The sequence below is a fragment of the Sus scrofa genome, chromosome 14 (genome assembly GCF_000003025.6).
Source record: "Sus scrofa isolate TJ Tabasco breed Duroc chromosome 14, Sscrofa11.1, whole genome shotgun sequence".
Taxonomy (NCBI): domain Eukaryota; kingdom Metazoa; phylum Chordata; class Mammalia; order Artiodactyla; family Suidae; genus Sus; species Sus scrofa.
This window is the reverse complement of record NC_010456.5, coordinates 23065931-23349529: the sequence shown is the minus strand read 5'-3', so window position 1 is coordinate 23349529 and position 283599 is coordinate 23065931. Positions and strand designations below refer to the sequence as shown.

The window sequence follows — 283599 nt, the reverse complement described above, 5'->3', positions numbered from 1 at the left end:
TGACTGCTCCACTTGGGCACTTGGATAGACCAAGCGTGACCCACCTTGGACCTGGCTCCCTGTGTGGCCCAGTGTCCTTGGGTTCCTCAGCAGACTTTGAGTCGGGGGTTCTGATAAGTTCACACAATTATAGTCCCTCACAAACTTACCACCTTTTCCCACCAGCTTCCATCCTCAGCAGTGACCACAAGGTGTGTGCTCAGCCTCCCTTCATCCAGTGTAAACAGACATGTTCACAAACACATACATAGGTACTTTGTTCCTTTCCAGAAATGGGACAAAGTGCTAAATCCTAGTGAACACCTGGGGTTGAGTTCCATTTCCCTCCTGGTGAGGTTGTGCCTCTCAGAGTTTGTTTTCCACTTGTATTTTTTCCTTTGTGTGATTTCTGTACATTTCCTTGTTCATTTCCTCTTGGGCAATTCTTTTTTTTTTGGCAATTCTTTTTTTTTTTTTGGTCTTTTTGCTATTTCTTTGAGCTGCTCCCACGGCATATGGAGATTCCCAGGCCAGGGGTCGAATCGGAGCTGTAGCCACCGGCCTACGCCAGAGCCACAGCAACGCGGGATCCGAGCCGCGTCTGCAACCTACACCACAGCTCACGGCAACGCCGGATGGTCAACCCACTGAGCAAGGGCAGGGACTGAACCCGCAACCTCGTGGTTCCTGGTCGGATTCGTTAACCAATGCGCCACGACGGGAACTCCTGGCAATTCTTTTTTTTTAATTGAAGTATAATTGAGTATAGCACAGTGATTCAGTTATACGTATACATATATATATTTCAGATTCTTTTCTCTTACAGGTTATTACAAGATATTGAATATAGGTCCCTGTGCTAGACAGTAATCTTATTACTTATATCTGTTTTATGTATAGTATTTTGTATCTGTTAATCCCATACTCCTGATTTCCCTTTGGTAACCAGAAGTTTGTGTCTGTGAGCCTTTTTTCTATTTTGTATACAGATTTGTTTGTATTATTTATTAGACTTCACAGATTAGTGATCTCATATGACATTTGTCTTTCTCTGACCTACTTCACTTAGTAAGATAATTCTCTAGGTCAATCTATGTTGTTGCAAATGGCATTATTTCATTCTTTGTTAGGCTTGGTAATAATCCATTGTGTGTGTGTGTGTGTGTGTGTACACACCACATTTTATCCATTTGTCTGTCGGTGAACATTTAGGTTGCTCCCATGTCTTGGCTCTTATAAATGATGCTGCTATGAATGTTGGAGTGCATGTCTCTTTTCAAAGTAGAGTTTTTGTTTTTTCCAGATATATACCCAGTAGTGGGATTGCTGGACCATGTTGCAACTCTCATTTTAGTTTTTTGAGGGGCCTCCATATTGTCCTCCATAGCAGCTACATCAGTTTACATTCCCACCAACAGTGTAGGAGGGTTCCCTTTTCTCCATACCTTCTCCAGCATTTATTACTTGTAGACTTTTTTTCTTTTTAGGGCTGTACCTATGACATATGGAAGTTCTCCAGGCTAGGGGTTGAATTGGAGGTACAGCTGCTCGCCTACACCATAGCCACAACAACCTGGGAACTGAGCCACATCTGCGACCTATGCTGCAGCTCACGGCAACACCTTTACCCGCTGAGTGAGGCCAGGGATTGAACCCATATCCTCATGGACACTATGTTGGGTTCTTAACCCGCTGAGCCACAACTGGAACTCCACTTGTAGACGTTTTGATGAAGGCCATTCTGACCCATGTGAGGTGGTAGTTTTGATTTGCATTTCTTTTTTTTTTTGTCTTTTGTCTTTTGTTGTTGTTGTTGTTGTTGTTGCTATTTCTTGGGCTGCTCCCGCGGCATATGGAGGTTCCCAGGCCAGGGGTTGAATCGGAGCTGTAGCCACCGGCCTACGCCAGAGCCACAGCAACGCGGGATCCGAGCCGCGTCTGCAACCTACACCACAGCTCACGGCAACGCCGGATGGTCAACCCACTGAGCAAGGGCAGGGACTGAACCCGCAACCTCATGGTTCCTAGTCGGATTCGTTAACCACTGCGCCACGACGGGAACTCCTGATTTGCATTTCTTTAATAGAGATGTTGAGCATCTCTGCATGTGTTCATTGGCCATCTGTATGTCTTCTTTGGAGAAATGTCTGTTTAGGTCCTCTGCCCACTTTTTGATTGAGGTGTTTATTTTTTCGATACTGAGTTTTATAAGCTTTCATATATTTTGGATGTTAATCCCTTGTTGATCATATTGTTTGCAAATATTTTCTCCCATTTTGGGTGGTTCTTTTTAAGGATCAACAGTAGCACTTCACATACATACTGTAGCAGCCACAGATATGTGTGTTGTAGGTATTTTTTCCAAGTCTGCCATTTCTGTCTTTTAACTTGGCTTATGTTTTTTTATAGCACAGAAGTAGAAGTTTATGTGTATTGCGCTAATAATTTTATTTATTTATTTATTTATTTATTTATGCATTTTAGGGCCGCACCTGAGGCATATGGAGGTTCCCAGGCTAGGGGTCCAATTGGAGCTATAGCTGCCAGCCTACACCACAGCCACAGCAACGTGGGATTCCCAGGCTAGGGGTCTAATAATTTTAAAAACCCTTATTTTTCTGAAAAATGAAATTGACGCTGTGTTTGGGTTGGTTTGAGTGTGTTCTGACGAGCAGTTGGAAACTACAACGAGTGTGACCGTGGGGCCCACTCAGTAGGCACAGGGCTCCAGGGCCTGTGGACTGAGGTCTCTTCCTTTCTGAGCGTTTGTTGTTGATGAGAGTTCTTTCCCCCCACTTACATTAAGGCATCACCGTGTTTTTGAATAACTGTTCAAGTCATCGAGTAATTAGTCACTCAGCCCTGCTATTGAGTGCATCCGGTGTGACCTCAGACCCCTAGAGCCAACAGACTTCTGCAGGGGAGCAGCCTGTTTTGATGGTCGTGGCTACCTCGTAGGGAAGGCAGAGGATGCCTCTATGACCCTGCTGCACATCTGCTTTAGCGCCCTGGGACTTCCCACACACACCTCCTCTCCTGAACCTGACAGATGGTTTTGGTTAAAGAGGAAACTCTTGGGAGTTCCCTTCATGGCTCAGAGGTTAATGATCCTGACTAGGATCCAGGAGGTTGCGGGTTCGATCCCTGGCCTCGCTCAGTGGGTTAAGGATCCAGCATTGCCATGAGCTGTGGTGTAGGTGGCAGATGAGGTTCATATCCCGTGTTGCTGTGGCTGTTACGAAAGCTGGCAGCTGCAGCTCTAATTCAGCCCCTAGCCTGGGAACCTCCACATGCCTCAGATGTGGCCCTAAAGAGCAGAAAAAGAAAAGAAAAAAGAAGAAACTCCTGTATTTCCTTTTCTTTGTAGGCAACTGGGGCCCTCACCTTGTCATTGTGAGAAGCTGCAACATACTCAAGTGGGAGCTCGAGCTGAAGCGCTGGTGTCCGGGCCTCAAAACGCTCTTGTATGTTGGCAGCCATAGAGAACTCAAAGCAAAGAGACAGGTATTTCATGTTAAAGTTGAACTAGAACTAAACTGAAGACCATTTTAATTGCTATAGAAGACAAACTTCCAAGTGTTAATACATGCTTATAATTATTGTAAATCTCTAATTTGTGGGTTACCAGACCTTGCAGTTGTCCCTGAAGTTAGAGCCCCTTGAGGCATAGACTACATATACCGGGTAAACCAGCTGTTACCTTCAGGGAAGTGCAAATAGCCTTCTTTTCTGCACGCATCACTTTCACTTCCAGGGAAGTGAAGGGGTTTCCCCACAATGCAAGTGATCTCTGGAGATGCTGCCGTCCTTTTAAACTACAGACCTCTTGATTATCACAGGCATAAATGAGAAAATGTGCTGAGTTCTGAAGTATAAATCTATGAAATTCCCATGGAAGCGTTTATTAGGAATATTTGTGGCAAATAGATGAGCTTCTAAGATTAATTTGGACTCTTTTCTGCCCAGTAGTTTCTTGTCTAGATTCTAAGTATGTTATAGATCACAGTTTTTCATCAGCAAGAAAATTTTGGTTGTACAGTGTTGGGTAATATAAAATACCTGAGGTGTGTTTCCTTCCTTTCTTCTTCTCTCCCTTTCTTTGCTTTTTAAAAGTTTATAATGTAAGAGTTCCCTGGTGGTCTAGTGCTTAGGACTCAGTTCTTTCATTGCTGCAACCTGGATTCAATCGCTGGTCTGGGAACTGAGATCCCACATCAAGTCACTGTTTGCTGTGGCAAAAAAAGAACCCCTAAAACTTATAATGCAGTCAATTGAAACATAGATATTCACATTTCCTGTCATCTTCTGAATACGTTTTTCCTTCACTTAGATTATGTTCTCTGAAAGCTTCAGGATGCTATGTGCTAATCTGTTTTCCAAAAGCAATTTTTTTTTTTTTTGGTCTTTTTGTCATTTCTAGGGCTGCTCCCTCGGCATATGGAGGTTCCCAGGCTAGGGGTTGAATTGGAGCTGCAGCCGCCGGCCTACACCAGAGCCACAGCAATGCTGGATCCGAGCCATGTCTACAACCTACACCACAGCTCATGGCAACGCCGGATCCTTAACCCACTGAGCAAGGCCAGGGATCGAACCTGCAACCTCATGGTTCCTAGTCAGATTTGTTAACCATTGCGCCACGACGGGAACTTTTTTCTTTTTTGCAAAAGCAATTGTTAATGCCTCCAAAGCAGTTTCTTAATTTTTCTGCACAGGTGCTTTAGACTCCTGGTGGAAAAGATCATAAAACTCTGTGTGGTGATAGCGAGTTACTAAGAGAGGAGTGAAGTGGCTGTGGGTGGGAACAGGCCAGCTCTCCAGGTTTGCTGGGGAAGAGCTGGCTGAGGCCTGCTTCCTGTGCCGCAGGAGTGGAGCGAGCCCAACAGCTTCAACATCTGCATCACCTCCTACAAGCAGTTCTTCAGGGGCCATGCCTCCTTCCCAAGGGCCCGCTGGAAGTGCCTGGTCATCGACGAGATGCAGCGAGTGAAGGGCATGACCGAGAGGCACTGGGAGGCCGTGTTCGCCCTGCAGAGGTCTGGCTGCCCTGGGTGCTGGGTGCTGGGTGCTGGCACTCACTGCTGAGGGGTCTGCCGTGATTAATCTAAGGGTTCTTTGGGAGAAACAGAGGAAATTGCAGAGGCACACAAAATGGCCGTACGGCCTCTAGGGTTCCCTGCACCTCTGTCCTAGTTCATTGAGCCAGAAAGCCCCAAAGCGCTCATTTTGTTCATTCAAGGGTGTGTGCGAATATGTGTGCATGCACACGGGGGTGTGGGTGCTCCTTAAAATCATCATCCCTTTTCCTAAACATCTTCAGAGAAAGCAGTTCTGCACCTCGCTTGATATATTTGGATTTCAGACAGCATCTCTCCTTCTGTGCTCAGTCAGCAGCGTCTGCTGCTCATCGACGCACCTCTGCACAACACCTTCCTGGAGCTGTGGACCATGGTGCACTTCCTCATCCCTGGCATCTCCAGACCCTACCTGCACTTCCCCCTGAAAGCCCCCAGCGAGGAGAACCAGGACTACTATCACAAGGTGGTCATCCGGCTGCACAGGGTACGTGTGGCTGCCACGGCCGCCACCTGATTGCAGAATTCCTCAGCTTCGCAGGAGTGTCGAGATGTCCTTTTCGGAAAGGAGACATAGATAGTTTTTTTTTCAGGTGACACAGCCTTTTATTTTGAGGAGGACTAAGAGAGACGTGGAGAAGCAGCTGACAAAGAAATACGAGCACGTTTTGAAGTGCCGTCTTTCCAACCGGCAGAAGGCCTTGTACGAGGATGTCATCCTGCAGCCGGGGTGAGTGCAGGTCTGTGCCCCGGGGTCACTCTCCCTGCGGAAAGGAGCCAGGCCCCTCTGGCCTCACAATGGCTCCTTCTGGGAGGATGGGCGCCCAGAGCTGGAGGCCATGCTCCCACCAGGCCCTGGTGGCTATGGGTCTCTTGGACACGTCCAGTTCTCTCAGGCTCGCCTGGCCTGTCCCCTCTCTGGTCTGGTCCTGTGTCTGGATCCACTCTGCTTGCCGTCTCAGAGCGCTAGGTGGAGCTAACCTGGGTGTAGCGGAATATGTGTGTGTGTCCCCCGCCTCAGTGCTGGGCTCGCAGTGTTTTAGTTTAGATTTATACAGGAGACCCGGTCTGAGTGGGCAGCCCATCCATTTGTGGCCTCTTGTAGGACTGGGGCTGAGGACAGTGTGCATATCACAGAGCAGGTGTGCTCTGCCATGCCAGGTGGCCACCCCTTCATGACCCCTGGCTGCCCAGGGACACCTGTGCCTGTGGATGGGCCCGGAAGGGAGGGACCCTGTCCTCTCCATGATCCACACAGGGGAACTCATGTTCTCCCCACGTTCCTGAATTTATGTGGAAGAACAGAAACACGCACATAGAGTTAAAGCTGTAAAGATTTTAGATTCATCTGTGCTCAGTCTTGTACCCTTATGTGTCTTCTCACAAGTGGCCAAGAGGGGTCACACCTGGAGCTCACCACTTTCCCCACAGACCCTCCTCATCAGCCTGAGGGGGCCCAGCATTCCAGAACGAGTTCCCGTGTTTCTGTACCAGGGCTGACCTGACAGGCTGCTCACCTGGCTCACCTGCCCCTGCCCCCGTGCCAGGGACATGGAGGGTGACGGTGTGGGGCCCAGGCACAACCATTGTGGGGCTGAGGCTCTGGGGGAGACGATGTGCTTGATCGCAGCCACCGAGTTGAGCGAGTCTGGGCTGCTGTGCTGTCACCTGAGCACCACACACTCAATGTGGGTAGACCTGCTCTCAGGCCTCCCCGAGGTTTTCCTCTCAGGACCGTGCTCTACGGCCCAGTCTGTCCTCTTTGCCACCTCCTTGTCCTTCTCCTCTCCCCATCCCACCCCCTCTGCTCCTGAGTCACCGCAGGCCAGCTGCCCCATCCTCCACGGCGCCTTCTGACCTTAGCTGCTGGGTACTCTGTGCTCTCTGACTGCCTTTCTGGGGCTCCCCAGCCCGGTGTTAGGTCCGTGGCTCTACCTCCTCACTGGGTCCTGGCACCAGTGGATGGCCGTGGATGGCCCTGCCTGGCCCTCACCCTGGCTTTCTAGCCTCCCATCCTGTTGAAGGGGCAGTGAGCCAGCCTGAGAGCAGCAACGTCACCAGGTGGGCTTGGATGTGAACGCCCCACATCACTGCTGCCTGAGCACATCCAAGAGGATGTGCAGTTCGGACCTGGGGCAAGGAATTAGCTGGGAGCGGATGGCAGCACTTGTGTCTCTTCCCTCACAGGACCCAGGAAGCCCTGAAGAGTGGGCACTTTGTGGACGTGCTGAGCATCCTGCTAAGGCTGCAGCGGATCTGCAACCACCCCGGGCTGGTGGAACCCCGGCTCCCGGAGTCCTCGTACACGGCAGGGCCGCTGCAGTACCGCTCAGCCTCCCTCATCCTGAAGGCACTCGATAGAGACTTTTGGAAGGTGAGGGTAGTCTGTCTCCGGTGGTTCCGGGATGTCAGTCTCAACTTGAAATGGGCTGGTGCTGGGCGGCACTGGGATGTCTGTGACATACCTTCCCCCTGACCTAGAACCCGCTTGGGAGTTGACCCTAAGGGGCCAGCCCAGTGTGAGGGATGTGGGGAGGGTTGGCTGTGAGGAGCAGGGAAGCAGGAGTTAGGACTGCAGGACCTGGGTGCCCTCACATGCAGTGGTCGGAGGCCTGGGAGAGGCCCAGGCCTTTTTATTAAAACATTAGCAATTTCCCCTAGGTGGTGGAAATTTGTTTGTTTCCATTTTTTAAAGTTTTATTGTAGTATAGTTGATTTACAGTGTTGTGATAATTTCTCTTGTACAGCATAGTGATTGTTATATGTGTACACACATCAGTTCCTTCTCAGATTCTTTTCCAATATAGGTTATCACAGAATATCTGGTAGAGTTCCCTGTGCTATACAGCAGGTCTCCATTGGTCATTGGTTATTTTTTAACCAAAAAAAAATTATAGTTGTATACATTCCTGTGCTTGAATTTTTGGACGATAAAAGTTATTTTTACAAAACCAAAAATTTTAAAGCAAAAGTCATTGGTTAGGTCGGGTGGTTGTGAGCACAGATGTGCTATGCTCCTGGGTCTCAGCAGGCAGGCTGTGCCCTCTTCTGGGCCTGTCGGTCCTGCTCTGGCTTCCACACAGAGGCCCGGTGCTTGCCCAGGACCAGCCAGCAGCTGGCAGGTTGGCGTCTGAGTTCCTCTTCACATCCTCCACCCCAGGGGATGAAGGACCTGAGGTCCTGCAGATGTGGGAAAAAAACAGCTTGGAACCATCTTTGTGACTTGGGTAGGCTTGTGCAGGTTCAAGGTGTGGACAGGGCCGGGACCCTGGGGCCAGGTTGCAGGGGTGCAGGTTCTGGCTCAGCCTCTCCAGCAGCGCAGCTTCGGGTGATCGGTCTGCCTCAGTTTCCTTAGCACACAGAGGTTGTGAGGAGTAAGTCAGCATATGTGATGACCTGAGAAAGGGCCTGGTTGGTAAGCGGCATGCAGGTGAGTTAATGTAGTTAACGTTGTGATTGCTGCTCAACATGTCTTCTTTGCTAAGAGGAAAACTGAGCCATAGAAATATTGATGAGTCAGAAGCGGGTTACCTCAGGATACCAGTGGAGCCAGGGAGATCTTTCGTAGGTAGTGATTTTTGTGTTGTGCTCTGTTGAGATAATTCATTACCACAGGTTCTGTGTGGATACGGGTCTCACATCTCCTGTCTGATAGGCAGGTTATTGTGGGGTTGTGTGTTGAGTCTGTGTTTATCCTTCTGATGAACCACCAGACCGTTTTCCACGATTTCCCATCCCCAGTAGTATATGAAGGTGGGGGCTTTCACTTCTTCACGTCCTTACCAACACCTGCCCTCCATCCTCTTCGAGTCTTGCCATTGTGGTGGGAGAGAGTGCAAAAGAGGCACAAGTGGAGTCAGCGTGCCCAGGACTTTGGACAGGGCAATGTGCCGTCTGCTGGCTCCACCCGCATCGGAGCCCTTGGGCCCTGACCTCCCCCCCCCCCCCACACACACACGAGCCTGAGCGTCTCCATCTCTTTGGGCCCAAGTTTTTTGGGCTCTGCCCTCTCTGCTGAGTTCAGTCTCTAGGTGCTGACCTCTCCTTCCCCACCGCCATGGGGAGGATCTTAAAGCTTGGGGACTGAGCATGCTGAGGGCTGGGCGGAGTGCCTCAGGAAGGCGCCCTTGGGGCCTGGCCATCCCAGTTTGGAATCTGCTTTCTCAGTTTTTTCTACTGCCTCGTGTAGCAAAATTGTTGTTTTCCTCCGCAGGAAACCGATCTTTCTATATTTGATCTTATCGGCTTAGAAAATAAAATGACTCACCATGAGGCAGAGCTGCTGTGTAAGAAGAAGGTGACCCGGAAGCTCTTTGAGGAGCTGTTCACCGCGCCGCCACTGCCATCATCGGGCAGGCCAGTACCCGTCAGGCTGAAGCCCAGCAGGTGTGTGTTGGGAGCATCACTTTCTGTTCACTGGGTAGCCCTGGAAGGGGGGGGGGAGGTCCTGGCTGGCTATGGGTCATGGGGTCTGGGTGGCCTCCCTGCTTCCTCCTGCCGAAAGGACCCCTGTCCCACAACCCCTCAGGGAGACCTGGGATGATCAGGTTTGAGTTAATGCAAGAACTTGGGCTACAGCTTGTGAAAGAAAGGCTAATTGTTGAATTTGGTGATCTGCCTTTCCTGGAAACTGCCCACATATTCTGGTTTCTGGGATAAACAGCACGTGTGGACAGGGCATTGTGGCCATTCACCCTCCTGAAGAGTGGCCTTTTCTTCATCTTTAAGAAGTGTTGGGGAGTTCCTGTCATGGCTTATTGGTAACGAACCTGACTAGGATCCATAAGGATACGAGTTTGATCCCTGGCCTCGCTCAGCGGGTTAAGGATCCTGCATTGCTGTGAGCTGTGGCATAGGTCACAGACGCAGCTCAGATCCCATGTTGCTTTGACTGTGGTGTAGGCTGGCGGCTGTAGCCCTGATTTGACCCCTAACCTGGAAACTTCCATATGCCGCAGGTGCGGCCTCCAAAAAAAGAAGTATTGGGATTTGGGAGGGTTCTGTATGGGAAGGAGGTCGGGGGTGGGGAGGTCAGGCTGTGTGTCACCTGGTGTGTGGGGCACTTTCCCCTGTCATGGCCAAAGCTGTCTGAGGGCAGAGGGCAGAGGGTGCGTTTGGGGGGCAGTGCTGGGACCTGAGGTCTGGCAGAGGGCTCCACCCCTGACTGCACATAAGGGACATTGAAACAGCGACTTCGCAGGTACCATGAGATTAGGAGGAGCAGAGCACGTTAGATGATGAGCTCTAAACACAGATGATTCAAAATAGGCTAAAAACGCATCGAGCTGGATTCATGCAGAAGTTTATGCTCCAGATAAAAATGAAAAACCAAATTGGTGGGTTTTTTTGTTTGTTTGTTTTTTTGTCTTTTTGCTATTTCTTGGGCTGCTCCCGTGGCATATGGAGGTTCCCAGGCTAGGGGTCAAATCGAAGCTGTAGCCGCCGGCCTACGTCAGAGCCACAGCAACACGGGATCCAAGCCGCATCTGCAACCTACACCACAGCTCACGGCAACGCGCCGGATCGTTAACCCACTGAGCAAGCGCAGGGACCGAACCCGCAACCTCATGGTTCCTAGTTGGATTCGTTAACCACTGCGCCACAACGGGAGCTCCCCAAATTGGTGTTTTAGAGAGAAATGGGCTCTGCAGATGGGCAGCCCGTGCTTTTTGCCTTTTCTCTCTGTAACTTCTCTGGGGCCTTTGATCCACCCGCCCTCACCTCAGCTGCCTGGCTCATGCTTGCAGGAGCCTGCAGCCCTCAGTTAAATACATAGCCAGAGCAACAAAGCCGCAGTGCTCTCGGGGCTGGCTCAGCCTCATTTAGTGGCTTTCTGCTGGCTGTTTCCACCTATTGTATTGCACACAGTTTTGGAGAATAGAGAATTCCTGCCAATACGGTTTTCCAGGCAAAAGTGATATGAAGAGTATGTTGCCTTGGGGTAAATTCAGACAGCAGCAGTCATGGTCTGGCTCCCCTTGTACATTTGTGCCCCCTGTTGCCTGTGAGGTGCCATTACCACCTCTGCCATTCCTGTCCATTTCCTGTAGTGCCTTGTATTTGATTGGTGCAAGTTGACTTTTCACCCCACTTTACTCTCATTTGAAGAGGTAGTGTAACGGACTTACTGTGTTGGATGTGGTTTTTTTTGGTCCACATTGACGGGAACTAATAAATTAAAATCCTGTTGCCCCTGATTCACCCAGGCAAAGGGTTGACGTGCTGCTTGTGTGCTAGCACCTCCCCGGTGACCCTGTGATCTGCGCTGCCTGCCCCAATAGTTAGAAACTGTACCTGGGGGTGAGGACCCCTGGCTGCCCCCCAGGGCGGCCCTGTGTCTCAGCAGTGCCCCTCTCTTCCTGCCCGCACACCCGGACGTCTAGGTTGTTTCAGCCTGTGCAGTACGGCCAGAAGCCCGAGGGGCGCACCGTGGCTTTCCCCAGCGCACACCCGCCCCGGATGGCCGCCTCTGCCACAGCCACTGCTGCTCCCCAGGGCCACGTACGTGGACGGCCGCCAATTGCCACGTTCTCTGCAAATCCCGATGCAAAAGGTATGGCTCTCAATGGGAGTGCGCGCAGCGTCACAGAGGGTTTTGTGAAGGAAGTTGCTCGCACTTTCCCTGGCCCCATGGGGACGTGTAACCATTCCTCCCAGCAGGAGTGGGACCGTCCACGCTGGCTCTGCCCAAGAGACCATGTGTAGTTCTCACATGAGGTTTAGGCCTTTTTATGTCTGTGAACTGAGGTTTTCCCTGAAGCAGACATTCCATTCCTAGTCGAGTCAGTGTTGACGTGACGTGGAGGACGTAACTCGGCAGGGACGTTCTCTTGTGTGTGGGAAAGTGCATGTCAGAGTCCCTTAGGAGACTTCTGAGGAAGTCTGCTTCTGTGTGTTATGCCATCATTTCAGCGTAACCCGATGATGACTGTGAAGGAAGCTAGGGTTAAATGGCAGAAAAGGTAATAAAAGCAGTATTCCAACCTGGTCACCAGGGTCCTCAGTGTCCTGCCCGCTGTGTTTTTCTGAGGTCTCGGTCAGTGTCCCAAGTGTTTGTTGTAGGAGCTCTTGGAGCATTTGGGGGGCCAGCGCTGCCTGCCCTCGAGTGTGGTCAGGATGTTTGAAAGGGTGGACTTCCAACACTCACTCCAGAAGCGGGCCATGCCATGCATCGGACTGGTGAACTCCAAGTGAAAATAGTAAACAACATTTAAAAAATTAGATTTCTGTCACCCTATAGACACCACTCCCCTTCTTAGAGAGGGCCTCTCACTTGAAAGGCCGTATGACATAATGTTTGTTTTATTTCTTAAAATTCGGGTTTGATACTGCATTTTATTGAGAACCTCTAACAGCTTTGCACAAACCAACCTTATTGATTGCAGCGGCAGCAGCCCCGTTTCAGACCTCTCAGGCCTCCAGCGGTGCTCCGAGACACCAGCCCGCCTCGACCTTCAGCACAGCACCTAGCCCAGCCCATCCTGCGAAACTGCGGGCCCCGGGCCCGCCCCCGCCCCAGCCCCAGGCCCCCTCGCACCCGGCCGGGCAGAGTGCGCTGCCTCAGGGGCTGGTGCTCACCTCGCAGGCCCAGGCGCGCCTGCCTAGTAAGTGGCCTCGCCTCTCCCGGTTCTGCCACCTCTTTGCACAAGGACATTGTGTTCAGATGAGCGGCGTGTGAAGAGCCTTGCTGTCCACTCCCTTTGTCTCCCCAACCCTGTGTCCGGTGCTGCCTTTCGCCATGCTGTCGTTTCCAGCCCTAAATCTCCAGGGGGGGCTCCACTCCAGGGCCAGAGTCCAGGCTCCTGTCCTTTCTCTGTTCTTTTTCCTGACCCTGACCGTCAGCTCTGCTTCCCTTCCGTGCTCGTGCCCTGCTGCCGTGTGCCAAGGGTGGCACTTCTTAGGGAGCTGAGGGTTCGTCCCATCAGCCGAGGGCCACTCAGACGGCAAAGGGCAATACAGCGATAGCCACTTGAACTAGGGTTCAGTTTCTAAAAAACATGACTTCTTTTTAATCTCTCACTTGTTGCCAAATTTAAACCTGGGACTAAGGATTGCTCAAGTGGATGTTTTGTAGTAAGTCACTAACTAAACCATCGAAACCTTGTTACATTTTTTTTAAACAACTTTTTCCCGTGAGCAGTGAGTGCGATTAGCACTTCCAATCTTCCACGTACTTCTGTTCCTTCTGCTGTAGGCATGGTCCTTACTGAAACTGTTCTGGGCCGCACCCTTTCTCATAGCTCCCTGGAGCGCTTGACCTGTTGTGTTGGGCCCTTTCTTGGAAGGCTGGAGAGAGAAGTAGTGTCACAAGGAGATGCTGAGTTCAGGCTGGGTTCCTCTCGGGACAGCCTCTCCTCTGTGCCAGCAAATACAGAACACGTATCCTAGTTCATGGCCCCCAGGAGGAAAGCCCTTGCATGTGTCTCTTTTTTACTGCCTGGAGGAGGAGTTCCGTGGGTTTCCTTTAGGGGAGCATGAGGGGGCCAGGCTGCCTCCATTTCTCCTGGACAAAGGAAGGCTCAAGGGAGAGTCACATTCTGTGCACAGATCTCTGCAGCTCCTTTTCCATTTCCCCTTCTTTGTTGACGGTTTCTGTGGGCAAGTTATCCTTGGATGTTCTTCTAGTCTTTTGCTAACTGTTTTCTTCATGGTATCACTAATAATTCTGGCATGAATTTTCATGGGAGGAACATTTAGACTCGAATATCAACCATTGGATTAGAAGAAAACAAAAACAAACCTTTAAACCTGTTACTCAGTTATAGCCCAAAGGTAGCGGCCTTTTTTTTTTTTTGCTTATTTTAGGGCGTACCGGCGGCAGCATGTGGAAGTTCCCAGGCTAGGGGTGAATCAGAGCTGCAGCTGCCGGCCTACACCACAGCCACAGCAATACCAGATCTGAGCCGTGTCTGCGACTCACACCATAGCTCATGGCAACGCCAGATCCTTAACCCACTGGGTGAGGCCAGGGATCAAACCCTCAACCTCATGGATCCTAGTCATGTTTGTTACTGCTGAGCCACAAAGGGAACTCCAAAGGTAGTGCATTTTTGAATTAGGTGCATATAACTCCATCTGAGTTATGTTTTTAAACAAAATGTTTTAAGCAATGTTAAGTTTCTCATTTCTTCACAAAATTATAGTCCTACAATCTAGCTCAAATTAGCGTGAAATCTTATATTGGAAAGTGTGATGTATTTATGTACTTAAATACGGTCCCAGATTTTGAAACGGGTATGGGTGTAATTGAAGCTAGTTATCTATTTTATCTGTAATGATAAAATCTTCTCTATCTCTGCAAGCTAAATTGGACACGGTCTTTTTCACATTTTCAAGGGAAAGAGGTTGATATGAGAGTTTCAAAGTGTTATTACCAATACATTTCTGCTATTTTGATGTTTGCTACTTTTTTATTGTTTTGGAAAGGAAAGCAGAATGTTCCTTAATGGTTTGAATAAGTACATTAATACCTGATAATCTAAAATTTCTGCCAGTTATGATTAAGTTGACTATTAAAACTCAATGCTTTTTCCTTCTCTCTTAAAATGTTTTTTGAAAATATTAGAGAGCGATACCTAATAAATGTTTCTGTGACACATCAGTTTACTGCAGACGGTCATTCTATGTGACAGGTGATCGTCAGTCTAGCGATTGCAACCTTTTCCCTACAGTTCTAATGCCCTTTTCCTCTGCCTTTCCGCAGGTGGAGAGGTAGTTAAAATAGCCCAGCTGGCTTCCCTTGCTGGCCCGCCGAGTCGAGTCGCCCAGCCAGAGACCCCTGTGACCCTGCAGTTCCAGGGGAACAAGTTCACCTTGTCCCATAGCCAGCTCCGGCAGCTCACAGCTGGCCAGCCCCTGCAGCTGCAAGGTAAAAGATAGCTGACAGTGACATCAAGTGAGGAGTTTATTTATTTATTTTTTTGTCTTTTTGCCATTTCTTGGGCCGCTCCCACAGCATATGGAGGTTCCCAGGCTAGGGGTCTAATTGGAGCTGTAGCTGCCAGCCTACGCCAGGGCCACAGCAACACCAGATCCAAGCTGCATCTGCGACCTACACCACAGCTCACGGCAACGCCAGATCCTTAACCCACTGAGCAAGGACAGGGATGAAACCCGCAACCTCATGGTTCCTAGTCGGATTTGTTAACCACTGCACCACAACAGGAACTCCAAGTGAGGAGTTTAAACGCGCACCCCGCCTGACTCCCCCTGCAGCTGTGACCTTGGCCCTTTTAAGTGCAGACGCTTTACTTGTAAATGGCCTTAGCCTTGTCTCGTAGGTGTTTTAGAGGACTAGTGTGAGAACGTAAATCACCTGGTAGCATGGCGCTTGATTCATGTAAAATAGAGGGGAGTCATTTTCTAAAAATAAAGTCTGCTCCTGGAACAAAGTTCCCTATTTTAAAAAATCAGAATAGAAATATTTGCTCCTTTTTAATTTTAGTGTGAGATAAATAGTACTCAAAATGCCGAAGGACTAGCAATTTAGGTAGAGAGAAGCTGTTTTCTTTTATATACAGATTTTAAAACTCCTAGACGAAAGCCTCTCAGGCCTTTGGCTGAGAGTGGTGTGTTTGTGTAGTAACTGCTTCTCGAAGGACACGAGGGGATGTGGTTTGAGCAGGATGGTAGAATTCATCCTGAGTGACTCAGCTGAAGGTTAGAAGCCAAAGTGGTCTCCATAGCAGCCTGGGCTGGTCCCCTCCCCCAGGCAGTCCCCACACGTGCCCTTCATGGCTCTTAAGGGGGCAAAGGTGCATTGTCAGCCAGATATGGCCTTAGCAGAATGAGGGTCCCCTGCAGCAAAGAAATGGTTTGATTTGGCTTAATCCCATGCAGGGGCAAGGCCATCAGTTAACATTTCTGGTGGACTCAGTTGTTGGGTTTTTTTTTTGTCTTTTTAGGGCCGCATCCACGGCACATGGAGGTTCCCAGGCTGTGGGTCAAATTGGAGCTACAGCTGCCGGCCTTCGCCACAGCCGCAGCAACACCAGATCCTTAACCCACTGAGCGAGGCCAGGAATTGAACCCACATCCTCATGTATCCTAGTCGGTAACCACCGAGCCATGAAGGGAACTCCCCTGGACTCTAGTTTTTAGAGAGCACAATTCCAGAGTAAAAGGCATTGGAAAGACTTAATCACACAAAAGGTTGAAAACAGCAGACTCCTTTAACAGTGGCCATAGAGTCACAGCATTTAGGCTAAAAAACAAGTTTGTTTCTATTTCTCCATTCAGCTTGACCAGTTTGCGGGCTTCAGTGCCCCTGGGAGCTGGGACCTTCCCACCTGTGACTGGCCTGGGCCTCCAGCAGACATGACAGACCCTTAGCTGAGTACCTGTATTACTTACAGTCAGGCATTTTCTTGACAGTAAGCAAAGTGCCTTTGTTCCTTAAGAGTTTTCACTCGTGTGTGAGTTATTTTCATTTTTCTCCAGTGGAGTTTGCATTGCCTTGGAGCAAATTAGGTTTTGGATTATCAGTTTATCCTTTGTTTCTGTACGTCTGGAAGTGAGTGAAGCCTGTGGGTGAAGGGCCCGTGTGCTTATGACTGACACCCCTGTACCTATGATTGCAGGCAGCGTTCTCCAGATTGTGTCTGCGCCTGGCCAGTCCTACCTGCGACCTCCAGGCCCCGTGGTGATGCAGACTGTGTCTCAGGCGGGTGCCCTGAATGCCCTTGGAAGCAAGCCCCCAGCCGGCGGCCCAGGCCCCACACCCGTGACCCCGCCAGGTAGAGTGCTGTGAGCAGAAAGGAGGTTTGGTTTGAAACCTCTTTCTGACTTTGCCTCTGAGGCAGCTGGAAGGTGTCTCTGGACTTCCATGGTGCCTCGAAACCTGAAAGTCCCATTTGTGGCCGCCTCTGATTTCCAGTGGCTCGTGTCACCTTGGTTTCTTCTCTCTTCTTCTCAAAGGTCTTGGTTGAATACAACCAGCCTCCTCTTACTTTAGATGTCTGTTTTGATTTTGCTTTGACAACAGACTTGGAATCATGAGAAATTTTGCTTGTTAATGTTATAGAAGGGAATGTGCTGGAAGGTCTCCTTGGACAGGTCATGGAGCAGGGTTTGGACCTTCCCTGCCTTCCGATGGGTGCCCCTCACCCATCCCACAGCTGCCTCCCCAGGGCTTTGCTGTCTCCAGACACACCCATCCTCTTGTGGTGCTTGCCGAGGAGCCCACACATGGGGCCACGGGGTCCGTGTGTGGGAGCAGCTGGGACCTCTCCCAGCCAGAGTCCCTAGGCCCTGTCTCATCTGAGATGCAGCTGAGGCGGGGCCTCTGCACCCACTCCCCTTGGGCTCTGGCGGTGGGCTGGGTGCTGACAGGGCCCTGACACACGGCCCTACTTGCAAATTGGTTTTGCTTCAGTTTTTCTCCCTCCCAGAACCCACTGCTGTCCCCCCTCCACAGAGGGTGATGAGTCCTGCTCTGTGGGCCCCAGGTTCTTGAGCCTGACAGCAGGCCAACCACTGGGTCTAGTCACCTCACTCCTTTCTTGTCACTGCCCTAAAGAGGCCCCTTTTGGTCGTCAGTGCTTCCAGCAGTCCTTTGTGCAGAAGTTTCTCTCAGGACAGGTGACACAGCTCAGCTGATGGGAGCAGGCTGTGGGGGTCCTGGGCCCCTCTGTCCTGGTCTACGGGGCAGTGCTGACTCCCTACCCTCAGGCACACAGGGTGGCCGCTGCTAGGATGCTGGGCCATGTGCTGCTGCTCGGGCACCATGGCAGGGAGGGGACCAAGGTGTAGGCCCGCACTGAGCATTGGCCCAAGGAGGGAAACAGACTGCCATGCTCAGCTCAGATCGTGGCCGAGAGCAAGCACGTGTCGCGGGGAGTTGTGAATGGTTTAGACACAAGCCTGCACGTTCCAGAAACGAGCTAGTGAAAGATGGCAATGTTCTGGAGAGTGTGCCAGGGAAGGGGTTTGTGTCCCAGCCCTTTGTTTTTGCATTTGCAGTGGCTGTGCCTGGCCGAGTGGCAGTCAGTCCCCTGGCTGCAGGAGAACCTGGAGTGGCCTCCAAGCCAGCCTCCCCCGTCGCCGGGCCAACCCAGGTATGGTGCTGCACACCCCAGTGGGCACCACGCCCCACACACTCATTCGGAAGATGTTTTCAGAAGCTGCTTGTTACAGGGGCTGGTTGTGACCTTTAGCCACTTCTGTGAGGTGTCATCAACTTCCTTGTCATCAGAAATGCACTCCCTCGCTAAATTATAGAATTTTGATTTTCTCCGCCTTGTTTCCTGTCACTGTTTCCTGGGGACCAGGCCCCTCGTGTCTAAGAGTGCCCTGTGGCTGGTCATTGTGCAGAGGGACCCATTGGGCTTGGTAAGGCCAGTAACTGGGCATGTTGGTTCTCAGTAACTGTTTTCACCCCTGTTTTTGCTAAAGGAGGAAAAGACTAGACTTATGAAAGAGCGGCTGGACCAGATTTACTTTGTCAATGAACGGCGCTGCTCCCGCGCACCCATCTATGGCAGAGACTTGTTGGGGGTTTGTTCCCTGATGGGCAGAGAGCACATGCCGTGGCTCAGGGCTTCTGAGAGCAGCACTGGAAAGGTGACAGGCCCCGTGAGCCAGTTCATATCACCTTCGAAAAGTCAGAGGGACCTGATTTTGACGCTGACTCAACGCCAAGAATCCCTCCAGGATGTTATCAACAGGTGAGAGGGCCTGGGACTGACTGTCATTGTATTTTAAGCGTTTTTTACTCACCCTCTTCACTGTGTTGCAGCCCAGCCTCTGTGTTCATCTTGTTCCTCCCTCCACTCTCTCCTGAGCTGTCTCCTGGAAGTCTCTTTGGGGTCTTCCAGGCTCCTAGGTGCCAGAAGGTCCCCCTCTCTGCCCTCCAGAAGTGTGCCCTGCCCTGTAGGCCAGGCCCCTGCCCCGCAGGCATGGGCCTGGGAGGGCTCTGGATGGCCGTGGGCAGGCCTGTGTGTGCTGACTTGGGGTGTGGGCAACAGATCTTTGTGTTGTTGACAGTCTTTTTTTTTTTTTCTTTTTTTTTTTTTGCTGTTTACAAAAAACAGCTTATAGACATTCCCAAGCTAGGGGCTGAATTGGAGCTGCAGCTTCCACTAAGCTTGTGGCAACACCAGATACTTAACCCACTGAGCAGGACCAGGGATTGAACCCGTGTCCTCATGGATACTAGTTGGGCTCATTTCCCCCGAGCAACCATGGAAATGCCTATATTTTGTTCTTTTTTTTTTTTTTTTTCTAGGTTATATTTTTATTTGTTTATTTTTTTGTTCAAAATCAGATGTTTATTGTAGCATTATTTAGATACTTTTATTTTCTTAATGGGTCATCATTTAGGCTACTAGTCTGTTTTTTGTTTTTGGTTTTTTTTTTTTAATTTCCCCAATGCATTTTTTTTTTTCTACTGTACATCATGGTGACCCAGTTACATATACATTATACATTCTTTTTTCTTACATTATCATGCTCATTCATAAGTGACCAGACATAGTTCCCAGTGCATTTTGTTCTTTTAAAAGAGTATTTTATTTTAAAAAACCCACACAGGTGATTTAATGTTGCACGATGAGAAATGTGTTTGAGAGTTGAATTCAGGGAGTTTCTGTTGTGGCCCAGCTAGTATCCATGGAGGATGTGGATTTGATCCTTGGCCTTGCTCAGTGGGTCCGGTGTTGCCATAAGCTGAGGCATAGGTCGCAAACATGGCTTGGATCCGGCATTGCCATGGCTGTGGCGTAGGCTGGCAGCTGCAGCTCTGATTTGACTCCTAGCCTGGAAACTTCCATGTGCCACAGGAACAGCACAAAAAGACCAAAGAAAAAGAGTTGAACTTGTGAGTTCCCTTATGGTGCATTGGGTTAAGGATCCAGCATTGTCACTGCTGCAGTGCATGCAGGTTCCAACCCTGGGAATTGCCACATGCCACAGGGTGGGGGGAAGTTGAACTCAGAAGCAGGCTTTTCGAGAGAAAACACAAGTCCATATATTTCGGGGGCACAGCAGTCTTTCTGTCCCTCCTCTGCCATCTGTAGGGTATTGGCCCCACTGCATTTTCCTTTGTTGCTTTGGCCTCATTTCTAGGTGCAGCCTGAAAATGTCCTCTCTCCCTTGTGTCTGCCTTGCTGAGTGGTGGTCCCCATGGTTAGTCCATGGGCATGGTGAGAAACCAGGCAGACCCAGGGATGTGCTCCAGGTCTCAGATCAGGGGGAGCAGTATTGGGGAAGATAGGACTGGCAGTGGCTCCCTCGAAGCTCTTTCCTGTGCGCTCTGTGTACCTGTGCACTCCTCTTGCTTCAGGTGCCTGTTTGTCCTTTTGTTCTTCCTCCTCTAACATTACAGGTAACTTTTTAAAGCATAGACTATTTCTTTTCTCTTTTTTTGGCCACAGCATGCAGTGGCTTTGTTGTGGGTTCTCAGTTCCCAGACCAGGGATTGAACCTGGACCACAGCAGTGAAACTGCAGAGTCCTAACCACTGGATCACAAGGGAACTCCCAAAACATAGGCTATTTCTTATAGCCATTTTGGGATCACAGCACAATTGAGGGGAAGGTACAGAGATTTCCCCGTGTAAACACAGCCTTCCCTTCCATCAACACCCCCACCAGAGTAGGGAACTGGTTACGATTGATGAACCTATGCTGTCACTCAGAGTCCACAGTTTACAGGAGGGTTCACTCCTGGTGTTGGATGTGCTGTGGGCTTGCACAGATGTATAGCGAGTGATGTATTGGCCATCATAGGATCCTTTAGGTTTTTTTGTTGGTGGTGTGGTGGGCTGGGTTTTGTTTGTTTGTTTGTTTGTTTTTGCTTTTCAGGGCTGCACTCTTGGCATATGGAGGTTCCCAGGCTAGGGGTCATATCAGAACTATAGCTGCCGGCCTACACCACAACAACTCGGAATCTGAGCCACGTCTGTGACCTGTACCACAACTCATGGGAACACCAGATCCTTTAACCCACTGAGCAAAGCCAGGAATGGAACCTATGTCCTAATGGATGCTAGTCAGGTTCATTAACCACTGAGCCACAACAGGAATGCCAAGATCCTTTAGTTTGACTGCTCTAGCCCCCCCACCCCCTCGCCCTGTTCTCTGACTGTTCACTCTTCTCTCCCCACCTAAAGCCTGGCAACCACTCATCTTTTTAGTGTGTCTTGAGCTTTGCTTTTCCAGCATTCCAGAATGTTGGAGTTATACAGTAGGTGGCCTTTTCAGATTGGCTTCTTTCACTTGGGGGTGTGCATTTAAGGTTCCTCCATGTCTTTTCATGGCTTGACAGTGCATTTCTTTTTAATGCTGAATAAGAGTCCACTGTCTGCAAGCACCACAGTTTGTTTTTCCATTTGCCTACTGAAGGACAACATGGTGCTTCTGAGTTTTGGCAATTAAGAATAAAGCTGCCGTAAACATCCCTGTGTGGGCTTTTGTGTGGACATAGTTTTAAACTCATTTGGGTGAATACCAGGGACTGTGATTGCTAGATCATATGGTAAGAGAATGTTTCATTTTGTTAGAAACTGCTAAACCATCTTCCAAAGCAGCTGTACAGTTTTGCATCACACCAGTAACGAATGAGAGTTCCTGTTGCTCCCCGTCCCCGCCAGCAGTTGGCTTTGTCAGTGGTTGGGATTTGGGCCATTTTGATCAATGTGTAGTGGGATCTCATTTTTTAAATTTGCATTTCCCTGATGACGTATGTGTTGCATATCTTTTCATGTGCTTATTTGCCATCTGTATGTCTTTGCTCACATGTCAAAGTCTTTTAAAGTCTTTGGCTCTTTTTGTTTTTTTTGGGTTTTTTTGGTCTTTTTAGGGCCACATCCATGGCACACGGAGCTTCCCAGGCTGGAGGTTGAATCGGAGCTGTAGCTGCGAGCCTACACCATAACCACAGCAGTGCGGGATCCAGGCTGCGACTGTGACCTACACCACAGCTCACAGCAACACCGGATCCTTAACCCATTAAGCAGGGCCAGGGGTCGAACCTGTGTCCTCATGGATGCTAGTCAAATTAGTTTCTGCTGAGACATGACAGGAACTCCATCTTTGGCTCATTTTTAAAACAAGTTGTTTTCTTATTGTTGCATTTTAAGAATTATTTTTATGTTTTAAGAGTTCCCTTTGTGGCTCAGTTGTTAATGAACCCATCTAGTATCCATGAGGACTCAAGTTTGATCCCTGGCCTCATTCAGTGGGTGAAGGATCCTGTGTTGCCGTGAGCTGTGGTGTAGGTCACAGATATGGCTTGGGTCCCAAGTTGCCGTGGCTGTGGCATAGGCTGGCAGCTCCAATTCAGCCCCTAGCCTGGGAACCTCAATATGCTGTGGGTGCGGCCCTAAAAAGACAAATGACCAAAAAAAAAAAAAAAAAAACAAAAACAAAAAAAAATCTTCTGTTTATTTTAGATGACATTTCTTCAGCAGATAAGTCTTTTGCAGATGTTTTCTCCTAGCTTGTGGGTTGTCTCTTTTTTCTCCTGACATTGTTTTTTATAGAGCAAATATTTTATTTATTTATTTTTTGTCTTTTTGCCTTTTCTAGGGCCGCTCCCGTGGCATATGGAGGTTCCCAGGCTAGGGGTCCAACCGGAGCCACAGCCACCGGCCTACACCAGAGCCACAGCAACTCGGGATCCGAGCTACGTCTGCAACCCACACCACAGCTCATGGCAACGCCAGATCCTCAACCCACTGATCAAGGCCAGGGATGGAACTCGTAACCTCATGGTTCCTAGTCGGATTTGTTAACCACTGAGCCACAACAGGAACTCCTATAGAGCAAATATTTTAAATTTTAAGCTTATTAAATCTTTCATGAATTGTGCTTTTGTCATATCTGAAAAATCATTGCCAAACCCAAGATCATCTACGTTTTCTCCTGTCATCTTCAAGGGGGTGAAAATTTTACATTTCCATCTGTGATCCATTTTGAGTTAATTTTTGTGAAGGAAATGTGTCTTTGTCTAGATTCATCTTGTACTCACCTATTTTTAAAATCTTTTGTCATAGAAAATTTTCATACATTTAAAGTAGAATGATACAATGAATCCCAGTGTAGCCATTGCCTGTTTTCAACAGTTATTAACCCCTGGCCATTTTGACTTGTCTGTGCCCCTTGCTTCCCCTAAGCACAAAATATTTTGAAAGAAAATTCCTGACAGATATGTCCTCTATAAGATTTTTCTATGCCCTGAAAGGTAAGGACTCTTTTTAAGAACAGTTACTCCCTAAAAAAAAAAAAAAGGGAAGGAGTTCCCATCATGGCTTAGCGGAAACGAATCTGATTAGTATCCCTGAGAATGCAGGTTTGATCCCTGGCCTTCTCAGTGGGTTAAGGATTGGGCGTTGCCATGAGCTGTGGTGTAGGTCGCAGACACAGCTCGGATCCCACATTGCTGTGGCTTTGTGTAGGCCAGCAACTACAGCTCCGATTCAACCCCCAGCCTGGGAACTTCCATATGCCACAAGTGCAGTCCTAAAACAAAACAGAACAAAACACAATCACAAATACTATCATCACATCTAAAAATATGAATTTTGTAGTAACATCAAATGCCTACTCAGTAGTCACATTTCTTTTTTTTCTTTTCTTTTTCTTTTTTGTCTTTTTGCCTTTTCTGGGGCCACTCCCACGGCATATGAAGGTTCCCAGGCTAGGGGTCTGATCGAAGCTGTAGCCAGCGGCCTACGCCAGAGCCACAGCAACACCAGATCCGAGCTGCATCTGCGACCTACACCACAGCTCACGGCAACGCCGGATCCTTAACCCACTGATCAAGGCCAGGGATCGAACCCACAACCTCATGGTTCCTAGTCAGATTCATTAACCACTGAGCTACGATGAGATCTCCAGTCTTCACATTTCTGATTATTTCATAAGTAATTTTAAAAGTTCAAAACAGAATCACAAAAAGTAGATACATAGCAATTAATTCATGCCTGTTATGTGTCTTTTAACACATAGGTTCTCTTTCTCCTCTTTTTTCCCTTTTCAATTTAATTGTTGTGGAAACCTGGTGATTTGCTGTATAGAATTTCCCACAATCTGGATTTGCTGACTAATGATTCCTGGTGGTATAATTTAACATGTTGCTGTGTTTCCCATATTGTGTATAAACTGTTAGATCCAGAGGCTCGATCGACTTCAGATATATTTGTTTTTTGGGTTTTTTGTTTGTTTCTTTCTTTTGCAAGAATAGGTGATATTATGTACAGCCATTAGGAAGAACTTAATGTCTAGGTGTCTCTTTTAGATTCATTTTTTGGTGTGTGGATGTCTAGCTCTAGCACTCTTGGTTGAAAAGACTATCTTTGATCCCTTGTCTTTGCTTTTTAGTGAAATGTCAGTTGACTGTATTTATGAGACTCTGTTTCTGGGCTGCATGTTGTGTTCCATTGATCTGTTTGTTCTCCCACCAACACCACACTGTCTTGCTTACTGTAGTTTTATAGTGGGTCTTGAAGTCAAGTAGCACCAGTCCTCCAGCATTTTTTTTGTTTGTTGTTGTGTTGGCCCTTCTGGTCTCTTGCTCTTCTCCATGTAAACTTTAGATTCAGTTTGTCCATATCTATAACTGACTGGGATTGCATTGAATGTCTCAGTCAAGTTGGGAAAAGCTGGCATCTTGACAATATTGGAGCTTCCTCTCCATAAACAATGGAATAATCTCTCCATTTATTTAGTCCTTCTTTGATTTCATTGGTCAGAGCTTTGGCCATAAACAGCTTTTTAGCTTGCCCACAGTTGGTGGCAAGTCATGCAGGCCCAGCTCATGCTAACTCCCAGAGGGAGGGCTTTTCTGGAGCATGTGGGGCCTGGAGGTTGGGAGGTGAGTGTCAGGTTGTCTGTAATGGCTCACCTGATTTGTCAAAGGGCTGCTCTCTGCAGGGCCTCCTCCTCCCAAGTCTGGCTCCCTCTGGGTGGCACAGTGGCTGAGGCAGCTTCAGGGTTCATATTCTCCTCTAGATGGTCCAGGAGACAGAGCAATTGTGCCCCAGAATTCCCATCCAAAGGCAGGGCTGCGCACGACTGGGGCATTCCCACACCTGCTCCTGTGGTCAGGGGTGCCCTAGGCTGCTCTTTGGGGTCTGGGCAGACTTCACTGGCCAGGACTGGTCAACCCTTTCCCGTAGTTGCTGTGAGTGTGGTCCAGCAGCCACGTCACCCAGTGATAACGGGTTAGGCACCTTGGCTTCTCCAGCAACTCCAGATTCCAGATGGCTGTGCCCTGCTCCTCCTCAAGTCTTCGCTGCCTGCCACAGACGTGTTGTTTGATGGAGACTCCTAGGGGGCTGCCTCTGACTTGTGTGCTTTCTGCTCCTCAGGGTGGTGTGTGTGATCCCCCCAGTGGTGGCTGCGCCCCCACGCTTGTGGGTGGCGAGGCCACCCTCCCTCTACAGCCACAAGATGCGGCTCTTCAGGCATGGCCTGCAGGAGCACACCGCGCCCTACGCCCAGCAGCTGCAGCAGATGACAGCCCTGCGCTCGCTGCAGTTCCCCGAGCTGAGACTGGTCCAGTTCGACTCAGGTACGAAGAGAAGGGTCATTTGCCCTGTGGACTGTGTCAGATTGACCTTCTGGGTCATGAGCCGCTCTTGACGTTGTTCTTTCACAGGGAAGCTGGAAGCCTTGGCCGTCTTACTCCAGAAGCTGAGGTCTGAGGGACGCCGCGTGCTGATTTTGTCACAGATGGTTCTTATGTTAGACATTTTAGAGATGTTCTTGAATTTCCATTATCTCACCTATATACGAATTGATGAAAATGCCAACAGTGAACAACGGCAGGTAGGAAAGAATTAGTTTACTGTTCATGATTCAGTTGCATTAACTCTATGTATTTATTTATTCATTTTCTTTTTATTGCTGCACCTGAGGCACATGAAAGTTCCCGGGGTCAAACTGGAGCTGCAGCTGCTGGCCTATACCACAGTCACAGCAACGCCAGATCCGAGCCACATCTGCAGCCCACACCACAGCTCACAGCAACACTGGATCCTTAATCCACTGAGTGAGGCCAGGGATTGGACCCACATCCTCATGGATGCTAGTCCGGTTCATTACCACTGAGCCACAATGGGAACTCTTGTGTTAAAACTTCAATTGCCGGTTTCTAACCTAGTTTCTCAGGTCTGTCAGCCCCTTCTAGACAAAGGGAAGAGCTTCTCGATGTCTTTGGGCTACATCCAGCCTTTGAGATTTTTTTTCCTAAGTACAGTTGGCTGGTTATCTCAGAACCAGAATTGGGTGACCTGCAGTCATTATAGGAGGTAGCCATGTGAAAATGTGAACGCTCTTCAGACTGATTTACAGTTCAGGAAAAGCAGGTGAAAACAGTATCCCCGTTTTTACTTGTCAAGTTAGCTAAGGACATCTTGTTTGCATCTGGCACCACAGGACAGGTGTTCTTGTGCACTGCTGGTTGGGGTGCAAATTAGTACAACTTTCTAGAATGCCAGTCGACAGTACAGGCTGTGAACCTTAAAAATGGAGATACGCTTGATCTAGTAATTCTGTATCTCAGGCTCTCTCCTTTGGCAGCACCACCACACTTCCTAAAGATTGATGTCCGCAGTTGGTGACTGTAGAAATGTCTATAATGACTCCTCCTATCAGGAGCGAAGTCAGTGTCCAGGAGTAGAGTGGGTGACAGTTGTCTGTGTGCCACAGGGTGTGGCACTGCCATGCACACAAGCCATCCCCAGCATTCCATGGGATGAACTAGGAAGCCGTCTTCCATGATGTCCCAGCATGGGTTTTAGGATTGTGGCAGATGTCCCCGAGGGCAGACGAACCGCTGGGCTGTGGACCATAGGCTGTTTCCCATGCCGAGAAGGCCTAGAGGGAATACAGCACAGTCACAGGGAACAAGTCTTCTTGTAGCGATGTAGCATGCTGTAGAGTTTTTTCCTGAAGGAAGAGGGCTGGTCACCCATTCAGGCCTGGCTCACACCGGCCGTGGGAGTGAGGCTGTTTCAGCGGCGGCCCTGAGCAGGATGGGGGCTGCCCCTCCTGCCCCTCAGCCTTACTCCAGGGGCTTTTGCTGTAAAGTGCCTGGCATTGCCTGGGGGTACATGAAAGCGCACACGTCCCTCCCCAGGGAGACTCTGTTTTCTTGTGGGGCCTACGCGTTGAGCCAACAGTACATGTCACATGGGTCCGGTCTCTTCCTTTTGGGGGGTAGTGACCAGCAGTGATCAGACAGCGTAGGGATGTTCCATGGTCAGTGGTCAGCCGGCACGAGAGGCCAGAGTGAAATGCCAAGCGCTGGTATGGCCTCATCCCGGACCACGTGTTAAAGGAGACGTGGACGGAATGGTTTTGCTGTGGAATGATAGCATCATAGCAGAACATGGAAGGGCTCCCCACGTTCATCTCCTAACTCCTGTTGCATCTCCCATAGGAGCTGATGAGGAGTTTCAACAGAGACCGGCGGATTTTCTGCGCCCTTCTCTCCACCCACAGCCGCACCACGGGGGTGAGCCTGGTGGAAGCGGACGCGGTGGTGTTCTATGACAATGACCTCAATCCCGTCATGGACGCCAAGGCACAGGAGTGGTGTGACAGGATCGGGAGGCGCAGGGACGTGCACATATACAGGTGAGGCGGGGTGGGGCGGCACGGTGGCCCTCACATCAGCCTCCTCCCACACTCTGCTTGCTCTTCCTTCAGGCAGACTTAGGTGCTGCTGTTCATCTCCTCTGTTCCAGCAGCATTTGCATTTGCATGAGGTGCAGTCTAGTGACTGGGCTGTGTTGCTGAGACACGCTGACTGCCCTTCCCACATGTACTGGTTCTATTTCTTCTAGTGCACCTGAGCCAAAAAAGGTGTTTTAGGTTGTTTCCAGTATTATCACATATAAATTTCTAATATTATTTACTATTATCAATTTGTAGATTGACTGTTGAAATAATTTCAAACTTGTAAGTGGCCAAACATATGCAGCGAGGAACATGGCGAAGGCTCTAGCGTGTGTCCTCAAGCTTGGGGGGAGCGTTTACTGTGCCGAGTGTGGCCTGCGCTCCGTGTGAGAGACGCTGTCTCCTCATCCCGTGCCCTATGTGTGCTGAGCATGTGATGTGCCCCCTCTCAGCTACTCCTGCCACCCCTGGGAGGCATCCCTGCAGGAGGGTGCCCCTGGGAGCTGGCCTGGGACTGGAACCCCAGTCTACCTGTGTAACCCCTCAGTTTTCATCAAGACATAGTAATCCGTACACTGTATGTATTTATGTATTTATTTATTTTTGCTTTTTAAAAATTTTTTTAGGGCCGCACCCACAACATATGGAAGTTTTCAGGCTAGGGGTTGAATTGGAGCTGCAGCTGCCAGCCTGCACCACAGCCACAGCAATGCTGGATCCCAGGCCCACTTAGCAAGGTCAGGGATCCAACCTGCATCCTTATAGATGCTAGTTGGATTTGTTTCCACTCGGCCACAATGGGAACTCCCTGTACACTGTATTTAAATAGCTTTATTGCCTTTCTTTTGCTTGTAAGTGAATACTTAAAATATTCTTGTTCATTGAAAAAAAAAAAAGAAGGGAAGCATATAGAAAAAACTTAAGTATCCTGGCCGGATGACAGTTAAAACTGTTTTGGTGCCTGTTTTTCCAGACACTTCCCTGATTTTTAATTTGTTTGTGCCAGCAGTCTTATTTTGTAATCCTGTTTTCTTATAACAATATACTATGAATGTATTTCCATGCTAGTAAATATGAATTTGGCGCCTTGTTTATATTGAATGACTGTTTCATCATATAATCCCTTATCATTGGCCATTTAGCAGTTAAGTAGCTAGAAATGGGGAAAATATTTTATTCTCAGCAGCCATCCGTAAGCACCTAGGAATGCTCTTAGCAGTCAAGATGCAGAGTGTGTAAGAACTGTAGGAGTTCTCTGACGGCCTACAGCTTAACCACAGGGTGTTATCACTGCTCTGGTATAGGTTCCATCCCTGGCTCCATAACTTTAACATGCTGTGGGTACAGCCAAAAAAAAAAAAAAAATAAGTGGAGTGTGACGCTGTGAAAGGGCAGGAGATGAGAGATGTCTCAAGCAGGATGCTGTGCTGTGTTCTTGGACAGCAAGACCTGGCTCAGAAAACTGTTAGGTTCCCTTGAGACGATAACACAGTTTAACGTAGCTGTGTAACGAGAGCCCTAGTTATGGGTGTGGGAGTGGTTGGCGCAAAGCAGGAGCCAGGTATGGCTTGGCCCTGAGCTGCACCACCTGGACACAGGCTGGTTTGGGGACGTCTTGCAGAACACTGTCAGTGGGGAGCCAACTGCCGTTGTGCGGTGATGCCACAGGCAAGTGCGGGCCAGTCTGTCCACACTGAAGGCTGGAGGAGACCTGGAGGCCCAAGGGGGGCCACAGGCAGCAGACCTGGGTGGCGTGGGTGCCGGCAGGAGAGGGGACAGTGACTGTGGAGGCCTCTGGCCAGCACACAAAGGAAGGACTCAGTATAGAGCGTGGCCGATAAGCTACTGTCTTGCCAGTGGCCTGGGTGCCTCGGCTCTCATGCTGTCCTTGTGCTTCCAAGTGACTTAGTTGCGTGTGTGCATGTGTCTGTGTTGTGTTTGTAGGCTTGTGAGTGGAAATTCCATTGAAGAGAAATTGTTGAAAAATGGAACCAAAGATTTGATCCGAGAAGTGGCTGCTCAGGGAAACGACTACTCCATGGCGTTCCTCACTCAGGTAGGTCCCTGTGTCACGTCTGACGCCTCGGGAGGGAGGGTTATTGCCAGTGACCCATCCTGTGTGTTTAGCGGCGTGGATGGGGTGCCACCAACAGCTTCCCTGATTCAGAGGTCTCGAGTTTAAGGATACTCATTTCTGTTTCCAGCGGACAATCCAGGAGCTGTTTGAGGTTTACTCACCCATGGATGATGCTGGCTTCCCAGTAAAAGCCGAGGAGTTTGTTGTCCTTTCTCAGGAACCTTCTGTCACAGAAACCATTGCACCCAAAATTGCAAGACCCTTCATAGAGGTAAGGGCTCCTGCCCGTCTACCCACCCACGTGGGAGCCCTCTGACCCAGGCGGGGGGACAGTAGCAGAAAGAACATCAGCCGCCTCACCAAACCTCCTTGTGCTGGTTCCCTGTTGAAGTGATGGTGCTTCAGGTTTATAAGATTACACGAAGTCCCAGCCTTTCGCATTTATGTCTTGGGCTCTGGCAATTTCAAGATCGCTCATTTGGCTCTCTCTCGTGCTGCTGCTTTCGGGTGGTGCTGCTGTGCAGGCATGTCACAGACCCACCTGTCAGGGCCACTTTGCTTCCCTCCCCAAGGCCCCACTCACATCCTGCCTCTTGGAGGGGGTTTGACTGCAGGAAGCCTCCTCTTCCAGTTTTGGAAATTAACTGTACACTTACTGGGAAGTAGTAATGCATGTGGTAAAACCTGTAAGAACTTATAATGAAAGGAAGTCTCCTACCCTAGGCCCTCACTTCCCTGTTCAGACATCCATTGCCTGCCATTTCCCACACTTTCTCCCAGGAGTTGTCTCTGTGTGTCACTTGCTCTGTGTACGTCTTCCAGCTCTTTCTGTGTCAGGAGGGCCAGATAGATCTATCCTCTTGTTTTGAAAACAGGTGATAGATACATTAGGTTGTTTTAAAAAAAGAAACCTCAATGTGAGAAAAAGTATGTATATGTATGACTGGGTCATTTTGTTGTACAGCAGAAATTGACAGAACATTGTAAATCAACTATATTAAAAAACAACAACAACAGCCCTCCAACAGCATAGAATGATAGGAGAGAAGTAGTGCATATCTCTTCCAGATGTAACCCTTCAACCACTGTTAAAAAGCTTACATGGATCCTGGAAGAAAATGTGGGAGTTCCTATCATGGCGCAGTCGTTAACGAATCCGACTAGGAACCATGAGTTTGCGGGTTCGATCCCTGCCCTTGCTCAGTGGGTTGACGATCCGGCATTGCCGTGAGCTGTGGTGTAGGCTGCAGACGCGGCTCGGGTCCCGAGTTGCTGTGGCTCTGGTGTAGGCCGGCGGCTACAGCACCAGTTCGACCCCTAGCCTGGGAACCTCCATATGCCGCAGGAGCAGCCCAAGAAATAGCAAAAAGACAGGAAAAAAAAAAAAAAAGAAAGAAAATGTGAAGTGTGTGAAGATGTGTGTTTGAGGAACATGGGTGCATTACAACCTGGCTGTCTTTTCTTAGTGTCTTGGAGACGTGGGTACAGCATGGTATTTCAGCACAGAGTCTTTGAAACATCTCAGTTGAACATCTTATTGTGTGTCAGGCGCTGTTCTAGGCAGTAGGACTGTAATGTTGAGAAAAAGATAGAAATCTTACTCTCCACAAGGTTTAGTTCTAGGAAAGGGGGGGATGACAAAGCAGCAAGCAAGTGAAACATGTTTCCTCCTTGTGGAGGTGGCATGATGTGCATGTCCAGGAGCAGTGTTGTGGGCAGTGGACAGCTCCTCCGAGTTTAGACAGCAGGATCACGTGTGGCATGGGGACAGGGTAATGGGGCCTTGCCCGGGCACAGGGTGTTTAGGACAGCTGTCTGGCTCCTTGCCAACACTGGACCAGGGGCCAGTCAAGAGGTGCCGGCATGGGGGGCTGTGTTATAGCATCTCCGGTTGAGTTTGCAGTTTGCTGGTGAACTCGTGTGTTCACGGGCAGCGTGGGGACTTCTTTACGAGCTGCTTATTCACGTCCTCTTCCTGTTTGTTTTGAACTGTGTTGTCTCTTTCTTAGTGGCTTGTTGGTGTTCTGGGTGCATGGCCTTCGAGGGGTGCGTGTAACACTCTGAGGTCTATCTTCAGTGAGCAGAGACTCTTGGTCCTTGTGCCGCTCAGTGGACCGTCCATGTCACGTGGCTGGTGCTTTTGTGCTTTGCTGAGAGAGGTTCTCCTTTATTTTCTTCTAGATGTTTCAGTATTTTATTCTTCATACTCAGATGTATATAACCTGTATATCATGTGAGGTGGAATATTAAACTTTGCAGATCTTTCCCAGTTGCGCTGAGGAGAGGTTTCATCCTCTAGGCTGCATAGTCACCCCGGATGTGTGCCTGCGTCGGCCAGCCCTGAGCAGGTGGGGGCTCTGGGCTTGAATTTGTCTTTCTTGAGCTATTGCACCTGTCCATCATCATCCACAGCACTTTTCCTGGTGGCTTGGTTTCTGTTTTCACCACAGACCATGGCTTGTGTCTTCTGCACCATGAAGAATTGTTGTGGTCGCTTAGGACCTGTGGTGGGATGGTGGATGTCAGGTGTGGATTGAACCAGATGCCCTTTGCTGCTTGGTTCTGTGTCTGGAAGCCTTGCACGCGTGTCAGTGTGTGTGCTGTGGCTCTTCCCAGGGCTGCTCATTTTTCCCTGTCCCCTCAAGGTTATAGTTGTAGGTGGACAAGGGGTCCCAGGACATATCACCATCAGAGGGAGACACGATGTACAGTGTAGACGTGTAGTCTGCGAAGTGCGGCTCCTTTCAGAACCCCTGCATTAACATTTCCAAAGTGTATCAAAGTAACCTACTCCAAGCATGCATTTCCCACAGGCCCTCAAGAGTATTGAGTATCTGGAGGAAGATGCACAGAAACCCTTCGAGGAGGCAGTGCCTGAGGTCTCAGATTCGGACAGTTCCAGGTGGAATGAGGAGCCTTCACAGCTGGAGGAGTTGGCTGACTTCATGGGCCAGGTTCAGGCTTTTCTCTTCTGGGTTTTCAACCTTTTTTGGCGGGGGGGCCTCACTCATGGCATGTGGAAGTTCCTGGGCCAGGGATTGAACCCACGCCACAGTTGCCACCTGCAGCATAACTGCAGCAATGAGCCACCGAGCCACAAGAGAACTGATTTCCTACTTAAATTTTTTTCTTTATACCTAAATATTTTAAACGTATGACCCTTCTATGAACATATGTTTTTTCATTTTGACCAAGAACAACCTATGTTTTGATATAAGTATTGGTGGGCAGTTGTATATGGAACTAAACCCTTATAAACCTTCTACTAACCTTATTCAAAAACTACATTTTTGAAACAGCTTACACCAATTGAAAAATATGCTTTGAATTACCTGGAATTATTTCATACTTCCATTGATCAAGAAAAGGAGAGAAATAGTGAGGTAAGAGAATGAACTTTTGACCCTCCTAATATCTGAGACTCTCAGATTTTTCATTGTTAAATTTGGTTTGAAGTGTGACTTGCCTAGAATTAAAGGAATAAAACCAAACTTTACTCGTATACAACCTCATTGGAAATGGAAAGTCTCAGAAAACCTGGGTGTGCAGTTGTCCTTGGTTTTAAGGCAGCTCAATGCTTGATTGGGAGGGGACAAAAAGAGGGGTTGGGAACGGGCGGACCAGGGGCTTCTTCATCTCAGTGCTGGGGTTGGGGCAGCAGTGGGAACAGCTGGTCTTCCTCCAGGGTGCCGTGCTGTCTGCAGTCCAGGAATGGGAGGCTCGAAATGCCCGGATGCTGCGTGAGCAGGAGGCCCGGGAGCTGCGGGAGCAGGAGCAGGAGCAGCTCCTCACCTACACCCGGGAGGACGCCTACAATGCGGTACATGCCCCTGTGCACACAGCTCCCAAACCCCTACCTTGTGCACACAGCGCCCGGTGCACACAGCCCCCACCCATTCACACAGCCCGGCTCCGGGGTCTAAAGGAGCCTTTATGGTAGAGAACACTTGGTTAGAGGTTTCGGCCACTTCCTGCTGGCTTTTCCCTGAACATACCACCAGTGGTGAGGAAACGCATTGCAAGTCTTACAAACACCGATAACTGAAATATCAGATAAATATAAATATATATAAATAAATATAATAAATATCAGATAACTGCTGGCTGGCAGCTTGAAGGTAGTACTGTGTGGACTTGAAAAGCTTCCCCTTTCTCGCAGGAATACGTGTGTGAAGGTGCCGAAGGGCAGACGGAAGTCATGCCGGTGAGTGTCCCGCGTCCCCATGTCCCACCTCTTTGCCTCCCCACTGTGTCGGGCGGCTGCTTCTATAATGGCACAGCTCATGGCTCTCCCTTCTCTACACAGCTCTGGACGCCGCCCACGCCCCCACAGGACGACAATGACATATATATCGACTCGGTCATGTGTCTCATGTATGAGACGACGCCCATCCCAGAGTCCAAGCTGCCACCTGTGTATGTGAGGAAGGAGCGCCGGCGACATAAGACAGACCCCTCAGGTGGGCTCCGCACCTCCCAGCTCCTGCAGGGCCTGGGTAACCCCCTCTGGCCCTTCCCGCTCCCTCCCCTTCACCGGTCCTGGCTTGCTGAAGACAGCCTCTCTGTGCAGCCGCGGGCAGGAAGAAGAAGCAGCGCCACGGGGAGGCCGTCGTGCCCCCGAGGTCGCTGTTTGACCGCGCCACCCCGGGCATGTTGAAGATCCGGCGAGAGGGCAAGGAGCAGAAGAAGAACATTCTTTTGAAGCAGCAGACACAGTTCGCCAAGCCTCTGCCAACTTTTGCCAAACCGACAGCCGAGTCCGGGCCCGACAACCCCGAGTGGCTCATCAGCGAGGACTGGGCACTGCTGCAGGTGAGTCTCAGACTTGAGCTTTGTCGGGAGGCAACCCCCCCCCCGCCCACCCACTCCCAACAAGCGGGAAAACCGCTGGAACACAGCGTATTGACCTGCTGCACCTGAACCCGGTCCTCAGGCGGTGAAGCAGCTCCTTGAGCTGCCTCTGAATCTCACCATCGTGTCCCCGGCTCACACGCCCAACTGGGACCTCGTCAGTGACGTGGTCAACTCCTGCAGCCGCATCTACCGCTCCTCCAAGCAGTGCCGAAACCGCTACGAGAACGTGCTCATCCCCAGAGAAGAGGGGAAGGTGAGGCCACCCTGTTTCTCGGGGCAGCAGCTGCGGGAAGGTGGAGAGCGTGGCACTGGGCTGGGTCTCCACGTTGCGGGCAGCAGTCCTGGTGCTGAGGCCTTCCTTGGGGGCCGTTCGTGCTGCTGCACCATTGGGAAGTTCTGTGTGCTGTTGGTGGCCCAGCCCCTACCCCAGGTCGAGTGAATAGAGGAGTACTCGCTTTGTGCCATCAGCTCCTCCGCTGTGCTTCAAGGCCCTTTCCCTGGGCCTCTTGGCCACTACAGTGGTTTGAAGGGCACAGGACCCTGGTCCCCACAGAAGTCATTGCGAATGTCTGACAGAACAGCCAAGTGCTTGTGCCTTTCATTGGAAAGCCAGATGTAGTGGAGGCCCGGCCCCGAGAGTCAGTGCCGATGACAGGGTCTCTAGAAAGGGTCTCTCTTGAACCCAGTTTGTCCCTCCATTTCTCCATCGGGTCTCTTCATGCAGCTCCCTGCCTGCTTGCCATTCATTCCTTGCCTGTCCTCAGGAGGACGTCCACGGCCTCCATACAGAAGCCTTCACATACGGAGTCAGGCCAGCACTCACGCGTGGCCTGTGCCCCTTGGGGTGACGACCCTCACTTCAGTGATAGACGACCTGTCAGAGAGAGTTGCAAGCACACCTACATGTGTGTGCAGGGTCAGGAAGGTCCAGGGCTTTGGTGAACCTTATTCTTATGTGTCTGATTAGTGAAAATTGCTCCCTTTTTTTTTTTTTTTTCCTATAACCAGGCTTTAACAAATTGCAGTTTTCATTTTTCTAAAAACATCTGTCACAAAATAAGTGGAGTTCCCTCTGTGGCCCAGTGGGTTCAGGGCCCGGCATTGTTGCTGCTATAGCACAGGTTCCATCCCTGGCCTGGTAGCTTCCACATGCCATGAGTGAGGCCCCAAAAAAGAGGTGTGTTTGTTTATTTGTTTGAAAAAAAACTACAAAAAGGGCAGTCTTTCCTCAGGACACCGTTTTGTGATTCAGGATTTCCTGAAATTCTTTGTTAGGTCTGTTATGTTTTGGAAGTGTTTCTTACAGTGGCAATAACCTTGATATGGGATGTGGAACATAATAAAGCTAAAATATTATCGTCTGCCACAGCTCAAGTGTGAAGGTAGCCTAAAGAAAATAGCAAAACACGTTTGTAGGGTTCAAAGGTCAGGTTATGAATAAATTGGAAAACCTCGTTAAGTGCCTGTGCAGAGCATGGCATGGGATTCTGAGTGAACCAGTATTTCAGTGACCAGCAGCCATTTAATGTCCAGGATGTCCTTGGGCCTCTTGTGCCCGTGGGTAGAGGACTTGATCTCTGCATTAGGGGGCCACTCCTGAGCTGTCCTGAGGCTCCATCCCATTCATACCCATCGAAGCCTGTGTGGGGGTGGCGGCCAGAGGGGTGTGTCGACAGGAGACACGCGAGGTCCCATGGCCCCTCCCAGCCTGTTGCTGCCCCTTTTATCGAGTGGAGAGTTCACGCTTTGGCAAAACTGTAGCAGTGGTTCCTTTTCCTGGCATGTTGTCTTGTTCACCTCGACCTTGGCTGCTGTCTGGTGTGGGGTGTAACCTGCCTCTCTCTTCCTTGGGCAGTTTTATTCTGACACCGGAGCGCTTGCACCTGCAGCCCACATTCGGGAGGCTGCCACAGTCCCTGACAGGTCATTCACTTAGCGCAGGAGTGTGCAGCCTCCTCTACCCTTGCGGCTCTGGCTCCATCTGTCCATCTAGGCATCCTGGCTCCTGTCTAAGCACACTGTGCCTGACTCCCCTCGAGCAGCTCAGGGACGGGTGGAGAGTCCTGGGCCAGAAAGGAGTCAGTGATATGGCCCTGACCCGGTCTCTGACCAGCACTCTAGCCTCACACATGCCATGTGGCAGGACTGGGATTTTCTCCAGGCTTGAGAAGTCGCTCTGCAGTTGTCTGGGAGCAAGGAGACACATGGTTTCACTGTAGGGTCTATGAAGAAGAGGTTACCAGAGTCCCAGGAGTAGCCTCTGACATCACTGGATGTCTGTCCCTTATCGTCTGCTGAGGCCGGGTCAGCAGTGAGGATGCACTGGCTCCAGGTTGCTTGCTGTGTGACCCGGCCACACGGCCTGACTGCTCTCCCCAGCTGAAGGCAGGGCGTTCTCCCTCAGGGCATCCCGAGGCTGGGAGAGGTGATGTGTGGGCAGGCCTCGCCCTGGTCAGGGAGTGGCTGCTGGTGTTGTCGCTGCTATGTCTGCTGAGTCTCAGCCAGAAGGGCAGGAGGAGGGACTTGGCGTTTAGACCCAGGGTGTCACACTAGGCCTCCAAATGAGGCACCCCACTCACTGGGTCGCTGTCTGACTGTGCGGCCATCAATTCTGTTTCAGAGCAAGAACAACCGCCCTCTGCGTACAGGCCAAATGTACGCCCAGGACGAGAATGCCACACACACCCAGCTGTACACGAGCCACTTTGACCTGATGAAGATGACGGCTGGGAAGAGGAGCCCCCCCATCAAGCCCCTGTATGCCCCCGAGTTCTCACCTCCACCCGTGTGCTGAGTTGGCAGGGACTTGGTTTCACTGGTGGTTGTTCTGGGTCCCTTGCCCAGCACATTTTCCTTTGTCCAGTAATTCTCCTCTCTTTTTCTTTGCTGCAGGCTTGGCATGAATCCCTTTCAGAAAAACCCCAAGCACGCCTCTGTGTTGGCAGAAAGGTATTTCTGTATTTGTGACAAAGTTTTTGCTGTTTGAAATGCTTTAATATTTTCTTAAACTCAATGAACGTGCAGATGGTGTGGCCAGGTGTCAGCTGCAGGTGGCATTGTGGTGGGACAGGCCCAGCACGTGTGTCCCTGTTCGTGTGATGAGGGGTGTCTCTTCCTGCTGTGTGGCGGAGGACATGCTGGCAGCCCAGCTGGGGGGTGCAGGAGGGAGGGCAGCTTCTCCTCTCTCCCTCACGCCCTCCTCTGCTCAGGCCTATGTCTTGGCTACGCCTTAAAAATGTATTCAGTTGGGAGGGGTGAGCTTGCTTAGAAATTCTGCCAGGGGGGAATAAGAGGTCGGTGGAGAAGTGCCTAGGTGTGAGGGAGCAGATGGAGTCAAACAGAGTGGTGGAATCTGAGTTGCTTGGAATGTGGGTATCTGCTTTGAAACCCCTGCAACCCTCTGTATGTTTGCCTTTTTATACTAAAATATGAGAGACAGTTATACATTCAGCTGGAACTCAAGTGCCCTTCTGGCTCAAGCCTTCCTTGTTGCCAAGTAGGTTTTGCTCATAGTGCCTGACTTGGACCAGCCTGCTGAGAGCCCCCGGCCACACTGAGGGCCAAGGCCTGCGCTCTCAGCCCCACCCTGCTCCTGGCCTCCAAGCCTCCTAGCGGGAGGCTTTCCCCAGACACGCACATGGCTCGCCCCCTCCCCCAGGCCCTCACTCACATGTCACATTCACCTTGTTGGAACTCGCACCCTGGCCCCTGGTTTCTTCATGGTACAGATCACCTTTGTGTGTTTACCTGACTTACTAGTGTCTGTATGAGCTCCGTGGACTTGGGAATTCTAGAGGCTAGAGACACAGAGGTCCCATGTGTACCTGCTGATGGGGTCCATGAGCTATTTCATTACCTGGTTTTCTTAACAAGTTGTGTGCCTGGCACCATGCTGGGCCTGGGGTTCAGCAGTGAGCAAGATGGGCCCAGTCCTGCCCTTCCTGCTTGTCACCTGCAAGACACAAACTAGAGCTCAGGCTGGCAGAGCTGAGGGCAGGCCAGTTGCAAGCTGGCAGGTGCAGCTGGGCTGGAGGAGATGGGGCAGTGTTCCTATTGAGTCCTTATTCCTGCCAAGGGGTTGCTGTGGTTGGGAGTGCCTGGTGCTGAGAGAGGGCGACTAGAAGGCCATTCCCAGGGTGCAGGAAAGGACGTCCCAGCATGGCATCACCAGGGTGGGGGACAGGTGAGCAGGGACCCACGGCAGTGGGGAGGTGACTGAGGACCTTGGCAGAAGAAGGTGTGGAGTGAGCTAGAGAGGGGCCACTAGGTGAGCATAGACCTGGAGAGGGTCTCAGTGGCTTAGTCTTGTTTTTGTGCATTTGGTTCAGGTGGGCCAGGTGGGTCCTGTTTAAATGCTGGTACACAGGATGAGGAGGAGGTAGGAGGGTAAGGGTAGAGGAGAGCCCTGGGGAGGCAGCAGAGATGGGGTGGGGCTCAGTCACTGCAGGCCAGCTGTGCTATGGGAGCCTCTCAAGGGGACAGGCCGGCTGCTTGGGGAGGAAGCAGGGAATGCTGGGCACATGGGCCGTCACCACGGGTGGTGGTTGGCTTTTCTTTCCAGTGGTGGAGGCCTAGAGCAGGCCGATGGGGAGTCCAGTGTGGCTCTGGCATTACCACTGAGTGTGGTGGAGCAATACGAGTGAGCAAAGGCCAGACTGTTACCGGGGCAGCAGGGCATACCAGGGGGCCAAGTGGACTGACTGAGGGAGGTCAGAGAATGGGAGAGCATGACGTGGAAAGGCCGCTGTCCAGAGGTGCAACCCAGCACCAGCCCCTGGGCTGTGTGGTGCAACACCCTCAAACACAGAGGAGGCCCACAAAGGCAAAGCCAGCCTCCCTGTGACAGGAGGTGGGGAAGCTAGGGAGAGCTGGGCTGATAGGGACCCTACCTCCCACATAGGACTTGCTGGTTGGGCTTTGATGATAGGGAGCCTGGCGCCATGGAAAGTGGGAGTGTTCTGGCTTCCTATCTAGCAGGCTGGGGTGGGACCTGGGGAACAGAGGGTGTGGGAGGCCCCTTGGAGGAGGGTTCATGCTCAGGTGGGGAGGGAGGCCCGGCTTTGAGCAGGTGTGCAGTTAGGTGGGCTTCAGGGAGAGGCCCTGCACCGAGTGGCTTTCTTGCCCATTTATGGCTTGGGGCACCTGCTATTCTGGGCCCCGTGGGGCCTGCTGCTGCAGAGGACCTGGCCAAGGCCTGCCTTTTGGAAGGCTCTCTGTTGGAAGGGAATGGGAGACGTGGCCTGGATAGACTGCAGCAGTCCTACTGTTTTCCAAGGCTGATCCACTCGGTGCCCAGGACTTTGGGGCTTGGTAGGAGTTGTACCCCAGCTTGGGAAATGAGGGCTTTGGGTTTTTAGAATGTTTGTCTACTTTAGAACTTGTGGTTTCTTACTAATTTTTCTTTTGTCTTCAGTGGAATCAACTACGACAAACCACTGCCTCCTATTCAGGTTGCGTCTCTCCGTGCTGAGCGAATTGCCAAGGAGAAAAAGGTGTGGTAGGCAGGAGGGCAGGGCTGGAGTGGCTGGCAGGGTGGCCAGACAGGCTGGCGTGCTGGCTCCTCACAGCTCCTTTCCTTCCTGACCCTATAGGCACTGGCCGACCAGCAGAAGGCACAGCAGCCGCCCGTGGCACAGCCTCCACCGCCCCCTCCTCAACCACAGCCCCCACCACCCCAGCAGCCGCCTCCGCCTTTGCCCCAGCCCCAGGCCACCAGCAGCCAGCAGCCCACAGGGCCACCAGCTGTCCAACCCCAGGCCCAGGCACAGCCCCCGGCGCAGCCTACACAGCCCCCACCCAAAGCGCCCCCTGCGATCACAACGGTGGGCAGTGCTGCAGTGCTGGTGAGAAGGCGCCCAGGGTGGTGGTATTGGTGCAGAGCAGTCTGTTCAAGTGCACCCGCACTGAGAGTCCCACAGACCTTTCTCCCTGGGCAAGCAGAGAAAGCTAGTCTTTCCCTGAAGGGGCCGTGGCCTCACCCTGCTCTGCCAGCTCTGCTCTCTATGGGGTTCACTCAGCAGGGACCTGGGAGTTGGAGGCCATTCTTGGTGGAGGGACCAGGAAATACGGGATTAGGATTTGGGGAAGCTAACTGTAAAGAGGTCACCCCCTCTCATCTGACTTGCAGAGCAGTTACTGTGAGTGTAGATTCCCCTCCCCTGCCTCGCCCCACTTGCCCTCAGCATGTGCCTGCCCTGAGAGGAAAGCCGTAAAACACATTAAAAAAATGTGTTGGAGTTCCCATCGCAGCTCAGTGGTATCGAACCTGACTAGTATCCATGGAGATGTGGGTTCGATCCCTGACCTCGCTCAGTGGGTTAAGGATCCTGTGTTGCCATGTGGTGTAGGTCGCAGAACATGGCTTGAATCTGGTGTGGCTGCGGCTGTGGCTGTGGTGTTGGCTGGCAGCTGTAGCGCCAATTTAAACCCTAGACTGGGAACTTCCATATGCTCTACGTGTGGCCCTAAAAAAAAAAAAAATCCAAAAAACAAAGGAAAGGTGCGTAATGATTTTACACACCCCATACTGTCACTACCATCCCTTGACGTGTTTCCTTTCTGCGTGTGCCAAGTGACATGTTAATATACTCTGCATGGGGAAGCAGCACCACCTCGCGTGGCCAGCTGGGCTCAGCGTGGTCTTGTTTTACGGAGTTGTTTCCTCCTTCTAGTCATGGGCACTTGGGTGGCTCTGTCCTTTATTGTTCAGAAAACTAAGCAACTGCTGGTTGTGAGGGCGGCTCCCTGCTCAGGGAGGACGGACATCGGTGGGTCAGCAGTGGCTTTCTGCAGAGCCGACCCCTGGGCTGAGGCCACATGATGTTAGAAAGAATGGAAAACAGCAAGCGTGAAGGCCCTGAGCTTGGCACGTGTGAGGTCAGAAGGACCAGCCTGGCTGGAGCCTGGTGACCGAGCGATGGGCCGTGTAACCATGATTAGGAGTTTGGACTTGATTCTTTTTTTTTTTTTTGTCTTTTTTTGCTATTTCTTGGGCTTCTCCCGTGGCATATGGAGGTTCCCAGGCTAGGGGTCGAATTGGAGCTGTAGCTGCCAGCCTACGCCAGAGCCACAGCAACTCTGGACCCGAGCCGTGTCTGCAACCTACACCACAGCTCACAGCAACACCAGATCGTTAACCCACTGAGCAAGGGCAGGGATCCAATCCGCAACCTCATGGTTCCTAGTCGGATTTGTTAACCACTGCGCCACGACGGGAACTCTGGACTTGATTCTGATGAAGTGGACCTTTGGAGGGTTTACACAGGGGAGAGCTGAGCTGAAAGGGTTTGTTTTTTCTCAGCAGGCAGGAGCCATCAAGACGTCAGTCACAGGGACAAGCATGCCCACAGGTAAGAAGTCAGAGATGCCCCAGTAAGAGTGAGTTCTGGCCTGTCCTCCTGCCTCACAGTCCTCTCTCTGCAGGCACAGTCAGCGGAAACGTGATCGTGAACACCATTGCGGGTGTCCCCGCTGCCACCTTCCAGTCCATCAACAAGCGCCTTGCTTCACCCGTGGCGCCTGGAGCCTTGACTGTGAGTTGTCCCTGCTCTTGGGTGCTTTTGCTGGCATGTATGACCTAGGCTGGGATGCCGTAGAAGTTGTGGTTTTTTTTTTAAAAAATTCTCTTGGTACAGGAAGTCCTGACCTAGTTGGAATTTCATAAAGTACTGAGAACATTCAGGTGTTCGGAGTGTAGTTCCTTCATCCCACCTTCTCAGGGAGCATGTGTTGAAATATCCACAGTGATTCCCGAAGGAGGAAGTCAGGGTGTAAGGTGCCCCACGTGCCATAGTGACAGGTTTGCCCATGTGAGTGAATGCGGGGCCATTGCATAGCGTTGCACAAGGGCGGGACACACCTTTGTACACATGCTGGAGTGTGGGTGCTAGTCGGGGCATGAAGGTGGTTAGTCAGTTTATGGGGTGTCTAGGCCCAGGCGTGGGAAGCAGGTAGGGGTAAGACTTGAGCAGAGGGAAAGATGGGGACATGCGTGACCCCTGAGCACCTAATGTGGAGGAAGCAGGGCACTTCCAAAGGATACTCCTGCTTGTCTGGTATTTCACCATCAAGAATAGAAATAAATAACTGAAGTTAAGGAGTTTAAATGTACATCTTGAGTTCCAGTTCAGCCACACACCTAAAGGCAGCACAAGCCCTGAATGAAAAGAGGCTGCAGTGCTTTGGCAGGCAGAGTGATGTCTCTCTTTGGTTTTGAAAAATGTCTTTCCCATGAGAGTGCGCTGTAGGAATCTAGAGAGTGTGGTGTTGACAAAAGGATAGACATGTAGGTCCATGCAGTAGGGTAGAGTCCAGAAGTAGACCCACATGTACCTAGTCCATTGATGCCAGAGGAGAAATTCTTGCTGTGGCACAGTGGGTTGATGATCAGCTTGTCTGTGTGGTGTTGCCAGTTCAGTTTTCCTCTGGTGCAGTGGGTTAAGGATCCGGTGTTTATGGCTCCTGCCAGTTGTGGTGTAGGTCACAGTTGTGGCTCGGATTTAATCCCTGGCCTCAGAGCTTCCAGGTACTGAGGGTGTGGCCGGAAAAGGAAAAAAGAAAAAAAAAAAAAGTGCCAGAGGAATGCAGTGGAGGAAAGATGGTCTTTTCTACAAATGGTGCTGGAGGAATTGGGAAGCCATATGTAAAACAACGAACTCTTACTTACACTGTATGTAAAAAGTCACTCAAAACAGATCACAGGAGTTCCCGTTGTGGCTCAGCAGTAACAAACCCGACTAGTATTCATGAGGATATGGATTTGATCCCTGGCCCCGCTGAGTGGGTTAAGGACCCAGCATGGCTGTGAGCTGTGGTGTAGGTCGTAGGCTGGCAGCTGCAGCTCTGATTCAACCTCTAGCCTGGAAACGTCCATAAGCCACAGGTGCAGCCCTTTAAAAAAAAAAACGGTGGGGGGTGGAATCATAGGCCCAAATGTAAAAACTAAAACTATAAAATTTCTAGAAGAAAACATAGACTATCTTTGCTAGCTTGGTTGAGGCAAAGATTTCTTAAGATACCAAAAGCCTATGGATTACGGGACAAAAAATAAATTTGGCTTCATCAAATCAAGAACTTATGCTCTTTGGAAAATGTTAATAAAAGCATGGAAAATATTTGTAGAACATATCTGGTAAAGGACTGGTCTTCAGATTATATGAAGATTTGTCAGTCCGTAATAAGAAAACAAACAGTTTTTAAAAATGGACAGATGTGAGCAGTTACTTCACCTCAGAAGATACCTGGGTAGCAAATACATGTGAAAAGATATTGAAGATTATTAGGGATGTAAGTTAAAACCACAAAAATCAAATACTACCCATCTATGAGAATGGCTTTAAAAACAAGGAAAAAAAACCTGGCACTATCAAATGCTGGTGAGATGCAGAACAACTGGAATTTTCATTACTGCTAGGAAAGTGCAGAATCTTAAGTCATTCTGGAAAACTGAGTTCAGTTATTTCTTATAAAAATTAAACATACACTTACATATGCTTGCTCTACAGCCTGTCAGTTCCACTCCTAGGTTTTCCCCCAAGTGAAATGAAGACATAAGTCTGCACAGAGAAACCTGAACATGAGCATGTTTAGTGGCTGTATTCTTTAATTACTAAATAAGGGAACAACCCAAATGTCCTTTAGCTGGTGAGTGTGAGGAAAACCTGGTACAGTCACACTGTCCAGTACTGCCTGGCAGCACAAAGCAGCAAACTGCCGCTGCATGAGGCAGCATGCATGGATCCCAGATGCAGTTTGCTGCAGATAGGAGCTTTGAAAATCTTCATATGTATGATTCCATTTAAACTTAATCTGGAAAAGGCAGAGCTTTAGGGACAAAAAACAGGTATGTTCTATATCTGATGACTATTCGGTCACATACGTTTGTGAAAATTCATGGAACTGTATTCAAGAAACAGGTGCATTGTGCTGTATGTAACTAATACCTCAGTAAATTGGGTTCAAAACTACTTTGGGCAGCAGATTATGTATGAAAACAGTTTCGCTAGTATGTGGTTTGGGATTATTCCATTTATTTGCTTTTTTATCGACGTTATAGTAACACACTTCAGCCTCAGCTGCTTCACTAAATAGCAGAAGCTATTAGTTAGGCTGTGGCATCAGGACCATTTCGTATGACAAAGACCTATTTCTGTGGTAATATGGTGATGTTTATATTTTTTTAATTTCAGATATTACCACATTCTTTTATTTAGTCTCTTATGTGGATGTCTCTTCACTAAGGCAAATATTTATGTGCTGACGTTCAAAAAAAAAGTTGTCAGGTCTTCAGTTCCCAACTCATAGTCACCAGCCCTGGTCACAGCCCCCATTGGAAAAACGTGCACTAAGGGGACCAGGACCAGGCCATGCACTGGCAGCCCAGCAGCACGGTGATCCCAATGCATCCTGCTCACCTGATTGCTGGTTGCCCGCTCTATGGTGATGTTTTAAAAAGATAAAGCAATTGGAGTTCCTGTTGTGGCTCAGAGGTAACAAATCCGACTAGTTTCCATGAGGAGGCAGCTTCAATCCCTGGCCTCGATCATTGGGTTAAGGATCCGGCGTTGCCGTGAGCTGTGGTATAGGTAGGTGGCAGACACAGCTTGAATCTAGCATTGCTATGGCTGTGGTGTAGGCCAGCAGCTGCAGCTCGATTCAACCCCTAGCCGGGGAACTTCCATATGCCTCAGTTGCAACCCTAAAAAAGCAAAAAACTGAAAAAAATTAAAAAAAAAAAAAAAAAAAAGGTTAAGCTTCCTCCCACTTCTCAGATGGTAAATTAAGGTCTTGGGGTGGGGGTGGGGGCTTCAAATGTCCCCATCAGCCTCCATAGGTATATCATACAAAAAAAAAGATAAAGTATTCATCTACCATTTTTGTGTGTGTTTTTTTTTGTTGTTGTTGTTTCTTTTTTTCTTTTTACAGCCACACCTGCAGCATGTGGAAGTTCCCAGGCCGGGGATCGAACCTGTGTCCTCACACAGTGTTGGGTCATTAACCTCCTGAGCCACAACAGGAACTTGATCACCATGTATTCTTTGAATAGCTCGTATAGACAAGACACTATGTGGGGCTAGAAGTATGAATCAAGCACATGGTGTGCTTTCATGGGGTCCCTACAGTCCTGTGGCTGGAACATAAAAGAGGTCCAGATAACAGGGAAGGTTTTCTGAGGAAGGCAGCATTGGGCTTCTGCGGGATGGGGAAATGTCTCCACAAAAATGGCACATTGTGTGAGCACAGGTTCATCAGTGGGCGAGTGAGTGGTGTGCATGGGGAGCAGCAAGTAGTTGTGTTTGGATGGGGCATTAGCAGAGAAGTGGCTGTTCCCATGGCCTCCAAGAGGCTCTTGAGCGTCTCCACGTGCGTGGTCTTTTGTGATGCCGAGGCTGGGTCATCATGGGGTTTGGATCTCAGGCTAAAGAATATGGGTTTCATTCACCAGACAATGGAGAGCCCTTGAAAGTCTTCAAGCAGAGGTGCATTTTAGGAAAATTCGTATGATGTTACGTGTGTGGGGTGGATTAGAGCAGAAAAGGTTAAAGAGAAGACTGTTTCATTAGTGCAGGAAAGGACTTCTGTTTCTCGTAATGAGGCAACTTACTTACTTACATCACTCTCCTAATGAAAAGAACTGAAATTACTGGATAAATTTTTTTGTTTTGTTTTGTTTTTGTTTTTGTTTTTTTAGGGCTATACCTGCGGCATATGGAGGTTCCCAGGCTAGGGGTCTAGTTAGAGCTACAGCTGCTGGCCTACACCACAGCCACAGCAACAAGGAACCCAAGCCACTTCTGCAACATACAACACACCTCACAGCAACAACAGATCTTTAACCCACTGAGCAAGGCCAGGGATCAAACCACTACCTCATGGTTCCTAGTTGGATTCGTTTCCACTGCGCCGTGACATGAACTCCTGGATAAAAATTTTAAAGCATCTTAAAAGCTCCAAGGAGCTGACGAAAGAGTAATTATTAGGCCAAAATCTAAGGGAAGAAGAAGCCCAGAGGGATAAACAGGGTGCCCTGAGGCTGTTTGCCTTGGCATGCATGTCACCTTGTTGAATAGGGAACTCCCAAGGCTTGGCTCGCCCAGGTGGAGACTCTAAAAAGAGGCATTGATACCTTGAGACAGGACCCAAATGACTAAGCTTTTAGGGCAGGGGGGTGAACCAGAAGTAAAATCGGTCTGCCCTCTACCCTCATGCTGAAAAGGAGTGGGGGCTCTCTGTCAATTTGCAGCTCAAGTTGATGTTGCCTCAAAAGGCCCCCAAACAGCCTCAAATCAAGTGACATAGACTGGGCGGTGTTTCTGGGTAAGTGGTCGAAGTCAAAGGAAGATTTTTCTGGAGGAATATGGCTTCATCCCAGACTTCTTAGAACATCCACAATGATTTTCAAGTATGTTGAGCAGTGTGTAATAGAAGATAACCAAGGACAGAAGGAAAGAAGTGAGTGAGAACAAGCAGAAACAACAAACAATAAGTAGACTCTTAGAGACTTGAGATCGCGGGATTATCAGGCATAGATTATAAAACAATTATATTTTCTGTTTTAAAAAAATAACAGAGAAGCTTGCAAATGTCTGTAAAAACCAAGAAACTAGGAGTTCCCGTCGTGGCGCAGTGGTTAACAAATCCAACTAGGAACCATGAGGTTGCGGGTTCGATCCCTGGCCTTGCTCAGTGGGTTAAGGATCTGGCGTTGACATGAGCTGTGGTGTAGATTACAGACGCAGCTTGGATCCTGTGTTGCTGTGGCTCTGGTGTAGGCCAGCGGGTACAGCACCGATTCGACCCCTAGCCTGGGAACCTCCATATGCCACGGGAGCAGCCCAAGAAATTGCAGAAAGCCAAAAAAAAAAAAAAAAAAAAGAAACTATACCGAAAAAGAATATACAGAAGTTTAAGAAATGAATAATATGATTACCAGCCTTTAAAAATAAATAACTTATAATTGGGCTTAATATCAGTTTCCACATAGTTGAAGAGAGACTTGGTGAACTGGAAGATGCATCAGAAGTTTTCCCAGTGCAGTGCTGGGAGACAGCAAATGGAGGCACTGGAGAGGGTTGAAGGCCACAGGAGGTTGAGTGAGAGGATGTAGTACATGACAAACGGAGTTCCACATGGAGAGCAGAGGCAGTACTTGAAGATGCACGAGATTCCCAGAACTGATTGATGGCACAGATCCCTATCCACCAAAACCCAGCCAAGCCCAGGCAGGGATGATGACAGGGAATCCACACCTACATAGTGCCAGCAACAAGGAGGTCTTTAAAACAGCCAGGAGGTGTTCCTGTCATGGCTCAGCGGAAACAAATCTGACTAGTATCCGTGAGGAATCAGGTTCTATCCCTGGCCTTCCTCAGTGGGTTAAGGATCCCACTGAGCCGCGAGCTGTGGTATAGGTCAGAGTTGCAGATCTGGCGTTGCTGTGGCTGTGGTGTAGGCCAGCAGCTACAATTCCAATTTGACCCCTAACTTGGGAACCTCCATATGCTGCAGGTGCAGCCCTAATAAATAAATAAATAAATATATAAATAAAACAGGCAGGAAAAGGTCAGACTGCCTTCCAAGGTACAGTCTGCTTACTTTGCTGTGGTAGTAATGAAGCCAGGAGCCATTGCCTGGAGTACAGTAGCATCTTTGCTGTAGTAAGAGACTAACTGCCAGCCAGCCCTGATGTTCTCTGTCTTCTGAAAATAACTTCAACAACAAGGATAAAGGGAAAATATTTTCAAACAAAACCTAAGAGAATGACTAAATCTTTACTGAATGAGGTACTGTCATACCTTGGTCCTGGGGATTGATTCCAGAACCTGTTGTGAATGCTGGAATCTGAGGATGCTCAGTCCCAGGGTCAGCCCTGGGCATCCGTGCTTCCACCCTGATCATGTAGCACTGCAGCACGTACACATTGAAAAGAAATACACATACAGATGGACCCACACAGTTCACATCCGTGTTGTTCAAGGGTCAGCTGTACTATATGGAGTTCCTATGTGGCTCAGTGGTTTAAGGATTCGGCATTGTCACTGCTCTGTGTTACTTTTGTTTTTGGCCTCACTTGGGGCATGTGGAAGTTCACAGGCTAGGGATCGAACCTGCACCAGATCCACCTGGCACAGGTTCAATCCCTGGCCCGGAAACTTCCACATGCCATGCCAAAAACGGATTGGCTATACTTTAAGCAGATGTTCCTAGACAGGAGGTCTGAGAAATGAGAGCAGGGGAAGCGTGTGAACTAATTGAGGTGAAATGGACTTTATAAACAACAGTGACATATTGTGGGTAACTAAGGTAGAAATAACTACACAATGACATGGAAGCTGGGGAAGGGCTAATGTGTTTAAGGACTTCTTTATTGTTCAAGAAAAGTGTAAGATTATTGATTAGATTTTGGTTTTGTTTCTTTTTTTCTTTTTAAGGCTACACCCAAGGCATATGGAAGTTCCCAGGCTAGGGGTCAAATCAGAGCTACAGCTCTGTTGGCCTGAACTGCAGCCACAGCAACACCAGATCCAAGCCGCATCTGTGAGCTACACCACAGCTCATGGCAACATCGAATCCTTAACCCACTAAGCGGGACCAGGGATCAAACCTGCGTCCTTATGGATACTAGTTCATTCCCACAACAGGAACTCCTAGACTTTGTATTTGATATATTTTTAGACAAGCCACCAAAAGAATAAAAATAGAGTATATAACTTCCAAACATTTGAAGGAAAAAGTGGGATAAGAAAAAAATAAAGGATGGCAAGAGAGAGGATTAAAAAATAGAACAGGAGTTCCCATTGTGACTCAGCTATAATGACTCCAACTAGTATCCATGCAGACTTGGGTTCGATCCCTGGCCCCGCTCAGTGGGTTAAGGATCCAACATTGTCGTGAGGACGAAGCTCGGATCTAGCGTGGCTGTGGCTGTGGCATAGGCCTGCAGCTGCAGTTCCAACTCGACCCTTAGCCTGGGAACTTCCATATGCCATGGGTGCAGCCCTAAAAAGACCAAAAAAAAAAAAAAAAAAAAAATAGCACAGTTAGACTGAGTAGGAAACAGACTAAGATGCTAGGTTTAGATTTAAATATATAAGTAATGAAATGTAAAAGATGTGAAATTAAATGGTGCAGGAAAACGTAATGACTGCACCAGAGGACCAGCAGAGACCAGGGTCACATTTAAGGGCAATTTCAGAGGTGGCATCAGTAGAGCTGATTTGCCACCAATTTGTTTTGGGGCCCTGGCCACTGTGACTCCGAGGGACACAGGACATGGTGAGGCTGCTCCATGGTGTTAGTGAGGCCTGGAGCAGGTGGGAGCAGGTTGAGGGCTGTAGCTCCCACATCCAGCCGGGGGGGTAAACACAGGCATCTAGAGGGTACTCAGAAAACTCATGATCTGTGGAACCAAGGTCTTTTGAGTGAAGACAGAGCGACAGGGACAGGTAGTGTCTTAGAGGGGGCTGGGAGCGTTGTGTCCTTCCCATGGGTAACCCAGCCCCTCTGTAGCTCAAGGCACATGATCTGAATTTGCAGTGAAACAATCTCTCAGCACTTGGTCAAGGGCCGGCATTTGGAATGGGCCTTGTTTTCTTGAATTTAGCACTTGGTGCCCTTTTCCTGCAGTGACTGTAAAGAACCTTGAAGAGTGTGAAGCAACCTGATGGTTTCCTTTTCCCCTTGCCTTTTCCAGACCTCCGGAGGCTCTGCTCCTGCCCAGGTGGTCCACACCCAGCCCCGAGCAGTTGGCTCCCCGGCCACGGCCGCCTCTGACCTGGTGTCCCTGGCGCCAACTCAGGGTGTTCGGGCAGTCACATCAGTGACAGCTTCGGCAGTGGTCACGACCAGCCTGACCCCAGTGCAGACCCCGACCCGGTCTTTGGTGACTCAGGTGTCCCAAGGTAAGGGCAGCGTTGGCATCCTGGGTGCCCAGCCCTGCTGCTAAGGCAGCTTAGGCCTGGTGCAGGTGCCTGTGTGGGAGGCGCAGTGGGCATGCGGGCGGCTGTGTGCAGCCTCACCAGACAACCTCTTCCAGCCACAGGCGTTCAGCTTCCGGGGAAAACCATCACGCCTGCGCACTTCCAGCTGCTCAGGCAGCAGCAGCAGCAGCAGCAGCAGCAGCAGCAACAGCAGCAGCAACAGCAGCAGGCGGCCTCCCAAGTGCAGGTCCCGCAGATCCAGGGCCAGGCCCAGTCACCAGCACAGATCAAAGCTGTGGGCAAGTTGACGCCGGTGAGCATCTTCTGGAAGCTGTGGACACACCCTGTGTGGTGATGCCTTGTCCTGTCACATGGTTCCAAATGTGTTTTGCACCGTCGGCCATTGTCTTTATGTGGGGAGTGTCTGTGTCATCTTAGAGATACTTTCCATGGGGTGCGCTCTCATGATCATGTGACCATCTCGTTCCCAGCTCTTTGGAGGCCTTACTCCCCGACCCCAAGTGTATCTTCCCACTCACCTGCTTGTACTCTGTGCAGCAGCTCAGGCTCCAGAGAGAACTGGAAGGCCACTTGGACCCTTTCCCAGCCAGAGACGGTGGTGGTGGAAAGTGTTCTCGGTAGCTTAGAGCTGTTTCTGCAGGGACAGTGCACTTGCAGTGTCGTTTCTCAGAGTCAGTCCTTTGAGTTACTGGTGTTCCTGAGTTTTACCAACCTGTGTACTACCGGTGCTGTTATATAAGTAAACACGTTCATTTTTAAGGGAAATACTGTATTCCTGGCACAAATGGAAAAGCACTAATACTCGACATAGAAAGTCTCCAGAAAAACAAAAGTAATAAAAACGAGATGGTATTTTAGAATTCCAGCTAGCTGTCGGGCCTGCCGCAGTAAGTACCTGCCCTTGGGCCTGCCCCTTGTGGGTGACAGGGGTTGAGGGTGCTGGGGGCTGAGAATGAGCTGCACTAGCTGAGGCCCCATCCTGGAGGCACCCGAGTGCCTCAGTGCAGCCCAGTGAAATGTTTCAGCCACATTTCAAGGGCTCGAGACCACATGTGGCTGTGACTGCCGCCTGGGACCACCTGGCTCTGCACCGTGTCCATCGCTGCCAAAAACTCTGAGGACAGTGCTAAATTAGTCGCCGAGCCCAGCAGGGGCGAGCTGTCAGGGCTGGTCTGTGCCGCCCCCTCCCCTTTGCTCTCCCTTCTCACCTTCCTGCCCCCTCCCATACCCTCAGATGCCCCATCACCCTTTTTCAGCTGCTCACAGCCCTTCGTACCAGTCATTTGCCTGCTTCTGTTACTCCCCTCCCTTCTCTCTTCTAGACTAGCTGCAGAGTCCTTTTCTTTTTCAGCATCTTGAAAGAGATCTGATAGTCATGAATCACTCAGTATAAATTTTCTTGTAACTTATCCCCTAAAATATTTTTTGAACTATCTTGGTGTTTTGACTTCTTTTAAAGACATGGGATTTACTTATTAATTACACTGTCATTTGGACATTTGGAATACAAAATTTAGATCTAATGCTTATAACAAATTTTAAAATTTTAAGAGGGACCACAGTTTTAGGACTTTAAAATTTTTTGATGGTACTGCGGCTTTAAATTGACTTGTTTGTGAGTGATAAGCACCTAGAAATTTTGCTGTGGATTTGCTAATCTGTCAGAATCACTGTTGCTAGTTTTCATCAGTGATATGCTAATTTTTATTAAAGGAACATTTTTCAAATGTTGGAAAGGCCCGGAGGATGGTTTGCATACTTCATTTAAGCAACTGTTTACTTTGCTATTTAATGGATAGTAGAATAGTAACTTAAAACCAAGATATATACAAAATGAAATACAGTTAATGCTGATGAAAAGATTACTTTATCTGGGTTTTAGGAACACCTGATCAAAATGCAGAAGCAGAAACTGCAGCTGCCCCAGCAGGCGCCCCCACCACAGGCCCCACCGGGGCCCCCGCAGCCAACGGCACAAGTGCAGGTGCAGCCCCCGCAGCCCACGCAGCAGCAGAGCCCCCAGCTCACCACGGTCACGGCCCCGAGGCCCGGCGCCCTGCTCACGGGCACCACCGTGGCCAACCTCCAGGTGGCCCGGCTCGTAAGTTCCGGTTGATACGCTTGTTTTTCCAGAGCAGCGTCTTCTTACGTTTGAACTGAACTGTTGTTGCTTGCTCAGGCCCACGTAGGTATAATGGTGGAGTTTCAGGTAGAGACATGCCCTTTCCCCCAAGAACTGGAGTTCTCCCTGAGAGGATGAGACACAGCCCTGGGACCCATGCACAGTCACGCTTTCCAGAACTTCAGTGCACAGAGCTCACGGTGGCCTGAGGGGTTGAGGGGGCGGGGAAGGAGCGAGACCGTGAGTGAGGAGAGCAGAGTTTATGTGGGGATGAGGGTGGCGGGGCGACATGGCATGTGGCAGGTGTCCCCGTGTGGCTGGGGCCGAGGTGCGGGCGTGAGGCCTGTTGGGTAGGAGCCAAGGGTGGGGTGGGGGGAGGCCTCTAAGGAGGGATCAACTCCAGGCGGAGAGTAGTGTCTGGGAAGAGTGGTTACATGCGCCACGTGTCCATGGGTGCCGGCCAGAAGCTGTCACATTAGCAAGCCCGTGCCAGCACAGGCAGCTCCCTTTCTGGCACAGGTGACAGCTAGCGTTAGGAGCCCTGCTCTGGGCCAGGTGCTGCCTTAGGCTCTGCCTGTCACCGGGTTGGTGCTAAGGCAGGAGTGGGTATTGTAATGTTGACTCCATTGTGCAGGTGCAGAAACTGAGGCACACGGCCTTCAGTAACTTCCACAGCTCGTCACCTCCAGCACAACTGTGTTCTGGGGGCTCGGGAGCCCAGGCTCTGCCTCCCATGTGTTTTACTCCCCTTTCCGTCTATCAGACAGGGGCCAGACGTGGATAAAACTGTGAAAGCCAGCTCGGTGTTGCCTGTGTCCACCACACATGCCAGTTCACGTGAGCAGAGTGTTAACCACACGTGACAGCCAGGTCCTGGCTCAGGAAGTTGGTTCCTCGGGTGGGACTTGCAGGCAGGAACCAGCTCCCCTTGGTGGAGGGCCTTCTATCAACTGAGCGATAAAGCACCTAAAGCAATAATAGAGCAAGTGCAGAATGATACACGTATAAGCTTGTGTCAGGAATGGCAGTGGAATCCTAAATCTCCATTACGAGGAAGTTTACTAAATGATTGTGCAGCATCCCCACAGTGGAATAGTGAGAGACTTTGGAAAATGATTGCTACAAAAAGATGAGAACCAGATTATAAAATATCTAGTCATCCCTTTCGCATACTTTCACGGCAGGCCACACAGATAGGAACAAGGTGTGGCGGGCTGAATGTCACTTCCAGGATCATGTGTGTGCACTTTTAGGGTTATGGCTGATTTTTACCTCTTTGCATTTTCTTAGGTAGAGTTTTTATGTGTATAAAAATGGGTCTTTTTTCATTTTCTTTTTGAAAAACATAAGAGGGCTTGGTAGCATGATCATTAAGTAGCAAGAGGTAGAGACACTAGGTGGACTTAGTGGGGCTTGTGCCAGGATCTTCAGTTGTTGCTGGAAGAGGGGGAGCCATGGCCACACAGGGTCCACGTCCGAGCGTCAGTGTGGCCAAGGTGTGTAGGTCTTGCCGAGCCGGTTCCCTGCGTCTGTCGGTACCGGTCAGGAAGCATAGGCTGCTCACGATGAGCTGACCGCCACCTTGCACCCTTGTGAAGATCTCACCGCTTGACCTCTAGTGGGGAAATATTTGCAGACACGTGAAATCCTGAATGTCTCTGGACTCTCCCATTTTTTCCACTGTCTAGACCCGGGTTCCCACTTCACAGCTGCAGGCGCAAGGGCAGATGCAGGCCCAGGCGCCCCAGCCAGCCCAGGTGGCATTGGCGAAGCCGCCAGTGGTGTCCGTGCCCGCAGCCGTGGTCTCCTCGCCAGGCGTCACGACCCTGCCCATGAACGTCGCGGGGATCAGTGTAGCCATCGGGCAGCCACAGAAAACTGCAGGTGCCTGTCTTACTCAGCCCCTCACCCTCTGCTGCTGCCCTGCTTACTGCCTTGGGTGGTTCTGACCAGCCTTTCCTAGTAGACGTGGCCACCAGCCATCTCGAGTGTGTCCCGGGATATTTTAGCGGAAGGGTCCCTCGGTTGAACATTAACATTCTCAACTTCCCAGACCCTTGTCTGAGTGTCATTGTGAACCCAGAAGCATTTTAAGTAGCTAGTGGGTATGAGGAACGGCTTTATTTGTCTCAGCATGGTTTCCATGTGGAGTTTTGGCTATAGAAATCAGTGAAGCTGAACTCCCTGAGAGCCCCGAGACCTCCTCCGTCCTTACCGCTCATGACTAAATGACCTGATCGGTGTTTGCAGGACAGACCGTCGTGGCCCAGCCCGTGCACGTCCAGCAGCTGCTGAAGCTCAAGCAGCAGGCCGTCCAGCAGCAGAAAGCTATCCAGCCCCAAGCTGCCCCGGGCCCAGCTGCTGTCCAGCAGAAGGTACTGGCCTCCTGGTCATCCCCTCTTGACGTGAGTCAGGCCCTGCTGCCCGGCATGGGATGCACAGCAGTGGGAGGGTCCTGAGGAGGCCCTGCTTTGCTGCCTGGCCTCCACGCACAGAAGACCCCGTGGTCACAGGCTTGGGCTGGCGATGCAGGCAGTGGAATTGCAGGACTGGGAAGGGGCCAGAAGGATGCAGGGAAGCAGGCATAGCTTTCCGTACAAGCAGTAGGCGTGTCCGGGGCAGGCGTGTGTGTGTGTGTGTGTGTGTGTGTGTGTGTGTGTGTGTGTGCGCATGCACTCAGGATGGAGGGAGGGAGGGGAGAGCGAGGGAGAAGGGTGCTGTGAGAGGAGTGTTGTCAGTAGCCTCCTGACTCAGAAGTTTGGGTGGCAGTTCTGAGCTGATTCAGGACCTAAAGCCCAGCCCTTCTCAGAGGCCGGGGTCGGGACTGCGCTATCAGCCCTGCACTGGCCAACAGGAGCACGGTGTGAGGTGCTCTGTTTCCCAGGGCTCTGCCTCATTTGCTTCCTGCTGGCATAAAGCCTGATGTGCACATGGCGTTGGTTCTTGAACATCTGCTGTTTTCTGAAGTGGAGCAGGCCCACGCCTCCCTGTGTGCCGAGGGCTCTGCAGTATCTGGGCAGAGAAGTGCAGTGGCTTCTTGGGGTGGGGGTGCATGGGCAAGGGGGTGTTGTCACAGGACAGAGCCGGGACTGAACGATCACGGAGGCTCAGCCATCATCTGAAAGAGGGAAATAAATAGACAGGCTTTAGCCAAAGTGCTGGTCTGTATGTTCCTGTAATTTGAAAGAAAACTTCTGAGATGTTAAAAAATTTGTGTATGTAGCCATGGCTTTGTAAACCAAATATGTGGACCACACGTAATGCAGGGCCTTCTGAACAGTATTCAAAGTCTCCTGGCAGGGAAAACTGAAAACTAAGTGTGAAAATATTGTTCATATAGGTTTGTTATTTTCTGTGCTAAATATTTTGGGGTATATCCCAAATCCTTAAAGTTAGATTCGAGAAATTGTGTGTGTTTTCTATATTGTCAAGTTCACTCACTTCCATGCCGAGCAAACTTGGCACCGGGTGCTACAGAGGGTATAAAGGTGAGGCCCAGCTTGGGAGAGCAGGCTGTGACACATGGCAGCCATCTCCACAACCCACCCCCTGGGGGGTGTAGCGAGGGGCAGCAGTGAGAACTGGCTGGAGCAAGGGTGTCCTGTGGCAGGTCTGGGGCCATGCAGCCCATAGAGGAGGCCCCTCAGCTCTGACCGCAGTGCTCTCTCTCCTCAGATCACTGCACAGCAGATCGCCGCTCAGGGCCAAGCACAGAAGGTCACCTATGCCACCCAGCCAGCCCTTAAAACCCAGTTTCTCACTACGCCCATCTCCCAGGCCCAGAAGCTGGCCGGGACACAGCAGGTGCAGACCCAGATCCAGGTGAGCAGGAGGGAGTGCGGGTTGGTTGATTTACAGTGTTCTGTCAGTTTCTGCTGTACAACAAAGCTCATCCACTGAATTTTTATTTTGGCGATGATCAATGTGTTATTCTTAGACGTTCTGCTTTTGTCTGAGATCTTGGTCCCACACGTGTTTTGCGGCTGCACAGAGCAGCACACTGCTTTGTGTATGTCTGGTAATTCCTCTATTTGACGTCAGGGTGCGTGTGACTTGTTTCTGCTGACCTTGCTTCAGGAAGCATGGGGGCTTGCTTTATAGGAACTCTCTTCTTGTGAGTCCATTTCCTTAAAGCTCAGTGGAAAGCCTTTGCAGTCTGGGTTGAAGGTGGGTTCTTGCTTCTGCTGAGTTTCCGGGGGTCCACTAGGACCCCATCAGCTTGTGCTAGAGGCTTTGGTTTCTCTCAGGTAACCTGTGTCTTCCCCCTCCCCTGTCCAGCACTGAGACCTAAGGCAGGTGACTTCCTCACAGACCCTTTGAGGGACAGAATCATAGCTGGGGGGATGGGAACAGCGTGCAGCCTCCCATTAACTCCTCTAGAGAGTGGGTTTAGACTCTGTCTCTTGTCTGCCACAGTCCAGAGCCGAGGAGGTGAAACCCAGCACGAGGCTTCTTGTCCAGCACGTGGTCTTGGGCACAAGCTGCTCTAGCACCTTCCCACGGCTTGAGGTCCCCGACTTGGCTTAGGTCTTGCAACCAGGAGCTCTGTACCTTCTGCAAATTGATAGGTGCATTTAAGGCACCACCTGAGTTTTGTCCAGGCATCTCTGCCTTTCCAGTGCCAAGCCGGCCGAGGTTGTGGCCTGGGTGCTACAGTAGCTGACCGGCCCTGTTTCCCAGCGGAGGGAACTCAGTTCGGTCAAGGGGTTCTTTTACCTTAGTGAATTCTTTCTACGGTTTTTTAAATTACACTAAACTAAATTACACTGAATGCCTTCTTTTGGGGGGGGGGTAGTTTTTTGTCTTTTTGCTATTTCTTGGGCTGCTCCCGCAGCATATGGAGGTTCCCAGGCTAGGGGTCGAATCGGAGCTGTACCCACCAGCCTATGCCAGAGCCACAGCAACGCGGGATCCGAGCCATGTACCCACTGAGCAAGGGCAGGGATCGAACCCGCAACCTCATGGTTCCTAGTCGGATTCGTTAACCACTGCGCCACGACGGGAACTCCACTGAATGCCTTCTGATTAATTTTCACTTCCATAATTAGAACGCATTTACATTTTCTCCAGAATTATCTGGGGCAAAACTTTTCATCCCTGTTCCACCAGTTAGAGACCCGAGGGGGGTTTTCATGGCCCCCACAGCTGCCACCTGGGAGCCCCTTCTGCTTCTGTGAGCCAGTGTTGTCCCCCACCCCCCAGCCCTGAGTAGACGCAAGTGGCCTGAATAGTCTTACTACATCAAGACAGCAAAATAAAAAGTGACCATAGAGTGGAAAGTTTTGTTTTATAAACAGGAAGATCTCAATCATGATGAGGAAAACTGTAGAAAAATGATAAAATAACCACTTTAAAATTCTGGCACATCTCTGGACTAGGGCTGAATTTTGGTGTTGGTCTGAGTCACTTCCCAGGCGGGACACTCCCTGGGACGTCTCCTAGTCTTAAAGATGGAATGCTAAAATATTTCGTCTGTTTTCAATGTAATTCTCTCATGTAAACTTGGAGCAGTTTTTAGTAAAAGAAAAATATGACTATCTGAAATACGAGACTAAAAATAAACTTCAAATGACACATGAGTTCAGACGAGGAAGGCAGTCATTACTCAGTGTGAAGGTGGAGCCGTGGTCTCTCCAGCTTCCAGGTGAGCAGACTTTTAGAATTAACTGCTCTTTTGTGTCATCTTACTGCTGGGGTTTTTTTGCATTAACTGAGAAGGAGGGAGTTGCCATTGTGGCACAGTGGAAACAAGCCTGACTAGTATCCGTGAGGATGTGGGTTCAATCCCTGGCCTCGCCCAGTAGGTGGGGGATCTGGCGTTGCTGTGAGCTGTGGTGTAGGTCACAGGTGCCACTTAGATTACAACTTGCTGTGGCTGTGGTGTAGGCTGGCAGCTGCAGCTCCAATTCGACCTCTAACCTAGGAACTTCCATATGCTGCAGGTGTGGCCCTAAAAAGCAAAAAAAAAAAAAAAAAAAAAAAAACTGAGGAGAGAAAGGGAGAGAAATCTCTTTGTGTACACACACTCTTGACATCTCCGTTTCGCCTTTTCTGTTTTGTCAAAGGTTGCGAAACTCCCTCAGGTTGTCCAGCAGCAGACGCCTGTGGCCAGCATCCAGCAGGTTGCTTCTGCATCACAACAGGTAGGAGGGACCTGGAGACACGGGCAGAGTTCTCGGTTTTCATCCCGAGGAAATAAAATTTTAATTATTAGAGAACCACTTTTGCGTTTCATAATATGGAAAAAAATTAACTTTGGGGAAAACACATGCTATCCTTAGAGTAGCAGGAAAAAACAAACAAATGTGCTCAGACTCAGTGTCATATGTCCTGAGGGGGCTCATTTCTAGGCTCCCTCCTTCACCAGTAGCCACAGGGGTGACCTGCCAGCTGAAGCCGCCATGCCTTAGCCTTAGGGAAACGAAGAAAGAAAATGGTACCTCCTCATAGCAACCTTGGGTCCTAGAGATATAGGATTCCTGGGGACTCCCCTTTCCTAACAGAGTCTGACTTTTAGGTTGTTAATGGTTTATTAACTGCTACAAACTGTGGCTGTGCAAAAGCGGTGCTTTGAAATAATTTTATTTTGTTCAAAATCACACTGGCCTGTGGATTTCAAGGAACAAATAGTATCAGGAGTTCCCATGTAGCTCAGCCAGTTGCCACTGCTGTGGCACAGGTTTGATCCCTGGCCTGGGAACTTCCACATGCTGTGGGTGCGGCCTAAAAAAGGCGGAAACCAAATTGCATCAGAAGCGGAGCACCAGCATCCAGCCTGGACCTGTGCATTTTCCCAGGGGCAGCCACTTTTAGCCTAAAGCCCCAGTGGCTCAGTTTCCTACTTTTGTTTGGTTAGAAAGCAGAGGTCATGTTTTGATACGTCAGGTGGTTTTTACATTTCACACAAGCATTTGTGCTTGTTAAACCACCCTCCCCACCCCCAAGAATGTTGGATGTGTCATGTCCCTTCATCCGTATCTTCTAGGCGGTGTGTTTCTGTTTCGTTTCAGGCTTCCCCACAGACTGTGACCCTCACCCAGGCGACAGCAGCAGGGCAGCAGGTCCAGATGATCCCTGCGGTGACGGCGACTGCGCAAGTGGTCCAGCAGAAGCTCATGCAGCAGCAAGTTGTGACCACAGCGGCGGCCCAGCTGCAGACCCCCGGCGTTCCCAACCCAGCACAGGCGCCAGCCAGCGCAGACAGCCCCAACCAGCAGCCCAAGCTCCAGATGAGAGTCCCTGCCGTCAGGTTAAAGACACCCACCAAGCCTCCGTGCCCCTAGCCCCAGGGGCCAGCCGAGCACTCCGCCATCCTGCTGAGACGGGGTGGATTTTATTTATTGAACCTTGGGGCGCTGTCACGTGGGACGTGCAGCACCCGGAGCAGCTGTCTCAGCGAGCGCCCCTTCTCTGTGTTACATGACCAATTGAAAAAGTGACATTGGCTGTTTTTCCTAGATTGTTTTACCTTTTAGTTTCTCCTCCGGAGCAGTAGTGCTGGATGTGAAAGCCACATAGAGTTTCTCTGTCCGTGTACAGTGTTTTGCACATCACAAGTAGCCGTTTGGAATGTGCAGTGAGTCATAAAATAGACTTAATGAAGCTACAACCTGGTCTTTGACAGCATCTGCCTCTGCTTGGTTCTTTCTACCTAACTGAGAATGCACCATGGTCCTTCGAGAGGAGAGCGAGACTAACTAAGGTAGATCATCTCAGATCAGAGAAAATGGGTGTGGTTTCTTCCCTCCCTCATAAAATGTGACTTGTGTGGGCTTTGAAAGGAAGTATTTGGTACTGGCACGCGTCAAAGCACGTTCAGGACGTGTTCCTAGCCTCTGTGGGAGGGAAGTGATCTGTGATTGAATTCTCATTCCAAAGAGCAGTTAGTGTGGCTTCTCCCAGAGTGACCTGTTCCCATGTGGATGGAACCTTTGGGGCTGGCCCCCTGACCCCCGCATCCATGGCATTTTCCCAAGTTTGGGAGAAACTTGGATTTGGACTTAGTGTACTGAAGCAGCTCCAGCGAACCTTGTGAGGCTCCCATCTGGGGGCGGTTCGGGACCCAGCGTGCGGCGTGAGTGTTGTGACGTTGCAGCTGGCACTGCTGAGAGCTCGGCTGGGCGAGACACTCACCCCTTGGCTCTCAGGCCCAGCCGAGGAGTGACCTGCAGAGAGGAGAAGCCTCCCTGCACAGGCATGTCTCTGTGAACCCACAAGTATTACACAGAAATGGGTATGGGCAACTCCTTACATTAGACTTGTCACGTCAGATTTCTGTGCCAGGACCTTGTCTGCGAGCAGGTGGCCCACTCTGTTCTGCATAAAGCAGAGAGCCGTCTGAGTGGTCTGGGGTGGGCAGGCACGATGGCTGCTCAGGTGGAGGTTTTCACCCAGGCCAAAGGTGCGTGTCCACTTGGGCTCTGTGTCTCTTGTACAGTTTTGGTCCCAGAAAGCAGGTTGTGTTAGGTCTGTGTACTAAGGGTCAGTGCCAGCATACTGGGAGATTTTTAATTTCAGTTTAAAATGTTCGTCAATCTGTTTCCTCCCCCGTTATATCACTTTATATGACACAAAGGAAAGTGTTCTATCCCGAGGCTTTTGGTTTCCCATCTGTATATGTGCCCAATAGATGGGTGATCCGTACCTTAGTGAAGCCAACTGGGCGGCTCGTTTTTGAGTTCTTGATGAGAAGTTTGGAAAAAACTAAAACTCCAGCATTAAAAGTGGAAGAGATTTAACATTTTGTTAAAGGAACATATCAAAACGATACTGTGCTTCCTAACTTGTTCATTCCAGTTTGGCACATGTGGTGATGAGCAGGAAGGCTTTCTGTGCTTTGCATCTGGAGAGGAAAGAGCATTCCTACTCTTTTTTTTTATTATTATTATTATTTTAAATCCTCCAATGTACAGAACTAAAAAAAAAAAAAGCTTCCTTTTCAGCTTATTAGTTCCCAGGCCAAGGATCAAATCCATGCCACAGCAGCCACCCAAGCCACTACGTTGACCATGCCGGATCCTTAACCTGCTGTCCCAGAAGGGAAGTCCAACGGTTTCTTTTTAGATGATAGTGAAATGGTAAGTGTTTAGAATATCCTGGACAGAAGCCCTCTGTTAATCTAGAACACGAGAAGAGAATTCAGAAACATCTCTCAGAAGCTTTCTGAGAGAACAGAACTGGGGTTCTCAATATCTGCAGTGGGGACCTCCTGCCCTAATTTATGCTGTGAGTGAAAGAAGGGTGTTTTCTTCAGCGATTTCCTATCACAAAATATGGAAGAGAAAATAGCTTTATCACTCAGTTGAGTAACATCTAGATGTCACCACTGACTGACTGCCCTGTCTTCACTAGTGTCATTTAAATCACCTCCTCTTCCAGTGTATTGTTTTCTTGGCCTTCTCTTTTAAAGGAGCATATTTAAGAATTAAGTGTGAGTTTAGGAAGCTCTCTAGGCTTTCTCAGATTGTCGGCGGTAGTTGAATCCCATGTTACCTTGTAGAACAGGGTCCCTCTCAGTGCTGTGGTCTTGTAGTATCGTATTGCAGGCAATCTTCAGAACGGGACAGCAGCCCAAACACTGTCAAACTGGAATTGGCCACGGTGGAAAGCAGTTACCCAGTTTGTCTTTAATTCAGAGACACTTGCTCTAGTGAGGCCGGGCGGTTTTGTCGGATCCCGTGGGGCAAAGCATGCCCCTTCTGTGCCCCTTCCGTCACCGGCCTCCGGGGGCAGAGGTTTCCCTTTGTGTCTTCATGACTTTTTGTTGCCTGTTGTAACCAGATAGCTGTTGGATCTTAAAATACAGAGGAAAGAGACTGAAATTGTAAATACTTTGTAAACAGAATCATTTGTACTTAAACAGTAGGGTTTTAAAGAGCACGGCTATCCCACCAAACAAAAGGTATAATAAATTGACCTTTTTATATGCCTTTTTGTTTTGTCTTTCAAGTTAGATACTAGTTGTATTTATTTCATTTGTGTGAAGAAAAAACAAAAACACTGAGAAACCAAGTAGTATTGGAAGCCAAGGTTTTCCTCTCCTAGACCCTCCCCCACAGGTAGAAGGAACTAGAAAGAATGGAGGTTTTTGGTGAAATCACCATTTATCTCTGCAGAGAGCAGTCCACCTGGCCACTGTGTTCCAGGGGCACACGAGGAGGGAAGACCTGGTTCCAATTTTCTTTTTTAGGGCCGCATCTGCGGCATATGGAGGTTCGCAGGCTAGGGGTTGAATCAGAGCTGTAGCTGCTGCCTATGGCCTGCACCACAGCTCACGGCAACGCCAGATCCTTAACCCACTGAGCGAGGCCTGGGATCAAACCAGAGTCCTCATGGATACTAGTCGGGTTTGCTAACCGCTGAGCCACGACGGGAACTCCAAATACCTACTTTTGATAAAAAGTGAACACCTGCTACAAAGTTCAGAGCCCCAAGGAATCCATGGTCTGTTTTGGTGTCTTCTAGCGCAGAAATGGAGGCACGCGGATCACACAGGCCTTTGGGCTCCCATTTCATGTCCCTCCACTCAGAGCCACATGCTTAGGCTCTTGTCTGTGTCACCTGCATTCGGAGACCTGGCTGGGGGACATTTTAGGGAACATCACTCAGGACCCTTTACCTGCCCGGCCATGTGACCAGGTCCAGTGACTTCATCCCTCAGTGCTGTTTCCTCTTTGTACCCTCTCTCCCAGGGAGGCTTTGGCATTCAGAACGCACTCGGCCTCTGGCAACTGCACTCCGTCATTGATTCTTTTATCATAATTGTTCTGTGAGGAAGATGGTATGTTTTCAGAGCCATCATTCCATTACTGACCCTACGGGCACATCAATCTCAATTGTAGCTGTGGCAGCAGACCCTGAGGGGGCTTATCTGGCCACAAGGATGTATTTCTGTGTGCATTCTAGTCCGGGCAGGTGTCACTTAGGTGAAGTAATTCTGTTGTCTGGCCACAATAGTGAGCACTTCCGAACTCAAGGGTCCACTGGCCACCACCTCCAGTGCATAGGGGTACCTCAATTAAGATGAGGAGTGCCTGTTGGGGCTCAGCAGGTTAAGAACCCGACTAGTATCCATGAGGATGTGGGTTCAATTCCTGGCCTCGCTCGGTGGGTTAAGGATCAGGCCTTGCCACAAGCTGCAGCACAGGTCACAGATGCAGCTTGGATCTGGCATGGCTGTGGGGTCGGCCTACAGCTGCAGCTGATTGAACCCCTAGCCTGAGGACTTCTCTGTGCTGCCGGTAATGAACCTGACTACTAACCGTGAGGATGTGGTTTTGATCCCAGGCCTCGCTCAGTAGGTTAGGGATCCAGTGTTGCCATGAGCTGTGGTGTAGGTCGAAGACGCAGCTTGGATCCTGTGTTGCTGTGGCTGTGGCATAGGCTGGCAGCTCCAACTCCGATTCAACCCCTAGGCTGGGGAACTGCCGTATGCCCCATGTGCAGCCCTAGAAATCAAAAAAAGAGAATAAAATAAAGGACATTCAGATGAACATAAAAGACACCCTGGAGGCTCACCCACAGGCCACCTGACCGCGACCAACTTTAGAGGTCTCAGGTCTCTCTAGCTGCCAGCGCCCTCTCCACCTTCCAGACTGGGAGCTGTGATTCAGAAGTCCTGGGGAGAAAACGGGAACTCCTCTGCCATAGGTTCTGGACAACAGTTCTTCCCTGCTCTGCCCTCAGCCAGCATCATCCACATTCTCCAAAGGTCCTGTTTTTCTGCACAAATGACTGTAGTGGAAGAGAGTGGTGCTGTTGACAAAGTTGAGCTGTGTGATTGGGAAGGGAGAGGTCTCTAAGGTGTATGAGTGAGCAGGAGGGTGCAGAATCCTTCCTGAGGTATGCCACCAGAGCAGAAATGCTTGCAGACCTGAATGGGCACAGAATATCCCAGAAACATGTCAACAGTGGCTGTCTCTGGGAGAGTGTTGTTTACTCTGCTGTTTGGCACACCCTTTTAATTGTTTGAACAGTTTGCTGTGTGCCTGAATTACTTATTTTTTTTAAGTAAGTCTCTAAAAATAGCCTGTTCTTCATAGGCTCCTCCCACCTGGCGGCCTTTATTGTTCATGGGAGCAGCTGCCGGCTGCCTTGCCTCATCTGTAGCCACCTGGACTCACTAGCTCCCAGCTACCCTTCTGCTCCCAGGATGGCCCTTAGCATTTTCCTGACTTTCAGTGCTCTGTTCTCTTCTGTTGTAAAGTATTTCTTTTCAGACCACCCCACATAGTAGGGTGTGCTCGTTCATTCACTCATATTCTTCATAATGTTCTTGTTCTCCAGTATTACCTTGTACAAGCAGTATTTATCTTTTTTTCGCAGATGCACTGTGGTTCTGTTTTATCTCTGTTCAGTGAGTATTTATTGAAGCATACTACATGCCAGATTTATCACTAGTGGCGGGAATTTTGTTAAAAAGCAACACCTGGCTCTTCAAGACAGACAAAGCTAATGAGAGATGGATAAATAATTGATTTATTCAGCTGATGTCTATTGAATGCATCCTATGTGGCAGTTCATTATCTAGGCCTTGGAGCTATGAACAAAATAGAAAAGGTAACGTTCTAGTAGCCCAGACTGATGATAAAATAATTCAGAACAGTGTTAAGTACCATGAAGAAATAGGAGCAAAGTCAGCGCAAGCAATCTGGATTTCATCCTAAGCGGATGGGAAAGGTTGAGGCTTGGAGGACAACCCAATTTACTTTTTTTTTTTTTTTTTTTTTTTTTTTTTTGTCTTTTTGCTATTTCTTTGGGCCGCTCCCATGGCATATGGAGGTTCCCAGGCTAGAGGTCTAATTGGAGCTGTAGCCACTGGCCTACGCCAGAGCCACAGCAACACGGGATCCAAGCCTCGTCTGCAACCTACACCACAGCTCACGGCAACGCGTCGGATCGTTAACCCACTGAGCAAGGGCAGGGACCGAACCCGCAACCTCATGGTTCCTAGTCGGATTTGTTAACCACTGTGCCACGACGGGAACTCCCTTTTTTTCTTTTTATGGCCACACCTGCAGCATATGGAAGTTTCCTGGCCAGGTATCGAATCCAAGCTGCAGCAATGCCAGATTATTTACCCACTGAGCAAAGACAGGGATTGAACCTGCATCCTCCCAGACACTATTTACTATGTTGGGTTCTTAACCTGCTGAGCCACCAACAACTTGATTTACAATTTTGAAAGCTCATCCGGCCTGTAATGGAGATGTAATTAATAGTGAACCAGGGGCAGACATTGTGGATCTTCAAATATCAGCCTATTAGGCTTTATCTGACTCACCCAAGTTAAAGTAGGCACTCAGCTGCCACTTCCTTTTCTCAGCTCCTTTTCTTCTTTGTATTTTCCCTATTTTCTAGCTCCCTATTTTCTTCTTCGTATTTATTTATTTAGGCTGCACAAGTTCCTCAGGCCAGGGATGGAATGGCAGCCACAACTGCACAATGCTGGACCCTTAACCCACTGAGCCACAGCGGGAACTCTTATGGCTTCTAATCAGGCAATTTATTTACTAAGTATGCTCCCTCCCCCTAGGTACTAGGTTCTATCAGGGCAGGGAACAAGTGATTAACTGTGTGCTGGATGGGTGCGTGGGTGAGTGGACATACGAAGAACCGACCAACGTAGGCACCGAAGGGTGAAGGAAGACTGGCTGCAAAACATTGTGAATGCGCGGGAGGAGGCCGGAGGAGGGCGCAGGCCCTGACCGAGGACCCGCGCGCTCTGATCCTACGCCTTCTTTTGGTTCCTCCACCCACGCGCCATCTACCTGCCCAGATGGACTCGCGTCGCGCCTGCGCACTGAGGCCAAGCCGGCTGGTCGGCTTTGTCAGGTCGGGTGAGCAGGGGCGCCTTCTCAGCAGCCGGAGCTCTCGTCTCGCTCTGCTCCGGAGCTCCGCGCGGCTTCGCCCGGCAGCCGCAGTGATTGCAGCGTAACCGCGCCGGGATGGGGACGGCCGTGTGAGGCGGTCCCGCTCCCTCTCAACCCGCCCCCTCCCCCACAGGGACCTCACCTACCCCGGTGACCTTTGCCCTGGTGACCTTTCCACCCGAGTACCCTCGCCCCAGTGACTCCCGCGCCCAGATCCGATGACCCTCGCATGTGACGCCAGACCCGCCAGCGCTGGGAGACCGCTGTCCGAGGTGCTGACGCCGTCCACGCCGCCGGTCGGGTGGGGCAGCTGGTAGGGGTGTCCTCGCTTCCACACCCCAGAGAGGCAGAGTGAAGGCCGAGGCTGCAGCGTCTCTCCTCGGCCGACCCGGACGGGAGCATCTGTCGGGAGAGACACCGCCTCACCCTCTACCCCTCGGAGACCTTTCCCAGGTATTTGCGCTGGAGACTGCAAAGCGTGCGCTTTACCAGACATTTAATGATCCTGCCCAAAAGTGGAGTGAAGATTCCGTCCTCAGAGAAAATTGGTTTAGCTACACTTAGCTTGTAGAAACACTGCTGCTTTTGAGTCTTAGCTTATGAGCAAAGCTGCAGGTCGGGTGACTGGTTTCCAGTATGTCAAATTGGATTAGCAATTTCCCTGATTTATGGGGCCAGGGTCTGAGAATGACAGTGCACGTGCTGTCTCAGCATCTGCAAAACTTGAGAATGTAAAAGATCTCTGTTCATATAATTTGTTTCCAGTTTCTGGTGTTGGATCTTACTAGGCGCTTTGTTTATTGAGGTGGATGCTCAACACTTACAAAATGACACAAAGGTATCGCATTTCTGTAACCCCTTGACAAGCTAATAGGTTGTTAGTTTATTTTTTATTTTTTGTCTTTTTTGTTGTTGTTGTTGTTGCTATTTCTTGGGCCGCTCCCGCGGCATATGGAGGTTCCCAGGCTAGGGGCTGAATTGGAGCCGTAGCCACCGGCCTACGCCAGAGGCACAGCAACGCAGGATCCGAGCCGTGTCTGCGACCTACACCACAGCTCACGGCAACGCCGGATCGTTAACCCACTGAGCAAGGGCAGGGACCGAACCCGCAACCTCATGGTTCCTAGCCGGATTCGTTAACCACTGCGCCACGACGGGAATTCCTGTTAGTTTATTTTTAAAAGTCTCTGCTTAATGTTCACATCAAAGTAATAGACAAATAGAAATTTCTCCTTTAAAGATCTGTAGCAGGGAGTTGCCATTGCGGCTCAGCAGGTAAAGACCCCAACTAGTATCCATGAGGACATGGGTTCAATCCCTGGCCCCACTCAGTGGGTTAAGGACTGGGCATTGCTGTGTCTGTGGTGTAGGCCTGCAGATGCAACTTATTTGACCCCTAGCCTGGGAACCTCCATATGCCACAGGTACAACTCTAAAAAGAAAAAAAAAAAAAGATATGTAGCAGACAGGAAGAAAAATAGGTTTACTGAGAATATGATACAGAGTACTTCTGTGCTTCTGGGCCTGTTGATACAAAACGAAAGTGCTGATTCACAGTAATAAAATTAAATGATCATCATAACAGTTTTCATCTTAGATGATAAAATGGTAAGGTTTTAATATTTTTAAGTTGAGGGTAATGGAATGAGGGGTCCTGAGAGAGGTGTTGGGAGGATCACCCCATTGCTGGGTGATATTTACATATTTTGGAAGCATTAAAAGAATATGATTTTCAGGAATGACCCTGGGGAATATGAGGCACTACACATTTTGACTAGGAGAACAAGATATTCTAAATGATTCTTGGTACCCTAAAAGTTTTGGTGACATCCACCATGTGGTAGAAAGTGGTGAACGTGCTTGACGCAGAGTTAAGGTGCTAAAGTATTCTAAGCAGAAGGAAAACTCGTGTTTGTTTCATTTCAACTGCCCCAGAGATTATATATTTGTTCTGGCTTATTTTTTGATTTCTTTGAATCTCAAGACACTTTGGAAAACTTTGATTTGCCAAAGTAATGTTTTTTGTACCTTAGAGTAAGGCTTTTTTTTTTTTTTTTTTTGGCTTTTAGGGTCACACCTGTAGCATATGGAGGTTCCCACGCTAGGGGTCTAATCGGAGCTACAGTTGATGACCTATGCCACAGTCACAGCAACGTGGGATCCAGGCTGCGTCTGCGACCTACACCACAGCTCAAGGCAATGCCGTATCCTCAACCCACTGTTTGAGACCAGGGATTGAACCTGCATCCTCATGGATGCTAGTCAGATTCATTTCCTCTGCGCCACGACGGGAACTCCAAGTAAGGCATATTTTTAATTTTTATTTTTTGCCTCTTTATGGATCTCTATATTGCTTATATATGGAAGTTCCCAGGCTAGGGGTTGAATTGGAGCTGCAGCTGCAAGCCTATGCCACAGCCACAGTGATGTAAGATCTGAGCCACATCTGCGACCTACACTACAGCTCAGAGCAACGCTGGATCCTTAACCCACTGAGCAAGGCCAAGGATTGCACCCGCATCCTCATAGATACTAGTCATGTTTGTAACCTGCTGAGCCACCACGGGAACCTCCAGAGAGGCAGTTTTCCCATCCATGAGAGTCTGGCATTATGAGCACACCTCTCTCATTATCATCAGAAGCACGTGCTCCACCCGCCTGAGCTGTAGCTCTGTGATACCACCATTACCTGTACCTCCTTTTGGTTTTTTTTTTTTTGACCATGCCCACGTCTCGGGGAAGTTCCCCGGCCAGGGACTGAACCCGAGCCACAGCAGTGATAACAGCAGATCGTTAACTGATAGGCCACCAGGGAACTCCCACTGTCACCTGTACCTCTAATAAAGCATGAACTTTGAAGACAGAGCCTGGCTCACCATCTCATGCCATGATTGAAAGTTGATGTCACAGGTTCTTCTAGGAGACCTGGCCTGGAGGTGGGCCACCCTGGGATGAGCTTTGGGAACCCAAGGGGCTGGGGTGGGGAGGGAAGGTGGCTTTGGTAACCCCAATCCAGCAGCAGATGGCGACAGCACGGGCACTTGTGCCGAGGCTCCTGGCCAGTGCGGGTCCAAGAGTGAAGGTGATGGACCTGAAGATCCAGCTAGCGTTAAGAGGCCACTTGAGACTCTGCCATACGTAACTTGCTTTGGGCAGATGGTGCCTTTGGACCTGTTCTGCTTACTCAACCATGTATACCAGTAATGACGTTTGTGCAGGCCTAGAGATTATCCCTCGTTTATTGACAGCTTAATGCACCGGCTCACCCTCAAGGGACCTTTAAACTTTCAATTCGAGCCGTCTATTAGCTTTCAGGCTTTGCAGGCCATGCGGTCACAGACAGTGGATAAATGAACAGGCGGGGTCCCAGTAAAACTATCCAAAAATGCAGCAGGCTGGACTTTTAACTCCTGGCCTATAGTATGCCTGTCCCTGCAATGGAGAAAAAGGAGACGTTAACTGTGGGCAAGAGGAGCAGGAAAAGCTTCTTGGAGGGAGAGCTGTTTGGGTTGAATGTTGTGAGGGGAGGCAGAGGGGTCATCTGGGATTAGGCACAGCGAGGAAGAGCCAGCAGATGCTTCAGCTGTCTGGTGTGTAGTGCCTCAAGTGGGACAGGAGGAGGGTCTGGTGACTTTTTGATACTTGGCCGGAAAAGATGTGTTAGTCTTAGCTTTGAGGTTTATTTCTTCTTCTTTTTAAATTAAAAAAAATTTTTTAGGAGTTCCCGTCGTGGCGCAGTGGTTAACGAATCCGGCTAGGAACCATGAGGTTGCGGGTTCGGTCCCTGCCCTTGCTCAGTGGGTTAAGGATCCGGCGTTGCCATGAGCTGTGGTGTAGGTTGCAGACGCGGCTCGGATCCCGCGTTGCTGTGGCTCTGGCGTAGGCCGGTGGCTACAGCTCCGATTGGACCCCTAGCCTGGGAACCTCCATATGCCGCGGGAGCGGCCCAAGAAATAGCAAAAAAAAAACCAAAAAAAAAAAAATTTTTTACTTATTTATTTATCTTGCTTTTCAGGGCCACATGGGTGGCAATTGGAAGTTCCAGGCTAGGGGTCAAATTGAAGCTGCAGCTGCTGGTCTGTGCCACAGACACAGCAATGCTGGACCCCTAACCCACCGAGGAGGGCCAGAGATCAAACCTGCATCCTCACGGATTCTTAACCCACTGAGCCACATGTGAACTCCCACTTTTTCTTTTTTGAACACACATTTATAAGCATATAAGTAATAGTGCAAAGCACAGTAGAAAAGATTAGCATGTGTGGCCATGCCGATCTCTGTAGAATTGCCAGTTGTGCTGGCATTCACGGCATTGAACAGAATAGCCTTCAAGGGCAGTATTCAATTCTGTTAACTTTTTAGAAAAAGTCCTCCTTTGGGAATCCATCACAAGTATAAATAAATGAACACTAAGTTTAAAGGATTTTTATTTTAAGTAAAAGGTAAAACTGGTTCATTAATTATATAACTTTATTCTGTTCATGATGATTTTGGCTTTGGCTGATCAGAGATTTTTAACTCTCAGACATTCAGCCAAAATGTGAGTTTGGTGTACCTCTGAATGTGAATTTGTACTGTGCTAAGGATTTTTTCAACATCCATTTTTACCCTTTATTTTTCACATTTAATGGCTAAATTAGAAACATATTCTTAAATAAAACTACTGCCTTAAAGTTATTTGGTCACTTCCATCTATTCAAAAGTAGGCTTTGTTGAAGTTCTGATGCAGGTATAAAAAAACTATTTCGCTGGTTTTGTATTCAGTAAAAATATTGGGTGGTTCCAAATCGAGGTGAAGTTTCTTCCTCATTTGGCATTTGGAGGTAGTTTTGAAGACAGAGCACACTCTAGGGTTCTGTTCCTTCAGCGCCCCCTGCAGGCCACTGCTGGTACCTCTCCCAGATGCCTCTCCAGGAATGGCTACAGTTCCCCACAAGCTCAGGATACTTTTTTTTTTTTAATTATTCTTTTTTTTTTTTTTTATTTTCCCACTGTACAGCAAGGGGATCAAGTTATCCTTACATGTATACATTACAATTACATTTTTCCCCACCCTTTGTTCTGTTGCAACATGAGTATCTAGACAAAGTTCTCAATGCTATTCAGCAGGATCTCCTTGTAAATCTATTCTAAGTTGTGTCTGATAAGCCCAAGCTCCCGATCCCTCCCACTCTCTCCCCCTCCCATCAGGCAGCCACAAGTCTCTTCTCCAAGTCCATGATTTTCTTTTCTGAGGAGATGTTCATTTGTGCTGGATATTAGATTCCAGTTATAAGTGATATCATATGGTATTTGTCTTTGTCTTTCTGGCTCATTTCACTCAGTATGAGATTCTCTAGTTCCATCCATGTTGCTGCAAATGGCATTATGTCATTCTTTTTAATGGCTGAGTAGTATTCCATTGTGTATATATACCACATCTTCCGAATCCAATCACAGGATACTTCTCTTAGTCCTGGACTTGATGTTTTCTACGAGAAAAGTCAGATGCTGTCATGGGTTTTCTGAATTTGAAAATATATACTTTTAATTTTCAAGTACATCTAATGCTTTCTTCTTAGTGATAACGCTCGGTTTTACATTTTAAACTAGGCTTCTCCTTCAGGAAAGATGAGAAAAGCCAGGACTAACTAATGAAGGTTTGTTGTGTTCAGACCACATCTCAGAGATGTTTTTTCTGCTTGTTCAGCTGCAGACCATCCACAGCATCCTGCCCTGGCCTCCCTAAATAAAGATAATGTCTAAAGTTCAATTCCAAGGGTTCATTGTTGTAAGTTAAGTCGTAGTGAAAGGAAAGAAATGTTATTCTTGACAATTAGTGGTTAAAACTTTCAGGTAAAATGATATTATATAAGATATAATCTTAGTTAAAATATAATAATCTTAGTGTTTGGAAGTGGACTATATTCTGTTCACCAAAGCAGTATGATGAAATTCTCATATTAGAAAATTAGTAGACATTAGAACATTCCTTTTCTTTTTTATAATTGCATCTCATGTGCGTAGTTGTCTTTTTTGTTTTCTGGCAGTGCCCACAGCATGTGAAAGTTCCCAGGCCAGGGATTGAATCTGCACCACAGCAGCGACCTGAGCCACAGCAGTGACAACACTGGGTCCTTAACCCACTGAGCTACTGGAGAACTCCCGATCTGCATAGTATTGAATTAATTATAATCCTTGTATTATGGTACCCCTCCCTCTTGGTCTGTGCCAGGCCTCTTTCATTGATTTGTTTTTATATAATTATGTCCTATAAATCCACCAGGAACTTGAAGCTACCAGGATTCACCTGCCAGCACAGGCTGCCCTCTCCTTGCCCAGCAGCATGTCCTCAGTCTCTGCGTCCTGCTCCCCGAAGGCTTCCTCTCCTGCAGTCTCAAAGGATCTGCTTGTTTTTCCGGAATAGAGCTGTGCTCTTCCCATCTTTCTCTGGACCACTCCCTCCTTTACCCACTTGCTGGCCATCACTGTGGCATCGTGTTTCCGTGTCCGTGCACGTGTGGATCTGCCCCGGCCCTCTGTTCTCCAAGCTGGTTCGCTGCTGGCGATGTCTTCATGAGGGCCCATGTGGTTCTTCCCCAGAGGGCCTGGCCCTGACTTGTTCTTGGCCCTTGGCTCTTATACAGATTGTAGAAGCATTTGGTTGGCCCGTGAAATCTCATGAGCACTCCTCATGGGTTTGGATGGAGAATGGCAGGTGACCTCTTGGCCAGGTTGGAGGAGAATTGACAGCTTGATCACAGACATGTTTGCATCTGTGCCCAGGGGTTGTCTAGTCATTCATCCAGATCTCCTAACATCCCATGGAGGTTCTGCACATCTTTATTTTTGAAGACTTTATATTATTGGATGCCATCACAAATATGACATTAAAAAATAATAAAGGGAGTTCTTCCGTGGCACAGAGGGTTAAGGATCCAGCATTGTCACTGCAGTGGCCTGGGTTATTGCTGTGGTGGGGTCCGGTCCCTGACCCGAGAATTTCCACAGATAATGGGTGTGGCTGAAGAATCTCACAGTGAGATTCACCCTCTTTTGTGTACACTGCCGTGCGTTCTGGCCACCCCCACATCAAGGCAAGGGCTGTTTCCATCATCCCTGAAGCCCCCTTGTGCCTCTGCAGACAACCCTGTACACCTGAGCTGCTGGCAGCCTGCTGACGTCTTTCTGGCCCCTGTGGTTTTGTCCTCACCAGGGTGTTACACAGAGGGGCGGTGACCTGTGGCTCTGGTTTTCTCACTTAGCTCAGGGTATTGGGGCGTAGCCATCTCTTCTCAGTACTGAGAATGTTCCACCATGTAGATGCCTCTGATTTTGTGTTCGTTCAGCAGTGGAAGGACGGTGGGTTGTTTGCAGTTGTTTTTGTTTATGACCCTCATTTGCTGCAAGTGGGTCGTGAACAGATGTTTAGGGGCACCTGCTTTTCCTGTGTCCATTGAGAAGATCACGTGGTTTTCCTACTTTAGTTTGTTGAGAAGATGGATTCAGGTCTAAATGTGCTGATGGCCAGAATTTTAACTCAGTTGTTGTGGATATTCTTGTACTCTTTTTTTCTCTTTTTCTTTTTCAAAACAAATTTTGGGGAGTTCCTCTTGTGGCTTGGTGGTAACAAATCCTACTGGTATCCATAAGGATGCGTTTTTTTTCCCCCTTGTCTTTTTAGGGCCACACCCACGGCATATGGAAGTTCCCAGGCTAGGGGTCAAATCTGGAGCCGGCCTACATCACAGTCACAGCAATGCCAGATCTGAGCCACTTCTCTGACCTACACCACAGCTCATGGCAATGACGGATCCTTTAACCCACTGAGTGAGGCCAGGAATCAAACCTGCGTCCTCATGGATGCTAGTCAGATTCATTTCCACTGAGCCATGATGGGAACCCCGAGGTTTCGGGTTTGATCCCTGGCCTTGCTCAGTGGGTTAAGGATTTGGTACTGCCATGAGCTGTGGTGTAGGTTGCAGACATGACTCAGATCCCTCATTGCCGTGGCTGTGGCATAGACCAGCAGCTGCAATTCTGATTTGATGCCTAGCCTGGGAACTTCCATGTGCCGCAGGTGCAGCCCTAAAAAGAAAAGGAAAAAAAACCAAAAAACTTTTTTGATGCACCACAACATATAGAAGTTTCTGGGTCAGGGATTGAATCCAAGCTGCAGTTGCAGCAGTGCTGGATCCTTTAAACCACCGTGCTGGGCCAAGTTTTGAACCTGTGCCTTCACAGTAGTCAGATTCTTAACCCACTGGGCCCCAGCGGGAATGCCCATAGTTAAGTTTTAATATGGTGTGAGGTAGAGTCCAGCTTCATTCTTTTGCATGTGGCCATCCAGATGTTCCAGTGCCATTTGTTGAAAAGACTATTCTCTCCCCATTGAATTGTCTTGGCATCTTTGTCAACTGACCACAAATTTAAGGCCTTTTTTTCCCTGTACTCAGTTCTATTCCCTTGATCTTTATGTCTGTCCTTATGCCAGTCTTGATTACTATGGCTTTGTAGATTTTGGTTTTTTGGGGGTTTTTTGAATGATTTTTATTTTTTTCCATTATAGCTGGTTTACAGTGTTCTGTCAATTTTCTACTATACAGCAAGGGGACACAGTCACACATACATGTATACATTCTATTTTCTCACATTATCATGCTCCATCATAAGTGACTAGGCATAGTTCCCAGTGCTACACAGCAGGATCTCATTGCTTATCCATTCCAAAGGCAATAGTTTGGAGTTCCCATCGTGGCGCAGTGGTTAACGAATCCGACTAGGACCCATGAGGTTGCAGGTTCGGTCCCTGCCCTTGCTCAGTGGGTTGACGATCCGGCGTTGCCGTGAGCTGTGATGTAGGTTGCAGACGCGGCTCAGATCCCGAGTTGCTGTGGCTCTGGTGTAGGCCGGTGGCTACAGCTCTGATTGGACCCCTAGCCTGGGAACCTCCATGTGCCACGGGAGCAGCCCTAGAAATAGCAAAAAAAAAAAAAAAAAAACAAACAAAAAAAACAAAAAAAACAAAGGCAATAGTTTGCATCTATTAACTCCAAATTCCCAGTCCATCCCACTCCCTCCCCCATGGCTTTGTAGATTTTGATTTGGGGCAATGTGAGTCCTTCAACTTGGCCTTTTTTTTTTTTTTTTTTTTTTGCAGGATTGTTTTGGGGTCTCTGAATTTCTGTATGAATTTTAAGACAGGCCTGCCAATTTCTGCAAAATGGAAGCTGGGATTTTAGTAGAGATAAAGTTATGCTGCAGTGACTTCTGAGACTAGCCCCCTGGAGTGGGGCAAGGCCACACAGGTTGACGGCACAGCTCCCACAAGACTGCCCCCTGTTCAGACACTTCATGAGTTAGAGGGTCCTTAGGCCCCAGCCTTCTGACCAGATGGCTACAAATTCAGGGATCCTCCCCACACCCTCCAGTCTGCTGATTGACTGGAATTACAGAACTCAGGCAAGTGTTGTACTTATGCAATAGAACATAACCAAGAACCAACCAGAGAGACAGACACATACGGAAGGTCTGGGAAGGTCGCAAACTCAGAGCTTTGTGCTCCTTGGGGATGTGTCCCCTCCTGGCACATTGCTATGTGACAGTATTCAGAGTATGGCTGACAGAATAGCTCAGCTGAGCTCTGGTGTCCGGAGTTCACCAGGCATTTCCTTACTTAGGCTGATGGACTGAATCATTGCCAGTGTTAATCTCCAGCCCCCTCCCCTCCCCAGGGTGGGGCTCATTTCAAGCCTGCTCATCTTTTGGGCATAGCCAGCCCCCACGCTGAGCCATCTCACTGGCGTAAATGAGATGTGGTCTCGGGGGCCCACCGTGAACAGCAGACTCTCCCATCACTCGGAGAGTAGGGAGGGTGTGGAGGGCCTCCCCCCAGGAACAGGACAGGGAGGTTCTTGACTATGCGGACAGATACCTGAAGGTTAGCTGCAATGTGGAATCTGAAATCATACCTAGTCATTTTCTGTCTTCTGTTACATAAAAACCCAATCTGTCCCTGTGTAACACCACTGAACTGTACAACTTAAAAGGGTTAAGATGTTTTATATTGTGTATGACCACAACAAAGAAAACTGAAAAAACTATCTACCGTCACTTTTTTTTTAAAGACATTTCAGTATTTCTTTTTGGGTTTTCCTGTGGCATATGAAGTTCCTGGACCAGGGAGGAAAGCCAAGCCGCCCTTGTGCCCTACACCACAGCTGCAGCAGCATCAGGCCAGGGATCAAACCCAAGACACCACTGATCCCATCGCACTCTCACTCTTCACTTTTGAGAGGCTTTAACTTGTGTGATTCTGCAGTGCTAGCCCGGGTCTCTCAGGGGTATCTGTTCCCTGATGTATGCCGATTCTCCACACTCTACACAGTCTCCAACTACACATGTTAATATCAATGCAAGTTTCATCAGAAAGGAAATCTGCCAAGTGCACACTGGCAAAATAAATCTTCCAAAATTCTGACTTTCCCCGAAAGGTCAGACTTTATAATTGACAACACTGTCAGTTGTTTTCCTTGAAACGACAACTTTGCTTTGTCTATTTTTGAGAAAACATCTGCTAGGTATTACTATCTGCCATGTCTAAGTAGCTGTAGCCTGTCAAAGCACTTTTTCTCAAGACAGATGTCTTTTTCAGGATGCTGCAGAATGACATACATGTACCTCCTGTCACCAAAGAACATGACAAACGAAAGCACTCAGAGTCCAGGAGTAATAAAATCCTGGCCTTTACTGCTTCCTACGCACACTCGCGGGTGAAGGTACATCTCCCCGTGTGTGGAGGGTGAGAATGCAGTGGCCGCAGGGTGGTCTGGTGCTAACCTGATGGGGGCTCAGGCTCCCTCGTGCTCACTTGGTGCCGTTGGCTCAGTGGTCTTCAGGATGGACAGCCAGCAGTGTTCTGGGTTCTCAGGAAGGTGGCACCTCCCGCCAGGGGCCACGGGCTCTCCCGGGTCTGACGATGTCTGTACTACAGGGGGGTCTTGTTGGCAAATGGGACTCATCCAGCAGAGACAACAAAGAGGTTGATCATCCCAGAGAGAAGTGAGTGAAAATTTAAGGGGACAGATGTGGAGCAAACAAAGGTGGCCTCTGCAAGCAGGAGGCTCCGGGTTTGAGGGAGGTATGTGGGGAGTGACTTTCTCACTAAAGTGTAGACACTGGCTCCCCCCCCCCCGCCCCCATTTGTGACCTTGAACTTTGCATAGTGTGGGGGCATGTGTCTCCACAGTGCCAGAAGCATCGCTACCACCTTCACTGCCAGGGCCCCTCTGGGAGCTGCAGCCTGTCCGCCGCCCCCAGCACAGCGGGGCCCACCTGTCCCACCATCTCAGGCCTTCTGAGGCCAGTGCCATGTCTCCCAGATCCCAAGGCCCTGGGGACCCAGCAGGTGCAGGTAGGCTCATCTCTCCAAGTTCAAAGTGAAAAGCTAACACAGACAACGTCCAGTTTCCGTCTTGTGTTCACTTTGCTACTTCTGAGGCCCTTCCTTGCTCAGGAGTGAGGTCCCCCTCCCCACACTGCTCACAAAGGCTGCCAGGCTCCCTCCAGCTGCTTGGCAGCAGACAGGGCTGTGGCCCACAGGTAAGGGGCCATCTGCCCAGCCTCACACCCTCTCCGCGTCCCTGGCCCCCAGCCTCTGCGCCTGCAATATTCTCCCCTTTCACTTGGATCTCTGGTCATGCCCAGGGCCACTGTGCAAGCCACAGGGCCCTGCTGGGACGGCAGGGCAAGGCCAGTCCCCTGTTCCCACGCACCCAGCCACTCCACAGTACTAAGTGTGATGTGGGAATTCTTTGTTCTGGCATTTATAGCAAAAGTTGAAAGGCTCAGCTCTATCTTTAGTCAGCTGCCTGAGCCTCTCCCACCTTTTGATACAAGTCTCTTTCTGTGAAGAAAAGGGCAGGCTGAGGGACAACCTGGTAATAGCAGTAATCCCTTTTTTGGGCCACACCCACAACATGTGGAAGTTCCCAGGTCAGGGATCGAAACTGCCACAGCAGCAACCCGAGCGGCTACAGTAACAACAATGGATCCTTAACCTGCTACACCACCAAACTCCCTTTTTTATTTATTTATTTTTTGTCTTTTTTTTTGTTGTTGTTGTTGTTGCTATCTCTTGGGCCGCTTCCGTGGCATATGGAGGTTCCCAGGCTAGAGGTCGAATCGGAGCTGTAGCCACCGGCCTACGCCAGAGCCACAGCAACGCGGGATCTGAGCCGAGTGTGCAACCTACACCACAGCTCACGGCAACACCGGATCGTTAACCCACAGAGCAAGGGCAGGGACCAAACCCGCGACCTCATGGTTCCTAGTCGGATTCGTTAACCACTGCGCCACGACGGGAACTCCCAAACTCCCTTTTTTAAACAAATGCTTTGAGAAGTAATTCATACACCAAACTCATTCTTGCAATTTTAGATCTTTTCCTTGTCCCCAAAGAAAGCCTGTACTACCAGCCTGCAGCCCTGCTCCCTCGACACCTTTGCATTCCCTTCTATTCCACTGTACGCCCCACTCCCCCATGTGTCATTACCTGTTCATCAGGTGAGACACCTGGGCTGTCTCCACTGTCATGAATGCTGTGCTGTGGACACGCTTTCACTCTCCTTGGCATGTGCCAGGTGTGGGGCCGTGGGGTCACAGGGCAGCCACACAGCTAACCCATTTCACACCCACCAGCAGTGCCAGTGCATGAGGGGCCACATGCCCACATTTCAGGCCACATCTGCACTGTCCCAGCTCACACCTCCTCTGCAGGAGGGGTATGTCCCTATGTTTGACACCTCTAGCAATCGATGACACTGAGCCCCTCCTGATGGCTTGTGGCCACCGTGCCCCTGGCTGAGCTCACCAAGGGGGAGCACGTGCCTCGCTGGCTGGGGCAGGGTTCAAACATGGGGTTGGGGTTGTTGTCTGAATTTTCTTAGAGAAATGAATCTCCACTTGCTGTCTGCCCTCAGGACAATTCCCAGACTATTAAAAGACTGCTGGTTTCACGACCTTTGCCAGTTACAAATGGTGCTCCACGTACTACCCTCTGGAAGTTGATTCCAGTCAACCTCTTGTTCTGTGACCAAACACTGGGCCCAGTCAGTGGGGGCTGTTTATTGACCACAAGCAGGATTTGGGTAATTCTGGGCACTGCTTTTTAATAAACCGGATTCATCCAACACTGAGGCTTAATGACAAGTGACTCAGAGTGGCTGCAGTCCCCACTTGCACACACTGCTTCCAGCCCCTCAGGAAGATGAGCAGGGTGCCAAGCTTTCTGTAACCGCGTCCCTCTGATACACTGTTTCTGGCCACAGCTGGACAACAGCGGGTCAGGTGCTTCCAGTGGCCCAGGCAGTCCTGCAGAAAGCGATGCAGCTGCAGGTGGTGACCACGGCCTCCCTGTCAACACTGGGTCCCCGGCAGGCTCTGGCCACTGGGGAGGCCCTGAGTCAGCAGCAGGCCCGGCTGAGGAAGGTGAGCCCTGTGATGGTGACACATCCCAATGTCAGAAAGGACGAGGCTGGGGGCTGTGCTCAGCTCCATGTGCACACCCAGAAGCTTAGGGCTGGACCTGACAGGCCTGGTTTGAGGCTGCGTGGACACGGGGAAGCCGCGGTTGCCCTGCTCCTGCGTGTCCCTCCGCGTCCCAGGCCTTAGTCCTGGCATGTACTCAGCGAGCCATGAGTGGCCTGTACAGAACCGAGGGCAGGCTGTGTACACAGAGCACAATCTACAGCCCACATGCTCTCCTGTAAGCGGCCCCTCCATCCCGTGAGCACATGGATGACGCATGTGTCTGGTCGTTACCCTGCCAACACCTTCAGGCAGAGGTGAGGAGCCACAGCTTAGTCCTGTTTTTTTGAGCTTGCTTTACTGTCAGCACAAGTTTCAGAAACGAGGCTATCGCACACACAGCAGTCAGCTCTCCGAAGGCGGCCGTCTGTACCTTCGTGTCACATGCGATGACCATGAAGAAAAGTGTCAGTGTCCCCTCTGGTTTCTGTGACGACTCGTAGGGAATGGCTCCTTCCTGGGTTGGCTACAGAGTAGCTGGTGGTTCACTCCAAAGGCGAGGGACTCAGGGACCCCTTTCAGAGGTAGGATGGTTGTTATAAGAGCTGAGTTCCTAGCCACCTCAGGCTGACCCTTACTGTCAGCTGAACACGACAGGTGCCATCGTGTCAGCTCTGAGTCAGCGTAAACAGTTTTGCTAAAGCCCTGTTTCCAGAAGGACTGCCCAACTGGAGGCTGACCTCTGCATGCTCCTCAGTCTTGAGCTTGAGCTCCCCCAGTGGGTCTGGTGGGGCCAAAAAAGTACCTCATGTCCAGGGTCCCGGCCTGAGGCATCATGGTGCTTGGGATGAAGGCCCTTTTGTCTAAGGCGTCCCTGTCTTTAGTCACATGTCCAGCTGCCAGTATGCAGGATGTTTCCAGAAAGAAGATGAATAATATCCCAGAGGCAACCAGGCCCCTTGCTGGTCTGTCCTGAGCCCTGGCCTAGGCCTCCTTCTGCCTCCGCTCTTCCTGCAGGGGCATGGGTGGGAGTGAAACAGATGGGGCCACCCTCCCCTCACCACCCTGCCCCCCAACCTCAAGGGAGGAGATGCCCGGCACTGGCTCAGGAAGCAGAGTCCTGGCCTTGGCACGCCCCCCCCCCCCAGAGTGGGTTACCCCAAGAGATTCCCCACCACAGTCCCTTACCTTGACGGCCCTCTCCAGCTGGGACAAGGCAGCCTCATATCGTGGGACCAGCGGCTGCAACAGCTCACTGGGGGTATCATGCCGCTCCAGCCCGGGCACCCCGCCCTCCTCCAGCATCCGCAGGAACCTCCTCTCCTAGAGGACACAAGGGTGTGAGGAAGAGGTTCCTGGCCTCTCCCAGCGACCCCACACAGAGGCCCAGCCTGGCCTCCCACTGAGACCCACGCAGACTAACCTGCACTTTGAGAAGCAGCGTGAAGGCCTGTCCGCTTTTCCCAGCACGGGCGGTTCTTCCAACCCTGAAACCCAGCACAGCTGCCTCCAGGGTGGTGGCCTCCAGACCCTCAGGGCTCTGAGGGAACCACAGTTTCATACCAGGCCACCCCTACCCAGACCAGGGGCCAGTCCCTCACCGGTGCACATAGGTCCGCAGGTATTGGGGGGCGTCGTAGTTCAGCACCAGCTGCACGCCCTGCACATCGATGCCGCGGGCTGTGGCGTCTGTGCTGATGAGGCTGGCGGGACACAAGGGTCTGTGGGCCCTGCCCAAGGCCAAAAGCAGGCACCCCTGCCCCCACCCCCACCCCACTGGGGACAACTACCATGTAGCTGGGAGGTGAATTCCTCTTCTTTCCCCCTTTTAAAATTTTTTTATATTTTTAAATTTTAATTTTTGGTCTTTTTATCTTTTTAGGGCCACACCCAGGGCACACGGAGGTTCCCAGGCTAGGGGTCCAATTGGAGCTGAAGCCACTGGCCTATGCCACAGTCCCAGCCACACGGGATCCGAGCCATGTCTGCAACCTACACCACAGCTCATGGCAACGCCGGATCCTTAACCCACTGAGCAAGGGCAGGGACCGAACCCGCAACCTCATGGTTCCTAGTCGGATTCATTAACCACAGCGCCACGACGGGAACTCCCTGGGAGGTGAATTTCTGCTGAGGTGCCCTTCAGGAATCCAGGCTGGCACCTGGAGTGAGCACCCTGCCCCTCAGCAGGACCCCAGCCTGTCTTTCTGGGTACTCACAGCTGAATCTTCCCCTGTTCAAACTGCTTCAAGATTGTCTTCCTCTGACCAGGCCCATAGCGGGAGGAGAACTCAGCCACAGTCACACCCCCGAAAGCCTGAACCAGCAGGAACAGCCTGGGTGGGAGAAGCAGAGCTGGTGGGCCAGGGCCAGAACCACCTCCAGCCCTGCCCTGACCCAGTGCAGCCAGGTCTCACCTGTGGGAGTTCTCACGGGAGTTGGTGAAACAGAGGACCCTGGAGAAGTTCATTTCCAGGATCAGGTGCAGAATGACTAACGGCTTCAAGCGGAGGCTACAGGGTATGTAGTGATGCTGTGGGGGATGGCATGGGGTTGGCCAGGGCCTGCGTGCCTGGCTGTGCCCCCTCCCCACCTCCACACACCCTGCTTACCGTGAGCCCTGCGGGGAAGGTGTACTTCCCACCTGAGTCCCTGTCCTCATCAACGTCAGGGTCTCTGGGGCCCCCAGGTGCTGACCCTGTAGAAAAGAGCCGGGGCTGGTAGAGGCCGAGCTGCTGCAGCTTTTCAGGGTTCTGGGTGAGAGTGGCTGAAAAGAGTAGTTTCTGCAGTGGCATCTGGGGACAGGAGATGCTGAAAGAGAGAAGGGTACTGGGAAAGCAGCCAGAGCCCACCCCAGCCCCGGGGGAGTGTGTCTCAGAGTGGGGGACAGGGGAAGGGATGGCTCAGGGCAGCTCCCCTGGACGCAGAGAAGTACGGAGCTCAGGACCAGGTACCTGGCAGCTGTCACAGCCTGGAGCTGTGTTCTCTGCAGCAGAGCTAAGGGACCCTTGGTACCCTCGCCTGGGAAGGCTGCCGCCATCACCCGCGGCAGCCAGGACTGGTGCATGCTGTCGATCATCCGATCAGCTTCATCGATGATCTGCAGGAGGCAGGAAGCCAAGGTCAGCCCTGGCTCTGGGCCCGGGCCTCCCTCTCCACAGGTGACCTACCAGGAAGCGGAGGTGCTGGAGGCTGAACCCTGGGGTCTGGTCAACGTGGTCCACCAGGCGGCCAGGGGTGGCTACCACAATGTCAGCCAGGCAGCGAAAGCCATGTGGTCTGTGGAGTGGAGTATGGCTCAGCAGGGCCTCTGCACTGACCCCTCCCACTCGGGGACCCTGCAGAGCGGGCCACCTCCCCAGGGAGTCACAGCCCAGCAGGACTTACGTCTTCTGCACGAGGCTCTCCTGCTCCTTGGCCAGTGACTTCTGCCCAGTGACCAGGGCAACCCGCAGAGGAGTGGCATCTGTGTAGACGTTGAACACTTTGCTCACCTGGAGAAGGATCATCAATCACATGACCAGAGGCCCCATGTTGCAGGAACAAAGACCTCTGGGTATGGGGCCCACGTACCTGCTGGGCCAGCTCCTTGGTTGGCAGCACAACCAGGGCGCGAACCTGGCACACAGCTCGATGTAGCAGGGCCTATGGTGGAAGGACAGTCACCTGTGTTGGCAGGGTTGCTCCCAGGCTGCCAAACTCGCTTCGGGGCGGGGGTTTCACTCACCTGCACCACAGGGATGACAAAGGCCAAAGTCTTCCCACTGCCCGTGGGGGCCGAAACACAGAGGTCACTAGGCCGGTAGCCACCTCTGCTCACCAGAAACCCGCAGGCTGTGCTTTCCAGGAGAGCAGGAATCACTGCTGCCTGTACTGGACAAAGAAGGGCAAGAGGCAAGTCATATCTGGGCACAGACACCCGGAATCAGCACAGGCACCAAGGCCAGTCTCTTCCCAACCTGGGACCTCCAGGCTGTTCTCACTCAAGGTCAGCTCCAGAGCCTCTAGTTCCATCAAGAGGCCAAAGACCCTGAGACCAAGACCACACTTGACACTGGACCTGAGCAGGGGCTTCCTACATCAGCAGCTGTCAAGTAATGGCCTTGCATGACTCGGAGTGAAGATGGTCTGTGTAGAAACCGCTCCTACCCTCCAGCCACCCATCCAGCTGCCCAGGGCTGGGGCACCTGGAAAGTAGGACGAGATGCCCTGTGCATGCAACTTCTTCTGAAGGTCTGGGTGCACTTCAGGGATGTCCTCGATAGGCACCTGGCCTTCGGTGACATTCTTTCCAACACAGCTTGGTTGAGCTAACCACACGGGCAGGAAAGGCTGGACCTATCACAAAGGACGGGAAAGAAAGAAGCCAGATAAACACTCCAGAGGGTACTCAGGCCAGGAGAGAGAGGCCCTAGAAGCCAACGTCAAAACACTTAGGCTGAAAAAGCTGCAATAAACAAGCCGGCCCAAATCTTCTAACTTCTGCCAACGCCTACTCCTTGACCCCCACAACGCACTCTCCACTTAGCCTTTATTTATTTATTTATTTTATTTTTGCTTTTTCTAGGGCCGCACCCACAGCATATGGAGGTTCCCAGGCTATGGGTCTAGTTAGAGCTGCAGCTGCAGATCTATACCACAGCCACAGCAACATGGGATACGAGCCGAGTCTGTGAACTTCACCACAGCTCACGGCAATGCCGGATCCCCAACCCACTGAGCGAGGCCAGGGATCAAACTGGCAACCTCATGGTTCCTAGTCAGATTTGTTTCTGCTCTGCCACGATGGGAACTCCCTCTACTTAGCCTTTAAAAAAATGGGAAAATTCACACCAACAGGTGCTACTCCCTGAACCAAACCACCGAGAAAATAATCTTTTAACCTATAATATCTAAATCCTGAGGCACACCTACAAGGCCCTCTGTCACCTGGCACTCTCCTGCCTGCAGCTTCGTTTCCTAACACTAGCTATGCCCCAGCCATACAAACTCCTCTGTTCTTACAAACACAAATCATAACTACCTCACAGTCTTTGCCCCAACCTGGCCTGGCACACACTTTCCTTACTTAACCAGGCTGATCCCTAAGGATCAAAGTGGCCCTCCCCATAGCCACCCTGCCAAAATTTTCTTTTTTCTTTAAGACCACATCCTCATGGATACTAGTTGGGTTCTTAACCTCCAAGCCACAACAGGAACTCCCAAAATAAATCTTTGTTTTTTATCTCACTTTTATTTATTTACTTTTTTTTCAGGCTACATCAGCAGCATATGGAAATTCCCAGGCGAGGGGTCAAATCGGAGCCAGCCTATACCACAGCCACAGCAATGCAGGATCTGAGCCGCATCTGTGACCTACACCACAGCCCAAGACAACGCTGGATCCTTAACCCATAGAGCAAGCCCAGGGATCAAATCTGTGTCTTCATGGGTGCTAATCAAATTCATTTCCCCTGAACCGCAACGGGAATTCCTGTTTGTTTTTTTTTAGAGCTATAACCAGAGCATATGGAAGTTTCCAGGCTAGGGGTGAAATTGGAGCAGTAGCTGCCAGCCTATGCCACAGCCACGCAGGATCCTTAACCCACTGAGTGAAGCCAGGGATCGAACCGGCATCCTCATGGATGCTAATCAGGTTCATTACCACCGAGCCATGACAAGAACTCCTGCTAAACCTTTCTTATTCTTCATGGAGCCTGTCAAGCTCACCTATTGGTTTACTGAAATTTCTTACGCTAAAATAAACCTACAATTAGCTCAGGAACCTGGAAGAATGGGGGTAGAATCTCCCGTTTTCTTTGCTAAATTGCTGAGCACAGTGGAAGTTCCTTAAACGTGCACCCCAAGTAAGCAAAGCTGTTTAGGAAAACCTCTGTGACAACAGCAATAGGACATGACAGTTTAGAAAAAAGGAAAAACCTTGTAAAAACCTTGTAATTGAAGAGAAACTGCTGAGTTTGCACGGGATTCAGATTACTAATGGATACCGCAAAACTGGAAGCCAAGCTTTCATTCACTGAACGCAAATCAAACACCCACTAGATACAATCACGGTTTTCAACGTGCCTTTCCACGAACACTACCTGCATTAACGACGGCCGCCCCAGCCCTGCTGCCTCCCACCCCCGGGTCGCTCACCTTTGGCGTCCTGCTTCTCCCGAAGCCCCCGAGCACCAGGGCGTGGGCTGAGGGCCCAGGGGCCTCTTCCGGGGATCCCTCTGGTGGCCCCGCGTCTTCCGCGCCGACGCTTTCGTCCTCCGGCTCCCGCTCTTTGCTTTCTAAGCGGGAGAAGCGGAGCCGCGGCGATGCGTCAGCCCCACGCAGCTGCGAATCCCAGGCCGCACCCCCCGACCCTCGCCCTGCTCTACCCTGCCCCGCGCGTCCCCACCTGCGCCCGCGTTCTCGCTGTCCGTTTTCCGCCGCTTGCCGGGCAGCATTTGCGGGTTCCCCGGAGTCCCGCCGCCCTCGCGTCTCCGTGTTCTGCGCGGCCGCCGCCGCCGCTTCCCCGCGGCCTGTGCGGTCTGCGGGGCCTCCTCCGCAGGCTCCTGTTGCGGTGGCTCCTGCTGCGGCTGCTGCTTCTGCAGCTGCCGCTCTCGGGCCCGGCGCCGCAGCCGCTCCAGCAGCGCCCGCGCCCGGCCATCCGCCTCAGCCTCCTCCCCGGCCTCCTCTAAGCCCCCGTAACGGGCGACATGGAAAAGCGCCATGCCTGCCGCCGCGTTCCGCTCGGGCCCGGCGCGCTCAGATGACGGCAGGGGCGGAGCAGTGATGTCAGCGGGCACCAGCGATGACGTCGATGGCGCGCCGGGCAGCAGAGAGGCGAGCGAGTGTCTTCCGCGTGGGGCTGCAGCATGGAATTGGAAGCCGGCCCCGAGGGCGCGCGCCGGGCGCTGGGCCGCCTGGTGGAGGCGGTGCTGGCGAGCCGCGGCGAGGCCAATGCCGTGTTCGACATCCTGGCAGTGCTGCAGGTGGGGGCACTTAGGGTGTGGCGAGGGTCGCGGCCGGGTCCTGGATTTGGAGGCTTAGAAAGGGGGCCTCCTTGGGCTCGGACGAGGTGGGGCTGAGGTTCGGATGAGGGCAGATAATGCCGACAGGCAGATAATTGCAAATACTCTCCCGCCTCGCCCGGTCTTCATGTTGGAAGGTCTGGTCGGAAGGTGGGCAGAGGCGAGTTGGGAGGGTCACGCCAGAATCAAAGGTGGGGTGCACTGGGGCTGGGGTCCTGAACGGGATAGGGGGCAGGGACCACAGTTCCTGGCTGGGCACCCTGCAACCAGCATCTTCCCTGCAGTCTGAGGACCAGGAGGAGATACAAGAAGCGGTGCACGCATGCAGCCGACTTTTCGGGGCTCTGCTGGCCCGCGGAGAGCTGTTTGTGGGCCAGCTGCCCTCTGAGGAGATGGTCATGGCAGGTGAGTGTCCAGGAGAACCTGGTTTCTGGCAGGGTTGGAGGCAGACCTTACTAGCATGGGTTGAGCCCAACCAAAACAGTACCACAGGATATGCAGGTTGGTGGGATCAGCAGATTCTGCTTGAGGGGAGAGGTCTGTAATGCAGACCCTGGAGCCAGTTTTAAGTAAAGGTCGAGCAAGGTATGACTTTTTATCTCGTTTTGTGCCACTTGTGGGATTTGGCATTGCAGAGCATTGGTCATTAACGCCACAGAGAGCTAGGTTTACACGTCTCAGTTCTTGGGATTGCTGGCTTTTGGGGCAAAAAAGAGGACCCTATCCTTAGCAGGACCTCCCTTCTCGAGGGAATGTACTCGTCCCGCCCCAGGTCTGGAGCCATGGTGACTGTCTGTATTTGTTCCCTGGTTGGGCTGAGGAGGGGGCAGTGGGAGGGGGGAGCCGGGCCCAGCCTGGTGTGCGTGGGCGTCAGTGTGGGCTGACCACCCTGCCCTGCTTGCAGGATCTCAGGGGGCCACTCGCAAGTACAAAGTGTGGATGCGGCACCGCTACCACAGCTGCTGCAACCGCCTGGGGGAGCTCTTGGCCTATCCCTCCTTTCAGGTCAAGGTGAGTCTGGGTTGTAGGCCTTGCCTGGTCTCTGCACCCCAACCCCCAGGCTCTCCACACAGCAGAGGCCTAGAGCTGTGGCTGCAAGTGCCTGTCTAGGCAAGGAGGCTCTGTTTCTTTGGCTGGTTTGCTGGGGTTGTGGGTTCATTCTGTTTCTTGACTCTCATAGGAGTGTTATGGGCAGGGGCATTCAGGCCTGATGTGTGGTGGGGGCAGCACGATCCCTTTATCATTGTCCTCTCAGGAGCTGGCACTTAGCACGCTCATGAAGTTGGTGCAGCTGGAGGGTGCGCACCCGCTGGAAAAGCCCAAGTGGGAAGGCAACTATTTGTTCCCTCGCCAGCTCTTCAAGGTAAGGGCCGAGGCTGTGGGCTCAGAGGTCTCCTGGGGCAGTCTCTTGGGGGGGGGCATTCTGGTGCCCCCCCAACTCTGCTTTGTACTCTGTCCCTGGGTTGCCCATGCTGGAGTGGGAGAGACGCTAACTGCCCCTCACCTTCCAAATCCAGTTGGTGGTGGAAGGTCTGCTCTCTCTGGAGGAGGACCACTCCCTGCTCCTCTCCCAGTTCCGGGAGTACCTGGAACATGACGACATCCGCTACCACACAATGCAGGCAGCCTCAGACACTGTGGCCCGAGTCACTGACGGGCGCCCTGAGGTGAGCCAGCCCAGCCCCTTGTCAGGGGAGGGGTGGGCAGTGGGCACGCAGTGTCCAGATGCTCAGGCCAGGCCTCCGGCAGGTGCCCCTCACTTTCTGGAACAATGCCTTCACACTGCTGTCCTCCGTGAGCCTGCCACGCCAGGAGAGTGACCTCTCCAGCTTCTACATCAAGCACGCAGGTGAGCATCCAGGGCAGGGGAGGGACAGAGGCAGACACGGGCCTGGCCTTGCTGCACATTTGGCTAACCTCATGCCTTCCTTGCAGGGCTCTCAGACAAGTGGAAGGTCGTCCACCTGAAGGTGAGATGCCCTGGATGGGTGGGAGGTCTCCCTGGGAACCCTCTGGCCTTGACTTGGACCGAGGTCATGGGAGGTCAGAGGCAGCTTGCCCAGATCTCTGGTGCAGAGCGAGGTCATGAGGGAGGTTTGTTTTTGGTGGGATTTTCTAGGTTGTGCTTCCTACTTACAGAAGGCAGGAGGAGGGTGGGGTGGGATAGGGGTGGGGGGAGGGCGGGGACAGCGTGTGCAGCCTTGACCCCTAAAACCCTGATCCCTGCCCTGTAGGAGCACAGGAAAGCCTTCCAGGTGATGTGGCTTGGCTTCCTCAAACACCAGGTAGGGTGATGGTGGGGGGGGTGGCCTCAGGTCTGGGCTCTGGCTGCCTGCTTCTGGGAGTGGGGCCAGCTGCACCCTGATCTGCTGCTTCCTGCAGCTGCCCCTGCGCATTTGTAAGAAGGTGCTGGTGATCATGCACGACTCTATCCTGCCGCATCTGGCGCAGCCCACCCTCATGATCGACTTCCTCACCCGTGCCTATGACATTGGTGAGCAGGTGGCGGCCCACAGGGCGGAGACCAGGGGGCCCTGCACATGGCTCTCCAGGGTGGCGGTGCAAATCAGGCTGGGGCTCCAAGGCTGCGTGTCTGTCTGCAGGTGGAGCTATCAGCCTCTTAGCCTTGAATGGGCTGTTCATCCTGATTCATAAACACAACCTGTGAGTATCACCTGAGGTGGGGGGCGGGGGTGGGGGATGTGGGCCTCTTGGCTCTGCCTGTTCATCCTGCCCCAGGCCAGGGTCCCTGATCAGTTCTCTCCCTGCCCCTGCCCCACCCATGCCCATTACTCACCCCGTGCTCTCAGGGAGTACCCTGACTTCTACCGGAAGCTCTACAGCCTCCTTGACCCATCTGTCTTCCATGTCAAGTATCGGGCCCGTTTCTTCCACCTGGCTGACCTCTTCCTGTCGTCCTCGTGAGTGCTCCCAACAGCAGGGTGGGCAACACAAGGGACACCTGGTCTGGCTTGGAGCAGTGGGACCCCCAGTGCCCCACCCGTCCCCTTGGGGCTGCAGCCTTAGGCCAGGAAGGGGGCTGGGGGCTGGTGGTGGGGGTCAGCTGGGCCTCATACCCACTGTCTCGCCCAGCCACCTGCCCGCCTACTTGGTGGCGGCCTTTGCCAAGCGTCTGGCCCGCCTGGCCCTGACGGCGCCCCCCGAGGCCCTGCTCATGGTCCTGCCCTTTATCTGCAACTTGCTGCGCAGACACCCAGCCTGCCGCGTCCTTGTGCACCGCCCAAGGGGCCCTGGTGAGTGTGCCGGAGCCCAGGTGATGGGCCCAGAGCTAGCATGTGTGGGCAGGTGGCAGAGCAGTCTGGTCTTGTTCCTAGAGCTGGATGCTGACCCCTATGACCCTGAAGAGGAGGATCCTGCCCAGAGCAGAGCCCTGGAGAGCTCCCTGTGGGAGCTGCAGGTGAGGGGGGGTCCTGGGTGCTCCCCCTCAGCCACCCACCCCTCCTACGTGATGGCCTTTAAGACACCAAGCTCCTCCTTCCTCTAGCCCCTGCCAGCAGCTCCACCAGGTCCCCACGGACCTGATCTCGCCCTGTCACTTAGCTGCCTGGGGAGCCTCTGCCCCTCTGCCCTCCCCCCATGGGCTGCCGAGGCAGTGGGATGTTCACTTTGCCTGAGGAGGGGGCAGTGACATCCCACGTGCCCCTCCAGGCTCTCCAGCAGCATTACCACCCTGAGGTGTCCAAGGCTGCCAGCGTCATCAACCAGGCACTGTCTGTGCCTGAGGCCAGCATCGCGCCACTCCTGGAGCTCACTGCCTTTGAGGTGAGGGCTCGGGGCAGGGCCGGGGGGCCAGAGTATGGGGTCCACACAGCAAGGAGTCTTTGACCGCCTGTCCATATTTTTTTTGCAGATCTTCGAGAGGGACCTGAAGAAGAAGGGGCCTGAGTCGGTGCCTCTGGAGTTCATCCCGGCCCAGGGCCTCTTGGGCCGGCGGGATGACCTCTGTGCCCAACACTTCACGCTGAGCTGACCCGGAGCCCTTGCTCCCCTGGATGGATGGTTTGGGAGGAGAGCTGCTTGGGTGGGCTGGTGGGCGGGGGTCCAGGGAGGCACAGGTCCTTTTCCCCAGCCCTTCCTGCCAAAGAAGCAGCACCTGCCCTGGGTCTCCTCTGCGACCCTGTGCTGCATGAGCTGGCGTGGTCTGAGTGCTGTCTGTCTTTGGGGTGGAGTTAGCTTCTTAAAGACAGTGTCATGTATGCCTTGTGCACGAGTGTCGTGGAGCCCAGGACGGTGGCCAACACCTATTGTGCCTCAGCGCGTGTCAGTTTTCTCCATCAAACCTCGTGGAAGTGGCTTTACGGGATCTGGCCTCAGGTGCCTGGGGCTCCTCCCACGATACCCACTTCCCCAAGTTAGTATGAGGTCCTGGGGCTCTTGTAGGACTGACCAGGAACATTCACCAGCAAGCTGTGCTGGGCCTCAGTGGCCTGCATGCAGCCAGGCCGTGGATGGAGCTGGACTTTCTGGGTTCCGTCACCTGCTGCTGGCTGTTTCACCCACAGCTCCCTTGGACCAGGGAGTGGAAGCCAGCTGTCTCTTGCCTAATTAAAATTCTGCTCCAGTTTATTTATTGTTTGTAAATTACAAGAGTGATACGACTCTAAGAACTCAGGGGGCAGGAGTGGGGAGGTGCATGGTTCCCACTGCCTGTAAACCACCCTCCTTTCCCTGCTGTGACTGCCATTCCCAGCTTTGGTGTCTGTCTGCTTTCTTTATTGTATTTTTTTCCCCCTCTTTTTAGGGCTGCACCTGCAGCATATTGAAGTTCTTAGGCTAGGGGTCAAATCAGAGTTGTAACTGCCCGTCTACACCACAGCCACAGCAACGCAGGATCTGAGCCGATTTTGGAACCTTCACCACAGCTTATGGCAACACCCACTGAGCGGGGCCAGGGATCGAACACATCATCATGGATACTAGTTGGGTTCATTACTGCTAAACCGCAATGGGAACTCTCTCCTTCTCTTTAGACACGTGAACATCCCTTCTAGGCACCTACATTCTCATCACTGGGCCCTGTGAGAGGTCGAAGGCTCACAGGTGCTCAGCACGGCCTCCTACGGATCAGGGGGCCACTGTTTCCTCAGCTCCAGGCTGAGCTTTATTGCTGCTCTGCCTTGCTCTCCTGGAGCCACCTAATCCCAGTGTGACCCCCACACCACTCTCGCTGCAAGAGGGATGGGTACACCTGCCTGAAGCCCTCCGTCCGCCTACTTACATGGATGTTTCATTTATGGTGCTGGAGACATTTCCTAGCTTGAGTCAGGGTTTTTAAAACTTTTAAAAAATTCAGGTACATGATGATACTTTATATCTCTTTGGTATAAGTATTTTTGCAGTTGATATTTGAGATATATACTAAGTTTTAAAAATTTAGTTGAGGGAGTTCCTCTTGTGGCTCAGTGGGTTACAAACCCAACTATTATCCATGAGGATGAGGGTTGTGATCCCTGACCTTACTCAGTGGGTTAAGGATCTACCGCTGCCACAAGCTGTGATGCAGGTTGCTAGGTTGCAGACAAGGCTTGGATCCTACCCCAATAAAGCAAAAAAAAAAAGAAAAAAAGACAAAACCAAGACTGGACACCAAGGCGGGGAGCTTCTGGCTGGCAGCACCTGGTGTGTGCTCTCACATGTCGTCGGGTCCAGGGAGTCAGCTCTGTCCACAGCCCATGGGGAGGACACTGGAAGCTCGTGTTTGGGGATCTCCTGGGTGGGTCCCTTCCAGTGAGCCGTGACCCTGAGAACAGAGTTCTTGGGGGAGGGGGGGTCTCAGAGACCTCAGACATAGTTGGAGTCAGGGTGGGGGTGTTCTCAGGGGAATGAGTGTGCTTGACATTGGAGGCCCCTGCTCCTCCCAAGCTGTAGGAGAGGCAGGACCCCCTCCCCATGATGAGGGCCCCCAGGTTGGTTGGAGCAGGGCAGGAGGCACCTCCAAAGAAGAAAGGGTGGTAGAAGCTTGGGTGGAGTATCCAGAGCGGACCACCCAGGGTCCCGGAAGCAGCAGGGCCGGTGGGAGCCTCACAGAAAAGGGAGACCTCCTGCGTGGTCTCCAGGTGGGGCGGGGATGGTCCCCTCAGGGTGCCAGCGAGGACAGGGAGCCACCAAGTCCTTCTTGTGTGATTGAGTCCGGGTTGGCCTGGCCACTGCCTCTGTCCCGGCATGGGGTGACAGTGGTTCCCGGCAGCAGCTGCCAATCTCTGGGCAGCCTCCCCTCCCCGTCAGCCCCTCAGCTCTGTCACCATAGTCACCTCCGTGTCATGTACTGCTCCTCTTTTCCCAGCCTGACACCCCCCAACCCAGCGGGGAGGGGACAAGCGACAGAGATCCCACTTCTGCCATATGCAGAAGGAAATCTTGAAACAGAATTCTCATCCTGCTGCAGAAACGTGGGTATGTGGCCATTTCCTGCACATCCCAAGGTCTTGCCTCTCTCCAGTGAGACCCAATGAGCCATTCCTGATTCCTTAAGCACCCCCCCCCACCCCTGGCCCTCTGCATGATGTGGGCTCTAGGGCCTTTGGGTTAGAGCTTCAGAAAAGCTTGGAGGGGAGTTCCCGTCCTGGCTCAGTGGTAATGAACCTGACTAGGATCTATGAGGTGGGTTCGATCCCTGGCCTCACTTGGGTTAAGGATCCGGCATTGCTGTGAGCTGTGGTGTAGGTCACAGGTGCAGTTCGGATCCCACGTGGCTGTGGCTGTGGTGTAGACTGGCAGCTGCAGCTCTGATTTGACCCCCAGTCTGGAAACTTCCACATGCCACACACAAAAAAAGAAAAAGGTATTGGTGCGGGGGGAGGGCCAGCTCAGCCGTGGAGGCCAGCCTTCCCTGGGCCCCCTCTGTGCACCCTGGACACCGTCCATGCACCCAGGGCCCCCGCCACAGAGCCACCCTCCGCCTGTCTTTCTGTGTCTCCCAGGAGATGAATGGGGCTGGCAGGCAATTAAGTCACAGTGACTAAGGAGGACAGCCGACGACAAGATGTGGAGAACACTCCTGCCATAAGCATGCTCAAGCGTTCAACTGGCAGTTAGCAAATGAGCTGCAGAAAATGGAATGTCAGAGGCCCGTCGAGTTTCCTTTTCAGCTGGGCTGGGGGCAGCTGCCCCCCACCCCCATGGCACTGATTCACCCCCCACCGTGGGGGATCATTCATTAACTGAAGCCGCCCCAGGGCCTCACCCCCTGATCACAGCAGCAGCAGGTGTGGTCTCAGCCTCAGTGCCTACGAGCTTGGCCCCACTCTGCACTCAGGAACATTGCATAGCCCCTCCAGGTGCTGCAGTTGCATGAAAAGTGACTCTAAAACTTAGTGGTGTGAAACTTCAAGAGCATGGATTTTGCTCACGAACCTGCAGCTTGTGCAGGGTGTAGGGGGAACAGCTGGCCTCTGCTCTGCTCTTGAGGCTGGGCTCCCCTGCAGTCTGTGCCAGCCAGTAGCCGAAGCCAGGGCAGACACTGGGCTGTTCTGGGGTTGGAGCAAGAGAAATGGAGCTTGTGAGTGGGGTCTGTCAGAGGTCAGAAGAGGCTGGGACCACTGACATTGTTGGAGGCTTAAAGACATACAGACAGATGTGCTGAGGAGTTGCTGTTGTGGCTCGGAGGGTTAAGAACCTGACTAGTATCCATGAGGATGTGGGTTTGATCCCTGGCCTTGCTCAGTGAGTTAAGGATCTGGTATTGCTGTGAGCTGTGGTGCAGGTTGCAGACTCAGCTCGGCTCCCTCATTGCCACTGGAACTTCCATATGCCACAAGTGTGGCGCTAAGAAGCAAAGCGAAGAAAAAGAAGAACAGGTATCCCCATGGGGTGTGGCAAGGGGAATTAACGAAGAAACTCCTTGTCTGGGAAATTGCATCTGCTACAGGTGGAGCCCTGAAAAGAAAAAAAAAAAGAAAGAAAGAAAGAAAGAAAAAGAAATCTAGTTGAGGTCCGGTTCCACTGACTTCCTAGACCCTGGACATCGAAAAAGTTTCCTTAGGCTGTGGTTGATTAGATTTCAAGTGGCTCTTGGGCACCTCCACAGAAGTGACGAGTGAGCCTGAGGCCCTAAGGGGGAGGGAGGCGTGGGGCTGGATCTCTCCAGGGACAGCAGCTCCAGTGGCAGGGAGCAGGGGGACCTCCCTGGAGAGGCCCTGCTGCTGGGAAGATGGTATCAGTTTCCTGTGGTTGCTGTAGGAAATTAAAGGCTTGGAGTGACACACATTTATTTTATTTTATTTTTTTATGGCTGCGCCCATGGCACATGGTTCTTGGGCCAGGGATTGAATCTGAGCTGCAGCTGTGGCCACGCTGGATCCTTTAATCCACTGCTCTGAGCTGGCCATCTAACCTGCACCACACAGCAGCCTGAGCTGCCACAGTCAGATTCTTAACCCACTGCACCACAGTGGGAACTCTGACACATGTTTATTATCTCATTATCTGGAGGTCAGGAATCCCTCCCATGTCTTGCTGGGTGAACTTGAGGTGTGGGCTGGCTCGTTCCTCTGGGGCTCTAGGGAGAACAGCTCCCTGCCATTTCCAGCTTCTAAAGGTGCCGTGTTCTGGGATCCCTTCCTCATCTTGAAGCCCCGACCCTGCTTCCATTGTCATGTCTGCTGCTGACCTCAAGACTCCTCCTGCCTCCTTCTTGTAAAGGTCCTTATGATGACCCTGGGCCTACAGTCACACGGGACAGTCTCCACTTCTCAAGACCCTTAACTTAATCTCACATGCAAAGCCTTTTTTTTTTTTTTTTTTTTTTTGGTCTTTTTAGGGCCGCACCTGCAGCATATGAAAGTTCCAGGCAGCAGTTGAATTGGGGCTGCAGCTGCCGGCCTACACCACAGAAACACCAGATTAGAGCCATGTCTGTGACCTACACCAGAGCCCACGGCAATGCTGGATCCTTAACCCACTGAGTGAGGCCAGGGATCAAACCAGCATCCTTATGGATCCTAGGGGGGTTCTTAACCCACTGAGACACAATGGGAACTCCTCTCCTGCAGAGCCTCTTTTGCCCTGTAAAGTAACACTTGCCCAGGTTCCTGGGGTTAGGATGCACGTGGCAGGTGGGCTAGGTGGGGGAGGCACGGCTGCCTCCAGGAGATGAAATGCTATCTTTGCCTCCTCCTCTAAGCCCAGCTCCCCCTCCCTCCCCTCGACCCTGGGCATTGTCCGCAGGGACACCTAGGGTACCCTGAAATCCCAGCACTGTGCCCCAAGACCCAGCTGGGGAGGGCTCTATGGGGCCCCCCTCTGCCATCACCAAGACCTGGGGTCTGGCCCTGGGGGGTGAGCAGTGGCCACTGCAAAGCCCGTCACTGAGGCCTGATGGGCGTTGCTGACAGGGCCGTTGGGTAAGTCTGCGTGGCTGGTGTTTGAGGAGGGGCAGAAGTGCTGGCCCATCCTGTGCCGTTCAGGTTGAGCTGGGGAAGAGAATGAAAACTGTGGACAGAAGAGAAAGAAATAATGAAGGAAAGGGGCTAGGTCACGGCATCAGGTCTCACCTCCAGATCTTCAGAGCTCTGGGCCTGCCAGAGTGGCCACGGTGATCGGGATAGATGGGGCCACATTCTGGGAATGGGAAGTGGGGGTGTGTGTCCTTGGTGGGTGCCTGGGTGTACAAGCGTGTGGATGATTCTAGCGCTCAGACACAGTGTCACCTTCCTAGCCAAGGCCCCCGTCTTGTGGAGTGGAGGCAGCCTGGCTAGCCCTGCTGTGACCTGTCTAATCCTGACTCACAGAATCAGTGGGTGTAAGGAAACCATTGTTCCACCCCTTTGATTGTAGAAGTTTCCTTACACACCCATGGATGCTGAGTGTGGCTGGCTGAGCAAGCCGGCTCCTTGCTGTCAACATCCATGACCATGATTGCCACAGACCCCAGCTCCCACGAGGTCACTGCTGTCCTTGTCTACACTGCAGCCTTTCCTGGATGAGATGCCAGCCTCCAGGTGGCCCCATTGATCCGTGCCTCCTGCATTCATGCCAGAGCAGCCTTGGACCAGGGTAGAACCAAGTCACCAAGAGCACCCGGTGGAGGTGACGGCATGGATGTTGAGCTTCTGAGATTCATCACGAAAGACAAAGGTACCCCGTCTCTCCATCACTCTCTCCTGGGTCACTAACCGCTGGGTCAAGGGGAAGCTGGGCAGCCCTGGGTCCAAGACAGGAGGGCAGGCGGCCAAGGTGGTGCAAGCAGGGTCCAGGGTGCTTCCGGGGGGAGGGGGTTGGTGGGTGGGGCAGGGAGGGTGGGCGTGGCCAGCGCCTTGGTCGCGACCAGGAGCAGGGTCCTCTGGGCTGCCCCGCACCTGCCTGCTTCCAGAGCCAGTTCGTTTTATTGGATGGAGCAACTGCACTCTGAGGAAAAATCACTGTGTTATGAAATATTTCCCCTGCCTCCGCAGTCAATTTGGGCTTCATTTAAAATTCAATAACGGCAGGGCCGTCTTCCAGGCCTTGGTGGTAATCGCCCTCGGTGGCTGGAAATGGGAAGTTAGGAGGTCAGCAGGGTTAATCCATGCCCTCCCCGGGCCGATGCCACCTCCCCCGCCCCTGTGCACATGCCCAGGATGGGGGGAGGGGCGGTCTGCTGGCGGGGTCTTGGTCTCCGAAGCGGCTCCTAGGAAATCCCTCTCTCCAGTTCCCCCTCGGTTGGGTGATGGGGCTGGTTATTCATTTTTCAGAGAAGAACCGGAGATCATCCCTGAATTTGCTGTTTATCACGTCTGGACTCTCCTCAGCTGTTTTGACTGTAAATTCAACAGCTTCGGGGACAGCTGAGCCAGGGTCTGGCTCTGTCGGCTCGGTCTCTGTTTTTCTCTCCTGCTCAGTCATCTTTCTGTCTCTCTCTGTATCTGTTTCCCTCTGCTTGTCCTCCTCCCTCTGACTCCCTGCCGTCACCTCTGTGTGGCTGCCCACTTGGCGGCCCCCATCCAGCCCTGGGAAGGCGGCGGGGGACGGGGGCGGAGGCCCGGGGAGGGGGGGGGGGGGCCTGGCAAATTCACCTCTTGGCCAGTGGGAGGCGCTGAGATGCCTTTAAATTCCCTTCTCCTGAAAGCTTTCTTGATTGGGCAGGGGTGTTAAGGCAGTGTTCCTGCAGCTGGCGGGGGTCTTGGGGTGGAGGTGGGTGGCTGCTGCGGAAGACCCCAGTGCCCCAGAGCCAGCGGTCGCCTGGTGGGGTGGCCTGGCCCGTGCAGGGTGAGCCTGGCTGGGAGTCCGGGTTCTTTGCTGCTCCACCATCACACTTCCTCTACCTCCACACATGTGAGTTAAACTCCCCCGCCCCAGAGTTTAAGCATTTTTTTCTTTCCGCCATGCCTGGGGCATGCAGAAGATCCCAGGCCAGAGATCAAACCTGAGCCACAGCAGTGGAATGCTGGATCCTGAACCCACTGCACCACCAGGAACTCCTCTTCTGAGTTTATTTTTTAATTTTTTTTGTCTTTTTTTTGCTATTTCTTGGGCCGCCCCTGCGGCATGTGGAGGTTTCCCAGCCTAGGGGTCGAATCGGAGCCATAGCCACCGGCCTACGCCAGAGCCACAGCAACGCAGGATCCGAGCCGTGTCTGCAACCTACACCACAGCTCACGGCAACACCGGATCGTTAACCCACTGAGCAAGGGCAGGGACCGAACCCGCAACCTCATGGTTCCTAGTCGGATTCGTTAACCACTGCGCCACGACAGGAACTCCCTCTTCTGAGTTTAAATGCCAGTGATTCACTCACAAAAATGGATGCAGTGCAGAACTGAACCACAGCGGCTGGTCCCCAAGCCCGTCCAGCACCCGGTGGATCCCTGAGAAGATGCCACCCCAGAGACTCAGAGGGTGGCGGCACCCCTCACAGAGCCAGGAGTTGTTCCCGAGGCTGCTCTCACAAGCAACAAGGCCTCCAGAGTTTGACTATATCCTGTCTCTGATGAACAGGTGGCCAGGGGCTGGCTACACCCATCCTGTCAAGGGTGGACCCCTGGAGAGATCACATGTATGAGCAGCAGCTGAGCTCCACCCCCAGGACCCCCTTGGTACTAAGCCCTAGACTGTAGCCTCTTGAGGACCATAAAACCCATCCCTGCCCCACAGGGCCAAGCAGAGCACCTGGGGTGGGAGATGTGGGAGGACAGGGATGTCCCTGCCCCCCACCACCCAAGGCTGTGTTCTACCCACTGTGAGCAAAGGGAGCCTTTTCAGTGCTCAGGGCTCAGGTGGGACACAGGGCAGAATAGAGGCAGTGCATGGGAGGGGGTGGGAACGTGATGGTTCATTCATGCTTCTGGATCCAGCTGTTCCTGAAACCAGACCCTCTGCCCTCCTAAGAATTCATGTGAAAATGCTTTGATTCTGCAACTTAGGCATCCCAAGACTACTCTCAGTTTCAACAATTTTCTAGAAGGACTCAACATTGCTCAGTGAAGCCGATAAACTCATGATATATTGCAGTGAAAGGAAGACTAAAAGCGGCAACAGGAAAAGCAGACCATGGGGCCACCTCCAGGAGAGACAAGCCATGAGCTCCAATTGTCCCATCCCAGCCCTGAACGCTCCCAGCAGTGACATGTAACAGTTTTGTGTCTTGCCAACCAGGGGGCTCACCTGAGCCTGGGGGTGGAGGGTTTTTACTGGAGCTTGGCCATTAGATGTGGCTGACCACTGACATGACTGATCTATCTCCAGCCCCCAGAAATCAAGCTGATACCACATGGCCCAAGACCCCCAGGCAAATAGACACTGAGAAGGCAGGACCCAGGACCTGGAGGTCACCTCCTAAGAGCTGGTCAAGGGCCGCTCTCACTTTGAGCACGCTTAGTTGTTACTGCACAGGACCTTCTTAAGACACTAGGACAAAAGTGCATAACCAGGTACTCTCAGCAATCTTGGGCACACCATTGAAACTGTGCAGCCCCTATATCAAGCCATGCCTGAAGCCAGACCCTGTGTTTTTTCTAAGTTCTGAGTCAAAATTTCCCTTTATCAGTGTGTAGAGGGTTTCTGTATTGATCAATACATTCCTAGAGCCCAAAGTTAAGCAATTTCTGAGTGAGTGTGGTCTAAACCCGGCCATAAGATCTTTATCACACTTACCACCCAGAGTGGATGACTGGCACAGCTCCTAGTGTTGGGGTTCCACTGTCGGTTATCCCACAGGCAGTAGAGGCCTGGCTACACCAAGCCCCATGAACCGATGTGGAGAGGGCGAGGTCAGGCTGGTCTCCGGGGGATCAGCATTCTCAGGGCTGGGCCGGCCACTGTTTTCATGCTCTGCCCCAACCCTTGAGAGCCTTGCCACATGGCTCAGGCATCCCTGGTGTGGACTTGTGGTTGGCATGGACTGGGGGAGGAGGTATGACGGGGAGGGTGTGTGTGTGTGTGTGTGTGTGTGTGTGTGTGTGTGTGTGTGTGTGTGTGTGTGTGTGTGTGTAGGGGGTGGGTCCTGGCTTCCTGCTCATTGTGTGATGGCTCAGCCCCCCTTAAACCAGGGCAGAAAAGCCCCTGCCACAGGCTGTGTGGCAGTTCTCAGGCCATGGGTGCACTGGGAGCAAGAGTCAGAGCACAGGATTCACCAGCTGAAAGAAAGGGACGCAGGGCTGGGCGGGGACACTCGGCCCAACCACACGGAGCCCAGAGCAAAGCCTGCCCATCAGCGGGAGGCAGGCCGTTGGTGACCACGAGCGCAGACCTCTTTCCACAGTTGATGGGATGGGAGCTTGTGGCTATGCCCGCCCAGGGTCCTCCTCTTCCCCCTTCATAAAACACTCTCCTTGGGAGATCCCGTCATGGTGCCGTGGTTAACGAATCCGACTAGGAACCATGAGGTTGTGGGTTCCATCCCTGGCCTTGCTCAGTGGGTTAAGGATCCAGCGTTGCCATGAGCTGTGGTGTAGATCGCAGATGCGGCTCAGATCCTGCGTTGCTGTGGCTCTGGCGTAGGCCAGTGGCTACAGCTCCAATTTGATCCCTAGCCTGGGAACATCCATATGCCACGGGGGTGTCCCTAGAAAGGACGGAAAAAAAAAAAAAAAAAAAAAGCAAAACCCAAAAAAAACCACTCTCCTTCCAGCCAGGATCAGAGGGCGCCCTGTCCCCACTCGAAGGACAATGCCCACTCCCTGACTCTGGCAACCATCTGGTCCCCAGGAGGCTCTTAAGCTTGTCAGCAGAATGTCACCTGGCGTTTCTGCCTGACCTGACGGATCAGCCTTAAGATTCCTCCTGACCAGGAAATTGTGTTCCCACTGATTTAGCTGTTAGGCTGAAAAATACAGTTGTTCTTTTTTCTTTTTCAGGACTACACCTGTGGCATATGGAAGTTCCCAGGCTAAGGATTGAATCTGAGCTGCTGCTGCTGGCCTACGCCACAGCCACAGCCACAGCAACACTGGATATGAGGTGCGTCTGCGACCTACAACCCAGCTCATGTCAAGGCCTGATCCTTAACCCACTGAGCAAGGCCAGGGATCAAACCCATGTCCTTGTGGATACTAGTCGGGTTCTTAACCTGCTAAGCCACAATGGGGAACTCCCGAAAAATGCAATTTAACACTTTTTCATAAAACACTCCTGGTGTCCTTGGCAGGCAAAGCTGTCAGAAGCCTGGCCGGAGAATCTTGGATGGAAGCCCTTTCTGGTACAGTTGGGGATCACTTTCTGGGGTGACTGGACCCAGAGTGGGGCCGAGGTGGCCATGATTCCTCCAGGAAGGTGGATGCCCACGGTGGGAACTGGCTCGTGGTGATCTGGAACTGGAGCTGCATTTGGGGTTATAGAGACCACTCGTGAGCATGGAGCTGGGGGTTCAAGGGCTTTTCTTGGACTGTGGGGGGAGGCTGGGGGAGGACAGGTGGGAAGTGAGATGATTGCCCTCACCCTTTAAAATCATTCATTCATTCATTCATTCATAGATCCAATTATTCATTCAAATCTCCTACTGGTACCACTGTGCACTGAGGCACTATAGGAGGAGCGCAGTGGGGGCAGCAGAGGACATGAAGGCTAAGGTCCCTGCCCTCCTGGAGTTGTATTCTAATCCAGGGACAGATGGCAAATAAACAAAATGTTTAGTGTTCTAGAAGGCAGTGAAGGGAGGGAGAGCTGGGGCAGTGATGTTGCTTATTTAGTTATTTATGGCCATGCCTTTGGCATGCAGAAGTTCCAGGGCCAGGGATCAAACCCTGGCCACAGCAGCCGCCAGAACCCAGCAGTGACAATGCCTGATCCTTAACCTCCTGAGCCACCAGCTGCTTTAAACAATGTGTGGGCTGGCCTCACTGGGAGGGGGCGTCTGAGCAAAGCCAGGAGGGGTGGGGAGCTCTGCTGCAAGGACACTCAGAGGCCTGAGTAGCTGGAGGGGCTGGAGGGGCTGGAGGGGCATGAGGAAGGGGTACAGGGAGGTGGAAACAGACCACGTTGAGCCTTGAACCTTCTTTCTCGGTGAGGAGAGCGCCCTGAGCGAGACTGGATTTCTGTAGGGTGGCTCCCTGGGGTCCTGAACTAAGGTGGGGCGTCTTTCTCTGGGTTGGGGGCACAGGGAGGATTAGATGTTCAGAGCAAATGCTTCGTGTGGTTCTCAGGCTGATGTACCAGGACCATGACTCTGCCCAGGCTCTGTGTGTTCTCAGCTCCCACTCACAGCCAGGAGACTCCCAGAACAGGTAGAGGGTGTGGCCTCTGCTCTCAGGCTGAGTCTCTGGGTCAGAGAGAGGCACGGCTCACCTGTGGGGTTCCTCTAACAGTTGTGGACCCAACAGGCTCCTGTGAGAAGCCCGTGCCAGGCCATGTGCCACACAGGTCATGGACATGAGGCATATGCATTTTCTGGGGGGTGGGGGTGGACCGCTGGGTGATTTGGGTCTGGGTTTCAGGAGCTCACTCAGCGCTAAAGTGCTGGGTGTTCTTTCTGTTCTGAAGGCTCCAGGTGCTGGTCTCTGCCCTGGGTGGCCTGCCTTCTGGCCTGTAGCCCTCCAGGCCCTCAGCATTTTCCGACCTCCAAGCTGCACTGCTAGGATGCTCTACGGGGTAGAAACATGGCTTCTTCCTGTCTTGGGCGTCAGAGCATCTGTTTGCCATGGCCTCGCTCAGTTGATTGGACATAGGGGCTGATTTTCCGTATTTGCACTTTTTTTGGGCTGTGCCCACGGTTTGCGAAAGTTCCCAGGCCAGGGATCCAACCTGCGCCACAGCAGCGACCTGAGACACAGCAGTGACAACGCCAGATCCTTAACCCGCTGAACCTCCAGGGGGCTCCCATGTTTGCACATTTAAACCATCTTCCTGCACTATGAACAGCGACATGAATTAGCCTTCTTGACGGTTACGGGAATTCTTAATTATGCATTTATTTTCTCAGGTTTCTCTGCTCTGGGAAAATTCTTTGCTCCCCCTATCAGACTACAAAGTGCTCCCGCAGTTGATGGCAGAATTATGAGAAATGCAATTTACTTGACAGAACTGAAGAGCTGATGAGCAAATAACTGCCAGCCGGTCGGACCAGGCGATCGATGGCTGTTCCTCCCCAGCATCCTCCGAAAAGGGACTGCTGCCACCTCATCTGAGGTTGGGAGGGCTTTTGATCTGGGTTGCGGTGAAACCCTTGGCTCCAGCCCCTCCCCGCCTCACAACCTCTCTCTCCACGTTAACTGGCAGGTCCTTTCAGAGCTGAGAAGTAGAGTCTCTGGGCAGAGCTGGTGTTTGCCAACCCTAGGTGTCCCCAGCTCTTTGGAGGATGTACCTGGACCAAGAGGAGAGGGGCTCTGGTCCTAGAACCAGCTCTGTTGTCACACTGGGAATATCTTCCCTGAGTACAGGAGTCCCAACGGGGCTACGTTCCCACGGAGACAGAGAGTGATACACCATCTAGAAACACCAGACAAGGGGCACTAGGGAGGCGCTGGGATGGGGAGGTGGTGGGCTTAGGCAGGGGTGGTTCAGGGCAGCCAGGGGGTTAGACTGGACCATGAAAAGGGCTGCCTAAGGAGGTTGGCGGGAGCACAGACCCTGAGCAGGGAGTAATCAGGGTATGATAGAGCCACAGAGGCCCCCAGGGAGGAGGCAGGAAGCAGCGCTCCGCCTCTGGTAAGACCAGGCCTGCTGTGTTCCCATGAACACCACCCCCTCATGAGGCGCCCTCTGGAGGTCCTGGGTGGCCAGTGCAGGCCCCCCTCCCCAAGTCCTCTGAGAGGCTGTGCAGTCTCCTGAGCTCACCCTCCTCCAGCTGATGCTGGGAGTGACTTGTGGTTACAAGTAACTAAAACTCTAAGGTCTGGCTCAGTGAGTGAAGGACCTGACTAGTATCCATGGACGCGGGTTTGATCCCTGGCCTTGCTCAGTGGGTTAAGGATCTGGCGTTGCTGTGGTTGTGGTGCAGGCCGGCAGCTGCAGCTCCAATTCCATGCCTAGCCTGGGAACTTCCATATGCCACAGGTGTGGCCCTAGCGACAAAATAAAATACAAAGATAAAAAAATTAAAATGAGGCTGGCCTTCAAGTTCAGCTAGGTCCTTAGGACCAAGGACAGGAATTTAAGGGGAGAATGACATTCCGAAGGAGAAGACCCTCATTATATGGAAACCTGAGAGGAGTCAACCTATTTTAGCATGTGAATAAGCGCCCTGACCATCCTGGTTTGACCTCGTAGGGTCAAATACCTTCTTGCCTGATACGAAGGAGGAGCTAGTGATGTAAGCCATTGTGCATTTGCCAGGGCACAGGGTACCCTGCATGGAGGTGGCTGCTGGCACGGGAAGAAGGGGATGGGCAGTGGGGATGGATGCACGCAGGGGTGAGGCAGAGACCCTCAGGGCAGCTGTGGTGAGCTTACTGGATGCAGCTGGGCCACCTGCTGGAGAGGCTGCAAACCCATGAGAGCCTCAGCCTTCCCAGCTCCTCCTGGAAGTTTCTAAGACTCTATGTCCCAATCTTGAGAAATAGCAGCAGTGAGTGAGAGTTGCCCTGGGTCACTCTTTGTAGCAGCAGCCAAGACCCCCTTCAGATCCCCAGGAAGACCTCATTTGTCTCCTGGTGGCTACAGCACAACTGTCCAGCCCTGCTGAGGGTAGAGGTCAGGACAAGAGCCTTCCACTGCCTGCGGTGTCTGGGGCCACCTCCTCTGCTTATGTTGGGGGGGGGGCCTGTGGGCCTCTCCTGCACTCTCTATTCCTGGAATGTAGCCTGGCTCCCCTGGTGGTTGGTGTGGGGGCACTTACCACAATCCAGAAACCGCCATGGCAGCAGGATCTACTTCCTGGCCCCTTGGAACCACTGGTATGGGGCCTTGCTGTAGATCGGCTTACCCAGCACTCTTTTCTCAACTATTGAACCAACAAACTTTTCAGACTCTCTTGCAGCTAGGGGTGGGCGTGTGAAACAGATCTGTCCATGAGACAAAAATAGAAGTTTTCCCCACAACTTCTGGAAAAGTCTTTCTGATAGAGACCACTGCTTCCTCCCTCCTTCCTTTCCTATCTGTTGCCTAGAATGTGTACATGATGGCTGGAGTGGCAGCAGCCCTCCTGAGACCACCAGGAAAGGATAAGGGAATTGGACACACTTGCTTCTGATCTCCTTGAGTCTTGGAAATGCTTCCCCAGGGGGTAGGTATATGAGAAAAATAAAACCCCTAATCTGTGTAAGGCACTGTTTTTTCAGCTTCCCCATTTCTCACAGCTGAATGTGATTCTTAACTATCCACTCTCCCAAAGTGGGTCTCTTTTCTCCATGGCAAGGACACTTCCATTGTCCCACAAACAAATGACTGGAGGATAATTAGAGTTTTGTACAAAAGGGATTTGCTAGAAAAAAGGAAGTCTGAACTTAGGAAAGCAGAAACTAAAGGAACTTGCTTTGCTATCTTCTGTTGCCTTTTCCTCTGAGTTTAATTAGGACACCAGCTCAGTTGGTAGATGTGTGCTTCCTTTCTAGTTTCTTCAAACAGGATGGTGGATTAAATGCCCAGTGAAATGAGTGCATTAAAAAAAGAAAAAAGCACAAGAGGAGGAGGCCCTGCTGTTGTTTGATATGAATGTTAGGAAAGGAGACGTGTTCAGAATTCACCCCGGGAAGAACATTTTGCTTCTTTATTTAATTTTTTTTTTTTTTTTTTTTTTAATGGCTGCACCCATGGCATATGGAAGTTCCCCAGCTGGGGATTGAATGTATCTCAATCCCCACCTGAGCCACTGCTGTTGGATTCTGGGTGTTTTTTTGGTTTGTTTTTTGTTTTTGTTTTTGTTTTGGGTTTTTTTTTGCTTTTTAGGGCTACACCTGCAGCATATGGAGTGTCCCAGGCTAAGGGTCGAATCGGAGCTATAACTGCTGGCCTACACCACAGCCAGAGCAATGTGGGATCTGAGCCATGTCTGCAACCTACACCACAGCTCAGGGCAATGATGGACCCCCGACCCACTGAGCGAGGCCAGGAATCGAAACTACATCCTCATGGATACTAGTTGGATTCATTTTCACTGCAACACAATGGGAATTCCTGCAGTTGGATTCTTAACCCACTGAGCCACAGCAGGAATTCCTATCTAATTACTTATTATTATTATTTGGCTGCGTCCTTGGCATGCAGAAATTCCTGGTCCAGGGATTGAACCTGAGCCACGGCAGTGACGCCAGATCCCCAACCCGTTGAGTCACTAGGGAACTCCTATTGCACCCTGGCTGGCTCATAGCCCAGTGCTTACAAATATAGGATGGTGGTAAAGTTGCTCTGTGGGAGGGAAGGGGACCTCGAGGCGGGGGAGGAGTCAGTGCCCAGAGCAGAGCACCTGCAGGGCAAACCCTGGCACCCCCCAACCCCTGCCACAAACAGCAGGAGTGCGTGCATTGAGTCCAGGGACTGCCGTAACAAGTGACCACAAACCTGACATCTTAAAACTGCAGACTTTGTCCTCTCACAGCCCAGGAGGCTGGAAGTCTGAACCAAAAGTGTGTTAGAGCCCCTGAGGCTCTATGGGAGTGTCCTTCCTGCCTCTCCAGGCTCCAGTGCTGCAGCCCCCGTGGTGTCCCAGGTTGGTGGCTGGACATCCTCGCTTCATCCTCAGTCAGCACAAGGGCAGATGTGCTGTTCCCAGGATGCGGAGGTGTGGGTGGATGTCGGCCACGGGGACACCAGGTCAGACATCTGGGCTTTGCAGCATCTGGGAAATTTTCACACCTTCAGGAAGTGATGATGTTATGTGTTGGTTGTTCCAAGGACTGGGAGCTGAGGGGCAACATAAGGACGGGATGGGTGAGTGAAATGTGGCAGGCGCACACCAGGCAGGGGTGGGGATGGGGACCGACTGCAAGCGACCAGATAGGCACACAGCGACGTGGACAGATGGCGAAATGCAGGGTTTGATAAAAAAAAAATAAATAAATTGAGATGTGAAAACACAATACCACTGGTGTGGCTGGAAAACACAATTCTACACATTTTGTAAGGGTAGGTGCCTATTTAAAGAGAAATATTAGACACATGAGCCAGGGTGGTGCAGAAAGGCAGTGGGGTCTGGGCTGCCAACCACAATGATGTCTCTCAGAAAGGCCTCTGCTGAACTCGCTTCTGTGCTTATCCCAATGAGGTCCCAGGAAGGAGAGACGTGACTTCCGGGGCTCCAGGCCCATACCTGAGCTCCTCGGGGGTTGGGGGCTACTTCTAGTGGTTCTCCAGGTGGGGTCCCTGGAGCAGCATTGGCAGCACCTCAGAGGTTATTACAAATGCCAATTGTTAGCATTTAGTTTGATTTTATAGCTTTTTTTTTTTTTTTTCCGCCATGCCTGTGGCATGTGGAAGTTCCTGGGCCAGGGACTGAATCCGAGCCTTAGCCATGACCTGAGCTGCTGCAGTGGTGATGCAGATACCTTTTTTTTTCTTTCTTTTGGCCACCCCGAGACATATGGAGCTCCCAGGCCTGGGATCAGATCTGAGCCACAGTTTCGACCTAATCTACCACTGTGGGAATGCCGGATCCTTGACCCGCTGTTCCAGGCTGGGCATCGAACCTGCATCCCGTTGAGCCACAGCAGAAACTCCCAACGCGAGATCCTTAGTTAACATGCTTCGCCATCAAGGAATTCCTTCACAGAACTTTTTACAAAAATTTAGGAGTTTCTGTCTTGGATCATTGGTAACAAAACTGACTAGCATCCATGAGGACTCGGGTTTGATCCCTGACTCTGTTCAAGTGGGTTGCCATGAGCTGTGGTGTAGGTCACAGATGTGGCTTGGATCCTGAGTTGCTGTTGCTGTGGCTGTGGCATAGGCTGGAGGCTGCAGCTCTGATTCAAACCCAGCATCTGCCAGGAACTCGTCAGAAGCACAGATTTTCGGGGCCAGATCTGCTGAATCAGAAGCTCTGGGGGTGGTGCAGTGTCTCCCCTCCAGGGGGTCTGGGGCTCACTCAGGCGGGAGACCTTGGGGCTTCAGTGTGGTGCTCCTGCGGCCACAGCTCAGCCCACCTCCTGCCCTGGGACTGAGCACCAGAGCAGAGGTTCCACGGGGTGCGTTCGGAGCTCCATGGGACCGGGACCAGCCCTGGGTCACCAGGACGTCTTGGATCAGCCGAATTTGGAGGCTCCTCCGGGTGAGGCCTCAGTAGATCACGAGAGCATGGTATTTTCCCAGAAGACCAGTTGCTCTGATGAATGGGGCCAGGCCAGTCCAAGGACAGATTAAGCACACAGGAACCTGGTGGGATCCCTGGAAATGAGCCTGTTTTCTTTCTCTCGCCTTGGGGCACTTTCATTTAATTATTGTGTTTTCTTATAAATTTGATAAAGAAGCTCCATTTATCTAAAAAATGGTAGATGAGGAGGTCGCGTTGTGGCTCAGTGGTTAACAAATCCGACCAGGAACCATGAGGTTGCGGGTTTGATCCCTGGCCTTGCTCAGGGGTTAAGGATCCGACGTTGCTGTGAGCTGTGGTGTAGGTTGCAGACGCGGCTCAGATCCCGAGTTGCTGTGGCTCTGGCGTAGGCCGGTGGCTACAGCTCCGATTAAACCCCTAGCCTGGGAACCTCCATATGCCACAGGAGCGGCCCCAGAAAAGGCAAAAAAGACAAAAAAAAAAAAAAAATACCAAAAAAACCCAAAAAACCACAGCAGCACATCGGAAACAAACCTGACTAGTATCCATGAGAATGCAGGTTCAATCCCTGGCCTCGACGGTGGTGGCTCTGATCCTGTGTTGCTGTGGCTGTGGAGTAGGCTGGCAGCTGTAGCTCCCTAGCCTGGAAACTTCCATATGCCTCGGGTGTGACCCTAAAAAGCAAAAAAAAAAAAAAAAAAAGTGAGACAGAGCGGGACATGGCAGGAGGGGGCCACAGGGAGCCTGCCTCCTATACACCCCACGCAGCGCCTGGCTCTTCTAGTGCCCGAGGGCTGGCTGAGGCATCTCAGTGGCATTTCTGGTTCTGGAGATGTGCCCTCTGTCTTTTCTCTCTGTGGTTCTCGCTAGAGATTTGTCCACTCAATTGATCTTTTCACAGAACCAGCACTTTGATGGTCTGTGCTGTCTTTCTATTTTCAGGGTCACCGAATTCGGCCCTCTATTGTCGCCTCCACCCGCTGGCTCTGGGCTCATCTGGCTCTTCTCTCCCTGTGTCTTGGGGCAGAAGCTCAGATGAGGCCCCTGACATGTTTGCTTTCTTTGAGCGGTGGCTGCTGCGGCCCCCCACCCCCCCACCCCCCCACATTTGATGTATTATTTCCATCTTGCTCCAGGGTCCTCACCCCCACTGGGCCTCAGGCTGAAGCCCTGGCAGGGGGTGGGGGCTTGGTTTTGCAGGTGGGGGCAGGGGCATCCGGTTCCCTGTGTGGTCTCCGTGGATCCCAGGGTAGGGCCTCTGTGCTGCCTGGTGGGGGGTGGCCTTGTGCCCGCCTCCCTCAACACCCCCGCCCCACAACCACACCCCAGGCCTTGGCAGGGTAGAGGAAAGCAGTTAGTGGCCGGGAGTTTCTGTCCTGCTTGCTGCCCCTTTCCAGGTCCTTCAGCAGACAGCAGGCTTTGTTCTCTGGGCCTGTGGTTGTTTCTGAGTTGCCGGCTCCCAGTCCATGGGGAATGACGAAGCAGAAACCCACTCCCCACCTGTCGCTCCTCAGTCTTGAGGCCCTAAGCCAGCCTCCTGCCAGAGTGTCGGTCCTTACGTTTGCTCTCCGTGGAGCATCCTGAGCTGTTGGAGGAAGAGCGGACAGCATGTTGTTCTCTGACCCCAAGCGCTAGTGGATGCTGGTGGGCCAGCCCTTGCCCGGCTTTCTCCTCCTGGGTTATACAAGTCAGGAAAAAGTCTGTATCTCATTTCCCTGAGGCACCATGGACTCATTCAACATGCCCATTAACCCCCTCATCTCAGGTAACTTTTCTTTTTTTTCCTTTTTGGCCACGCCTGCAGCATAGGGAAGTTCCAGGCCAGGGATTGAACCAGAGCCACAGAAGCAACCCAAGGTACTGCAGTGACAATGCCAAGTCCTTAACCCACTGAGCCACCAGGGAGCTCCTCGGGTGACTTTTCTTTCATTCCATCTTTGACTCATTTTCCAGGTTTCTCTCTCAGGTCACCAGTTGTCCTCATGCTGATACATCTTTGTGTGGATCCCAGAGAAGTTTATCATCTTCTCTAGCGCTTAAAAAAAAAAAATCTCTAATCGGGAGTTCCCATCCTGGCACAGTGGGTTAAGAACCTGACGGTGGCTCGGCTCAGAGGTGCAGTTTCCATCTCCAGCCCAGCATAGTGGGTTAAAGGATCCCTAGTTGCTGCAGCTGTGATATACATTGCAGCTGCAGCTCGGATACAATCCTTGGCCCAGGAACTTCCAGATGCTGCAGGTGCAGCCGAAAAAGAAAAAAAAATATTCTCTAACTGGCGTGACTGCCTTAAGCTCTTCTTCTCCATTAGTGATATCATACTTGGTTGTGCTGGTTCTGTTTTTTTGCTCCACAGGATTTACTTTTTAGTTTAGTTCTGAGTCTCCTTTTTTTCTTTAACTCTGAGATCAGTGGTTTTCATTTCATTCTTCAGTTTCATTGCCTAATCTTTATTGTAAGCCCTTCTACTAAAATATTAGCTTCTTAGCTTTTTTCTATTTGGGGGGATGTTTTCTTCTGGAATTATTTATTTATTTATATATTTTTGCTCTTTAGGGCTGCACCTCCGCATAAGGAATTTCCCAGGCTAGGGGTATGATTGGAGCTGCAGCGGCTGGCCTATGTCACAGCCACAGCAACACTGAATCTGAGCAGGATTTGCAGCCTTGGCTGGACTAGTGCAGTGCCACCGAATAGTATTGGAAACATCCAAAACCTTGTGGCAACACTGGATTCTTAACCCATTGAGCGAGGCTAGGAATTGAACCCTAAGCCTCATGGATACTAGTTGGATTCATAATCCACTGAGCCACAGTGGGAACTCCCAGATTTTTTTTTTAATGTGAACTTTAACCGACTTTGCTGGGCCAGGGGTTGAACTTGTGCCCCTGCAGCAAACTGAGCTGCTGCAGTTGGATTCTTAACCCACCGAACCACAGCCAGAATTCCTTATTTTGGAATGGTTTTTGTCAGTCTTTTGTCTGTTCATTCTTCCCTAACTTTAGCCTCTACCACTCTGTTTCTTTTTCTTTCTTTTTTGTCTTTTTAGGGCTGCGCCCACAGAATATGGAAGTTCCCAGGCTAGGGGTCAAATTGGAATTGCAGCTGCTGGCCTACACCATGGCCACAGCAACACAGGATCCGAGCCATGTCTGCAACCTTCACCAGAACTCACGGCAATGTTGGATCCTTAACCCACTGAGCAAGGCCAGGGATTGAATGCACATCCTCATGGATACTAGTCGGGTTCATTACCACTGAGCCATGACAGGAACTCCTCCCTTCCTTTTCTTTTTCAGAAGCAGGTTGAGGGGTTGCTGTGTGAAGCTGTGCGTGGGAGGAGGGAAGGAGAAGGGACAGCTGGGACCCAGGGTGGTGTTGATGGTGAGCACGGGGTCTCTTTTGCTGAGAAACAGGGACAAGCCCCCCAGGAGGACATCCTATTTCTGTGGGGACACTGGGAGCAGACCCTGCTTCTGGCTTCTGGACCCCGCACTGCCACGGGAAGGCAGATTCTGAGGTTAGAAAGGACAAAACTTAGAGACCACTCAACTATGAACTTCATGGGGAGAACACAATGGTTTTTTGTTTGTTTGTTTGTTTTTAATCTTAGGGCCGCAACTGCAGCATTTGAATTTCCCAGGCTAGGGGTTGAATCGGAGCTGTAGCTGCCAGCCTGCACCACAGCCACAACAACATGGGATCTGAGCTGCATATGGGACCTACGCCGCAGCTCACAGCAACGTCGGATCCTTAACTCACTGAGCAAGGCCAGGGATCAAATGCAAGTCCTCGTGGGTACTAGTTGGGTTTGTTACTGCTGAGCCACAACAGGAACTCCACAACTGGTTTTGAAGTGCATACCTTCAAACCTGTGATGGGGCCGGGCTAAACTACCCTGAGCTGAGTAATGATGGCAGGGTGGGAACCCATTCAGCAGTCATTCCCACTACTGAAGAAATATCATCCCTGTCAATCTGCATTAGCACAAAGAAGCCATTTAATTTAATTTTTAAATGTCTATTGAGTGCTTAAAAGAGCAAGAAATAACAAACAAAGCTTCCCATCTTATTTCTCTTGGGGCAGTTTCCCATGTGACTTATCAAGGCTGTCAGTTTTATTAACTTTGGCCTGGGAAGCAGTTTTTTTGGGGAGTGGGGGGAGGAGGCAGTTCTAAGCAAGAAGACAGAACAGGAGTTCCTGCTGTGGCACAGTGGGTTAAGGATCTGGCATTGATGCAACCGTGGTATAAATTGCACGTGTGGCTCAGATTCAGTCCCTGGTCCAGGAACTTCCATATGCTGCGGGGGCGGCAGAAAAAAAAAGAAGAGGGAGCGGCTTGGCCTTGCCACTCCACTCTTAGTCCCTGGGGTCTGAGGGGCTCATGGCCCATGGGCCCTGCCTCTAGCACACAGCCCTCAGCCATTCCCTCTCCTTCCTGCCTCAGATCCTGAGCTCTGGGGCTGGTCCTTCCTCCTGCTCCTTGAACTCAGTACAAATTGGGGCATCTGAGCCTGACCAAGGCTTCGTGGCCCAAGCCTTAGAGGTGGAACCTGGTTGCTCTAAACTCCTCTGAGCTCTGGGGACCCCTCCCTCGGAGTGAGGACTGCATTTCAGCCAGTTCAAGGGGCTCCTGGGCCCAGGTGCCCAGGGCTGCACAAAGCATGGCAGAAACCAGGTGTGAGCCAGCATGTCACAGGGGGGGGACAGTGTGGGCAGGTCAAGGAGATGGGACAGTGTGGGCAGGTCAAGGAGATGGGACAGTGTGGGCAGGTCACAGGGAGGGGACAATGTGGGCAGATCACAGGGAGGGGACAGTGCCAATACGTGGGCATTCCCCCAGGCTGAGAAATCACATCTTCATCTCACTAACTCTGAAAGGGAAGGCAGCATTGCAGCGCATCTTCCATTTTTTTCTTCTGGCAACTCCGCATCTCCTTCAATTTAGACACACTTGGTTCTCATCCCCTGGTGAGAAGCACATGCTGTAAAGCCACACGAATGTGGAATTAGCAGTTACAGAACCTGCTCCAGGGAAAACAAGAGATTAGGTTCCTGTGAGTCTCTGGGGATGATATTTTTGTCAACGGATCAATAGACAAATTTATTTGATGTGCTTCTGGTTAAAGACAGTTAGTCTGTGTTGTCGACTTGGTAACATAGACCTCACGCCCTCAGCGTAATAACTGTGCCTGAACGAAGCCTGTGGAACATGCATTTTCTTGGTGGCACATGACAGCTCTCTTGTCCTTAGGGCACCGGGTGGCACTTCAGCTCTTTGCTGGGCGCCGTTTTAAACAGCGAGACTACCAGTGAAACACAAAAATGCGAAAACCATGGCCCTAAACAGACACGAAGGACACTTGCTTCTGTAAGATGTTTCTGAGTGACGGCGAAAGAACCCTGCTAAGGTGTCGGGGGACGATTTACAAGCACGTACAGTCACAAATACAGAATCAGTGAATAACGAGGGTGGCTGTACAGCAGCAAACCTGTCTTATTAGCAGCACGTGATGGTGATTCTGTCGTCAGTGGAAATCACAGAGTTTCAATTTGTGTTACTGTCTCTAAAGAAATCTGAGTGCAGCCCACCTCGTCCCCGCCCTGATGTTGAGGAGTTATTACACCTGTGGCTCGATCTTGATCCCTGATGCATGAATAAAGCAGCATATCCTATTCTGTCATATCTGGTTTTTTTTTTTTGTTTTTTTTTGTTTTTGTTTTTTCCTTTTTAGGGCCACACCCGCAGCATAGGGAAGTTCCCAGGCCAGGGGTTGAATCAGAGCTACAGCTGCTGGCCTAAGCTACAGCTGCTGGCCTATGCCACAGCCACAGCTTCATGGGATCAGAGCTGAGTCTGCGACCTACACCACAGCTCATGGCAACGCTGGATCCTTAACCCACTGAGCGAGGCCAAGGATTGAACCTGAGTCCTCATGGATACTAATTGGTTTCATTACTTACTGCTGAGCCACGACGGGAACACCTCTTATCCATTTCTATTGGTTAAGGAAGGCCAAGAACTCAGGTTGGTCACACATCCAGCTGACTTGGCTTCTCATCGCTATGCTGGGATGTGGGCCTCGCCTGCTCCACTGCTTCTCACTCTCCTGGGGTCTCACCTCCATGAGGCCAGATGGTGCCATGAATCTCAAAGGCCAACAATCAACCCTTCCTCCCATCTTGCCTGCACAGCCTGTCTGCACAAGGCCCAGGCAGGGCAGCATTGGGACTGAAGGTGACACCCACAGGCCCTTGGGGATGATGGCTGAGGGTGGGACTGGTGAGTGAGCCCGGGGGGGTGGGGTGGGGGACTTGTCCAAGGTCCAATTTCTGTGGGATTATCTTCAAGTGAGCGATCCTGGGCCTCTCTGCTCCCCTGGCCCAGGGCCTGGCTGCCAGGCTGCTCTTTCACAAAAGAAAATGAAAGCATCAGAGTGTGAACTCTGTCCCCTGAAAAGATGTGTTCAGGTCCCTGGTACCTGCATGGAAACATCTTTGTGGCTTCAGTGGATATAGGGCCTTGGCCAACGCCATCCAGGTAAGATGCGGGTGGGAGTGGAGAGGGCTCTGATCCATGGCTAGTGCCCTCAGTAGGAGAGGGGGGGGGTTCAGACACACAGGGGGAGTCATCCTGGGGGGTCCTCTGCACCTGGGGGTGATGGTCGTTGGCTGGCAGCTCTGTTCTCCTGTAGTTTATTTGTTTGTTTTTGGCTTTTCAGGGCTGCACCTGCGACATGTAAGTTCCCAGGTCAGGGGTTGAATCCTAGCTGCAGCTGCTGGTCTACACCACAGCCACAGCAACATGGGATCTGAGCCATGTCTGTGACCTACACCACAGCTCACGGCAATGCTGGATCCTTAACCCACTGAGTGAGGCCAGGAATTGAACCCGCATCCTCATGGAGACTAGTCAGGTTCTTAACCTCCTGAGCCACAACGGCAACTCCTCTCCTTCCTTCTTAGCTACATTTTGCTCAGGGATGAAGGCAAGATACCTCTCCTGGATTCCCAGAAGTTTCTCTATCTGTCCCTTGGGTCTGTTGGGCTCCTGGCCAGCCCCTGCCAGGCCTGCATCCCAGCCTGGGCTGCTGGAGGCTGCCTCTCCCACCTGCTCCCAGGTGTTGGGGGCTGCCCGCTTCCCTGCCCCTCTCCTGGGGACCCCACTCCCTGGGCCCAGTCACTCTGCATTCTGCTTCCCCCAGGGTCACTCACTCTGATAGTCTGAGCTATAAATGAAGATTCACTGGAGTGATGAACATTTTTATTAGACAAAATTAAATTCTGGTACACATCATCTCTATCAAGTGCAGAGGAAAGGAAAAAAAAAACCAACTCTGTATGCTCACTGTTTCTCATCAGAAGCATCTGCTTATGAGCTGCCTTTCCCAGAGAACTATTTATTAGCTTTGGTTACAAATGAGCCATTTTAAACAAATGACATGGATTTTTCTGAATTTGCTGCAGAGCCAATTTATAATTGAATTAATGAAAGCAGTGGGCTTGCTATTAAGTTTTATTAAGTTCTGTTTGCTTGTATGTTTGCCATTTAAAACATGACTGTTGTTTAAAAAGAAAAACAACAAACAAACAAAAAAACGACAAATACTAGACAGCCGGGCAGAGTGGGAGGAACAGATGTTTGCAGTCGAGCCAGTCTGAGTAAGACCCCAGGACTGCCTGGTGCAAAGCATGTGCCTTGTGCCAGGTCACTTCCCTCCTTGAGTCTCTGGTTCCCCATCTGCAGGAGGGGTATAGAAGTTCTCAGTGCTCCTTGGGGTTATTCCAAGAATTAAGCAGAATTGGAGTCTCCTGGTGATCTAGCAGGTTAAGAATCCAGCCCCTGGATACGGGTTCTTTCTTTTTTGGGGCTGGACCTGCGGCATATGGAAGTTCCCAAGCTAGGGGTCAAATGGGAGCTGCAGCTGCTGGCCTACACCACAGGCACCGCAACACTGAGCCTCGCCTGCAACCTACACCACAGCTCATGGTAACACTAGATCCTTAACCCTCTGAGCAAGGCCAGGGCTTGAACACTCATCGTCATGGATACTAGTTGGGTTTGTTATTTCTGAGCCACGACAGGAACTCCTACTACTTTCTATTTTTTTAAAGAGAATTAGTTGGGATTAAAACCCCTGTCATGTTGGGAGTTTCCTGGTGGCTTAGCAGGTTAAGGATCCAGCATTATTACTGCTGTGGCTCAGGTCGCTGTGGCACGGGTTTGATCCCTGCTGGCCCAGGAATTTTCACATGCCACAGGTGCAGCCAAAAAAAAAAAAAAAAAGAAAAGGAAAATTTGTACTTGGAGTTGGGCCAGGTTGTTGGGCTCCGACCAGCTCACCACTGCCTGTGACCAGGTCTAGGGCAGACACACTCGTTGCCGGTCTTAGGGGCATTTCAGGAAGTGCTGTGTCTTTTCCATCTCTCCTTCTGGAGTCCTGCCCATGCTCCCCCACCCTCCACAGCAAGGGCCCCAAGTCCTGGCTCCAGTAACACTACCCTCTCCCCAGTCCCTTCAGCGGATGGAAGATGAGTCCCTGGGGTATCTCAGCCCTTCTGCACTGTGTCATCCATCCTTGTATTAAATTCCTTCTGTTTGTTAAATAGGATGCAGCTGGGTACCACAGAGATGGTTTCAACCATGGACCAATGGTTAGGAAAAAACAAGACAAGAAAGAAAAATTCGGAGTTCCCGTCGTGGCGCAGTGGTTAACGAATCCGACTAGGAACCATGAGGTTGCGGGTTCGGTCCCTGCCCTTGCTCAGTGGGTTAACGATCCAGTGTTGCCGTGAGCTGTGGTGTAGGTTGCAGACGTGGCTCGGATCCCGCGTTGCTGTGGCTCTGGCGTAGGCTGGTGGCTATAGCTCCAATTGGACCCCTAGCCTGGGAACCTCCATATGCCGCGGGAGCGGCCCAAGAAATAGCAAAAAAAAAAAAAAAATTCTTGTGCCTTAAAGTAAAGGAAGTGTGAACTCAAGGGTCAGGGGTTTGGGGTGCTGGCTTGGCTCCAGCACTGTCCATGGATGGTGTTAGGGGTTATCATGAACCCAGGCTTAGGGAGGGGGATCAGTGCAGGTGTACATCACCATGAGTTAGAAAGATTTGTGAACTTGGCCCCCAGACAGGGGCCCGCCTGGGTGTGGAGACCAGCAGGGACGTCCCGCTAGCCGTGGCCAAGTGTCCACCACAAAACCCCAGGGACTGTTCCCAGTGGCCCTGCCACATGGCAGCCACACAAGGCAGAATGGAGACCACGGCCCATCTTCAATGCTCTTTCCAGCTGGTGTCTGGAAAGGGGTGGGGGCTCCTCGCCTGGAGTCACCCCCAGGATTCTCAGGTAGTTCTTCTGGAAAAGGGCAAACCTCACAAGAGTTACACCTCCTCGTGAGGCAGATAAGGATGAGAGCAGATAAAAATAAGAAGGGGTCCAGGCGGGAGTGACAATGCCGGATCTTTAACCGGCTGCGAGACTCCACCACCGCCTCTTTGCTTTTGCGATTTTCTCCTCCAGTTCCTCCTCCTACCCAGGGTATTCCAACTCTGGTTTTCAGGGGCCTCAGGTCCAACCTGGTCCAGCAAGAGTGGACACGGCTCCCGGCAAGATCCTGCGAGAAGAGCCCGCGGCTGTCCGGGCGTGAGCAGACCTAGTCCGCTGCCCTCTCCTCCTGACCTGATCCTTCCTGAGGGCCCTGCCCTCGGCTGCGGGAGCTTAGCGCTGTCCCCTGATCCCCTGCAGAAAAGGATTGAGTCTCAAGTTTTCAGCCCTTCATTGAGCCTCTTTGGGTCTCATCCCCAGCACTTCAAGTCTCCAGGCGTCTGTCACTTTTAACAGTCTCAGGGGTGGATTCTGTTTGCTTATTTCTTCCTTGCAGGGCCCCAAAGGCTAATTAAACTCGTGTTTATGGACAAAAAAAAAAAAAAAAAAAAAAAAGAACCCTCCAGGATTCCTGTCGTGACTTGGCGGTAATGAACCTGACTAGCATCCATGAGGATGCGGCTTTGATCCCTGGCCTCGCTCAGTGGGTTAAGGATCCAGTGTTGCCATGAGCTATGGTGTAGGTCACGGATGCAGCTCACATCAACAGAAGCCCACTTCCTGGTTCCATCTTGGCTTTGATAGACAACAGCCTCACATCCGGGGAGTGTGGACAGCGCTGGGCAGACCTGAGCTTACCTGACTTAGTCCCACTGCAAGTGGACCAGTTCAGTATCCCCCACCTGGTCAATGCCTCTGTCCTCACAAGACCCCGTGGGGGCAGGACCCTGACAGAGAAGCAGCCTTTCAGGTCACGGGAACACACCGCCTCCCAAGGGGATGGAGGTTCATTGAGATGCTGGGAAGCAATTTTCTAGGTGTGAGATCCTGTGTGGGCTACAAACCATCGACTTTGACTCATCTGTCAATTTGCCTAATGAATTGTAACACGAGCGGGTTTTATAAGTTTGAGCCTGTGATATTTTCTATTTTAAACCACAGGCAGTATGCTTTGCATGCTAATAGCTGCAATGTGTCATAATTTCATTTGGAAAACTTCTGGATTCTTGTGGATCAGTCCTTGGATAGCAATTGGATTTTTTTCTGTTTTCTTTCTTTCTTTTCGGGGCTGCACCTGCGGCATAGGGAAGTTCCCAGACTAGGGGTCGAATTGGAGCTGCAGATGCCGGCCTACAACACAGCCACAGCAACACAGGATCTGAGCCACATCTGTGAACTATGCCACAGCTCATGGCAACTCCAGATCCTCAACCCACTGAGGGAGGCCAAGGATTGAACCCACATCCTCATGGACACCATGTCAGGTTCTTAACCTGCTGAGCCACAAAGGGAACTCCCTGGCTACTGGCTTTTGAGATTTTGCTCATGCCAGTTTTTTGCCTCCATCATTGTCTTAAATTTGGGGGAAGATCTGGAGTAGAGAGAGGGCCTTTGGGGGACTTGGGTTGGAGCCAGTAGAATTCTCTGGGGAGAATGCAGAGATCCGGACACTTCAGAGCTATCCCTGCAGCAGGAAACTGGACAGAGGGGAGAGCCCTGAAGTGTCCGGATCTCTGCATTCCTCCCAGGGAAGAAGTGGAGGAGGGGGCTTATGGCGAGTGGTGCCCAGTGCATAAGGAAGGGGCATGCACCACTGGGCTTGGGATAGACGAGAGACAAGTGCAGACTGATTCCTTCCCTCCAGGGCAAGGGGACCACAGAGGCATCACCAGCATTCAAGGGAGTGAGTCAGAGCCCTCACTCCCTCCAGAGACTCAGAGCCGGCTTCTGTAGCTGAGCAGGACCCTGTGGGATCTCCCTTCCTTCTCTACCCATGTCCTTCACCTGCCTCTTGTCTGTAGAAAAACTTTAGCCTCCTAGGCACTTCCCCAAATTCCAGAGTAAATTGAATCAGAGTGAGAAAAGGCAGAAAGAAGGGAAAACAGTCAAATAGGACCATAATGGTTTAGCCACTAGATAAAGACAAGGACCTTGGTTCCTCCTCAAGGGCTACAGACAACATCCTGAGCCATATCCTTGAGCTGTTTTGCAGATGCTGAAACCCCCACCGAGTGGAGGAAGTTAACTGTGTGCAGCCCAGCAGCACGTAGACCCCAGACCGGTGGAACCAGAAGGCGGATGATGTTGACTCTGGGTAACCTCCCCACCAACCAATCCGAAGAAAGTGCACAAGCTGATCACACCCCGAAACTCCCCGCCACCCAGCCTGTCTTTAAAAACCTTTCCCATGGAGTTTCTGTTGTGGCTCAGTGGTTAACAAACACGACTAAGATCCATGAGGACTCGGGTTTGATCCCTGGCCTCACTCAGTGGATTAAGGATCTGGCGTTGCTGTGGCTCTGGTGTAGGATCTGGCTGATTCAACCCCTAGCCTGGGAACCTCCATATGCCGAGTGCAGCCATAAAAAGCAAAAGAACAAAAAGAACGGGGATAAACCTGGATGTCACTGATGGTGCCCACAATTTCTGCCCCTGGGAGACCACCAGTGGAGATGGGAGACCCTCCTCGAGGGAGGAGCTGGCTGGGTTGGCTTTCAGAAGCACAGCACCCCATCTGCTGTTCGTTCCCATGGTTGGGTGAGTCAAGCCTGCCCTGGGACCCTCACAGTTACACAGCTGAGGCCTTCCACCATCAGTCAGGAGGTAAGAGGAAGTGGCCAGTTTTGGGGTGCTGCTTGGTGCTGGGCCTGATGGGGGAGAGGGGGAGAGGCAGAACTTTCTGTCCAGTTTCTCTCCCAGTGTCCTGCAATTTTAAGTGCCACTATGAGATACCCTTTTGTCCAGAGAGGGTATCCGGGAGGCCCTAGGGCAGCCCTGGTAGGGGGTGTGCTGCTTTTTAGCTCTGGCCCTGGAGCGTGAAAACCACTGTGGACAACACATAAATAGAGGGGTGTGGCGGTGTGCCAATAAAACTTTATTTATAAAAATAGGCGAGGGGCTGTGGTCATCATTGGTAGACCCCTGCCTTAGAGTAACACGAGAAGGCACCCCGCCTGGGTAGGACAGGGGTCCCTCCTCGGACAGCTGACTAGCTCTGGCTCCTGTGGACGAGATATCAGGCCAGAATGGTTTAATCCTCTCTTCTCGGGGCTGAAGCAGCCCCATCAGCCTCCTCACCAGGCGCTGCCCTTGGGTGCTCTTTGAGGCCATCTCAGCCGCTGTCACATCATCCTGTTTTCCCTCGCTTGCTCTGCTCAGTTTACAGGGAGGTGGTCACAGGGGCGGGCCCGCCATGGGGAGCAGAGGATGGGAGGTCGCAGTTGACAGGGGGCTATTTCTGCCTGGAGCGTGGATGGGGCTTCAGCACATGCAGAAGAGGCAGCTGGCGGGCGGCCAGACAGGAATACCGTAGAAAAGGCACGTGATCTGGAGCTGGAATTGGCTGTCAGCTGATGCTCTCCGAGGAGAGAGAGAGCCCAGGGGGGTCTGTGCTCCAGGATAGATGGCTGGTCCCGGCACCTCCTCCAGAGTACGGGGAGGCCCCAATGTCCTGGGTGATGGGGCCCACAGGGCGCTGAGGTGGCATGGGCACAGCCAGGGCCCTCTGGTTCTAGTGGTGGGGTCAGCGCTGGGGCAGGGGCACAGGGCACAGTGGGAGTCAGTGCCGCCCTGGCTTGATCCAGTTTCTGATAGTCCACTTCTGCCCCGAGCACCTCTGCACCACCAGCCGGAGCCCGAAGTTGGCGTCCTTGGACATCTCCACCTCCAGGCACCGGCCCGTGTCTCTGCTCACGATGGGACCGCCCTGCATCGGGGGTGGGGGACACCGAGTTAGCCAGGGGCCTCCTGAGAGCTTCCAGGGGTGGGAATGATGCCACAGCCATGCGAGTCCTCACACAGCCACCTGAGACTCGGGGTCCTGCTTCCTTGTCCCTCTGTCCCTCCTGACCCTTTGACCCTTGTTACTCTGTTCCCACTGATCCTCTGTCCTTCCATATCCCCTTCTCATCAGCTGTCTCCCTTCCCCTGGGGTCCCACAAGTGCCCAGGACAACAAGGTTCAGGGCCCCTTAGATGGGTGTTTCCTCTAATATGTCGCCCTGACCCCCAGTATGTCTGATTTGCCCATCGATCCCCTCTGCAGGGCTCTGGTCCCCCAAACCTGGAGGACCCTGGCCCAAAACCCAGCCTCCTGGGGACCTCTGATCCTGCTGGCTGCCCTTGAAATTGTCAGCTCACTCCTGCGGCCTCCTTGTGCCTGGGAGCCCCCAGACAGTACTGTGCACTCATCTGTCCCGGGGTCTCCTGCATGGGAGCCATGCCAGAGGACTGGGGAGAAGGTGGGGTGGGGGCAGAGGTCAGGGGCAGTGGCTTCCTGTGATGGGGGAGGAGCAGGGAATGCAGCAGGTGGCTGGGAGCTCAGGGCGAAGGTGGGGTGCTTGGGCAAAGCCAGGAGCAGATTGCTGGAGCTCAGAGGGCATGGCAGGGGTGGAATTTGATCTTGCACACGATGGCAGACAGCCAAGAGCTTTAACACAGGGAACGCTGCAGGCAGTGTCCTAGGATAGTCAGTCAGGTCCTAATGCAAGGGAACTGGCAATGTGACCTGATTGGGAAAGAGAGTCTTTGTGGATGTAATTAATTAAGAAGAGGTCCTGCTGGAGAGGGACAGGCCCAATGTTGGTGTCCTCGGGAGGAGAGGGAGATTGGAGAAGGAAGGATGGAGTAGAGGTTGCAGGGGTGTGGCCACAAGCCAAGGATACGCGCAGCCCCAGAAGCTGGGAAGGGCAGGAAGGAACCCCCCTCCTGTCCCCTGAGCCTCAAAGGGAGCACGGCCTGGCCCACATCTTGATTTTGGGCTTTCTGGCCTCCAGACAGTGAGGGAACAAATGTCTATAGCTTTGAGCCCCCAGCTTATGGTCATCTGTTAGGGAACCCGCTCCCTGGAAGTGAATGGAGGGATTTAGGACGTGAATGGCTTTCAGGGAAAACAACAGTCTGGCTGCTGCAGGCATGAGGAAAGGACTGGGGCGGGACTGGAGGCAGGTGGTGAGCTCGTGGGACCCAAGAAGGCAGATCTGTGTAAGGGGACGGGAGGGTGCATCCTTGGTGGGGTGGAAGCTGGGAGGCCAAGTCCAGGGGCAGGTGCTGCAACCCCAGAGAAGCCTGTGGGGTGTTTGGCTGGATGGGTATAAAGGCTGGATGTGGGACAGAGAGTGTCGGGACAAGGAAAGTCAGGGTGCCCACCCCACGGGGACACAGGGGGAGCTGAGAGAGGACAGTGGGGGCCATGGTCAGAGGGGGGAGTCCGAGGAGAGCTGTGCCTGAAAACAGGGTGGGGAGGAGGGAGGATGAACGCAGAGGGAGCAGGAAGGATGGAGGGAGGGAGGGGGCTGAAGCGGGGATAGGGGGCTCTGCCCTGGGCAGTTCTACCTGCCTATATTCTGCACTCAGGACCCAGCAACTTCATGAGAGGAGGGAAGCCTGTATGTGTGGGAAGGGGGTTGGGGGAGCACAGGGAGGCCAGGAGGCCAGATTGAAACTCATCAGCCCAGGAGTTCCTGTCATGGCACAGCAGAAACAAATCTGACTAGGAACCATGAGGTTGCAGGTTCAATCCCTGGCCTCGATCAGTGGGTTAAGGATCCGGCTTTGCCATGAGCTGTGGTGTAGGTCGCAGACGTGGCTCGGATCTGGCATTGCTGTGGCTGTGGCATAGATTGGAAGCTACAGCTCCGATTAGACCCCTAGCCTTGGAACCTCTATATGCCGTGGGCGTGGCCCTAAAAGAGCCAAGACAAAAAGAAACTCATCAGCCCACATATTTGCTCCTGGGGCTTGTGATTCACACCAGCATCCCAGCGGTCCCTCCAAGGTCACAGGACAGGCCACTTCAGCAGACCACTGGGGAGTCCAGTCTGGCCCTGCTTGGCCAGAAGCTGGGCTAGGGGCTTCCAGGGGCAAGCCTATCCCACCCTATCCCTTCTGCCTAAACCCCCCCACCAGGAGGCTGGGGGAGGCCGCCACAGTGCTGTCATCAGCCCAGCCCTTCTCTGGCTCTGACTGCAGGCAGGTCCGTGAGAGGGGGTTCACATGGGAGCAGCTGAACTAGCCCCCCAAGCCCTGAAGCTTGGGCTCTCCCCACCCTCCAATCCTCCCACGGGCTGGCTCAGAGGCCGGGGGTCCCAGCAGCCCTGCTGACCTGGGTGAAGTCCCACAGCCGCTGTGCTGGCCGGGCCACATCCTCACACTTCTTCAGGGCGGGCGTGCGGCCCCTGCCGTCATCCACCAGGCACTTGGAGTCAGGCAGGAAGGCGGTGGAGCCCAGGGGACCCAGCTGCAGCAGGCCCTCGGCACTGTACCGCACCAGCTGGGGAGAGGTCGCATGAGTGGGGCTGCATGGGTGTGCAGCGGCCCGGGGCCCACCACCAGCCCAGGGCTGGGCCACAAGGCCCTGAAGGGAGGAGGCGGGGCATCGAAGGCTGGGGGCCATCCTGGGAACCGAGGCTGGCCATCCTGGGGAGGGGCCAGGCCCTGGGAGCCCGCTCAGCCCTGGGGCACAGGGGAGCCCTGTGTGGAGAGCCCATGGGGGCAGGGATGCCTCCCAGTGGCCCCAAACCCCAGACCCATTCCTTCTGCAAAGTCCCCCGGCAGGAGTGCCTCAGACTCCTTCCCCAGAGCTCTGCTCAGGCCCCACCTCCATAGGGCGCAGCCCCCCAGCCTCAGAGGAGGAGAATTTCACCAGGCTGAATTTCACCAGAATGTCCCAGGCCGCCCTTCTGTCCTTGAACCCAAGGCAGCCCCAAGTTCACGGTCCCAAATCATGTTGTCTGCCAGACATGAGGCAAGTAATAACCAAGCACGCACAAGGACACCAGGGCTATAGATTCCTCTGCTCCCCAGCTGTGTGGCCTTGGGAAAGTCACATCACCTCTCTGTGTCTCAGTTTCTCATCTGTAAGTGGGAGATGATGACAGCACCTGCCTGGCAGGGCTGCTGGAAGGATTCCCACGGGCATTGCATGCAAAGTGCTGATGCGCACAGCAGGTGCTACTGTAGGTCAAGTGCACCTCTGCTCTCCTTTCTTCTCTCTCTCAAAAGTGTGCACACACACACACATTCTCTCTGCCTGAACACTCATCACTGACTGCTGTATTTTCCAGTACAATCTGACAGAATGGCACCTCCCCAGGCACGTTCACACAGCCCTGTGACCTGACCCCTCCGCCATCCATTGAGCGTGGGACCCACATTCTCTTCTGACTCTTCCTGGGAGGGTGTGAACATCACAGAAGAGGTGCCATTTGACCAGGTCTAAATGGTCATGACACCTCCCCTGTCTCCTGGGACACCTGCTGTCATTGCTGCTCTGCTGTGAGGAGGCCCAAGCAGTCCAGGGAGAGATCACGTGGGGAGCGGCTGAGGCCCTGAAGTGGCCAGCCGACAGCAGGAAGCGAGCTGGCCGCTGGCTTGGAGCTGAGCCCTCCAGCCTGTGGGTGGCCTGGGTGCAGAGCGGAGACTGTTGGCCTTGCTGCAGATTTGTGAGCAAAATAATGGCTTTTCAGGCCATTCACTTTGGGGGCAGATGGTCACTGACACGCTCACGTCCCCTTTCTGTTAAGTTTTTGAAGCCATGGAGGTTTGAACCTAGGGCCGTGACGTGTTCATGAAATGTCCAGCACAAACTCCAAGTCAGAGCCCCTGGCGGCTGGGAGCTTCCGCCTCAGGCAGGGCTTGGCAGAGCAGGGTCCAGGACCCTTAAGCATTGGAGAGTCAGCCACAGCCTGGCTCAGGGCTGGGGGGTGGGTTGCACAGTTGGGGAGTCTGATGTGTGGTCCCTCTGCCCATGGAGGACCGGCCACTTGGTGGGTCTCAGTCAGGAGGCTGCTCTGAGCTACATTCTGGCCACCGGCTCCACCCAGCCCAGCCTCAGAAACCTCGAGCCAGGAGGGGTCCGGGGCAGAGAAGGGCACCAGGTCACGGCGGGGCATTACCTTTGGCTTGTGGAGAAGCCTAGTAAGTGCAGAGATGCATTCTGGAGTATCAGAGGGGGGAAGGATTTGGTGTCTGCCACTTGCTTTAAAATGACTCAGATGTGCAGTGGGTTAAGAATCCGACTGCAATGGCTTGTGTCACTGTAGAGGTGCAGGTTCAATCCCAAGCCCGGAGAAGTGGATTAAAGGATCCGGCAATGCTGCAGCTGTGGCTCAGACTCAATCCCTGGCCTGGGAACTTCTATATGACATGGGCACAGCCAAGAAAAAAAGACTCAGAAAAAAAAAATACATGATGCAGACACAGCCCAATCTGAGCACCGTGGCATCTGGACCAGGAGTTAGAAAACCATTTCTGTGAAGGGCAGGTAATAAGCACTGGAGCTTTGTGGATACCATTGGTCATTCATTCTTTTTCTTCTCCTCCTACCCCCATTAACCTTTAAAGGAGTAAAAACGTTTATTTGGCCGGCTCTGGTCATCTGAAGACTTTTTTACTTTTCTGGATGTTCGAAAATTGTCATAGCGAAACCTGTCAAGTTAAAGGCAGTGCATCCTAGGGGCCCCCCCAAGCTGTCCTGAGTCCAGCACAGGAGGGTCCTGTGCCAACCTGAATGTGGCATGTGGAAATTCTGGGGCCAGGGATCAAACTTGCACCACAGCTTTAACTAGAGCCACAGATAGCAGTGACAACGCCAGATCCTTAACCCACTGTGGCACCAGGAAATTCCTAAGAATGCCTTTCTTTTTCTTTCTTTCTTTCTTCCTTCCTTCCTTCCTTTTCTTTCTTTCTTCCTTCCTTCCTTTCTTTCTTTTCTTTCTCTCTCTCTTTCCTTCCTTCCTTCCTTCCTTCTTTCTTTTTCTGCCTTTTTAGGGCTACATGCACAGCATATATAAGTTCACAGGCCAGGGGTCGAATCAGAGCTGCAGCTGTCAGACTACACCACAGCCACAGCAATGCCAGATCTGAGCCGTGTTTGTGACCTACACCACACAGCTCGAGGCAATGCCAGATCCTTTAACTCACTGAGCGAGGCCAGGTATCATCACAGTGGCCCCAGGACACTAACAGAGCCAGCAGGGGTGTTTTTAAAGCCCCCAGCTCAGGTAATTCTCAGCTGGAGCCTGGCCGAAGATCCCTTATAGATGCTTAGCTGGTGGTTAACTGTGACACTTCCTGGGTTATGTGTACACCATGGCTACGATTTACTCTCATTTTCCATTTCAGTTAACACAACAGCCCTGAGAAGATCGTCTCATGTGATGGAGAGGGAAACTGAGGCATGGATGTTAGATGATTCGCTCAAGACCCATTTGGTGCCAGGTCCTTGCTTTTTTTTTTTTTTTTTTTTTCCCCGCTGTGCCCACAGCATGTGGAAGTTTTATGGCCCGGGATTGAACCCATGCCACAACAGTGACCCAAGCCACTGCCGTGACAATGCCAGATCCTTAACTCTCTGACCCACCAGGGAACTCTTTCAAATGCCTTGTCTTAATTTACCTAGGGCAGGAGCCTCCAGGAGGGGCCTGAAGGCACAGACTCAGTGGCATCAGGTTACCCCAGCAGGCCTGCCGTGCCCCTCCTCCAAGTACCCCCTCCACCTGTGGTCGGGGCTCTGGTCCCCCAGAAACATCCGCCACCCCTACCTGGGAGGACATCCCATGGCAGGGATATAGGATGGCACGGTCGTCGTCCTCTGCCCCCTGGTCCAAGCAGTAGCCGCTGGCTTTGCTGTTCCTCACCTGCGACAGGAAACCAGAGGAGAGGCCCCATCACAAGGGGCCTGAAGGCCGAGGCAGGCTAGAGGGAGCTTTACCCACCAGTCCCCTGCTCAGGGCCAGCGGTCTCAGAAAAGCATGGGCCAGACACCCAAGGGTGGCCCTCTCAGAATGAGACCCTCCAGGGCTGGGGGGAGGGGGAGAGAGGAGGGGACAGTGCTCTGGCCAGTGCGCTGGCTGGGGAGGGACTAGCTGGGCTCTTTGGCAAGGATGACCAGGCCTGGCCCTGGGGGGAGACATGGACAGACATGCATCCTGTGTGTGTGTGTGTGTGTGTGTGTGTGTGTGTAGATCTGGCCACTACATTCCCAGGTGAAACTCCATGGAAGTGCTAGCCTTAGAAAACACAGAGGAAGGCCTGGCTGGCTCCCGTGAACGGCCTCCCGATGTATGACTCTGGAGGTCCTCCTGACCACAGATGGGGGCTATTCCCACGGCCCCCAAGTCTGAGCCAGCCTGGAGACTTGCTTGGCCTATAGATGCAGCAGAAATGTCCTTATGCAACTCTGAGCCTCAGGACCCCCACAGCTCCCACTCTGTCTTGAATCCTGACTCAACTCTGAGAACAAGCCAGGCTGGCCTGCTGGGGGGAGGTGACAGACATGTGTCCCCACCCCCACCCCTGGACACAGCACCCTGTTGACAGCTAGCCACCCACCCTCCAGGTGTGTGCATGAGCCTGACCCCAGAGACCCACCAGCACACTGGCCGAGCTCAGATCAGCCTGCCCCAGGTCAGAGCTGCCTGCATGAGCCCTAGATTCCTGAGCAGGCACAGAGGCTTAATGCCCAAATCCTCTGTGTTTTGGGATTGTTTGTTCTGTGGTATTAGCTAACTGATACAACACTGCCATCCCAAGAGCTAGCACAGGTTGGAACCTGGAGAGCCAGCAAAGTTCCTAATGTTACAGCTCCTGTGGGTGGGAAATTCATGGATTTTTTTTTTTCTTTTAGGGTCGCATCCCAGGCATGTGGACATTCCCAGGCTAGGGGTCAAATTGGAGCTGTAGCTGCAGGCCTACACCACAGTCACAGGAACACCAGATCTGAGTTGTGTCTACAAACTACACCACAACTCACAGTGACGCCAGATCTTAACCCACTGAGTGAGGCCAGGGGTCAAACTGACCTTCTCATGGATACTAGTCAGGTTCATTACTGCTGAGTCACAATGAGAACTCCACGATGCATGAATTTGACTGTGGTCTGGAATATGCAGAGTAGCCCAGGAGGGGCTGGGAGGACAGTGGTCTCCTGGTCACCTCAGTGACACATTCATGGTGCTCCCTGTCTACTGGGAAACCTCTGTGACCAGAGGTTTTGGAGTCTTCTTAGGACTATTCCTGACCAGGAGCTCCAGGAATAGTAAGGCCAGCTGGGATTATTCCCTGGGACCCCTTCTGCTTGGTCCACCTAAGCTCACGTATTCCTTCATCACGGGCAGCCTGGGGGGAGGCGGGAGGCTGTCCTGTCCAGCACAGACCAGGGTGCTTGGGTGTGAACCTGGTGCCCTTGCCAACTGCCCCCCCCCCCGCCCCTTAAGGAGAGGCCTGTGTGGCCGTGCATGTGACAACTGGTGCAGATGGCTGGGTCTTCCTACACTGGTGCCCATACTGGTGTCTGTGTGTCATTCTGTTGTGAATTCACATGCAGGAGCTGTGGCATACAAACAGGGCTGTGTGTGTGAATGCATCTATGTGTAGATCTCTGTACATATGTACTCACATGTTCCCCTGTCATTTTGTCCTGACAGCAAAGTATTTGCACCTGCATGGCTGGGGCCTCAGCTGGGGTCTGTGTGCATAATGATAGATGTATGGGCAACTGTTTGCGTGCATGTGAGCAAAACAGTGCAAACGGACACGTTTGTGTCTGTGCACACTTAACACATATGTGCGTGTCTGCATGTATCAACGCACACACATGTGGGCTGCAGGAATATGGATGCATATACTTATACACACGCAAGCGCTTCTCTGAATCTACTTGGTGTACTTTGGTTTGCAGGCATGCGTGTGTGGCCATGTGGCTCTTCCCTTGGCGTGTGCCACATAAATGTGAGCCTAACTGTGCCCTCTGCAGGCCAGCGCACGCACGCACAGTGAAGGTGAGGAGGGTGCTGGGAGAGGGGGTCTGGGGCTAGGAGGCGGGGCGGGGGAGGGGCCACCCCGGGCGGCGGTACCTCTCCGTACGTAAGCGTATCGTTGTAGGTCCGCATCTCTGGGTAGACGTTGTCCAGGTACCACTTGAAGCTGCGGCATTTCAGCCTCTGACGCAGGGCCAGCCGCTCGGACACGTCCCCGAAGTCCACGCCTGGGTTCTGTGAGGCCGAAAGTGAGGCGGGAAGGGCGCCAGAGTGTGCAGGACTCCTGCGCCCCGGGCCTCTGTCCAGGGCGGTTGGGAGCCCGGGACTCGCAGGCTCCCCCAGAGGAGCCCCGACCTCAGGGCTTCTGGGCCGTGAGCCTTGTCTGTGCCGGCCTCCAACCCTCCCAGGACAGTAGAAGGTCCAGGGCAGTGAGGCCTGTGGGAAAGGCCTGATGTGCCTGACCTGTTTGCAGCAGGTCCTGCTGGACAGATGGTCCCTGGTGTGTGTGTGGACAGATGGTCCCTGGTGTGTGTGTGAGCCTGGCTTATCCTGCTCAGCACATTCCAAAGGAAAGACTTGCCTTTGGTCAGCTCGTGGGAGCTGACTTAGAACACCCTGCCTAAGAGTACTGTTGTTTACCTGGGGTTGGGGCCAGGCCAGACTGTCTGAACTACAGTGTGATTTGTGTTGGGGGGGGGGTCCTTGTCGGGTATCACCTTGACTTCTTCAGGGTCTGGAGACTAAAGCTGGACACAAAGGGATGAGCCCCAGTCAACTCTGCACGCTGAGGTTCCGGTGACCTTCCCTACTTGGTGATACACCATGCGTATTGTCACAAGTTACTGTTAGGAGAATTAAGTGCCATCTGTGTGACTCCCTAGAGAGGCTACTGTCTCCCTGGGGAGCTCTCACCACAGCAACCACGACCCTTGGGGCCCCGTCTGCAGCTGCTGAGAGGTTCCTAACATCGTAGTAACATCTTGTAGTAACATCCTAATATCAAGGGAAGGCACATTCAGGGGACGGGGGCAGGGGAGACACATGCTAACTAGCAAACAGAGCAGCCCTTGGACTTGGGCTCCCCTAGCGAACGTCTGGTTCAGAGCCTCTCCCGGCTAAGCTGTCCAGCGGGCCCCACATCATGGGGATGGGCTGTGCCCTTGGACAACATCGGAGCCTGTCCCCCAGATGCTGCCCCCGCCAGCCCTGGCTTCCACGCCTCCGGCGCCTTCCCGCCCGCCCCGGCCGGCTTACAGTCATAGGGATGTTCCAGGCCATGTATACGTGGGACTTGAAGCCGTCCATCCACACCTCAGCCGCCCGCAGGGCGTTGCGCTTGGCGTAGTAGTCTATGTCGTTATTGTAGGGCTTCTTGGTGCGCTCGATGTGGGCCACACGGGAGCAGGGCAGCACCTCCATGCTGCCACCACACTGCCACACCTGCGGGGGACCCAATACCCCTGGGTGGCCGGCCCTGCCTTTCCCGACAGCCACCGAGAGGGAGCGGGACCTGGGGGCTAAGGGCACCATCCCTCCATCCCCACATCCCCTGCTCACAGTCCCCAGGACACACTTTCCCAAGGGCAAGGGGGGCCTGGCCACTGGGCTGTTCCAGGGCAAGAGGCCAAAGAGAAGCCTCGGCCTTGGGTTAGGTCCATCAAAGCTTGGGTACAAGGCTGCCTCCCCTTCTGGGTTTCCTATCAAATTCCATTTCTCTTATATGTTTCTTTTCTTTTCTTTTTTTTTTCTTTTTAGGGCCACACCTTTGGCATAAGGAAGTTTCCAGGCTAGGGGTTGAATTGGAGCTGCAGTTGCCGGCCTACATCATAGCCATAGCAAGGCAGGAACAAAGCCATATCTGACACCTACACTGCAGCGCATGGCAGGGCCAGATCCTTAATCCACTGAGTGAGGGCAGGGATTGAACCTGCATCCTCATGGAGACTAGTCAGGTTCTTAACCCACTGAGCCACAATGGGAACTCCTCCCTAGTATGTTTCGTGTTCTACAATGGAGGGATTTTTTTTCTGACCCCCCTGACACTTTATTACTAGCCCCTCCCCCTGGCCCCCACCTCACGCCTGCTCAGTGTTTGTTCTGGGCCTGGAGCTAGCAGCTGCTCCCCTGGTTGGAAGAACAAACCTACAATGTATTTTTTTTTTTTTTTTTTTTTTAGCTAAGCTTGAAGCATGTAGAATTTTCCAGGGCCAGGAATCAAACCTCTGTGGCATGGCAGCGACCTGAGCCACTGCAGTGACTACACCAGATCCTGCTAAGCCATCAGGAACTCCAAACCTACAATCCAATTTTAAAAGAGCGGCTTACTATGCAAACACCACCCAAACCACTCGTGATAACTTCAATCCAAGGATGCACTTGCTATGCAAACACTGCTTCAAGTACCCCAGACACAATCTTGGTCGAAAGAACAAGTCTAAACAAACAGCCGCTTCCTCTGCAAATAAGGCTGCCCAAAGTCCCTAACCGTTGGAACCCTCACCCATAATAGAAATGTATTTTGCATCCTGATCTCCTTTTATGTCTGCTTCACCTAAACAAAACTTAACCTTACTAGGTGTGGGTTGCATTAGTCTCGTCTGTGCTTTTCTATCCCATCCTATTCTGTCCTATTCCATGCTATTCTACCTGTGGTGGTTAATTTTATGGCCTAGGGGTATCCAGGTATTTAGTGAAATATTATTCTGAATGTGTCCAGGAGTGTGTTTCCAGGTGAGATGAACACTTAAGTTAGTGGGCTGAGTAAAGCAGAGTGCCCTCCTCAGTGTGGGTGGGCCATATCCAATCAGTTGAAGGCCTGAGTAGAACAAAAAGCCTAGGAAGGGAGAATTCACTCTCTCTGCTTGATGGTCATCAAGCTGGGATGTTGGTCTTCTTCTGGCTTCAGACTTGGACAGGAACTACACCCTCGGCTCCCCTGGGCCCCCAGCTTGCCAAAGGCAGGTATTGGGTTTCCCAGCCACTATAACTGTGTGGGCCAATTCCTTGTCATCTCTAGAGAATCCAGACTGATTTACCACCCTATCCTATCCATTCTATCCCACCCCATCCCATCACAAAATGCTGCTGCGACCCACCAGGTTGAATCCACCATGACCAAATTAGTCTGATCAACTTGGCCCAAGCTCTCTTCAATCCGATTTTTACTCCCCAAATTCCTCTAATTTAGACATTTTGGAGGTTCCAGGGATGTGCTAAGCACCTGACTTGCCTCATCTCACTCACCCCCACCACAACCCAGAAAGAACATGTAGCACAGGCTGTGTTCTCCCCATGGTATAGAAGAAGATACTGAGGGTCAAAGAGGTTAAGCCAGTCACACAAGATCATGGAATCTGATCGTGCCTGACTGGTCCCAGAGCCTTTTAATGTCAATGCAGTGCTGCCCAGGCCTCCCACACACAGACCATGTCTTCTGCAAACAGTCTTTTATAGCTGAGGTCTAACAGCAGTTCACATCTGTCCACGCAGCCAAATGCTTGAAAGTTGTCATTTCTGATTGTGGAGAGAATGGGTCTTAATTTGCTTCACAATAGCCCAGTTATTAGACACAGACTTCCCCCCTACAGTTTCTCCACTATTAAAACCAATGTTGCAAACCACAGTAAAAATGCTTTCTTGGGGAGTTCTCACTGCACCACAGTTCAGGACCCAGCATTGTCCCTGTAGCAGTGCAGGTTTGATCCCTGGCCCAGTGCAGTGGGTTAAAGATCCAGCGTTGCCGCAGCTGTGGCATAGGTCACAGCTATGGCTTAGATTCGATCCCTGGCCCAGGAACTTCCACATGCTGAGAATATATCCAAAAAAGAACAACAACACAAAAGCTTTCTTGGGGTAAAACTACATCATAACTTGGCAGGCATGGGTATTTTAGGCTAAAGTCTTGCTGACAGTGTATCATGGTGTTTCTTGTTTTTGTAAATCGATTTCACTCCCTGGGTCCCTCTGGCCTCTTGTCTGGTCTTCTTCAGGCTAAGAGTTCTTCCTTTGCTTATTTAAGTGTTGTCGGCTTCGTCAAAGCCTGTTGCTCCCTGATAGTGACTACGGACAGTGGCCTTGATGCCTTGGGGCTCAGCCCAAATTTTCAGAACCCACTTTTGGGGCAAGCTGGCCTCATCAGAGGCACAGAAAGTGGAGCCCACTACAGCTCACACTAACTAGAGGCTAATTAGTGTCCTGGGAGCTGTCCTAACAATGACCACAGATCAGATTTAAATGACACTGAGGGAGTTTCCTGGCGGCCTAGTGGTTATGACTAGATGCTTTCACCACTGCCACCCAGGTTCAGTCCCTGATCTGGGAACTAAGATCCCACATCAATCCCACTGCATGCCACAGCCAAAAATTAAAATAAAAATGAATGAATGAATGAATGAATATGTAAGTAAAAGACACCGATTGCTCCCTTCTGAGGCTCCAGGGTAGGATTCTTCCTGCCTCTCTCAGCTCTGGAGGCCCCAGGTGCCCTTGGCTTGTGGCCACATCCTTCCATCATGGCCTCCTCCCCTGGGGTCAGTGTCCCCTGTTCCCCTCTCCTTTCTTTGATGAGGCAGGCAGCGATCAGATTCGGACCCCACCTTAAATCCAGGATGACCTCATCTCCAGATCCCCCAGAGCTTCCAGGGTGGATGTATCTCTGAGGCTGCCATTCACAAGCCATCGACACCAAGCCCTCGTGTTAGGGAAGAGGATGGCCTAGCCCTGCTTCCTCCCCACTCTCTGCCTCCAGAAAGCAGGATAACTGACAGCCCCTCCTGACACCACCCACAGCTGGGCTAAGAAATCATGTCTGGGCAAGTCCAATGCCCTGGGGGAGGGGAGGCTGCCTGCTCCTCACAGCTCACCAAGCAGGATCCCACAGCACACATGGGGCACCAGCTCCCAGCCCAGTTCCCGCCCCCTGGGGACCACCTTCTCTGTGCCCTGTAGGCTCAGTGGGCAGCATCTTCCTCCTCCTCCACGATGCTAAGAACCGTGCTCTCTCTGTATCAGAGATGCTGGCTGCTGTTTACTCCCACATCCAGAGTGACAGGCACATCTCAGGAGGAAGTGCCTGGCCCCTCAGGATGCGTGGGCAGGGCTGGGGGGCTTTGGGGAAGCTTTCAGAGGGCAGGCTGCATGTGACTCCCACCACTTCCGCTCACACGCCTCCATAAACCCCAGCTTGTGACCCAGCTCCCTGGGGGGCTGGGGAAGGAGGGGAGCCAGGAACCTGGAATCTTTCAGGAGGCCAAACACTGAACCAGAGGAAGCTCTGTGGGCCTTCAGGGGAAAGCGGCTGGGTCTCTGGCCCACCCTCTGTGGCCCCGTCACTGCAAGTTCCGGAGGGGCCTCCCTGCTCCGGCTGCTGTCCCTCCCTGTCTGGTCTCAAACCAGGGGCCAGAGGTTCTGTCAAAACCCAAGTCCAGGAGTTTCTGTCGTGACTCAATGGTAATGAACCTGACTAGTATCCATGAGGATGTGAGTTTGATCCCTGGCCCCACTCAGTGGGTTAAGGATCTGGCGCTGCTGTGAACTGTATGTAGTGTAGCTCGCAGAGGTGGCTTGGATCCCACATTGCTATGGCTGTGGTGTAGGCTGGCAGCTGCAGCTCTGATTCGACCCCTAGCCTGGGAACCTCCATATGCCATGAGTGCGGCCCTAAAAAGCAAGGAAATGAAACAAAACAAAACAAAAAACCCAAGTCCAACCTCCAGTCCTCTGATCCTCCCAGGACTCACAGCCCTGCTCTCTCCGCCCCTGCCCCCCCAACCCCCTGCTCAGGGCCTTTGCACTGACTGTCACCTCCATAGGGAACACCCTTCCCAGGCCTCTGCCTGCCTGACTGCCTCCCTGCCTTCAATTCTGCTCAGATGTCACCTCCTCCATAATTCCCTCCCGACCAGAGCCTCTCAGGTCTCATGCACACATACCGCCCCCATCAGCTTTCTTTCCCTCTACAGCATCTGTCTCCTTCTAACATGTGACACATGACACTGTTTGCTTCCTGATTCCATTTTGTCTGTCTGCCCCTCTAAAACGTGAGCCTCAGGCAGTGGGGTTTTCTGTCGCTGCATTCCTAACAGACAAAGCTGGACCAGGAAGTAGCAGTGGGGTGAAGGTAAACCCCCATGAAGCCATGCGTGTATGTGGAGGGGATTTAACCTTATCCTCATTACAGATTAAAATAAGAGCTGAGGCTCAGAGAGGTTAAGGAACACATCCGGGGTCACACAGCTGGTCCAAGATGGAACAGGGATTCAGAACTGTTGCATGAGGCCCCTGACACTCCTTCCTCACCCAGAGCTGCAGAGGTGTCAAGGGGCCAATGCACACCATCTAAATGCTACTGTCACACCCACCCCATGTCTCAACCACTAATTATCTCAATCAACTTGGTTAATTGCCACCCAAACAGAAACGCAAACTCGAGGTAGAGAACCAGGTGTCAGGCCTGCAGGCAAATGCTCAGGGGGAGGGTGCAAGGCATAGGGGGGCCTTCCCTGCCCTCAGGGTCCCCTGCCCCACCCTTCAGCCCTGGCAGGTCTTCTGGAGCCTTAGTGCTGGCATCCGAGGGCTGGGGTTCCATGGCTACAGGGTCCCCTGCCCGTACACGCAATCCCTGTTCCTCAAAAAGTCCAGAAATAGGGAGTTCCTATTGTAGCTCAGTGGTAAAACCTGACTAGTATCCATGAGGACACAGGTTCGATCCCTGGTCTTGCTCACTGGGTTAAAGATCTGGCATTGCCATAAACTGTGGTGTAGTTTTGAAGACTCGGCTCGGATCTGGTTTTGCTGTGGCTGTGGTGTAGGCCAGCAGCTGCAGCTCCGATTGGTCCTCTAGCCTGAAAACTTCCATACATTGTGGATGTGGCCCTAAAAAGGCAAAAAAAGAGAAGTCCAGGAATAATGGACAGTCAGCCCGGATGCCATGGAACCCCTCATTTACCCCCCAGCTGCCCCTGCCATGTGAGCCGGACATGCACCCAATGGGAGCCAAGGGGCCTGGACGGGGACCTATCCAGGGCTTGGCTGTGGTGGGCAGGGTGTGTGGCCTGGGGGCTGTACAGCTGACCCCATGGCCCTAGTGCCTGCCCTCGAATCAACTCTCTCAGGATGTTCACGGTGAATCAAGTTGTCCCTTTCCTTCCTGATCAAAATGGCATTGTTGGAGAAGCCTGCTCTTAAAAAGCCAGAGCTTCCTGCGGCCTGAGCAGAGGAGGAAAACAACCTGGCTTGCTTGGCTTTGCCTCTCATCCGCATGTCGATGGGAAAAAAAAGTCTCTGTACATCATTTTTATGGAGACGCTTGTCTGGACTCGGAGTTCATTTCATTGGCCGCATGACCTCCTCACAGCCCCTTGCCAGACCCCCACTTCTCCCTGAGCCTCTGTTCTTCATGGCACTGAGCTGCCCCGTGAGGCAGAGCCTGGAGCTCTGCTGTCCGTGTGCCAGGGTGGAGACTCCCAAACTCTGCTCTGCGGTAGAGTCTCCCTGAGGAGCTTATTATTTCACTTTATTTTATTTTTCTTTTTTTTCTTTTTTGGCCACCCTGATGGAGTTCCCGGGCCAGGGATCCGATCCAAGCTGCAGTTGTAACCTAAGCCACAGCTGCAGCAATGCCGGATCCTTAGCCCACTGTGCCAGGCTGGGATCGATCCCAGTGCTCCCAAGACACTGCCGATCGATCCCTTTGCGTCACAGCATAAACTCCTCCCAGAGGAGCTTAAAATCCTGGGGTTCATGCCTCAGACTTGTTGATCACTTCAGAAAGTGCTGGTTGGCTTTGCTGGGGACCTGAATCTACATTCGAGGGGGGGAGGTGAAGGGGAGCATGGTATCCCAGGGGCCTCTGCTGCCACAAACTAGGGTTTCCAACTGGGTCTCCCCAGGGAGGTGACGAGAGCCACAGGGTGACCAGTGAGTGGGAAAGGACATGTACAGATGCACACATGTACACACATGCACATGCATACTCACATTCCCACACTCACACCCACCACTGGGGACAGCCTGAGCTGTGGACGTGCAGCTGTTCTATGGAGCAGCCCCCCTGCCCTGGGGAGGGGACTTCAGGAGGGATATTCAGGAGCTCACTAGGGGTTCTGCATTCTCTGGGCAGCACCAGAACCTGAGGCCCAGCTCCCTGACTGCTGGGACAGAAGGCAGCTCTGTGTTGACACATCCTAGACCTGAAATAAAGAGCTTCGGACCCAGAGGAGAGACCCAACAATCTCAGGGCCTTTGGAGCTGGTTCCCAGGGGAGAGGGAGGAGGAATGGGGGTCCAGACGCCTGCTCCCCACTGACTCAGGGTTGACCCTGAAGGCCTCAGGGGTCCCAGGGTACAGCAGTTCCCCAGTACTCAGAGTGGTCAAGGGGCCAGAGGGTCAGCCACACGAATGGTCAGGCTGACTTGACCTCCTTGATCAGGATTGAGAAGTGCCTTTGGGAGACCTGGCGGGAGGTGCCAGTGTAACCATCAAGCTCCTGTTTATTTTTCCAACCCCATCGCAGCGTGGGCACTGACTGTTCAAACAGATGCTGGCCATAAACCACAAGGCTAGTCCACCAGCCTGGAAACACAGGTGCAGTGAGCCTTGACCCCTCTCCAAACATCTGTCCATCCTTTGCATGTTCAGAGAAACTGGGGAGCGCCATGGGCATGACCAACCCAGAGTCATAGAGCCACCAGTAGGCTGGGTCAGGCCTGGGGACACTACCTCCTTCAGGATAATTCAGGAGAGAGGATTATCCCCGAGGGTGTTTGGACAAGAGGAACCATTGTGGGTCAAGGATGTTTGCATTCCTGTGCCCAAATGCAAACATCCTTGACCCACAATGGTGGCTCACTCGGAGGTGGCTGGCCTGGGGTTGCCTGGACTCAAAAGAGGTCAGGAAGGAGCTAAGCAGAAGGTCAGGGCTAAAGAGGGGAAAGGAGGGCTAGCCTATGTACTCACTGTCTTTTTCTTTTTTGGTCTTTTTAGGCCACACCTGCGACATATGGAAGTTCTCAGGCTAGTGGTGAAATCGGAGCTTCAGCTGCCAGCAACACAGGATCTGAGCTGCGTCTGTGACCTACCACAGTTCACAGCAATGCTGGATCCTTTACCCACTGAGAGAGGCCAGGGATTGAACCCTCAACGTCATGGATACTAGTTGGATTCTTAACCTGCTGAGCCACAACAGGAACTCCATTTTTTTTTTTTTCTTTTTCCTTTCTTTATTCTGATGCTTTGATGAGTGGGGCCTCACTGACCTGGTGGGTCCGCCTCTTCCAGGTTCCAGAATCCAGGAGACAGTAAGCCAGCCACCAGAGCACCCCTCTTACTTGCAAACCAACCAGCCCCGGCCCCACCAGGAGCCCTCTTCTGTGGGCTCTCACACCAGAGCAGGGGCTGGGCAACCAGGGCCACCCCGATCCCCAGAGCCCCCTGCCACTGCTGGCCCCCCTCCTAACTCTTTCTGCCCTGGGAACCCCAGTAAAGGCTCTGATCATGGTTCAGCCCACCCTCTGCCTCCTGACCTCCTGACCCCCCTGTGGTCCCCGCCTCTTGGGAACTGTAACACCCTTGTCTCGGTGACAGTCACATCCTGATCTGCTGGTCTCTCCGTACGTGAATAATAATAAAGCCTACATTCTAAAACAGCTGGTCAGGGCTGACAGCCAGCTGGGGACTTGGGACAGCAGGTGACAGCAGGGCCTTAGAGCTCAGTTCCCTCTCAGCTTTCACCTCACAGAGCAGGGTGTATCTGGACCCTCTGCAGAGGCGCGCCCCTATTGCTATTCTATGACTGCACTGGAGGAAGATTCTGGCTGCTGGGCAGACTCGAAGTGTGCTGCTTTGAGTTAAGAAGTTCCGGCTTCCCGGGTGAGGGCCTCCGAGAGCCTTCTGCTGGTGTTAACGGGCTTTGAGGAGCCCTCCTTACCGCTCCCGGTCCAGCCCATTTCAAGCACGGTGAGAAGCGGGTGATGCACGCAGGCTCGCTCTGGTTGGTGCTGATCCAGTCAGAGCGGCCGGCGCCTCCCCAGCCACTGTGGCAGAACAGAAGTCGTCAGGTTCACCAGTGACCTACCCAAGGCCCTCAACTCTTTCTCAGATGATTTGCAGGTGACACCGGCTATCTCACCTGGCACACACCCAAGAGGTAGCTTCCTTTTGGCGGTACAGAATTTCTTCCTTTAACAAAAACATGGCTTTAGAGTCACTCCGGAGAATGCTGTGTGCATCATTGTTAGAGATTTCACATCTGAACCTAATTTTTAAAAGAGATTTACAATCTGCTCAATTGTCCCTGCTCCAGCCCAGGCTCAATTTCAGGAAATAATTCCTACCGAGCAGGCAAGGCTGCTGCCTCCCCCTTGTCACAGGGACGCCTCACTCTGCAGGAGTGATTGCTTTCTGGGGGCAGAATTTGACTGAATTTAGCTTTGGAAAGGCAAGTCTCATCTCCCAGGGCTCAGTTGGGCTCAATTCATACATTTTTGACAGGAAAACATCTCTTCCTGGACTGTCTGAGGCTATATATATATATATATATATACACACACACATATGCTATAAAAACAGCTGTTTCAGTGCTCTGTTCCCAGTGCCAGACGCACAGAAACTATCAAGCTGGGTTTCATTCCTGATAACACCCACTTGTTCCACTGAACACTTCGAACATCTCAAACAAAAGAAAAGAAAAAAACAATTGCAGCAGAAACTGAAGGAACATTGCAAAACAACTGTACTTTAATAAAAAAATTTTTTAAAAAGAGTTAATCGAGAGAGTTCCCTGATGGTGAAGTGGGTTAAGGGTCAGGCATTGTCACTGCAGTGGCTAGGGTTGCTGATGTGGCACAGGGAAGTTCCCTGGCCTGGAACTTCCACATGCAAAAAAAAAAAAAAAAAAAAAAAAAAAAAAAAAAAAAAAAAGAAGAAGAAGAAGAAAGAAAAAGAAAAAACTAGGAATTCCTGTTGTGGCGCAGTGGAAATGAATCTGACTATCCAACTAATATCCATGAGGATGCGGGTTTGATCCCAGGCTTCACTCAGTGTGTTGGGGATCTGGCGTTGCAGTGAGCTGTGGTGTAGGTCACAGATGAGGCTTGGATCCTGTGTTGGTTGCTATAGCTGTAGCATACTGCAGAGCTATAGCTCAGATTCAACCCCTAGCCTGGGAATTTCCAGATGCTGTGGGTGTGGCCCCCAAAAGCAAAAAGCAAGAAAAAAGCCAACCAACCAACCAACCAAACAAACAAAACTAGTTTCCCTTCTTCTAAACAAGTGGTTCCTGAAGTGTGGTCTTTGGACCACAAGCATCAGCCAGAACTCCTTAGAAATGCAGATTCTCAAGCCTAACGCTGGACCTGCTGAATCAGAAACTCTGGGGGTGTTATAACAAGCCCTGGGGGTGGGGTAGGGATCTGATGTTTGCGGGAATTTAAGGCCGCTGAGTTAAGTGTTTGAGGCTTCTCACCCCTCCCCCACCCTCTCAGGAGTACTTGGAACACTGGGCATAATCAGCTCTCTCAGAAGTTCTGTTCCTTGAACACCCCTTGAGGGTAGGACCACATCTTCTTGAGTTTTCTGTCCTCAAACAGAAGTGAGGCTATCCTTCTTAGGTCATGATTCCCTTGGAACCGAGCCCACTATAGCAGGATGAAATGACAAAGGAGACATCTAATTCATATCATGGATGTGGAACTCTTCCCTATCTGCCCCAAACATATAGAAATGACAGGCAAAATGATTTTAAAACCTAAAAGCAGCAGTTTCCATAGGTTAAGAACATGATGTTGTCTCTGTGAAGATGCAGGGTCAAGCCCTGGCCTCGCTCAGTGGGTTAAGGATCCGGCATTGCTGCAATCTATGGCATAGGTCACAGATGTGGCTCAGATCCCATGTTGCCATAGTTGTGGTGTAGGCTGCAGCTGTAGCTCCGATTCCACCTCTAGCTCAGGAATTTCCAGATGCCACAGGTGTGTCCATCAAAAAAAAAAAAAAAAGTTAAAAGTATATACTAGAAAACAAGATGAAAGTCCCCTTAGCTCAGAATGAACGGAAACACACTAGTGTGAGTGGGGCTGAAGGTCTAAGGCTCAGACCTTCTAACCCTCACTGGGCACAGGGGCTGAAGGTGTAGCTAGGATCCTAGCATTAAGCCTAGGGCTGGGACTAGTCTCCCTGATAATGAGGAGATGCTGAAACCAGCCCTGATTGATACCTGAAGCTCAACCAGAAATAATCCACTGAGAGAGGATGCAGTGGCATACGTAGCACCTGGAGCTGGCCTGACGCTGCATGAGAAATGAAACTGGGAGAGCTCAGGGCGAAAACTAAGTCAACTAATCCAACATAGTTCAATAAAAAGAAAAAAAAAAGAAAGAAAACCTAAGTCTCTACATTCTGAACTATGCATCTGGGGGTGCTAGGACAAGATAATCTGAAACTTTCTTTCAGGAATGAGTGAATAGGATGTGCAGATACAACTCCTATGAAATATGAGCTCTCAAAAAAAAATTTTACAAAGCACATGATGAAATTCAGTTCCAGAAGAGTCACCAACAAATCCAAGATGGGTGAATTTAAATCCAAGGACAGAAAGAGAAAACAGAGTGACAGAAAATGACAAGCAGACTGTCAAGATTTTCAAAGACAGGAAGGAATGAGGGAAAAGCATTTATCAATAAAGGACAGAAGTACTTTATTACAAATCAAAACAGGCAGTTATAAGAAAGAACAACTAGATGTGAAAAATACCAATGGAAAATCTTGTAAATATGAAATCTATTCATTAAAATTAAAAACCAAAGCTAAAACAGGTGGCTTCAATAGTCATCTGGACATGGCTGAAGGTAGAATTTGATCATTGGAATATCGAGTGGAGGAGATTACCCAGAACATACAGCAGAATGAGGAAGAGATGGTAAAGTGGGTAAGATCTGGGGAGGCCTGGAGGGTTGATGGGGTGGTCCCACCAGGTATCCAATAGAATTTCCAGATCAGGGGAGGCCACATGCCAAGAACCTGAGCCCATTCCAGAGCTGAAAACAGAAGCCTCGGGTTGATGACGTACCCTGGGACTCAAGAAGAATACAAGGCAAAGAATCAGAGAACTCAAGGGACCCAGGGCCCAGGACTGTTCCCATCCATTCCTGTGTGATACTCTGCATATACTCAACAGGTGGACAGAATTTTATAAAATGTTTCTGAAGTTCACACAAAAAAAGGAAAAGCAAGAGAGCAACCAGGAAGACTCTAAAATAATAATGAAGGAGTTCCCGTCGTGGCACAGTGGTTAACGAATCCGACTAGGAACCATGAGGTTGTGGGTTCAGTCCCTGCCCTTGCTCAGTGGGTTAACCATCCGGTGTTGCCGTGAGCTGTGGTGTAGGTTGCAGATGCGGCTCGGATCCCACGTTGCTGTGGCTCTGGCGTAGGCCGGAGGCTACAGCTCTGATTGGACCCCTAGCCTGGGAACCTCCATATGCAGCGGGAGCGGCCCAGGAAATAGTAAAAAGACAATAAATAAATAAATAAATAAATAAATAAATAAATAAATAAAAAATAAAATAATAATGAAGAAGCATTCAGTTGTTAGACATTACCATATTTTACAAAGCAGGAGGTAATGGCTAAAAGTAGAAAGTTCAACATAGACACAAGCATATCAAGAAGCACACAGAATATGATAAAGGGCACCTTTCCCATCAGTGGTAAAGGGTGGACTGTTTAGTGGATGGTATGAAAAGAGTCCACCATTTTAAAACAGTATAAAGATCATAACCTTACTTATATAAAAAACATAGTCCAAAGGGGTTAAAGCTTTTAATGTAAAAAAAAGAGAACTAGCAGAGTGTCAGAAGGAAACATGATCAAATAGTCTTTCAAACAGGACTTTCCTAAAAAGGACAGCAAATGCACAAGCCATTTTTTTTTTCTTTTATTTTAGTGCCGCACCCACAGCATATGTAGATTCCCAGGCTGGGGGTCGAATTGGAGCTGTAGCTGCTGGCCTACACCACAGTCACAGCAACGCAGGATCTGAGCCCCGTCTGCAACCTACACCACAGCTCACAGCAACACTGGATCTGAGTGAGGTCAGGGATCGAACCTTCGTCTTAATGGATGCTAGTCAGATCCACTTCCACTGAACCACGATGGGAACTCTGCACAGGCCATTTTTAAAAAGTAGATATTTACATTTAAAAAATTCTGGGAGTTCCCATCGTGGCTCAGTGGTTAATGAATCCGACTAAGAACCATGAGGTTGTGGGTTCAATCCGTGGCCTTGCTCAGTAGGTTAAGGATCCAGCGTCACCGTGAGCTGTGGTGTAGGTCACAGACGTGGCTTAGATCCTGGGTTGCTGCGGCTGTGGTGTAGGCCGGTGGCTACAGCTCTGATTCGACCCCTAGCCTGGGAACCTCCATATGCTGCAGGTGCAGCCCTAGAAAAGGCAAAAAGACAAAAAAAAAAAAAAAGATTCTGTATATAAAAAGTCAACATCATAAAATTAAGAATGGGGAAAGTACCTGTGTCATACAATAAAGTTAATACCCCTAATATAGAAAGGGCTCTTAAAATCTACCTGAAAATAAGGAAGGCCATGAGAAAAAAATTGGTAAAGAGAGAAAAACAAATGCACAAAATAGTCAAGCTCATCAGTAATTGAAGAAGTGCAAGCTAACTAACAAAACTTCCCCTGTGTGTCTGTCATACATGAAAAAGGAAGATTATATTTGATCAGACCACACATGTTACATGCCTGGGAAACTGCTTCCTTGTGTACCATTTGAGAACACACACACATACACAAACATACCACATACTCACACACTACAGACACATACCACACACATCACACCACACACAACCACGCACACCTACCACACACACACCACACACTCTGAAATACACCATGCACGCACAAACCACACATATCACACCACACACATCACACCACACACACACACCATACACACATACCACACACATCACACACTCTGAAACATACCACACCCACCACATACCACACACTCAGACACACACCATACACACACACCACACATCGCATACACACACACATACTATGTGCTCAGACACACACCACATACATCACATACCACATACACTTCACATACCACACACACAGACACACCACATATACCCCACACCCCACACACCACACACACACACACACCCCACATACACACCACACACCACACACACACGCCACATACCACACAGAAACACATATACACTACACAGACATGTAGACACACATACAAACTTTTGTAGTGGGTAGGGAGGAGGACAAATTGTATCAAAAATCATAAAAATAAATATTTCAGCTGATCCGGCAATTCCATTGCTAGAAATATATCCTGAAGAGATACTGAGACACGAAGGAGGATTCAGACCCGAGAACAGGATTTCAGCACCGCGCGGTGTGGAGGGAGGGACACCATTAGAGACAGAGCTCCCCTGTCCAGTAAATCCTGCGGCAGGTGACAGAGGATGCACATGGGGTCAGCTTTCAAAAAGTGAGCACGCACATAAAACATACGCAAACATGCAGTGCCCCTGACGTGCACATGTGCACATGCGTGTGGGGAGAATGTTCAGACACATGAGCGACACCTCAGCAAGGATGTCCACCCAGGCAACGGTGGGGGGGGGTGCTGTGGGGGGCTTCCCTGGGTCCCAGCTAGCTGACCTCACGGTTTTCTTTTTCTTTTTTTTTTTTTCTTTGTAGGGCCGCACCCGTGGCATATGGAAGTTCCCAGGCTAGGGGTCTGATTGGAGCAGCAGCTGCCAGCTGACGCCACAGCCACAGCAACGCCAGATCTGAGCCACATCCACAACATATGCCACAGCTCAGAGCAATGCTGGATCCTCAACCCATTGAGAGGGGCTGGGAATTGGACCCACATCCTTATGGATACTAATCAGGTTCCAACCTGCTGAGCCACATGTGCACTCCCATGACTTTGTGGTTTTCTAATCAAAGTTGCTTTTATAAATAGAAGGAAAGTGGTATTCTAGAAATCTCTGCACAGAAAATGAGCACTATCCTGTGCTGGTTACCTTTCAGTGAATCCCCAAACAGCCCTAGGAGTTAGGTCCTGTCTGTACCTTCAGGGAAAGAGGTGGGAACTGAGGTTCAGAGAAGAGGTGGCCCAGCTGGCTAACTGGCAGGGGCGCCTCCAAATGCAAGTTTCAAGGGGCCTTCTGCAGACCCCATGTAGCCATGGGGCTTTTCTATAGGACATTCGAGAGAATAGAAACTGTCCCTCCCCCATGTGACATCTGTTCAGGTGGGGCGGAACCTGGGGCACCAGCCTGGCCCCATAGGCTACTGGGAAGGGACAGGCATCCTCACCTTATCAGGCCGACCTGCCCACCTGTGACTAGAACAAGCCCTTCCTGAAGCTGACATAGAATGGGACTTCACAGTCCATTCCCCACCCTCAACAAGAAGGGGCCAAGACAAGCCTGGGGGACACACACACACCCTCTAGCATGGACCATGGAGCAGCTTGGTTCCTTCTTGAGTTAACAATGCCACTTCCCTGCTCTGGCAGGACAGGAGCCTGTGTGAATCCGCTCTTAGAGAATGAAGGAAAACCTGCCATCTGGCCCCCAGATGGTCTAATGCTAAAGCAGCCCCTCAAAGGGCCGGGTGTTGAAGGCACAGTCATGGCCATCCCTGCTGAGAGGTTTGCTTGGAACACCCTGGGGAGGCAGTGAGTCGGAATGTTTCAGAGAAGCAAAGGATTTCCGATCTCTGTGCTACAGATGGCTTTCCTAACAGGCCTCACGCTGCTGGATTCTGTCTCGACCTTTATTAAACCTAATGGACGTGATGGACTCATTTCCCCCTAATTGGCTCCAGGACTTTCCTCATTAGGGGACGAGTAGTTGGCATTTCTATAATCACAAAAACGCAAATTGGCCTCAAGACCACAGAATTACTCCTATAATTGGATGGAATCGATCAGAAGGGCTGCATGGGCTGCCTGTGTTAACGATGGATCAGAAGAAGCAGTGGCTGCCAGGCCCGTCTGCCTGAGAACAGGGGTTCCGGGGAGGTGGGGGCAAGAGCACGTGGCCATGGTGCTGCTGTCAGTCTCCACAGGGAGGGCCGCGCTCCCGCCTCAGGGCCTTTGCACTTGCTGTCCCCTGGCTGGGAATACTTCCCCATGGCCTCCTTCACATCTGCTTACATGTCACCATCAGTATTCCCTTCCCTGATTATCCCATGTGTAATGGCAGCCTTCCCCACCCCAGGTATCCTCTACGCCCCTTCCCGCCCGTGTTTCTCCACAAGCACCACAGAGGACATGCTATATTCTGTATGGACTATCTGAGGTCCCTGCTCTAAATGGGGACATGCCCACCCACACTGGCCCCCTGTGGCCTGGGCCTGATGCTTTGCTCCTAGGCACTCTGCTGTGGCCCATGGCTGGTGGGTTTGTACGACACCCTACCCTAAACTAGGGGACTGAGCCAGAGCCCCCAGGCTGCTGACAGACAGTGGAGCTGCTGCTCTGGGGCCCTGGGGATTCCTGTGGGCTGTGAAGAGTAGGGGGCAGCCTGCAAACCTCAGGTCAGGCAGGGCTCAGGCCTCCTGCCCACCCTCCCCGTCCCCTGTCTGGTAGCAGGGCAGCCTGCGGCTCCTGGACACTGAGCCTACCTTTGCCCGATGTCAGGGATAAGGTTATTGTCCCGGTGTCCTTGATCCTGGCCACCAGGCTCACCTGAGGATGTATCGCTCCCTTTCTTGTCTTTGTCTGATTTTTTCCTTTCTTCTTCCTTGCTATTTATAATTTACTTTATCTGGCTGAAAATTTTCTGTTTCCTGGCAAGCTACCTTAAATTTGATCAATAATAACAGTAAATATATATATATACACACACATATATACCCACCCACCCACCCACCCCCACAATACATCCATATGCTTAATATAAATAAGTATGTATGACATATAGATAGTAATACTGTGTATGCACATCTATCTCTCTCATATATTTTTTTTTAATTTTGCTTTTTAGGGCCGCTCCCTGTAGCATATGGAAGTTCCCAGGTTAGAGGTCGAATCAGAGCTGTAGCTGCCGGCCTACACCACAGCCACAGCAACACCAGATCTGAGCCATGTCTGTGACCTACACCACAGCTCACAGCAATGCTGGATCCTTAACCCACTGAGCGAGGCCAGGGATCGAACATGCCTCCTCATGGATACTAGTCGGGTTTGTTACCACTGCCACAATAGGAACTCTTTTTTTTTTTTTTTTAAATCTCTATCATCTAAATTGATGTCTGCATGCCTGTCTATTCATATCCTTATCAGATCTACAGCAGTATCTATAGATACATCCATATTTATATCCTAATCCATAGCCATCCCTACACCTACACCTGCAACACCCCGATCAGCAAACTGGCCCCGGATGTCCCATCAGCAGTGCCAACCCCAGGACCCTCCCCCACAGTGGGGAGGACCCTGCCCAGCACAGAGCCCGGATGCCCCCCTACAAAGGGGACACTCAGGCCAGAAGCTTGAACCAGAATGCAGCCTGGCACCTGGCCTCCTTTTGCTGGCTGCCCCTTCTTCAAACACCTCAGAGGGGGTCCTGTCTTCCTGCTAACATAACCCCTGGCCTCCCAGCCCCTCATCAGGGCAATTACCAGTCAGAATCCACCCAGGTGAGAATCATCCCTGGTCTCCTCCCGCACCGTCTAGTGGCCCAAAGTAGCAGTGCTCACCGTGTGTTCATGGAGCACAGGGCTGGGTGCAGAGGGGTGTCCACACCTGGACCCCCGCCTGCCCACCCGTCAGGACCCAGGGACTCCCCAGCTCTGCCCTCCCACTGCGATTGTCAGCACCTGTGTCCCCCACGCAGCCTTAGCTGTCCCTCGTGGGTACTGGACACCTACCCCACTTCTGGACGTGCCCTCACCTCAGGATGCCCATTGCACGTGGTGGGCATGTTGCGATGGGGGTGTCCCCCTGCATATTCTTTGTCTCCTGGCCTCGTGTGCAGGTGCCCTTTTCTCCCCACCCATTAGTTACCATGGCAATGGCTTCTGCCCCTTCTCCAAGAAATGATCCCTCGGGGAGCCTCACTTCCGTTCCCCTGCTCCATGCTGCAAAATCCTCCAGGAGGATAACCCCACATCTCCCCGAATGCTCCCAGGTGACACCAACATGGAGACCTGCCTGTCTCGCCATTGCCCTCTCCCGGCTGCCTACTCGGTGACACCCAGGCCTGCGCCTCCCCAACTCTCATGCCAAGTCAGGGGTCTCGGATGGACCCCAGCCCTAACCTCAACCCTTACACAGCCAGTTTCCTGGTGTCAGGGATTCGGAGAACAAAGTTGGATGCTTGTGGCTGGATGCCAGACTCATTTCTCTGCTCTCAGGAAGCAGTTGTGCGCCCTCTTCTGCCTCCCCCAAATCTGGCCTCTTCTCTCTTGGGGTCACGTTCACCCTCTTCTTCCCTCCCTTGTCAGCTCCTCCAAGCTGGCTTCTGCCTAATGCTGCACAACCCCTGACTTGAGCCACAGCAGGAGGCCCGGCCCTCAAATCCCTCCTCCCGGCCCCTGTGGCCCGAAGTTGCCATCTGGCTATGTTGGCAAGCCACCTGGTTTGCCCCTCCAGTTGGGGGGGGGGTCCCCTCCAGCCCTCGGGCTCCCAGCTGGGTTTGGTTTGGAAAGAGAAAGGGAGGGAGAGGGCCACGGGGGTGCTTCTCCCCTGCCCCTCCCTGGGTGGACACCCTGCATCATCCTTTTCCAGGGCAGGACCTCCCCCCAGGTGCTCATCCATTGGGCCCTCTGGGCCCCCTACCCAGCCCCAGGGTCAGAGGGCAGCAGCCAGGCTCCCCAATCCCTTCCTCAGGGCCACTGCCACTTTCTTAGTACTCTGACTCTTGTTTCAGAGCCAACATCTTTTTTTTGGTCTTTTTTTTCTAGGGGTCTAATCGGAGCTGTAGCCGCTGGCCTATGCCACAGCACAGCAGCACAGGATCCAAGCCCCGTCTACGACCCACACCACAGCTCATGGCAACGCCGGATCCTTAACCCACTGAGTGAGGCCAGGGATCAAACCCGCAACCTCATGGTTCCTAGTCAGATTCGTTAACCACTGAGCCACAATGGGAACTCCCAGAGCCAACATCTTTTAACCCCAGAAAGGATTAGGATCCAACGTAGAGATTTCAGAATAAATCAAACAGGGAGAATGGGTACTTTGTGCTACGTTCAGGAATCATTTATAGAGGTTTGTTCTTTTTTTTTTTTTGGCTGCGCCCATAGCATACTGAAGTTCCCAGGCCAGAGATCGAACCCATACCACAGCAGTGACCTGAGCCATAGCAATGACAACGCCGGATCCTTAACCTGCTGAGCCACCAGGGAACTCCACAAAGGCTTGGTCTTTACAGAAGAAAACCGTTGAGAAAAGTCAGTGTAATGAAGACTCTGCCAGATTAATCCCCTGATTCCATTTTAACACATATAATCTAATCAAGGGTTGATTCTAAATTTGTGATTTAAAATTGGACCCTGTCAGAGAATGTAAAACATTTGCAAACAATACTGAAATGCTTCAGAGAATTTAAGATTTGGTGTAATAAGACACACTAGAATTTTTTAAGCACTTTGGAGGATTTCTGCTATATGATGTCAGGCATTCAAATTGCTTTAAAGGAAAAGGAAAATACACCACATTTATAAGTGTCATTTTCAAAGGTTCAAGGGAATTTAATTAACTAAAAGCAGAAATGGAACTGGTTGTTGTTTAATGGCATTTAATCTGTTCAATCTGAGATAATCAAACATTAATCAAAGAGAAGGGGAAGCTGAATGTTCTTATTTTATATGTGTGTGTATATATATATATATATATACACACACAGTCTTTTAGGGCCACACCCACAGCAACGGAGTCCAATCGGAACTATAGCCACCGGCCTACGCCACAGTCCCAGCAACGCCGGATCCTTAACCCACTGAGCAAGGCCAGAGATCAAACCCGCGTCCTCATGAATGCTAGACGGGTTTGCTAACCGCTAAGCCACAACGGGAACTCCTGTTCTTATTATATTTTTAACCATAATAATATGATCTTCAGTTTTAACCTAAAAGCTTAAAACAGACAGGTTTTAAAGGTGTAACTTCAATAAACTGTATTTACATTTTTAAAAACTAGCCTTAAATAATATTTTCTGTGAATAAAGCCTCCACAGACAAACAGAAAAGCCCTAACGAAAGCTCAGAAACATCACACAAAAAACTAAGGACCCTAAACCAACCAAGGCTCAGTCCCACATCAGCACAGCTCCACCACAGGAGACCTCGAGGCCCGGCCCTTGGCCATTGCCCCTTCGGCTGTGGGTATTTACAGAGTCAGTGATGCTTTGTGCTAAGCAAGAAGCACAGGAGCCAGGCCAGCTCATGGTCCCCAGAGGGGCGGCTGGCCATAAGCTGGTTCTCAAAGTGGGTTCCCCAGGGGCACCAAAAGCCCCTGGGATTTGCTGGAAATAAAGATTCCTGGTCTCAACCTCACCATATGGAATCCACATCTCTGGGGTGGGAGCAGTGATTTGTGTTGAGGAGGCTGTAGGGGATTCTGGTGCAGCTGGAGTCTGAGAACCAGGACCCAGGAGTTCCCGTTGTGGCTCATCAATTAATGAACCTGACTAGTATCCATGAGGATATAAGTTCAATCCATGGCCTCGCTCAGTGGGTTTGGATCCAGTGTTGCTGTGAGCTGTGGTGTAGGTCGCAAATGTGGCTCGGATCTGGCGTTGCTGTGGCTGTGGTGTATGCCAGAGGCTACAGCTCTGATTCAATCCCTATGCTATGGGTGTGGCCCTAAAAAGACAAAAAAAAAACAAAAAACAAAAAAACCAGGACCTGGAAACCTGCCCTGCCGTTGAGGTGGGTATTCTGGTCCCTCCTGCTCTGTCTGGTCTCTGAGCGGTGAAAGGGCTATCCCAGCATCTCGGGGCCTCCGGATGCACATCACAGCTAACTGTGAGTCCTGGCTCAAATGATGTCCTAAAAATTGGGAGGTCAATGCCCACACTGGTGGCCTCTTGCTTTAAATCCAAAAACAGCTCTGAACCTCAGGCTTGGTTGCTGGTGGGTGTGCAGGCGGCTTATGGCCCATCCACTCCTGCAGGGCTCCCAGAGGACATGGTCAATTCACTGGCCGGTCACAGGCCCTGAGTCTCAGCCTCTCTGAAGGGGGGCGGGGGTGGGGGTGCGAGGCAGGCTGAGTATCCTCTCTGTGTTAGGAGTGAGGTCAGAGGTGACGGGGTGGGGTTCACATCTCTGACATCAGGCCGTGGCTTCCCAGCCACCAGCAGCCTGGATCCCATACAATGAGAGCCCCGAGGGCCACCCACTAGAAAGACACACTCTCTCATCTCCAGGCTGATTGAGCTGCCCGGCTTCACAGTTTGGACCCATGACCCAGCTCAGTCGCGTTTCCCTGGAGAGAAGGTTTCACCAACTAGGACAAGGCTATGTTACTGTGCTCCTGGATGGGGTGCTCTTGGCACTGGCAATGCAGATAATTAAGAATAAATGGAGGATGGAGTTCCTGTTTCTGCTCAGTGGTAACAAACCTGACTAGTATCCATGAGGATGCAGGTTTGATCCCGGGTCTTGATAGGTGGGTTCAAGGATCCGGCGTTGCCATGAGCTATGGTGTAGGTAGGTGGCAGACACATCTCAGATCTGGAGTTGCTGTGGCTGTGGGGTAGGCCAGTGGCTACAGCTCTGATTCGACCCCTAGCCTGGGAACCTTCATATGCTGCAGGTATGGCCATAAAAAGAAAAAAAGAATAAAGGAGGATTCCTGGACAAGCCTGCTGGGAGGAGATTCCCATTTCTGCCTTGTTAGGACTGGTTTTCTCTTCTGTAAAATGGCACTAATAATGTCCCTGCCACACAGTCATGTTAAACTAGCCCACGTCGGTAAAGTACTTGGAAGAGCCCAGTTATTTCCTGCACAGACGCCGTGTGATGAGGTTCCGTGCTGGGCGTGCTGGGGATTTAGAAGCTCATTCTCCCTCCCCTGAGGGATGTAGGAGCCCAAGACTCCGCTTACACCTGAGTTCACTCAGAGAGTAAATGTGGAAGGGGGCTTTGAAGGCAGGTCTGTTGGGCTGCCAATGGAATAAGACTAAGAGCCCAGAAATAAACCCACACATGGACTGTCAATTAATTTACAATAAATGAGCCAAGAATATATAATGGGAAAAAGACAGTCTCCTTGATCAATGGTGCTGGGGAAAACCGGACAGCTACATGTAAAAGAATAAAACTGGACCACTATCTTATACCATACACAAAATTAACTCGAAATAGACTAAAGATTTGAGCCTAGGACCTGGAACTGTATAATAAGAAAGCATAGGTGGTAAGCGCCCTGACATTGGTCTTTTTGAATCTAAGACCCAAAGCCAAAGTAACAAAAGCACAAATAAATAAGTATGACTACATCAAACTGAAAAACTTCTGTGGGAGTTGCCATCGTGGCTCAGCGACAATGAACTTGACTCTTATCTATGAGAATACGGGTTCAATCTCTGGCCTCGATCAGTGGGTTAAGTATCCGGTGATACTATAAGCTGTGGTATAGGTTACAGACGCCACTTGGATCCTGTGTTGCTGTGGCTGTGGCGTAGGCCAGCAGGTGCAGCTCTGATTCGACCCCTAGCCTGGGGACTTCCAAATGCTGCAGATGTGGCCCTAAAAAGACAAAAACAAAACAAAAAACCCTTCTGTTTAGCAAAGAAACCCATCAACAAAATGAAAAGGCAACCAATGGAATGAGAGAAATAACTGTAGATTATAAATCTGATAAGGAGCTAATATCCAAAATATATAAAAAGAACTCATTTAATTCTATAGCAAAAAAATTATAACACTCCAGTTAAAAAATGCACAGCAGAATCTGAATGGCCATTTTCCCCGAAGACATACAGATGGCCAGCAGGTACATGAAAAAATGCTCAACATTACTAATCATCAGGGAAATGCAAACCAAAACCACAGAGAGATATCATCTCTCACTTGGCAGAATGGCCATCATCAAAAAAGAACACAAATAACAAATGCTGGGAATTCCCACTCAGTGGGTTAAGGATCTAGCATTGCCGTGAGCTGCGGTGTAGGTTGCAGATGTGGCTCTGATCTTGCATTGCTGTGGCTGTGGCGTAGGCTGGCAGCTGCAGCTCCAATCAGATCCCTAGCCTGGGAACTTTTATATGCTGTGGGTGCGGCCCTAAAAATCAAAAAAAGAAAGAAAGAAAGAATAGAGAGGATGTAGAGAAAAGGGAGCCCTTTTACCCTTTTGGTGGGAAGGAAAATTGGTGCAGCCACTAAGAAGAAGAGTATGGAGGGGCTAAAAACTAAAAATAGAATTTCCATAGGATCCAGCAATTTCATTTCTGGGTATAGATCCAAAGAAAACAAAAACACCAATTGGAAGAGATATATACATCCCAATGTGCACTGTGGCCAAGATACAGAAGCAACCTAAGTGTCCATCAACAGATGAATGGATAAAGAAGATGCACACACACACACACACACACACACACACTACTCAGCCATGAAAAATGAATTATTGTCATTTTCAACAACATGGGTAGACTTCAAAAACATTATGTGAAATACGTCAGACAGAGAAAGATCAACACTGTATAGTTTCACTTATATGTAGACTCTAAACACTAACCTCCCCCCCCAAAAAAAAACCCCAAAGAAATATAAGTTCATAGGTATAGAGAACAGAGTGATGGTTGCAAGAGGTGGAGGGCGGAGTGAAGGCTGGGAGTAGGAGAAACGGATGAACTGCTTTTTTGTAAGAAAACAAACACAAACAAACTTTTATTTTTCTTTAAAATAAAGAGGTATCGAACCATTTTTTTTTCTCTCTCCACCAAACTCTCACTGACAGAACAGCTGAGCACTTAAGCAGAGGGGAGGCTCCTGTGGGACCCTGACCTCTGGGAGCCCTGGGCTAGAATGATGGGTTCTTCCCAGGCCACCACCCAGCCTGCCCGCCAACCATCTCCCGGTCTCAGCGGCTACCTCTCCACCCTGCCTGCTGTTCAAGCCAAGTAACATCAAGGCATCTTTGACTCCCGTGTGCTCCCATCTGATCCAGCAAACCCGTGGGTGCTTCCTTTAGGATGCATCAGGAGTGTGTAGGATTCGAACCTCTTCCTGGGCCAATCCATCTCACCTACCTGGAGTATTCCAGATACCCTGGTCTCCCTTGCTTCTGCCCTGGCCCACTCCTCCCTAGAATCCCTGAGCCCCCAAAATCCCCCCAAAAGGCAAGCCAGCTTGAGCCTCCATCAAAGCCCCAATGGCTCCTGCCTCACTCTGAGCAGAGCTGGACTCTTCCCACCACTGGCCTCCTTGCTTCTGGGGCTCAATGGGCACCATCCTGCCTCAGGACCTTTGCATCTGCCATTCCCTCTGTCTGGAACACCCTTCCCTACCCCCATTATCCATGGCTCCCCCAGAGCACCTGAAGGTTTTTCCATGGACGCCCCTTCTGGCGAAGCCTTCCCTGACCACTCTGTTTAGGTGTGGGGGGGAAGGCAGTTTTAGCCTTCCGCCCCCCCTCCTCCCCCAGGAGGCTGAGCTGGTCTCCTCCCTGCCTTCCTCCTCCCTTTTGAATTTCTCACTAAGCAGCGCCCTCTCTCCAGGCAGGATTTTCATCTGTTCTCTTCCCTCTGTAGCTGCAGGTCTGGCAAACACACAATGCTCAGAGTGCATGTTAAATGAGGCCCAGCTCCCTGTGGGAAACACAGATCTGGGGAAGGGGCTGCAGAGGGTCTTGGCTGGGATCTGACCCAGAGGCTGCTCTCTGAGCATTCAAGATCTCAAAGCCCATATGCATCGTGTTCAGGTTCTGAAGATGCTCCCCACACCATGTCCAGGGATGGCTGGCCCCGTCCCGGTCGCAACATTCCTTGAAGCACAGAGTGAGGAAGTGTCCTGCCTGGTGGGGCTGTAGCCGAACCTCAGTGTTGCGCGCCCAGGAGAACGAGGTTGGCCAACCTAGAGGCCCTGACTTACAACCAAGAGTCTTCCAGAACTTTCCATCATGTCTCCATGCATTTGAAACCAGGAGGAGCCTCTGGGGTGGAGGGAATGGCATGGGAAGGAGGGGCTACAGCTCAGTCAGCCCTGGACCAGCTCAGGGCCTCCCTCAAGGTGCCTGGTGACTATGGCGGGAAGTATGATGCAGCCCCATCTTGGGGGCCTAGGGCCTCTGGCCCCTCAGAGCTGAGCCCTGCTTCTGCCCAGTGAGGCTCTGGGCCCCCATCCTGCCTCTCAGGAGCAGCCACAGGGGCTTCAGATGCCCACAACCTCCACCTGCACCCTACATTCCACATCCACCAAGACAAGGCCGCAGAACAGTGAGGGCCTCCTCGCCACAGATGGACGCACAAACTTCCTATGCGTGAGGCCCAGCTTTTACAGCTTCCAACCCCACCCCATCCCAGCCCATAGCTTAGTGTAACAGCAACAAAGCAAGTGACTTGAGAAGTAAAATAGCACGTGAGATACAATCTTTTGTTACCATATTCATATTGTTTCCTGGTCCCCTTGCCATAGGGTCTCTTATATTGACCCAAGTTTGGGGTCTCCAGTGCCCTTGACCACTAATAAGCAGCTCACCGACCAGCCAAGCCCAGCTCCCGACAGGCCTTCCTGACAAACCGTCCCCAAGAGAGGCCCTTGTGTCCTGCACGGTGACACTTACCCTCATGCCCAGCTCAATGTTCTCCCCTCCGTACACCTCCATGCCCGGGTCCAGCAGCCCGATGTCCCCGAAGTACTCCCGGTCCACCACGAAGGAGCAACCGATCATGGCTGGGGTCCTGGCAGGAAGCAGACAGCGCGTGAGCTGGCCTCTGACTCTGGATTTCAGAGCGCTGAGCACAGCCCGGGTGGGCCTGCCACCCTCTTCCCACATCCTCACACCTCCTCCTTGTGCTTCTCTTCTCTGCTTGGTCGCTGCCTGGGGCTTTGGACATAGGCAGGGCTGCCACGGGCTTGTCCGTGCATCCCTCAGAGCCTGGCAGGGCACCACAGCCACAGCAATGCAGGATCTGAGCCACATCTGTGACCTATGCTACAGCTCACGGCAATGCCGGATCTTGAACCTGCTGAGCGAGGCCAGGGATTCAATCTGAATCTTCACATGGAGTCTATGTTGGGTTCTTAACCCGCTGAGCCACAACAGGAACTCTGACGTATTTTTTTAAACGTCAGGAAATCTTGCCTTGTCCCCAGCAATTGTATGTGTAAGATCATGAGTGGAAGTGCTAATTATATTTTTTTCTAATATGTTTTAACCGTCAGTCAGTGTTGCGTGCCCTCTGGGAAGTGGTCCATGGAGCCATGGTGGTGAAAGCAGAATGGGATGAGACCGAGGGGCGGAGAAAAGTGGACTGTATCACTTAGAATGGAGTTGCACATTCTCTCATTTGTTCACTCACAATAAACTCACATCATGAATTTAGGAGGTTCTGAGTGCCTATTAGTTGGGGGGGATAAAAAAAGAGAGAAAGGAAAAATAAAAGAAAAATCTCTGTCTAGCAAGAAGTAAGTACAGTCTCTGTTTTTTAAGAAAGCAGGACCTTCGGGGAGTTCCCGTCGTGGCACAGGGGAAATGAATCCGACTAGGAACCATGAGGTTGTGGGTTCCATCCCTGGCCTCAATTGGTGCGTTAAGGATCCGGCGTTGTCATGAGCTGTGGTGTGGGTCACAGACGCGCTCAGATTCCGAGTTGCTGTGGCTGTGGTGTAGGCTGGCAGCTACAGCGCCAATTTGACCCCTAGCCTGGGAACCTCCATATGCCGTGGGTGCGGCCCTAAAAAGACAAAAAGACCAAAAAAAAAAAAGAAAGAAAGAAAGACAAGAAAGCAGGACCTTCCAAGCTTTTGATGGAAGAATTTGCCTCAAAACAGAGCCCTTGTGGGCTGAAGGCTTAGTTTCTTCTGAGCTCTGAGAAGACTAGCAAAAGATCCTTGTGGTTGCCCAAGGTCCCTGAGGCCACTGCAATGCCAAGACTGAAGGCTGAGGCTGTTCCCTCCTCTGCTCCTGCCTCGTGCCTGCCCACTGCTCCCACAGGTATGAAATCTCACTCTTCAATGAAAACACGAAAAACCGTTCTCAATCACAACTTAAAAGAAGCATTTCTGCTCCCAGTGACTGGAAAGTCAGAAGCAAATGGCCATGAATTGTCCGAGAGTAACAGAAGCATTAAAAAGCAATTATCCTTTTATTTGTATAAAGATTCAATTTGTTCTGTCATTACATTTGGGCCACAAATCTAACGGTAACGAAATTTTAATGCCATCTGTGACGTTTCAACACAAGAGTTTGACGGGGTGAGTTATAGTTCACCGACAAATAACAGATATGTCTCTGTTTTCTTAACAACGCAAAAATCTCAGGGTGATCTCTGATGAATTGAACTGCCAGATCCCTGCCAAGTCTATTATAGCTGGTAATGATTTTTTTATTATTGCTCAGAGTTCCAAAATAAACTTAAACTCTGCGACAGCCGCAGAGTCAGCTGGCACTGAATTTATTTGCATGAGAATTCTTGCGGTGATTACAGAAAACAGCAAGGGCCCAGGAGTTCTCGGGGTCAGCTGGAAGGGGAGAGTGGACGACAGCTTGTCATTGTGGCATCTTTACATCTGGGCTGATAGGCAGCATGCTGGGATGCAGCGTGCAGCAACTTGGCGAAGGATCCCTGCCAGGGTTCCTGCCTTGTAGAGGACACAGACATGTGGGCACACATGTATGCACAAATACACACATGCAACTGACATACAGTCACACACAGAGACATGGACACACAGACATCCATGCAATAACCCCCCTCAGGACAGACACACACCCAAAAAACAGATATATGAATACACAGACACATACAATGCACATATATGGTCCCATAGGCATATCCTCAAATATATACACATACACACCCAAATGCACACAGACACATGCAGACACACATAATATACATATGCAATGCTCAGGAACTCCATATGCCATGGGGCGGCCAAAAAAGAAAAAATACATATACACAGGCAACACACAAAGAGAAACATACATGTGCACACACTGCCACACACAAACAGGGACCCACACCTTCAGTGAATACACACAACTACACAAGGACACACACCCAGACACCCACACATAGACAGTGTACATCTGAGTCCATGGCATTCTAGGGTTCCATATAAATGGGTGAGGATAATACGAGGCTCAGAAACGCATCCTTCAGCCTTTGCAGGGGTGACAAGGGAAAGAGAGTTGCCTGCTCTTGGTGTCTTGAGGAAGGACATGGCCTCTCGGGCAGGGCACAGCCAGGTGATTGGCACAAGCACAAGGAAGGCACGTGGGGAGGCGCACAGCCTCTGCCTTGCTGACCATGTGTAGCGGTGGGGGTGGGGCTGGGGGGGGCATGCCTCATGCAACAGTGGCAAGTTTGTGTTGAAACTGGTGTGGGTGGGCTCGACCCTCTTGGAAAAGCCTGAAGCCATGAATAAAGAGCCAGCTGCACTTCAGCATGCTTTGAGAGGCCCCGCTATGCAGAGATGCAATGACCGACAGTCCGCCCCAGCTGTGTGCGAACTGGCTGCGCGTGAACCAGCTGTGTGGCCTTGGGCAAGTCACTCAGCTTGTCTGTGCTCAGCTTGTCTGTGCTCAGCTTGTCTGTGCTCAGCTTCCCTGCCCTGAACACGAGAGGCAGGACCATGCCTCCCTCTGAAGGCTGCGGTGCAGATGAAAACCTCAAGGAGGAGTATCTGGAGCCTGGGAACCGTTTGCTATTGTGATTTTATCCCCTAATTCCACCACCGGCATTTATCCTAGGAAACTAATCTGAAAGCTCTTTGCACAAAGCTGTGTACCACAGCGTGAGTTAGAGTGGCAAAGGGGAAAGCAACTTAGAGTCCATCAGAGTAGACGGTAGAATGAACTTTGAGGCAGCCCTTTGACGGACTGTGACCTACCCAGCAGGTGCTGCGCTTATCAAGACCACCCAGCACCACGGGAAGAGATGCTTGAGAGCCGTTAAGTGAAAAATCCAGGAGAATGTCACTATCCTACCACTGTGGCCAGCGAAGCCATTACATAAGAGTGAGTATGTGCAGGTCTATGTGTGGTTTTGTGTGTCTGTGTGTGCAGATCTATGTGTGGTTTGTGTGTGTGCATATGCACAGATGTATGTGTGGTTTTGTGTGTGCATAGATCTATATGTGGTTTTGTGTGTGCATGTGTGTGTGTATGTGTGCCTGTGTGTGCATGAGTGTCTATGTGTGGTTTTGCATTTGTGTGCATGTGTGTGTAAGTGTGTCTGTGTGCACATGTCTGTGTGCATGCGTCTGTCTCTGCGCTCATCTCTGTGCATGTGCGTGTATCCACGTGTGACTTCATTCTCGTGTGTGTGAGGGTACATGTGTGACTCAGGCCCTTGTTCCACACTTTCCTGCTTGGTGGGGGACGTGGGGGCTGGGAGTGGGCCCCTCGGCCCAACTCTGCCGGGTCCCCCTTTCCTTCCAGGCTCCTCTGGCCTCACTGGATGCTGACTCACACCCACAGCCCCTGCACCATCCACTGGACACACTGGCATGCATCTGGACACCCCCAGGGGTAGGGGTGAAACCTGGCTTGGGTTCCAAGGCCCTGGAGATGCAAGCCAGGTGTGTGTAGGGCTGTAGCTGCCTTCCTGGAGGCAGCACCCAGCACAACTTGGCTAAGATGCCTGCACACCACTAGGCAGCCCGAAATGACACAGGAATGGGAGCAAACACGCTGCTGGTCACGAGTCCTGTTGACCTTTGACCTCATTCAGGACCAAAAAAAATCTCCATTTCTTTTTAGGGCCGCACCCACGGCATATGGAGGCTCCCAGGCTAGGGGTCGAATCGGAGCTGTAGCTGCTGGCCTACACCACAGCCATAGCAACCAGGGCCACATTTGTGATCTACACCACAGCTCAAGGCAATGCCGGATCCTGAACCCACAGAGTGGGGCCAGGGATTGAACCTGAAGTCTCACAGACACTATGCTGGGTTCTTAACCCGCTGAGCCCCAATGGGAACTCCCATATCTCCATTTCAATGACAGGGCTCGCCCCCTGCACGTAGGACCCCGGGCCCATGCTGGGCCTGCCGGCCCCGGTTCCCTCTCTCCACATGTGCCAGGAGCTGTCTTTCTTCTTCTCTCAAGACGTGGATGCTCCCCCCACAAGTCTAAGCCTTCCAGTTTTTTTTCACACTTTTCTTCTTCCTCCAGATTCAAGGATAATGAATGGCAGGGAAATGTCCTAAAATAAATCTTTAAACGCCAGCCTCTCCCGGGCTGAGCCATCTTCCACACGGGCTCTGGGGGTGTGCGAGCTGTGTCCTTCAGGAGCAGGGCAGTGGTCTTCCCCCAGGTTCGAGGGAGATGAGAAACCCCAGAGCAGGTTTCAAGAGAGACCCTTCCGGGCCCATACGCTGGATGCGCGGAAGTGGTTTTCCCAGCCTGGGGCCAGAGTCTTGTGATCTGCTGGGTGAGGTGCTCTGCAAAGGGTTGTCAGGAGCGCTGTCTGCAGGTGCTGGGTCAGGGGCTTCTTCTGTGGGACCTGCGATTGTGGGGAGGTTGTGCAAAGGCCCTGCCCTGAGAAGGTGGAGAGGGGACTGTCATATGGATAATAACTTTGAAGCCAAGGACCTAGAGACTGCCCTGCAGCCCTGTTACTCCCGACCCTCTGGCAAGAAGGCTGTGCTAAGCGGGCTGTTGGGAGTGGTGGGGACTGCGGCAATACCCCATCCAAAAGATAGGAATCATTTCAGCCCTTGCAGATTGTCATCAGGCAGGAATTGGGACCTGGGTTTTCCAGAATCTTAGGTATTGATTTCATATCAAATCTCATTACAGGTAAACTTGGTTCCAATTTTAAAATCTCAGCGTTCTCCTTGTGGTTCAGCAGTTTAAGAATCCAACCAGTATCCATGAGGATGGGGGTTCGATCCCTGGCCTCGTTCACTGGGTTAAGGATCTGGTGTTGCCATGAGCTGCAGTGTAGGCCACAGACGTGGCTCAGATCACACACTGCTGTGGCTGTGGCTTAGGCAGCTTTGATTTAACCCCTAGCCTAGGAACTTTCATATGTCACAGGTGCGGCCCTAAAAAAAAGAAAAAAAAAATCCCTGATTATATCTGTAGACCCTTTTTCCAATTAGGTCGTCTTCCTGGGTTTTGGGGGTCAGGAGGTGGACAGAGCTCTGGGGGGTCATCATGCCACCTGCTACATCCAGTTTCCATCTCAGCCTTCTTAAAAACACCCCCAATATCTTTGGGGGACCACAAGTTCCTGCACATCCTCCCTGTGGGATGTGAGCCCAGACTTGCCCCTTGTGTGAAGGTCACTGTGTCCTTGGAGGACCCCTTCTCCCAACTGCCTCCAGCAAAGCCACGGGCAGGGGTTGGCGGTCAAAGTCCAGCCACGGCCACCTCTGTCCTGGAGACTGACTGTAGGTGGGGGATACCCCGTCCGCAGTGTCCAGAGAGATGTCTGGGCTTTTCCACTGGTCTCTCCTCTGACTCAGCAGGTGCCACCCATCTTCCCAGAGCCACTTCTGTTCACATTAGCTGGTGCTCTTCTCTGTTGCTGGAAACACCTAGGTCCCCACTCAGAGATGCTAAATTTAACTGGCAAGCAGCTTGGATATAGGAATTATTTCTTTTGGGTATGTTTTAAAATTCTTTTTCCCCCCTCTTTTTGGCCACACCTGCTGCATGTGGAAGTTCCTGGGCCAGGGATTGAACCCGTGCCATAGCAGTAACCTGAACCAGAGCAGTGACAACGTCGGAGCCACAAAGGAACTCCTCAAATTCATTTTAAAAAATCAACTTAATGGGGCTAAATGTACCCCAAATAGGATACATCCATGGACAGCATGTGGTCTGAGTAGTCTGGCTGATGGGTACGCTGGGGGAGCCCTATCCAGTCTTGTCCAGATGGAGAGGGGGCCCACCTCCAGGAGGCCTCCCCACCCCCACCTCCCCTACCAGATGCCTGTGTTCTCTGACTTTTCTGTGCTCTTTCATGTCTGACTTTTTTGCCTCTGCTTCATCATTTTGAGTTTCACCCACATCATTATGGCTTAATTGTTTCCTTTCAGTTCTGAGAAGTATCCCATTACACAGATCATACTTCGTTTATCTATTCACCTGCGGATGGACCTTTGAGGCCAGTTCAGGACTGTCGTGAATAAAGCTGTTGCTACAGACATTTGCGTCTGTCTTTGCGTAGACGTATGTTTTCGTTTCTTTTGGGCAAACACCTGGGGTGGAACAGCTGGTCCCATAGGAAGTATTTTTACCTTTACAAGAAACTGCAAGTTTCCAAAGCGGTTTTGCCCACATGTTCTCCCACTAGCCACACTGAGAGTTCTGAGCACTCTGCATCCTTACCAGCCCTGGCACTGTCGGTCTACCTGGCCATTCTAGGGGGTGTGCAGGGCCCCCCACCTCGGCCCTGTGTTTCCTGGGTGACTCTGTGGTGGGTGTCTTTCCACGAGCATGTTAGTGTTTTGTCCACCTCCTCATGTGTAGTATCTGTCCAAGAGCCTTTGCCCCCCACCCTTTTTTTGGCTGCACCCATGGCATATGGAAGTTCCTTGGCCAGGGATCAAATCCAAGCTGCAACTGCGACCTATATCACACCTGCGGCAACACTGGATCCTTACCTGCTGGGCTGGGGATTGAACCCGTGCTGCCACAGAGACAATGCCAGACCCTTAGCCCATGGGACCACAGTAAGAACTCCTGCCTTCGCCCATTTTTTTATTTGGGTTTTGGCATCAGGGTCTTCAAACACTCTCCAGGTGATACAAATAAGGAACAAAGTTTGAGACATCACGTAGTCTGGCCAGAGCATCCAGGCTGCCCTGAGACTTAATTTCTCGCTGGTCAGCTCTTTGCTAACAGAGTGCAGATGCCCAGAAGCTCCTCTTAGGGAAGAGAGAAATTTCAAAGGCATGACAGTGGATGTTCTTGGTCGCTCGTGGACAGAGTGGCCGGTTTCAACAGGGAACACACCAGATTGTACAAATAAGGCAGGAGGGTGTCCCAGCCAAAGGCCCTGAAAGCCCAAACCTCTGTGGATCAGACCTGGCCAAGGCTCCAGGGGGCCAACACATCCTGGAGATGCACGTTTACTCGAGGGAAAAATACCTCCAGCCCACTGGGTCCCCTGGAGAAAGTGGTGGCCCCTCTAGATTTTTTTTTTTCCACTGCATCTGCAGCACATGGAAGTTCCCAGGCCAGGGATCAAATCAGAGCCAATTCTGGATACTTAACCCACTGTGCCGGGTCAGGAATAGAACTGGCAATACCATGGAGACAAGCCAGATCATTAACACACTGTGCCACAGTGGGGAACGCTAACCCCCCGGGATTTTTTTTTGGGGGGGGGAGGGCTGCACTCGTGGCATATGGAAGTTCCCAGGCTAGGGATCAAATCTGAGCGCAGCTATGACCTACACCACAGCCATAGCAATGCTGGATCCTTAGCCCATTGAGCGAGGCCAGGGATTGAACCCACGCCCTCATGGACATGGACACTATGTTGAGTTTTTAACCTGCTGAGCCACTTGGGAACTCCCCCCTCTAGGTTTTGAAGCAATCATTTCCCAGGAGTTCAGTAGCCTAGGGAAGTCGAGAGAAGGGGCTTCAAACCACAGATGCTCAGTGGGTGACAGAAACGAAGGAAGCAAGAAGGTACAAGAAGAGTGACAGAGGAAGTATGAGGGCTGAGAGTCAGGGAGATGATAGGGAGGGGTGGGGACCACGACAACTGGAGACCACACACTCTACTTAGACAATGGACCACTTTTCAGCCTCGTGAGAATGCAGGCCGTCCCATTTTTCTGCAGATGCTGGATTGTGTATTCTTCTTTTTCCCCCCTTTTTTTAGGGCTATACTCATAGCATACAGAGTTCCCAGGCGAGGGGTTGAATTGGAGCTGCAACTACTGGCCTACGCCACAGCCACAGCAATGCAGGATCCGAGCCGTGTCTGAGATCTACATCACAGCTCACAGGAACATGGGATCCCTGACCCCCTGTGCAAGGCCAGGGATCGAACCTGCATCCTCATGGATACTAGTTGGGTTCATTGCTGCTGAGCCACAACAGGAACTCTAGGACTGCATATTCTTAATAGGTGAACATCTCTCTGTTTTCACATTTGGGAACTGATTCAAAACAAAAGAACTGCTTTGCAGGACAATCTCAGGGGATCTGATGAAATGCCTGGGTCTCCATGGTGCACGCACACCATCTGTGGTCTCCTGGTCTCTGCTCCCTCTGCTCGTGTTCACGACTCTCATGGTACTGTCTCTGCCTGCCCGTCTGTGTGTCTGCCTCTCTCCCTCTCTCCATCTCTACATTTTGGCTCCTCTCTGCTCCCTGATATCTCTCGTTTTGCCTCCTGGTCTCCCCTGTCTCCCACGACTCCTGTTTCCCTCCGTTCATCTCTCTTTCTTGTTCCCTCTCACTTTCCATGGTGTGTTCCCTGTTCTCTCTCCGTGTCTGTTTCTTTTTTCTCAGCCTCTTTAACTGGCTCTTTCTCTTTGGATGTTAGCTCTGACTGTCTGTCTGTCTAGCTCCCTCCCCAACCTCATCATCACTCAGGTCACAAACTGGAGCCAGCTCCCATTTCCCCATCATATCACCTCGGCAGCCCCTGCACCGCCTGCATCCCATCATTTTTTTTTTTTTTTTCATTTTTGGCTGCCCCGCAGTACATGGAGCTCTCAGGCCAGGGATCAGGTCCAAGCCACAGTCTGACCTAAGCCGCACCTGCAGCAACAACGCAGGATCCCCAACCCACTGCACGGCCAGTGTCCCAGCACTCCTAAGATGCTGCCAATCCTGTTGGGCCACAGTGGGAGCTCCCATATGGCTTTTATTTCCCGCGTGGCACCAGGCTGTGGTTTTCTGCGGAGGATTGAAATCTGTCACTCCAGCCCCTCCCCCACCCCTGATAACCCCTTGTTCCTAACAGAACAGGCCCTGCCTCAGTTGCCCCGGCAGCCGGCTCACCTGATGGGCGCCGCCTCGTCGCCGCGGTCCAGCCAGTCCTGGGGCGGGATGATATACATGCACCAGAGGCCCCAGTTGTAGCCATGGGCTGCGCTGGCGTACTGCTGCACCTCAAACGTGTCATACTTGATGTTGTCGATGGCAGGCAGGACGATGCGCCGGTGGTCTTCCCGGATCCGCGAGAGGGCGGGCTCAGCCCTGCGGGGAGGCAAGTCCGTGAGGAAGGGCATCCTGGGTTGTTCCCCAAGGAGCGGCCAGCTCAGCTGGAGCCAAGTGTACACACCTGAATGGTCACACCTGGATGGCTACATCTAGATGGCCACATCTGGACAGCGACACCTGGACCACTGCCTACAGAGGACTGGATCCAAGGGCTTTACGTCTGGAGGCCTCAGGAGTCATCTGAGCTGCAGAGCTGCCTGTCTGTGTCTCACTCTTCCTGAGTGCAGTCCATGGTTAACAACACATTGACACTAGGGATATAACACCATCTGGGCCCGACCTCTGACATCTCTGAAGGGCCGTCCTAGCTCCTGAGCTCCCTGTGGGTCAACTGAGTCTGTCACTGGGCCTGCTTCACAGCTCAGTCTCTCCCTCCAGGGAACTCACCTTCTGGCCCTCCTTCCCTGCATGGGTGGAAGGTACACTCATCTACAAGCATGAATTGAGGACCTACTATGGGTAGGTTCCTGTTTTCACAAAGTGGAATACATTCATGAAATAAAAGGAAAAACAAAAACAAAACAAAGGGAGTTCCCGTCGTGGCGCAGTGGTTAACAAATCCGACTAGGAACCGTGAGGTTGCAGGTTCGATCCCTGGCCTTGCTCAGTGGGTCAAGGATCTGGCGTTGCCATGAGCTGTGGTGTAGGTCGCAGATGCGGCTCGGATCCCCTGTTGCTGTGGCTCTGGAGTAGGCTGGCAGCTACAGCTCCAATTGGACCCCTAGCCTGGGAACCTCCATATGCCGCGGGAGCGGCCCAAGAAATGGCAAAAAGACAAAAAACAAAACAAAACAAAACAAAAAACCTCGTGCCTTAAGAAACTTAGACTATGCTACAGGGACAGAAAGACAACTAAGTACTTGTTGTGCAGTGCACAACCTGCATAACAGTACGCAGTGGTCCTGACTAGGTGGAGGTGAGGAGACAGATAACAATGTATAAGTAAATGATATTAGGAGTGATGGGGGTAGAAAAAGAGAGCAAAGTAAGGGTGATTTGGAATTGCAGTTTTATTTATGTAATTTTTTTAAATTTAAAGTATAATTTATATATTTATTTTGCTTTTTGCTTTTTAGGGCCTCACCTGTGGCATATGGAAGTTCCGAGCTACAGCCACAGCAATGTGGGATCCAAGCCACATCGGCAAACTACACCACAGCTCACAGCAGTGCCGGATCCTCAACCCACTGAGTGAGGCCAGGGATCGAATCCGCATCCTCATGGATACTAGTCGGATTCGTTTCCACTGTGCCACAACAGGAACTCGAAGCTGGAGGGGGGAGACCAGAGGACATGGGCTCTCTCTTGTGACCTGCAGGGCAGCAGGGAGATGCAGCCCTGGAGATGACCTTGTCTGCCACAAGGATGAGCTGCTGCCCCAAGGTCACGAGCAGCCCCATGAGCTGGGGACCCGGTGCTGCAGGGAGAGAAAGGGGGCCAAGCCCAGGTTTGAGGTCTGGTCGCCCACAGGGACAACGGAGGGAGGGGTGAGTTCTCTGACCCAGCCTGGCAAGAGCTGCCACTAACCTTCCTTCTAAAGGACCGAGGGAGAGAGCCTGGTATTTACCTGCCTTTCCGCTTCACGAGGAGGATTAATTACCTACTGTTAGCAAAGTGCTTCAGAGATGAAAAGCTCTCTGCAAATGCCACATGTGCTAATAAGGCAGGATTTTGTGCAGGCAATTCTGGGAAGGGAGGGCTATTTGCAGATGGATAACTGGGTCTTCAGTTGTCAAAATTAAAGTTACACCAGTTTAAAATTGCATTTCGAGGTGACAGACTTGTGGCTGTCCCAAATGCCCTTCATGTGCTCCAGGGAGTCTAACCTATATTAGTGGGGGCAGAAAGTCCTCCAAGTACAGCTGTGCAGTGCACCTCCACAACAGTATAGGGCGACCCTGGTGGAGGGCAGACAACAACATGTAATTAATGATAGAAGGTGACAGATGACATGGGAAAAGAAGAGTCGCTTCAGGAGGGTGGCAGAGGAGAGAGGAAGGGGGGCCAGCAGGGGAAGACAAAGCAGAAAGAAGTCGAATCTCAGGTCAGGCATGTGCTGGGACAGAAGCAGCCCTGAGAACAAACTGGTGGTCCTGGGGTGGCTCTGGGCATCCTGAGATGCCCCAGCAAGAGTGGAGGGAATGTGGGAGGAAAGGTGGGATCACTCACCTGCCGACCAGGTGGCGAAGCCCTGGTCGAAGCAGCTGGAGCAGTGAGGAGAACCAGGAGCTTTGAGAGGGTGGGGAATGCCAGCACCCCCCACCTTGGGATCCAGCTGGGGACCCCCTAGCAGGCTCTGTGAGACTTGATCCACCACAACCTCCTCCATCTAGCATGTGCCATCCCTGCAGTTTCCTCTCAGTGAACATCTTAGTTTAAAGAGATGTTGGAAGATTTGATACTTGAAAACAGTGATATGAAAACGGTGACTTTTAGCTTCCCTTGAAATGGGGCAAGCTGGCCACCCGTGGCAGACTTTGCCCTGCAGTTTAGTTGGTACACACTGCAGGCTGCCCCTGGGCGTGGGGTTTACACTCGCTCATACGCTGTGGACCCCCTGCAGACCCTCCGACAGCGGGTTTAACTTAAGGATCTTGAGATGAAGTCATCCATGGATGACCTCGGCCAACCCTAAACCCACTGACAATGGTCCTTATAAGGAGGAGAGACCCAGTCCCACAGAGAGGAGAAGCTGTGAGAAAATGGGGGCAAGTTGGAGGGATATGGCCACAAGCTAGGGGACCCCTGGAGCCCCCAGGAACTTGGAGAGGGTTGAATGGTGCCCCTCCCACAAAGACAGGTCCACCTGGAACCTGTGGATGTGACCTTATTTGGAAATAGAGTCTCTGCAGATGTAATTCATTTAAAAAGCCCCAGATGAGATAACACTGGATTGGGGTGGGCCCTGAATCCAAGACTGGTGTCCTTCTAAGAGAAAGGAGATGGAGGTTTGAGACGTGGACATGGAGAAGAAGCTACATGATGATGGAGGCAGAGGTTGAAGGGATGCTGGACATAGAAGAGAAGCCACGCGATGATGAGGCAGAGACTGGAGGGATTCGGGGCACAGAGGAGAAGCCATGTGATGACGAAGGCAGAGACTGGAGGGATGTGACCACAAGCCCTGGGGGCCAGGAGCCATCAAGTTGGCAGGCACAGGAGGACCTTCCCCTGGAGCTTTGGGGAGCTGGAAGAGGGGGTGGGCAGAGCCCTGCCTGCAACTTAATTTTGACTTTTGGCCTCAGAGCCGTGAGAAAAATTCTGTTGCTTTGAGCCACCAGCCTTTGGTCATTTGTTACAGCGGCCCCAGGACACCCACACACTGGGCAGTCCTTCCCCCACTTCATATCCCAGCCCCTGGGATCCTGGTTTGCAACCTTGTCTGACACCTGCGTGCTGGAGTCAGGCACCATCTGGGGCTTCACAAGCATCACACATGTAACCCTGGCAACAGTCCCACTTTCTGACATCCCCACTCTGCAGGGGCCAGCCCAGGACTCAGTCACTCGCCCATGTCCTCCCTGCCTGCGCATCACCTTGGTGGGCCTGACTGTCATGCTATGATCTTGTGCACCCAGACCCTTCCTGTGAGATTGCCATCCTGTTCCTCCCCAACCAGTTGCCATTTATCCCTCTCATGTCCACTGCAAGGCCTGGCGCAGGCAAGGGCTCAGGGGACGCCTTCCAGATGCAGCCGCCAGAAAGGAAATTAAGGAAACAAGCCAAGAACCCAGCAGGCGCCTTCCAGAAAACTTTGAAGCACGTCCTGCAGTTCTGTCAACACATCCTCAGGCGCCTGCTGTGAGAACAGCAGCTCATCGCCTGCCTGGGGACAACAGGGTGGGGATACAGGCACTGGGACCAACTCTAGCTCTGACCCCTGTGTGGACCCGCCTCCCCTTTGGATGTGGATCATTTACTGGACAAATGATTGCATTTGTAAAGCATCACTGGCCGCCTTTGGGCACAGCCTCTCCAGTGGGGAGGCATCAGAGTCCCTGCAGAGTTGGGGGGGGGACACAAATCCCTGGGCCCCACCCTGAGACCTGAGGTCACACCAATCTGCATTTCCTGTGCTCTCAGGGGCTGCCAATGCTGTTGGCCTGGGGTCCACACTGACCCCGCTGGGCCCCTGGCTTTCTGCGGGGTGGGCTTGGGGTACACCTCCAGATCGTTCTGCCCACGTGCTCCTGAGTCACCAAGACTACCCCTGCCACTGTCCTGGCCACATCCCCCTCTGGATTTCTCATTAGAAGCCCCCCTCACCCCTACATGTTTGGGGGGAGAAAATGGGTGAATTCCTGGCCCTAAAATTTCTCATAAGGATGAGAGACCTAGGCCTCTAGTAACTGAGACCCTCCAGACCACGTTTTCATGCAGCAACAGTCCCTCAACTTCGGGTGTATTTTGCTGGCCTGAGGTCACATCAATTTTTTCTCACCTGCTGGAATCACTGGCCAATTCAAATATCTTTGGGAACATGGTGGGGGTACAGAGCCATCCTCATATTTGCGCATCACAAGCTAGATTCTGGGTTCAAGGAGCCCGAGGTGGAGTGGCCCAGTGGCTGCACTTAGAGGCCTGGCCCTGCCAGGTTCGCCCTCTCTGCCCGGATCCAACCACGCAGGCGCCGGCAGACCCCGCCCAGGCTGCAGACCCCGCCCAGGGCGCGAGCAGACCCCGCCCAGGGAGCGAGCAGACCCCACCCAGGGAGCAGATCCCGTCCAGGGAGCACCCTCACCCTTACCAGCCTGTGCTGAACTCCACGTGGGCATCAAAGAAGCCGACGACTGGGGCCGTGGCGGCCTTCCAGCCCTGCAGCCGTGCCCGGATCAGCCCTTCCCGCCGGCCGTTGCGGACGATCTTCACCAGGCCTGGGTACCTCTTACTGACGTATTGGTCCAGGTTGAGCTTGAGCTCCACTGCGGGGCACACAGACGTTTCGGATGTGACACCGAAACCCAAGATCTCCGTGTGCCCCGACCCACATTTCACCGTGGCTGGACGTGGCTGGGCGGTGGAAGGGACCTCGGAGAGACAAGACCCCACCTCACTGAGCCACACTCCAGCAGGAGAGACAGTGAACAAGCAGATTAACATGTTAGGGGAACAGAAGAAAATGGGGCTGAATTGCTCAGCTGTAAAAAGGAAGGCAATTCATGCACAGTGGGATGGATAGACAAGGTGTAGTCCATCCATAAAATGGAATATGATCCAGGCTCTAAAGGGAGGAAATTCTGGAGTTCCCATTGTGGCCCAGAGGAAATGAATCCGACAATTATCCGTGAAGATGTGGGTTGGATCCCTGGCCTTGCTCAGTGAGTTAAGGATCCGACGTTGCTGGGAGCTGTGGTGTAGGTTGAAGACAGGGCTCGAATCCTGCGTTGCTGTGGCTGTGGTGTAGGCTGGCAGCTGCAGCTCAGATTCCACCCCTAGCCTGGGAACTTCCATATGCCTGCAGGTGTGGCCCTAAAAACAAAAAATTGAAATGAAATGAAATAAAATAAGAAATTCTGGCATAGGCTACAACCTCGAGGACCTTATGCTCAGTGAAATAATCCAGTCCCCAAAGGACAAATACTATAGGATTCCACTTATGTGAAGTCCCGAGGGCAGACAAATCCAGAGACAGAAAGTAGGATGGTGGGTCCAAGGGCTGGGGGTGGAAGGGGGCAGTTAGTGGTTAATGGGGACAGAGTTTCATTTGGGGAACATGAAAGAGTTCTGGAGATGATGATGGTGATGGTTGCACGCTAGTATGAATGCACTTAATACCCTTGAACTGTACACTTATTTTTAAATTTTATTTAATTTTATTTTATTTGGCTGCACCCAAGGCATGCAGAAGTTCCCATGCCAGGGATTAAACCCAAGCCACAGCAGGAACAATGCCAGATCCTTAATTGCTAGGACACCAGGAACTCCCTACACTTATTTTTGAATTGGTTAATTTGGGGTTATGAGAATTTCAACTCGATAAATTATTTAAAGATTGATGAGGGCACAGCTACGTTGAGAAAGCTCCCAAAGGCCAAAAGTGAAAATGACAAAGTAAGTCACATTAATAACAGACTTGAGCCAATAGGAAAAAGAAAAAGAGAAAAAGAGAGTGGGTGTCTGAGTGGGATGGGAGCCTCTCTGGTAGGTTGGGTGGGGGCTGGGACCACCTGTCTGTGACGGTGACATGTGGGCTGTGACCTGGATGAGAAGCCGGGGGCGCAGGGGCGGGGGGGGCGGAGAGTGCAGAAGGGTGACAGGCATGGGAGAGGAGCACCAACCAAGTTCCAGGGTGGGGGGGGGAGGAGGGAGGGGGGAGGGGGAGTAGCCTCCGGGCTGCTGGCAGGAGGGGCCTGTGGAGGATCTGTACCCTGTCCTTGCTTTGGCCTTTGTGATACTCCACTGCCTCGACTGCAAGGGCTACTAGCAGAAGACATCTACCATCGGGAGGCCCATCGCCTTCCCCTCAACCACCAGGCTCTATAAGACACTCCTTGGAGGACAGCCCTGACTCTACTGGTGGCTGCAGCCCCAGCAGCCAGTGGTTCTTGGGAACAGCCTCCCCCATACATGGTCCCACCCTTTCCAGGGAATGAGCCCAGCAGGGCCGTGCTACATCCAACCCACTCCCACGACAGTGTCAGGTGAGGCTCTCTCCACCATGGACGCAGACCAGCTGAGGCCGGAGTTCCTTCAAGCGACAGCGGGGCACTTCCGCCTTCTGGGACGGCTCTGGGAGGCCTCTTCTGCTATCCTCCACTCCCACTCCCCAGCTGAGGACAGGTTGCTGGGGCTGAGATGAAGAAGGAAGGATCCAGCAGGCACAGCTCAGCACCCCCTGGACCTCAGTTTTGGGGCCACCCATGATGGAGTTCAGGCTCCTCTCACTCTGCTTCTCTAGGGCACCTCCAGACCCTTGTTGGGAACTTGGAGCCCTGTGTGCTGGTGGGTATGGGCCACCTGCCTGGGGGTGGACAGAGGCTGACCTGGGACCATGCTCAGAACCACAGGGGTCCAGGTTCTGGCCATGAGTCCAGCTTCTCCACTCTCAAGCTTCCCATTTCAGCTTTGCTGGTTTACAAGAAGCAAAAGTGTGGTTAGCATATAGGAGAATTCAACACACTGGTGGCCTTTCTGGTGACAGCTATAGGGGTCAAATAGCAGCTTCTGCAAACTCACATCCACCCAGAACTTCTAACTGTGACCTCATTTGGAAATAGGGTCTTTGTGGATATAACTACTTAAAGATCTTTTTTTTTCTTTGGTCTTTTTAGGGCCACACCAGTGGCACATGGAAGTTCCAGGTTAGGAGTTGAATCAGAGCTGTAGCTGCCGGTCTACATCACAGCCACAGCATCCCCAGATCCAAAATGTGTATGTGACCTACACTACAGCTCGTGGCAACGCCGGATCCTTAACCCACTGAGCAATGCCAGGGATCAAACCCACATCCCCACGGCTACTAGCCAGGTTCATTACCTCCAAGCCACAACAGAAACTCTCACTTAAAGGTCTTGAGATGAAAACCTCATGGATAAGGGGGAGGCCCTAAATCCAAGTGTCCGTATAAGAAGAGGAGAGATAGAGAAACACCAGGAAGAAGGCTTATGCAGATGGAGGTGGATGGGAGGGATGTGGCCACAAGCCCAGGACACCAAGGGCGCCATCAGCCCCAGAAGCTGGGAGAGGCAGGAAGTACCCTCCCCTGGAGCCTCTGGGGGGACGTGGCCCTGCCACATCCCAAATGCAGTCCTCCAGCCTCCAGGCTCCAACAGGTTTCCCAACAACTCACCATTATCGCTGTTGTCGTCCACCAGGATGACCTCCTTGAGGAGCTGGGAGGGCGTGTGGTTGACCACGCTGTGGACAGAGCGCAGGATGACTGAGAGGGCTTCGTTGACGAAGATGAACACCACGGATATCTGGGGCAGGTCGTCCGAGTAGGTCATCTGTCTGCACCTGTGGGAGAGATAGCAGAGGGGGCAGTGGTCAGTACCACAATGTGACGGGGAGGTGGGAGCCTGGTGCCCCCACTGGAGACGGTCTGAGGCCACTTCCTAATCCTGCTCCCAATGAAAGAGCCACAGCAATGCCACGGATGGAAAAGGACCGAGCACAGTGAGAAAAATAGTGTGATGACATTCCTCTCTGAAGCCCTGGACTTCCATGCTCTGAGCCTGATCCCTGCTGTCCCCTTGCCGAAAGGCAGGGAACTTGCACATGTAAGGGGTTCACATCCCCCTGGGATCACACCCCGAGCCTTTTCCCCTGATGCCCTTGGAAAGTATGGAAGAGAGATGGAAGGGGTGGTGATCCTCCCATGGTGGGGTCCAGTGGAGGGTCCAGAGAGCCCCAGCCTGGAGCCCACATCAGCCCCTTGATGCCCAGCTCTATCTGTCCTCTGGGTGGCTGGGGGAGCTGCTGGCTGCTGAACAGGTGGCATCTACAGGGTGGGTCCTGCACCTGGCAGGCACTATCCCCTTAAGTGAGATCTAAGTAGACAGCAATGTGCTGCCCGGGAGGGTGGAGTGCAAGTGTCAGATGCTGTTGCCCACTGCTGAAATAGCAGCGATGTCTCCAAGGGACAGCTAGTTGTGGCCTCCGCCTAACCTCAGCATCGAGGAGAAAGAGAAATGAAGTGTCTTCTTCCAAAGGTCTTATCTTGGAGGTAGGGATATGGGAGGGGAAAAGATGGGGGCAGGGAAAGCAAAATATTCCATGTTGGGTGTAGTCTGAGGCCAGTGAGTGGCTGTTTATGTCATAATAAAGTGGAATAAATTCACAAAGGGGTCAAGGAAACTGTCAAAAATAGAGAAATGGGGGGGGGGGGACAAAAATTGCAGTAGATAATGGGAGTTCCCGTTGTAGCACAGTGGAAACAAATCTGACTACCATCCATGAGGTTGCAGGTTCAATCCCCAGCCTCGCTCAGTGGGTCAGCCATCTAGCATTCTGGGAGCCATGGTGTAGGTCTCAGATGTGGCTTGAATCCCATGTTGCTGCGGCTGTAGGGTAGGCTGGCAGCTATGGCCCCGATTCAACCCCAAGCCTGGGAACTGGCATATGCCACAGGTGCAGCCCTTAAAAAAAGCAAAACCAAAATAAAATCAAGTAAACAATAAAAACAAAGACAGATGGAACCCAATCAGTATGTTGGCTGCTACAAGAAATGTAAATAAAAAATAAATAAATAAATGTGAATAAACTAACTTTCTCCTTAGAATGGCAGAGGCGATTCAATGAAGTTACACACGCACACACACAACCCCGCTGTTTGTGGTTTACAACAAACACAGTTAAAATAGTGTTTGTTTTTTTTTTTTAAAAAAGATTGGAAATATAAGGTAGTAGGAAAAGGATACCAGACAAATACCATCCGCCAAAACAGAAATTCAGCACAGGTATCACTTAGGATGGAGGGCTTCTAGGAAGGGGTAGAATAGTTATAAACCATTATCACAAAGTGACTGGAAGCTGGGATGAAAGGAAAAACTACTAGAAAAGTAAGGAGAGTTTGATGAAACTACAAGTACGCCTCCCCCTCAGATGGGCAGATTGAAAAAGTAAGACCATGAAGGAATTACATAACGAATCCAGATATCTTCAGGGAAGAAAAAAATTTCTTTCTTATGCCCATAGGACATTTACAGAAAGTGGTCAAGTATTTGCAAAACAGGAAATCTTGGACGAAGCAGGGATTTCACAGGCGGGGCTGGGTCTGTGGCTGTGGAATCTATGTGGTCCCACGACCCCCACATGGGCAGGGTCTTCTCATCACAGCCTTCTCCCCATGTGTCCATGTGTTCCCTGTTCCCCTTAAGGTCACCAGTCATTGGATTGGGGGACCCCCTGCTCCAACAGGACCTCATCTTAACACCTTAAATCGGCAATGACCCCATTTTCAAGTCAGGTCATATTTGGAGATCCTGGGGGTGAGATGCGGACGTACATTTGGGGGCACACAACTTAGCCCATAATCAGTACTGCTTTTCTGACACCTGGAGAAGGACCTTCATTTAAGGCATGGGGGCGGGGGGCAGTGGTCATTGTAGTTATCAGGGGGCTGAGGATCAGAGCTGTTTGGCAAAGATAACCAGTACTGGTGCTAACCAATCATGATGATAACCAATAACTATATTAACCAATCACCAAAATAATTGATCATGATGGTCAATGATAATGATGCTTACTGGTACTGATGATAACCAGTTACAACTAAGGCCAATGGATAATCAATCATGATGACGACAGATCAATCTGACTGCAATGGCTAAGGGCCCATGGCAGGCAGCACTGCTTTGCATGTACCAGCCCACTGGCTCCCTACAGCATCCCCAAAAGGGACCTAACATCTCTGGGTTTTTTTTGTTTTGTTTTGTTTTGTTTTTTTTTTTTAGAGCCATACCCACAGCATAAGGAGGTCCCCAGGCCTACACCACAGCTCACGGCAATGCCAACTCCTTAACCCACTGAGCGAGGCCATGGATGGAATCCTCATCCTCACAGATACTAGCCAGGTTCATCTCTGCTGAGCCATGATGGAAAATCCCAACATCCCTGTTTTAAAGATGGGGATCCTGGGGGGTAAAGTCCCCCTTATGTAGGGCATGGCCTAGGGCATGCTGGTGATGGGAATGGGCCCCACACCATCAGCTTCAGGCAGAGGTGGTCCTAGCTGCCCCCAGACAGTGGGGAGCAAGGCTTCCAGGCAGCCCTCAACTCTCTGCTCACAGCTGGGGTTCCAGTGCCAGCCTGACTTCAAGCCGGACAGCAGCTCTGCATCACTGTCGCATTGATATGGGCAACGAATGCTGCCAGGGAGATTTCATCACTCAGAAAAATGCTTTCTGACAAGAAGACTTCACTCCATTTTTCTGTAGATGAAAAAAGTCAGAATACACAATTTTCATGAACTTGCAAAATGTGTGAAACAGGAAAAAAAAAACAACCAACAATCTTGAGGAAGGAAATACATCTCGAGAGTGACTGCCAAGGGCAAGGACACGTTTGAAGGAGGGGTCCACAGACATCCGAGGGGGAGGGCCTGCAGGTCCCCCCGCCAGTCCCTGTCCTTCCTTCTCTTTTTCCCTCTGCTCACTGTCCTCAAGCATCCTCATGAAGCTTCTTTTTTTCCTTTTCTATTTTTTTTTTTTTTTGTCTTTTTAGGGCCGCACTTAAAGCATATGGAAGTTCCCAGGCTAGGGGTCTAATGAGAGCTGCAGCTGCCGGCCTACATCACAGCCACAGCAATGCCAGATCTGAGCCATGTCTGCAACCTACACCACAGCTCATGGCAACACAGGATTCTTAACCCACTGAGAGAGGCCAGGGACCGAACTTGTGTCCTCATGGATACTAGCTGGGCTCATTACCGCTGAGCCATGATGGGAACTCCCAGGGTTTCTTTCCTTTTATTGTTTTAAATTTTTTAAAATTAAAGTGTAGTTCATTTACAATTTTGTGTTAATCTCTGCTGCTCATGAAGTTTCTTTAGGGTTCCCCCCCCCCGCAAGATCCTGGTCCCCCAAGAGCAGCTCCTTCACCACCATGCCCTAAGAACCCCGAGCTGTGCACACAGAAGGACTAATGAGCATCTATTGATGAGGGGGTGAAAGAACGAGTGATTGGAACCTCCAAGCATGGCAGACTCCTGACACTCCTGGTTGCCCTCCCCCTCTTCCATATCAAGGCACAGCATCCTCAGTGCAGCAGGGACCTCCATGAGAGTCCAGGGTGCAGAGGAAGCTAGTGGACTCTGCGGTCATGGACCTCTCACCCCCTTCCTCTCCCTCTGTGGTCAGGAAGCCGGAGCACCTCTTGGTCACAGGGCCTCCAGGCTCTGTTCTAAAGAGCTTCCTACCAGCAAGAGCCAAATCTTGATGCATGGGGTAGGGGTGGGGAGAAGACTCCAGCTGTTCCCTGGGGACCGACTAGACCTGAGACATGTTCCAGGTGCTGGAGGCCGTGCTCAGCAGGACAGAGGCTTACCTTACCCTCACAGCCTCTACTTGTGGCCAAGCAGGAAACAGGATTTGATCTCAGAGAGTGGGTGGGGCTGGGCGGTGACAAAACAGGTGATGGGGTAGGTAATGCCTGGGGGGTGTCTTTATTTTTATTTATTATTATTTTATTATTATTATTATTATTATTATTATTATTATTATTTTGGCTTTTTTTAGGGCCACACCCACAGCATATAGAGGTTCCCAGGCTAGGGGTCAGATCAGATCTGCAGCTGCTGGCCTACACCATAGCCACAGCAATGCGGGATCTGAGTCTTGTCTGCGACCTACACCACTGCTCATGGCAACTCCTGATCCTTAACCCACTAAGCGAGGCCAGGGATTGAACCTGAGTCCTCATGGATACTAGTCTGATTTGTTTCCACTGAGCCACAAGAACTCCCTGGTGGGTGTCTTTAGATGGGGAAGCCACAAGAGGGTGCCAGTGAGCTCCAACCTACCTGGGTCTGCTAGGGCTGTGAAAACAAACACTAAGAAATTCACCCCCTCATATCCTGGAAGCCAGAAGCCTGAGACCAAGGTTATAGGGCTGGTTCCCTCCGAGGCCTCTCCCCTGGGCGTGCAGAAAATGGTGTCCTCTGTGTCCTCACATGGCCATTCCTCTGTGTGTCTGTGTCCTGGTCTCTTATAAGGACACCTGTCTATGGGATTAGGCCCCATGCTATGCCATCATTTTAATTTTGTATTTATTTTTATTAAAGAAAAAAAAATTTTTTGGCCATGCCCACAGCATGCAGAAGTTCCCTGGCCAGGGATTGAACCCAAGCCACAGCGGCAACCTGAGCCACAACAGTAATAACACCAGATCCTTAACCTGCTGAGCCACCTGGGAACTCCTCAATCACTTCTTTAAAGGCCCCATCTCCACACACAGTCACATCCTGACGTCCTGGAGTTGGGATTTCGACATGTGAATCTGGGGAGTTGGGGCACAGCTCAACCTCTAACAAGACCCAGAGGATGAGGAGGACCCAGCCAGGCAAGGATCCGGTCCCATGTGGCAGGAGAGGGTGAGCACCTTTCTAAGGGGCGATGTGCTGTTTTGCTCTATTCTGTTCATCTACACTTGAGTCACACCCTTTACAAATATTTGCACCTAGGAGTTCCCATCATGGCGCAATGGTTAACGAATCCGACTAGGAACCATGAGGTTGCGGGTTTGGTCCCTGCCCTTGCTCAGTGGGTTAACGATCCGGCATTGCAGTGAGCTGTGGTGTAGGTTGCAGACGCGGCTCGGATCCCGCGTTGCTGTGGCTCTGGTGTAGGCCAGTGGCTACAGCTCCGATTGGACCCCTAGCCTGGGAATCTCTATATGCCGCAGGAGCGGCCCAAGAAATAGCAAAAAGACAAAAAAAAAAAAAAATTTGCACCTTACAAATTGATGTTTAAGTTAGAAATTGTGCAATAGATATGGCTCATTTTTGTCCAGCACAAATTTGCATAAAAAGAATCAGTGTTCCTTATATTATAATCTCCTCGTTTGAAAAAAAATTATGTTAAATATTGAGCAGATAGAAGGGAATGTTTATCACATGCAGGCCAGTATGACGTCAATGAAGCAATAACAAATCTGCGCCTTGGAGTTCCCACTGTGGCTCAGAGGTAAGGAACCTGACTAGTATCCACGAGGATGTGGGTTCACTCCCTGGCCTCACTCAGTGGGTTAAGGATCCAGTGTTGCTGTGAGCCATGGTGTAGGTCGCAGACATGGCTCGGATCTCAGGTTGCTGTGGCTGCGGAGTAGGCTGGCAGCTGCAGCTCTGATTCGACCCATAGCTTGGGAACTTCCATAGGCTGTAGTGCAGCCCTAAAAAGCAGAAAGAAAAAAAAAGAAACAAACTTGCATGTAATACTCCATTGAAGACAAAGAATGTTACCATCACAAGCACAGCCTCCTCTCCTTGCGCTTTTCTTGATAGTCTCTGACGGCCAGTAGTGCACTTGGATTTGACTTAGGCTGCACTCTTCCTGTCCTGGCTTTGCTTCAGGGACAAGCTCCAGTGGCCACTGGGCAGGACTGTCCCCTACTTCTGGAGGTGGACAGGACAGGTTTCCAGGCTCCTCCTGGCAGGAAGCGCTGCAGGAACTCTTTCCTGGTTTGGTGTCCTTCTGTGCCTGAATCAGCCTCGGTTTCAGGGCTTGGTGGCCTCCCTGCCCAGCAGTTACCCATAGGTGTGCAGCTCCCATCCCCACCTCTGCACTGGCCAAGGAGGGGCTCTCCGAGACTGAGGAAATAAAGCTAACTTCCATGCTGTAGCCCTGGAATAAGCCAGTCTAAGTGGAACCAGAAGGTTCTACTCTATAATTAAAAGCCCCATTTCTGCCAGACAGAAAATAAACCAAATTTATTTCGGTGTTTGGAAAGAATCAGAGTTCAGCAAGAGGGCTGCTCTGAGGGACCGTAAATGCAAGGACTAAGGGTGGGCCCTGGGGGAGTGGAGCAGATGCAGGGACAGATGGAGGGACACGGGCATGGGGACTGGAGTGCCCCATCACCCCTCCCAGAGCTTTGGGGAAACCCATGGTGGCCCCAGACACTGTGGCTCTTTCTTCAACATAAAACCAAAGAAAGACAAGATGATTATACTTTAAAGATTTTTTTTTTTTTTTGTCTTTTTAGGGCCACGCCTGTGGTATATGGAGGTTCCCAGGCTAGGGGTCAAATCGGAGCTACAACTGCCAGCCTACACCACAGCTCATGGCAACGCTGGATCCTTAACCTACTGAGTGAGGCCAGGGATTGAACCCACGTCCTCATGGATACGAGTTGGGTTTGTTAATACTGAGCCATAGTGGAACTCCTACTTTAAAAGATTTAAATTTAATTAATATTTCAAGGTTCAAACCTGCAGCCAAGTGGTCACACTCTTCCCCAAAAGGTCCAGGTCAGGAGAGGACCAGACTACATCTCCTTGACCCCCTCCCTCCTGCTGCCCCCCTCTCCCCAGTGAAAAAGCCAGCCCCTTTCCAGCTCCACCTGCTCTGGAAAAGCCTTGGCCTTGACTTTGTTCTCACTGGCCTCTCCCTTGACCTGCCTCCTGGATGCACTCACCATCCTCTGGGGAAGGGCACGGTCTTGAGGATGCGTGAGCTGAGCTCCTCTGATCTGACCTCTGAATTTCCCTCCTGGCTCATCCGATGGTCCCAGATGGCCCCAGTGCTTCCAGGAACACACCAGGCCTGCTCCTGCCTCAAGCCCTTTGCACACCCTCTCCTGCCTGGCATACATCTCCCCAGCGTGGCCACATCGCTGGCTGCTCCTCTGTTCTCCCTCCAGGGCTGGAATCCCCAGCCAGGGCTTCAGGTTGGTTTGCTCACCACCTCCCTGGCGCCTAGAACTGCAGCCGCTCTAGGGGTTTCAACATACATCATCTAAGAAGCTTCCATCCATTCCTGGTAGAGTCAAAGGTGGGGCGTGAGGTGCACGTTTAAAGCTGTAACACCTATGACGAACCGCTGACTGTTTGAAGGTAACATCAAAAATCTAAACTTGAGGAGTTCCCGTTGTGATGCAGCGGAAATGAATCCGACTAGGAACCATGAGGTTGCAGGTTTGATCCCTTGCCTCGCTCAGTGGGTTAAGGATCTGGCGTTGCCGTGAGATGTGGCGTAGATCGGAGACGTGGCTTGGATCTGGCATTGCTGTGGCTCTGGCATAGGCCTGCGGCTACAGCTCAAATCAGACCCCTAGCCTGGGAACCTCCATATGCCACAGGTGCGGCCCTAAAAGGACAAAAAACAAAAAACGAACAAACAAAAAAATCTAAACTTGAAACTCAAGCTGGATTTGGTGCACATATCCACATCCCCGCGTGCACACTCACGCCCATCCTACATCCCACACACATCCAGGAGCCCTCAACAGTGGGGATGTGCCACCCCTCAGGGCATCTGCCTTTCTGGGGGGAACCCTCAGTCCTTGCTAAGCCATGCCAGATCCATCCATAACAGGGTTTCCCGTCTCTGCCCTATGGACTTTTGCAGCTGGGTAATTTGTCGGGCTCCCGGCACCCAGCCCAGCGTGCCTGGTGACTGATGCTAGCTAGCATGCAGCCTCCTCAAGCTTCTTTCCTTCCCCTGAAAACTGAACGCCAGCCAGAGTCCTGTCCATCCTATCTCAAGCTTTGTATGTTTGCTGTGGTTCTGCTTAGCCCCTTCCTTTCCCCCCATAACACATGGCCTCTGCCCCCACTGTCACACTCTAAGTAGCTGGGTGGAATCCCAGTCTCTGGATGCAGAAGACGTGGACCATGACTAGGTCTGAGCCTGGCAGCTCAGCAACAGGCTCAGGGACAGACACACAATCAGAACCGTGGGGAGGTTGGCTGGGGCCTTGGGAAGATAGGATGTGAGGCTGGAGCAGCTGCATCCATCTTGCACCCAGCAGTCAGGGTGAACAGCAAGCAGAGCAGAGAGTTGGTGAGATGCCAGGTCCAGATGACATCAACTGAGCCTTGAGTCCAACCTGACCCGAAGCCAGTGCACTTCCTCCAGACTTTGCAGCTGCAGGAATAGTACATTCTCTCCCTGTCTCTCCCTTTCTCTCTTTTTCCAGCTGAACCCAATCTGAGATGGATTTTCTGTCACATGGGATGAAACAGTCCTGATCCAGCACAGGTCCTGAAATGTACATGGTGCAGGGCTGGGCTTACCTGGGCTCGGGGATGCCCCTCAGGAAGGTTCTGCCTGGTCAGCTGTGCCCCAAATTGCCTGACCAAGCAGAGAGGGGAGAACAGGGGAGCCAGTGGGCTCGGTGCTCACAGAGGTAAGTCTGGCTGCTGCCTTGACCATCGCACACCCTGTCTCAGGAAGTCCCCGTCCAGGTGAGCTGGGGGCTTTCTCAGCACTGTCAAGAGAGATGACATCAGATGCTTTGTCTTAACCCTGCTTTTTTTTTTTTGCCTTTTTGCCATTTCTTGGGCTGTTCCTGCGGCATATGGGAGGTTCCCAGGCTAGGGGTCAAATCGGAGCTGTAACCACCAGCCTATGCCAGGGCCACAGCAACTCGGGATCCGAGCCACGTCTGCGACCTACACCACAGCTCACGGCAATGCCGGATCGTTAACCCACTGAGCAAGGACAGGGATCGAACCCGCAATCTCATGGTTCCTAGTCGGATTCGTTAACCACTGCGCCACGACAGGAACTCCCAACCCTGCTCTTATTGATGACACAGACGGTCCCAGCTAGGGACCTCGGCTGCCTTGAGAGGAGGAGAGAGCTAACTACCAACCCCCTCAGCTAAATTTCCAGCAAACCCCAGTCTGTGAGACTTAGGCATCCACACAATCCTGAGATGCAAATACAGAGCAAACCAAACATGGTAGGGGCTCTGAAAAGGACCAGGAGAGCATCCTTGACCTTCCGTGGTTCATAAGACAACCCAGGACACTTGAGGGGAAGCCTGCTGGGGCTCTGAGAACATTTCCTCTATTCTTAAAAGAGGACAAGATGTAGGAACATACTCTGCCCTTCAGAAATTTGACCTGTGAAGATATGATGCTAGAGCCACAGCAACCATATTGTGACCATGAGGCAATAAATAAGCCTGATGCACTGAGCAGGGCAGAGCAGAGACTTGGAAAGAGCCCAAATCCCTGATGATGTCATTGACCCACCAATGGAAAACTCCCCTCACCCCGAGCTTGTGGACTTTTTGTTATTTAAGATCAGGAATCCCATTGCTGTTGCAACCACCTCTGAGGTGTTGGGTTTTTCATCTGAGAACATATTCACTGATGCAGAACAGCCATTTTTTTTAGGGGGAATCCCACTCCTCCTTCAGAATGCCATCCAGCCCTTGTGCCCCCAAACATGACCCCACTGGTCTGAGATGGGCACTGTGCCAGATTGTACTTTCCAAAGATGCTGCAACAACACCTGAAACCTCCCCTGGGGCCTGACCCCACCTCCCCTTGAACCTTGGTGGGTTCTGCTGCCTCTCCCCAACAGAATACGGCAGGAGGAATTCGTGGCTTCTGAGCTGAGTCGTTACAGTCCATCTGCTGCCAGGGATGTGCATGACGAGCCCCAGATGGTTTTAGCCCCTGCTTTGAGCCCCCCTCCATTACACCTCCCCAGCAGAGGTCCCAAAGTTACTGCTCAGAGAGGCCACGCCCCCTTCGGCCCATCTGAACCCCTGCTTCTGAGTCCATTAAAACTTGGTTTGGAATTCCCTTTGTGGTTCAGTGGTGAACAAACTCAACTAGGATCCATGAGGATGCAGGTTTGATCCCTGCTCAGTGGGTTAAGGATCCAGCATTGCCATGAGCTGTGGTGTAGGTGGCAGACGAGGTTCGGATCCCATGTTGCTGTGGCTGTGGTATAGGCTGGCAGCTATAGCTCCAGTTCGACCCCTAGCCTGAGAACTTTCATATGCCATGTGTGGGGCCCTAAAAAGCAATGAAATAAAAAAACAACAACAATAGCAACAAAACCAAAAAAAAATGTGGCTTATTTACTACTCTTGACAAGTTTGTAGCTTGTGGCTGATGGTGCAGCATGTTAAGGACCTGGCATTGTCACTGTTGTGTCTCTGGTTACTGCTGTGGTTCAGGTTGCAGCTGTATTATGGGTTCCAGCCCTTGCCTTGGAACAAACAAATAAAAATTTGCTTTAACGCAGCTGACCATGGGGTAGTTTGCTAAATAGGAACCATGAGTAGGACGGGCGCTTCCCCAAAGTGCAACGATTCTGTCCTTTTCTTGGACATCCGGTGATCTGCATGGTGCTGGCTTCATGCCCATTCCATCAGGTCACGGCCGAAGGAGGGGTGGGGCCATGGGCCCCAGAGAGGCTCAGCCTTCACATTCCCTGCCCGGAGCCAGAGAAGCAGAACGTCCTCAACCACAAGGCTGTTTGGCAGAGGATTTATAAACCCTGGCAGCGGGCACGATGACGAGCTCTCAAAGCCACTTCCGAGGTCGTGGCTGGAATGCAAGGCAGGAGGCATTCCGGCTGGCCTCCCAGCCAGCAGGGCCACAGCAGCAACACTAATGGAAATTTATGGGGATGCCCTTTGTGCCACTGGAGAAATCAACACAGGATGGAGAGGGGATGGAGTGGCTCCACCATCCCGGCAGGGGCGGGGGTGGGGGCGGGGGCAGCCAGCTTCAGCACACACATCCACCTCCCACGGCGGCAGCAGTGGAGGAGACAGGTCTGGGCTTAGTGCAGACCAGGGAAGCAGAAGCTGCACCCTTTGGAAACCAAGACTGATGTTTCTGGGAACAGCAGCCAGGAGGGTTCTTGGAAGTGTGTCACCGGGGGAGTGTGGTAGCCTTCCTGGTAGCGGTGTCTGCCTGCCATGTCAATACAATTCTGTCCTCTCAGGAATATCCGTGTGAGCTTGGAATTCTAAATGAGTTCAGGCCACACTGATGCCTGATCCTCCTGCCAGCTCAAGGCAGGATTCTTTTTTTTTTTTCGTTTGGCTTTTTCGGGCCACACCCACGGCATATGGAGGTTCCCAGGGTAGGGGTCCAATTGGAGCTGTAGTCGCTGGGCCTACACCACAGCCGCAGCAACATAAGATCCTTAACCCACTGAGCAAGGCCAGGGATTGAATTGGCGCCCTAATGGATGCTAGTCGGGTTCATTAACCACTGAGCCACGATGGGATCTCCTCTTTTTTTTTTTTTTTTGGTCTTTTTAGGGCTGCATCCAAGGCATATGTGAGTTCACAGGCTAGGGGTTGAATTAGAGCTACAGCTCCCAGCCTACACCACAGCCACAGCAACTCGGGGTCCAAGCCATGTCTACGACCTACACCACAGCTCACGGCAACACTGGATCCTTAACCCAATGACCGAAGCCAGGGATCACATTCACATTCTCATGGATAATAGCCAGGTTTGTTACTGCTGAGCCAAGACAGGAACTCCCCCAGGCAGGATTCTGATGGGTATAGAGGCAGAGCAGCCCCCACGGTAAACGACAGATACGAGAGGCTGCTTGGGAAAGTGGGGTATCGATGGATGGGGAGATCAGTGGTAGGAGAAATGCCAAGCCTCCTGCTTTGGGATCCTGTCTTTCTAAGACTGAGTCCATTCATCATCCAGTAAGCTGGCTGAAGGACCTCTCAAACACACATAGGTGCACATATGCAAGCGCACAAATTCATGCACACACCCATGTGTACAAGCACATGTGCACACAAGTAAATCACTGGGAAAACACATGTGCACACAATCGCATGCACACACAATACAGATGTACTCATTCACTTTACACATGCTCATGCATACCTTCACAGGCACCTTGCACACAGCCACACGAGGTGGGGACATTAATGGCTTCTATTTACTGGCAGTGCCTAGGCTGGCGCTAAGGGCAAGCACAGACCTCGGACTCACTGTTCCACCTCACACGGACTAAGCAGCTGTGGGCCGACCTGCTCGACAGCTTCAGGAAGACGAGTGGACTGAGATGCATGAGAATCTCTGCACCGTGTGTTTGAGGAGATGTGAGCACACATGCCACCCACAGGGCTCCGAGCAAAATCCTGGCAGACCCACTTGTCAGAAGCAGAACACTGGAATGTGCACAGAAAGACCCCTCCTGCCCCACCCCCACAGGATCCTGTGAGACAGTCACACACAGGGTACCCATTGCCTCGAGGCCTCGAGGTACCCAGGAGAGCGAGTGGACTGCAAAATCCACAAATCCCTAGGTGCCATGCTGCCGAGAAACCCCTGGGGCACCCAGAGTGTCACTGCCTGTGCAGCAAGGTCCATCAAGGCCTGGCTGTGCCATCTTCTGGCCCATGACTCCAGCCCCTCCAGGCACTCCCTCTGGCCCATTGACTTGTCGTGGGCTTGTGTCCAGCTCATCACGAGTGTATTCTGTACCTCAGCCCCAGCAGTGCAGCAGGGCCTCGGAGGGTGCTCTGTGAGCCCCTAGGATGGAGAGCAGAAGGGGAAGGGGGAAGTGAGACCCCCCGGCATTTGTTCATCCAGCCCCCAGCGGGATCTGGGGAGGCCCTGTCCCCCCAACCCAGCAAATCCACAGCTGAGATGGAGCCACAGGCAGGCAGCCTCTGCTCCCCCTGTCCCACTTCCTTAGCTTCCATCCTGCCACAGGGGAACCACCTGGGACTGAGGAAGAGCCCCTCCCACAGCAGGGCCAGTGGGTGAGGGGCTGCTATCCTCTGCGAACCCCCCTCCCACCTCCACCACCCAGAGAAGGAGGCTCAACTGAGGGACCCCTGCCCTCCCCAGGAACCTCCTTCCCTGACACACACGAGGCTCCGAGGTCTCAGGGGCTGGTGGGAAGCGCAGGGCTTATCGTGGTAAGGGTCAAATGGCTGTGGCAGTTCCACCTGAGGAGGAAAAGAACCAACATGTCTCCATGACAACACTGCGCTTCCTGTCCATCGTCTGGGACCCTTGCCTCCACTCCCAGATCCTCAATGAGGCCGGTGTCTGAGCCCCTACGAGAAGCTGGGATCAGCACGCCTGCCTCCAGCGCCTCGTGGTCGCCCTCACTAAATCTGCACTTATTACACCTGACAGCCAAGCTGTGCATGGAGGAGACGATTAATGTGCGCTAAGACTTCGCCAGCACGTATTGGGAAGGGGGCGGGGGGCAGGGGGTGGCGGATGTTACTGCGTGGGAATGCAGGACCGGGTCTCAGATGAGGCTGTTCATTTTTATGATCCTGTTTAATTTGGCTTTGCCCGTCTTCCTTTCACTATCCCATGGGCCAGTCTTAACAATCAAGATCTATGTTATGAGCTTTGTGACATAATTAAAACCACTGCTTAATTAGAAAAGTGATCTACTTCCAGACAAAGGGAAATCAATCATGTATCTGACCAAGGAAGGCAGAGAGAACTTTGGTTTGAAAGTGAACTGAGCTGCCAGTTGGGGTGGGAACACATGCCCACATGTGTGCACGTACACGCCTGAACTGCGGGCACACACATGCACACTGCACACAAGTGCACATACTCCTGCAGCCCTCGTGTGCTCTGATGATTAGGCCTATGGGAGGCACTCTGTTGAGGCAGCTTCTCATTGGATGGATGGGCTGGGGGTAGGGAGGATTTGAGGCTGTTTAGGAAACCAACCTCTGAAAGTTTCAGATGGGCAGAAACTGAGCTCGCATTTATGCAATTATTCATTTAATCCTCCATGAACATTTGCCCAAGGCCTCCTAAGCACCAGGCATGGCCACTGATGTGTGACAGCATAGAGCTGCTGTTTGCAGAGGGAAGTCTCTTCTGACACCCTTTAACCTCCCAAGCCTGAGTATCAGCCCTTTGAAGCTCCCGCAGGCCCCAGGCATTCTTAGCGCAGCACGATTGTCTGATTCCTGTTGCAGTCCCTGGAAAGACTCACCTGGTATACTGGGTCAGGGCTTGTCCAATGGGCTGTGGGTGGGGCCGAGGTGGGCCGAGGGGGCTGAGGCAGCTGGCACCAGCTGGTGTGACCATGTGTGTGCTGGCTCTCTGGGCCTGGCCATGGGGACGCCTAGAGGGAACATGCTGGGGCTTCCTCCCAACATGGCAGCTCGTGGGCCAGGACCCGAGCCTGGCTGGCAGGGGGCCCCTGGAAGCCCCAGAGCCTCACCTCTACCCTGGATCCATGACCAGCCACAAAAGCCCACCCAAATGCAAGGGAAGGGACACTCTCTCCACCTTTTTTTATTTTTTGCTTTTTAGGGCGGCACCTGCAGCATATGGAAGTTCCAAGGCTAGGGGTCCTATTGGAGCTGCAGCTGCTGGCCTACGCCACAGCCATAGCAATGCCCAATCCGAGCAGAATCTGCAACCTACGCTGCTGCTTGTGGCAACGCTGGATCCTCCACCCACTGAGCAAGGTCAGGGATCAAACCCACATCCTCATGAATACTAGTCAGGTTCTTAACCCACTGAGCCACAGTGGGAACTCCCCCTCTCCACTTCTTGATCTTATTGAGGAGGGCCAAGTTTCCGGAAGAGGGTTTGGATCCACCTCTGGAAAATATGATCTGCTACACCAGGTGATGTGAGAAAGGCATGATGGAGGGAGCATGCCACACGATGGGGCTTGGCCACATCCAGAGGTCTCCTGATGTTGCAGGTAAAGTTGTGTGGGACCACAGCCGTGCCCCTTCATGTGCCTACCAACTGTGGCTGCTCTCAGTGCAGCCCCACCCAGCTCCCAGCCCTCCGCCTCCCACCCCCCTTGGTCCTTCAGCATGACCGGAGTCAGCAGCCTTTACTTTCTCAGCAGACCTTCGGGCTGCCTGAGTCCCAGCTCTGCACCTATGAGATGGGGTCCTTCCTGCCTCAGTTTCCTCATCCGTAAAGTGGGGGCAACACTGGTCCTCAAAGCCTGGCTGCAGGATTAAGAGAGCTAATACCTGGCCTGCCGGTAGTACTCTGTGTCTTCAGTAAGCCCACAGAAGAGCTCAGGCACCACTCTCTGAGCTTCATTGGAGCCTGGGTCTCCATCCGGGGAGCTGGGGCCCGTGTTCTAAGCAATGCTTTCGCAAGGGCTCTTGCTGCATGTGACTCACCCCCATGATGCAGTCCACTGAGCACAGAGGGAAATGCTGGGCTGAGTGACAGTGACAAGCTCCAGAGAGGCCCAAGGCAGAGCCAGAAAAATGAGGTCTTTGGGAAACAGGGCAAGACTGAGCTTTCTTCTGTTACAACAGGTGCTGTCAGGTGAAGGAGGAGACACAGCAAGGAGGAGAGCCCCCTCTCTGCCTCTGATCCCCATCCAGTGGCTGCAACCCCCTCCCCCCAAGGTCACAGGGATGTGCCACGTGGGATCAGGAGGTGGAACATGTGCCACTATGTGCCAAGTCAGCCCTGGTGTCCCCACCACTACTATGTATGCAGGAAGGGGTTCACACAGCCAGTCTGGCTTGTCCACACTCAAGGTCTGGCCTCAGCCCAGCTCCAGGGTGGTGACCTCTGAGCCGTTGGAACATCCTGCCTCATAAGAGTGTCGTGTTCTGGAGTTCCCACTGTGGGTCAGCAGGTTAAGGATCCAGTGTTGTCTCTGTGGCAGTGCGGGTTTGATCCCCAGCTGAGCACAGGAGCTTAAGGATCTGGTGTTGCTATAGCTATGGTGTAAGTCACAGCTACAGCTCAGATTCCATCCCTGGCCCAGGAGCTTCCATATGCCACTAAAGAGGCCAAAAAAAAAAAAAGTTACTTTCAGCTGGAGGCCTGGGGCCTTGTCACATAATCTTTGCTGCAATGAGATTCATGTGGGGCCTCAGCTTGCAGGAGCTGGATTGTGTGGTCAGCCAGTCAAAGTCATACTTTTTTTTTTTTATCTTTTTGCCTTTTCTAGGGCCACTCCCATGACATATGGAGGTTCCCAGGCTAGGGGTCTAATCGGGGCTGTAGCTGCCAGCTTACTCCACAGCCACAGCAACGCGGGATCTGAGCCACATCTGCAACCTACACCACAGCTCACGGCAACGCCAGATCCTTAACCCACTGAGTGAGGTCAGGGATCGAACCTGCAACCTCATGGTTCCTAGTCAGATTCATTGACCACTGAGCCATGACGGGAACTCCCCAAAGTTCCTCATGCTTACCCCACACTGCTGGATGAATCAGGTACTGTTCCCCCCAGCCCCACTGTGAGGGACACCCAGAAACTCCTGCCTGCAACACATGTGTAATAGCTTTGCTGAGCCCTGGGAATACTTTTAGTGAGTCACTGAACTCGAGGTTGGTCTTGGAGGTCCTTGGCTGGGCACCCTGACTTCCCGGGAGCTCGGAGCCAAGACCGGTGTCAACTCCAGCGAACTCACAGACTAGGTAACTTAGCTCACCCTGCAAAAGTGAGGACACAATGGGGGAGGGTTCAGAAATTCACACACACACACACACATACACATACACACACACACATACACCCTCAGAGCACAGACTGGGCACTTCCAGAACCTGAGTCATTTAGGTCCGTGTCCGTGGCTGCTGTCACATCTCTGCACCACCTGAATTATTATTTATTTCGTATGTTCCTTCAGATCAGCCTGTTACACACCTAACTGCATTTTTCATTCAAAAAGGAATCTTTATTTCATTGTTGAAAATGTAAAGCAGCATTACCTGTGCTAAATCAGTGGTGATCATGAACATAAATGTGATGAAAATAAAATAGCACCGTTGCACACAACGCGTGGGCAAGGCTTGGGCATGCCCTGCTCCTGGCTCTCTGTGTCTAACACAACAGAAGTGGAAGGTGCCACGGCAGCAGGGTGGTAACCTCCCCCCACCAAGTGGCTCCAAGCTATCCACAGAACGTGGCAGCACCTAAGGTCTAAGGGACAGGGCAGGGCTAGAACAAGGAATAGGTTGCAGGGAGGGGAAGGGCGGGCAGACCAGCTGGTCAATGCACCCCAGGCACCCCACCCCCACCCCCAGCCACAAATCACTGCCAGCCCAGCCCAAACCACTGCCAGTCCCGCCACACAACCACTGCCCACCCCGTTGTTTCTGGGCACATCACCTGACACACTCCATGCACAGCAAGCCCTCAGGCTTGGAGGCACAGGGAGTCAGTGAGAGCCACCTCCTTCCCCCGCCCCCCACCCCCTGTGGGCCAGGGCAGCCCCAAGGCCAGTTCTCTAGTCCACCTGCATCCCAGTGGAGCTCATCCTCCACCCACCACCTGTACCCACAACAATGACACACTTCTCAGACTCCCAGCCCTTCCCTGTTCACCTTCCCAACACCTCCCAGGGTTCCTAGGATGTCTTCCCAAACCAGAGTCCTGTCTCAGGGGCCACAGCAAGGAAAGGGACAAATCAAGAAAGGAGCTAAAAACACACACACACCCTCCGCACGCCTTTCCTTGAAGGCTGCTCCAGAGGCTGAGACACAGCCTCCTGTCATTGACTCAGGACACAGTGCAGCAACCTCGAGCACATGACTGCCCAGCCCAACCCAGCTCTGAACTCTGGCCTCTGCTGGGAAGATGCATCTGAAAATGCTTTTCCTGTTCACGGTTCCTGGCTGCAGGACAGAAAGAAGCCTGGCCGCTCGCCATTCACCTCCAGGGCCCAGGTGCCCTGCGTGGCTGAATTTATGAAAGCCATGGGATCCACTTAACGTCACATTTTGTTCCCATCTCACCTCTGCTAAAGTTGTGAGTAAGCTTTAGTAGAGGATGCAGTGATCTAAGGCCAGGAGTCAATCCTGAGTGACCACAAGGCAAGGCCATCACCATGGAGGGACCTGACTTTTCTGACTAATCAAGGGCTGTGGTTTTGGAGGCAGATGGGACCAGGGTTGACAGGCAACTGACAGATATGGCAAATGCCTTTTAGGCAGGGGCGAAGCTCACTTCAGGTAGACTCTCCACCCACCATCACTGTCATTGGACCAAGAGCGGGGGGGACAAACCCACTTGGCAGAGCCTGATGTTTCAGGCTGGTGTCACTTGTGGCTCATGTCACTTGTGGCTCGTGTCACTTGTGTTAGTGGTGGCACCTGGAGCACCAGCGATGGTGCAGCCCAGCTTCCTCAGACCTGCCAACCATTGTGTCAAAAGGGACTGCGCGGCCTCAGTCCTGTAGCTGGACACCTGGAGAAGACGCCCATGGCCAAGAGCAGAGAAGCCAGGAGAGGAAGACTGCCCAGGATGGCCCCTGCCTCCAGGCGCCCCTCCCCCACCCTGCCTGTCCAGCTGAGCCCAGTGAACTCTGCGGCCTACAGGGCTCCCTGGAGGTGTCTGTGGGTGGTGGGGCCATGTACTCACTTTTTGGGCCTGTAGTCCGGGATAGTCCTGTCCAGGGAGATGCGGTCACTGAGCTGTGCGTTGTATCCGTATTCCTCATACTTGCTTTCCGTCTCCTGGCTGTCATCACGCAGCGTGGCCGCCATGCCACCCTGGCCCAGGCCACCCGGCCCCTCCACCAGGCCAATGGGCTTGGCAAGGCCTGGAGGAAATGAGAAAAGAGGGGGTCAGTGTCCTATCCCATGTCCTACCCCACGTTCCTCTCAGCCTCTCCCTAACGGTGTCTTTCTTTCCTCCCTCCTTCCCTTCCCTCCTTTTTTTGGACACACCCATGGCATGGGGAAGTTCCTGGACCAGGGGTGGAAGCCATGCCACAGCTGTAACCAGAGCCACAACAGTGACAACATGGGATCCTTAACCCATTAAGCCACCAGGGAACTCCCGACGGCCTCTTTCTTTCTTCAGATGCAAACTCAGCATATTCCTTAGATACTGCAGGATTCCAACTCTAGGACCTTGCAGGAGAGGCAAAGCTATGGAGGTTGGGGGAGAGATGAAGAGGTAGAGCGTGGGGGATTTTTAGGGCAGTGAAACTACTCTATGTGATTTTATAACAGTGGCTACATGTCATTATACACTGGCCCAGACCCAGAGCATGTACAACACCAAGAGTGAACCCTCATGTAAATTGTGGACTTTGATGATGATGCATCAGTGTAGGTTCACTAATTGTAACAAATGTACCACATTAATGCAAGGTGCTGATAACAGGGGAAACTGTGGAAGGAGGGGCTACTTGGGAACTCTGCACTCTTCACTCCATATTTCTGTAAACCCAAACCTATTTGAAGAAGCAAACTCTATTAAATTTTTAAAATATAAAGTAAAGATATTGTTCACCCCACTCCCTTGCTCACCAACCCTTTGTTGCTCTTTACAATTTAAACCAGTTGTGCACCCACACAATGCAATGCTGCTTTGGGATACAAAGGAAGGAGCTACTAAAGATGCAACAACCTGGATGAATCTCAAAAGCACGAAGCCCCCAAAGATACAGAGGGAAACATTTGTATGACTCTGTTTACAAAAGTTCAAGGACAGATGAAGCTACTTTGTGGTGACAAAAGTGAGAGCAGGGGACCTCTGGGACGAGGGTGGCATTGGCTTTCCTGGGGTGATCAGCTTGTGTGTGCATGTGTGGGTGCCTAAGAAGGCCAGGCCAGGAGCGTGTTTTCCTGGAATGTTCTCTTTGGTCACTTGTGCCAGGAAAGGAGACCAGAGCAGTGCCCCACCAGGCAAAGACAGCACCTTTTGCTCTCTCTGGAATGGACGATTTTGGGGCATCTGGGCTTTGGGAGTGGGGCCCAAGGAGCAGTAGTTTAAGCCAGGCAGAGTTGGGATGAAATCCCGTCTCCAAAATGCACTCATTAGCTTCCATGGAGAGGTCCCTGTCCTACTTCAGGCCACTAGAAGTGCACTCTAGGAAATATCCAACACTGACGACACACGCTGCCCCACACTAGGTACAGGCTCTTGTGACACCCACCCCCTCCGTAGGTTTTTTAATTAAACAAGGAGGCCACTAGACTGAGGGGGGTCTAATGCATGGCTTCCTTATGCAAGCAAACCCAAATATAAGTTCGTAAATGGCTAAAGGTTAAGAGATGGAAAGCCAATCACACATAGCCCGTCATGGCAACCACGCATAGTCAATCACAGCCAATCACAGCCAATCACAAAGAGCCCACCATGCAGCCAATCACAGGCAACCACACACAGCTAATCACAGCCAGTCACACAGAGTCAATCATAGCCAATCACACACAGCCAATCACAGCCAACCACAAAGAGCTAGGCTTTAAGCCACACCAATCAACAATCTCCTTTGCTTCGCTTGTGCACTTTTTCTCTCCATATACTTTCTCCAGCTCCTAACCTCTCCTGGTTTGGCACCGCCCCATCCCAATCAATTATTGTCCAGATATTATCTTAAGATTTGTCATATGCTTCAGTTTATCTACGAACAGTTCCCAGCGAGGGCAGGGATGGAGCAGCCGACCTCCATCCTCCATACCTCCTGGTGGGCCCCCCTGTTCACCAGAGCCAAGGCCAGAGGCTCCAGGGACCTCTAGTGTTCTGGAATATTCCTTTTTAAATGGAAAACGTAGGATTGAAAGATACGCATTTGGATGTAAAATTGAAAAGTTACATGACACTAATCACTTCCACTTCTTATTTTAATATGGCAAAGTGAATACATACATATATATATATATATGTATATGTCTCATGCTGTTTTTAAACGTCTGTACTGTACTTGCAATTTTCTTTGAAAAGTCTGTAAATAGATGTCTCCCACAGACAGATGTGCTTCCAAACCTGAAGGGAGAGTCTGCCTAGGGGAGTGGGAGGACCACCTGCAGCTGCCAGGCCCTGACCACACAGCTGGGGCTCATTCACACCCATTTCCTGCTTATAAAAGTAAAATATGCATATGTTTAAAAAATTCAAACCATTCAGAAAGCTATAAAAACAAAGAGTTAATATTTCCTGGGCTGTTTCCCTCCGCAAGCCCCCCTCTCCATAGGAAATGATTTTTTCTGACGTTCGCCCTTCTCATTTTATGTGCTGCACACATGCATAGTTATTTTATGAATCTGGTTCTTGCTGTGTCAGCCAAGACAATTGCCCTTGACTTCTGGCATGAGAGATGAGGAGTGGGGTCCATTTCCACCACCGCCTACATCCCTGTCCCCACCCCCTTCCTCCCTTGGTTTTCCTTTTTTTTTTTTTTTTTTTTTTTTGTCTTTTTGCTATTTCTTGGGCCGCTCCCGCCGCATATGGAGTTTCCCAGGCTAGGGGTCTAATCGGAGCTGTAGCTGCCAGCCTATGCCAGAGCCACAGTAACTCGGGATCCTAGCCGCGTCTGCAACCTACACCACAGCTCACGGCAACGCCGGATCCTTAACCCACTGAGCAAGGGCAGGGATCGAACCCGCAACCTCATGGTTCCTAGTCGGATTCGTTAACCACTACGCCACTACGGGAACTCCCCTTGGTTTTCCTTAGCTATGTTATTATTCTGGTGGTTATTTTTGTGACCTTAAAGGGAACACTTGACACTGTAAATCAACGATAATGGAAAAAATAAAAATCATAAAATAAAAAAAAAATAATAAAAGGAACACTTGAGGCTCTACTTTTAGAAATATCAACTTTAGCTGCCAGCTGTTGACTCCCTACCAGGTAAGATGAGAAATGAGCAAACCCAAATTTAAGTTTGTAAATAGCTAAAGGTTAAGTTCAATGGCTATAAAATGTCAGTTACTTATATATATATATATTCGTTTCAGATATATATGGATAGGTTCCTAGAAGGATGGAGATGGACCCCCCCACCCCCTGAATGTGACTGTTCACCTCGGAGACCTGCTGCAGACATGGGTAAGTCCCAGCACAAGATCTGCACCCTTTCTCGGAATGCAGAGCATAGATTAACCACCTACAAGGATTAACTGCCCTCTGTCACAGGACTTGACCACCTACACCCCCCCACCTACTCCTCCCTTGACCTTGCCCTCCTCCTTCTTCATCGTTTCTGCCACAAGTTCCCACCATGAATTCCGGCCACAGATTCCCGCCACAGATCCTTTATAAGCCTAGTACCTCCTCACAGTCAGGGCTGGCACCATCTGGAGCTCAGCCCGTGCCCCTCTGATGCCTTAATAAATCTCTTTTGCTTTACCATCTAGGCCTTGCGTGTTCCTCCCTCTGCAAACCTAACATATATATACAGAAATATCTGAATAAGTTTAGATGTTTGTCTCACAGCACTGTGCCTAGTTAACCATACAGTATTGCGCACTTAAAATTTTGTTAAGAGGGCACATCTCATGTTCATAATAAAAATAAATAAATCTTTTAAATGTTGAATTGCAGAGTTCTCATGGTGGCTCAGTGGATTAAGAACCTGACATAGTGTCCTCGAGGATGTGGGGTTTTGGGTTTTTTTTGGACTTTTTGCCATTTCTTGGGCCGCTCCCATGGCATGTGAAGGTTCCCAGGCTAAGGGTCTAATTGGAGATGTAGCCGCCGGCCTACAGCAACGCTGGATCCGAGCTGCGTCTGTGACCTACACCACAGCTCACGGCAACACAGGATCCTAACCCACTGAACAAGGCCAGGGATCAAACTGGCAAACTCACGGTTCCTAGTCGGATTCGTTAACCACTGAGCCACAACAGGAACTCCCGAGGATGTGGGTTTGATCCCTGGCCTCGCTCAGTAGGTTAAGGATCACAGATGCAGTGATCCAGTGTTACAGTGGCTGTGGCATAGGCCTCAGCTGCAGCTCCAATTTGACCCCTAGCCGGGAACCTCCATATGCTGCAGGTTCGGCCATAAAAAGAAAAAAAAAAAAGTTAAATTGCAAAAAAAAAGAAAAAAAAAGAGAGAGAGAGAGAGGAAAAGAAAAGACATTAGCATACTTCCCTCTGTATCTCCTGCGCCTACATAGCTTTTACTGCATCAAAGGGCATTTGTAACATCTATATTTTGCTCTGTAACTGCAATCTGGCTTTCCGCAGATTTGTCCATAGTTCGATTCTAAAATGAGATCGGAGTCCACATTTGCCACATTGTGATTATGTAAATAGTGTTTGCTGTGGAGCCAAGCAATGAGGGACCATCAGGACCAAAGTGGAATTCTCTCACTACCTAAACCTGTGCCCTTAGTGAAGAATTTTCTTTTTTTCTTTTCCAGTGGTTGAATCAGAACTGTAGCTGTAACCAACCACAGCCATGGTGTAGTGGGGAAGTCGTAGGGAGCCCTCCCAGAACAAAGGGAAGGCAATGTGTGCAACTGGCATCTGTGTGCGCATGCGCAACTCTGTGGCAGTATGATGTAATCGGTACTCCTGTGCGCAGACGCAACTATGTAACATGAACTGTACATGTTACATATCAGAATTTACAGAATGTGTGTTACTTTATAAGGGAGACAAAGGACCAAGATGTAGCGAGAAAACCAGCTGAGGTATATAAGGCAACCGCCCGCCCATTGCGTTCCGGGCTCAGCCTTTGGATATGAGTCTGCTGAGTCAGTGCCAGCACAAATAGCTGCTTCCCGGAAGTAAGACTCAGGGTCCCATCTCTCTGTACATCGTAAGTCCTACAACAATGGCAACACCAGAACCCAGCCCCATTTTCAACCAATGTCGCAGCTTGAGGCAATGCCAGATCCTTAATCCGCTGAACAAGGCCAGGGATGGAACCTGAATCTTCACAAGAGACAACGTCGGTTCTTAACCCGTTGAGCCACAATAGGAACTCCAAGAGTTTTCAGTTGTCAAGGTGTATTAATTACCTTCTCTGACCCTCTGTTAATTTCCCCAAATCATTCATATTTTGGTTAGCTTTAGGTTGGGATCTTGACTTTCTGTACTGCTTCTTAGGGTGAATGTATAAGGATGATAACAGTAACACTCAGTAGCACAGCCCTTTAGATATGAGTGAGGGCTGTAATTCACCCCATTTTGCAGATAAATTAATCGAGAGGTCACGTGATGTGCTCAGGGCCACACAGTGTCCAAGCACAGAACCAGCATCTGTACGCAGGCAGTGGTGGCAGAAGGGGAAGCTTCACTGCCTTGCTCCTTCCTGCCTCTGGAGAGCTCCGGGCTTCCGGAGTTACCTGTCTTGTGGCATAGGGTCCAGTTTTCCCCCACAGACACTCTTTGCGGCAGGTCTGGGACTAGAGTGAGGTACCTGGGGTGCGTGAGATTCAAGGAGATATCCACTCTCGAGTCCCTGTCTGGCAAAGCCCTCCATGTCCTTGCTCCTTGAAACAGCAGTCTGCCAGGTACCCACGTCCACAAATAACCACCAGAGCACCATAACTGTTGATTTAAGTGTTATAAATAAATTTGCTCGAAGTGGATTCACAAATAAAGAATCCATGAATAGCGAGGAAGTGCTGCACTTTGATATCTTAGCCATCGCCGTGACCGTCATGGGTCATTGCTGAATGAGCACCCCAGGAGCCTTGCCTGTGTTCTTGGCTGTGGATCTGCCAGCAGCCATGGAGCCTGGAGTGGTGTGAGCTGGGGGTGTGAATGGAGGGTGAATGACTGAGCTGGTCACAGAGGGAGGGCAGGGAGTCAGCACACCAGCCCCACGGGTGGCTGCACCTCCCACCCCCACCATCCTCACCCAGAGTCTATTCCACTGGGCCTTGGAGGCAGCGGTGGCTCCGCAGAGGATGGTGGTTCTCAAACCTGAGCCAGGCCCCTGGAGGATGCAGAATGCAGGGGCCCACCAGAGCATCTGATTCCGAAGGTCCCAGATGAACGGGAGAACTGGCATCTCTAAGAAGCCTCCAGGAGACACTGATGCTGCCAACTAGGGACTCTTCTCAGAGGACCTTTGCCCTGGAACAAGGGCTTATGGCCTTTCATTCTTTCATGGGTACAAGATGCATGCTGGGGGAGCTCCTGTTGTGGCTCAGTGGAAATGAACCCGACTAGTATCCATGAAGATTTGGGTTCGATCCCTGGCCTCGCTTAGTGGGTTAAGGATTTGGCAGTTGCCATGATCTGTGGTGTAGGTCACAGATATGGCTTGGATCCCACGTTACTGTGGCTGTGGTATAGGCTGGCAGTGCAGCTCTGATTTGTCCCCTAGCCTGGGGACTTCTATATGCTGCAGGTGCAGCCCTAAAAAGAAAAAAAAAAAAAAAAGATGCACTGTGGACTGACAAGAACATTGTGCAAACCCTCCCTCTGGCCTCTGGGGCGGGGGCAGGGAGATGCTGCAGAATGCTGGTGCCAGGGGGCGGGGGTGTCCTGGGTGGGCACCTCCTGGGCCCTGGTGCCCTCTTGGCCCTGTGGTGAGGCTGCCGAGGCTCTAAGAGGCTGCCCCCACCAGCACCCCTGCAGGGAGGCAAGGAGTCAAAGCTGCCTGCCAGGGCTCTCTGATGGTCCCCACCACGGTTCTCTGGAGCAGGGCAAATGTATGACAGCTCCCCCAATTGAAAACCCATGGATCCGATTTGGCTTTTAAGGAAAGTCACGCACATTGCTGCTTCCCTGTAGGGTTTCTAGAACTCTCCCCAATAGCCCAGCACTGGCTCACATCTTCTCTCACAAAGAAATCCTTCTAAAGTGGGAGGATTGATTGATCCCTTCAGGGAATTGAGGGCAAACAGAGAGAGAAGAAAGCCGTCAAGATTAAAGATGGTCTGGCCCTTACTGCAGGGTCTGAGGCCCACATTTCATGGAACTGATGGTCAGGTAGGCTGTCACAGCCTCCTGTAGCCACACCTGCACTGGGCTTTTGTCTTCTCACCTCCCAGCTCTTGGCCTCCCTGAGCATCACACCCCAGCGCAAGGGTGGTGGGGGGGGGTGTTAGGGCTGGGATGGGGGAGGTAGCAATGTCCCTCAAAGATACACTCAGGACTTGTGAGCAGGACCTTATTTGGAAATAGGGTCTTTGCAGATGTAATTAGTTAAGGTGCAGTCATTCTGAACTGGGCTGTGTTATAGCCCAGTGACTGGGACCCATATCAGAAGGAATTGTGGACACAGACACACACAGAGAGGATGGCTATGGGACAGCGGAGGTGGAGATGGGAGTGATGCGGCCACTAGCCAAGGACACCTGGGGCCATCAGGACCCGGAAGAGGTAGGAAGTGTAACCAAGCAGGGCCCTGTGGGGCTCCTGGACATAAAAGCCTTTCTGCTTCCCCAGTTTCTTGTTTTAGGAAATGAGCCTCATTCAGCCTCCAGGACCTTCCCTGAGCTCCAAGGGGCAGGTTCAGACAGTTGCTGATCAGGGAAGGGAGGGGAGGCAGAGACCAAGCAACAACAGAGCAGGCCTGGGGCAGGATCCTGGTTCCCTCTTAAGGAAGACACATAATGACATAGGCATCTTATACACCTAAGAGAAAAGTGATATTCCTAATGCTTCTCTTATAAATGAATACTTTAAAACTGAACAGCTTAGAGCCCTTCCTTGTCTCAGCATCCACTCCCTTCCCTGATTCGCAACCGTTTTGAACCTGCCCTTTGGAACTCAAGGAAGGCCCTGGAGGGTGAAGCTTATTCCCTAATAATAGGTAATGGGGGACACAGAAAGGCTTATGTGCCCAGGAGCTCACAGGGCCCTGCTTGTTGTTTGCAGAAGGAGCCTTGGAAGGGGCACGGCCCCGCTGATGCCTTGGTTTCAGACTTCTGGCCTCCTGAACCGAGAGAAGGCATGTTGTGTTTTCTGCCATTGGGTCTGTGATGCTTTGCATGGGTGGCCCTGGAAAACTAACACATAGACTCACCACAAACACAGCCTGCTGGGATGTGACCTGTGGCCCTTGGACTCTGAGGACAGGACATGCCAAGGTGGGCCACCCTATGGGTGCTCAGCCTGAAAGGAGGTGGGTGCAGAGTCCAAAGTCACCCAGGCTTCCTTAACTAGAGCAGAGGGGTGGTTTTTCCTGTTTGAAATCCTCCACTTCCTCCTTGGGGGAGGGTGGTGCAAGCTTGGCAATTCATCCTTGAATGGATGTGATTTTGAGAACAATGGGAAATTTGCATTCATTAGTTCAGCCTTTGAAACTTCTGTCCAGACAACATTTTTGAGATCTCCACAAACAAACCAAACAGACAGAAGCCAGCAGTTCTGGGACTAGAGGTCACAGCTGATGTTTGCTGCACTGGCTGGGCGTTCCCCACACTCCACCTCCCATGATACCTTCCTTGCTGGTGACTCCATCATCCCAGTTCACAGAGGAGACCACTGAGGCTCATGGTGGTGGCAGAGCCAGGAAGGCCAGGCTCTTAGCCCAGCCTCTAAACATCAAAGCATCTAAAAAGAAGCATCTTAGAAGGGACCTTAAAGGTCACCAGGTTTTCATTTTTGACACCTAGTGATAGGGATGGAGTAGGCACAGGCAGTTGTGTAAGTCCCAATAAGGGACCATAGAGAGGGAAACCTAGGGGACATTGGGAGATCACTGTTAATAATGGCTCAAAAAAGCCCTCAGCACAAGGCAGGCTTGCTTGACTAGTGGAGGTGTGAGAAGTGCCTCAGGTGATTGGGTAGGGGTTGGAATGAGGCCTGCATTCAGATTATGACCAAGGGCAAGAGTCTGAGGACTGCCCTTCTGCTGATTTGAATACACACCTTACTGGATACCACGGAGGAGCTGCTGCTCCCTGAAAGGAAGAGGCTGGGTTCGAGTCTCAACACGTGGGTTCAAGTCCCTGTCCGTATTCTGGCTGGGTTCAGGCTGTTAGCGCTGTAGTTTCACTAGGATATTCATGACTATTGATTAGTCTCACTATCCTCTCAGAAAAGCAAGGTTGCTGCATGACAGTGGGGGATGGGGGAAGACACCCTCATAATGGTATTTAATGCAGTACATCTGGCTTTCATGTGCTCTTTTTTTTTTTTTTTTTTTTTTTTTGGTCTTTTTGACTTTTCTTGGGCCGCTCCCATGGCACATGGAGATTCCCAGGCTAGGGGTCTAATCGGAGCCATTGCCACCAGCCACAGCCACAGCCACAGCAACGCAGGATCTGACCCATGTCTGCACCTTACACCACAGCTCACGGCAACGCCGGATCCTTAACCCACTGAGCAAGGCCAGAGATTGAACCTACAACCTCGTGGTTCCTAGTTGGATTCGTTAACCACTGAGCCACGACAGGAACTCCTCATGCACCTCGCTTTTGCCCAGGCAGATGGAGAGCACTGGGGTCTTTGCTGCAGATGAGCCACATGCTGGTCCACAGTTTTGTAACCGAGCAGGGGGTCCTGTGGGGCTCCTGGGCACAAAAGCCTTTCTGCTTCCCCAGTTTCTTGTTTTAGGAAATGAGCCTCATTCAGCCTCCAGGACCTTCCCTGAGCTCCAAGGGGCAGGTTCAGACAGTTGCTGATCAGGGAAGGGAGGGGAGGTAGAGACCAAGCAACAACAGAGCAGCCCTGGGGCAGGATCCTGGTTCCCTCTTAAGGGAGACACATAATGACATAGGCATCTTATACACCTAAGAGAAAAGTTAACATTCCTTACGCGTCTTTTAGAAATAAGGTTTTTTGTGTGGTTCTTGTCTTTTTAGGGCTGATCCCACGGGATAAGGAGGCCCCAAGGCTAGGGGTTAAATTGGAGCTGAAGCCACCAGCCAACACCACAGCCACAGCAATTCTGCATTGGAGCTCCATCTGTGACCTACACCACAGCTCACAGCAATGCCAGATCCTTAACCCACTGAGCAAAGCCAGGGGTCATACCTGTGTCCTCATGGACACTAGTCAGATTCGTTTCCACTGAGCCACGCTGGCAACTCCAGAAATGAATACTTTAAAACCAAACAGCTTGGAGTCCTTCCTTGTCCTTCTCCCTGACTTAGCTGCACCCTAAACATAATCACCCATAAGCTAAAGATGAGGCACCCTGAACACAATTACCTGTGGGTGAAAGATTATTAGCACATGATGTTTTTCAGCAACTTTCCTAGTTGGTTCTCATCTCTGATCAATACACCCTTTTTTCAAGTACTGTTATTCCAGGCAATAACCTGGAAGACCACCACCAGGGTCTTGCTGCGATCTCCCAATGCCAGCTTGGAGGACTAAGATTCCCCTAAAGAACAAAGAATGCATGTTTGTCCCCATCCTGATTCTTATCTGAAACCCTGTTTTTCTCATTTTAGACGATAAAACTCCCAGCAGTTCTTCCCCAAAGCAGGGGCACAGTCTTTAGGGCATTAGCCTGCTATGGCTCCCTTTTCCTGGCAATACAATGAAATCTATTTTTTCTCTTTCACCCAAAAACTGTCTCCATGTTTCTATTTGGCACTTGTGGACAGAGATGGAGTTTTGGCAGCAGTGTCTCCTGGTTGCACACTTCCGCTCCAGGCAGGGAAGGGTCCCCCTTATCCACGGTGTCCCATCACCAGCCTTCTTCCCTCCCTGCCAGGGTTAGAGGTGGGATGTGGGTGCAAACACCCACTGTCAGCAGGCCATGGGGACCAACCAGGTGGTCATGGATAGTGAGTGTGGCCATGTCACCGGGTCCACTGATCAAATACAAACCCCAATTGGGGGATCTTCAGAACACCTTTGCACACCCAAGAGGAGCCTCATATCTCTTTTGAAAACAATGAGCTGCCAGCTGGTGTTCAGGAAACTTCTGCAGCTCAGCAGGAATCCCAGGATGACCAAGGCTTTTCCCGGCTCCATGAGCTGCTGGCTCCTTGCTTTGACATTGCCCTTGGGGAATGGCCAGAAGGGCACCAAGTGGGCAAGTTTGCATCCTGCTTTTGCTCCCACTTAGAGTTATTGTCTGTCTCCTATGCTGTTATAGGAGGAATAATTATAATTAATATTCATCTTTTAAACCACCACGATATTTAAACATTTACTTATTTCCTATGTGCTTATACATTTACTTACTTACTAATTTCAGAAATTGAACTGATAGGGATGGAGTAGGATAGTTACACAGGTAGTTGTGAAACCAAGCAGGGTGCTGTGGGCTCCTGGGCACACAAGCCTTTCTGTAGCCCCATTTCTTGTTTTTAGGGAATAAACTTCAGCCTCCCTGTCTTTCCCTGGGTTACAAAGGGCAGGTTCAAACAGTTGCTAATCAGGGAAGGGAGGGGGTGCAGAGAGGAGCAATCAGGAAACAATAGTGCAGCTTTGGGGGCAGGGTCCTGGTCCCTCCTCAAGGAATACGGGTAACAATTCTACAGAACTAAAGCCCCCAACAAATGGAAGATGCTAATGAAGCATTCTTTATTCTGGAAAGAAGACCACCAGACCACTGAACACCAGCTTTGAAAATGACACAAGCTTGCCTTTACCCTGATCCTTATCTGTGGCCTATTTTTCACTCCCCAAACTATAAAACCACCTCCCAATCTCTCCTAAGGGGGGCATAGTCTTTAAAACATTAGCCTGCTGTGGCCTCCTTTGCCTGGCAAAACAATAGCTTTAGGTATTTTTTTCTCCTTTTCTCCCAAAACTCTGTCCCTGTGTTTTTATTTGGCACCCACAAGCAGAGGCTAAATTCCAGCAACAGTTGTGGAAGTTCCAATATAAGGGGCCATAAGACAGAGATGGAAACTGAGGGAACTTTGGGAGATTGCTGTTTACAATAATTGCTCAAGAGGGCCATCAGAATGAGGCAGGATTGCTTGACTAGTGGAGGCTGGAGATGCGCCTCAGGTCTTTGGGTGGGGGATGGAGGGAGGGCTACGGAGCTGTAGCCGCAGGCCTACACCACAGCCACAGCAGCACGGGATCCAAACTGTGTCTGCGATCTACGCCACAGCCCACAGCAACGCCAGATCCTTAACCCACTGAGTGAGGCCAGAGATGGAACCTGCATCCTCATGGATCCTAGTTGGGTTCATAACTGCTGAGCCACAAATGGAGCTCCCAAGCAACCTATCTTAATAAATCTATCTCTTGCCTATCACTCTTGTCTCTTGCGGAATTCCTTCTGCACTGAGGCGCAAAGAACCTGAACCTCGGTAAGTCCAGTCACCTGGTGAGCAATTCTAATTTAAAAACTGTAGGAGTTCCCATCGTGGTGCAGCAGAAAAGAATCTGACTAGGAACTGTGAGATGGCAGGTTCGATCCCTGGCCTTGCTCAGTGGGTTAAGGATCCAGTGTTGCTGTGAGCTCTGGTGTAGGCTGGCAGCTACAGCTCCGATTAGACCCCTAGCCTGGGAATCTGCATATGCCGTGGGTGTGGTCCTCAAAAGACAAAAAAATAAATAAATAAACTAATTAAATAAAAAAAATAAAAAACAAACACTGTGGATTCAAGTCCCAATCTGGGTTTAGGCTGAGTTCAAGTCCTGGCACATGGGTTCAAGTCCCAATCTGGGTTCTGGCTAGGTTCAAGTCATAAGTGCTGTCAGGTTCAGAACCACCAGGTCAAGGATAAAATATTTTTGTGGAGCTTGGTACCAAATTACTTTCCAGAAGATTTAGGTTTGTTTTGTATTGTTATCAGCAATATACACTTTAACATTTCTTATTAGAAAGTGCATTTCTGATTGAAGTAAATACTATTTCATAACTAATTACTGTAGAAGATTCTGAAAACACACACAGGATCACCCAGTGTTCCACTCCTCAGAGAAAGCCAATATTAATATTTTAGTGCTCTATGTTAATTTTATAAAATCATATGTCATAGTTTCAACTAGGTTCAATAAGTGCATATGATGTACACACAAGTCTGTGTTCTGTTATTACTACATTTTAAGCATTTTCTTTTTTCTTTTTGGTTGCACCCTTGGTATATGGAATTTCCTAGTCCAGGGATCAAATCTGGGCTGCAATTGCAACCTACACCACAGCTGCAACAATGCCAGATCCTTAACCCACTGTGCCACAGAGAGAACTCCTTAAGAATTTTCTTTTTTTTTTTTTTTTTTTTTTTGTCTTTTTGCCTTTTCTTGAGCCACTCCCATGGTTTATGGAGGTTCCCAGGCTAAGGGTCTAATCGGAGCTATAGCCACCGGCCTACACCAGAGTCACAGCAGTGCGGGATCCAAGCCGCTTCTGCGACCCACACCACAGCTCACAGCCACACCGGGTCTTTAACCCACTGAGCAAGGTCAGGGATTGAACCCACAACCTCATGGTTCCTAGTCAGATTTGTTAACCACTGCACCACGATGGGAACTCCAAGCATTTTCTTATGTCACTAAAAAGTCTGCATAAGCATAACTTTTTTTTTTTTTTTCTTTTCTTTTTGGGGATGAATTCTAAAGAGTGGCATGTGGAAGTTCCCTGGCTAGGGGTCAAATCAGGACTACAGCAACACCGGATCTGTGCCACATCTGTGACCTATACTGCAGCTTGCAGCAACATGGGTTCCTTAACTCACTGAATGAGGCCAGGGATCGAACCCTCTTTCTCACAGATACTAATTGGGTTCATAACCCACTGAACCATAGCAGGAACTCCAAGCATAACTTCCTATGGCTATGAACATAAAATTTCATCTTGTGGCTACATCATTTATTCCTCCATCCATTCATCAAAAATATATGAAGCAGGAGTGCCCATTGTGGCACAGTGGTTATCGAATCCGACTAGGAACTATGAGGTTGCAGGTTCGATCCCTGGCCTTGCTCAGTGGGTTAAAGATCCAGCATTGCCATGAGCTGTAGTGTAGGTTACAGACACGGCTTGGATCCTGCGTTGCTGTGGCTCTGATGTTGGCCAGCAGCAACAACTCCGATTCGACCCCTAGCCTGGGAGCCTTCATATGCCACAGATGCGGCCCTAAAAAAGACAAAAAACAAAACAAAACAAAACAAAACATACATACACACACACACACATACATACATATATATACACACACACACATATATATGAAGCAGCTCAAATGCCAAGAGCTGTGCCAGCCATTGGGGGTAGGTACCAGGGGACAAGCACAGCGTCTGCCCTCAAGGGACCCACTGTCCCTAAGAAGAGTCCCAGGACAGCATGCTGAGGTCAGCCAGGCTCACGGGAAGATGCAGGGCAGGTGACTCCACATCTTAGGGGTGGGGGTTCAGATGCAGTTTCCCAGAGCCTCAAGGGGAGTGTGCTTTGAGCCTACTGGAGACAGAGCCCACTGAAGAGGCAGGAACAGTAACCATCAGGTGAAGAGGACTCGGAGGGACCTGTGCTGAGACCAATGGGCTGGTGGTAGTGTCCAGGCGGAAGGGGATGAAGGCTCCCTGGGAGCGAGATGGCCAGTGGATACTGATGACCTGGCACCTTCCCTCCCTCCCTCCATCCCCACCTCAGCAGACCCTCTGTAGTTCTTTCAGGGACTAGCTCTCTCCATAACCATCACCCACATGGCCTGTCTTCTCCATCACAGGGTTCCATGCAGATACTTCAGCCCCCTGGACACAGTGACTGGCCAACAGCAGACCAGTGGATTAATAATGGTGGGCCCCAGGTGGATTAATAACCAGGAGAGGCCACCCCCTCCTCTGATATTTTGAGTCCAAGAACAAGGGGTTTGAGGGCCATCTTCGTCTACACAAAGGGCCACGGCCCGATCAGGTGCTCTTCAGCCCAGCCCAGGTGTTGACCTGCTCAGGTGTGCCCCAGCCCAGGTAGACAGGAACTGGGCTGGCCAAGGCAGAACAGCACCTGAGGCCCCAGCACAAAGCCCTGGTAGGAGGCTGGCTCTCCCAGGGGTCCAGGTACTGGGGTCCAGGTGAAGGGGGCAGAGGTGGGTCCTGGGTTGTAGGAAGCAAGCTGTCAATGTCAGAGTGGAGAGAAAGGCTCCAAGGGGGTGGGCACAGCTCAAGGGCCCTTTCCGAATCCAAACTCCACCATGCCCCTGCCAATGGAGAGCCCAGCAGGGTATCGCTTCTGCCAGAACATTCTCTGCACTGCTGCTCCTGCCCACAGCCCTCGGTGACACATTTTGTGAAGCGCCTTTGGTTTCAGAGGCAGTGATTTGACTTTCCAGAGGAAAAACTGGCTTCTGTCAGAATTGGAGTGAACACAAGGGCCCCTCCCCCTCAAATTCAGTATCACCATTGTAATTGGAAGAGATGGCGCGCTTATGTGAAAGGCCGCCGAATGTTCACAGCGATTCTACTTTTATGGGATCATTTGAAGTTCCTTTCCCATGACCTGGGGGAACACACTTCTCTAATCACAGGAGATAATTTGGAAGACATCACAGAGAGGAGACAGCTGGATTAGACACACTATTCATCAGGGAGACTGATGCGGGCTTGGGAGCCGAACAGCAGGTGTGTGTGTGTGTGTGTGTGTGTGTGAGAGAGAGAGAGAGAGAGAGAGAGAGAGAGAGAGAGAGAGAGAATGACCTGGGAATGGCCAGGAGGAATCCCTGAATCCTGTCTTCCAGACACTTCCTCTTTTATTTATTTTTTATTTTTTGTCTGTTTGCCATTTCTGGGGCTGCTCCCGTGGCATATGGAGGTTCCCAAGCTAGGGGTCTAATCAGAGCTCTAGTCCCCGGCCTACACCAGAGCTCACAGCAATGCTGTATCCTTAACCCACTGAGCAAGGCCAGGGATCAAACCTGCACCCTCATGATTCCTAGTCATATTCGTTAACCACTGCACCACGATGGGAACTCCCTAGATGCTTCCTCTTGATGGACCCTAAGAAGAATGACAACAGCAGTTCATGATACATAGGGACTGTTGCTCAGCCTGTGTCGGGGGCAGGCAGCAGGGAGTGCTGGGGACTGGGGTGAGGGGAGAGCACCCCAGCTCACCTGCAGGGGCCACTGCTCCAGATCTAACAGGTTCAAGGGAACCTGATGGGGAAAATGCAGCAATAGAGGTTCATATCTATAAATAGCAGCAGTTCATTCATATTTTGGGGAAAAAAATCGCATCTAGTTAACAAATAAAGAGATCTTTGTCTGTGAGCTGGGCCAGACATGGTGGGCTAAGTAATGGCTCCCAAAGAGATGAGGTTCTAAGCATTGGAGCCTATGGACACGCTGCCTGAAGTGGTAAGAGGGACATGGGTGGGACGGAGATAAGACCATGTGACTCAGCCTTGTAGGAGGAAGGAATGCCTGAGGCTCCAAGAGGCTGGGGGAGGCGGGAAAGATCCTTTCCTGGAGCCTCCAGAGAGCTCAGCCCTGCCCACACCCTGCCTTTAGCCCAGGGAAACCCATTTGGGGCTTCTGACCCCCAGAAATGTGAAAGAATAAATCTATGCTGTTCAAAGCCACCGAGCACGCAGTGAGTTGTCACAGCAGCCCCAGGAAATTCATAGGATAGACTCCGCTGTAACAGGCATGGAATCTTCTGTCCTGGTGGTTGCTCCCTGGCTCCTCTGCCCTGGGGCCCTGCTAGCCTCAGGAGGGGGCAGGGGACCAAGGCAGATGGCCTCAGAGCAGCCTAGCAGGGGTAGGGAGGCCCCCAGGACTGAGGTCTTGGAATGGTCTGCTCTCACCAGCCCTTCCCAGCAGCTCTGGGCTGGGCAGTCAAAGCCCTTTCATCTGCAGTCAGCCCACAGCAACTGTAGTCCCAGGGACAGTGGAGCACTGAGCATCAGATGCAGAGGTCAGGGAGCAGGAGTGTCTGCTGGGAAGCCCCCCACCTGGGTGGAAGTCCAGGTGCCCTAGGTGTCCTGGCCCTGGAGTCCAGATGTCCCTGCTATCCCAGGTCAGCTCTGCCCTCCCACCCGCCGTGGGTTTTGCAGGGCACCCTGGAGGTCAAGAGGTTGTGCCCTTGTTTAGGTGGATGGAGGTTGGGGGTGGTGGTCGAATGGTGGCCCCTTAAGTGCTGTCCGGCAGGAACCTGTGGATGTGTCTTATTTGGAAACAGAGTCTTTGCAGATGTAACTAAAGCAAGGATTTTGGATAAGCTCATCTGGGATCAGGGTGGGTCTCAGAGCCCAGGAAAAGTGTCCTTATAATGTAGAACGGGCTCAGAGAGACACAGACAGAAGGAGAAGCCACAGGACATGGAGAAGGAGACAGGAGTGAGGTGTCTCCAGCCAAGGACCGCCAAGGATTGCCAGGAGCCACTAGAAGCTGGAGAGAGGCCTGGAACAAGTTCTCCCTCAGAGCCTCTGGGAGGAATCAACCTGCCAACACTTTGATTTCAGGCTTCTGGCCTCCAAGAGACTGTGAAAGAACAAATTCCTGTTGTTTGAAGGTACTGTTTGTGGTTGTTTGTTATAGCAGCCCCAGGAAACTCACACAAGAGGGAAGGGGGAGGGGAGGAGGAGGGAAGGGGACGGGGAAGAAAGGACAGGGAGGGAAAGACGAGGAGGTTCTAGGACAAGGGGAGGAGGGAGGAAGGGAAGAAGAAGCAGGGAGGGGAGGAGAGGGGAGGGAAAGAGGAGGAGTTATAAGGGACAGTGTCAGCCTCTGGGGTTGTCTGGTTAGCATCTGCTCCCTCCATCTTTTTTATTAGTAGAACCACAGTTTGTTTGGGATAGAAATGACTCTGGCTAAAATGCTCACCTTCCTGGGCGGACCTTGCAGCTAGGAGTGACGTGTTGACCAAGATCTGGTCAATAAGATTCAAATGGAGGAGTTCTCGTCGTGGCTCAGCAGACATGAATCTGACTAGTATCTATGAGGACTCAGGTTCGTCCCCTGGCCTCCCTCAGTGGGTTAAGGATCTGGTGTTGCTGTGAGCTGTGGTATAGGTTGCAGATATGGCTCGGATCTGGTGTTACTGTGGCTGTGGCATAGGCTGGCAGCTATAGCTCCGATTCAACCCCTAGCCTGGGAATCTCCATATGCTACAGGTAGAGACCAAAAAAAAAAAGGTTCAAATGGAATTTGCTGGGTGGAATTTCTGGGAAATGTGTCTAAAAGGCAACTGATCAGCTGGTATACGTGGATCTTTGTTTTGTTTTTTTCCTTTTATAGTCCTTCTCCCTTTCTCCTACCTGGAACTACGACTCAATGTGTGGGGCTGGAGCAGCCATGGTGTGACCATGAGGTTGAATGCCACACAGCAGGAAGGGGCAGGGGGAGAACTAGAATTCAAGTGAGGTGGGACTCTTGAGGACATCTACCAGCCCTTTGGATCTCATGTTCTGTGAGAAAAGCAAACCACAGTGCAGTTAGGTTATTTTAAGGTTTGTCAAGACTCTGAATTCTCCATCCAGAGAAGCAAGGGGGTGAGGGTGAGGAATAAAGGACATTACAACCAGAAAGGCCAGGCTGCCTTCTCTGGCAAGTGGCCCTCAAACCCAGAGCACCTTGGCTGGCCATCCTGGGCCCAGAGGCTTCCAGGGAGGCAGACGTACCTGCCAGCTCCCTCGGAGACCCTTCAAATCTCCCCTGCCCCAGGAGAATCATTTCACACTTGGCCGACCCACTCCTTCCAGCACAGAAACCTGGGGTATGTGGGTGGCTGTGATTTTTCAACTTGGAAGGAAGTGTGGCTTGCAAGCTCCCAGCTTCTCTTTGAGTCACTGATTTCCATCTGTCACCGTGACTTAAGCCAATATTCCAAGAGGAAACAGCCTAAATGGAGAGACTGCCGGTCACAAGATAATCTGTGAGGAAGAGGCAGAGTGAAGGGAAGCAGGGGTGGGGGTGGGTTGTCCTCACCAGCCAGCCCACCAGGTCACCCCTGGAACACAAGGCTGGCAGCCCAGAGGTGGGTCCCCATGGGGATAGGACAGGACAGGCTAGTTGGGCTGACCCCTCCCCCACCAAACCACTAAGAACTTTAGATTTAACACAACAGTTAACGACATCAATCATGAAAAAGCAGTAAGTGCCTGATAAGATGGGAAGAAATGACTAAGACCAACACCAAGGACCACGGGCGTCTGCAAGACTAGGGCTCACTTTTCCCCAGAGGATGTTCTGAACACTGTGGACCTGGAGGCACAGAGGGAAGGAAGTCAGAAGTCAGATGAACCAACACACAGTCTCCGAGAGGCCTGGGGATGCCCAGGCCTTAAACAGGGGTGGGAGGGGCTCCGCTGAAGAGCAGAGAAAGATCCTGCCTGTTCAGGCCTCCAAAGAGGCACAAATCCACAGCAAGCGCCACCAGGACAGGCCAGGAGGACAGAAACAGGGTGCTACCCTCAGATCAAAGAGGCCATCAGCATCCTTTCCTAAGCAGCCAGCAGGATCTCATAGGTTGCAGGAGAGAAATCCCTTGTCAGTGTCACCTGCAGGGCTCCAGGCAGTGTTCTTCCAGTGCCTGGCAGGCAACCTTGGCGGGCGACTTGGTGGAGGGGGGCGTGTGGGGCGGGTAGCCAGAGCAGTGAGCAGAACCCCCCGCTGGCCCCAGCTTCCCTCTTCCTCCCCCAATGAGAATTTAGGCTGATCGAACGTGGCTGGCTATTCATTTTGATGATTACAAAGCGGAGATAAAAGCAAGAGCCCCGGGTTTGCCTTTGCAGATAGCATCACTCCCAGCTTCCGTTTTATCCACTCTCTCCAAACACAGTGGCTAATTTCATTACAGACAGGTCTTTTACGATTCCCTGGGGACCCAAACCAATAACACATTGTCAATAGCGGGAAGACGGACTGCCCTTCTGAAACTAGGAAATCATGAATATTTTGCAGGACACGGCAATACCTGTAAAATATATTCTCACAGAGACTAATATAGTATTTGATAAATCTTCATACATAATACTCATGTTCAACTAATATGAATATTTATGGGGCCAAAGCATGGGAGATAAGGAATGATGGGAAATACCTGGCCAAATGGATTTCCTGACTCTTTCACTTTGTAAAGCAACGTGGGGCATGGAACAGTCCCCCCGTTGGCTCCTCGCAGGGATAAGTGCCAATCTGCTGCAGATTTGGGCCTGATGGATGCTGGGGAGGAGGTATGGGGGATATTTGGATGTCCTGTCCCTTCGGTGGTGACCTGGCTTGGAGTGAAGCTGCCCAAGGGGGTCAGGGTAGCCGGGGCCTGAAGCCTCCCCAGGCCCACAGCATCTGGCTCCGATCCTGATTGCAGAATCTCCCGGGAAATGTTTGTCCCATGGGCCATCCCAGTTCTGAGGGTCACAGAAAGGAGACCTTGGAGTACACACTCAAGTCCCCAGGGTGGTCTGGAGAGTGAGCCTGGCTCTGTGCCCGCAGCCCCACTGGGCAGGCACAGAGGGCGAGGCCCTTCCCTCGGCCTGCCTGCTGACCTCCTTGCCCACACTGGAGCCCCAGGACACAGTGCATAGCAGGTGCTCAGTAAGTGCTTGTGAATGAATGAAGGAAGGGGTGAATGGCCCCCTGCAGGGCTCCAGCTGAAGGAGGCAGAACTGGAGCTGGGGTGCTGCCTGCAAGCTCGTCCTAAAGACAGTGACCTGCCAGACAAGGACCGATAGACAAGAGTTCATGCTTGTCCCTGGGGACCCAAATCAATAATGCATTGTGAGTAGCAGGAAGATGGACTGCCCTACTAAAACTGGGAAGTCATGAATATTTTGCAGGACACAGCAATACCTGTAAAATAAATTCTCACGGAGGCTAATACAGTATTTGATAAATCTTGAAAATATTGCAGCCCGGTCCCCTGGCTCAGTCAGCTTGGGATGTGTAACAAGTAGCACTGGCAGAGGGACATCACAGCACACATTAGTTTCTCATGGTCCTGGAGGCTGGACATCCAGATCAAGGCAGCAATTGGGGTCCTGATGAGAACCCCCTCCCTGGCCTGTAGACAGCAGCCTTCCTGCCAAGTCCTCAGTGGTCTTTCCTTGCTCACAGTAAGAGAGAGAGAGATCCCATCCTCCTCTTGCAATGCCACTCGCCCCATCACGGGGGCCACCCTCATGACCTCTCCCCATCCAAAGCACGTCCTCAAGGCCCTGCTTCCTAACACCATCCCACTGAGGTTAAGCCTTTCAACATAGGATTTTGGGGGACACAGCATTCCGCCCCTGAACCCCCAAATTCCTGTCCATCTCTCACACAAAATACATTCACCCCATCCCAACAGCCCCCAAAGCCTTAATCCGTTCTAGCATCAACTTGGAAGTCCAAAGTCAAGTCTTTTCTAAACATGTAGCAGCCATGTATGTGCCCTCAGATCCAAGCCCTGCAGTGCAAAGCTGGAGGGCACATGGCACTCCCCCAGGGAACTGAGCTGCCAGACTGGGGGCAGAGTCCAATTTCTCCTCTTGTTCCTGGTCCAGCCCCTGTCCCCTCCCCCAGCCCACCCCAAATAAAGCCTGACGTATTTGAGTTGGTTCTGCTCTAGGCTGGAGCCAAGCTACCAAAATTCAAACTCCGCTTACCACGTCCTTGCTTTGGGCAAAATACCCAGGCTTTGTGTGCCTGCACATGAAGGGGACAGCCCCCCTCCCTGGGATGTTGTGGGGCTGACAGACAGCGTGGGTGACACTCAGGATGATGAGGCCTATGTTCTCTGCCCTTTGGGCGACACACACGGTCGGCTATCTCCTGACACAGGGGCTGTCTGTATTTCTTTGCTGTGTGGGTCTCCCCTGCCCATGTTTAGCATCCCCGTGGCTCCCACCAAGACATGAGAGTCATGGGTCCATTGTCAAGTGCCTCTGCGGAGATCCAAGGGTAGAGTGGTGGCGGGTACACCCGGACATGGGCAGGTGTTTGCGACCACAGACACGGAGGGCAGACGAGGGGACAAAGAGCCAGGAGTCTGCAGAAGGAAGACCAGTTAGGGGCCAGGCGGTCTGATGGGGCAGAGGATGGCTACAGGCTCCAATCTGTAGAACCACCACTCCCAGGCCCAGCATCTCAGGCTGTGTGGGCAGCACTGGCTGCTGAATCGGGACAGATCGGACCAGCCGTGCCCACCCCTGGATGCACCCTCAGAGTCACCCTCCATGGCTCCAAGTTCACTGAACATAGCCTGTGGCTGCCTGGCTCCTCCACAAAGCTGGGGTGAAGGCAGACCAGGAAGACGGGTGGGAAACCTGTGGGAACTGCCCCCCTCCCCACCCAAGGAGCTTCCCCAGAATCCCCAGAGGCCCCTCCAGTTAAAGGGCCCCCCAACTGGGGGCAGAGTCCTGGGCCAGGAAGAGCTGTTTTTCCAGAGGGAGGTGGGCTGCAGAGTGATGATACCTGGTCTAAGTGGCCTTGACTGCAGACAGTCAGTCCCTGCTTCTTGGGTCCTTCTGACCCCAAAGGCCCCCAGGTCAGGGACAGGGAGGCCTTCCAGTGGCTGGCGGGACCTTGGAAGCGAGAAGACGGAGAAGGCCTAGAACTTGGCCGTGTGATTTCTGCAGGACTCAAAACCACGTGTCTCTTCCCTGGACAGCTCTCTGGAGTTCTGGACGCCTCTCTGGAGGTCTGGATGCACTCACTGTCCCTTCCTCACCAGGTGCCAGGAGTCTGTTCTGATGTCTGCAGCCCTAGGAAGGACCTTTCCAGGGCAGTGCCCAGTCTCTGTGTCTCTGCCCCAAGGGGGGCACACCTGAAAGCCATGTGTCAGCCCCACACCTGTGCCAGTCCAACTGTCCATCTCCACAAGGGTTCCCTGGGGCCCGACCCACCTTCCTGGCCTTCGGTCCTCCTCCAGCCTGTCCAGACACCTCCCTCCTTTTCTCAGCTTTGCTCCTTCCATAGGGTCTCCTCCCATATTCATCCATCCATCAATCATCCACCTGTCCATCATCCATCACTGGTCCCCTACCCACCCATCCACCTGTCCACGCAAACATCCTTCCTCCCTCCCCCCACCCATCCATAAAACCATCCAGTGAACAAATATTTATTGAGAAACTGTTATGTGTTGGGCATCATGATACCCGTCAGTCTAAATTCTGCTTCATTTCAATTCTTTCCCTTGCATTGTCTTTGCTCACATTTCTGAGCACCTGCTCTATGTCAGGCACTTTCACAGGCATTACCTTGTCCAGTCTTCTCAAAATCCTACCATGGAAGGATGATCAACTTCCCCATTTCACAGATGGGAAGAGCACGGCTCGGGGAGAGGAACTGACCTGCCAAAGTCACCCAGTTGGGGTTTGGACCCAGATCCATCCAACTCCAAAGGGAAGCTCCAAACTCCTCCCCTTCCAAGCCCTACTGACCTTCTGCACAACCATCAACATGGTCCTCTCTCTACAATGATAACTCACTGCCTTAAAGAATAGATGGTGCCATGCAGGTGCCTCCCTCCTACCTGGCTATAAATTCTCAGGGAAAGGCACCCAGGCCCCAAGCTCTGGGCACACCTTCCTGCGCTCTGCACGACAGATCATGTTCTGTGAATAAAGTGTGAATTGGATTAGACCAGCTTCCTGATTGCCCTTCTCCAGCTTCCCTGGAAGCCTGGGGTTCATGCATTCTTCAGCAGGGGTAAGGCTGCAGCAGAAGGGGAAGCACAAGGGCTGGTCTGGTGGAGATGGGCTGGAAGTGTCAGGGGACTGCAGACAAGCAGAAATGGGAGTCAGTGCCATCCAGGTCAGCTGAGATGTTCCTACCGGGCAAGAACTATGTGCCAGGCATTGCCCTGAAACCTCTCATGCTCCTCTTCGTTCTCACAGCAACACTGAGAGATAATTACCATCCCATCCCATTTTACAGGCAAAGAAACTGAGGAGCTGGGCTGTGAAGTAAGCTGCCCAAGGCTGCAAGGAGCAGGGCTGCTCACCCAGGCCTCTTGGCTCTGCAGCCGCATTTCAGCTGCCATGCTCTGCCCCCACCAAGGATGATCAGCTTGTTTGCTTCCCTGTGTCCGCTGCTAAGTGCCCAGGCACACAGAATATTAATGCACTTCCCACAATCTGCTCAAATAGTGTGAAAATTGTCCCTTGCATAACCCAGGCACTTTCTGTTATTTTCTTACTCTGAAATAAAATCAAGGCTGGCTGGGTTTCCGATGGGGGTGTTGCACACAGAGTTGGTTTGACCAAGTGATTCTGTTAAAGGTAAAAGTGGTCTTTTTCCTGTAGGAGGCAGGAGGTATAAGCCCTCACCACTGAGTTGACCAAGCTGATGTTTTCCCTGTGCCTCCCCAGGGAGGCGGTCCAGGGCAGGGACCCTGGTGCCAGTGTGCCTGGGTCCAAATCCCACTGTCAGAGGGCCAAGAGGGCTTGGCCCTGGTCTACTCATTGGTGAGCCGAGGATGCAGAAATTCTTTCCTGCACAATCTGCTGTGAACACCACATGTAGTCACGGATCTCAGGTCTCAGCGTGGCATGTCCACCTGGGTTATTGTCACCATCCAGTGACAACGAAACATCTCAGAATGATTGCCAACCCACAGCTAGAACCATGCTGGGGCCCCAAGCACCCCTGTCCTGGGGTCTCACACAGACATGTGAGGGCTGCGAGAGTGTCAGAGTGGGAAGGAGGGCAGCCCTTCACTCCGAGAATCCTCTCCAAGAGGCGGCAACATTTTCAGGGTGGAGGTAAGGGACAGCGGATATGACAATGCCAGAGAAGATTCAACGTCCAAGGAGGAGGCACAGCTGGCCAGCTGGGTCCTGCCTCAACATCCCCCCGTTCCCTGAAAAGACCTGTGGGTGAACGGCCTTGGGAGGGAGTAGAGGCAGGAGACCAGCCCCCTCGGGGCTGGGAGGTGACAAGGCCCTCAGCACCCTCTCCCAGTCTCCTGCCTGCCCTGCAAGAGGGTCTACATCTGGTAGCCACCAAACATCTACCTCCACCTTCCAGTCCAGGGGTTCTCAGGACACCAGACCTGGTGTCCCCATTCATAGCACACATTCTGTAATGCCTCCCATTCTGACATAGAATGTAGATAATACATAACCAGACATATACTTTCTTTTTAAAAATACACTGAATAGCTGTTTTTAAAGGAAAGGAATGGAGTTCCCGCAGTGGCGCAATGGGATCAGCAGCATCTTGGGGGCGCTGGGATGCAGGTTCAATCCCTGGCCCGGCACAGTGGGTTAAGGATCTGGCATTGGTCAAAGCTGCAGCTCACATCTGATCCCTGGCCTGGGAACTCCATAAGCCACAGGGTGGCCAAAAAATAAAATAAAACAAAAAGTAAAATAAAATAAAATAAAATAAGGAAGGAAGGACAGAGGGAGGGAGGGAGGAGGAAGGAAAATGATTTTGCACTTCTCTACCTCAGCTGATGACTTTATTTCCTGCCTCCTTGAGAAAATGGAAGCAAAGAACACCCCAGCTTCCATCCCCAACCCCAGCTCATCTGCTGTTCCCCAGCTCCAGATGCTGGCCTGGGCTGGGAGGAGCTGTCCGAGGTGCTGACCCTGCCTCCCACTGGCAGATCACCCTCTCACTGGCTCCAGGATGGCACCAGCACCTTCCACCTTATTCCTAAGGATAACACCCTCTGCCTGCCCCACCTCTTTCCAGGTCCAACCTCCTCTTACTGGTCCTCAGCTGAGGGAGGAGGGTCCCCCAGAGGACATTTGGCAATACGTGGAGACTTTGGTGGTTGTCCCAACTGGGAGGGGATGCTACTGGCATCAGGTGGGTGGAGGCCAAGGATGCTGCTCCTGCTCCACACCCCACATTGCATGGCAGCCCCACCACTGACAATTATCCAGCCCCACCATCCACAGTTCTCGACAGCAGGGCCCCATGCTTGCCGCCTCTAATTCCACCCTTCTCCCACCTAAATGGATTCTGTCCAGGTCACCCTGTGGAGCCAGAAGTCATCCCTCAGTGCTCACAGCATGTGACACTGGGCAGTGCTGGTCCCCCTGACTCCTAGGATGAGACACTGGCCTGCCCCGCCTCCCCTCCAGGCTGCTCCTTCTCATCTTCTGGCAGAGTCTCCCGGCTCAGGGCTTGACCAACCAACCTGTCTCTTTTCCATCTACACCCACTCCCTGGTCTAAGTGAGATCAGAAAGCTGGGTTTCAAGCTGGGGGCTCAAGGATATCCTCCTAAAATTTGCAGGCTGAAGTCCTAATCCCCAATGTGACTGTATCTGGAGAATGACCTCTGGGAGGTAATTAAGGTTAAATGAGATCCCTGAGGGGTGAGGGGCTCTAATACAGTAGGACCTTACAGAGGGAGAGACGCCTTACAGAGGGAGAGATGCCAGGAATGCATGTGCGCAGGGAAGAAACCATCTGCAAGCCAGGAGGGAGGTCTCCCCAGAAACCTGCTGCGCCAGCCCCTGTTGCTTAAGCTGAGGTGCTTCAGTGTGAGCCTCCAGCACAGCTCGGTACCCCAACTGGTTTTCTTCCAATGCACACGGCATGCTCTGCCTCAGGGCCTTTGCACTTGCAGGGGTCTGGAGCTCTTCCCCAGATTTCTGCCTGTCACAGCCCCTCCTTCTTTCAGTCTTCACCTAAAAGTCACGCCCTTTTCCTCCCCCACACATACCTTATCCCTCCAACTTTATTTGCCCCCTAACATATATCTGTATTCAGTCATCTGTGCAGTTTGCTTACTGTGATTGGCAGAATCACCCCCCCCAAAAAGGTGTTCACATCCCAGCCCCCTAGACCCAGAGAATCTCAGTTTATATTGCAGAGAGAACAGAAATTGCTCACCAGCTGACTCTGAGCTGGATTATCCTGGTGGGCCAGTTTAACAGCCCTTAAAAGTGGAAGAGAGGGAGTTCCTGTTGTGGCTCAGTGGTTAACGAATCCGACTAGGAACCATGATGATATGGGTTTGATCCCTGGCCTCACTCAGTGGGTTAAGGATCCGACGTTGCTGTGAGCTGTGGTGCAGGTCACAGACGTGGCTCGGATCTGGCGTTGCTGTGGCTCTGGCATAGGCCGGCAGCTACAGCTCTGATTAGACCCCTGGCTTGGGAACCTCCACAGGTGTGGCCCTAGAAAAGACCAAAAAAAAAAAAAAAAAAAAAAAAAGCAGAAGAGGGAAGTGGAGAGGAGAGTGGGGGTGATGTGACTTTGGGAGGATGGCACAGAGAGGCCAATTTGGAGATGGCAGGAGGGCTGAACACCCAGAAAGGGCAAGAAAACGGATTCTCCTGGAGCTTCTACAGGGCACCTTCTCTGAGGATACCTGAGAGACTTGTATCAGACTCCTGACCTGCAAGAGGCCAGAAAGAAGACCTTCATCACACACCTCTATGCTCGTGCTGTATTCTTGGACTGAGGTGTCTGAGAGAACCAGTATTTCTATGAATTCCATTATCTTCCTGTGAACAGCATGACCACATTGCACCCGCCCGTTAAGAGCATTAACTTGTTATATATAAACATCTAAAATATACTACAGGAGTTCCTGTTGTGGCGCAGTGGAAACAATCCAACTAGGAACCATGAGGTTGCAGGTTTGATCCCTGGTCTTGCTCAGTGGGTTAAGGATCCAGCGTTGCCGTGAGCTGTGGTGTAGGTTGCAGATGCAGCTTGGATCCCAAGTTGCTGTGGCTGTGGTGTAGGCCAGCAGTTGTAGCTCCGATTAGACCCCTAGCCTGGGAACCTCTATATGCCCTGGGTGCGGCCTTAAAAAGAAAAAAGACAAAAAATAAATAAATAAACAAATAAAATATACTACAATCTTGGTAAACTTGCATTGATATTTCTTCCTTTTTTCTTCTTTCTTTCTTTTTTTTTGCCAAGCCTCCAGCACATGGAAATTCCCTAGCCAGAGATCACATCGAAACTATGCCACAGTAGTGACAACGCCAGATCCTTAACCCATCTAGCCACCAGGGAACTCCTCACTCCTCTTCCATTTTTTACATATATGAACAAGCCTGAGCCCCTCCCCATCTCCAACCAGGAGTCCCCCAGCCCACAGCAAGTCAGTCCACACACAATTAGGGTGGTCAGGACCTCCTCCCATCATCCGAGCCACTGACATCTGTTCGCCCTGGTACCAGCCCCATGTCTGGCTCTGGGCACAGCTGCCCCTCCAGCTTTGCAGCCAAAGCTTCACTTCTAACCAGGGTGAGCGAGCTGAGGGAGGAAGAGAGGCTGCTCTGGGCTCGCAGAGGTAACCGGAGTCGGGAGCAAGGACCCACGGCAGGCCTGGCACCTAGCAGATCTCATTATTTCTCTGGCACACTGCCACAGCTTGAGACAGCATTTTAAAGAACAATTGTACTTGGGCTCATTTACTTAAAAATCAAATGCCAGGGGAGTTCCCGTTGTGGCTCAGCAGTAACAAACCTGACTAGTATCCATGAGAACATGGGTTCAATCCCTAGACTGGCTCAGTGGGTTAAGGACCCCATGTTGCTGCAGCTGTGGTGTAGACTGGCAGCTGTAGTTCTGATTCGACCCCTAGGGTGGGAACTTCCATATGCCACAAGTGAAGCCCTAAAAAGAAGGGGAAAAAAAAAACAGCTGTGAGTCCCTTGTGACCTTGTGGCCTCTGGTGTTGTCGCTGCAGTGGCTCAGGTCACTGCTATGGCATGGGTTTGATCCCTGGCCCAGGAACTTCCACATGCAGTGGGTGTGTCCAAAAAATAAAAAGTAAAAAACCCAAACCAGCTGGACAGAAGCACAGATTTCCACAGTTGCAGATGAGTCCAAGCATTCCTGGCATGCAGAACACCGAAAGTATCACCCCCTCCCTGAGCACACAGCCCCACGTCCTCCCTAGGGACCTGCCCGCACCACCACCCTCCCCCACTCCTGCACAGAAGACTTCTCCTCCATCTCTCTTCACTCGTGCCCTCTGCCCACTCCCCTGACCCCATACCCCTCCCCATGCCCTCACAGCTCATTCCCATCTCAGGTCAATCATCAGAGCCCCCTGACCACCCTCTGAAGCAGTATCCCCACGGACACAGGCACTTGTCCTTTCATGGTCTGGAGGTCAGATGTCTGAACTCAGGGTGTCAAGGCTGCTCCCTCCAGAGGCCCTAGGGGAGGGTCCTTCCTGCCCCTTCCAGTCTCCTGAACTGCTGGTAGCCCTGCTGCTCCCTGGTTTGTAAATGCATTGCCCCCCAACTCTGACTTTCCCCTTCTGGGTCTGTCTCTCCTTGTCCTATAAGGATACCACTGTCCTTAAAAGTCATTGGGGGAGTTCCCATTGTGGCTCAGTGGTAATGAACCCGACTAGGATCCATGAGGGTGTGGGTTTGAGCCCTGGCCTCGATCAGGGGATTAAGGATCTGATGTAGTGAGCAGTGGTGTGGGCCGGCAGCTACAGCTCCGATTCAACCCCTAGCGGGGGAAATTTGATGTGCCCCAGGTGCAGCCCTCAAACGACAAAAAAAAAAAAAAAAAGTCATTAGATTTAGGGCCCACCTCACTCAAGTGCAACCTCATCTGCAAAGACCCCCACCTCCAAGCAGGGTCACATGCTGAGGTTCCAGGAAGACATGAATTAGTGGGGAAGCTATTCAAGCCACACTCCTCCTAAACCAGGGCCTCTTCTCCCCATCTGCTGTCTCACTCTACCTTTTCATGGCCTTTCTCCCTGTCTGGAGTCACCTTGTTCACATGACTCATTGGTCACCTGCCTCCCTCCCCTGCACATCAGCCCTAAGAGGCAGGGATCTGCGCCTCCTTCGTTCCTGTATCCTGACTCAGCATCAGGAGCACATGAGGAGTGAATAGCACAGGGACAAAGGAAAAGCATCAGCTTTCGGAGGACTTTCCAAGGACCTACCTCTTCATGAACTGGCCTCGCCTCTCCCTCCTTCAATGCCTGGCTGCCCTTCCTTCAAAGGTACCCATGTTTTTGGGGAACAGAACGGAGGTGTTGACCAAGCTGTTCCAAGACCTGGATCCCATCTGGTTTTGTCCTCGGTGGGACATCGGATATGGAAATGTACAGAGACTTATTTTTTATTGAGTTTCCAGCCAAAGAAGGATAAACTGTCCTTTCAGAGAATAATGCCAAACCTTTGAAATATGCAGATTGCTGAGCTGAATTGTAAATGCAATCACTTAGCCCCAGCACACTCCCAAGACGGGGATCACCACCTGCATGAATTATTCCTAGAAGTGCGGGGCCCACTGAATTTGCAGACACAAGCCTCTGGGTGCAGCAGCCCTGGTGAGGTCTGCTTCCTGCAAGGGAATTATGCGAGGGGTGTTTATCTCAGGGTGAAGCACCCTTGTGCCCCCAGATGCAAAGGTCCAGGCCTGCACAGTGCTAACCTCTGTGTCCAAAGTGGCCTCAGCTGTTCTGATTCACTGGTGGTCGGATGGGGTCAGAGCCAGACCAGCAGGCAGAAGAGCACAGGCAAAGAGGGGGAAAAAAGCAAAACCAACACGCTTTTAATCTTCTCAGGGTGAGTGAAATGTAATTGCAGGCGGCTCCAACGGAGGAGAACGGAAAAGGCGATTTGTGTCAAACACCCCAGTGGAGAGGCTGGGGCTCTGTTTGGGAGCACCAACTATTTTTTCACTTTCTATAGTAAATCAACAACAGTTGGGGAGGTGTGAGACAGCTGGGGGGCAGGGGTGGGGAGAAGGCCAGCCAATGAATGACGGAGGTGGATGGGGAGGGTGGAGGCCAGCCAATGAATGACCCAGGGTTGGGCAGGGGCGCGGTGGGGGGGAACTGCCAACCAATGAAATGCTGCCATTTTGAAGCAAGACCTGCCAGGACCTGTGATTAAATTTCGAACAAACTGCGGCTATTTTTTCTGGCCCCGGTGACTTGGACTGTTGGGATCAGCAATGTAGGATGTTTTAACTCATACAGCAGATTCGAGGAGGATGGAGATTGATGAACTTGAGCTGGAAAGGCCCCAGAACCAGCGGGGAGCTACTTCTGGAATAAAACTTCCAAGGACTAGGGAGAGCTTTCTAATGAAACGCACATGCCCTGCAAGTGGAATATCTTAGACGTAGTCAAAATGGAACGGTTTATGCGTAGAAGAGGCTTGGAAGTCCCTCATGAGGAACTGGAACCTTATAGGCACACAGGGCTCTGGGGGGCTGGATGGGTTGGGACAGGCACCCTACAGAGGCAAAGATGCCCAGAACTTTTGGTGCTCTCAGATTCCCTCCTCCATGAGGCTCTTCTGCAAGCTGCACCCATCAATCCCACTCATTCTTTTGTCACTCAGACAGCATTGATGGGGCATCCTGCCTTTTCCCCAGGTGTGAGAGGGTGTTTGCTGTGCTCACCATGGCTTGTGCTCTGATGTGACATTTGAACCCAGAGAGATCAAAGAGGGTGGAGCATCTTGAGGTGCCTCCCAAAATTCAGCTTCTCAGCTGTGATACCTGCTTGCCCCTAAAGCAAGCACCAAGGGGACGATGGCTACACTGTCCCCTCTGTAGGCCCAGGGTCCAAGGCAAACGTGGGGTGGCCTTCTGATGTTCGCTCTCCACACTTCCCCTTCCCTGATCCCGTGGCCTCCCCATCCCAGATCAAATAGGCTTCTATCATTAAAATTCAAGCAAAACAACAATAAAAAGAGAGTTCCCATTGTGGCTCAGCTGTAACGAACCCAACTAGTATCCAAGAGGATGAGGGTTCGATCCCTGACCTTGTTCAGTGGGTCAGGCTGTGTTGCCGTGGCTCTGATGCAGGCTGGCAGCTGCAGCTCCAGTGTGACCGCTACCCTGGGAATTTCCACATGCATGGTTGCGGTCCTAAAAAGCAATAAATAAATAAATAAAACCTCAAAGAGTTCCCACTGTGGCACAATGGGGTTGGCAGCATCTTGGGAACACTGTGACATAGGTTCGATCTCGGGCCTGGCATGGTGGGTTAAGGATCAGGCATTGCTACAGCTGTGGCTTAGATCACAACTGCAGCTGGGATCTGATCCTTGCCCCAGGAGCTCCAAATGCTATGGGGCAGGCAAAAACAAAAACGAAAAATGAGATGCTTAGACTACAGGGAGGATTTCAACTTCCTGATCCGAAATCTAGGACCCCACTCTGGCAGATGCAGCCTCAGGTACACGCGCTGCTTAGCAACCAGACAGCCCACCTCCCCATCCCCCACTCCCACTCCCCCACTCCCAGTACTGCCCTCTCAGGCCAAGGCTCTTCTGCAGACCTGGGCTTCCCAAAGTGTGGGGTCAGGACCCTGGCAGGACCACCACTCTGCACAGGCTGGTTGGCAGAAAAAGGACACAATGTTGAATGACATTGACTCCCACCATGAGACTTATTCCCTTGTAAAGTCCATCTCAATCTCTGGATTTCTTCAAGGAGAAAGTCTTGATTTCATGCTAATATATCCCCCTTTCCATTGAGAGTCTCCCCTTTAACAAAGAGAGTGCAGGCCTCTGGCTCTGAGCCTCTGGTGATAGCTGTGTCACAGTGGAATTAAATAGCATGATTTAGGGTTTTTTTGGGGGGGTTGCTTTTTTTTTTTTATAGCTGCACCCATGGCATATGGAAGTTCTGAGGCTAGGGGTCAAATCAGAGCTATAGCTGCTGGCCTACACCACAGCCACAGCAGCTCAGGATCCAAGCCTGGTCTGTGACCTACATCACAGCTCACAGCAATGCCGGATCCTTAACTCACTGAGCGAGGCGAGGGATTGAACCTGCATCCTCATGGATACTAGTCTGATATGTTTCTGCTGTGCCATGATGGGAACTCCCAAAATAAATAGCATGATTTTGCATGATTTTGCTTTCATTGCATTCATTCGCATAGTCACCTCCTGCTTATGGGTACCCTGGTGATTTGCAATTATCTTTCAAAAGAAATTCATTCTAAACAAAAACAATCAATTGTTTAGAGAAAGAGCCACTTGCTGGCTCACCCAACAAATACCTGCAGAGTACTAACTACATTCCAGGTACCACCCTAGACCCCTGGCATTGGAGCAGTGACTACAACAGACAAAAAGTCCCACCCTCAGAGGAACAATAGGACAGGTATTGTGCACAAATGTGGTTAAAACAGTACCAGTCCGATATGAATTTCTTTAGTTTGAGAGAGAGCAGAGTCATCAAATACCTTTTCCCCACGAAGGGGGAAGTAGCTTTGGCAGAGCCTGCAGGAGGCGGCCAGACCCCCAGATGTCTAAGACCATCATCTAATAGACCTCAAATGGACTTTCTGTTATCTTAACTTAAACTTTTTCTTGGCTGCATCTGTGGCATATGGAAGTCCCTGGTCCAGAAAGTGAATTAGAGCCACAGCCATAACCATAGCCACCAAAGTGACAATGCAGGATCCTTAACCAGTAGAGCAACCAGGGAACTCCCTTAACTTAAACCTTTCTTTTTTTTTCAGTCTCACCTATGGCATATGGAAGTTCCCAGGCTAGGGGTTGAATCGGAGCTATAGCTGCAGGCCTATGCCATGGCCACAGCAACTCAAGATCCAAGCCACGTCTTCGACCTACACCACAGCTCGCAGCAACGCCAGATCCTTAACCCACTGAGTGAGGCCAGGGATGGAACCCACATCCTCATGGATAGTAGTTGGGCTCATAACCCACTGAACCACAACTGGAACTCCCCCTTAACTTAAACTTTTGCTAAATGCAGAAATGTACGTCATTCTGAAGCAAGCATGCTTTTAGCATGCCACCAGTAACTAACTTTCTTTCTTTTCTTTTTTTTTTTTTTTTTTTGCTTTTTAGGGCTATACCTGCAGCATATGGAAGTTCCCAGGTAAGGGATCAAATCGTAGCTGTAGCTGCAGCCTACACCACAGCCACAGCAATGAAGCATCTGAGCCACAACTGCAACCTACACCACAGTTCATGGCAATGCCGGATCCTTAACTCACAGCCAGGGATAGAACCCACATCCTCATGGATAATAGTCTGGTTCATTGTTGCTGAGCCACGATGGGAACTCCCACCAGTAACTTTCTAAACAACCTCAGGTAAATCCTGCTCTGGCCCTCATCTTTTCCATCTATACAATGGGCCCATGGCTTTGACCTCTGACTCTAAGGGAGGCTCAAGTTAGAATGATGGCACATGAATGAATGAATTTTAGAAATTACCTTCCTCAAAAGCAACCAACCCACCCAAACTGAAACCTCCCCATCCCATCCTTAGCTTCCAATTTGGCCTCCATTCCTAAAGGGTCCTAAGAAAGCAGAAAGACTTGAACATGCAATCAGCTGAATGGGACTTTCTTTCCCTTCTTCTCATTAAGCTTAGAGGTTCGCCAAAGCCACCTTCATAAGACTTCCTATGCCAATCACAGGCACAGAACCAGGGATGCTGTACTTGCTGTGTAACTTAAGATATTCCGAAGGTTGGTTTTTTTTATACACATTTTTTTCTTGCCTTGAGCACTGAATTTAGAAGCAAACTCTCATGCACATATAGGACGTAACCACATCACATTTCCTTAAAGGGTATTTTCCCCCAGGTCCTGTGAATTTGAATCTACACATACCATTTAGTTAAGCCTTGACCGAGGGCAACAAGACATCCCAAGTAAAGGTGACTGGACCAGCTAATGAAAGGGTAGGGGGAGAACAGGGGAGAATGTCCTGCTTCTGGACCCTGCTCGCTGGGGAAAACCCTTCCTTCTCATCAGCTCGAAGACAGGAGAGGTGTATCTAGGAAGCAGCCGAGACAAAGGAAATATAGGTAATAAATCATTTGTGCTTGGGTTTCTCTCTCTCCTTTCTAAACTCAGCTGAGGAGTTCCTGTTGTGGCTCAGTGGTAACAAAGCCGACTGGTATCCATGAAGATGCAGGTTCGAGTCCTGGCCTTGCTCACTGGGTTAAGAATCCAGCATTGCAGTGAGCTGCAGTGTAGGTCACAGACAGGGCTCAGATCTGACATTGCTGTGGCTGTGGTGTAGGCTGGCAGCTGGAGCTCTGATTTGACCCCTAGCCTGGAGACTTCCATATGCTGCAGGTGCAGCCCTAAGAAAACAAAACGAAACAAAAAAAACTCAGCTGAATTCATATCCAGTAGACACTTCCAAGAATTCATTTCAGTTCTTGGATCTAAATCACAACAGGCAATAGTGCAAAGGGCGCTTAAAGGCTTCCCTCCTCTGGGAAGCATCCTCCTTTCTGTTCCTCAACATCTTTAACACAGGAATCCATGCCAGTTTGAAGGGGTGAGCACTGTTTTCCAATAGCTTCTTGGTTGTTGCTGCTGTCTTTATTTTTGCTTTGGAAGTTTTCAGGCCAGGGATGAAACCTGAGCCACAGCAGTGACAATGCCAGATCCTTAACCCTCTGCACCACCAGGGAACTCCTCCAATGGCTTCTTATGAACTAAGGTCAAGCCCCCTTCTGTACTATTCTCTCTTTAAGGACCAACCTGGGATAGGAGTTAGATTGGGGCACACTTGTCATTGCCAGGGACAAATACTGAATGACCCCTGGGTAAGACACAGACCAAGCACATGGCCTAAGAGAGGGATGCAAGACAGACTCATCGATGAGAGTACTGGGTGGTGGGGTAGACACAGAGAGAGAGAGGAGGGTGGAAGAATAGCTGGAGGAAGGGATGGGTAGAAAAAGGAGAAGGAGAGAGGGAAATTGAGGAGGTGGAAGAGATTTGGTGAAGGGAGGAAGGAGAAAGGATTTTTAAAAAAAGAAAGGAGAAAACAGCTGGAAGAGAAGTAGGAACAAAGAAGAGAGGGAGAGGGAGGAGGGAGAAGGCAGGAGAAGGGAGAGGGGAGAGGCTGGGGTGGGGCTGACATTCCTCTGTCTCCAGACACTTCATCCTCCATCTCCCATCAGGAAACTAGGTTGAAGGTCCTGGCTTTTTCTGCCTCCGAGAATCCTGGCTCCCTCTCCCCTTGAAGGGTGGCAGGGAGAGAACGGCTCATGGTGCTGAGCTGGCCATCATGATGTTACACAACCGGACGTGCTGCCAATGTTTTTATATAATCCTCCAGTTCTCCCCATAAAACAGACCATAACACCCTGGCAAATACACTTCAATAAAGCTGTGTGCTATTACAGGGCACACTGCCTTCCGGGAGATGAATCACCGCCGGAATGGTCAAGTGGCAGTTGAACTAAACTTTTCTCCCCTCGTGGCTTCAGCTGAATAGGACAGATCAGAAAAGCCATGAAACCCACCTAAAGTACCTTCTGGGGGAAAACCAGGAGTTCAGGGATGGCGAGAAGGTGCTTGGGAAGTCAGAGGATGCTCTGCTCTCCTGGAGCAGGGTGGGCAAGGCTGCAGACAACTCCTGCATCCTGGGTGTCATCAAGCCTCAGGTTCAGAGCTGCTGCTCAGAGGCCGGCTGGGCTTCCATAAGGAAACCCCCAGGCGCCCCCCACATAGGGCCAGGCAGAAAAGCCCCTCCTGTGCCAGCCAGCTTCCAGATACCTCCTGCCAGAGCCTGTTACTGACGCTTCCTGGGGAGCGTTGCTGAGGCTGCCAATGCGGAACCCAGAATAGCACAGGACAGAAGGGAAAAGCCCACTAATGAGGTAAACACAAACTTTCCTCCTTCCTCCTTGTACCTCAGCACAGAGTGAGCTGAGAGAGCAGCAGTTGCTTTATTCTGCTCCTCTGCATCCTAAAGTGGAAAATCGCTCCTTTCCACCCCCACCCCCACCAGCTGCGCGTTGGCCCTGACCCCCCTTGACTCCGACGCTGACTCTAGGGGTGATCCACACCTGCTGGGGATGAAACAAGGAGTCCACCAAGGAGCTGGGCTTCCCGTAGAAGCTTCCAAGGACTCCAGGCTCCCAGGCACCACCACCCAAGGTTCATCTAAGTAATTAATACCTGCCAAGCCCCTGCTGGGCCCTTGCCTCTATTTGTCCCCAAGTCACAGGTTCACAATCTCATGCCTGGTCCACAACACTTTACAGAGGAGCCTTGAACAGCCCCAGGATCCTTGGGCATCCCCAGGACGGGAGGCTGAACAGGCCCAGTGGTTGAAGGCGCCTTTCTCATTTAAAGAACATTTGAAGAACACTTCTCATGGGCAGCACACCATCCCACTCTCTCCACTTCTTCGCAGAGGGAGGGGGCTGGGTCCAGGCTAAGCCCTGATGCCCCCACAGCCCCTGGGGCAGCACAGCAGGCCCCCTCCCTCTTGGACCTGGTGCTGCCTGCTCTCAACACAACCTCTAGAAGTTCTCTCATGTCCCCCTGGGGAACAAGATGCAGTCCCCTCATGTGACTGGTGGATGTCCAGCGTCTGCTGGACGAGTGAATGAGTAAGTGCTCATCCAGGCCAGCGCCCTCCAGCCACAGGGAGCCCTCATCCCTACATGCCTCCTACCCGATTCCCTCCCAGGAGTCCGATCCCAGCCCTGATTGGCCATCAGGCCCCTGGGGTCCGCTGAGGTTCCAGTGGCTGGGACACAGTACAGCGTCCCAAGCAAGGGGACAATTCCCTCCCTGCCACCCCCTCGACCCAGCCCCTTTGTCCCGAGGGGGTCGCTGGCTCAGCTCACCATTCAGCTGGTTGTAGACTACCTCCTCCAGGTGGTCGAGGCGCTGCAGGATGGCTTCGCGCTCCGCCAGCGCGCCCACCTTGGCGTGCCGGCTGCGCACCCGGCGGTCGGCGCTGCGCACGATCTGCACTAGCCCCTCTGAGCGGTCCTGCAGGCGGCAGTACACGGAGAAGAGAATGATGCCCACGAACACCAGGATGTTGACCGTCAGCAAAGTTTTGATCTTCCTGGCCACCGCCATGAACGCGGTTGGAAGATGGGGGCTGCCTCACCCGCGGGGCATCCCCGTGGGCCCGGCGGCCACAGGAGCCTCCGCTTGGCCCGCTGCTTCGGGGACCATGAGCCAGCCCAGCTAGCCGCGGGCTGGGGGCTGCTGGCCGGGGGTGCTAAGGGTGGGGGAGCTGCGGGCGCGGGGTCTGTGGGCGAGGGGCCTGCGGGCTGGGGGCTACAGGCAGGGGCTGCAGGCGGGTGCTGCGGGCCAGCTGCGCGCTCGGCCGCCTGCGCCCGGGAGCTGTCCCTTCAGCACCACCCGCGCCCGCTCAGCGTGCCCCTCCGCCTCCCGGGTTCCCCACGCTCAGGGGCTGCCCGGGGCCACTGGCGCAGGGGGCACCCAGCATCCTCCGCAGAGGGGCGCGGCCCCGTCTCGGGGGCGGCGGGGCGGGCCTGGGCGCCGGGAGAAGCAAGGGATGCGCGGGCCGGCGGGCGCTCGACTGGCGTGCGAATCCTGCCCGCCCCGCAGCCACGGCGCCGGTGCGGAGTGACGCGGCCGCCCAGCTCATCAGCATGCACGCGGGGCCCCGAGCCTGCCCCCGCAGGCCCGCCCCTCCGGGACCGCCCCCTCCGGGACCACCTCCACCTCACCCCACCCCTCTGGGCGCTTGGTCCCGCGTGCGCTCCCCGGCTGGGCGGGGCCTCTCGCTCTAGGGACCCAGACCAAGGGCATCCCGGCGGACGCGGCGGGGGCGGAGCGCGCGAACAGTCTCTCTCCACACCCCCTCCCCAGACTCGGACACACCCCAAACTTGACTAACCGAAGCGTGGGCTTGGGGAGTGCCAGGTCAAGGCTGTGTAGTCTGCGTGGATAGGCGGGGGTGGGGCGTGTTTGTGAGGAGAGGAGGAAGCAGTAGGGTCAAAGCCACCTTGGTGGTCTGTCTCCCTCTTCCCTAGGTCAAAGTGAATCAACTCCCGGCCTCCCTTCCCTTCCCCCATCTGGGGCTGAGGGCTGGGAAGGGCTGAGTTCAGGGGTTGGCGGACAGGGCTTTAGAATCAATGCTACCACGCCCTCGGAGGGAAAAGTCACAGACCCCTGGGCGCCAGGTGCTCCAGACCTCAGGGGAGACCTGGCTGACCTCGCCTCCACCCCCATCTCTAATCTAGCCCCAAACCCTCATTTTATAGATGAGACAGCCGGGGTCCAAAAGGGGAAGACCTACCCCAGTGTTGGAACCTGAGCTCGCAGAAGGCAGAGGGTTCCACTTCACCCTGTATCCCCAGTGCCTGACAGTTGTGCTCAGTAAATCTTTGTTGAATGAATAAATGCGGGAACATTAAGAGCTGGATTTGTGCTGCTCCCTCACTCTACAGAGATGAAGAAGATAACACCCTCAGGCTTCAGGGAGCTTTGGCGTGTGTGTGCATGTGTACACTTATGTAAGTCTATACGCATGTGTGTCTCTGCGTGTGCCTTTGTGTATCCATATGTGTGCATGTCCACGAGTGCATGCATGTGTGTGTCCATGTAGGCATTTGTGTGCATGTGTGTGTGTGTGTGTGTGTGTGTGTGTATGCACACAGTATGACTGTATAGGGGGACTTTGGGGTCTTCTGGCTCTTAGTCCAGCACTTTTTGCATATACATTTCTTGACCTCAGGCATACCAGTTTATCCAGATTGGAGGTTTTATGCCCCTTAGTAGTTTCTCTTGGGCGCTGAAGAACCCATTTCTCCTCTCCCTCCTCAAAACTTTCTTTCTTTCTTTCTTTTTTCTTTCTTTTTTTGTCTTTTCTGGGGCAGCACCTGTGGCATATGGAGGTTCCCAGGCTAGGGGTCCAATCAGAGCTGTAGCCGGCCTACTCCAGAGCCACAGAAACACCAGATCCAAGCCACGTCTTCAACCTACACCACAGCTCACGGCAATGCCAGATCCTTAACCCACTGAGCAAGGCCAGGGATCGAACTCAAAACCTCCTGGTTCCTAATCAGTTTTGTTAACCACTGAGCCACAACAGGCACTCCAAAACTTTCTTTATCAGAACATTTGTCTTAAATCCAGAGGACCACCACAGGAAGGACCCAAACATTGGGACTTGATGCCAGCTGTCTACAGAGTGCTCTGCCATATAAAATACTTGTTCTGAGAGGAAGCTGGGATTCAGCTTTTAATCATCATTCGGGAAGAGCCTTGCAATGCACCAAGTTTGATAAGCACTAGTCTGTCTTTGACAAATAGCCGTTCCTGTGTCTCTCCTTAAGAAATACTGAGTTTTCCTGTTTACCAAATGCCAAGCTGTAAGAGGCTTCACAGTTTTACAAGGATAGCGTTTGGAATAATAATACAAACAGCTAACATTTATACAGTGGTAAGATTTTGCCAGGCCATGTTCTAGGTCCTTTATGGCCATTAACTGATTAAGACAAACAGCAACTGCATTACGGTACAAGCTGGCATTATCTAATTTAATCTGTGAGGAAACTGAGGCAGCAAGTGGGTGAATGCCTTGCTCAAGGTCACATCAAGGGCAAAGCATGGATCCGGGATTCAAGCCCAGACAATTTGGCTCCAGAATCAAATTTATTAGCCACTGTTGCTCAAGGGGAAAAAAATCAAGCACTTTTCATTATATGTTTATTGAACGTGATGTTAAAGCAGTTTTGTAAGAGAAAATGTTATTTTGTTCATGAAAATACATTGTGCTGAATTCTAAAGTTTAATAGGAAATGATACATCCTAACATGGCATCAGTATTTGGCTACATTTCATTTGGAATCCAAGCATATTTACTGAGGAAAATGGGGGGGGGTACTTTGCAGAGAGGGAAATGCATCTAATAGTCTAGAAAACTGGTATTCCTTTGATTTTTTTTTCCCATCTTTTTAGGGCCACACCCACCACATATGGAAGTTCCCAGGCTAGGGGTCCAATCAGAGCTGCAGCTGCCAGCCTACACCACAGCCACAGCAATGCGGGTCTGAGCCTAGTCTGCAACCTATGCCACAGCTCATGGCAATGCCAGACCTTAACCCACTGAGCGAGGCCAAGGATTGGACCCACGTTCTCATGGATAATAGTCTCAGTTGTTACCACTGAACCACAATAGGAACTCATGTGATTTTTTTTTTAGAAAATATACTGCTCTGTTTGGGAAAAGCATCTTAGGAACTTGTTTGGAAACCAGCAATTTCAGAATTCATGAACCATTTCTACCTATCCTGGACTTGAGCTGCAACAGCCCCCAGCTAACCAGACTTGTTTCACACTGGTCCCCACAATCTTGAATTGGTTCTTTCCAATCCTGTTAATGTTGGTCCTGAAGTCTGTGTTTTGTAAATGGACAAGACTGTTTGGTGTGTCTTGTCTGAGGTCAGCAACCAAGGACCCAAATCCTGAGCTTTTTTATTTTTATTTTTATTTTTTTGTCTTTTTGCCATTTCTAGGGCCGCTCCCAAGGCATACGGAGGTTCCCAGGCTAGGGGTCTAATCAGAGCTGTAGCTGCCGGCCACAGCCACAGCCATAGCAACTCGGACTCCTACACCACAGCTCACGGCAACGCCAGATCCTTAACCCCCTGAGCAAGGCCAGGGATTGAACCCGCAACTTCATGGTTCCTAGTCAGATTCATTAACCACTGAGCCACAACAGGTCCTGAGCTTTTAGCCTAATAGGGTTTGTCCCCATACTTTTGTATACAGGTCGTTACACTATCCCTTAAATTTTGTTAGTTTGTTAGGCTGTTTCACATTATAACCTTAAAGCTCTAGAATTTAACATTGTCAGTGAATTTAATAAAAATAGTATTGATTAAAAAATTGTATTTACCCCCCCCAAAAGAAAGAAATATACTGAATGTTCAACTGCGAGGTTTTTTTTTGTTGTTGTTGTTGTTTTTTCCTTTTTCTTTTTAGGGCCGCAGCAGCAGCATATGGAGGTTCCCAGGCTAGGGGTCTAATCGGAGATATAGCCGCCGGCCTACGCTGCAGCCACAGCCACAGAGAATCCAAGCTGCATCTGCAACATACACCACAGCTCACAGCAATGCTGGAAACTTAACCCACGGATCGAGGTCAGGGATCGAACCTGCAACCTCATGGTTCCTAGTCAGATTCGTTACTGCTGCGCCACAGCGGGAACTCCTCAACTGCGAGTTTTAAGATGTGCTGCAATAATGTGAAAGTGAGGCAGGGCAGTGGAGGGAGAAGCACCCACCTCCTCCCACCACCGTCTTCCCTCTGACAAAGCTCTGGTCTCCCAGGGCCTCCATCAGACAGCAGCCTGAGGTCCAGAGTGCTGATTTGCTGACCTGGGAGAACCTCTCTGCTCTCACAGATATCACATGGGAAGGCACTGAAGGATCCTCAGTGACTCTCTTGAGGAGGCAGGCATCTATGTGGTGCAGGCCACAGGAAGATGGAGCAGTATAAACAAAGCGGCTCCAGGGAAGGGATGTGCTAGGTTCTCCCATGTCACTGAGGCCAGACTCCGTTGGGAGGTTCACCTTGAGACAACACTCAGGTCTGAGCAGAATTCACTCTGAGTCCGCACAAACCAAAACTCCAGATTCACTAGATGGGCATTCCCGTTGTGGCTCAGCAGTAATGAACCTGACTAGTATCCATGAGGACATGTGTTCGATCCCTGGCCTCGCTCAGTGGGTTAAGGATCCAGCATTGCAGTGAGCTATGGTGTAGGTCACAAACATGGGTCAGATCCCATGTTGCTGTTGCTGTTGCTGTGGTGTAGGTCAGCAGCTGTAGCTCTAATTCAACCCCTAGCCTGGGAATCTCCATATGCCACAGGTATGGCCCTAAAAAGGCAAAAAAAATAAAAGATTCATTAGATGATTCTTTCCTGTCTCAAGGAGAAAAGGGTGTTTCTTTCCTTTCTTCTTTCTTTTTTTTTTTAGGGCCACACCCACGGCATATGGAAGTTCCCAGGCTAGGGGTGGAGTGGGAGCTGCAGCTGCCGGCCTACACTGCAGCCACAGCAATGCAGGATCCCCAACCCACTGATCGAGGCCAGGGATCAAACCCGAATCCTTATGTGTACTAGCTGGGTTCATTTCTGCTGCGCCACAACGGGAACTCCAAGTAGGGCATTTCTTGTTCAGAATTCAACCCCAGGAGATTCGGTGTTTTATTTTCTAAACGTATCAGTAAGGATAGACTTGGGTGATGTTGTTGAAATGAATGCCCAAATCTCAACAGTGCAAACAATACAGGGCTACATCTGGAACATGTTCCTTATCCATGGGGGTCAATAGGGGAGTTCTGCTGATGACTCACACTGGGACCTGGTTTTCAGAGAGCAGCCACCCCAAGTGTAGCCCAGGCTGTGCCAAGGGAAGGGGAGGGCTTTGGACAGCCTCACACTGATCACTCAGTCAGTACCCAGCCTAGAAGTGACGCCTGCTGTTTCCACTCAAAACTTGTCATCCAGAAAGTGTTGTGTGGACCAACCAGCACAAACAGTTGGGGTAGGGAGTGAAATTCTACTGTGTGCTTGGAAGAGGGTGATCTGGAGATATTTTGGTGACTAGCACTCATGATCCAAGCAGCAACCTTCCAGAGAATCGGGACTTTATTTTGAACTCACCCCACACTCCCAAATACCAGGCTCCCCAGGGAAGTCATGCATGATTATCGTCAAAATAAAATGTATCAGTAGATGCAAACTATTACATTTAGAAAGGATAAGCAAGGAGTTCCCCTTGTGGCTCAGTAGGTTAAGAACCTCGACTAGTATCCATGAGGATTTGAGTTTGATCCCTGGCCTTGCTCAATGGATTAAAGATCCAGTATTGCCTCGAGCTGTGACATAGATCACAGATGCAGCTTGGATTTGGCATCACTGTGGCTGTGGTATAGGCCAGCAACTGTGGCTCTGATTCAACCCCTAGCCTGGGAATTTCTGTATGCCACAGGAGGTGTTATAAATAGAAAAAGAAAGAAAGAAAAAAAAAAGAATGGATAAGCAATGAGGTCCTGCTCTGTAGCACAGGGAACTATATCCAGTCTCTTGGGATAGACCATGACAGAAGATAATATAAGAAAGGGAATGTGTGTGTGTGTGTGTGTGTGTGTGTGTGTGTGTGTGTGTGTGTGTGTGTGTATAGGGTCATTTTGCTGCACAGAAGTTGGCACAATATTATAAACCAACTATACTTTAGAAAAATAATCGGAAAATGTAATGTAACTGTTTTATAGACGAAAAGGCTAAAGCAAAAAAAAAAAAAAAAAAAAAAACATGTGCAGTGAATTTTGGTTTAGACCAGATAAATCCATTGATGAGGTTGGATCTCGGGCATCTGCTCCTGAGCCAGGATCCTCTGAGAACTGAAACTTGAGCTTCTGAATGATGGCGAAGCCCCCTCCCCCACTCCAGAGATTCTCAGCTGGCAGAGGCCAGGTGTGGGCAGAGGGTAAGTGGGCTAAGTGCTCATTGATCCATTAACCCCCTAAATGCTGAGCTGCAGGAACGCTTGGACAGCTCCAGTTCACGCCCAGAGACAAGGTAGGGGGCCCCCAGGATCCTGATTCCAATCCTGTCTCCCCTGACTCCTACTTATGCCACCAGATAAGACTCTAGGCAGCTTTTCTTTCTTGCTTTCTTTTTTTAGGGCCACACCCACAGCGTATGGAAGTTGCCAGGCTAGGAGTTGAATGGGAGCTGCAGCTGCCAGCCTATACCACAGCCACGACTATACCAGATCCAAGACTCATCTGCAAACTACACCACAGCTCATGGCAACACCAGATCTTTAATCCACTGAGCAAGGCCAAGGATTGAACCCACAACCTCGTGGGTACTAGTTTCATTAACACTGAGCCACAATAGAAACTCCTAAGCGGCTTTAAAGAGTCGACAGAGACGTTGGCAGAGTCAATTCATTAGCCCTGGATCCCCTCTTGGCCACCTCCCATATGCCAGCTGGTGGACCCACAGCCCATTACATCCACAGATGGGCACCCCAGTCCTTGGGCAGGTGGTGCAGGTTTGCACGGCACTGAAGAGCAGGAGAGGTGAGGAGACTGGTGGTCTGCAGGCCAAGTAACGACCTGACATCTCCAGGCAGAAAAGGCAAATTCCAGGGAGTCAAGAGAGGAAAGTAGCTCCAGGATGACAAGAAGGTACATGTAAGGGGCGGGAAGGGAGGAGCAGGGGGATGGGGAAGAGAGATGGAGAAGAAGAGAAAGGGAGGAGGGTGGGGAAGGGGGAAGAGAAGTTGGTGGGAGTTGGGTGGAAGGGAGCGTTAATCCCAATGGAAGACACTAGGTGTTGTTTTCTGCTATCTTCTCTCTCCAAAACAGTCTAAAACGGTGATAGAATTTGCCAGTGTCCTCACTGTCTGAATTGCATCTATCGCTCAGATCCTGAAGCTGACCCAGCTTCACAATTGCTAGGGCACATCAGTGTCATCTGTTTCTCAACAGCAATTGTCAGCAGGTTCAAATGTCCATGCCTCATTGGTCTAATGTGGAATAAAGCCTCAACTAAGGAACTAGAGATGCTCATACTAAGTGAAGTAGGTCAGAAAGAGAAAGACAAGTACCATATGATATCACATATCTGGAATCTAATATTTGCATAAACGAACCTATCTACAGAAAAGAAACAACTCACGGACTTGGAGAACAGACATGTGGTTGCCAAGGGGGAAGGGGAGGGAGCGGGATGGACTGGAAGTTTGGGGTGAGTAGATGCAAACTATTGCTTTTGCAAGCAATGAGGTCCTACTGTAGAGTACAGGGAACTATATCTAGTTACTTGTGATGGAACTTGATGGAGGATAATGTGAGAAAAAGAATGTTTATACATACATATGTATGACTGGGTCCTTTTGCTGTACAGCAGAAATTGACAGAACATTGTAAATCAACTATAATAGAAAAAATAAAAATCTTAAAAAAAAATCTCATCTAGGATGGCTTCAGTGTCTGACTATTTATCAAAACACTTAAACAGTGCTTACCACATGCCAGACGCAGGTCCAAGTCCTTTAAAAATGCATTCACTTAACCCTTTAAACAACCCTCAACAGGAGGGTACCAAATGATGCCCATTTTGTAGATGAGGAAATGGAAACACAGAGAACTGCCTAGAGTAGCATAGATATAAGAGATGGAGCTGGGATTCAACTCAGGCTGTCTGGTTCCAGATTTTTTTTTTTCCCTCAGGGCCATATGGGCGGCATATGGAGGTTCCCAGGCTAGGGGTCAAATTAGAACTGCAGCTGCCCGCCTAACCACAGCCACAGCAATGCCAGATCCTGAACCCACTGAGGGAGGCCAGGGCTCAAACTTGCATCCTCATGGATACCGGGTTTGTTACCACTTAGCCACAATGGGAACTCCTGGCTCCAGCTTTTAAAATCTACTCTCAGCTACCTCTGCTGCCAGTCAACTATCCTAAAATATATACTTTCTTTTTACCATATTGAAGATTACTCTCTCCTGGTTACTACTGGCCCATCATGCTAACCTCTCCCTTCATCACAGATGGAGAGCTGGCGAATCATTAATCCATCAGAGTATTCAAAGTATCACTGAACAGCAGCTTCTCACAATAGCATTAACTTGTTTAGCAGATGGCCCTATGACTGAGGCAGGACCCACAGGACAGGCTCCTCTCTGCTCCATGACGTTTGGGGCCCCAGTTGGCATCAGGGAGTGAAGACAACTCAAAATCTGGAAGCAGCGTTCATCTGAAGGTTCATTCATTTGTGTGTCTGCGATTGCAGCCAGCGGTTGCCTGGTATCTGGCCTGGGCTTCCAGAACACCCAACACTGGCCCCTCCATGTGGCCTGAGCTTCCTCACAACATGGCTGCCAGCCCCCAGCCCAAGCCTTCCAAGAGAGCCAGCAACATGGCCTTCAGTGACCCAGCCTCCGAAGTCACAGAGTGTTACCTCTGCCCCCCAGATCCAGGGGAGGGACAGAGACAACATCTCTTTGTGGACATGTTTTGGTGTCACTCCACCTGGGGACGTCTTCCCTAACCAGTCTGAAGAACTGTCTCCTGCTGCACACCTCCCAGCTGTTGGACAGATGTGGATGTTCTGACTTAGGGCTAGCTGCACAGAGGCCTGACCTCTGGTATGGCCGGGGGCCTCATCGGAATGGGCATGACTTTGATTGCATTTATGTTTCAACAACTATATCACCTAAGCAAGTGAGTCTAACTTCATAAACTCTGGACTGGAGTCCAGTGGGGCAGAAGCTGTCAGTTGTCTACCCAACCTCCTTTCCTTCTCTGATACGAGAGCAAAAACAAATGCCTCTTGGTCACCAGCGTCTGTTTCAGACCAAGAACTAAATCTTGATTAGGTGAAACCAACCCATGATAGGTCTATGGAGGGTACTGTGGTCTAAAGGTTTGTGTCCCCCAAAAAAGTTCATATGGTGAGATCCCAACCCCTAAATGTGATGGTATTAGAAAGTGAGAGGAGTTCCCTTCGTGGCTCGGTGGTTAATGAACTCGACTAGGATCCCTGGCCTCACTCAGTGACTTAAGGATCTGGGGTTGCCACAGGCTGTGGTGTAGGTCACAGACGTGGCTCGGATCCCACGTTGCTATGGCTGTGGTGCAGGCTGGCAGCTGCATCTCCTATTAGACCCCTAGCCTAGGAACCTCATGTGCTTCACGGGTACAGCCCTAAAAGGCAAAAAAAAAAAAAAAAAAAAGAATTTACTAACGATTTCCCGGTGTGGCACAGCAGGTTCAGGATCCAGTGTTGTCTCTGTGGCTGCACTGGTTCAATCCTTGGCCCGGCAGAGTGGGTTAAAGGATCTGGTGTTGCCACAGCTGCAGCTCAGATTTGATCCCTGGCCCGGGATCTTCCGTATGCTTCAGGTGCAGCCAAAAGAGAAAAAAATTACTAAAATTGCAAAAATATGACTAAAATCATGATGTTAGTAAAAGGTTATATAATGGCAATTTCCATGCTGCTTATACAGAGGGAAATGGTGGTAACTATTCCCAATGCCTTGTAATTTGGTAATTTTTTTTTCTTTTTTGACTGCCCCAAGGTATATGGAGTTCCTGGGCCAGGGATCAGATCCAAGCCATAGGTAAGCTGCAGCTACAGCAATGCCAGTGCCTTAACCCGCTGTGAGTGGCCAGGGATTGACCCTCCATCCCAGTGCTCCCAAGATGCCGCCAATCCTGTTGCACGACAGCGGGAACTCCTATTTGGTGAATTTTATGTCTTTCAAACTGCCTCTTGATTCTTCTTGTTATTTGATGTTATTATTTTAAATGGGTAAAAGGGATCAACTGTAGACTGATGGATGAAAGCTAAACTTTTGGTGGTGAGGATGCTATAATGTGTTAAGAAGTCTAAATATAACATTGTACACATGAAACATAGAGTTTATGTTTATTTAACATAATGATGCAAAAAAAAAGGGGGGAAGTTCCCGTCGTGGCTCAGTGGTCAACGAATCCGACTAGGAACCATGAGGTTGTGGGTTCAATCCCTGGCCTTGCTCAGTGGGTTAAGGATCTGGCGTTGCCGTGAGCGGTCGTGTGGGTTGCAGATGCGGCTTGGATCCCGTGTTGCTGTGGCTGTGGTGTAGGCTGGTGGCTACAGCTCCGATTCCACCCCTAGCCTGGGAACCTCCATATGCCTCGGGAGTGGCCCAAGAAATGGCAAAAAGACAATAAAAAAAAAAAAGGCAGTGATTCTACTTTGCTCCAATTTTCCCTTTGCCAATTTTCCCTTTGCTCCTCCCATTTGTCCTCTTTGAAACTCAGATATGATGTCTGGAGGAGCAGCAGCCATTTGGTGACCATGAAGCTACCAGCATATGAATGAAGGTCAACACACATCGAGGATGGCAGAATAGAAAAATGGAGGAGGGAGTTCCCTGACAGCATCACTGAGTAGCTCTCCAGGCCTGGGCTGCTTGCCTGTGGAATCTTATGTGAGATAAATGAACTGCAATGGCTTGAGGAACTGTCAGCCAAGCTTCCTGCCCTGCACTGATAGCTGATACACCTGCCAGAAAGGCTGTCACGAAGGTGCTTGTCAGACTCAGGGACCTCCTCTCAGCTCACCCCTCATGCTCCTCCCATTCTGTGCTGGTAAGTGTTTAACAATTGGCTCTATGGGGAGGAAGGAAAGCTGATGTGCAGGGGTTGCCAATTTCCATGGTGTAAATACCCCCATCATGGCTGGTTTCAAGCTGACAGTCTCACCCCACTCAACACTGAGTTGAGAAAACACAGAATGGGGCTTTGTGTGCTGGTTGGAGCTGCTCCCCCTCCATAGCACAGACACCAGCACACTTGCTTTTTGTGGAAAGGCTGTTGTTTCCATAAATCACCATCTCCTTCCCTTAGTGTGGAGCTTGGGAGAGAGGCCTTGGATACGAGATCAGAGCAGCAGAGACCTCAGGAGATGGAGATGCTAGCCCCAGGTCCTGGGTCTGTCCGGCGAGCTTCCCCATCCTGCTCTCCGCCCATCCTGCGGAAGGGTGGTCTGCACTTTGTGATTCCTCAACCCCCACCCATGCCATGCCTTCTTTCCCAAGCAGACCACACAGTGCAGCTTGCCAGCACCTCTTCAGCTGGTCCCCTTGACCCCAGTCCCTCTTGCCGTCTATCATCGGTTGTGGAATGTGAATTCCTTCCAGGGATTCCTGTTGTGGCTCAGCAGGTTAAAAACCCAACTAGTTTCCATGAGGATGCGGGTACGATCCCTCAGTGGGTTAAGGATCTGGCATGACTGTGGCTGTGGTGTAGACTGGCAGCTGCAGCTCCGATTCAGTCCCTAGTCTGGGAACTTCCATATGTCATGGGTACGGCCCTAAAAAGGAAAAAAAACAAAAAACCAAAAAATGACAACAAAAAAATCTCCTCCCAAAGCACAGCCGTAACCTGGGTGTTATGCTTCCTCACCTTTGTGGCTCCCTCCTGCCTCCAGGATAAAGCACATTCCTCCCCCCAGCCCAGCCTCAGGCTCTGCACACTCGCTCCCCCCTACATTCCCAGCATCATCTCTTGCTCCTCTGCGTCACCCCTCACCACCTGTCCATAAAACGGAATCAGGATGTTTCTCAAACATCCTGTCCTGTTGTCCTGAGCTTGAGCTCACACTGTCCTTCCCGGGAACTCCCAGACACTGCCAGGCTGGTCACAGTGTCATCAATCTCAATTTATAAACAAGGAGACTGAAGCTCAGAGACATGAAGCGGGGAGTTCCCATTGTGGCTCAGCGGTAACCAACCTGACAAGTATCCATGAGGATGAGGGTTCAATCCCTGGCCTTGGCCAGTGGGTTAAAGATCTGGCATTGCCATGAGCTGTGGCGTAGGTCGAAGATGTGGCTCAGATCCTGGGTTGCTGTGGCTGTGGTGTAGGCCAGCAGCTACAGCTCTGAATCTACCCCTAGCCTGGGAACTTCCATGTGCCATAGGTGCAGCCCTAAAAAGATAAAAAAAAAAAAAGGAGAGAGAGAGAGACATGAAGCAATCAGCCAGGCCACACGGTGGGGGATCTGAAAGCCAGGACTGGACAAGGACTGCTGTAGCCCACGTCCACCCTCCTGCCAGAAGGCTCTGCCTCATTGGAAATAGACTTGGATCTCAAGACACCCCCCCACACACACACACACACACTGCAGGGCCTCAATTATGTGGGCCCAGGGCTCCCCCCTTCCCTTACCTGGAGGGCACGTTTCCAGGTGCCAGGACAGGATAAGGAAGGTTTGGCTCTAGCTGGTCCCTGAGGCCCAGAGAGCATCAGGATGAGGGGCCTTTGTCCAGGGTTCCTGCTGCTGTCAGCGTGGGAAGCGATGTGACCTGGGTCTGCCCCTTATCAAAGCAAACCAGACGTCTCTGCATTAGGAACATGAAATTACCATCATCTGCACCGGGAGATCTTTGATTTCGCTTTCTGCTGTAGGAAGAATTCGCTCAAAGCTCACAGAGAACATTTCAGCTGGAAAAGGCCTTTTTCTGGACACTCTGCCTTCTGTTAGAGAGAAAAAAAAAAAAATTCTCAAAACAGTTTTCATTTCCATTGACCCTCAGGCCTAAAGTAGACCTATAAGCTGGCTAGTCTGCCCTTATTGGGTCCCTTGAAAGGTTTCTTTTCTTTCATTTTTTCTTTAATTTCTTTTTTTGGTTACACCTGCAGCATATGGAAGCTCTCAGGCCAGGGATAGAATCCGAGGTGCAGCTGTGACTTATGCCAAATCCTTAACCCACTGTGCCACAGCGGGAACTCCTCCAGGGTCCCTTGAAAGGTTTCTAACAACCCAGGCTGACTTGAAAATACATCGTCTATGGTTTCCAGGGACCCATAGCTCCTCAGGGATCCCCTGACCAGCCTTCAAGAGGTCCTGTTGGAGCAGAGGGAGGCTCAGAGCCTTTGGGGAACAGTCCTGGTTCTGAGCATCAGGACGCCCATGACCAAGTGTTACCTACGCCAGTGCCAAGGCCAGTTAGAGTCAGACTGTGGGGGGGGGGAAAGGCTCCCAGAACAGCTTGGGGTGCAGGTGAGTGAGGGACGATGGCCCTGAGCCATCCACAGCCTCAAGAAGCTGGAAGGGTTCAGCCTGGACTTTTGAGAGTTGACAGCATAGCCTGGGGACAGCAGAAAGCTCTGGGACACACGCTGGCCCATGCGGAAGGGGCCACGCTTTGGGGACCTGCCCCGCACCTCTAACCTGGCACAGAAAGGTATCGACACCAGGTAGAAGTGAAGGAGGGAGACGCGGGACAGGGACATGGTGAGCTCAGGGTTTTCCAGCTTAGTGGGGGGGGTGGTAATTGGCAAATAAAAATTGTAGATCCTTAAGGTGTACGGTGTGATGATTTGATACACATGTACATGGCAAACCAATCACTGCAATTAGGCTAATTATCACATCCATCACCCCACACTGTTACCGTTCTGTGTGTGCAGTGAGAATAATTAACATTTCCCCTCCACCAATTTCAAGTATGCAATTTAGCGCTGTTAACTCCAGTCTCCACGTTGTATGTCAGACCAAGAACTTCCTCATCTGGCCACTGGAACTTTGTACCTTTGCCCAACATCTCCTGGTTTCCACTCCCAGCCCCTGCCAGCCACCATCCCAGTCTCTGATGCTAGGATTTCGCCTTTTTACAGATTCCACATGCAAGTGAGATAGTACAGTGTTTGTCTTTCCGTGTCTGGCTTATCTCACTTAGCATAATGTCCTTGAGGTTCATCCATGTTGCTGCAAAGGTAGATTTCCCTCTTTTTAAGGTTGAAACATTGTACATGTGTGCAAACGCAGGCACACCCCACAGTTTCTTAACACTGTCTAGTTTTTAAACTACATGGAGGGAGCTTCAGGTGTGGCTCAGAGGATTAAGAACCTGACTAGTGTCCATGAGGATGCAGGTTCGATCCCTGGCCTCACTCACTGGGTTAAGGACCTGGCATTGCTGTGAGCTACGGTGTAGGCCACAGACGCAGCTTGGGTCCTGTGTTGCTGTGGCTGTTGTGTAGGTCGGTGGCTGCAGCTCCGATTGGACCCCTAGCCTGGAAACTTCCATAGGGCACAGGTGTGGCCCTAAAAAGAAAAATAAATAAACAAACAAACAAACAATGTGGGAAAAAACATCATCTGAAAGGCTGCTCAGCTGGGAGATTGATGAGCCCTGTTGTGGACTTCTGTCCTTTTACCACTGACCAGTCCACTTCTGGAAATACTGTCCAGCAGACTACCCCTCATCCAGCCTCCATCTGGGGCTCACATGGCTCTACCCTCACACCAGGCAGACATCAGGTGGGCAGATAATATGCTACACTGTACTAGCGACTGATTGGCTCAGAGCTGAGCAGAGCTGACCAGAGACTTCTTTTTCGGGGACCAGGAAGATGGGTTTAGGGGTTGTGAGATGTGACCCCAAAGCAGCCAGTGGCCACTGTAAGGAAATACCCCAAAGGACAATGTGGCCCACCCCTGGGGAAATCAGAACCTTGGGATGAGAAGAGCTAAGCCCCTGAGGCAGAGATTGAGCCCCTGGATCAACCTATGCCTGAAGCTGATGCACAGATGCCAGATGCGTTCGTTCAGTGCCAAGATCAGCTTAGAGGCACAGGAAATCTACTGGAAGGAATGCCCACAGAGAGTAGAGGGAGGAAGCAAGAGTGGGCCAGTACGGCTTCAGACCAGGTAAGCCTGGCACCTGCAAGGCAATGGGAGGAAGGAACCCCAGGGCCATGAGCCCGGACTGACGGCAATGCAACTGGAAAGTGTCAGCCAGGCTGATGGTGTCCTCAAGTCAGCATTGCCCTGCGTCCTACAGGAAAGCCTGCACCTGTCCCAGAAACAGAGTTCACAAAGGAAGAAAGACAAAAAGACAAGTGGCCAATACATTTATGGGGAAACATCGACCTCGCTGGTAACCAAAGAAATCACAGAATGGTCATCATCAAAAAATCTACAAGCAGTAAATGCTGGAGATGGTGTGAGGAAAAGGGGACCCTCTTATACTGTTGCTGGGAATGTAAATTGGTGCAACCACTGTGGAAAACAGCATGACTACTCCTCAGAAAATTAAAAATAGAATTCCCATTAGATCTAGCAATCCCACTCCTGGGCATCTATCCAGAAAAAAACATGACTTGAAAAGATACATGTACTCCAATGTTCACTGCAGCACTATATACAATAACCAAGACATGGAAACAACCTAATTGTCCATAGACAGAGGAGTGGATAAAGATGTGGGGCATATACACAATGGAATATTACTCAGCTATAAAAAGGAAAGAAATAATGGCATTTGCAGCAACATGGATGGACCTAGAAATTATCACGCTAAGTGAAGTCAGTCAGACAGTGAGACACTAATGTCATATGCTACCACTTATATGTGGAACCCCCCAAAAAAGGATACAATGAACTTATTTGCAGAACAGAAGCTGACTTGCAGACTTTGACACACTTATGGCTCCCAAAGGAGACAGGTTGGGGGGTAGGATGGCCTAGGGGTTTGGGGTGGAAATGTTGTAAAATTAGGTTGTGATGATCGTTGTGCAACTATAAATATAATAAAATTGAGTTCAAAGAAGAAGAAAAAAAAAAAGAAAAATGGCCAAAACATTTATGGGGAAACATTGACCTTTCTGGTAATCAAAGAAATCCAAATTAAAAACCCATAAAATATCATTGCATCCCCTGGACTGGCTGAGGCTAAAAAAACAGCATTAGGCTGTGGGAAGGGTTGGGGTGGGACTGCATCCTCAGCTATGGGGAGAGCGAAAGGGCACTTTCTGGGGGTCACTTAGACATGTGACCCAAGTCCACAGAGTTACCTCCCGCCTTTGACTGTAAAGTCACATCTAGTCACATGTCCTTCCAAAGCAGAGACGTGAACACAGGTGTGCAAGGAGATGTAAGTGTGGCTTCTCCCCAGGGGAGAAGGAGGCAAAGGCAGGTCTGGGGCTTGGTGGCAGGGGCTGCGGAGATTTGTGGCCTCAGGTTTCTCCCTGGAAGAGGTGCACAGGGCTCTCCAAGAGGAGGCAGGGAAGGGGGACCTGTCATGCTTCCAGGGGATGCAGGTGACCCAGAGCCTGGTCCAAGAGCTGGTGGTGCAGACCTGACTTGTCTGAAGTCTCTGTGTTGCCTCCCAGGGGCCTCGCGGGAGCTGTGAGCAGTTACCTGAGGAAGAACAGGTGGGGTGGCAGTGGGGCAGCGTGGGGCGCAGGGACCTCCGATGGCCATGGCCTGGAATGGCGTGTGTCCACATGCCAGCCCTGGTGCCTGTGAACATGACCTTGTTCTGAGACAGGGTCCTTGAAGGTGGAATTAAAGTGAGGGTCTTGGGCTGGGATCATCCTGTCTTAGGGCCTTCCATCCGGCGGCTGGTGTCCCCAGGAGGGACAGAAAGGGGAGATTGGAACCCATGGGAGGGAGGCCAGGTGAGAGCGGAGCAGAAACTGGACCACATTGGCCATAGACCTGGGGTCACCACAGCTCTAAGAGAGGGAGAAGCAAGGGCAGATGCACCCCCAGACCCCCCGGGGGGAACCAGCCCTGCACACCCCACGCCGCCCCTGGATCTTGGACTTCTGGCCCCAAGGCTTCTGGAGGATAAAACTCCCATGGTTTTCAGCCCCCAGGAAACTCATACAGAGACTCTGAAACAAGATTCAAAGTTGGTGCCATCCAGGAGTTGAGCAGCGGCAATCAGGGTAGGACACTGGCCACTCCTGTGACAACCTGCCTTTCCTCTCCCCTCCCCTTCAGTCTGGGCTTCCAGCTGAAACCCCCCCCCCCCCCCCGCCGCCCCGGAAGACAGACCACAAGGCAGAGCCACCACACAGGAAGATTTACTACAGCCATTTGCGTATATGCGTGTGCTCGCCTTTCATTTTATTTAGTGTGAAGGAGCAAGCTGTTCCCAAACCACATTTACATGTTCCTCATAAATCAGATATTTCTCAGCGCCTTTGGGACAGCTGGCTCCGGGCAGGTGCTGTCCCTGCCCCATTCCTGGCCTTCTTTCCCCCAAAGGAAACAGTCAGGGGCCAAGGACCAGTGGGCGGGGAGACCCCTTCCAGACTGTAGGGGTGGGTGTCAGGGCACTCTCTGTGGTGCAAACCAGACCCAGTCCTGCGGCCCCCAGTGAGCATGTGATGGAAGGAAGTGGGGGAGGGAGGGAGGGACCAGGGAGGGAGAGAGGAAGGAAGGGTGGGTGGATGGAAGGAAGAGGGGGGTAGGAAGGAAAGGAGGGTGGAGAAAGGGAGGGAGGGAGGGAGAGAAAGAAGGAGGGAGGAAGAGAGGGTAGATGAAAGAAAGCGTGGGGAGGAAGGAGGCAGGCAGGGGCCTCTGAGCTTCTCCAGGGCTGTGACGGCATCTGTTCATCTCTGTGTCTAACCCAGAAAACATTTGCCAAGTGGCCGTTTGGAAGAAAGAATGAGTGTGTGGGCGTCCGTGTCTCTTCCTTCTCATCTCAGAATCCCAGCCACAGGCGCCTTCGATCTGCCAAGCACTGTACACGGGGCTTATCAGACTTTCCTCCCCACCTCTCGGGCCCCAGCTCCAGTGTCATCACCCCCCAGTGCCCTGATCCCCATCTGAGCCACCATCATTGTTCACAGTTCTCATCACCAAGGCATCTCAGGGGTCCTAGGTTTGCCTATTTGTGCTTTGTCTCTGGCTTCGTCTCTGAGCCTCCTGATGGTGGACTCAGAGGAGGAACCAAGTCCCTTGAGGGGACCCCCATAAATACTTGCTTCCCATTGCTGGAGCCAGAGGTGGGGGTAGCGGCACTGTCTTCCTCGGAGAGACCACTGGACACAGACACGTGGAGTGGGTCATGGAGGAGACCGGGGGCCCCCAGACCTGCACCCCTGCTGAAGAACCACCCTGCCAGGGGACCTTAACAAGGTCCTGTTGGGGAGGGACTTAGTTCCAAGGGCAGGGGCCCAGCTCCATGCCCTGCTCCCAGCTGGAGTTTTGGGGTGTCTGCAAACAGGTCCAGAAAGGAGGGGCAGGTGCCAGCTGAGGGTGCAAGGTGACTGTGAGCTTTAAGCAAAACACAATTACTCATCGAGTTAACAGAGGTGGGAGCAGGGAGGGGCCAGCAGAGATGGCGTGTGGGTGGCCAAGTTGTCCCAAGCCTTAGAGGACACCTGGCTTCCTGCCCTGCCTGAACTCCAGGAGTTCATTTTAGGGGAAATCAATGCTCTTTTGTGCTGGAGAAGAACACATCGCTGCAGCTCTTCCCATCCTCCACACAACAGGATCTGATTTGGCCAAAGCAGCCCCTGGGAGAGAGGCAGACCGTCTCACACGCCACCACTGCCCCCAAAGCTCACCTTCCCTCTGCCCACAGCAGTGACTGCGGCTGCAGACATGAAGGCTCGCACGTGTCCCCAGTGGTCACTGGAACCTGCCCACATGGGTCTGAGGCTCTGCTGAAGGAGGTCACAGCCATCCCTGCCTCTGACAAGGCCAGTACCCTGGAGAAGTATACAAACACAAAAGTATACAAAAGTACACAAATACAAAAAGTATACAAGGCCATCCATATACAAATTCCTAGTCGGTAAATAAAGACATTAGACAGCTTCCTGCCAGTGTTCCCAGGGCCATCTCTGGATCTTCAGGGGCAAGCCACCTGCAAAGGTGTCCTGCGGAGGTGGGAAGATAAGAAGACAGCCAGGGCCAGGACACCTTCTGCCTCGCAGAACGATAGCCCCCACTGTGGTTTCGGCACACACGCCCCACAGTGAGCTTCATCATTTGTGTCCCCGGGGTCGCCGTGAGGCCATTCAGGCACAGGAACGTCACAGGCACGCCATTCTCAACAAACCATCAAAATAACCTGCAACAACCTCATTAGAAAAGAAAAAGGCGTGCTGCTTCGAGGCTTCTGGGGCCGGAAGCGTGGGTTTCTCAATCCTGCGAGCTCCGGCCTGGGCCTTTGCCAGCTCTTGCTACTATATAATTTAATCTAATTGATCAATTAAATCCAAATAATTTTTAAACAAGCTGTAATAACAGTTATATAATTTCAGCACTACATATAATTTTCTTAACGACTTTAGCAAAGGAAATTGCTCACTGAGACTTGCGGTCTGCATGTGGGAACTGTCACCTCCATAACTTTGAGATCCGTGCAGCTTTGGGGAAGAGCCAGGGCTCAGAGCTCACTGACTGGGGTGGGGTCACAACCCCCCCACCAGAGGAGGCAGCTTCCTGTCTGGTTCCATGGCCCTTCTGAGTCAGGGTGGAGTGTTCAGATGGGTAAGTCATCAGACCTTGTGGAGACACTGTGGTTCTTTCTATCTCATCTGTCCAATTATGCATCAGTTACCTACTGCCTCAGTTATGCTGTGTAACAAACAGCCCCTCAGAATGTCAGCGACCTGCAAGGAACATTTATATTTGCTTGTGGGCGGGCCAGTCAGGTGTCCTGGGCTGTGGTCCACTGTGGTGGGCTGGTGGCTCTGTTCCTTGGCATACATCCACTGAGATGTCTTGGTTCCTCCCATAGACTGGCCCCAGGAATGTTCTGGACACATTCACAGGGAGGGAAGAGAGAGTGTGAAAATGCACAAGGGCTGTTTCAAGCGTCTGTCTGCATCTAGGCTGCTCTGCCCTTGGTCAAAGGAGGTCATGCATCAGAGTGAGGGACTTAAAAGTGAAGGGCAAAGGGCTGCACCTGGGGTCACAGAAGCCATCAATCTGCCCAAAGCTCTTTGGTTGCTGGCCACAGACACTGATCCAGAATGAGGCAGGCAAGGAGTTCCCTTATGGTGCAGTGGGTTAAGGATATAGCCTTGTCACTGCAGCAACATGGGTCATTGCTATGGCACTGGTTCCATCCCTGGCCCTGGAATTTCCACATGTTGTGGGCATGACCCAACAACAACGACAATAACAAACAGAATCTCAGGCAGGGATGGGATTTATTGGGGAAATGCAAGCAAGATAGGAGGCGAAGGGAAAAGCCAAACTTGGAGAAAGGCCAGCACACCCCAGACGTGAGTGGATGGCCACTGTTGGGGGCAGAACTCCGTGGCGCCTCTGGTTGGACAAGCATCACCCCTCCCGAGCCAGATGCTAAGGTGACAGAGGCCAGCTGCCTTCTCTTGAGAGGGCAGGAAATGGTGTCTGGCTGGTCCCTCCCAGACTTCACACAGTGGAGAAAGACTCCGAAAACTCCGAAAAACTCTGAAAGAGAGGTTTGCCGCAGTTTCCAGAAACAGGAGTGGGCATCGGCTACAGAAACAACCAAAGTCCCCTGTGCGAAGCCCCTTGGCACCAGCTTCCAGGACCCCCCACTCCCCACCCCTTCGGCTCTTTCTGTGGTGCCTTTCCCATAGAATTCACCACTGGGGCCACCCCCAGTGCCTGAAATGCAGCTTCATGCTTGGGGCCAAGCTGGCCCTCGCCAGGCTCTGGAGGCCCAGGCTTTGCAGTGCCAAATCACTTCACCAGCAAGTCAAGGTCACAGCCAAATTCAGTCCTTCCCCCAAAGATGTCCAGCTCACAGCAACGCCAGATCCATAAACCACTGAGCAAGGCTAGGGATAGAACTTGCATCCTCATGGATACTAGTCAGGTTCTTAACCTGCTCAGCCACAATGGGAACTCCCAGTGCAAATGTTCTTTACTCCTGCTTTACAGGGGTTGAATTGGGTCCCTCAAACACATATGTGGGAGGACTGACCCCCGGGAGCTCCGAATGGAGACTTATTTGGAAGTCAAGTCATTGTAGCTGGAATCAGTTATACTGGAGTAGGTGGGTCCTAAACCAATCTAACTGGTGTCCATGTAAGAAGGGACAATCAGGAGAGACACACAGAGAGGAGATCAGGGAGGACACGGGAATATCATGGCTGTCTGCACCCCCCGGGAGGGAGGCCGCAGAGGGAGCCAGCCAGCAGAGCCCCAGACCTTGGATTTGCAGCCCGCTGGACTGAAATAGCAAGTGGCTGTTGCTGAAGCTGCCCCACGTGTGTCTTTTGCTACCCCAGGATGCTGACATGGCAGATGAGGCATCTGAGTTGCCAAGGGACCACGAGCTGAGGTGGAGCCACACCTGGAAGAAAGGGCCCCGCCTGCAGGCTGGCCTTGCAGATGGGAGCTGAGTGTGGTCCAGGTGGCCTGGGTGGGTTGTCAGCTGGCGGGAACCTGGGAGGGGCCTGGTCTGAGTGCAGAGCAACCCTGCAGTCCCTGGGGAGAGGAGCACTGAGCAGCCTGGCAGTCTGTTCCAGGCCCAGGGACACCCTAGAGGGGGAGCTGGTACCCAGAATGGGCACAGGTTGAGGCCAAGAGAAGCTGCAGGCCAGACAGAGTGACCCAGAGCTGGGGTGTCTGGGCAAGTCCAGGCCATGGGCCTGGCTTCTGGCTGCATGTGTGCACATGTCTGTGTGTCCGCACATGTGCGTGGGTATGTGTGCACTGTGTTTGCATGTGTGCGCACACATGTGTGTGCATGTATGTGTGTCATGCACCTATGTGCATGGTGTTTGTGCATGTATATGGATGCATGTGTTTGTGTGTACACATGCACGGTGTGTGCACGAATGTGCATTGGGTGCTCATGCATGTATGTGTTGTGATGTATGTGTATGTGTGTACGTAGGTTTTGTGTGCTGTAGTATGCAGGCATAGCATGTACATGTGCATGTGTGTGGTTATGTATGTGTGTGTGTGCATGTGTGTAGGTGTGCAAGTGTGAATTGTGTGCATGAATTGTGTATATGTGAGCTGTGTATTGTATTCCAAATGTGTTTGCATGAGTGCATGCATGTGTTTGCATGTCCATACCTGTGTCTTGTGTGTGCCTGTGTGTGTGTGCACATATGTTTCTGGGTTGTGTTCTGTGTGCCCATGTGTAGGCATGTAATTGTGTGCTCTCGTGTGTGTTGGGGGGGTATTCCTGGGCCTCTGCCTTTTTTCCAACATTAGGGATCAGAGGAATCCTGGGGTGGCCTGGTGGTGCTGGGGAGGCCTCTGGTGGGTCCCTTGAGATGGGGACATTTTGAGACTTCTGTGTCCTGGAGACCCCACATTGAGAGCCACTCAGGGGACACACCTGAGTTCCATGGGCAAGTCACTTCACTTGTCCATGTCTCAGCCTTTACCTGTTTTACATGCTGGACACAGGTATCAGGGGCACCTGGAAAGTCACATGGTTGCATACACTGAGGGCCGACCCTACGGTGAAGCCCAATCAATGTGGGCTCTGCCCGGCCCCCAGCCCGCCACATGACTGCTCCCATTGTGGGGGCTGGGGGTGGGGGGAACTGACTGGAGCTGGGCTGTCTAGTTCAAGTTCTTGACCTGCCACTGTGATTGTCTGCCAGGCCGACCCACCAAGCACTCCACAGGGAATAAACATTTCCTCGTTGTTCTGGAGCAAGGAAGGAAGGCTCAGATTCAGCGTAAGGAAGGCTCAGATCCAGGGTCTCAGGGAGGGATGGTCTTTTTTTTTTTTTTTTTTTTGGCTGCACCTGTGGCATGCTGAAGTTCCTGGACCAGGGATCGAACCTGTGACACAGCAGTGACAATCCTGGATCCTTAACCTGCTAGTCACCAGGGAGTTCCAGGCTGGTCCTTCTGAGGCTCCCCGCTGGCGGCTGCTGGAGGTCTTTGGTGTCCTTGTCTTGGTGCCTCACTCCCCCTGCGCTTGTCTTCACGGGGCCTCCCTTTGTGCATGTCATTGTCGAAATATCCCCTTTCCACACAGACACCAGTCCTCTGGACCTGGGACCACCCTGCTTCAGCACCAAATTACCTTTTTTTTCTTTCTTTTTTTGGGCCACAGGTGCATATGGAATTTCCCAGGCTAGAGGTTGAATTGGAGCTGCAGTTGCCGGCCTACACCACAGCCACAGCAACTCAGGGTGCTTAACTCGCTGAGAGAGACCAGGGATCGAACCCACATCCTCAGGGATACTAGCCAAATTCTTAAACCTCTGAACCACAAAGGAACTCCAGCACCATCTCATCCTAACCCAACTAAGTGCATCTGTAAGGACCTTATTTCCTGGGAAGGTCACATTCTGAGACACTGGGGGACTAGCCATCAACACGTGTCTTTGGGGAGAACACATTCTGACCTGCAATAACCACGGAGGAGCATGAGGCCTTGGGCAGAGCACGTCAGCCCTCTTGACTCCTTTCTGGTCTGAGGAATGGGGCTTGCTTTCCACCTAAGTTTGAGAGGATTTCAAGGAAAAACACATGGTAACAATAAATAATAGGGCGGAGTTCCCACTGTGGCTCAGTGGTTAAGGAACCCAACTGGTATCCATGAGGACGCGGGTTCAATCCCTGGCCTCACTCGGTGGGTTAAGGACCCATCGTTGCCATGAGCTGTGGTGTAGGTCGCAGATGTGGCTTGGATCCTGTGTTGCTGTGGCTGTGGCACAGGCTGGCAGCTGCAGCTCCGACTGGACCCCTAGCCTGGGAACCTCCATATGATGCAGGCACGGCCCTAAAAAAAAAAAAAAAGTAAATAATAGGTCCTGGCCCATTGGAGGAAACAAGTAAATATCAGCCATCGCTGTTATTAATCGGGATGATCATGCAGCCCCCAGCTCCCCGCCTATTTCATCCACCGCCTCTAGATAAACCCAGCCCCTGGGACTCCTTGCGCCTGGCCCCACCTCCCTGACCCAGATTTCTTGGAAGGGCCCAGCAGGAGAAGAGCATCTGCTCAGGGCATTGTCCCCTTGAGAGACTGGCGGGGGCGAGGGAATCTCCGAGAGCCTCGCGGTAAAATTCCCAAGACTTGTCCTGAAACCAGCAACAGAACTTTCTATTATTTCTCCCTAAGTGTAAATGTTCCCACAGACTCCAATTACAGGCTTCCGTGGAACGAAGTTTTCCCAAACAAGCTGCATCTCAATCTCAATATCAAACTCCTTACAGAGCAGGCTGCGGTGATTCCCACCCAGCAGGGAGAACAGGGTGCCCTGGGAACCCTGGGATCTGGACCCCCAGGCCTTGGCCATGGAGCAGAGATGGACTGGGAAGGAGATGGAGGCCTGGAGGCTGGAACACTTGGACAGACCTCGGCCCCCTCCCTGGACTGGGGCCGTGAGTGTTAAGGGTCTGGCCCCAAAGCCCCTCTCCTTTGACTCCCGGTGCCTCCTTCACTGTAGTTTCATTTCAAAGAAAGCTTTGAACATCAGTGTTCCCAGTAGATCTGTTTTCTTTGGTCTACCAACACTTCCTCGAAATTTCAAGTTATGGGGTTCCCGTCCTGGCACAGTGGAAATGAATCCAACTAGGAACCATGGGATTGTGGGTTTGATCCCTGGCCTCACTCAGTGGGTTAAGGATCCAGTGTTGCTGTGAGCTGCGGTGTTGGCTGGCAGCTGTAGCTCCGATTCAACCTCTGGCATGGGAATTTCCATATGCCACAGGTGTGGCCCTAAAAAAAAAAAAAAAAAAAGACACACACACACACACACACACACACAAAAGAAAGAAAAAGAAATTTCAAGTTACTTGCCAATTTTACAAATCAGAATATTTCACATTTAAAAGGATTTCTGGTGTGTTAAGAGAGCCCATCTTGGGAGTTTCCGTTGTGGCTCAGTGGTAATGACTAGTACCTGTGAGGATGTGGGTTCGATTCCTGGCCCCACTCAGTGGGTTAAGGATTCCCAATGGCCATGGCTGTGGAGCAGGCTGGCAGCTACAGCTCTGATTGGACCCCTAGCCTGGTAACTTCCATATGCTGCAGATGGGGCCCTAAAATTTTTTTAAATAGAAAAGAAAAAAAAAAGTGCCCATCTTACACAGACCTGAGGAAGATATGTTGGTGAAACTTGCTCATCCAGTGCAGTTCGCTCTGGCTTCACATCTGGCTGCAGAAGGATATACCTACCAGTATTTTCTATCATAGCAGTCTGTTATCTGGGCATCCAAGACTTCTTCAAGGATCCACCAGTTCTGAATCCATCGGTTGAAGTGAGGTAGACTCTGCTTCCAGCTCCAGAAACAGTCCGGGACTTCTCAGGTCAGTTGGCATATTCCACACCAGGGCCCAAGAACTGGTTTGGAGGCAGCTGTGTGACCCAGGATAGGGCAACACAACTCAGCTTTTGAACTTTTTGATGGAAGACTGGTGAATGGGGTTCTTTCCCCATGGGGTGTGCACCTCTGGTGGGAAGTGGGTGAGGAGATACCGGAGAGCATCTTTACAGCAACAGGGGAGCCTGGCTGAGAGCCAAGAACACGGCAGGGAGGTAGAGGAAGGGCAGAGTTCGAGGCCCTGGGGGCACTTGAACCCCTGCACCCAGTCGTGCTTGAATCCACTTTCATGAGCAATAAATCTGCTCTTTGGCCTTTTTTGAGTTGGGTTTCTGTCACTTACAATCCACATAACCTTGGAATATTTGGCCCTTTTCCTCAAAGATATTTCTAGAAATGTCCCAGCTCAGCCTGGCCTCTGCAGGGCTCAAAGACCCCTTTATTGTCTCCACTTCAATTTTCTTCCCTGAGAAATGGGATGAGTGTACCTACCTCGATGAAATAACACACACAAGGAGTGCCCGTTGTGGCTCAGCAGGTTAAGAACCCGACACAGTCTCCGTGAAGACGCAAGTTCGATCCCTGGCCTCGCTCAGTGGGTTAAGCATTTGGCGTTGCCACAAATTGCAATGTAGGTCGAAGATGCAGCTCCAATTTGACCCCTAACACAGGAACGTCCATATGCCACGGGTGCAGTGACCTGTAGCAGCTCGAATTCCGCGTTGCTGTGGCTGTGGCTCTGGTGTAGGCCAGTGGCTACAGCTTTAATTAGACCCCTAGCCTAGGAACCTCCATATGCCGTGTGAAGCAGCCTAGAAAAAGCAAAAAGACCAAAAATAAAAAAATAAAAAATAAATAAAATAGGACTCCTGGAAGTCCCGTCATGGCTCAGCAGTTAACGAGCCTGACTAGCATTCATGGGGACTCGTGTTTGATCCCTGGTCTCACTCATTGGATTAAGGATCTGGCATTGCCATGAGCTGTGGTGTAGGTTGCAGATGTGACTTGGATCCCACATTGCTGTGGCTGTGGCGCAGGCTGGCGGCTACAGCTCCAATTCCATCCCTAGCCTGGGAACCTTCATATGCTGCAGGCGTGGCCCTAAAAGCCAAAAAAAAAAAAAAAAAAAAAAAGCCTGAAATAGACTCCTGCATGGTCATCAGGAAGCAGCCAGGCTCCTTCTGCTAAGCTTCTCTCCTATCTCTAGACAGCCATGAATGTCCCAATAACACAAACAGGGCTGCCCCTGCAGCTCCACTTAGAAATGTTTAACCTATTAGTTTATCAGTGGGAATGGGTTCCCATTGATACATGTCTCAAAAATTTCCACAAAAGCGGGACCAGATTTTCTCAGAACCTACCACTTGCTTCTGTCAATCCAAGGTCCCAGGTGTGGATATTGCATAATAAGGGCTGTAAGATGAGGAAGTTGTGGCCAGCCAGTTAGACATCCAGAGTAGAGAGGGCGCAGATGGGTAGCCCAGCTCTGAGCATCAGTTCAGCATTTGGCAAGGAGCAAACGCACTGGGATAGGCAGATCAGAGCCGGGACCTGGACACACAGCTGGACTATGTTTCCCAGACTCCCCTGCTGCCAGTATAGCCATGTGACCAAGTTCTGACCAATGGTGTGAGAGCAGAGTTAATGGGTTTCCTCTCCAGGCCTGGACCTGATCCTGGCTCTGCCCCCACTGCTAGCTGAACAGAGAAAATTCGGAGGGTCAGAGAAGGACAGGAGGAAATTAGCTCACTCCATGACCACTCAGGGTCGAGCCCACACCTGCGCATCAGCCCCTGGTGACCTATGCTGAATGATGACATGAGCTTTTTAATGCAGAAAGTAAATATTTTCATATTAAGCCCTGAGAAGTCATAGTGTAACTTTCCCAGCAGCTAGCATATTTTACATCTGCTGAGATAATGCTCTGAGGAAATATTTGTTTGGTTGGTCAGGACTTTATCTGCGGCAAGTAACAGAAAACCCAGCTCAAAGGGGTTTGAGTAGAGTAAATGAAATTTATGAACTCCTGTATCTGTGAAGTGAGATGTATGTGGGTTCAGGCATGGCTTGATCAAGAATCCAAAAACAGGAGCTCCCGTTGTGGCTCAGTGGTTAGCAAATCCGACTAGGAACCATGAGGCTGCAAGTTTGATCCTTGGCCTCGCTCAGTGGGTTAAGGATCCGGCGTTGCTGTGAGCTGTGGTGTAGGTTGCAGATGGGGCTCAGATCCCATGTTGCTGTGGCTCTGGAGTAAGCCAGTGGCTACAGCTCTGATTAGACCCCTAGCCTGGGAACCTCCATATGCCGTGGGTGCGGCCCTAGAAAAGACCAAAAAAAAAAAAAAAAAAAAAAGAGAGAGAGAGAGAATCCAAAAACAGCACAGAAATATGTGCGTCTCCTGGCACAGCCCCTCTATGCTGGCTCCAGCTAAGCCTAGCTCACCTCTGTGGGATGGAAGGAAGTACCTAGCCAAGTCGAGCAGGGGCTGTCACCCCAGAGTCCTTGTCTCTGGAGGGGTTGCAGAGGTGCAAGAGCACTAATTGTCCAGGCTGAGGCACGCTGACCCTTCAGCTCAATCAGAGTCACAGAGTGGAGGAGGGGGACCTGCACATAGATAGGGTGGCTGTTGTTGGAGAATCCCAGGGGCCGCTCTTGGCTGGTTCCAGGTAACACCGTGGTTGCAGGTACAGTAGGAGGGTCATGTGGCAGACCTGATGTTGGATACAAGCTTAGCCTACCTACCCGCTTCCCTTGGGGGCCTCCCTCCATTCCACCAAATGGCTCCAGGGCCTCCCTGGCCTCCACTTGCACACACAACCCATGCAGATTGCGTCTCCATACCTTCCCCTTTGGGTGCCCTGGAGCCACCATTGCCCTTGCTCCTTAGGGCTCCATAACCCAGGCCCCAGAACTCTGAGGACTCCAGAACCATTCCACCTGTGGTCACAAGGAAACCAGATGGGCTGGGAGTAGTTAGTGAGTCCAGGGGGCCCACCCACAGAGCAGCCCCTGGGGGGTGGAGATGGGACGCTAGGTCTGTCCCCGATGGTCATGTGTGAGCCTTGCTGGTGGGAATCCGGCCAGGAGCCCTCCATGGCTCACCTGCTTCCAACCACACCTCCCCCTGGGAAGAACCGCCCCAAGCCTCACCTTTCATGTCCCCCCACCCCACCTGAGGAGACAGAAATGCTGATGTCTGGATTGAGCCTCGTGGTCCTTCCCTGCTTTTGCTGGACTCTTGGGGAGACATTTGGAGCTGAGGAAGGAGAATTGAGGCAGGAGCCTCCCAGCCACCATGGAGAGGGACTCTGGCAGCTTATGTTCAGCGGGGAATGTTCCAACTTCCGAAGGAGCTGGTTTCACAATTCCAGCCCCACCATCTGGAACATTCCGTCTCGGATCCGCTGGTGTTTACTTTCTAAAACTTTGCATTCCTGGGGCCTGAGATTGGGAGCAACTGTGTGTGGAAAATATGTGCTTCCTTTCATATGTTCCAGTGACACATAACAGCTTGCTTTTAGTCCTTTATAACACAAACCAAAAAAGGAAGGAAAGAAAGAAAGAAAAGCCTTTGCCAAACACTCCCCACAGAGGAGAAACCTTGTGGATTCTAGAAGAACAGAGAGTGCTCTGAAAGGCAGGGATATTGCTGGCAGGTGTGGCTCTGAGGGCCCTGGTCGGTGTGGAGGAAGGTAAGAGGTGAGGGCCTCCGTGGAGGGCCTTCTGTGTGCGATGAGCAGGGCCCAGGCCGGGATCCTGCCAGCACGGCTGGGTGGAGCTTGAGGCTTCCCTGAGCCTCGGGCAGGGGGAGATGGAGAGGAGGTTGCAGAACTCATGGGAATATTCAGGGAAGAGTGTGGGGTCTCAGCTCCAGGCTGACCCTCCAACCCCACGTGCCAACCAGGCTCTTGCTGGTGGAAACCCAACTTGAACTCAGTTGATAGCCATATGCATTATGTCATGAAATCTAAGTTGGAAAGAGTAGACAGGACTTCAGGTGATTTTCCCGGTCCTCTGGCTTCCTCTGCCAACTTTCTCCTCTCCCTGGCTTCCTCCTTGCCAAGCCCCCAGACCCACACTCCATAAGGCTGGGTCTTTGTGGGAAGTCTGAGAGCTGTTCCTCCTCCAAATCTCTTCTCTCCATCCCCCACCTAGTAAGAGAACCCAGACAGACTACATTTCCCAGAACGTCTTGCAGCAAAGCGTCATGTGACTCTTCTTGGCCAGTCAAGTTGTGACGAGAGGGATGCCAGGCTCACCTAGGAATAAGTCCAGCAGTATGTCCTCTCTTCCCAGGTGGGAGGTGCCCCTGGTGGAGAGCCAGACCTAGAAGAACACAGGTGAAGTGGGAGAAGACACATCTAATGAAATTGGGAGAATGATGCAGGGAGACATGCCCCGCCTTCAGAGATCTTGGACAAGCCATGGCTGGCCTGAGAAATGGCCCACTGGACACATGTAAGCCAGAGGACAGTCATTTTAGCATCATCGGTCGCTTCCTAGGTCTGCGACACCAGGGGGCTCAGGTACCTCAAAAGACTCAGCATGGAACACAGGTCCCACTCAGCCGTCTCCTTGGCCTGAGCCCTGTCCAGCTGCCTTCTCCTCTCCAGACCAAACCTTCCCTTCCCAGGCTGCCCTCTCTGGGACCCTGCTTCCCACTAGGTGATGATTTGGGTCCATGAGAACTTGTCGAGCTCTGCCTCCCTCCTCTTGGGTACTCCAGTGACCCACTTCATGAGAAAACACCTGTGTTTATTTAGCAGGTGCTGAGGCAGCAAGTGTCCGTGTTCCAGGCAGATGGTCCACCCAGATGTGGCCAGCGGGTGAGGAGTCTTTCCAAGCTCGCCCTTCAGCTTCCGTTTTTGCCTGCAGAATAGCTCCAGGCCAGCGTTTTCTGCCATCACAGCTCTGGAGCACAGTCTCTGTGTTGTTCTTTTTGTTTGCCTTTTCTAGGGCCGTTCCTCCGGCATATGGAGGTTCCTAGGCTAGGGGTCTAATCAGAACTGTAGCTGCCAGCCTATGCCACAGACACAGCAATGCCGGATCCGAGCCGCATCTGTGACCTACACCACAGCTCACAGCAACGCCGGATCCTTAACCCACTGAGCGAGGCCAGGGACTGAACCCGCAACCTCATGGTTCCTAGTCGGATTCGTTAACCACTGAGCCACAATGGGAACTCCTGCACAGTCTCTGTGGATGGAAAAGCAGCTGTGCTCAGGTGTTCCCAGTGTGAGTCCTGTTAGGATACAGGATGGGAGAAAACATTTAAGTTATATGTCTGATAAGTGATTGGTATCCAGAATTATAGAACAAACTCCTAGGAGTTCCTGTCGTGGCTCAGCGGAAATGAATCAGATTAGGAACCATGAGGTTGCGGGTTCAATCCCTGGCCTTGCTCAGTGGGCTAAGAATCCAGCATTGCCATGAGCTGTGGTGTAGTTTGCAGACACAATTCGGATCCTGTGGTCCTGTGGCTGTGGTGTAAGTCGGCAGCTGTAGCTCCCATCTGACCCCTAGCCTGGGAATCTCCATATGTCATGGATGTGGCCCTGAAAAGCAAAAAAAAAAAAAAAAAAAAAAAGAGAGAGAGAGAAACAAACTCCTAAAAATTAACCAAAAAACCAGATGAATTCAAAAATGAACAAAGGACTGGAAAAGATATTTCTCTAAAAAGATGCCCAAATGCCCATAAGCACATGAAAAGATGCTCAATATCACTAACCACAATTAGATAACCATCACATTCCATTAAAAAGCCTACTCTCAAAGAGAAAATAAATGTTGGAGAGGATGTGAAGAAACTGGAATCCTTGGGTAGTGCTGGTAGGAAAATAAAATGGTGCAGCCACTGTGGAAAACAATATGGTAATTTCTCAAAATATTAAGCACAGAACTACCATGTGATCTAGCAATTCCACTTCTAGGTATATGCCTAAAAGAATTGAAAGCAGGGGTGAGGAATTCTTTGCACGTCCATGTTCACAGCAACATTATTAAGAATAGCTCAGATGTGAAAGCAACCCAAGTGTCCATGGATGGATGAATAAACAAGTGTGACCTATACACACAATAGAATATTATTCAGCTTTAAAAGGGAAGGAAACTCTGATACATGGATGAATCTTGAGGGCATGATGCTCAGTGAAATAATCCAGTCACAGGAGGACAAATCCTGTCAGATGCCACTTATATGACATTCCTAGAGCAGATGAATCCATAGAGACAGAAAGCAGGGTGATGGGGGCCAAGGGCTAGAGGAGGGGAACGGGGAGTTGGTGTTTGATTGGGGACAGAGTTTCAGTTTGGGGAGATGAAAAAATTCTGAAGATGAATGGTAGCAATGATTGCACAACAAAATGAATGTACTTAAAGCCCCTGAACTGTACACTTAAAAATGGTTAAAATGGTAAATTTTATGTTATGTGTATTTTACCCCAATTAAAAAAAAAAAGTGTTAATCACGTCTAAAAGAATATCCTCATAGCAACATTTAGACAGGTTTGACCCCAAACTCAGTAACCATGGCTGAATCAGGTTGCGGCATAAAATTAACCACACACAGAGATGGAAGTTGGAGGAGGGGCGGGTTGCAGGAAGGGAAATCGGGTTCAGGTACCCAAGCCGGAGGGGGGGGGCTGAGCAGCCAAACCCAAGGGCAGAACAGCAGGTAAATGTTCTCTTTCCCCGAGACCTGCCCTTTGCTTCTTGGGCCAGTGGGTGACATTGAAAGGCTAAACACTGGTGACCATGGCTGTGCCCAGAATGATGTCCCAACCACTGCTCAACCGTGGGTCTGGAGCCATAGGCTGGACCCCTAGGGCCCCGTGTCTATGCTACGTTCCTGCTGTCAACCCCTTCCATCCTCAAAGACTTCTCCCTGCCAGGCCCTGAGCCTCTGTCCTCACCATCCCTTCATTAGGCAACCTCTGTGCCTGTGCCTGTGCCTGCAGGGTGGGGGAGGTGGGGGGCCCGGGGTGGGGGTGAGGGATTGGGAGGAGAGAGGTGGGGGGGTGGGGGAAGTTCCGCTAAGAATGATGGCTTTTCTCTTAAATGAGTGTGGAAATGTGTTCCATCCAAGCAGCGCTGTTATTATTTGGTGTTGAATTTCAAGTAAAATAAAAATGAAAATTCCCAGCGCTGGCTCATCTGCAATCACGAATCTCATCTCTGCCACACGGCGAGTCATGCGTTCGTGGAATAGTCATGCTAATGGATTCAGAAATGTAATTATATTTATAATTGGAAACATAAATTAGCTGCTGCTTTTGTGGGGCTGGAGCCAAATGTTGGGCAGTGTGTATACTGTGGGTGTGTGTGTCTGTACATGTGTGCATGTCGTGCATGTGTGTGTGTGTGTGTGTGTACACATGTTTATGTGCGTGTGTGTGTGCATGTGTGTGTGTGTGTGTGTGTGTGTGTGTGTGTACCCATCCAGCAGGCTTTTGTTTTGGGTTTTTTGTTTGTTTGTTTCTGGTCCTGACAAGCAGTGGCTTGGTATGAGACCTCAGTTCCCAGACCAGGGATTGAACCCAGGCTGCTAAGCTAAAGTGCTGAATCCTAACCATTAGACCACCAGGGAACTCCCTAGCAGGTATTTAGTGCGTGAAACTCTCCTCTGGGTTCAACTTGAGTTGTTCCTGGGCAGAACACAGTAAACAGAGTAAACAAGCAGGACACCTCTCTCTGTTTGGATGGGGTCCTGGGCCTGGCCTCACTCTTCCTGGCTGCAGAAATGGGTATGCTGGCTTCCAGGGAAGAAGGAAGCCCTCCCTAGGGACCCACCTCTGGCGGGATCTTTTGCAGATTCTGTCTTTTGGGACAGAAAGGGTGAGTGGTAACGATGCCAGGCCAGCTGCACTTGGGCCCTGGGTGCCCAGAAAGTCTTCCTCGAGAGTGGCCACTCGCCCTCCTGGAGCAGCCACCGTGCTGCCCTGGACCTGGCCTTGTACCTCTGAAGTGGCATCTAGCCAAGCGGACAGCAGTTGGTGAAAATGTGGCTGACACTGCCGGTTGCCAGGCAACCTTCCCCCTGGCTAACCAAGCCCTCATTTCCCTCAGGCTTCAGGCAGCAGCAACCACACTGGGGGTGGTGGGGTTCTGGGTGTCATGTCGTCCCCCCCCCGCCCCCCCCGCCCTCCGCCACCCAGTCGCAGCCTGGCCTCAATAGGATGCAACCAGTCCTGAAATTCAATTGGCCACGATGACGGGACCAGAGAGCCCTGAAGTGAACTGGCAGGCCGCCCTGCCATGGGACATAGGGAGAGTCTGCCAGTAGTTCTGGGAAATTGTCTCTTAAAGAGGGACACAGAGAAAGGACCGGTCCCCGGAAGATTTTGGATCTGACACATGAAGGTGGGCTACCTGAACCTCAAGACTGCCTTGTGATCCCAAGGAGAAATCTTCACTGAGCCACAGACGCCCCCGCCCTCCACCAGCCTGCTTGGTCAATCCTTGGATAAGAGATAATTAAACCCTCATTCTTTGGGGGCTCTTCAGTTGGTTTTCCATTCACATGGGTCCAGGAATAGAAAGCCTCTCATGTGTAATTTTTACACTCGGTCTGGAGTTAAGGCTTATCTTTTTTTTTTTTTTAAATAAGAAAGGCAAAATATTTATTTATTTATTTATTTATTTCCTTATTTGGCTGATTCATGGCAGCATATGGCATATAAAGTTCCTGGGCCAGGGACCAGATCCCAGCCACAGTTGTGACCTACACCGCAGCTGGGGCAACACCAGGTCCAGAAAGGCTTCCTCAAGGGTGGCCACCCGCCCTTCCGGTGCAGCCACCATGTGGCCCTGGACCTGGCCTCGTACCTTTGAAGTGGCATCTAGCCAAGCAGACAGCAGTTGGGGAAAAGGTGTGCCGGGTAGGGTATTAAACCTGCATCCCAGCGCTCCAGAGACACCTCCAATCCCGTTGCGCCACAACAGGCACTCCAAGGCTTATCGTCTTAGAAGCATGTTACAGAGTTCCCTTTGTGGCTCAGCAGTAATGAACCTGATTAGTATCCATGAGGACTTGGGTTCAATCCATGGCTTCGCTCAGTGGATTAAGGATCTGGTGTCGCCGTGAGCTGTGATGTAGGTCGCAGATGTGGCTCGGATCCTGCATTGCTGTGCCTGTGGCATAGGCCAGCAGCTGTAGCTCTGATTGGACCCCTAGCCTGGGAACTTCCATATGCTGCAGGTGTGGCCCTAAAATGAGAAAAGACAAGAAAAGAAAATATTTTAAAATCAGGAAAATTTTCCATTGAAACCATGCCTTCTGGTTTTCTTTAAAAGCCAGCATTCAGGCAATGTCAAGTTGGTATGGTGAGAGCAGGCTGAGGCTAAGTGGGGCCACTACCTTCTGTTGGAGAATGCCTCCACTTTGCCACAGTCCCCACCACTCCACATTGTCCCTACCACCAGTCTAGGTATCAGCTGATGATCGTAATACCTCTGCTGGCTTTCTCCCCCACCCCTCTCAGCTTTTTCTACTCTCCCATGCAGTCACCCAACAACTACTCATTGAGCACTGGCTGCATGCAGGCCTGGTAAACACACTGAGCAAAGACCCCAGCCCCCTGCCTGGCCCATCCTGGTTTGTGGCCCTCAGGTCCAACTTTTTCAAGAGCTCCTGAGGTTTAATAACATGTGGTCCCACCCTTCCCTTCCCTTCCCTGTGGTCACTGCACAGATATCCAAGACCGGCAGCCTGCCCCACTGCCCTGGCAGGCATTTGTGCACATCATGCCCTGGGGTGCTGCCACGTGTGGTCTTCAAGGTTGATGACATTGTGCTGACCCAGTCACAAAGGGTCAGGGATGAGACCAATAACCAGTCTTTCCCCTTCCAATCACAGCACACTGAATTTCCTCTGAGAACCCCCCTCTCCCTCTTCTAGTCTGATATTTCAGGTGACATTATCCCTGAACCCACAGGTGAGCATGTGATCGGCCCTGCCCAACCAGAGTGCCACCTTCCCCTGCCCACCCAATTGGTTCAGAGAAAGCCACATGACCCAGGCTGAGCCAATCAGATGTCCCCAGGGCTCTGCCACAGTACTGGGAAAGAGGCTTGCTCTGTCCCAAGTCCTTGGCCACTCTGCTGGTGGCATCTTGTCACTAGGAAGGGAGAGCTGGCATAGAGCCCATGCCATAGAATTGCTATAGGGAGGGAGATGTGGTCTCCAGGACATGGGTGGGGTGCCTGGATCAAGACTTGCCTGAAGTTCATGGTATCCCTGAGCCATTCGGCCACATACACTAAGAAACACCTTTTCTGATTTAAGCCACTTTCACTTTGCGGGGGGGGGGGGGCGGTGTCTGAAATTTTCAATGACTGAACAAGCCCCAACGGATACCTGCATCATTTTAATAGGAGAAACTGAACTTCAGAGAAGAGAAATCAGTTGCCCAGAGTCTTGTGTTGGGTTACATAGTGAAATGGAGGCAGAACCCCACCTCCCTGAGCCCCGATTCTGTGCCCTGCTGGCCCACAGGAGCAGGTGCTTCTACCCACATCTGTGCCACCCTGGAGTTGTGCATCACTGCTATACATTGCTCTGCACAGCCTCTCCTCACAGCTGGTGTGAAACCAACCTCCCACCCGCAACTTCCCCCTGCCGCCCCACCTCATGGTAAGAAAGGAGCATTCTGCTGCCACTTACCAATGACCTCCTTGGACAGCCTCTCCTCCCCTCCCCACCTGCTGCAGGAAGGCCCCAGGAGTCGACACTCCTCTACTGGTAGCACCTTCCAAGCCTTCTTTGCAGAACTGGCCTCAAAGCCTCAAGGTCAAGGTCCCCCATCCCCACCCCTCCCCTGTGAGCCATTCTGAAATAAGCGGTTTCATCTGAGGAAGAAAGTGAGAAGGCTGTGCTGAGACCTCGTGATGTTGCTGGGCTTCCAGGCTCAGCAGGGGAGGCTGAGATGCACAAATGTTCAGAGAAAATGCAAAAGTTCCTTTTGCCTGAATTAAGTCAATTAAGAGGAAGTGGGGCTGGATGCCCATCTGCTGGCACCATTTGCATATGCTCGGTGCCCATAGCATCTCCCTCCTCACTGCACTACCCAAGGCAAGGGCAGTACCTGAGCTGCCAGCATCCTTGCTGCTCTCTGACAAAGGCTCCCTCCCCAGCTCTGCCTCACAACTTCTCAGATGTCCTGGAGGTGGTGGCCCAGCAACTCAGATCTGTTGGCCCTGGGATGAGCAGGGGAGTTTCTGGGTCACGCTGGGATGGGTAGCTCCTTCCTCTCCCCTCATAGCTGAGGCCCATCCAGGGCCAGCTCAATACTTCCTTGTGCCCCAGCTCTCCGGAGATCTCCTGCCAGAGAAAGCCTTTCTCTTCTGTTGAGTCCTGATCACTTGTCATTTCTCATTAGTTGATTGGAAGCCTATGACATCAGGGTTCCTTGGCACTGACCTCACCAGTGATCAGGAGCTGGGATGCTGAGGCCAAGACATAGGTACAGGGTCACCTTACCTATGTGCCATGCTGGGTAGACCTGAGTGGGCTTGTCTTAAAGGCAGAACTTATCATTTGGGGAGCTGCACCTAACAGACCCTCGATGAAACAAACAGGAACATAGAAGCAGTGTAGGGCTCAAATAACTGCTCGAGAATGTCACTGAGAACTCAGATTCACTTCCTTTTCCACAATCCTTAGTGTACGTCTTTCTTTTTTTTTTTTTTTTTTGTCTTTTTGCCATTTCTTGGGCTGCTCCCGTGGCATATGAAGGTTCCCAGGTTAGGGGTCAAATTGAAGCTGTAGCTGCCGGCCTACGCCAGAGCCACAGCAACACAGGATCCAAGCCGAGTCTGCAACCTACACCACAGCTCATGGCAACGCCAGATCCTTAACCCACTGAGCAAGGCCAGGGATTGAACCCACAATCTCATGGTTCCTAGTCGGATTCGTTAACCACTGAGCCACAACAGGAACTCCCTAGTGTATGTCTTTTTTAACCTCATGGCTACAAAATAGCTGCTGCACCTCCAAGCATTACATCTACATTCAAAACAGGAAGAAGGAAAAGGGGGCTGTGCCCAAGTCAGGAAAAAAAATAAAGCTTTCCCAGAAATCCCCAAGAGATATCTACTGTTGCCTCTTTGGCCCAAACTCTACTGCATGGCCATGCCTCACTGCAAGGGCATCTGGGAAATGTAGTTTTCTAAAGTTGTCTTACAGTCACCCAAACCAAATTGGGGTTTTGTTAGGAAGGGGAGAGTGGATCAAGGTAGATAGCTGCCTCTGCTGCTGCCACACACTGGGGAGAAACAATTTTTAGGGTGGGACAGACCATGGAACCAAGCTATCCATTGAAAGAGGCCAGGCAGAGGAGGGCATGAGGCATAAAGCTGGGAGACTAGAGGAATGGTAGTGAATAAGTGAAAATTGACATTTGGGGGTTCATTTTAAAATATTATAGACTTTATTTTTTAGAACAGCTTCAGGTTTACAGAAAATTGAGCAGAAAGTACCAAGAGTTCCCACATAGCCCCTCCCCCCTTTCCGCACAATTTCTCCTCTTATTAATATCTTACATTAGTGGGTACACTTTTACCATTGATGAACCGGTAAGTACAAAATTGTTAACTAAAGCCCATGGCTCACACTAGGGTTCACACTGTCCTGTATATTCTGTGGATTTTGACAAATGCATGGTGTCAAGACAGGCTGGGACCTGGGACTTGGGGCCTGGGACCCTTGGCTTCAGTGCTTGAGCGACAAAATACAAAGAAACTTAAGGGACTAAAAATACCCTTGTGGGCAAATTATGGACACATTCAAAAAGACCGAAAATCCAACTGCCACTCCTTAGAAACCAGAGGCAAAAAACAGGGGGTCGGGAGAAAAGCAGGGTACTACACATGCACCTGCACACAGCACCACCAAGAGGGTGGGCAGACCACCTAAGCCACCCCTCCTGTCTGACCCCTGGACCCGCCCCTACTCTCACTCCATATAAGGAACCAGCTCTTATCCTCCTAGGTGGTGGGGGGAGGTGAGCAAGGGAGGCTCTTACTTGGTTTTGCTCCCCCTGCTGCAGGAGGAGCCCCAAATAAAGCCTTGCCTAAATTTCTTGTCTGGTCCCTTGTCAATTTCTATTGGTTAAGGGAAGCCAAGGACTCTGGTCCATAATAGCGTCATGCCTCCACCATTATAGCGTCATACAGAAGAGTTTCACTGCCCTGCCTGTACTCTGTGTTTATTTATACTCATAAAACCCCACGAGGAAGGTTGTGTTATTACTCGTTCTACAGAAGAAGAAATCGAGGCACTGAAATGGGAACTACTGTAGCCCAGGGCCAACCAGCTGCCCAGGAATTAGATTTCAGTCTGGCTGATCTGAGTCTGAACGTGGAGCCAGTGCCCCATGCAGAACCTAAGGCATGAGACTCATGGTGGGGGTGGGGGTGGGGGTGGGGGAGGCAGGGGTGGGGGAGGTTCCTGAGCCTGGATGGCTGGAGAATCACTGTCTGAGGAGTTGAAAGTGCTGCCGACTTGGGGCCCAAGCCACCGCCTCCTAGCTCGGCTCTGCTCCTTGGTGCCCATCCCATGGCACACCCGCCAGGTGGGAAGCAGTCGCTGGGCAGAGCGATCCAGCTCCTCTGAATACAGAAATATCCCAGCCTGTTATCTCTCTTGCAGAGATAGAGAACAGAAATATTTCAGACGCAATTTTATTCTTCCTTTCTGCTGCTCCAACATGCCTATTCATTCTCTGAGGCAGGGCAGGCTTTGCTGAGTAAACATCACACCTGACAGTTGCATCAACAGCTCTTTGTCTGTAATTATTACACTTAGTCCAGGTGTAATTACCCATAATTTGAGGAGGGAAGTAATCATGTATTTGCCTTGCAATTTGCAGTCGCGACTTAGACAGATGCACTGACTTCTTCAGGAAGAGCCTGAGAGAAGCTGGGGAAAGCACATGCAGGTACTGTGCTGGGTTGAGGACGGGGCTGGAGCACCAGGTCCTGTGGGACCTTCAGCGGGGGGGGCGGTGGTGCCCAGGTCTGGACTCTGCGGCACTGCCAGATGTGCTCCCAGCCAGCTGGCTGAGACTGCTGTGCTCCATCGCATGGGCTGCCTTCATCTTCACATTGCACGGCCACCTGCCCGAGTGGCACATCTGTTTGCTGAAGGGGACACTTCTAGCTCATCCGTTTGCAGGTGGACAGAAATGTCACCCTGGAGCAGGTCCTCTGGGTGTGAGGAGCATTCACTTCAGCGGCCTCTGCTTGTGATGGAATGTTATTATGCCAGCCCCCAAGGTGTGGGGGAGGGTGGGAGAGTGCTAGCTCCCAGTAAGTGGCGACAAATGCATGGAGCTAGCTAGGGTCTCTAAGAAGGGGAGTGAAGAGGGCTGTTCTGGGAGAATACTGACCTCTGAACTCATTTTTCAGCTTTCTTTTTTTTTTTTAGGGCTGTACCCACCGCATAGGGAAGTTTCCAAACTAGGGGTCAAATCAGAGCTGCAGCTGCCGGCCTATACCACAACCAGAGCAACACCAGATCTGAGCCACATCTGCCACCTATGCTGCAGCTTGTGGCAACACCAGATCCTTAACCCACTGACCAAGGCTGGGGATCAAACCCAAATCCTCGTGGATTCTAATCAGGTTCATAACCCGCTGAGCCACAACGGGAACTCCAGACGTTCCCGGGCCAGTGATTGAACCCATAGCAGAACAGTGCCAGACCAATAGCAGTGACAACACCAGATCCTTAACTGCTAGGCCACCAGGGAATTACATTTTTCTCTTTTCTTATGGAGCCATCTTGAAAGAGCCTCCTAGTCCCCAGTGCAGAGGCCCCAGCTTGGTGGGGAAGGGACAACCCTCTCTAGCCATCTATGACCAAATGCATGTTTGTGAACAAAATACATGACGGTTACTATTATTTTATGCCATTAAGTGGTTTTTTATGTAGCAATAATTATGCAGCAATAGATCCAACCCTGTGTAAGTGGTGCCAGACCCTCAAGGAGGCTTCAGGTGAGAGAGTGTGGGTGTGGACCTGGAGCTTGGGTAACAGGGGACAGGGTCTTTCCAGCATACAGGAAGCTGAAGTGGGCATCTCCTCAGCTTCCTCCAAAACTAGCATGGCATCGTGGTTTGGGACCAACTAGTTGGAACTGAGTGTAAATGAAGGGCCACAGTACTGAGCCCAGGCTCCCTGTCAGAGCCTCTGCTGGTCTGGACCAGCAGCCAATGTCTGTGGGACAGTGCAGGACCGGCGTTTAACAGCGCCACCTCGTGGCACCAGGCTCCCATCCCACTCAGAACTCTGCCTGTCCAGCATTTGGAAACAGGGCTTGCTCTTGGAACCGACTGTTCCCTGAGGCTTCAGGGGGCAGAGAAACTTCCAGGAGATGCACCGGACTTACTGTGGCCACAGTAAATTATGTGTCGATCATGACTGACAGAAACGCAGCCCCAAAGGGCTCATGTAACTGAAGATTCAAAGACAGACAGAGGCGTTCCCATCATGGCACAGTGGAAACGAATCCAACTAGGAACCATGAGGTTGCGGGTTCGATCCCTGGCCTCGCTCAGTGGGTTAAGGATCTGGCGTTGCCATGAGCTGTGCTGTAGGTCACAGACGAGGCTTGGATCTGGCGTTGCTGTAACTGTGTCGTAGTCTGGCAGTTGTAGCTCCGACTGGACCCCTAGCCTGGGAACCTCTCCATATGCTGCGGGTGTGGCCCTAAAAAGACAAAAAACAAAAACAAAAACAAAAACAAAGACAGAGCTTCAGGCACAGCTTTACCCAAGCACTTGAACCCATGTGGTCAGGAGTCTCCTCTCTCCCTCTCCCAGCTCTGTCCTCTCTTGGGCTGGCTTTATCCTCAGGCAGGTTTTCTCCATGAGGCAGCCCCTGAAGTCTCTCTCTCAACAGCTGCAGCAAAGATCCTAGGAGTGCACCTGACCTTGCCCGGCTGGGTCATGTCTTCCTTCCTGAATCAATCCCTGGGCCAGGGGGTGGAACGTGGCAATTGGCCAGAAGCCAATCCTGGAAGCAGATCATGAGGTCAACCTCACCCAAAGCTTGGGTACTGAGAGCTGGGGTGACTCCCCCAAGAAAAGCTGTGCTGGTGCCCCCCACCCCACTGCAGAAGGGACACTGGATTCTAAGCAGACAAAACACAGATGCCTATTACACAGGGAATGAGGTCCAGTGCATGACTGGTTAGCTGGGAACAAAGGGAAGATGTGTAATTTTCTGTTTCCCGTGCTGATCGACGGTCATCATTGTCACCTGTGTCTGGAAACAGGACTTCCTGCCTCCATTTGCCAGATGCCAGGGGTGGGAAGAGCCTGCCTGACAACTCTGCCCACCGGCTCTTCTCCTTCCTGATGCCTTGGAGCCATTGGGTGGGACCAGGCCCTCCTGTGGACCTGCCAGGGGCTCCCCCTCGTACCACTGATGACAGTGTCCCCAAAGAAGCCCTTGGGGCCCCCTGCACCTTTGCCCTTCATGCCGAAGGGCAGAAGAGGAGCAGAAGAGGTCAGGGGACGGGAGGAGGCGGTGATTCTCTTTTACAGCCACGGGGGCTCCTTGGCTGAGCCATGCCTGACAGTGTATTCATTAAGGCCCAGCATAGCCTCCCAGTCGCTTAATTATGGGCTTCATTAAAAGGGAAGATCAATAACCAGGATAATAAAAGCTCAAAGATAATGGAAACAATTAAACTGCTTTGTCCTAGGTGACATAAAAGGATTCATCCGTCTGATGAATCCTTCCTTGAAGCCAAGCTTCCTGGCTCCTCCATATGGGCAATTTAGGTTGAATCAAAAATGACTGTATTGAAAAACTTATGGTTTCCAAATGAGACAGGCTGGGGGGTGGGGGGATGCACTGGGGGTTCGGGGTGGAAATGCTATAAAATTTGGTTGTGATGATCATTGTACAACTATAAATGTAATAAAATTCATTGAGTAATTTTTAAAAAGCATAATGAAAAATAAATAAATAAAATAAATTGCTTCTTGAAAAAAAAAATGATTGTATATCCAGCACAGTGTCAAGACCACAGACAGAAGCTCCAGGAAGGATAACATGGCCACTCTGACAATTTCTCTGATTTGGGTGTGAATCCCTTGTTTGGGGACCAGTCCCCATGGAGGGAACTACAGAGAGGATGCCCTTGTCGTCTCTGCCTGTGGGGCCTGTGTCTGCCTCCTTATCATTCATTCATTCATTCAACAAACATTCGTGTTCTAAAAATACAGTGGTGGATGTACATACACTGTAAAGATGTACATTTTGGTTCTGGGGGGACTTCCAGTCTAGCAGGAGAGACAGGCGCTCATTTACGTTTTCATAAACTTTGGTAAATGCTCTGAAAGAAAGAATATGGGACCACAAAGAGAAAAGCAAGAGCTCCGACATTCTAGAGGGCGAGAATAAGATCTGAAAGACGAGCAGCAGTTAAATTGGTGGAAGAGAAACATGAGGCAGAGGGAACAGCAAGTGCAAAGGCCCTGAGGCAGGAGAGGGACTGGCACAGCCAAGGAATCACACAAGGACCAGGTGGCTAGAACACAGTGAGAAGGGAGAAGAGACAAAAGATGAAGTGGGAGAGGGGGCGCAGCAGGCCTGGACCCCCGAGGGCTTGGGGACAACAGCAAGGACTTGACTATGGTTCTAAAGGCAGTGGGTTGTGAAGCCAGAAGCAAACACACTGACAAGAGGTCCTGTGAGGACAGGGAGGTGGGGGAGTGTGTGAGATATACTTATCTGAGACTCAAGGTAAAGTCTCGAGAACCCTGGGCTCACAGAAGCACGGCCATTTTTCTCTTCTTTTTCTTTCTTTCTTTTTTTTGCTTTTTAGGGCCACACTCATGACATATGGAAGTTCCCAAGCTAGGGGTCAAATTGGAGATGTAGCTACCGGCCTACACCGCAGTCACAGCAACACAAGATCTGAGCTGCATCTGCAACCTACACCACAGCTCACAGGAACAGCAGGTCCTTAACCCACTGAGTGAGGCCAGGGATTACACCCACTTCCTCACAGAGACTAGTCAGGTCCTTAACCTGCTGAGCTACAACAGAAACTCCTTCTCCTGAATTCTGATGCAAAAAAAAAATATATATATATATATATGCAAGATAGTTATTGTTCATTGTCATTCAGGCTACTAGTTTAGGGATAATTTGTTGCGTTCAACTGTGATCATTTCCAAGCATTCACCTCCTAACAGAAAATATTTTCTTTTTTTTTGTTTAATAATGCCTTAGTCAACTAGTAAACATTTATTGATTGTTTCCAAGATGTTAGAACCGCCACAACACAGAATTAGTGTAAAATTGTATGATTATCTATGCCATTTTTTTCTTTTCTTTTTTTAATGATTTTTATTTTTTCCATCATGGTTAGTTTACAGTGTTCTGTCAAGTTTCTACTGTACAGCAAGGTGACCCAGTCACACATACATATATACATGCTTTTTCTCACATTATCATGCTCCGTTGTAAATGACTAGATATAATTCCCAGTGCTATACAGCGAAATATTTTCTTCTTTATGCTTCTGAGTTACTTTTGGTCAGAGGGGCCTCAAAGTAGAATGGCTTGGGCCATGTTTCACGGTCTGGGTGAGGAGCAGGAAACTTTCCTCTTTTTTTTCTTCTTTTGTGTCTTTTTAGGGCCACATTGGGGGCAGATGGAAGTTCTCAGACTAGGGGTCGAATCAGAGCTACAGCTGCCGGCCTACACCACAGTCACAGTAACGTAGGATCCGAGCTGAGTCTGGGACCTACACCACAGCTCATGGCAATGCTGTATCCTTAACTCACTGAGTGAGGCCAGGGATCAAACCTGCATCCTCATGGATACTATGTCAGGTTCTCAACCCGCTGAGCCACAACGGGAACACTTACTGGGCTGCATCCATGACATGTGGAGATTCCCAGGCTAGGGGTCGAATTGGAGCTGTAGCTGCTGGCCTATGCCACAACCACAGCAATATGGGATCTGAGCTGTGTCTGTGATTTACACCACAGCTCTCGACAACGCCGGATCCTTAACCCACTGAGCGAGGCCGGGGATTGAATCTGAGTCCTCATGGATGCTAGTCGGCTTCATTAACCACTGAGCCACAACGGGAACTCCTATCTATAGTCTTTCGTAAACTGAATTGTGTTCCCTCAAAATCCATATGCTGAAGTCCTAACCCTACTACATTAGAAGCTGACCTTGTTTGGACACAGGGTCATTGCAGATATAATTGACTAAGAAGAGGTCATTCTTGGAGTAGGATGGGCCCCTCATCTAATACGACTGTGTCCTTATTAAAAGGGAAACTTGGACATAGAGACACCCATCAGGAAAAGCTGTGTGACCGCAGATGCTGAGGCTGGAGGGATGCGGCCACAAGACAAGGGACGCCAAGGAGTGCCGGCCACCACCCAAGGCCAGGAGAGGCAGGAAAGTGCCCTCCCCCTGAGCACAGCCCTGCAGGCACTGTGATTTCAGATTTCCGGCCTCTGGAACTGTGGGAGAACAAATGTCTGTTAATTTAAGCCCCACTCTGGTGCTGTTTACAGCCACCCCAGGACGCTTAAGCCAGAGAACACAGTTCTGATGTGGTGGATATATCATTGTCCCCTGGTACTTGCTGGCTTTCTGTGCGAGGAGTTATGCATCTGCCCCTTGATGGCAGGCTCCTGGCAGCTTCAGGCGTGGTCTTACCTGGGACAATGAGGTGTGGACGGAAACTTCTGGAACCCTTGCATGACAAAGCCCAGCCCCACCCCACCCCCGGTTAGGCCTTGCTGCTCAGCGTGCTGGGCCAGGAGGTGAGTGTGGAAGGGCGGTTTACATTGTAAGATGCTGACCTCCGGGCTGTTCCCCACAGTGATGCCTGAACTAGGCTGACTCCAGCACTAAAACCACTGGGGAGTGAATGTCGAATGGGAGCCACAGCTGCCGGCCAGCACCACAGCCATAGCAGCACAGGATCCAAGCTGTGTCTGCGACCTACACCACAGCCCACAGCAACGCCGGATCCTTAACCCACTGATCAAGGCCAGGGATGGGACCTGCATCCTCATGGATACTGGTCGGGTTCGTTACTGCTGAGCCACAACGGGAACTCCTCATCTACTGCACTTTTAAGAGAATGTTAAAAACTATTATGCGGAATCCAGACTAGATTTTGTAAACTCGAGGAGTTTGGCCACACTGAAATACAAGAGGGATCTTCACTGGGTTATAGCTTTACTGGCAACGCTTATTCTCTTATTCATGCTTCTATTCATTTTATAAACTATCAATAATAACTATAAATTTATTTCTTTATTTACTTACTTATCTATTTATTTATTTTTTTTTCTTTTTGGGGGCCGCATCCATGGCATATGAAAGTTCTCAGGCTAGGGGTCTGATCAGAGCTGTAGCTTCTGGCCTACACCACAACCACAGCAATTCAGGATCTGAGCCGAATCTGCAACCCACACCACAGCTTACGGCAATGCTGGATCCTTAACCCACTGAGCGAGGCCAGGGATCGAACCAGAGTCCTCATGAATACTAGTCGGGTTCGTTACTACTGAGCCATAACGGGAACTCCAACAGTAAGTACAAATTTATTCTAACATGATCAGGGGGAAAATATGTGTTACCAGTATATACGTTAAAATGCAAAGAATGATCAAAATGTCACCAGTAACATACCTTCGCACACCACATCATTAAAAGCAGAACCTCCAGGCATTCCGAGGCACGGGCTTGCCTCCTGAGCCCAGTTCAGTCCTTCCCAGGGCCCACGTCTCAGCAAATGTTTCAGTCAGGACAGATTAAGTTTTGCCGTAAACCAAGACGCTCATCTTTATTTCTAGGCAATTTATTTAAGAGCCTCCTAAAATCTACTGACTTCCAGGATGGAAATCATTCAAAAGCAAATGAGTTTCCCCACTGAGAAAACCTGAGATCATCCCTCAGCCCTGGAAAGGACAGAACTGAGTGGTAATTTTCGCTCCTGCGGGGAGATAGGCAGTGGGGGGGCTGGCACTGTCTCTAGACTGCTCTGTGAAGGAGAGCAGAGCAGAGAGTGGCAGGTGCAGCCAGTGTGGCGGCTATTCCGGGGGAGGGGGGCGGAGGGGGCTTCGGAGGAAGCTGCTCCTGGATGCGCATCCTCGGTCCCCAAGGAGCAGATGCCTGAGCCTTCTGGCAGATCCTCACGCCTGCTGCTTCCCCCATTTACGTGCAGTTGGACCATTTCCTATGGATTGGAGTCCCCGGAATCCATCTTCAGGAGCAAGAGATTCTTCAGAGCTACCCACAGAGCAGGAAGGGCCCAGGGCCACGTGGCCCCGGCCCTGGACCTCTCAGCCCCTCCCCATCCTCACGGTGCACCACCCACAGGCCTTGCAAAGTCACGCCCTGTCCCCCAGGGTCCTTTCACTTTGTGGGAGGAGTCAGGGTCTGCCTTGAGGAGTCAGCCTCTGCCACAGTCGTGCTTCTTAACCAATCAGCCCCAAACTCAGCGTATTCATTTAGCTCACCATTTGGCAAGTCAGTGAGTACACTGGGCTCTGGACAGTGGTTCTCCCGGCCCAGGCTGGGCCCCCTTCGTTTGTCAGGGGGTAGGATGGCTGTGGGCTGGTCTAAGCTGATCTAGGCTGGTCTAGGCTGGTCTAGGTTGGCCTAGTTTGGCCTCGGCTCAGATGACCAGGCTCTGTTCGTGTCTCCCATCCCTGAACCAAAGCCGATGCTGTCCTAGTGACAGTGGGGGAGGAAGGAAAGCAGAGGTGTGGGCACAGCCTCTGCAGTGTCACATCTGCTATCATCCTATTGGCCAGAGCAAGTCACACCTCTTGGTGGGATGGGCCCTCTGGTCAACAGCAAGGGAGGGTGGGGACCTGGGGCCATGACACATTCAGTCCCCCTCACTGACCGCTGTGCTCTGTGACCTGACTGAGACTGTCCCTCGGTCTTGAGCAGTCTCACGACCACGGCCTCTTCCAATCACACTTGACCCTCAGGTCAAGCCTCGCTTCCTCAAAGAAGCATCTGTGAACACCCGGGACCATGACAGGCTCCTCTCCTGCACCCCCACATCACTCTGACACTGTCCCTCCAGCTCTTCCACAAGGTGGGATAGCAAACGATTCCTTGATATGTCACCTTCGGCCGGATACCCCAGGAGGATGAAGACCTCCTCAACCGCGTGGCTTTCACATGTTCGCTCCCAGCACCAGGCGCCAAGTGGCCAGTGCTCAGTGAATGGTGGGTGACCAAATGAATGAGCAAGAGAGCTAAGGATCCTGTGGCTTAAAAGGGTCAAGGTGACTAATGAGGAGTTCCCGTTGTGGCGCAGTGGTTACTGAATCTGACTAGGAACCATGAGGTTGCGGGTTCGGTCCCTGCCCTTGCTCAGTGGGTTAACGATCCGGCGTTGCCATGAGCTGTGGTGTAGGTTGCAGACATGGCTCGGATCCAGCGTTGCTGTGGCTCTGGCGTAGGCCGGTGGCCACAGCTCCGATTTGACCCCTAGCCTGGGAACCTCCATATGCCGCGGGAGCGGCCCAAAGAAATAGCAAAAAGACAAAAAAAAAAAAAAAAAGTGACTAATGAGTCACAGTTCCCACTGGGGCACAATGGGACCAGCAGAGTCTCGGCAGCACTAGGATACCTGTTCGATCCCCCTCCCCAGCACAGAGGGTTAAAGGATCTGGCATTGCTGCAGCTGCAGCGTAGGTCGCAACCGTGGCTTGGATCCGATCCTTGACCCAGGAATTCCATATGCCAAAAGGCAGCCAAAAAAGAAAAAAAAAAAAAAAAGGTGGGATATTGGGTGGTTTGCCTATATGTGGTTTAAGCCTCACCAAAGTGGCCCAATGACACCCCTGCCTCTTCTTTCCTTCTCCCCTGGGGAGGGGACCATCTGGAGAATGAGAGGTGATCCCCTCTGATACCACAACCCTCTACCCTGGGTCCATCCCAGCCCACATCTGATGGCTTCGACTGATAACCTGCTCGTCAAGACTCCATCCACGGCCCCACCCCTCTCTCTGTCCAGCTCCAGTTGTGTATTTCTGCAAAGCATAGACAGGCTCCTCATCCAGTCTGAGAGTAGCAGCTGGTTCTTCCAGACGCATGGGCTCACCACCAAGACAAATGCACCCGAGGAAGCAGGATGATGGGAACAAATTACATGTGCTCAGAAAGATAAATGGATGATAATTACTCACTGTAGCAGCTTCAGAGCAATACCCTCCAAATTACAATTGTCATTTTGATGCTGTGATAAATTATTTTAAAGAGGAAGACTGGTGAGTTAGCAAAATCTCGATCATTCTCGTGAACGTTCCCAATCTTGACAGCAGTGAATACTGGCAAGCTTTCTGTTGTTTTCTTCTTCTAGCTGAGACCTGAGGAAGTGGCTGCAGGGACACAGGTGAGACCGGAGTGTGGCAGTGAGATAAAAGTGAAGCTCCAGGACCCCACACAGAGCCCACAGCCCTAGTGAAACACAACCTACAGGGCACTGACCTTACAGCAGGAGGCCACAGAGCCCACACACTAGGCAGGGGATGTCTTCAGCTGTGAGGAGCTGGAAATCTGGTGGAACCATGTCTAAACACTGGCTACTCAGAGTGGGGCCCAAGCAGGTAGCACCAACAGCACTGGTGAGTTGATGACACAGACACTCAGCCCATCCCAGAACCAGAATCTGCATTTCAGCCCAGCCCCCAAGGAGTTCCTACACACAGTAAGGAGTCCAGAAGTGGGCAGGTGCTTGGCCTTGTTTTGACAGCCTAAGGATGTCATAACTGAAATTTCTGTCAGAGAATGTCTTTGACCTCCTCGTGGTTGCAAGATGGATGCTGCAGCTCCAGCCATCAAACTACATTTCAGGAAGAAAGGAGGAAGAGAAATGGGTAGAGGGAGAGACAGCACCTAGATCTGGAAAGAAATCTTCCCCATAAATTCTCAGAGACCAGAACAATGTCACCTGGCTATACCTACCTGCAAGAGAAGCTGTGAATACAGGTTTGGGATTTAGCTGGGCATATTTCTTCCCTGAACAAAATTAAGGTTTTGTAAGAAAAGAAGAAGAGGAGAGGAGCTACATGGTAAGCAAGTAGCAGCGTCTGCTTTTACACCATATATGCTGTCAAAGAATGCACATTGTTGTCCTGAAACATACCTCCATCCCCCAAGAAAGAGCAAATCTCCAGATTGAAGCTGGAGACCAAAGCGGAGGAGTCAAAGGATCACCCACATGGCATCACATCAGAGAAGACTGGGTGTCTGGGGAGTTCCCATTGTGGCTCAACAGGTTAAGAACCCAACTGGTATCTATGAGGATTTGGGTTGGATCCCTGGCCTCACTCAGTGGGTTAAGGATCTGGCATTGCCACAAGCTGTGGTGTAGCTCACAGATGTGGCTGGGATCCAGCATTGCTGTGGCTGTGGTGTAGGTCGGCAGCTGTAGCACCGATTTGACCCCTAGCCTAGGTGCCACAGGTGTGGCCCTAAAAAGAAGAGGAAGGAAGGAAAGAGCAGGGGGAGTGGAGGGGAAGGGAGGGAGGGGAAAGATGGAAGGAAGAGAAAGAAAGACAGAGGGAAGGAAGGGAGGGAGAGAGAGAGAAAGAAAAAGAAAGAAAAGAAAGAACAAGGAAGGAAGGAAAGAAGGGAGAAAGGAAGGAAGAAATGGAGTTCCCACTGTGGCTCAGCAGAAAGGAATCTGACTAGCATCCATGAAGATGAAGGTTCGATCCCTGGCCTCACTCACTGGGTTATGGATCCGGAGTTGCTGTGAGCTGTGGTATAGGTTGCAGACGCAGTGGATCTGGAGCTGCTGTGCCTGTGCCATAGGCCAGCAGCTGTAGCTCTGATTCAACCCCTAGCCCAGGAACTTCCATATGCCATGGGTTCAGCCCTGAAAAACCAAAAACAAAAAAAAAAGTACAGAAAAGAAAAAGACAGGATCAACTATAATAGAAAAAATAAAAATCAAGAGGAAAGAAAGACAAAAGAGAAAGGAAAAGAAAAAGAAAAGAGGGAGTTCCCGTCGTGGCGCAGTAGTTAACGAATCCGACTAGGAACCATGAGGTTGCGGGTTCGGTCCCTGCCCTTGGTCAGTGGGTTAACGATCCGGCGTTGCCGTGAGCTGTGGTGTAGGTTGCAGACGCGGCTCGGATCCTGCGTTGCTGTGGCTCTGGCGTAGGCCGGGGGCTACAGCTCCGATTCGACCCCTAGCCTGGGAACCTCCATATGCCGCAGGAGCGGCCCAAGAAATAGCAAAAAGACAAAAAAAAAGAAAGAAAGAAAAAGAGAAAAGTACGTGTCTAGAAACTTATGTCCTACACACCCATGTCAGACTTACCGCAGCATACCACAGGGGAGACAGAGAGCCTGCAAAAGGCAGGCAGAGGACTGCAGAAAGAGAAGGACCAACCTAAGTCTAGCACTGAAGGGACTTCCTTGCAATTTTTTTTTTCATGGTAAAACAATAGTAACATGATTTCAACAAACAAAAATAAGAGTTTAGGATGAGATAATAAAATATAATAATGTGACTTGAAAGACAGTTGCAGATCTAAGGAGAAACATTGAGGACCAAAAATAACCCCATGATGGATCTAATAAATAACCTAGAAGTAGTAAGAAATATAATAATGATACCGAAAGCTGACCTTTTTTCAGAACTTTGTATCCTGTTTTTATTTGTAAAATAATCCTTTGTTATGACAGAAGTAGTAGATATGCATAGTCAAATATTAGGAAACAAAAATTTAAAAATTAAGCTTCACAAAAAAATAAATAAAATTGTTTTTTTTTTTCTTTTTTGGTCTTTTTGCCTTTTCTAGGGCCGCTCCTGTGGCACATGGAGGCTCCCAGGGTAGGGATCTAATCGGAGCTGTAGCTGCCAGCCTATGCCAGAGCCACAGCAACTCGGGATCTGAGCCGTGTCTGCGACCCACACCACAGCTCACAGCAACTCGGGATCCTTAACCCACTGAGCGAGGCCAGGGATCTAACCCGCAACCTCATGGTTCCTAGTCAGATTCGTTAACCACTGAGTCACGACAGGAATTCCTAAATAAATAATTTAACGTCACAGATTTCTTTTGTGGTGCAGCAGGTTAAGGATCCAGCATTGTCACTGAAGAAGCTTAAATCATTTCTGTGGTGGTGGTTCAATCCCTGGATGGGGAACTCCCACATGCTACAGATGTAGCCAAAAAAAAAAAAAAGTAAAATAAACTTCACATTTTCACCATCCAGATACCTCTGCTGTTTACACGTACTGCCTCTTTTTTTTTTTTTTTTTTGCTTTTTGGGGCCACACCCTAGCATATTATATATGGAGGTTCCCAGGCTAGGGGTCTAATCGGAGCTACAGCTGCTGGCCTACACCACAGCCACCACAATGTAGGATCTGATCCGCATCTGTGACCTACACCCCAGTTCACGGCAACACTGGATCCTTAACCTACTGAGTGAGGCCAGAGATTGAACTGGAAACCACTGAGCCACGATGGGAACTCCCTATCTTGTATTTTAATCTCATTTAATGCCCAGATCTTTTTTAAACTTCCTGAGCTGACCTAAAATTGTCCCATCCAGCTGGTCTAGTGAAACCAGTATCAAGAGCCACACAACACACTGGGTTGTTAGGCCCTTGAGTTTCTTTTAACTGAGCAGAGTCCCTTGTTGGAGTGACTCAGGACATTTGTTCCATAGAATGTCTCAACTTCTAGCCTTTCTACTCACTTTCTGCTGATGTCATTAACTTGTTCCTCTATCTCCCGCATTATCTATAAGCTAGAAGTTGCATCTAAAGGTTCACGCTGTGGATGAAGAATGTCTGTCGCCTGCCATATTAGCAAATCAAAGATGCAGCAGCCATCAAGCCTTCAGCCACTGAAGCCCCTCTCCCCCTCCCCCCACAGACTGTGCATCCCAAGAGGACTTAGAGAAAGGCAGGATACTGGCCCTAGACAGCTGAAATGTGTATCAAAGGAATCATTTCAAGGAGCCCAGACTCTTGCATCTTCCCATATATAGAAAAGGGATAAATTCATTAACTTGAGATGGCTGGTTTTCATTAATTTAAAAATCTTTTGATGTTCTGACTACCTGGAGTTTTGTTGGGGTTTGTTTGTTTGTTTGTCTTTGCAAAAACTCCTATATATCCCGTCTCTTTCTTCACCCCTTGGGAGCAGTCCCTCAGGGTGATCTGAGAGGTTGTCTCCCGGGCCAAAATCCTAACTGTGTCCACTGAATAAAACATAATTCTCG

At 51.4% G+C, this 283599-nt stretch overlaps 4 protein-coding genes and 1 long non-coding RNA gene across 24 annotated transcripts in view; 3 read left to right on the top strand and 2 right to left on the bottom strand.

The window, feature by feature from the left end:
- The window catches only part of EP400 (E1A binding protein p400), a 109379-nt gene extending 46787 nt beyond the window's left edge, over positions 1–62592 (top strand). For 11 of the 19 annotated variants that reach the window (XM_013982740.2, XM_005670517.3, XM_013982741.2 and 8 more), the window contains 38 exons: positions 3347–3483; positions 4843–5012; positions 5364–5538; positions 5645–5781; positions 7239–7425; positions 9265–9437; positions 11435–11604; positions 12437–12655; positions 14755–14919; positions 16631–16786; positions 18012–18106; positions 18444–18715; positions 25360–25562; positions 25650–25819; positions 27435–27631; positions 29618–29729; positions 29878–30021; positions 32564–32704; positions 33050–33133; positions 33436–33570; positions 33910–33954; positions 34057–34210; positions 34321–34562; positions 34684–34857; positions 37225–37361; positions 37497–37553; positions 40018–40096; positions 40196–40447; positions 41905–41953; positions 42027–42136; positions 50296–50503; positions 50638–50834; positions 52425–52643; positions 54353–54548; positions 54915–55039; positions 56340–56486; positions 58730–58807; positions 59675–62592. In XM_013982740.2, the coding sequence (XP_013838194.2) occupies positions 3347–3483; positions 4843–5012; positions 5364–5538; positions 5645–5781; positions 7239–7425; positions 9265–9437; positions 11435–11604; positions 12437–12655; positions 14755–14919; positions 16631–16786; positions 18012–18106; positions 18444–18715; positions 25360–25562; positions 25650–25819; positions 27435–27631; positions 29618–29729; positions 29878–30021; positions 32564–32704; positions 33050–33133; positions 33436–33570; positions 33910–33954; positions 34057–34210; positions 34321–34562; positions 34684–34857; positions 37225–37361; positions 37497–37553; positions 40018–40096; positions 40196–40447; positions 41905–41953; positions 42027–42136; positions 50296–50503; positions 50638–50834; positions 52425–52643; positions 54353–54548; positions 54915–55039; positions 56340–56486; positions 58730–58807; positions 59675–59947 (5984 nt within the window). In that variant the 3' untranslated portion in view covers positions 59948–62592. The remainder of the gene's footprint in view (positions 1–3346; positions 3484–4842; positions 5013–5363; positions 5539–5644; positions 5782–7238; positions 7426–9264; positions 9438–11434; positions 11605–12436; positions 12656–14754; positions 14920–16630; positions 16787–18011; positions 18107–18443; positions 18716–25359; positions 25563–25649; positions 25820–27434; positions 27632–29617; positions 29730–29877; positions 30022–32563; positions 32705–33049; positions 33134–33435; positions 33571–33909; positions 33955–34056; positions 34211–34320; positions 34563–34683; positions 34858–37224; positions 37362–37496; positions 37554–40017; positions 40097–40195; positions 40448–41904; positions 41954–42026; positions 42137–50295; positions 50504–50637; positions 50835–52424; positions 52644–54352; positions 54549–54914; positions 55040–56339; positions 56487–58729; positions 58808–59674) is intronic. The other 8 variants (XM_013982742.2, XM_021073847.1, XM_005670515.3 and 5 more) reach the window with 4 other exon arrangements.
- Positions 79625–86792, bottom strand: DDX51 (DEAD-box helicase 51). The gene is made up of 15 exons (XM_021072707.1): positions 86430–86792; positions 86180–86319; positions 84229–84379; positions 83769–83914; positions 83615–83686; positions 83429–83535; positions 83212–83320; positions 82996–83141; positions 82654–82852; positions 82459–82574; positions 82261–82377; positions 81643–81744; positions 81465–81528; positions 81230–81364; positions 79625–81052 (listed from the first exon to the last, which is right to left on the bottom strand). The coding sequence occupies exons 1-15, from the start codon at positions 86743–86745 to the stop codon at positions 81026–81028; spliced, it is 1947 nt and encodes a 648-aa protein (XP_020928366.1). The 5' UTR covers positions 86746–86792; the 3' UTR covers positions 79625–81025.
- Positions 86817–91632, top strand: NOC4L (nucleolar complex associated 4 homolog). The gene is made up of 15 exons (XM_001928616.7): positions 86817–87006; positions 87330–87450; positions 87950–88056; positions 88301–88408; positions 88563–88712; positions 88795–88894; positions 88981–89015; positions 89280–89330; positions 89428–89539; positions 89649–89709; positions 89856–89966; positions 90139–90299; positions 90381–90463; positions 90715–90828; positions 90917–91632. Exons 1-15 carry the CDS (start codon positions 86890–86892, stop codon positions 91034–91036), a joined length of 1551 nt encoding a protein of 516 aa, XP_001928651.1. The 5' UTR covers positions 86817–86889; the 3' UTR covers positions 91037–91632.
- GALNT9 (polypeptide N-acetylgalactosaminyltransferase 9) lies at positions 121000–231382 on the bottom strand. 2 transcript variants are annotated; one of them, XM_021072816.1, is made up of 11 exons: positions 230637–231382; positions 193018–193198; positions 174075–174241; positions 171033–171207; positions 166064–166261; positions 156704–156821; positions 131168–131353; positions 130010–130147; positions 127697–127792; positions 124258–124425; positions 121000–121861 (listed from the first exon to the last, which is right to left on the bottom strand). In XM_021072816.1, the coding sequence occupies exons 1-11, from the start codon at positions 230875–230877 to the stop codon at positions 121715–121717; spliced, it is 1815 nt and encodes a 604-aa protein (XP_020928475.1). In that variant the 5' UTR covers positions 230878–231382; the 3' UTR covers positions 121000–121714. The 2 variants fall into 2 exon arrangements, with proteins under 2 accessions (XP_020928475.1, XP_020928476.1); XM_021072817.1 differs by lacking the exon at positions 124258–124425 and having other exon boundaries at positions 230637–231278.
- Positions 259856–261346, top strand: LOC110256661. The gene is made up of 3 exons (XR_002338518.1): positions 259856–260032; positions 260637–260798; positions 261104–261346. It is a non-coding gene; the product is annotated as an uncharacterized LOC110256661 (long non-coding RNA).

Excerpts from the sequence above, each read along its gene's own strand:
- GALNT9 (XM_021072816.1), bottom strand. The coding sequence starts at position 230,877 with ATGGCGGTGGCCAGGAAGATCAAAACTTTGCTGACGGTCAACATCCTG. Across the intron at positions 156,822-166,063 it reads GACGAGGCGGCGCCCATCAG|GACCCCAGCCATGATCGGTT; the intron begins GTGAGCCGGCTG and ends GCTTCCTGCCAG. Across the intron at positions 131,354-156,703 it reads ACATTGAGCTGGGCATGAGG|GTGTGGCAGTGTGGTGGCAG; the intron begins GTAAGTGTCACC and ends GGTCCCCCGCAG.
- NOC4L (XM_001928616.7), top strand. The coding sequence starts at position 86,890 with ATGGAATTGGAAGCCGGCCCCGAGGGCGCGCGCCGGGCGCTGGGCCGC. Across the intron at positions 87,007-87,329 it reads ACATCCTGGCAGTGCTGCAG|TCTGAGGACCAGGAGGAGAT; the intron begins GTGGGGGCACTT and ends TCTTCCCTGCAG. Across the intron at positions 88,057-88,300 it reads ATCCCTCCTTTCAGGTCAAG|GAGCTGGCACTTAGCACGCT; the intron begins GTGAGTCTGGGT and ends TTGTCCTCTCAG.
- DDX51 (XM_021072707.1), bottom strand. The coding sequence starts at position 86,745 with ATGGCGCTTTTCCATGTCGCCCGTTACGGGGGCTTAGAGGAGGCCGGG. Across the intron at positions 83,536-83,614 it reads CCAAGGAGCTGGCCCAGCAG|GTGAGCAAAGTGTTCAACGT; the intron begins GTACGTGGGCCC and ends ATCCTTCTCCAG. Across the intron at positions 83,142-83,211 it reads TCCAGCACCTCCGCTTCCTG|ATCATCGATGAAGCTGATCG; the intron begins GTAGGTCACCTG and ends TGCCTCCTGCAG.